The sequence below is a fragment of the Lichenostomus cassidix genome, chromosome 14 (genome assembly GCF_008360975.1).
Source record: "Lichenostomus cassidix isolate B80296 chromosome 14, HeHo_3.0, whole genome shotgun sequence".
NCBI classification, from domain to species: Eukaryota; Metazoa; Chordata; class Aves; order Passeriformes; family Meliphagidae; genus Lichenostomus; species Lichenostomus cassidix.
Genome location: NC_139495.1, coordinates 8817059 through 9054320, shown reverse-complemented (window position 1 = coordinate 9054320; position 237262 = coordinate 8817059). Strand labels below are relative to the sequence as shown.

General features: G+C 38.8%; 9 protein-coding genes and 1 long non-coding RNA gene across 18 annotated transcripts; 7 read left to right on the top strand and 3 right to left on the bottom strand.

Moving 5' to 3' along the window:
• Window positions 1-14581: 14581 nt before the first annotated feature.
• Window positions 14582-19921, top strand: LOC146430818 (uncharacterized). Of its 2 annotated transcripts, XR_014855120.1 has the most exons (3): window positions 14689-15106; window positions 15624-15819; window positions 19594-19921. It is a non-coding gene; the product is annotated as an uncharacterized LOC146430818 (long non-coding RNA). The 2 variants fall into 2 exon arrangements; XR_014855119.1 differs by having other exon boundaries at window positions 14582-15819.
• A 9196-nt stretch (window positions 19922-29117) lies between these two features.
• On the bottom strand, window positions 29118-129254 carry SNX29 (sorting nexin 29). Its single transcript, XM_085074807.1, has 21 exons — window positions 129108-129254; window positions 123585-123649; window positions 122627-122679; window positions 122094-122218; window positions 120796-120976; window positions 119016-119086; window positions 117926-118174; window positions 115568-115937; window positions 114747-114865; window positions 111503-111584; window positions 110924-111006; window positions 103647-103710; window positions 102286-102414; window positions 96493-96575; window positions 93498-93604; window positions 88674-88790; window positions 87852-87907; window positions 87213-87294; window positions 73712-73852; window positions 59966-60105; window positions 29118-34485 (listed from the first exon to the last, which is right to left on the bottom strand). The coding sequence occupies exons 1-21, from the start codon at window positions 129112-129114 to the stop codon at window positions 34356-34358; spliced, it is 2454 nt and encodes an 817-aa protein (XP_084930933.1). The 5' UTR covers window positions 129115-129254; the 3' UTR covers window positions 29118-34355.
• Window positions 129255-130093: 839 nt separating this feature from the next.
• On the bottom strand, window positions 130094-139992 carry TNFRSF17 (TNF receptor superfamily member 17). 5 transcript variants are annotated; one of them, XM_085074811.1, is made up of 7 exons: window positions 138681-139992; window positions 138084-138187; window positions 137893-137983; window positions 133673-133739; window positions 131892-132277; window positions 131618-131749; window positions 130094-130852 (listed from the first exon to the last, which is right to left on the bottom strand). In XM_085074811.1, the coding sequence occupies exons 5-7, from the start codon at window positions 132061-132063 to the stop codon at window positions 130596-130598; spliced, it is 561 nt and encodes a 186-aa protein (XP_084930937.1). In that variant the 5' UTR covers window positions 132064-132277; window positions 133673-133739; window positions 137893-137983; window positions 138084-138187; window positions 138681-139992; the 3' UTR covers window positions 130094-130595. The 5 variants fall into 5 exon arrangements, with proteins under 5 accessions (XP_084930937.1, XP_084930934.1, XP_084930939.1 ...); XM_085074808.1 differs by having other exon boundaries at window positions 137893-138187; XM_085074813.1 differs by having other exon boundaries at window positions 131892-132025; window positions 137893-138187.
• A 3416-nt stretch (window positions 139993-143408) lies between these two features.
• Window positions 143409-163306, top strand: GSPT1 (G1 to S phase transition 1). 2 transcript variants are annotated; one of them, XM_085074806.1, is made up of 15 exons: window positions 143409-143848; window positions 152848-152895; window positions 153281-153322; window positions 154063-154293; window positions 155251-155284; window positions 155757-155834; window positions 156014-156194; window positions 156568-156722; window positions 157691-157831; window positions 158577-158670; window positions 159007-159087; window positions 159660-159833; window positions 160276-160365; window positions 160687-160855; window positions 161565-163306. In XM_085074806.1, the coding sequence occupies exons 1-15, from the start codon at window positions 143554-143556 to the stop codon at window positions 161615-161617; spliced, it is 1866 nt and encodes a 621-aa protein (XP_084930932.1). In that variant the 5' UTR covers window positions 143409-143553; the 3' UTR covers window positions 161618-163306. The 2 variants fall into 2 exon arrangements, with proteins under 2 accessions (XP_084930932.1, XP_084930931.1); XM_085074805.1 differs by having other exon boundaries at window positions 152848-152898.
• Window positions 163307-168246: 4940 nt separating this feature from the next.
• RSL1D1 (ribosomal L1 domain containing 1) lies at window positions 168247-172581 on the top strand. 2 transcript variants are annotated; one of them, XM_085074804.1, is made up of 9 exons: window positions 168247-168400; window positions 168514-168653; window positions 169424-169562; window positions 169646-169794; window positions 169936-170037; window positions 170629-170722; window positions 170807-170935; window positions 171689-171892; window positions 172135-172581. In XM_085074804.1, the coding sequence occupies exons 1-9, from the start codon at window positions 168365-168367 to the stop codon at window positions 172486-172488; spliced, it is 1347 nt and encodes a 448-aa protein (XP_084930930.1). In that variant the 5' UTR covers window positions 168247-168364; the 3' UTR covers window positions 172489-172581. The 2 variants fall into 2 exon arrangements, with proteins under 2 accessions (XP_084930930.1, XP_084930929.1); XM_085074803.1 differs by having other exon boundaries at window positions 171686-171892.
• Window positions 172582-173639: 1058 nt separating this feature from the next.
• LOC146430813 (transmembrane protein 238-like) lies at window positions 173640-177291 on the top strand. The gene is made up of 3 exons (XM_085075326.1): window positions 173640-174126; window positions 176518-176531; window positions 176778-177291. Exons 1-3 carry the CDS (start codon window positions 173741-173743, stop codon window positions 176867-176869), a joined length of 492 nt encoding a protein of 163 aa, XP_084931452.1. The 5' UTR covers window positions 173640-173740; the 3' UTR covers window positions 176870-177291.
• A 3046-nt stretch (window positions 177292-180337) lies between these two features.
• RRN3 (RNA polymerase I transcription factor RRN3) lies at window positions 180338-192295 on the top strand. Its single transcript, XM_085074800.1, has 18 exons — window positions 180338-180492; window positions 180617-180720; window positions 181166-181222; window positions 182068-182157; window positions 182245-182374; window positions 182470-182529; window positions 182995-183058; window positions 183543-183612; window positions 185290-185388; window positions 185988-186083; window positions 186517-186652; window positions 187425-187555; window positions 188070-188200; window positions 188992-189176; window positions 189460-189568; window positions 189994-190146; window positions 190362-190449; window positions 190848-192295. The coding sequence occupies exons 2-18, from the start codon at window positions 180628-180630 to the stop codon at window positions 191004-191006; spliced, it is 1851 nt and encodes a 616-aa protein (XP_084930926.1). The 5' UTR covers window positions 180338-180492; window positions 180617-180627; the 3' UTR covers window positions 191007-192295.
• A 1411-nt stretch (window positions 192296-193706) lies between these two features.
• On the top strand, window positions 193707-200523 carry NTAN1 (N-terminal asparagine amidase). The gene is made up of 10 exons (XM_085074801.1): window positions 193707-193904; window positions 194896-194998; window positions 195087-195152; window positions 195731-195839; window positions 196826-196899; window positions 198101-198154; window positions 198943-198996; window positions 199511-199608; window positions 199906-200019; window positions 200208-200523. The coding sequence occupies exons 1-10, from the start codon at window positions 193824-193826 to the stop codon at window positions 200385-200387; spliced, it is 933 nt and encodes a 310-aa protein (XP_084930927.1). The 5' UTR covers window positions 193707-193823; the 3' UTR covers window positions 200388-200523.
• Window positions 200524-200770: 247 nt separating this feature from the next.
• Window positions 200771-224291, bottom strand: PDXDC1 (pyridoxal dependent decarboxylase domain containing 1). Of its 2 annotated transcripts, XM_085074798.1 has the most exons (23): window positions 224163-224291; window positions 219369-219442; window positions 218779-218844; window positions 218118-218201; window positions 217134-217280; window positions 216405-216594; window positions 215776-215844; window positions 215222-215300; window positions 214636-214720; window positions 213723-213771; window positions 213525-213626; window positions 213234-213359; window positions 212464-212514; window positions 211508-211571; window positions 210587-210675; window positions 209815-209920; window positions 208711-208882; window positions 207943-208061; window positions 206970-207091; window positions 204971-205063; window positions 204780-204876; window positions 203482-203586; window positions 200771-202723 (listed from the first exon to the last, which is right to left on the bottom strand). In XM_085074798.1, exons 1-23 carry the CDS (start codon window positions 224181-224183, stop codon window positions 202464-202466), a joined length of 2370 nt encoding a protein of 789 aa, XP_084930924.1. In that variant the 5' UTR covers window positions 224184-224291; the 3' UTR covers window positions 200771-202463. The 2 variants fall into 2 exon arrangements, with proteins under 2 accessions (XP_084930924.1, XP_084930925.1); XM_085074799.1 differs by lacking the exons at window positions 207943-208061; window positions 208711-208882.
• A 1481-nt stretch (window positions 224292-225772) lies between these two features.
• Window positions 225773-232899, top strand: MPV17L (MPV17 mitochondrial inner membrane protein like). The gene is made up of 4 exons (XM_085074802.1): window positions 225773-226128; window positions 227287-227357; window positions 228591-228620; window positions 228774-232899. Exons 1-4 carry the CDS (start codon window positions 225831-225833, stop codon window positions 228951-228953), a joined length of 579 nt encoding a protein of 192 aa, XP_084930928.1. The 5' UTR covers window positions 225773-225830; the 3' UTR covers window positions 228954-232899.
• Window positions 232900-237262: the final 4363 nt, after the last annotated feature.

The following is a 237262-nucleotide window of genomic DNA, read 5'->3' as shown; positions in this document are numbered from 1 at the left end:
AAAAGGTATTTGTTACAGAATTCAATTACGCAGCCTCTCTACTGATGTGTTTGAAGGCAAACTATCCCCGAATGAACTTGCTGCTGTTCTGAAATTTCAGGTAAGGAGTGTTGGCACTGCAGACTCTGGGATCTGTCACCCAGGAACATTATTTCAGTGTTTCCCACAATGACAGAAGGCAAAAGCCACTTAACTTTGGGACAGTGAGAAATCTTTCTGTTACAGGAGGACCTGCTGATTAGCATTCCCAGTTTTAATTAAATCTGGTGTAGCTGGTGCCCTTGGGGACTGAAATGTAGTGAAGATATTGTTTTGAAATTAGGACATAGCCTGGCAGAGGCTGAGCAGGAAAACTGTCATTGGCTGTAAACCAGGCAACATAGTTAAGACACTCTCAGAGATCTGACAGAGGCTCAGGCTCCACTCTACAACCACATCTCCCTCAGCCATGGCCACCGTGCAGAGCACTGAAGCTGACCTCATGATTTTTATGTAGAGTTCAAGCCAGTATTGGAACTAGTTGGGTCCTTTAGCATGAGAAACTGATTGTTCAACCCAAGCATTTCTTTGCTGTAAAATTGTCTATTTACAATGGAAAGATCCCTATTTCTCCCGGGGAGATAATCCTTTCATTATTACTCATGACTTCTCTCATTTTCCTCTGGCTGTTGTCACTCTCTGCTTCAAAGATGAGCAAACCCAGAGCTTCAGGCACACGCTGAGTACAAACCTTCACCTACCAGGTGCGCTGTAAATTCTTACTGATCTTCCCACTCAGCTCACTTGTGGTTTCTTACCATTTCAACTACCACTGCTCAAAGGATGTTTAATTATTCCTCCCATGAACTCGGAATGAAAGACATTTTAAGTAAGGTCTGTTAATGAGACAGAGATCAAACTGATGCTTGATGGCAGCACTCAGAATTTCTCAGCATAATATTAAAAAGTGATCCAGTTCATGGTTCACTCTCAGTAGTAACGTTAGTACTTCCAACACACCACAGACTGACTGGAGAATATTATGCTTATTACAAAATAATATACGCAAAGGGAATTATTTGGCAAATGTGATCAATTTTTAATTTTAATGAATCTTTAATGTATTTTGAGATAAATAAATCACTTCTTGCCCTGAAAAATACAGAATATACTTAGTATTGTATCGTGACAGTTCTGAAAGTGTCATTAAGTATACAAATCCTTAACACAATACTTAATTTATAATAAGGTTTATTTCTTACCTTCTGAACTTGCAGCCTTATCAGCTGAGAGAAAAGTTTGCAATTTTCTTTTGAAGTTCTTTATATACATTAAACAAGTAGAACATGAATTGCTTCAATATACTTACGTCTATAATATCATATGCACCTGGTTTTGGGGTGTCTCAATACAGTTTTATAGCTTTCTTCTCAGATATTTATCTCTTTTTCTTCTTTATATCAATGCTAGAAATACTCCATTGCAAGAAGTTTCTATATTAGTGCAACAAGGAACGTATTTGTTACTCTAAACATTTAAGCAAAATATTTCCAAACACTATTAATAAAAATATCCAAAACTTTAAGTTTTTTAATGGTTACTCTGAATGCATGGATGAATGCAATTACATCTTTATTATTCTGCACTGACCAATCAGCCCATCTGGGGCTGTAGACATGAGCTGTCTTCTCTTAGGAAAATACTGCAGTGGCCTAGGAATAGGCCTAGGATACAAGGCCATAAGAAAGAGTTCACCTAAACAAATAGCTACTCATTTTCTTAAAAACATCAGTGTTTGCCAGGTCAGGGGTGAAAAATGGCTTCATTGTGAAGTCTCTCAGTTAACAAGAACAGTCAAGCTAAAACAAAAACAACTTAGAAACTGCATTTTTCAACACAATAAAACCCTTGCAAATATAGAACACATCCATCAGTACCATTTATTTCTCAGCTGGGGAACTCACAGTATCTTTTCAACATTTATGCTCATCTTTGACTCATTGCTTTAATACTACCAGAACACTAAATTATGTCCAGTGTTTACACTGCAGAAACAGGGCCTGCAACTATGCATAGGGTTTTTTATGGGGTGAGATGCTGAAGCATCACGGAGGAAACAGGGGAAGCTGAGTTTCCAGGAGGAAATTCAGTGTGAATGTGAATTCAGACACTAATTGTGACAACTATGATTCAATAAAATTATTTGAATTTCAATAAATTTATTTCTATGCCCAGAAATAGGCAGGGGAATTGTCCAGCTGGCTCTCCACATTCAGAGACTTAATAAAAGAAGCAAGAAGAAGAAAGGATAGACAGGTGGTTTTTTTCCTCGGACAGAGCTTTCCTTGACTGTACTCTGCCTTAAAACTGGTACCATGACAGCAAATAATGTGCTATTGTGCACCTTTTTATCACCTCAGCCCTGAGCAGGTCATATCTCTGTGTTGAGTACTGAACAAGACATGTAACTAATGCATTTCAATGCATTAAAAGTCTTGATAAAAATAACTATTTAGCAAAGAAAGGTTTTTAGTAAAAAAGCCTTATGTGTTTGAATAGTCTTACAGCCTTTGCAAAGTAGAACCAAATTTCACTCAAATTAAGACTCTAAAAGCCTTCAGAAACATTATTCAAAAACATTTTGATGTGCTGGAATTGTTAGCCCCTTTCTAAGTGACATCAAAGGAAAAGGAAATTAAAATCTTCGTAATCCTCCAAAATATCCTAATTTCATTACTTGACCTGGTATCAAACTATTTGGAAGGGCTGTGTTCAGAAATGTCAGCCTGCCTTCATCTCTCCTCCTGGACATTAAATTTCACTGAGAACATTGTAAAAGGTACTGGGAAATTTATTACTTAATATTTAGCCTCAACCAAAACATATAGAAGTAATTGTATTTCCTTCCCCTACTTCTATATTAGAACTTTACTACTTTGAACTAAGGCAAATCAAATGCTATGTGAACATATTCATGTATATAGGTCTAATTAGTGAATTAAACTGTTGAACTTTCTCTTAAAGCTCTTGTGCTTACCCTAAAGGAATTAGAGCAAGAGGGAACTAGTCAACATTTCAAATCCTCTGAAATGCTGGTGTATTTTTCATTAAAGGCCACTGAACACAGAACCTACATAAGGTTCGATATAAAGGTGTAAATTGTAAGTTTATATTTGGTTACAAACTGTCTTTGAACGCTGAACAAGTTTGGAAATTTCTGATTAGCTGTCAATGATCTTACGATATGTTCAGAAAATGCATAATTAGAACTCCCCCTCATCTTTACAGATAACTGCAGAGTGTTAACAAAGAGAATCTCTCAGTGAGGAATGCTTCCAGTTGCAGTTGCACTGATCACATGCCTTTGACTTCACTCTCAGCAGCAGATTTTCCACTCTCTGCTGGATAACATTGTTTAAGGCAAATTGGGAGAAAGCAAGCAAGCAAGACTGCCTTGAGATACCCAAAACCTCATTCAGCTACCATGATCTTTGCAGACAGGCCCAGCTGAAAGACTTCATACTATTATTGATTAAACTTGTCAATGAGCTACAAATTGTAAAAGTCTTTATGAAGCTCTTTTCAACATTTGTCTCAAGAAATGTAGATCTGATAATTCACCTCTAGCAGACAGCAATTTTCAGTCAACATTTCATTTTCTTTCCATTCCAGGTGGTATAATACAACTAAAGAAATCTGGGTGATTGAGTGAGTTGAAAAAGAAAGAATAAAGCATTTGTTCAAAAGACTGAAACACACAGTCAAAATGAGGCACAGATTTTAAAAGCAGCAGGAAGCATTAACATTTCTATGTTACAGAGTACATCTCAGTCATACAAGAGGAATTGCACAAGCTTTGTACCACCATTGTGGTGAAAAATAGGTTTTCTTAAATAGAATGGAAGAATTTGTAACCTGACATTTATTTCTGTGCCAATAGCAAATGTACTTTCAGTCTCCCCAAATTCTATCCATCTGAGGGCTGAATAGAGAAAATAGAGCAGCACCTCTGGAGGACAGTGTGTATGTATGGTTTCAGAAAGGACAGCAGAACAATTTGGCTGGTCCAGAATATTCTCAGTAAAGGTTTTTCAAGCTCTGTGTCTGCTGTAGTATTTCTCAAACACACAAACAGACCACCCTCCCTTTCAGTCCTCTAGCCCAGTTAGCTAGTAGCAGATTTGGGGATGACCAATGGTAGAAGAGAGCTGTCTATTTTAGGCAAAGGGAGATTTGCCAGGTATTTTCACAATTTTTAAAAATTTCCATGACAAACCTTTGGTTTTCTTCATGCTGCCCAGTAAATAACTGATCAGGTTTCCAAAATCAGCTAAGTACCAGCCATCCCTCCCAGTCTCAGTGATTCGATCCCATTTAATTTTTTCAGTCAAAGAAGGGAAAAATCCTGGCAAACAAGGATGATGTTGTGGACAATGGAAGGCTGAGCTACTGAACTACATCCTGACACAGCTGCCAGCCTGAGCCAGGCTGGGAGAGCTCTGGCAGCCTCAGTGTTCCACTGAAAGGACCAGGAGAGCTGCACAGGATCAAAATCGTGTCTTTGAGATGGTCAGGAACTGCAATAACTACCTTGTGCTGTAGAGCAAAGGAACAGAATCAAAGTGAGTAACTGCAAGTTATTTTGTCTGCTGATTACATTACTTAAGCCCTACATTGTAGTATCTCCAGTTATTTAAAACTGGTTAATTTTACTTTGCAAGGAGAGAAGAAAACAGATCTGCATATGAAAGGTGACACTTCTGAAAGTAAATGCTGGCTTAAATGTTTCAAAAATATTTATGCATTTCTGCTTTCAAATGCCCATGTTTAGACACTGGGGTTTTCATCTGAATAGAGACTGACCTGTAGTATCACCAAGTTCACTGAGAATTACAGGCCAAGAACTCGGGGAAAAGTGATTTTGACAACCACCCATTAGGATGAACCTAACCATTGCCCTCCAAATAGCTTTCTCCTTTGTATGTACAAGAACTGTCAGTATATAGGGCTGTCAGTACTGAATACTGAAAAAAAGAAGCAGCCTAGTGGGTGTAATAAGAAACATTAATCTGGAATTCCACTTCTAATCCAACTTAAAGAGTGCTTATGATCATAACTAAATTACAGAATTACTGAGAGTTCTTTCTACTTTGGATTCTGAGAAAATGAGGCTAGAATAATATTTCAGGGCCCTATTTTGATACTATCTCACCGATTTGAACTATTCTTAATTTTAACTAATGACAATTTCTCTTGGCTTTTTGAACATTAAAATTAAACTGGGTTACTCTCTTTGTCATAACGATTATATGAAATATAGATTAAGGCAGCCAAATGAACTTGCTTCAGACACACTGATAAATCTGTTAGATTCTACCTGCACATGCCAGATCATCACCTGACTAATTATGCTTTTACAATGTGCCTCATTGACTGTGATATCTCTTTCATGATGATCAATGAACACTTTCCTTGTGTTTAAAATATAGATGAAATGTATGTTATTTTTAGAGTCAATTCAAGTTTTCACCCCAGCAGCGACTGCAAAGACAGTAAGCAAAAGCATAATACTGTATGTTAAAGTTTCTATGCGACACATTAAATCTCGGTATCCTGTGGAGACATAATCACATTAGAGCTGTAAGCACATGTAATACTTCTACTTCTTGACATGCTGGAAAAAAAGAAGAACCCTTAGCTCATTGAAATAATTTCATATTTATATACCACCTCTAGAACTATGTCACATGGCAGCTGGTTATACTGTCCTTCACATTGCTGTTGGGTAACATATTCATATGCACGCTAGTTCCAAATAAGTAAAGTCACTTCATTTTGCTGAATTTCAACAGAAACAAACAAAAAGAAATCCTAAGGTTTTCAGGCTCAAAAATGCAACTCTCTTCAAGGATAAGTGATCTCAAAACTTTGATTCCAGATTCACATACTCTGTGACAAGTGCTTCAGTAAGCAGGGATTGTAAGGGACATCAATTCCCAATAGAAAGGTTTATCAAAGCCCATCAGCAAGCTGAGCAGAAGTGCCCAGGATTGTGTCCTACATGCTCAAGGAGTAATAAAGCAGATGAATGTCAATAATGTGCCTTGATAAACAGCTGATGGCCTGGGAATACCCTGCAAAGGCTAAATGAACCAAGGAATGAAAGTGAGCACAACTTACCACAATTGCTGGGACCTATATCAAGGAGCATGGCCTAAGTGTGTTGTCTCCAGGCCTTCATGAACTGCTCTGCTCTAGTAATGAGTTCTCATAGATTAGTGTGCAAGAACAGAAGTATTCTGGAGGCAACAAAATATTCCTACAATATTCCTACTCATGCATATTGTTGTCTGCAAAGATACAAGAAACATGATTTCACTTTGTTTCATACATACAGACACAATTGTCATACATACAGACGTACTTGTTAATATATCAAGCATTGAAACAGAGAAAATTTTATTTTGAAAGGGACCTCTGGATGTCATCCACCCAGACCCTACTCAGAGCATGCACTTAAGCTGAAATAAGCACATAACCTCTTCTTCCCTTGACATTCAGGATAAAATATTTATGAAAAATAAACTCTTACTTTGGCACCCTCTAATTGCAGTTCCACTTATTGTTCCATTTTTATTAAAGAAAACACAATTATATTAGATGTTCAGCGACCTGGTTTCACACTTTGGGTAGCCATGTTATTTTGCAGACATTTTCTTGCTGGTCTTTAAATTGGCTGACTGGAACATGATGTCCCACAAAGAGCAGAAGTCCCAACACCTACAACTACCTGGAATTTTACTCCAAAAATTCCATTCCACTTGAAAAAGAGCTTGAAGTCCTTTGTAGAAAATGAGGACAAGGTTATTTTTTAAGAATCTACTTGTAAGAAAGTTATTTTTATTCATATCATTAAAACCTGTCTTTCTTATTTGTTCAAAGAGAATGCCAATCTGATCTACTGATCACAGCTTTTGAATATCCTTGGTTTTAAACTTTCAGAATGCATGAATCCACACATTAAAAAAAATATGTGGCTTTGTATTTCATCTTCTAGAAGCCTTATATTGTAGACAGACAACATTTGTCTGCCAATTCTTTTTGTCAAGACAAGGGAAAAAGTCATTTATATCTATTAAGTTCCTACAGCTAGAACCACATTCCCCTGAGAGTACACCTAAGCACACCTTAAGAAATTCTGACTTGCTTTCTTCTCTAATAAATTTTGCAGAAGCTAAAAATATTCATGCAAAAAAATAAATGAAAGAGTTCTGGGGTTTTTTTTCTTATTTATTTGTTTCTTTGCTTCATATAATCTACAAAGTCACATGTAGGGTACTGTTAAAACTCCCTAACATCAACCTGGATTTTAGTATTACACACCATGTGGACAACATGACGGTCTGGGGAACAGGGAGATGTCACATCAGTGGTGACCTTTGAAAACCAGTTCACTACAAATGGGTGACCAAAGCATTCATATCCTTTGGTAGGCCTCTTCCAGAAACATAAATATCAGTATGGTGATTCTTGAAATCTGTAGCAAATCTATCAGTCCTTGCTCATTTGCCACATGTAAATTTATATATATCAGACAAATCTCAGTTATGATATGTTAATTACTCTTTCCTCATTGCTCTGTCCTGGATTTCACTAGATTTCAAGTCAGTGCCCTTGCCACAGGCAGTGCACATCCAGCACCATCACAGAATTATTACAAGGCAAGAACTTCTGTCTAAAGGCTCTTATCACCTTCAGACCACAGGCTGCAGGGAGCAACTGTCAAGATTGTGTTTAATAATTTACAGTACACCAGCTTCTGATGGCCATATGATATTGATGTAAAATCTGATTTCACCTGCACTAGTGTGCTTATCAATATGCTTTATCTGTCTCCATGCTCTCTGGAGATAGAAAGTACTTTTTCAAAGAGTATATTGGGTTAATGCTGGCTTTATTTTTCACTCCTCAGTAATTCTCTTTCAACAATAGATAATAAATATCTGGAATACATATGCATTACATGTTTGCAAGGTTATCATAGGAAATAGATTGGAAGAAGGATTGTCTACACAAATTTTATGGGCCTTTCATTGAATGTTTCCATATTTCATCCATGTATGAATGTAATGTCATGTACTGTTCTCTAATACAAAGAGCACCATGTAGAAATGGAGGCAAAAACATAATTTGTGTTATGGAAGGAGCTATCGAATCTGGAGGGAATTCTTTGAGAAGGCTTCCCTGGAAGAAATTATTTGAAAATGCAGCATTTGGGAAGGCATCAAATCAGCAAGTGTCAAAGCAATAAGATTCCACATAAGGCATCAGCCAAAAAACATCCCTTGCCAGTTATAACATTAGTTTATTCACAGTCCTGCTCTTCATTGGCATAATATAATAAATATGCAAATTTAGTAGTTGTTAATGACAGCAGTTATTTCCCACTTTTGCTTTAAAACCCAATGGGAAAGAGTTACTGCTGTGTATGTATCTGTTGTTTAGCAGTCACATAAGACCCGCCAGAAGATTACAAATATTCTGATTTCCCTGATTTCTTAATGTGGTTATGAATTTTTTTCCTTATAAATGAGTACCAGACCAGTATCATGGGACTCTTAACATAAGCACAGCAACAGCAGCAAAAATCAGGATCTACTTCTCTTCTGCAAGACTCCCTGAGGAACTATATCTGATGACTCAGACACTTTACTACTTGTTTATAGTGTTTGTATGCACAGAGCTGTGGGAAATGATAAAAGCTGGTACCTGCGGGTAAAGGAATAAGAAAATAGAAAGATGACTGATCAAAGCAAATGTTTCTGCCTGCCTGATTATAAAAGGAAAATAAATGAAAAACCCAAAGTTCTAGGTCACTTACAGCAATACTTATCAAGAGGGACTGGCTGGATATTCATCATATGGCAAAGCAGTTTGGGCAAAGATTGGGCACAAGACTTTATCACCTTTCACACTCCTAGGTCAGTTCCTGTTCACCCATCTGCAGCAGCCAAGATGTCTCACCAAAATAACAGCTGCAGGTGGTCTCTTTCCCCCCAAAGGAGAAAAAGGTCAACAGGAAGTCTGCAGGTAACACAGAGTTCCCAGTGGAATACTTCTCTCCCTACCCTCGCACTGAGGCAGAGCTCATGTAGCTGCTACAGGCAAACACTGCTATGTATCAAAGATGCTTTTCAGAAAAATTCAACAGTTAGAATTCAATAAACAGTGGAGCCATTTCCCCCACAAGAATTCACTTAGCAGAGAGGAACTGCATGCAGATGCTTAAGAAAAACACAAGGACAGTAGAGTGCAGTGTCAGAGTCTCACATTCAAAACCCAACACAACGCCATGAGAAAAGAGATTTGAATGGCACAAACAGAAAACAAAGACTATGGGGATGCTGCTGTGCAGTCACCCAACAAAACTCTCTGTGCCATTTTACTGCTATTGGTGTTATGATCAACACCAGAACTCCCATGGAATGGACAGGGTGACAAACAGTGGAGTGTTATTGCCTCTCTTCCGCACTGCAGGGTTACATTATCCCCAGGTGGTGGATCTAAGCAACCAAATTAATTTAGCATACTCACCACTGAGCATGTACTGAAGCTGCATAAAAGAAATGTGTCTTGCAGGAATATTCTCCCAGTACACTTCACCACAAAAATATTACAAAATGCAAAGTCTGAAAGGTCCATCACAGGCAGTAAGAAACTCGGAAAGTCTAAAACATGAAACACAATCCTCACAGGATAACCAGACCTACTCAGATTTCTGTAAGCCAGCAAGCACAGGGGGAAAGCCTATCAAAAGGTAATTCTTGTAAGATTTTTTTTTTAACTGAAAGGAAATTCCTTGAGGGAGACAACTAATTTTTATAACTTCATCTTAAAATAAATTTGCAAGAAAACATGAAGTTTCTTGAGGACGAGATTCTTTTTTCAAAATAACAGTAATACTCACATAACTATTATATAATCTTGCAAAGTGTTTAAAGAATATGGAAATAATGTTAAGAACACATCAAGAGTCTCCCAGACCCTACAGCATCCTGAGAACAGGAACTGTGAGACAGTCTGTCTTGGAGTATTAAACACATCAACACTTCGTTATTACTAATGGCTCTGTGAAATGGATGAAAACATTTTACAGTGTAACTGCCACACAGATGAATAAGCAAATCCAGTTTGATATCTTAGCAGACTTCAGTACAGAGCAAGATAATTCACTGTTGTTGTAAGGAAAGCTTGTGACAAAAGGGAGGTGCATTTCTTTTCATCCCTAGTATGCAATCTCCAAAAACTCACAACTGACAACTTTGAATTAAGATCTATAATGATAAACAGCTTTTTCATATAGCAAAACCATAAATCCCTTTTTCCATTTTTGTTAAATGTCTTAATGTTAATTATGACATAGATGTAATATTTGCATTCCTTTTGGGGCTGTATACTTCCTGTTTATATGAAAATCTGAAATAAAAGATTAGAGAAGTCACAAAGCTTAGTCTTAATTTAAATCTAGTATATGTCATAAAAAGCAAGGCAGCTGGAAAGGCAAAGGAGTATGAGATAAATAGATATTTACATTCTACAGTACATTCATAATGTATAAGAAGGGGATTAAATTAACATTTGGGAGGTCTGGGTATTTTATTTCCTTTCCCTTTTTCCTCCCACCTCCACAGAAGCCGGAGTTTGCATCACGTATTCTCCCTCTACAATTTTTGTTTGCCATTTCCAGTTTAATGGTTCGTTTGCTATTTAGTGTTGAAAAACAAGAAAACAGAGCTAATGGCAAGCCTGCTACCTTGTACAGTTCATAGTTTAGATACCCTAATATTTGGAAGTGTGTACACATTTTGCAAGATCCCCATAAAGACCAGAACTTCTTTTAAAAGAAGTTATATGTGAATATTTCTGTCCTGCAGCTTTATGATTAAATCATATATCTAAACAGTGTCCATTACCAACAGTGTCAGAATTAAATCACTAGTATTAGCTATTCCAGAACTGCTTGGAAGTATTGCCAGCGTAAGGAAAGATCAACGTGACCAAGCAACCACAGCAAAAATGAAAAGTCTAAGGAATGTGGTGTCCAAAGGTAACAACAGACATATTTGTGAAAACCCACTCACACTGACTCCAAACACATGGAAAATAAGCCCTAGAAGAGGATGATAATGTGGAGGCTTATTCAATAAGAATCACTTCAATAAATGTAAAAGCTAAAGAAACTGGAAAAGCCGCCAAATTTAATTACAATTCCTGGTCTCCATGGTCTACTTAGACAATATTTTCTGATATTAAAAGACAAGGGACAGCAGGCCTGCTTCTCTTCATGCCCTATCTTTTTTTAAATTCATACCAAGTGACTTTAGAACCAATCTCACAAGTCACTCAGAGTATGAAATCATGCAAACCTTCGGTTCAGGCAATGGTCCCAAACAGTGGTGTTGACATGGGAAACATCCATCAAGAGCCTATGATGCCATGCCTAAATGCTTTATAGCATTTCTTCCTTCCCACTGTGGCCAGAAGATCAGGATGGGCACTCTCATGCAGAAAAGAAAATGATGCTTCATTTTCAAATACTAAAAAAATCTCCCCAAGTTCCCAGAGAAACAGGAAAGTAGATTTTCTATGTATAGAAAGTATGGAAATAAGAGGTGGAGCTGTGTCTTCTAAAGAGGAGTCATCCCAGTGTCTCTGCTTTAGTGGTACAGAAGGAGAGCCAGAGGGGAAAATTACCCTTTTCATGATCTTCATAGGAAAGGCACAAACTTTCTTTTCACACAGGAGGACAAGGAAGAAAATTGGCATCCAGTCCTGGCTTACTGCGAAGGAGGAGAGAAGACACAGCACTCCAAAGGTAGCAGTGATGTACCCAGTAATTTCCTATGATAAACATGCACAGAACCCAATGATCAGTGCTTGAATCCCTGAACTCCCCTACAGCTAACCTTCAAGAGACATGCCCTGATCTCCCTTCCTTCTTTTATTTAACCTTTGCATCCTCTGCTTTCAGCAAGTTCATTCATTACACGGGAGCTTGGCAAAGATTCCTGGTTCTGCTAAAGAAAGCCCCACACACGCACATTCAACACCAGCTCAGAGACTGTTTTTTCCAAGCCCTCGCAGCTCTGTGCGAGTCAGGAATGCAAACACCTACACTTCACAGGAGGCATAGCTATAATGATCCAAAACACTCCCAGCCAATGTGTACAAATACAGCCCATCAATACTCAATGAGAAAATATGGCCTGTGACTGCCTCTGCTCCTTGAATCGTAATGGATGAATTACCTTCCCACATCCAAAAGCAGCAGAGACCAATACTGAACCCACTTTATTTTTTTTTAATGCAATATTTAGGTTTTTGTGAGCGTTATCTCTCTATCTAATTTTTCTATATGCTTACACATTTTTCTTAACTAAACTAGCCATAGTTACCTTGCTGGTTTGCAGTATGCCGTACACTAATTAGCATAGGAATCTTGTTTGATTGTTTGGGGGTTTTTAATCACCAGTAATAAGAGACACCAGGAGCCTGAACCACACTGGATTTTCTTGCTCCACAGCTATTATGCTGCAGATCACCAGAAAACAGCAAGTGACTTTCTCAGCCACTTTGCTGCGGATGCTGGAGAGCTCTGCTCCATGTTTTGAGAACTAATTAGGTAACTCCCCATAGTCCAGAGATTATTTTCCATTCACTTCACACCCCCTCTTTTTTCAAATACAGAAGTTGTCTAAAACCCTTCACAATGAAAGATTGTCAGGGTCAGGTTTCTCCTGTAGGAATGTATAGACTAAACATGCACTTTCCTGTGTCTGATGCTCATTTCACTTGCCCCAGTAAAGAGAGCAACAGAGGGCAAAACTTTTCCAAGGGCTGCATAAAAAATGCTGTGCCTATGCAGTTATATAATTTCCCTTTATCGGATAGCACATTCCTTGTGTATGACTGGCAAGCTGGAGACTTGGTTTATTTGTAGCCTCTTTCACTTAGAATTTCCAACAAGTGACAATATCACCGGTCCACTGAGTCACAGACACTGTAAATAAAGCAGCCTTTGCATAAGAGGTTTTCATTCCTTTAAAAACTGCTTTGTCGACATCTTCCATAATATATCACAATATGTGAGGAAAACCTTGAATAAAAATGCACAATCACGGTTTAGGAATAACAATATCTCTGGTTTTGAGTTCTTAATGACAACAGGGTTTAGTGTTTAGACTGAAGGATTAGGAAATGGTATTCATAAATTCTTCTCCTTGCTCTGCCAATGACTTCCTCTTTCTCCACAGTGTTAATGGGCTTACTTTGTAATGCTGATCCATAACATATTAGTGCAAGTGAAACATAATGGCCAGGGTCTTGCTGCAGTCCCACCTGTCATTCCAGAAGTTATTCAGATCTGTTTGTCTTTCTGTAGTTTATCAAAAGTTGAGGACAATTGTATTTTCCAATTTGATGGGGTGCTATACAATTAACTGAAACCACATACAGTACATAATCTGTGAACAGTTAGATATAATTTGCTAAAGAATTATGAAGGGCTGCTACTTTAAACTTGTATTGCAAATTACAACTGAATTAAACCCTGTCCCATTCCACAAATCAAGTCCTTCTGAGGCCTGAGAACTTCAGATCCATGGTTGTAAACTTCATTTTAGATTAATTTGCCTGGTGAGAGCTGCTGAAGAAAGTACCTAGGGAGAAACGAATATACTCAAAGACAAAAGATCATCGAGTCTATAACACGGACTGAACAGAGAAAGGACAAAGGTTTCTAGCTTAATTTTGAAGAGCTAAAAGGTTTCTGGTCTCCAGGCTTTTTGAGGGTTTTCATCTATAGCACAAATACCTATTTAGAAATGAGTTGTGATTACAAGTTTCAAAACCCAGTTATGAAGTTAATTCAAGTATTTTTGTTATGTATTTTGTAAAAAGAAGTCAACCCTTTGCCACAAGAGCTAATGACATCAATGGTGAGAGCAGGGGACTCACAGCCCTTGGCACAAAGGGTAACTCTTGACCTTCCCGAGATGGGGGAAAGGCAGATTTCCTCCAGAACCATCTGCCTCACCAATTGGCACATTAAAAGTCTCCGGATTTCTCTTTTATGAGTAACTATATTACTTCCCTCAGTGACAAGTGTTGCAAATTGAGTAAATACTAGCAAGAAAAAAAATCATTTAAATTTTGACACCTCCTCCTCTATTAATTCACGAGTTCCTTCCTCGTTTAGCTTGCCAAGGAAGAACAAAAGAAGCGAGGCAGCCATAAGGGAAATACCGTAAAGGGCTGAGCAGCGAAGAGCCTTGTGGCATTTCGCATTTCGCAGACAGACATTAAACATCTGCTGCCTTTCTGCTCAGCGCCAGCCGCCCCGGCCAGCCGGGACAAGGCAGTCACTGCTTCCCTCAGCGTGCTGTGCTGGACAGCGCTGGGACCTTGCAGGGTCACCCGCGGGCAACGCTGCAGCCAGGGCTAAAAGCTGTGGTTTAAAATATTATTAAGTGTCTCTATGGCAAGGGAAGGCAGGGCGCCTCAGAGCGGGGCAGAGCCCTCAGGGCAGGGCAGAGCTGAGCCCTCAGACGGTTCTGGAAACTGCCCGCCTGGTGCCCGCGGGGGAACACCGGGGCTGGGAACGGCTTCCTGAGGGAAACCGGGAACGGCCGGGACAGTGCCGGGACAGCTGTGAGACAAACCCGGGCACGGCCGGGACAGTGCCGGGCCACCTGTGAGACAAACCCGGGCACGGCAGGGACAATGCTGGGACAATGCTGGGACAGCTGTGAGACAAACCCGGGCACGGCCGGGACAATGCCGGGCCTCTCGTGAGGGAAATGCGGGCACGGCTGGGCACGGCAGCTCCCGGCCGGCTGTGAGGGGAGCGGGCACTCCCCCACACTCGCACGCCGTCTGTGAGGCGCTGTGAGGAGGGAGGCTCGGGTTCTGCTCTACCGTGTTTCCTGGCGGTGCTGGCACAGCAGACGCCGCAGTTCCCAGCCCTGCGGAGGCCGCCGGTGCCCATCTCGGGCTGTGGCGAGGCACTGGCGGCTGAGGCGGGGGCCGCCGGGGGCAGCCGCTGCCCTTCACTGTTAACAGCGACAGGGTGAGCACGGGAAAATCATCCCGGGTTTAATTTACAGAAGGTTGCTGGAGGAGGGCACCCCGCGGGAAGAAAGTATGGGAAAACTTCAGGTTGATGAATAGGGAAAAGTTTCCGCAGCAGCCCTGATCGGCAGCCAGCGGTGGCGGCTGGGAGCTGAGGTGACCTTTCAGAGGAGAAAACCCCTCCGCTGCCAAAAAGGTGGCAGATGCTTCGTGCAGGGAGGAAAGCTTGTGGCAAAGCCTGAAAGTTTGATTTCAGCTGGCAAAGAGAGCGGCTGAAGGGCACATGAGGCTGCTGCAGGCCCTGAGGGAGGGCTCGGCTGCCTGCGGAGCGGCGCTGCAAGGCGCTCACCCGTCTGTGCTTTCTGTCACTTCACCGCAGCCAAATGCCACCTGTGCCACCGCCTCCGAGCTCATCCGAGTGCCTGATCGCGGGCACTTTGAAAATACACTCTGAAAATACGCGGTGTGCCCTCACCGGCCACAGGATTGATCTGTGCTGCTGTTGCTCTGTTCAGGTTTCAGCCCTGTCTCCGTGAGGTGGGGTGGCTGACAGGTATCCAAGAGGAGGTGAAATTCAGGAGGATGACACAGTGTGTCAGGGGAACTGGCATTACGCCTTATCACATCAGCCTTTCCTCCTGTGCCTCGGAGATAACACACGCACCTGCTGCTCAGAGAGGAGCCACTCACAGGGGCTGAAATATTACACAGGTAACTGTTTCTTGACTACAGTTAAAAGACTCTTTTCAGGTACCAATATCCTTGCTCCAAAATACCTGTCAAAGAAGATGAGAGAAGAAAAATGTTGCAATCAATAACATTTTAAATTTCTCACCTTGCTATAATACTGCCCTGCTGCAAATTGGAGGGGAAGAAAAAAGACCCAGACACTTTGCCTTTTTTTTTTTTTTTTTTTTATTGTTAGACCAGGCAATTTACAAAGCTCATCCTTTAATGCTGACCCCTGTACACTGCAGATATCCAGGATGGTAACATAATTTGAAGATTCAATTTTTGTCCATGAACTCTCATTTGCTTTTCACAAGTGAAACCAATAATTGATTGGAGCAAAACCCAAGGGCATCTGATATAAAAGGATATGATGTGTTGCAGTTGTCTGACATTCCAGATTAATCTACAGAAAGTGAAGATGTGCATGAAATTTTAAAAACAAGCAGTTATATACATTTTAATAATGTTTTGCCAGTAGCTCATCTCACCAACCTGTTACAACTGGGAAAGTACAATACTAAGTGGAGGCTCTCAACATTGTCTTACACGTATCATGCACAGATTTAACACCTACAGTAAATATGTAGACTGTCAGACTCTTATCAGTGCTTATTTACATGTGGATGTGAAGATGGTTTCAGGAAAATCAGCCACTCATAAAAATGCAAAATTTGTGTGCAAGGTGTGGCGACTGGCTCAGGCTATCTACAATGCTGCAGGTTTTTTTTTGCTTATTGCATCACACCTATTTGTCTAAATTATGTGACATTTCCGAAACTTTATGTTATCTGGGAATTCTCAGAAGAGATTCTAATTCTCAGAATTTGCCTCTTGAAAAGTTGTACTGTCTTCATGAACCTTGACTGCTTGTTAACAGCAGAATTCATATACTGGGGTTTTTGTTGCTGTTTCCTAGACAACCACTCCAGGTTCCCCCAGAGCTCTTGCTTTTGTGTTCCCTGATTAAGATGTACACGCTGCCTTTGGCTGATCTTATTTGTGTGAACAGTATTAATTTTCCTAGGTGCGATATTGATTAACTTTTTATTTTCTCAAACAGTATTAATTCCAGTGTTTTCATAAAGGATGATAGGATTACATGAATTTTAACTTTGCTAAATTATAGCTTAAGCTCCCTAATGTGGAAGTTTTTTTGCTCAAGGCAATTTCTGGTTTACACAACAGACTGATTGAATTCTACAGTGTAGTTTTTCTCTGTTTTTATGCAGACCAGCCATAATTATAACATGCTTCTCTTGTCCTGTGCACTCCTAGTGTTCACTTTTCAGTCACTCAGCCATGGCATTTTCTGAGTTTGTCACTCAAGTTGTAACTCAAATATAAGTGGCAGGGATGTGGCTCCTCCAATTTGGCTACTCCTGCTGCTTGCAGACCCTTGCAGGAGTTTTTCTGACAGTACAAAAGCCATCAAGTCTGGCATCTTGTCTTGGCTTGGTCTCTGGTAGGTGATTAAATTTCAGCTGTGGCCAACTTCCACTCCATACAATGTGAAATCAGTTTGGGGTGAGGGAAGGAGGGGCAGCACTGCACTAATGTGGGTCTGAGTGAACCTGACTCATGAGCCCCTCACTTCCTGCCTGAAAACATCCATTACTTCAGCAGCCAGATAAGCCCATACTGAAGTCATGCTGAAATGACTCGACGATTTTAAAGAGGAACAAACCACAAAAGTGCTCCCTCAAAGTTCAGGCTGAGTTTATGTGCCTTGCTCTTTAGGAAAAGTAAAAACCAAGAATGTGCTTAATGGGCTACAAAATCAGAGCCCCCAGGGGAGCTAAGATCTGGCCAGCAACTGTAGTGTCTCTGTATCTTTGCCTAACAAAATGTCATTCTTTTGTCTCTCCAAGCATTTACTATATTAAAATATTAATATACAGATTATGTTGCTTTACTAGAAATTAATTATAGATGGAGGCTTTATTGGCATGAAGCTAGAGTTCTTAATATAGTTACAAAATCTTATATATTGGACAATTTATATCTGATCTGTATTTCATAATACATTAAAAACTAAACATATTAAGCCATATTATTTCTAGTATATATCTATTTTGTAGTTTTACAATATGGACTTTTATTTTTGTGAGAAGTTTGAATCTTTCAGAATTTACACAATGGTTGACTGCATTTATTGTAATTGCTGAAAACTTGTCTCAACATTTAATAGGCCATTTTGTTCAATATGAAGATGAGAATGCAAGAATCTCAAGCAGAAACATTATATGTGTTTTTCACCAACACCATAAGAGATAAATAATGAGGCTTATTTTTATAAATCTCCACCAAGAATTAGCCCCATGTTATTTCTGTTAATAAGGTGACCTGGGGAATACAAAAAATAGATGAAAGGTAGGTGGCACTTCCTGATTTTATCTTTATGTACTTCTTGAGGGAAAGCATCCATTTCTTCTGATGAATGAAAGTCTGTTTGCTTCACACAGTGAGCAATTGCTCATGAATGCTTTCAAGTATAACTCAAAATCTGAATAATATCTGAATTCATTGCCTGAGTAAGTTTTTTTGGAAAGGGTTTATTGTATCTTAAATTAGAAAGATTACTTCTTTAAGAATAGTGGGAAACAATGAAGTCTCAGAGTTTTACTGCTTGAATGTAATTCTGGAGCATAAGTCCTTTTGTAAATACTGGACTACATACACATCAGGTTTTCTGTTAGTATGCTGCTTTAATATATTTTACAATACCCTTTATTGATGCGTTGTTTTCTCACATGGCTCTTTTTGGGGGAGCATTATAGACAATCAGTCAGCTTTATATGTTTCAGAATTGCTCCTGATGCCTTTCTTTCACACTAAAAAGCCTCTGTAGTACATTATACCGCTTTGCAAATGGGAATTTCCCACCATGTTCTTTATGTACATACATAAATTGCTTTCATTTGTTTATGCCAGTGGCTTCCACACTGGAATTGTATGACTGCTGAATAAACAACTTTTCTCCCTGAATTACTTTTTCCATGCATGTCTGCTGCCATGCAGTGCAGGGTTTATATAACCACTCGAAGTGAGGTGTGCTTAAGCTCAGAGCATGAGCTGATTCTTAAAAATTCCTTGGAAATACCTTGGAATTCCTTTCCACCAGTGGCCTAATGAAGGAGAAATGCATTTCTACAGATTTCACTAGTGGAAGTCTTAATGCCTTTTTTCTCAGGCACAACTTCATTACAAAAAAGAACAATGAAAGTTGTTTGTTTTCATTTCCATCCTTCTCTTATTTAACTATAATGAGCTCTCTGATCTTCAAACAAGGGAACATCACCTGATCAACAATTGTAGCTCTTCTCTACTTAACCATTTCCAGTTAAATGTTCCTGATTTGCTCAAGCTTACTCTCACTTGTATTTCAGTTTACATTAGGTCAAAACTAGACTCCATCCGTATAAATTTGCTGTTTCCTTGAGAGTAAGAAGAAAAATTTGCATACTCTTGAAGAGGTGGAGTTTGAATTAATGTTATTTTACGAATGTTGAGTGTCATCTGTTCCATGACTTACCCACCCAATGTCCTTTCCCTCTTCATTCCAAAACAGTGTTTGCCCAACTGCCTATGTCCAGCTGTGGTCTGTGGCAGTGTCTCTCCTGCTTACTGTACAGGTGCAAGCCTATTTTTGAGTTTTACTCTACCACAAAGAGAGAGCACCATGCAAACATCTGTCTGATACCAGCCTTCCTTTCAAAGGACACAGTAACTACAAACTTTTCTGTTTCCTCCCAGAACAGGTATCCTTGAGATGACTTGCCAACTGCTAGCCAGCAAGCACGCGCTGCATGCACTGCTCAGCCAGCCAGCAGTCCAGACAAATTGCTTTCCAAGCTGTGTAATGCCAGGCTGAAACAGAAGAAAATGTGAGTACAATAAATTCAAACCTGACACCAGAGCGAGAAAAGTATTAGACAATATCCAGTTCCAAAATGATCAGCTGGCACCTATGTTTGCCAGACACAGAGAAACAAGTCTAAAACACATTTCTAAAATGTAATTAGGAAAATAAACTTTGACTCTGGGAAACATCTTGAATATCAGAATAAAGGTAATCTATTGCTTGTTGGTTTTGTTTGGTTGTTTTTTATCCTTTAATTGGATGTCCTTGTAAAGCTCTAGCCTACAGGCAAAAGGGAGATACCAAATAGGAAACAAAGAGAACTTGGAGATGAAGAGCCACAGCAGCCAAAGAGTCACCTTTAGACAAAGCTACTCTGGCTGGTTTCCTTTACCTGTGGGGAGGAGCTGAAGGCTCAGCCCATGGATTGAGTTTCCTGGGTATTTGTCATCAGAATGTGGCATATCTGGAGAAACAAAGTACTGGGAATCCTTCTCAATGTCTCTCAATAGAAGGTACAGTTAATCTGTGGTGGCATTGATTTTCAAATACCGTGTACTCCATTACAGCTTTAACTAACCCACCACTAATGGGAAAATTATCACAGTTTATCCCTTGTTTATAGCTAATAGAACATAATAATTTGACCTGTTCAAAGGATTATCCTTTGTTATAATGTCAAACTCAGAACCATTCACTTCAGTAAAATCTAACAAAAGATGTGCAGCCACAAAGAAGCAATTCTCTGTTCTGTGTGCTGGCAAACTTTGCAATTTGGATTTACTAAAGCTGCATACCCACACAGACACTCAAATTGTTTGAGTTTAGCAATTTCAGATATTCAGTTCTTTGATATGGATATAGAAAATATGTCTATATGTGAGGAAATCTTCTTGTTAGTTGTATATTACACTGACGGGGGGTCAACACTGGATTTGCATGGCATTTGATGTGTGCATTGCTACCTGGTCTGTACTTCCCTTTCTGTCCTGGTTTACACATCTCTAAAAATAAACAACACTAGTGTTCACTGAGGAATGTTTTTATGTATCTGCACTAAGGAGGCATCTAAATCTCATGGAAAGTAAAAGGAAAGCCTCACAGACTTCACAGCATCCCTGACCTTTCCCTCACATCTGCTCTCCTCTTCCTACGCATCCATGTACGCAGAGGCAAAAGATTTACAAAGCAGGAAAACAAATGGAGTCATACGAGTCGCTCATCCTGGGTCACATCCCTGCTTTGACAAGGTACAATTTAACCTCAGACTGAACCCGATTTTCATGGGCCACGGGGAGCAGTTATATAACAATGAACAGTTGAAACAAATAGACAAAGCTTTTACAAATCAAAGCCAAGGTAAATTGTTAACTGTTATTTTTTAAGAGTTGCCTTTCACAATAGCTTATCTTGAACTAAATACTATAAAACTACAGCTTTATCATTACCATTTTTCCATTAGTTCTGATATTGAGTAGATAACTTCTTTAGTATCCTTTTAGTCTAAATAATTTAAAAAGAATGAGTCTTCAGGAAAAGCTTCAGCCTTAAGAATATATCCCCTTAGTATGGTTTTATACTTTGTAGAACCTACCAGTATGTGGTCTCTCCTTGCACAGCCAGAGGATTCTCAGGTTTGACACTTCTCTGCAGGACACTGTTGCTATTTCTTTTTCTTAATGCTGCAATTAAGGATTTTTCAAGCTATTCCTGATGGCAGCCATAGTTAAATGTACTGCATAGGTTTTTTTACTTCTCTGAGTGAAAAATATCTGTATGATAATTGTAGGATGCTATACATTGAAGACAACCTAAAAATCTACACGTCAGATGTGCTCCCTCCTCTTTTCCTTATACAAATGCTTAAAATTCCCTCATGTTCCAGTTCAATTACATCTAAATGGAACATTACATTTCTGTTTAGCAATATGTAAAATAAGATGATAATTCATAATGCAAAATCCAGTCCCATCTTAATGTGGTGGTAATAGAAAACTGCTTTTATCCCCTTCATTACACAGATATGCTATGTGCTTTTACAGAGTCACACGTGGTGCAATTTTGCAGTTACAGATGAATCCAAACACAATAGAGAATGGTAATCAGAAGGAAGACTGTTATGGTCTACGCAGTAATAAAGACTCACCTTCATAAGGTTTTTATAAAAGTCCTCCCTGCAGGAGATATCCAATGGCAGGAGGGTTCTGATATGAAATCAGAGCCAATAAAAAGCACAGAGAAGTTGAATAATCTGCCTCTGTAACTGTTTTGGACCTTATGCAGCTTGCAGACTTTTTTCCCTATAATTTGACTTTTACTCATCTTATTCTATTTCAGTAAATCAAGGGATGACTCACAGAAAATCAGAATCCAGGCACAACAAAGATACCATATAACGAGTCATTTAGTTTATACTGAGAATGTTGGCAAACGTATATGTATACATGCTGACTGCTCTCCTTAGCAGTCACTTAAGCTTTTACTGCTGGTTTATCTCATTTTACCTTAATCAATTGCACTGTGCCATTAAGTTTCAAAATAGGCAGGTTTGCTTATGGTAATAATCCTATACAGCTGACTCAAGAACAATTATTAAGGCTAACATTGCAATTAAAGATACATGCCGACTGCCCAATTTACTTGTGCTTCTTAAGAACTATTTATTACTCATTTAAAGAATGCTTTCAGACAGATTAAACTAAAAACACAATTTCTGTCTTTGTTCAGAAAAAAATAACTGCATTTCAGTTCTGAATCCAGTATTTGACTAAGCTGGGGGAAGCACTATATGAAAAGTTGACAGAGCTCATCTATCACCTGGCTGACATCTCATAACCTCCACAACATGACCACAAAGATGAAATTGGTTTGGATTTCTTCTGCTGTTTTTTGTCTGGTCCTGCTCATGTGTAACAGTGGCCTTTGTGAGCAGTAACCAAAAAACTATTACATGAGAATCTGGAGTCATGGTGCAATATATGGCAGAAGTTAAGACTACTTTTGCTTGCACTGTCCAGCATGATGTATATTATTAAGACATAATAGAATTCATATGAGCTTCATAGCACACAGTAAGTGACAATTTCTCCACTTGGCATTGCCCTCCAATCTGATGACTTTACATAAATGCTAGAGCCTCTCTCATTGTGTGTCAGGGCCTGCAACAGAGATCTTTGTGAAAGATAGCAGATGGGGTAACCTTCTGTTTTAAGCTGAATGTTTTGTGTTCTTTCTCTCAGTTCTCTCATATCTTACATCAAATTTTCAAAGTACAGTCCTAAACCTCTTGCAGCCCAAGAACTTCAGATTAAAGACTAAAAGCCTGTAGTCCTTGGATGTTAGTAAGTAATTGCTACAAGTGGATCAAACATTCAAAACCAATCTCTCTGGACCTTGCAATGCATGAGTTCATTCTGGTTTGTCCTTTAGTTTTCTAGTATGTTCTGCTTAGGAAGTTCTTATATTGGTCTTATATATGTACTGTCTGAGAACATTTCTGAATCATGTTCTATTCTTGTCCTGTTCCCTCAAAAGAACTTATCTGTGCTGTAACATTTTGTTTGGGGATTTGGTTTATTTAGAAAAAGGTGTTTGTACTTTGAGGTTCTATACTTGTATTGGAAACCACTGAGATTTTTGATTCTACAGTTTTGGTCTAGACTCCAAGAATTACGAGCCTCTGCTCTCCCCAGGATTACAGGAGGGAGTATTTAGGATCATAGCCTTTGCTTTTGAGCTTGTGCCCTGAGCATTGTTCTGATGCTCTGCTTATAGAATTGCCTTCTACATTGCACATAAGCTATTCTCATTTCCCTCATCTTATTTTTCTAAGAGCAGGAATAAATCTTTTACATCTATCACCAAAACACCCCGTGGTGGATTTTGTCCACCTTATGGACACAAATATAGCCAACATCACACATTATCAAATACTTCTATATGGGCAGAGACCCATTCCTTTTGAAAATGTTATAAACCCAACTTGAGCCTGAATGCAGGCGGAAGGTTTCACAAAGATTCGTTCCTCTTGAGAAGCAGAGAGCTGCTTCCACCTTCCTGACAGTATTATTTCATGTATTAACACCTCCAACATCACTGCCTTCTCTCCTGGTGCAGCCTGCTCATTGTACACAGATTGAAAGTGGCTCAAGGACACATTGGAGAATTACAAATCCAATCAATGTTTGAGACAAAAAACCAGAGTACTACTGCATATAGAAGTCATTTGAAGCAATAAGTTACAGTCAATACATAAACAAATAAATAAAATGCTGAAGTGTGTAGCAGAATTTCATGCTTTAGCCCAGATAGGCCATAAGCAGAGATTGAATTTCTAATTAAGGGAGAATTGCTATGGTAACCAGAGGTGGTCACAGATAATTGGGTGTGAAACCCCATGAGGCTTCATGACAGAGGTGTCTGCATATATTATCCAGCACACTTTCTGTTTCTTAAATACAACTACATTGTCAGGTCAGACAATATTTTTCATGTTTTATATGCCTTCCTTTTGAGCAACAGGTGCAACTTGTAAGGGGTCTCTGTTCTTTAAAAGGTATCAGAACAGTTGAAGTGCAAAGACAAACTGGAGAGAGAATTCTCAGCCCTAACCAGCTGTCAATGGTGGTTTAAGAACAAAGAGAGTTAGACTCTGTGTTTCCTAACCCACCTGAATGGGACAGAGAAGGGAGATAACTCCCTGTGCTGGTAAAGCAGAGCAGTCAGGGACAAAGGAACTCTGCTCCTCAGAATGGGACTCTGCACACTGTGCAGCTCCAGGATTGTTTTGATACTGCATTGCCTTAGTTAAAACAGTTATTGATTAAAGTTGGTATTTTGTTATCACAGTTCATGGGACAGCAAAAGGATAATCACAGAAACTGAATTATTCTGTGCAACCCAGACCAGTCTGGTCAGAGCAGAGGGGATGCTTAAAACTTGCATCAGCACAGTGACACCTGCATCAGCAACCAATTGTGATTAAACAAATTGATTTAAATTTACAGAAATTATTTACCAACTTAAGTGCCTCCTATTAGATAGTTTTGAGTGTTATCTTAGCTAATCAGATATTCATTATCTGTGTAATGAACCCTGGTGGCAATTAAAGGAGAATCTCATTATTTCAAATCGTTCTTCTGGCACAAGATTTCTAAGATTTGTATTTAAATCCATTCTTGAACATGTGGATATGAATGAAAGGTCAGCTCTTTGCTTTGCAAATCCCCATTTCTCTGTACCAGCTGCATTTAAAGGGCACAGAGCTACTTCAATGCATTCAATATCCCTCTGGTCTGGAGGAACCTTGTGAATTCTCAGGACAGGATGGATTCAGAAATGGGTAGGATAAATAGATCAGCTCCTGCAGACTTCTACTACTACTGCAACTGAGAGAAGTTTTGAAACTAACTTCTGTTGAGACATTCAGGATCTTTAATTTTTTTTTTTTTATTTCCCATATGTTGGTGATGGTTCTCAAGGTGCATTGGCACATTGCATTTGACAGTTTTTCTGTAATCAGGGAGTCAATTAACAAGGTCTGATTTAACACATTTTTGTGTCCCTGTTATCAGCAAAACAAGACCATACCTGTTCTGCATCTTTAAACGAGGTAGTGGGTGCTCATTAGTCTCTCTGCATATCTGAAAAGGCTGCTCATGCACTCTGAAGGTGCAATCTGTAAACACAGTAGGGCATTACAGCCATCAGGAATTATCTGACAGAAAAATTATCAAAGGTAGTCAAAGCTCTCAGTCCGCACTGATAGTGCCAATCTAGCTGTGTTCTGCTGCTTCTGCACATCCAGATTTCCCATTAATTACATCTCAGCAGGAGTTCTGCATAAAGCAATGTGGTCAAAGACATTTTCAGTCCCTAAGGAAAAGCAGATTATCATAGTGTACCCTCTGTCACGCAGGGAGGAGAGCCCTGCCCATGCTGATTAAGTACAGCAGTTGACAGCAGATGTTATTTGTTAATTACTGACATATCCAAAGGGTCCTATGGCTTGACAGACTCAGTAACAGATCCATTACCCACTTTGTTTTATCTCATTATGGAACATATGGTGGCAGTTTGATGTAATATAATTTTAAACATTTTTTTAATGTATTCCTACATAGAATTCCTCACTCACTTTTTCTGTTGCTTTTTGATGGGTCAGAATATGTGCTTTCTTTTATTTTCTTTTTTTCTAGCATCCAATTACCCCGTATTTTCCAATACAGAACAACTGCTCAGAGGTACTGATATCTCTTATCTGCCAATCCACACTTTTTTTTCACCTTTAAAAAATATCAACCAGATGGTTTCCAAAAATTATAATTATATCTAATGCATTGTTTGAAATTAAAGTACCTCTGCAAAAACTGCCTCTCATCTTTTTAACTGCTTGAAGCCATACGTATCACTTTGGGTGCACAAAGAACTGTGTGTTCCATCACTGTATTAAACAAAAGCCTACTGAGAATTTGAGCAGCTCCAAGATAAAGCTGAGCAAGTAGCTAAATTGTGTGCTACAAAGTATTAGAGTGTATCTAAAGCTCAGATCTGAAAATCAGATCCTGCAAACTGCTCAGCAGCTCAAACATAAAGGACGTTATTTTTTTTAATCTCACAGTTAGCAAGTACACTTGCTTGTGTACTTCAATGGAGATAAGACACATTTCCAATGACAGATGTCTGAGGTGTTACCTGCTTTCACTTGTAGCTAGAATGTTACCTAATTATATTCAATTATATTTAATTTTCTACTTCTCTATCAACATATCTTCCCTTTTGGAAGTCACCTGGAAATCTCTGCTGCTGAAAATTTTCTTAGGAACAGCATGGCCAGCAGGACCAGGGCAGTGACTGTCCCCCTGTCCTGGGCACTGCCGAGGTCACACCTTGCATGCTGTGTCCAGTTCTGGGCCACTCATGACAAGAACTGGCCATGGAGGTGCTGGATCAGGTCCAGAGAAGGGAATAGAGCTGGGGAAGAGGCTGGAGCACCAGCAGCAGCTGAAGGAACTGGGGTGGCTCAGCCTGGAGAAAAGGATCTTCTCACTCTCCACAACTCCCTGGAAGGAGGGTGCAGCCAGGTGGGGTCTATCTCCCAAGGAACAGAACTAGGGAAAATGGCTTCAAATTGTCCTGAGGGAGATTTAGATTGGATATTAGGAATAATTGCCTCACCAAAAAGGCTGTCAAGTCCTGGCAAAGGCTGCCCAGGGAAGGGGCAGAGTCACCATACCTGAGGGATTTAACAGATGTGTGGATATGACACTTGGGGACATGGGGTAATGGTGGACTTGGCAGTGCTGCTGGGAAAAGCTGGACTTGATGATCTTAAGGTGTTTTCCAACCTAAATGATTCAATGATTCTATATAAAATTGGGAATGTTAATAAACATAATTTAATTTCCTACTAGAAACTCAAATGTAGAAACTGTCAGTGTAATTGGCACATGTTGAAGCACCTTCCTTCATGGATGAATTAGCACTTTAAAAAGTTGGGAATAAAATATAGAAAAAGCAAATTACTTTAAAAATTAGGTATTTAAAATTATTATTAACTTGATTAAATCTTTTCTTGCTATATTCAATTAACTTATAAATATTTTTCACAGATTGAAGCTATGTAATAGCAATATGAAATCTATTTTATAACAGCAACAATTCCTAAAGAAAGGTCTTGTTTTTGACAGCTCTGGCAGATGTTAGTTGGAATCATTAAAACAGGCTTTTGGCCAGCAAAGTTTCACAGAATCTCAGAATTCTGAGTTGGAAAGGACCCACAATAATCATTGAGTCCAGCTCTTAAGTGAATGGCCCATAGAGGGATCAAGGCCACAAAAGCTGATGACGTAAAACTCACTGAGTAAAACAAGCCCTTGATGTACCTCAGCTGTTTCTGAACAACATGCAGCACCAGGAATAAAAGTCATTATGAAAATATTCTTGAGAGGAAAATGGAGTAGTTAGTCAGAGCTGAAGCACTACACAAAGGTGAATTTGTCAGACATACAAATTCTAGGAAACTGGGGAAGGGCAGATCTTAGTGGTCCAGCAGAGACCCCAAAAATATCACAATCTCAACAGGAGTAGAGTGAATCTGCAAGCATACAAAGAGTATGGAAAGCTTCCCACACTATGGCCAAGCCCAAGGCACCACAGGCCTGGCATTTGGCACAAAGTGCAAGAGCAGAGGCTCACCCAGAGCTCACCAGTTTGCTCAGCACAAAGCTCTGAAGGCAGGACATCTGCTAATGAGGGGCCCACATGACTAAAATAATTACCAGCTGCATATGAGTAAGGCTACAAGGTGACATTAGAAATAAAGACATTTCACAATGACCAATGCAGCATATGGGATAAGGTATATGCACTTGCTGAGCATCTTTAAAATACCAGGAAATTAAGAAATGGACATGGCATGGATATTGTTGAATCAGAAATAAAAAGAAAGTTATCCTCATGGTTCTTAGAAATCTCACATAATAAAAGTCTGCTGTCCCAGTACAGGTCAAAAAATGGCAAGAATAATTCAGAAAATAAGCATGACACACACACACAATCTGCATGATGATTTTCTAGAACAAAATCAAGCACGACTTGCAATATATCAAAATGTCAGCTATCTATTTTAATTTTGGAAATTCAGTAAGTTCACTCACAATACTTAAAAGGTCATTCAGAAAGACTGAAGTGCAGTGGCAAAAATCTTACTCTAAACATTATCTTAAAAATAATTTTGCTCTTTCTTCTGACAGATCATTTGTCCATACAGTCCCAACACAAGTCCCCATCAACAGCCTGGGGCTATTTGTGGTTTAATACCTCAAACAGACAGAAAAGGAAAAAAAATACTTTGCTTGAAACTATTAATTTAAAGTTTATAAGCATAATTTTGCTTTAAGATCTTAAACAACTGAGATATGAAAAGCAAGAACAAAATCCTAAGGACTGCCAAGACTAATTAAAAGAAAAGTTCTGTCATCTAACTCCTGTAATGATATCTAACCTGCCATGGGTTTTAAAATTTGCAGATAAACATCCCTGTGAGTTTTACAATAAGTGTCTGTCTTTTTTAACATGAAGAGTTCAACTAATTAGATCTCTCCATAATGGTAGTGGCTTGAAGAATTTTAATTGAATTAACCAGCAGATTATTCTGTGAGTTTGAGGAATCTACTAACATTTTATTTTTGTTAAATTACAGCTTTGTCTGGTGGAAATTGATTAAATGCATATGATGCTTCCTTTTTAAAACTTCCTTTTTCACATGATACAGAAGCATCCAGTTATGAAGGGAAAAGTATAAACACTCTACTTCAAAGAAAAGATGTTATTTTTTATTTTCTTCTTGGTAACGTAGCATATTTTAACCAGGTTACAATAAAATTACCACAGGATATTAAAAAAAAACAAAACAAGAAAGTATTTAGAAAATTTTATATATATACATTTGCTTAAAAATTCTATAATGTAAACATTAGCATAGCAAGTTAAAATAATATTACAGTTTATTAATACTTATGTGAATACTGTACATATATATGCTTAATTAATTCCTTTTCTACAGTTCAATAGTAATAACAAAAAAAATCCCTCCCCTTGGTCAAAAGGGAAATTCACCTTCTTCAGTTGCCAATAGGTTTGGTCCCACATCCAAGACACTTAGTTATTTCTCTCAGTGTTAACTAAGAAGGAAAGCACAGTCTTTCAGAACTGTATTTTCAATCACACTTACATTTTTATAATTTTTAGTGTCTTAAATAATTAATACTCAAAAAACCACTTATCACAGTTTAACTACTGTCATGGCATGGAGATAACTTCTGAAAGGAATTTATTCCCCTATATGGAAGTGCAATAAATTCTGTTTTGACGCAGTAAAAATCTTTTTTTTTTTCTGTAAGTCCAGTTATTTGCAGCAATTTGTAAATCTGGAAAAGTCACTCCTTTCTAAACATTTCAATGCTGTTATCTAGAATAAATCCATGCCATTATGAATGAAAAACTAAGCTATTAATATTGATTAGAAGTATGCTCTCATTATTTTTGTAGAAAGAATTTATAAATAAGTTCTCTATAACTGGATCATAAAAGCACAGTTAGTGCAGAGTGAGGAATCAATGAAATGTACAGTGTCACAGCACTGTAGAACAAGTGGTTTATCTTCCATTCAATATGTGAAACATGAAGAGATTAATTGCTATTTTTAAACATAGATTTCATATAGATATTTTCCTATAGTAAAGTGTTTCTTTGAATACAGAATGCTATGAAACTACCCAACTTACAAAATAATAATCAGGTTAATATTCCATGTGACACAGGGTGCTGACTGAAATACCTTAACCTACAGAAAGTGGAGAGAAATTCTTTACTTCCTTGAATTGTTTAATCACTTTTCCAGAAGTGACTCAAGATCCAATACAGAAGCATTATTGATGTTTGCAAGGAGAAAATTGTGCTTTTGTGTGGAACAGATTTCTTTTCATATATCCTAGAGCTCCAGCTGGAAGAGCCCAGGGCTGGTTCCAAGATTTGCAAGGGCATATAGCAGCACTATGTGGTCAAAAAGTTGGGTTTTTTCTCTTTTAAACAGCTGTTCTACAGGTTTCTCATAGTAATTTCAAGCAGATATCCACAGGTATGTATTATCTGTTCTCAGAATTCCAAGACCTTAGATGAAAAACATTTTGGGGTGGGGGGTTTGAACCTTTGAAATGGCATGAAACCTCTAGCAGAACTGAGATTCCTGCATTCTTTGAAGGAAAAAGAATTACATCAGTATCAGAAAGCACCAGTTACTGATTCTGGTACAAAACACCAGGTTCTTAAACCATTCATATGACCTGGCAGAAGCATCATTAGTGCACTGGGGGTTCACCAAGTCTCATTTATTATTAGCTTGCTGCTCTGAGTCAGTCAACGCCATTTTGTTAGTAGGTTCTTTTTTATTAATTTGACAACTACCATGTAGATACTGTTCTGTACAATAAAACATGACTGTTACAAAGGAAAAAAAGCACCTTAGCAATAGGTCACACTTTTGAGCCAATAATCTTTAATACCATTCTGTTCTTTCTCTAAATACTTGTATCCATTCAATCATGATGGTATATGACTTGCACTAGATTCTGTAAGGAAGTATAATTTGATTACAACTATCACATCAACAATATATTCCATTAAAAAGACTGGCTTTGAAATTATTACCTTCCTAAGAATATGTGACTTAATGGACATATCAATTTAAGCCTTTATAACTATGTCAATATCCTGCCTCATGTAAACCTTAGAGATTTATTACTATTATTATTGAGAACTTTGATTTAATTTGCAAAAGCCAAGTCGACACATTGCATTCTCTATAATGAATGAATCTCTAAATAAATGAGATTCTGAAAGCCCACAGTCGATCTGTGAATACTGATGGACACATCTGCAAAAGCTGGAAGAGCTTTGCCTGCTCTAAGTTTCTTAGGAAAGTTCATTGTGGATATGACAGGACAACAGCATTACAGTAAAAGCTGTGCCACTTTTTTACAGTTTGTTTTTAATAATCCCTAAAGGATCCAAAGAAGCCCTGGAGTCTGAAGACAAAGCAGGAATGAAATGCAAACAATACCACAAATTGCTCTTGGCTGGCTCTACCAGCTCCCAGAACAGCTCCAGGCCCAGCCTGTCGTGACTCCTCTGTCCTGGGATTACAGCACTGGTCAGTGGTGCCAGCAGGAACAGCCAGTAATGAATTAATTAAAAATTCATTAGGAATGAACCCAGCAGCTCATTGTGAGCTGCCCACTGAGCACGGGCAGGGGTTTAAGAGCTATGAGTCAGCCAACAGAAGTTTAGAGCTGTACAAAAATTGTAACTAGGCATGGACTGGCTGAAGAGGATAAACTGGTAAAATCGTTTCATTGGCAGAACCACTGTTACAGGTATTTTGTAAGAATAATATAACTACTTGGGATTCTAAATACCAACTGGTCAGCCTTCTTCAAGAGAATTTGCTGGTTCTGGTGAACAAAGAGAAGTGGGATTGGAACAGCTACACAGGATTCCAAGGCAGGACCTTTCAGGATGTCTTGAGGTGGTAAAAACTTGGGCATTTCTGTCACTAGGCATCTACTTGCACTCATGCAAGTAACCTCAGTGGTCTTCAAAATAACCAGGGGTATAAAGTGAGAATGCCACCTTGTGAAGAAAGGCTTTCATTTGATTATTTCCTGTGATTTTAGAGAAACCACAGCTGAGCTTTTAAATGGATTAGTAATGCACCCATTATGTTATCTTGTATCGCCAAGTGAACATTGTTTGCAGACTGTAATCTTAGGAGCTGATACACAATTCAGCTAAAGTTAACAAAGAGCAATTTGTACACTGTAAACAAGTTTAGTATTTTTCTGTGATCTACATACATACATTAAAAATTACAAGAACCAAGAAAATCAGGAATGAAGTAATTTTAAGAGCCAAATGCAGACACAAAAAATTCCTTTTAAATAACTAAAAAGAAATTCAGTCTGCACTAAATGAAATTTCTTACCATTTGCAACTTTCTGAATAAGAAGTAATTGAATCTGTGAATTATTTCTTGAAAATATATGTAACAGATACATCACAAATGTTTCCACACAGTGTTTTCTTTCAAATTTACTTGCAATTCAGTGTTAGTACATGTGCCATATTTCTACTAACCAAGTCTCTCAACCAACTTTCTGAAAAATGAATTAGAATTGTTTCAAAGTGAGACCATCATTATAGTTACTTTTCTTTCCAACAAAGACAAATTAAACCATCAGCAGTATATCAGACTGCAGAGTTTGGAGAAGCTACTTAACTGCCAATCTACTCACTTTCTTCTTAAATAAGTGTCCCACTGTAACTAACACAAAACACCAACAGTAATTCATCTGTTAATGAACACAAATCAGTGAGCTGCCAGTTTGGCCTCTGGGCTTTTCTCTTTGTCTATTTGGTAACTGAGATCTCCTACTGACTGAGAAATATTGTTTCGTTTCTGTGACATGATTTTACTTTGTGGTATTTCACCTACTGAAATTTCTGACCTGGGGAGTGAACCCCACTCCTCTCTGCCACATTTAGCAGTTCAGTCCAATCTAAAAGCTGCATATTTCAGTGGTAAGAGCCCAGCATGTGGGGCTCATGCCCAGGCACAACCCACTGATGCTGCTGACTGTAGGTAACAAATCCCTACTCACTGCAGAAGTGCCACTGAAAATGACTGGAGCACTGCCCTGCCTGAACAACACTCACTGCTCACAGGTTTGCACAACACAAGTTCCAGATTGCTGGAACTTCAGTAAAGCACTGAGGTACAAAGTCTGTTATTAATCATAAGCTTGTTTTTTCCTGGAGAATAATATAAGATGTGAAAATTTCATATAATGAATGGATAATAAAATGACAAGATACATCAATTTAAGTAACGTTATCCAAAAAAACTTCTGAGAGGAAAGATGTTCTTACACAAAGGAAAACCAGAATACAATTAATAGAAAATTGGAACATACACTGCTTAAACTTAATGAAGAGAAGAAGATAGCTAAAACATAATTAACTGCCTACGGCAGTGCAGCTAATGGATACTGAACTGGATTCCAGTTAATCCATGTCAGGACCTCCATCACTTGTAATAACTCTTGTCAATTTTTTTGTTACTCTTATAGCAGTAGCATTACAAATTACTTTTCAATAAGAGGTGATGGGTAACAGGCACTTTTATTACAGGCAATTTTTAAGTATCACCTTGTGAAGGGTTTTACAAAATCAGATTAAGAATTCCACCCTGCCCTGTTAATGATGGACTGTTCTGCAACACAAGCAACAAATTAATAACAAAATATAACCCAAGACTTGAAAGCACTGTTTTGTACCACACTAATTTTGTGCATCCTTGTGGTGGTTTGTAGAATTGAATAATATTGCACCTGCCTTACAGCAAGACTGAAATTTCAATAAAAAATTATTACATTCTCTGATTTTAAAGAATTACTTCCCACAAATGAATGCTATTGAGAATATCTAACTAGAAATGTACAAAAGCTATTTTTCCACCTGTAATGTTTTTCTCGTCATCTACATCATCAAGTTTTTTTAAAAACCTGTGTGTGTCAGAGGTTTACAATAAAAAAACCAAAACAACCCAGTCTTTCTATTTACAAAAGGTAATAAATTAGTGAGGTTCTTTTAAGCACATCCTTTTGACATATTAAGTAGTGATAATCATAAAGGTTCTTCTAAGGAAAAAAAATTGTCTTGACATGAAGCCCATGTCTCTCTGGAACAGAAAACTGTACATGGAAAAAGGGACAACATAATACAAACAAGGAATTCATTGTGACAGAAGGACTCCAGAGGAACAAAGGAGAATTTGTGCAGTGCAGCTTTACAAAACAAAGGAAATGCCGATCAGTTTGCTGAGCTCTTGTGAAGAGCCCTCGTATTCTTTAGAGAAAGTGATTACTGCCTTCCAAAGTAGTTAATCAGGATATGACCCTTGGTAATGAATGTCTCTTTTCAGGATTTAAGTTGATGCAGCTGTAGTCTCTTCAGGAGCTTAAATTACAAATATAGGCTAGGAAGGAATCACAGAACAACTTAAAGTACGTGCTGCCCACAGTGGCAATGAAGGAACAGGTCAGAGATCACCACTCTGAGGCTCCAGGCTCCGCGGCTCCCTGGGGTGGCTGCGGGACAGTTTGGGGAAGCGAGTGGTCACTCTCGAGCGATTGCTTTTGCTCACTGGCTCTCCAGAGGGTGGGATATCACTAGGGAGACAAAAAATAAACACAGAACAGCTAATTTATTTTATGTGTAAACCGTTGTGCAGTTATTTCCAACACGAAGAAAGCAGATGTTATGAGAGCCTGGCACATGACTGCAAAGTACAGCACACATCTTCAACATCACGGAATTGCATTCTTTCTACTGGTATCTCAAGTGAGAATTACAAAATGGGCTCTTTCAGAAATGAGAGCTAGTAGAACTTTCAATACATTATGGAAGATTGCAAGTTACAGGATAAAAGCGGATCTCTATGAGTTGCAGTTCAGAAATGGTGGGAAAAGCATTGGGAAGTGATAAAAGTACAAGCAAAATAGACAAGAGCTTGGATGATGCTCAGTTAACAATCCTCTAATCATGGATGGATGTATCATTACATGATGAAGTACACTGCTAATACATCCCTGAATTCTTCAGTCTCTCCTGACCCACAACAGACTACAGTCTTACATGAATGAGCCTTTTGGAAAAGACTCTGAGAAGTACATTAAGTTCAAAAACAAGCAATAACAGAAAATTCCAGCTTACCTAGGTGATATTCAGGCTATAGACTCCTCGGAAAACTACAGTATAAAGGGATAGCATTGTACTTTTGCCATTCTTTTACAGGACTCCACATGGTTTTTAATTAAACTGCTTACACACAGATCAATAAATAAAACTAAGTTTTGCATTTAGCAACTCAACTAAGCAATAAAATCACATAGCATAGAAAGCCAAGCTTATTTTCACAAGTGAAAAACCCCAGCCTTGAAATACCTATCTTCAGAGTGTGATAACAAGTCCAAAAGGGAGAAATTGCTCATGTGCAGTTCTGGCCATATTAAACAAACACAGATATATTTGAAAACAATCCCTGCATTTCTCTGTGCAGTTCCTTTTCCTGCAGAGTGACCTTCCTCACACACAAGTCAGACACTCCTGCCAAAGCCACAGGGCTCCACTGAGGTGTTTGAGCACCCACATGGGAGAGACATTAGTGAAGCAAAAGCCTTTAACAAGTCCTGGGAGGGAGTGGAAAATGCACTTGCAGGCAGCAGAGCACTTCTGCAAGAAAGGGCAGCTGTCTCACTGGTGACCATGAGCTTTGGAACTACAGTGCACAGAGGGCTGTTCCCACAAAGGTAAGGGGAAAAAAACAGGATGGAAAAGTTATGTTCAATTCAGATGCAAAGCAACAGAAAATAAAGTTTTGTGGGTTTTTTTTTCATGGCAGAGTATTTAACTGGTCGAAATTTCTAAGCAGAAAAGTCTGAAATAGCTTTAGTTAAAAGAAAGGATTTTCCTAAATGAAGATTCACCACACTCCTATTATGGTATTTAGTTGTCCAAGGTAACTAAGAAGTCCTTTGTGTGAAAAAATGCACAAAATACCTGTGGCATACATCCTCCTCTTCTTCAAGAACCAAATTAACAAGTTAGATCTTTAATTCTTTACTTTTCTTGTCACTAAAATAAAAAGTCTAAAAATTAATTTAGTCTATGTTACTAATTCTTGGTAGCCAAGGATAATTGGACTTCCAACTGTGGCCCTATGATTTCTTATTCTGAAATTCAGCAATGCTATCTAAGTTGCTGTAGAGAATTCTGATCATGTGAATCCAATTTCAGCTGTGCTCATTAGCATGGATTTCTTTTAGTAACATGAATATTATTACTCATAATTTTTATACTATTTATAAAATTGAGCAATGCAGTGTTGATACTGTAATGCTTGTAAAAGAGAGCATGTGACATTGGCTTCAGAGGGTTGTGCTTTTGTGTTAAGATATGTATTTTTCAGAACGTGTAAATGTAAAATAATCTAAATATCAAATATACAATGGAATAAAATTAAGTCCTCACTTCACTGGGCTTTGCTCAATCTAAAAGAGGTTCATTCAGCAGCATGATGGCCACTGCTGACAGAGCTTTGGCTTTCTGAGGCACACAGAGCTCCTTGGCAGGTACAAGGTGGTTTACCTTGCAGGAGAGAGCACGAGTTGAGCGCAATTACTGTAATTGGTGATTGCTTCATGGAAAGCACATTTTAATGCACAAGCTCCTCCTGCTGGCATGTCCCCAAAACGACATCAGAGCCAGGCCAATGGAGCAATGCTATTCGGAGGGAAAAGGGCAAAAGGGGCAGAAGGAGTTCCCCTAAAACGAAGAGAGCTGAATTAATAGCAGTGTGCCCCACCAGGCACAGCTGAGCTAATCAGGTCATTCAGGGTAATTACAAGAACACCAGTGTCTGTGAGCGAAGGACAGAAATTGCAAGTAATTCTGCTAATTTAAATGATGCTACTCCACAACATGATATATCTAATAACTAAATTAGAGGTTAATTTATCCTAAATGTCGTTGCTAATTTTTATAATGACAATCTAAGACACATCGTTATCTAATGTAGGTTTACAGAAATCAATGTATGTCTGAGGAATTACATCTTCATGCATCCAGCATGAAAACTGGAGCTGAAATTGAATTGATCAACTTCCATGGAAACAGATGTTCTATGGGGGAAAAAGTTTCAAGTATTAAAAAAGAGTCATAAATTTAAAAGTCTTTTCATCCTTCCTTTTTCAAAACGTGATGGGAGAACCAGCCATCTCACTTGCCTGCTTCAGCCCTGGCTCTTTTTACCAAAATTACCAACCCCCCCAAAATACACTATAAAGTACGAGAAAAAGATTCACCTCCCATCTCTTCTGTCTCCTGTTATTAGATTGAATAATCTAGTTCTGACCCCGAGATTGAATGATACCTGTAAAGTCTCTGGCACTAAACAAGACACTTTTTAAATGTATTGACAGTTCAGCTGGTCAAATATTCCATGAATTCTAGGTTAGTTTGGGAGGGCTGAGTTAGGGCTCACCTACAGTTGATTGTTTTCCTCAGATTAAAATAGAAATTTCAAATACCTAAATCCAAACCAGGCAGTAGCTGTGCTGTAGTAAATCCCCCAGCCTGGTTTCCCCAAGTCCCTGAGGTAAGTAAGCATTTACTGTAAGTCTACATCTGTCCCAGCTACAGCTGTTTGGCTTTAATACAACATTGTGCTTTTCATTCTGTTGCCTTCTGAGCCACAGAAGCCTTAGCAGGCTGCAATTATCCAGGCTGAGCCTGGCAGGCAGAGAGGCTTGCCAGGCATTGCCCTGTTCAGCAGTGGAATGTCCACATATTAAAGGCTCAAGTTCTTTTCTACATCCTCACCTTGGCCCATTCTGAAGCAGAAAGCAACCTGCTGAGGCAATCAATTCTTCCTTCCTACCGGGTCATTGTTTAGCTTTTAAGCATTCCTGATTGATCTGCCCAGCGTTTGTTTGGCAAACGATTCAGTTTCATTGATTTTGTCTTGGTGTCAAGTTCTGCCTGAGGTGCATCTATAGAAAATAGCTTAAAATAACCGGTCCTTTCATCAGCTGCTGGTTTATTCATACCTTTGATTTATTGCTCTCCCTGAATCCAAATGTAAACTGTATTTTGTGGGGTTTTCTTTACATACTCAGCATATGGAACTGCAGTATTCTCTTGGCTGATGCTGTGAGCATTTACATGAAGAAATTTATTTCCCATCCCATTGCCTATTCTTCAGGATAAAATCAGAAGCTTTTGATAAAAATAGTGTAACATGCCTGCAATTGGAAATACTTTTGTATCAGCCAGAGATCAGAGAACAGAAGCAATAAGCACATCTTGGGAGTGTAGCAAAATTCAGGATCAGGCATTTCAAGTTTCCATCTATAGATCTATTTCACATGTAAATGCCTCTCTGGAGACATTCATAATTCTAGTTTTACTTGGGTTATATTAAACACACCTCATGAAAAAAGACATTAATTGCCAGATAAATTTGATGACTTTTGCCAGCTTCTTGTGTTATTAATTCTTTGTTAGTCATATTAATAATCTAATTCCAGTTATAACCTCAACATTTCATGTGGTGCTCAGGCAGGCAGCCTCCTCAGAAAGGTACTGCTCAGCAATGCCTAGACTACCAGGAGATCCTAATTAGACAACTGAGAACTAATTCTGACTTGCCAATACAACATATTTCAGCACTTTCTGACAATTAAAATCAGATAAAACACCTGTTTAGTGGCATTATTAACTAAGATTCTGAATTCACCAAATCATTTCACACACTGTAGTAACTCCTGCTTTCCAGTCAACTGGGTAAAATCCTTGTTTCCAGTTGGTGAAGTGTAAAAGTAATTGGAGACACATTTCCTGTCAATGCTCTCAATTTTGTAGAAATTAAATATAATTATTAGTGAGAAACTGTGATCTCCATTTATTAATACAAATGTCTGAGTTGGGATTTTTAAGGAGTCAGTTATTAACAGAAGAGATAGGAAGAGAATCACTCTATAGCACACTTCGACACTGAGAATCCTGAAGACACTATTAGAGCAAAGGTGTCAGGTTACAAACTGAATAATCATTTCCCATCAAGATTAGATCTGAAATGAAATTTCAATAAATGAAAAGCATTAATTCTAATATTCTGTTGAACCATTTAGTTAATGTACAGCTCCTTCTGCTTCCACATACACACTTCTACACTCATGACATACTTGCTCTCCTCTTGCTGTGAAATAATGACACATGATCATGCTTCCTTTTGTTATAATTCAAATTACCCTGACTTGAACATTCACATGCTACAATTCAGTTTCCACACCAGCATGAAGACTTTCTTCCTTGACATCTGCATTGATATTTGAATTCTTCTGTAAACCATGACACTGTACATAACTCTGATCACATAATCGTTTTTCCCCACTAACTTCACTTTAAAGATGGCATAACAAGATGGTTACTGTATCCATTGATTATATAAATTAATAATACCTATGTTTAATTTTGGCAATTAAATACACTCTTTCATTCAGGAAATTCTCTGAACTTTTCAACAGTTTCCACCTAAGCAATACTCTCATTCCTTGGCTCTCCCCAGCACAACGACCTCTGCATTTCAGAATGCTTACTTCCCATGTTTTGTGATGCCCCAGACTGAACAACGCAATGCATGAACACTGTGCTCTGGCAAATGATCCCTGCACAGCTAACTAGAAAGACAGAAACCACTAAACACATATTTACATTTATTTATAATCTGTATAACAGGTTTTTTTATTCCTGTGCTTAGTTGAAAGGCAGGAAGTTTGGCTGTTCCATCCATTTCCATCTGGAAATCACCAACGTTCAGCTCTACTTGTTCTCCTGCTGTCAGGGTGACTCTGTGAGCAGCACCATCCACCCCACACAGTGAGAGGGGATTTCATGAACAACTGGTTCAGAAGCAGAACATGTTCCAAGGTTGTTTATGTAACAACAAAAGGTAGGATTTGCTTTCAGAAGAACAGTGTTCAGTGAATACCTGGATTTATTTTTTTCCTGCGAGTAAGTAATTATCTTTAAGGAAAGCAGAGACAGCTAGAATACATTTTTATTGAAAATATTGAGGTAAGTAAAGACAGACAATGTGCATTAGGATTCACAATGCATCATAGATGTGAAAATAAACTAAAACTCTTATTTGGCAAGTAGCAATTTCCATGTGTTGAAGCAGCAGTGCATTACAGTGACCAGCCAGGCACTGCCTCCTCCATATTCACTAATTGTTTGTGCATAACAGTGACACAGAAGGCAGGCAATTTTAATTACCAAATGAGCTTTTCAACAGTACATAATCAATACAGTTGGCATTGGGCATAACAACAAAGTTCACAGGCAGTGCCTTGTCAGACACCAGGACACTTGAAGCCAGTAAAAGGAGTTAAGTATTAACTCGGAGCTCCCCACCTCTAGTTTACACAGAACACAAAATGCAAATAGCCAATCATGTTCTATGCCAAGCACTGGGGGAAAAAAAGACAAAAAGAGGAAAGATTTACCATCTCCTCCAATTTGCTTAATTTTGCCAGTATTACAAAGAAGAAAAATCTGAAAGCTTGAAATATTTCTTCCTATCTCCTGTTCTGGAGCTCTGCCACCTGTTTTCCCACGGGCTTAGGAGCAAACAGCTCCTGGTGTTTTAGTTCTGAGCTGGGGCAATGGCCCTGCTGGAGCTGCTGTGTCCCTGCTGAGAGGCTCTGTCCCCTCCATGCTCCCTGACTCTGCTTTGATCCAAATTCAGCCAGGCAGGAATATCTGCCCCAAAGCACTGGGTGTTTTGTGCAGCTTTCAGGGAGTTGAAATAGTCTCCAAGGGAATAATACAACTTAGCTCTCTTTGCTTTGAGTTTTGCCAATAAATTGCCCATCATAAAAAACAACCTGCACAATTACCATCATGATTTTATTTTTAAGAACAAGTCCCTTCTATTAAAACTACCAAAGAAGCAAATGGAATGATAAAGAAAAGTTGTGATCAAAACATGTTGTTTTGATCTTCCAGGGAAGTGCTTGAGTTTTAATTGCTCCATCAAGTTAAGAGGTATCAGCTGCTTCTCCCAAGCATCTTCATTTCTCATGAAGATTACACATGATATTAACATGTGCAAAAGGCAGGACAGCGCTGATGTGACCATTCTCAGGGACAGATCCAGATTTGAATTGATGTCATGTTAAAAATAACAGCTATGAATATTAAAAAATGAACAAACTTAAAACCTGCTCTGCTCCTAGAATCACAACTTTTCTGGAAAATATGGTGGCAATGATAAAGTGAAGAATATTGCTTTATAGCAATCACTCTGGTTTTCTACCTTTTAAATACTAAGGACATGTTATTGCACTCCAACTTGATCCTAATAGTGTGATCCATGACCTAAAAACCTCAAAAATATAGGCCATAATCTCAACCCTTGGGAGTTTTTAAATTGTTCTTCATTTTAGCCCATTATTTCATTTTCCTAAGATAAAAAAGAAATTCCCACTGAGTTGGATAAGCCCATAGAAAACAGTGCATCTGCACCTGGCAACATAATCACAGGGAGAGAGTTGAGACTTGGCATAGTGGAATTAGATCTGTACTCTAAATAAACAAAAGTCATCAAGATGGGGAAATATGTAAATAAATGAGTACTGTCAACAGAATAACAAGGGAAATGCTGACTTTGTTCTTGGTAATGAAGACAGGGACTAATGTTTACATTTAATCCAAGACAGGAAAGGAAGCTCATGGAAGAATCACATTCCCTGGTAAATGACTAAGGGAGCTGACTTGGGATGCAACAATCTTGATGGATTAGACAGAAACTAAACAAGCATGAGGCTGGCCAGCAAAAAGATGACCACAGTAATCAGCAGCCAAAATCACATTTTCTGTTTAATCATATTTTAATTATTTTCTCTGCAAAGAAGAAAATGTCCATGATAAATGCAGCTCATCCTTTTTTTCATTATGACCCCAAATTAGGTTAACAGGCAGCAAAATTTGCTACTGACTCCAGCGGGAGTTGAATGCACAGTGCATTGTTGGCCAGGAGCTCCTGAAATTTGGGGTCAGCTCTCCAGGTATCACCAGATTCAGAGTCTTTAAAAAGCGTAGCATTTTGGTCCCTCTCTAATGCAGAGCTTTGCCAATGAGTTCAAAATAAATATAAATCAAATTTGCAATAAGCTTGCTCCTTTGCCAAAATATTAAAGAAGCAATTTAGGACAGCAGTGAACAGCCGTGACTCTCCCATTGCTGGCAGCCACTGCAGTGTAGCTCCAGGGCTGGATTGCCATTGCTGGCAGCTGGGAGCTGCTGAACCTTCTCAGTTCCCAGCTCCTGGTGAAGCCTGTAAAAGGCTGCTGCTGCCCAAAGAATCTGCTCCTGGAGGCAGCTGAGTTTTGTCCCATAAGGAAGTTACAGGTTCATAAGACAGGCACTTTCCTCATTTACCAATGAAATCCCCTTCTTGTCTCGTGGAGTTTTGTGGCTTTTGGCCACATGAAGATTTTGCTGTTAGGAAGAATAGTTAGCTTTGACAGAGGACATTTTATGGCTCCAAGTAAATTTTGAACTAAATGGTAAATCCCTTTCCCTGGCTTAGAAGCAATGAGTGAAGCACCTGTGTGCAGAGATCCGCATTACACCTGCACAGGTACAGGGCCAGGGCCAGAAGGGCCTGAGATGACGCAGAGTTTTCTCTCTATTAGGGTAGTTCTGCTTTGCCTGAGCAGACAGGAGGGGAAATGTGTGCCTGCAGCTCCCCTGCAATGGTGCTGTGCAGGGAAAAGCAGCCAGAAGGGGCTGCCTGTGCCCTGCCCAGGTGACACAGAACCTGCCTGCACCAACAGCTCCACAGGCACACAGGGAGCCTTTCCATCTCATCCCTGCCCTGTGCTCAGAAACGCTGGGCACTGGATTTGCTTGGAGCCTTCAGGATTTAGATGCATTTTGACTCAGCTCTAGCACTAACAGTAAAAATATGGTAAAATATTCAGTCTGCCTGACAATGCCAACCAACCCCATTTTCTTTAGCTTTGGTCATACCTGGCTATTCTCAAGAGCTGCTGCTTTAGGATTTATCTCTTTTAATATGTAGGAGTCTTCTACTGAAAGATTTCTAACAGTCAGACATTTAAAGCTCTGCAGTGTACATAAATATATCATTTACCAGATTTACTGTATTAAGACAAATTAAATCTCTTACAAATAATTAATTTATGAATTCTTAAAGATAAGAACAAAACTTGAGAAACAAGATTTCAGAGGTCAGAGACATGGAATAGTAAGAAATGGGCTCTGCTGTTGCAAGGCCCATATTTCTAACTTTCAGACCCAGAGATAAGTGGGTCTCTTTTTACCACAAATCATGAGTTTTACTAAACTCTTAACTGTAATTTCATTACACTTCTAAAAAGAAGTCTTAATCTAAAAATAAACCTTCATACTGCTGGTGGTATAATCAAACTGTGGGGCACTGTATAATTAATATGTGAAGATGTGAAGAAAAATGACTCTGGTCAGCTCTCAGACACAGTGATCCATCCCAGCCACCCCAGCACAAATTCTTCCTGGAATTTCTGTTTGAAACTGGGGTCTTTGAGCAATGGTAAACTGAAGGAGCCTGTTTTGCTGTAAAGCAGCTGTGCCTTAGGAAATGTGCAGCTGTTCTGGCTCCATCTCACACAGCAGCAGAGCCTGATGTCAGACTGATGCTGTAAATATGCAAAGTTCTCCCTGTTCTGCATTGTCTTGGGTGAGGGCAATGCAGAACAGGAGTGGAAGGAGCAGGGAGAGGATGGATATCTGTGCCATCCCTGCTGCTGCTCACGAGCTCTAGTATTGCTGCACAGACCTCAACAGTTCAGGTCCTTTGGCATTTCTGAACTGAGATTTGGCCTAATTTGTACCTACAGAGGATGTATTTGGAGACATCTGAAGCAGTCCAAAGTGAAAAAAAAGCCAGCAAAGATCACTTTCTTTACTCATTGGTTAATGATGTGAAGGGCTATGGCAGGGAAAAAAGCCTGCACACTATTAATTTTTTGTTATTAATAGACAAGTACCTATAATTACACCAAGTTATTCTAGGATACTTCAGCTAACTGCTCATGGATTCTGCTACCATCACAGAATTGCCAAACACATTAAAAATACACCACAAAAATGGAAACTGAAATACAACAGAATTGAATGGACTATGTTTACAGCTGGCAGATAAGCAAAAGCAAGGAACAAAGCTTCTGTAGGATGTTTGGAATTTCAGTGATGGCCTGTAGCTAATTCCTGCTGTTTTCACAGGAGAAACTGATGGCTGCTGGAATATTTTTCAATAGGAGTTCAAATGAGGAAAAAAAATAACCCACCTCCTTTTGAAAAACTGTGCAGTTGGGCATAAACAAACTTGTTTTGGTCTGGATTAAAGCCAAGTACATGCACGAGTACAAAGATACCTCCCTTATGAGGATTATTTGCTTTATGTATTTGAATGGATGCATCCATTTATCCATTACTGTCAGTGCTGCACAGAAAGGAGTATGAATAAGCACTGGAAGATTGCAATATGAGATGTATAAAGAGATTGTTCTAAACCACATTTTCATGAGTATTCCTTGCTGCTTCATATGCTAAGAGAAAGGAATAAAGTTTATATTTCCATCTCTCAGCATAGCTTCTTTCATTCCTCAAAATCTCTTCCACTGTGGAAAAGTAATTAAACTTAATCTTTGGTTTTATTCCCAGTGAAATAAGCATTGCAGAATAGCTTTTCTTGCAATACTCCGAATCTAACAGTTACTGAAGAGGAAAAAAAGTCATGTTGTTTCATTAGCAAATTATTTTTTTAAAAACCATTCTACTAATTCTGCCATTCAAGCAATTATGTAAAATTTACATATGGGAATACATTTGCACACACTCACTCCGATTTAAAGCATGCTGTATTTTCAATAATTATTCCCCCCTTTTTTTCCTTCATAAGAGATTTCTCAAGGGCAATTGCACTGAGATATTGACATTTCAGGAGATCTGGAGCAAACACCACAAACTCATGTCTGAGAGCTCAGCTTGCAATATCTCTGACAATGCATTACAGAAATGCATCACACCAAAACTGTTTGCAAATGCAGCCTGTGCCAAAAGTGTGTGCAAATGTCACACAGAACCATTTAATATGAAAAGGACCCTTGGCTTAAAGCAGAGCAACTCCTTGGGCACCAAGGCCTGATGTGCAAGGTGCAAACACCAGCAGTGCCCCACTGGGAGAGTGACCAGGCAGGAATAAAAGCAGGCAGGGACTTCCTGCTTTGTTTTTCCTGTGTCAGATACCTTAAAAATGCCATTTTCCATCTCACAGGTTATCAGAAAGACAGTTTGGTGATAAGACAATGGGTGTGTGGGAACTGAAGAGAGAACAGTGGTCTATGCCCTGACTAGGAGGAGATGGAGCCAACCTGGTGGAACTCAGACCCTGCTTCCCAAAAAACAAATCCCCTAAATCATGTTCTCACTGGAGATGCTCCCTCTGTATATCCAGTGCACACATGCTGGTCTGGGAGCTCTTCTGTTCTTCCACATTTTAGAAACTCTTAGAAGAAAGGTGATTTTCAGATGGTCTGAGTTGTTAGCAAGTATCTCTATCAAACTGCCCTTTTAACAGAATTCAAGTGGAAAATGGCAAATTGAAGTCTTACTCTTGATCATACACTCTAAATTTCAGCAACTCTTTTGTACCAGGAGTTCTCTGTTATAAACTGTGTCTATCAGTTTCATGACTCTATGTAAGATTTTACTAAGTAGAGAATTAAACTCATGAATCTCCAGACTGAGTTTTGTGCAGGTCACATCACCCAGGCCACACATAGTTTAAGTAATATATTTTGCCAAGCAGACTGGTTGAAGTTAGCAAGAAGCCCTTAAGTTCCTTTCAATACATCAAAGAAAATCAGGAGTTGAAATAACCTCCCTCTTTGTGAGAATAGTATGGCTTCAAAAACATCTTTAAGTGCCACAGTTGCATGCTATGCAACTTCTAAATATATTGTAAATACAATATATATGATAAATAAGTTATTATTCTGTTTGGTTTCTTTCAGTTGCATTAATCAGTTTCTATTCATTCTGTGAACATGTATTTAAAGAAATAATTCCCTCTTCAGTTGTACATTTCAAATTCTAATTTAAAGAAGCATCACTAGAAGTGTTGTGGGCTAGGAGAACTTGTCAATAAGGGAAGCACACCACCCCATCTGCTCCGAGCCCTCCTGCCATCCCACCTACCTGCACCCTGCTGTCAGCTGGACAGAGAATGGAACTTGGGAGATTTCTCCTCTTGCAGCATTCTGCAGTTCCCACCAAGAGCTGGGAGCACTCTGGCACTCCCCTCTGGCTGGATGCAGAGGCTCAGCACAGCTCACCAGGGGAGTCCCCAGGGCCCTGCTGGGAGCACCTGGGGTGGAACTCAGGGTTCTGGATCCCCCAGCTCCTGGATCCATCTGCACTTGCACACACACTGCTCTGACTGACCAGATGGCTCCTTACAAAACAACATGTTCACATCAACAGTGTTCAAAACACTTTCTGCTGGAAACTTGTTTTCTGTCAGGGACCTGCAGATGGTTCCCTTCCCCTACCTGTAAGTTCTCCAAAATACTTCTGAACTGGCTGTTATGCAATCTTCATATGCTGAGATCTGACTGTGAATATCTAAAGCTGGCAATTTTCTTAAAATAAGCTCCAGAAAGAGAAACTTAACAAGAAATTATAGATCAGCTAGTTTAAGTGCAGCTGTAGAATAAATATTACAAACTGCTTTGCAGGATTTAGTAGGCCAAAAAGTGAGCTTTAAAAGCCACAATTGCATTACAGGGAACTCACACAGATTTGAGCAAGGCCAGGAAACTGGCTCAAGAAGGGCAAATTTTGTGAAAAGAACATTGCACAGCTCCATCAGAGGTATCTGTGACACAGTGAGGTACCTGAGCCAGTCCTGAACAACCATGCACCAAGTGGCTCTTATCATCCACATGTCCCATTATGCATTCATTCCAGTCACTATAGAGGCAATTTAGTGTACTCTCACCTGCTCAGCAGCTTTAAAAATTATACTGAGAAGAAAATTATCTTCACATCAAATTAAAATACTCACTTTGATTTCTTTCTGGCCAGTCGGGTGCTCTTTGATGACTTGGAGGCCATATAAAAATATGCATTAGGATGCTGTGTAATTCTACATGTTTATGGGCTTTTTATACTGACAATTCCATGCCCATTTTAAAACATTGTATTAATGGTTGGGGCTTTGATTGCAAAGGCACAAAAAGACCCAGCTCTGGTAGTTGGAAGTATGAGAGTTCCCACATGCTGCAGGCAGACACTGTCACACAGCAAGAACATGTAGGCATCTGCACTTGCTTGCACTCCCAGCATTTTAGCACATTCTCAGCTATTGACTGACTGAGTTGCAAACTCCTCTGTGCTCTCCTCCTCTGAAAAAGTCAATTCCAGCAGAATAATGGAGCAAATTGTTACAGACAGAGAGGATAACTAGGAAATTAAGTGCCCAGACATGTCTAGTCCCATTTACTAGAAAAGTAGGATAACACAGAGAAAATTCTTTTTCATTAAATTAGGTGTATTATTGAAGCAATTTTTAAAAAAGAATTCTCCTCAGACAATCATGCCAGAAACTGGTTTATATAGTGAAAAGAAGTAACTAGACAATTGCAAAGACAGTAAAAAGAAATAACTAGACAATTGCAAAGATAGTAAAAAGAAATAACTAGACTTAGCTTCCTTTACAGATTATGTAAACTTGTTAATGAATTAAAAAAAAAAATCTGAATCCTTGATTATTCCTATTATTTGAAGGGAAGAAGAAAGGAAATGTCCTGTAAAATTTCTTAGCTATTCAAGTAGAAATATGTTCTATGTGCTTACTAAAAAAAAATTTATCAATCCTGTAGAGAAGTCAAACTCTTTCAAATGCGAAAATTTCAAATGTCAATGTTTTACAGCTATCAGTAATCAGGTGCAAACCAGGAGGTTAATGGAGAGCAGGTTTATAGACATTGGTTTGTATTTGACTAAAGACAGAGCCACAATGACCCTGAGGTGTCACCATGCTCAGAGCCAACCACAACCCTGCCCCAAGAGGCACAAAGATCTCATTCCTGTATTCCTGCACAGAGCTCATACCTTAGGCCTGGAGAATGAGCACAGTAGCTTGATAGAGATGACATCACAAATATCTGTATTTTAAATCTTATTAAAATTGCAAGCTAGATTGAATTTTGTGATTATTTGCATATGCCCCACACATGCATGTTTCATGATTCATATATCCATTTACAGTATCCTGATACCAATAACCAGTGACAGCAGAGTTTTACAATTGCACAAATTGTTTCCTACTGAGGAAATGCAAATACAGATTCTAGGGTTTCAGGATGAGTAGAGTACATATACTGCTAAATGGAGAGGATCAACATATAAATTACCTTAGAATCTACAACATGTTTACATGAGCAAAAATTGATTTTAAAGTATGTAGACAATGAAGACAGAAGATGATTGCTTGTGCATTTTCCAAGTTTCCAGTACTGGAAAAAAACTAATCCTGAATTACGCTGAAGGCACTTCACAGAAATGTATTCAGGATACAAAGAGTATGGAAGCTTATAGATCTGAGGATCAAAGGATGAGAGGCAGTTTTGTCCTAGAGCAGAGACCAGGTCCAGTGAATGCCCACCAAGCTGGTCAGACTCCCAAAGCACAGGGATCTCCTCTTGCCAGGCATTGACTTTGCTCTGTACATGGAGTAACAACTGAATGCAGAATGTTCATGGCACCAGACCTTCTCACCCCAAGATCCTACATGGAGTTGAATCTTTATACACAGTAAGAATGTTCTAAAATACCAGAATCACCCATTTCTTCAGGGTTTGTTTTCAGAAGACAAAATACTTTCTGCACAGTGTTTAAATAAAAATTCTGTGCCTATTATGAGTGTCTTTCGTTGCTAGTTCAGCTATCACTGCCATTTCAAAAAATGAAAGCAAATCCCAATACACTTCTAATGAAATGGCTTCTTCTGCATGTGCATAAAATGCAGTAAAGGAAAATAAATCCTGTGTAAGTGTTCTCTCTTTTTTTGCATTCTTTTCCACCATTTTCCCTTCTTCACCTCATTTTAACGTACATTCTCTTCAGTCAGTCCAAACTGTCTCATTCAGTCCCTTGCTGCTATTACATTTTACAGCACTCCTCTACTCTTATTCTGCTCATTTATTCTTCTATTCCGTATCTTCTCCAGATTTCTTTCTTTAATAATTCACATTGACAGCCACAGCACTGTTACCCACTAAAACCCAGCTATTGTTTGCTCCTGTTCATGCCCAATTCTCTCAACAAACTGCTGTGCTAGGTTGATTCAACATAAGTGAGTCAAACCTCTGTTGCCCAGAAATCATCATGTCCACAGCTCCCCATAAAAACCAATTCCCTCCAGCATTAACAGCATCAAGTTATCTCTTTCAAATCAATTCACCTATTTCATGTTTCAGTTTGCCCTCATTTCACATTTCCTTTATTACAATATAGGCCTCAAGTCCCTGTTGACTCACCCTGATTTTCAGCCCCCCAGACCTCAATCCCAGGGTGACACTGGACTGCCCAAGCTCACTGAGTAAATCCTACTCAGTATTTGACACATTTTTATTCTATTGCTCTACCTTCCCAAATATATTCTGTGAAAAATTCCAGTATTTTCAGTACTCCGCCAGGCTGAAAACCTGAAAACTTGAAAGTTCTTAGTAACCAAGTCACTCCAGTTAAAAGAATGACTTTGGTGAACATCTCCAGACTGTTGCAATCTGGATTTTTCTGGTTTTATGTACTGCTGTTAAATTAATTTAATCACCTTGACACTGTGCTGTGCACTCTAACATGTTATGATAATGACATCTTCTTGGGTTAAATTCTATTCCTGTATGTCATTAATTTAATATATTAACCAGTGCTGATAATCAGAAGGGAATAAAGTCAGAATACTGGTAGAAAACCACAATGCTTACAAGAAAGGTGCAGTAATTCTGGATTTGAATGTCAGGAAAAGCTGTCATACAGCCTGTCTGACAGGAACATCTTTACTCTTTTATTCACTTAGGAAAACCACACCACACTACAAAGAAAAGGTCTCAAGATGGCTGTCAACATTGCTGAAAGCAAAAAAAAAAAAGTAAACTGATCGTTCCATACCTTATTCCACAGTAAAGTGCTTTCATGCCATCCAGAATGAGGACAGGACTTTGAAGTCCTGCACACTTAACCATATTAGCATTTCTAGCATCCCGCTTTTCATAGCCAGGATGCAAAAATTTGTTCCAGATCCAAAAATGGCATAAGGAGCTTTAAAAAATATTGGGTCCATTGTTTATGAGTTAGGTATGGACAAAATAGAAGCAGGATTTCTCTGTGTGTATAAAATTAAAAAGAGTTTCTGACTTAGCTAACCAAATCCACCTTGGCAAATCCTTGCCAGACATGAGTGTGCAGTAAGTATGCTGACAGCAATGGTGTGCCCACCCTAAACATTGAAACTTTCTTTCCTGGCTCTGGAGCCCTTTTTTTTCTACCAATTTCAGAAACACCTGCTCAGTACAGAAATGCCTGAATATATAAAGAATTCACTTTTTAACAAGGGAGTGCATGTGACTTGTAACCAAGGAAACAGGATCTCTGCTGTAATGACACAAAACTTTAACTGGCTCTGTGTTCTTTTATGAGAAAAATCTTAACCTCTTCTTGCACTGCTCCAAGATAAGTGTGTTAGAGACACAAACCCCAGAGTTTAGAAACCCCTTCTCTGGCTAAGGATTTGCTGAGTTTCTTGGCAAGCAGTAAAGGAGCAAGGAAGTAGGAAGTGCTGCTAAGAATCACAACTTGTCCCTCTGAATGATCTTTCATTACAAAGCTTGTTGTTAACTGGGAGAAGAAAGGATAGAAAGTGATGATAGAATTCGTGGGGCCCAAGGAAAAAAAGAAAGAAAAAAAAAAAAAAACATTTAAAAGCATCCTGATCCAGCCAGTCCCTTGCAAAAGACAGATGGGAATGGAACATCAGAAAACACATAGCACAGTTAAAAGCTCCTTTTGTACAGCACTGAAGTTTGCTGTAACATTGACCATGGCTGCTTTCAACATAATCTCTATTTGTTTTACACCTTGATAAATTGTGTGATTATAAAGGAAACCAATATACACCAGTTAGCTACCAACAGCAACAGATAAAGTGCTTAATAACTGTTGCTGTCAATCTACTTGCTTCCTATTTTCGCCCCATTTTTACAACACAGGCAACAGAGAGCATTTCCTGTACATTTCTACACATGCAAAAGAATTATCAAACCACAGCCTCTCTGTCATTTGTTTCAGTAATTTTCAACATAATTCTTATTTTCTCAGGAAGCATTAAACAAGAGTTTATTCTGAGGCAACTGTAAAGATTGCAAGGCATCAAATATTTCCAATGGTGACTAGAGAGTATTCAATCATAGTACTGTATGCACTAAATTATTCTTCTCATAAGCACTGTAAAGGTCACTGGGAATATAAAGAAGCATGATAAAAATCTAATTGATGGAAATATGCTCATAAACACCTATTTGTGAGGCCTGCTGAACAATTCATAGCAATTAACTCTGCAAAGCAAGTCTCACTGTCTTTATTGAGATGGTAATTGGTGTAAGTCACACTACTTGAAAGTGAAGTTAATCTTTTTTTTAATTGTAAGACTCAATACCAGGGCAATTAATACAATACATAAACCCCTTCAGCATTTTGGAGTTGCTGTATGACACATCAGTTTTGCTGAGCATCACACCAAGACAGAAATGAAAAACACCTTTTCTTGGAGGTGTCTTAGTCCTGAACACTGCAGCACTGAGGTGTTTCATTAGGGTGAGCTCAGAGGGATGTGTTTCTGTAATTCTTTCACTATTACCCATACCTGCAGGACAAAGTCTTTTTAATTGTACTTCTTCTGAATACTGAAACACTTCTGACTCAGTAGTGCCTTGAAAGTGAAAGACTGAGAAAATGCAAGTGAGAGCAAGAAATTGGAGGCAAAAGGAAGAAAATTGGAGTCAAGAGACATAAACAGATTCTTTCACCTGAATAAAACTTATTTACATTGGACATACTGGCAAATTTAATAAGACCAACTGCTGGAAAAGGAACACAACCTATAGAAATGCAGCTGAGAGAAATATAGAACTAAGAAAACCTAACAGATTTTCTAGTCCTTTTTACTTTGAGAAGAAGATTAACAACTACAAAAATAGTTTTAAATATAGCAAAACATATATTCTGACTCCAAATTTCCACTCTGTTTAATTGTTATCTGACATGTAAAGAATTGCAATGTTTTTAAATATAAGGCATATCTATTGATAATTTTATATGCCTCATGTAAATCATTAGGCACTCTGCAGAATCTTCTTCCTGATCAAAAAATGTCATTTAAACTCAGTTATTTAACTGCTAACTTCTGTAGAACTACTAACAGCAGAACCAAGTTGAAATCAGCAAATATCTTAAATATTGATGGGTATTTAGAATATATTTCCATCTACATCAAATGTCTGAAGACTGAATGCTGCTAATGGCATTGCCATGATAACTACCCTGAAATTAGAACATCACAGAACAAAAACTCTTTGGCTGAAATGTGCTCATGTTAACTCAGAATGGTTATCAAAAGAAGGTTGCACATTGAAAAGGCACTGATGATAGGGACAAAGTCAATTCTGTCAAACCTGAAACAGAGAATTCCACACCTCAGACAGGGCAGAGCTGGGGACACACAGGAAACATGAGCACAGATTAGGATATCTCATTGCTCTGACCACAAACCAGATTAAGGAGCATTTTCCTCTATGATACTTTTAATAGCATCTCTGCACTGCAAAGTGTCCCTTGGGATCAAGAGAGAGAAAGGCAACCAAAATTTCTTGCTACTGCAGATACATAATTTCTCCCAGCACACACAGCATCTTCCAAAAGTATTTCAAGGGAGTGCTTTTCCACACACACGCTCCAAACTGACCTAAGGGTGCTGGAAATATTCTCAAAGATAATCTAAGACTCGATCAATTATGTACTCAAGTTAAACCAGAACTTCCTTAACTCTTCTGCAATGCCTTTCACAAACGAATTCAACTCTGCTGTAGTTTGCATTATGGATGCAATGATCTCCCACAGAAAATTCTTCCTCTAGCTCAGGTCATAGATTTTAGCACCTATTCTGACCATTTAAATTAAGAAATTAAGAAATAATTTTGCAAACCTTTGGTCTGAATGAAATCAGAGGATGCAGGACTGTTCTCTACCCTGTGCAAAGGAGCAGCAGAGCTGCAATAAATGCTCCTTGACAGACTTGAATAACCAATGGGAATGTGTGTCAGTTTTTGGTGTCCTTTACAAAGCTTTAAATATTTCACAAATCACCTGTCAAATCCCAGAGAGATCCAATGTAAAATAAAAACCTACAATCATAACATCATCTTCATATGTTTGGACAAAACCAACTCTATAAAACCAAATGCTTCTAGTAAGGCTGAAGTACCAGTATTTGTCCATAGTTCTTTGCTATATTCAACCCATCTTGCTTTTAACATGGAGCACCCCATGTCCTTTACTTCCTGCATTTTCTTGCCCATTTTACCACTGTTTCTATTCCTCCTGGTACATTTTTTCCCTTCCTCTTTTCCCTCTAACATTCATAAACCCCTCAACTACCCAGAGAAGGGAAAGGAAAAATTTAAGCCATTTGAAGAATGCCATGTAATACACATCTTCAATGTCAACATGTGCCAAACCACAAAAACACAGTGTAACAGGCAATTCTTGCAGAGGGGAAAGAGATGAAAGTTTGAATTTTCATATACTTTGACCAAACAATTTTTGCCCTACTTCTTCACATTTCACTTAGATCAAAACAAGCATGATGCTTTTTTTAAGTCTGATGTCAAGCATCATAGGTTATGAAAGACTAAAACCAAAACTGTCAGTTACAAAGTGAGGAATGCAGAACCCAAGAATAACAGTGAGACAACTCAATGTTTGTTAAAAACAATCCACTCTAATTCAAGTCTTTTAATTCTACCATCAACAAAAATTCCACAAAAGAATATCACTTTTTTTGCACAAAAACTTCCCGCATTATATGAACACGATAATCAAATTTTAGATATCTAAGATATTTTTACTTCAACAATCATCAGTGCTTGGCAACACAGTTCTACTGAAAAGTAAATATTGGGTAATGTCTCTACATTAGATCAATCAATTAACATAGCAATAAATTAGTTTCATTAGCATGTTTCAGGAATTAGAAGGTGCTTTACTAATTAGAAGTCCCATATTTAAGCAAATGCTATTTCCAGTTTGTTCATGTAAATTTTATTCCAGAGTGCTTAGTATATTCTATCAGAGTGCTTATTCCTGTTGTACAACATCCACAGGTGCCTCACAGTAACTTTTCTAAAAGATTTATTTCATTTAGACTTGATAGCAACATTTTAATACTAGCAATGGTATTGTGGAGAAGTTAATGCTCTTTTTACCTCTCATACCTTTAATATAAACATTTACATGTTCTCAATCACACCCTGACAGGTGCAACTGAAATAGAGATGATAAAACTGCCAAATCCAAACCAAATCAAAATTCTTCAATTCTTTAAGAACAAACACCTATTCTTCCACAATATTTTAGCTTTGCTGCCTGCAAGACCAAAAGCAGATACTTGGCTTTAAACACTGTTTAGTGCTAAATAAATCTGAGAGGAGTATTCCCAAGATGACATTCTCTTTTGAGTGGCTGACTGGTTGGCACTGAAATTTGCCCGTCAGTTGGAACCTCTCTCTATCACATTTCTCAGAACTTTACCTTCCAGGAGGGTGGAAGCATTTTATAAAATGAGAAAGAGGTAGAAATAGTGATTATAATTATGTATTTTTTTACTACAATTTAACTTGGTGACTCAAAGACAACTGACACAAAACACCTAAGAACACAACTTCTGCTATCAAATATGCTGCCAGTAATGTCACCCAGGGGAAATGAAGACAACATATTTTTTGGAAATTCCAATCCTCTAATCATCACCAAGAACTGATGAGTCCTTTGGTGTTCAAACACATCCCGCAGACAACAGAATCTGCTGATGATTTACTGAGCAGATTCCCTGCTTTTGTTAAAGCATATATCTGAGCAGCTCCCACAAGAGAATAAATGTCCAGCTTTGCAGCTCAGCAGAACACAAAACTGTTATTTAGAAACTATTGTAGCTTGTACCTGTGGCCTACAGTAGGAGATAAAAAAGCACTTAGAAAAGTAATCTGTGAAAATATTCACCAAATCGTGTTTATGCCATTTTTGCATACATTTTAATCCAAACATTTGCATTGCCAATGCAAAGGAGCCAGCAAAGTGGCACAATCCTTATTGAATAGATCTGCACAGCTACCAAGTGGAGTCTGTGTTGTGGGGGTTTCCCACTGTTCAGACTTTGTTTTGCTCACAGGTGACATTGTGCGCCCAGCTGTAATTCAGCCAACACTTCTCTGTGCAGGGTGGATGTCAAACACAAATGAAGATCATATTCTAGATTTACAGCCTATTGGAGGTTGGAAGGCACCCCTGGAGATCACTGAGCCAATCCCCAGAAGGCTGCCCAGGGCTGAGTCCTGTCAAGTCCAAGCATGGAGTGTCAACAACCTCTGGGCAAACTGTCAGAGGGTTCCATCACCCTCACAGTGAAAAAAAGGGGTTTTGTTATTTTTCTTGTATCTCAAGATACAAGAAAATTCTTTCCATTGTGAAAATTCTTTCCATTGTGGCCATAATGAGCACAATGGAAAGAAAAATTCTTAAAAATGAGGACAATTGATACAGAAACCACAGAGATAAAAAATTTGACCATCCCAGCATTTTAGAGTATCTTTTCCCCACTTTTTACAGCTTTTAGCTCTTTATATACTTGAAATCATACAATCTATATGATGATTTATATTGAAAGAATAAATTATATGGCCCAAAGAATTGTGATTTGTGTTGCTAAAGATCCCTCCTGGTTTTATATATATTTACAAAGAGTTAAGTCTGTGTGATAATTTTTCATATTGATAAAAATGTGAGTAAAATACAAGTGTACTTGTTATAAAAAGCATCATTTATCCATTATATACCAATCACAAGTGCAAATAAATGTTAATTTAAGTAAGTATTACCAGACAGGCCTTCACCAGATAGCAGATGTAGCAATCTAATTCAGCAGTGCCAATTCTTGATTTAGCTTCTGCTCCACATGGACTGGAAAATTTATCTTGTGATGTCAATTTTATTATTGCAAAGAATTTTTTGTTTGGCATGTAAACAGACAAATTAGCAGAGGCAGAATTTATTTTTTCCATTAAGACATGAAAGTGGACTGCAAAGGAAACTCTTTGGCCAGTCCTGTGACTGAGCTAGTGCAGCATCAAAACTGAAAAAGGCACAAAGTGAGATTACAAGTGGCAGAGACTGAGGAAAGACAGAACACACTGATGACAGTTCACAGAGTCAGGATTAAATACAAGTGACATTTCTACAAGTGACCACTCATAATGGGAAGAAATGTAGCAAAGTCATTCACATTACTGTACTGCAAACTGTTAGCTGAGTCTCAAAATCCAAGCAATTTCTTCCCCTGTAAAAGAGTGGCAGGCTATTTCACACAGATCAGTTTAAATGCTTTGTCTCATCAGATCTGTACCTGATCATATGGAATCACTGCACTTGGAAGGGAGGAATTCCCAAAGGAACAAACTCACAATAAAAAATTTAGGAAATATTCATTCTGGCATTAACAGTGGGTGTAGTCTTAAGAGATATTAATCTTATGTTCTGCTCACCATAATCATATTCTAGGACCACAATCAGGCCTCAAAAGTGATTAATTCAAACTGACTCTGTAATTTCTATCTATAGGATGCCTAATCAGACATAACCTTTATGGGATTTTATATTTTCACACTGAAGCCTGTTCACTTAATTCTGCAGTGAGAAGAAACTCTTTAAGACCAGATAATTATTTTTTTTTTATTTTAGATTTCATTGCTTCCTAATAGACTGTAATTCTTCCCCCTAGACTGAGGTATCACTACTCTCTACAGCACAGTCCTAGGTCTAATATCCTCATGTTTTGTAATTACTCTTTCATTGAGAGATGCAGTCAACTGTACATACATTTGTGCTACAGAGGAAAAATTAAATATATAGAATTGTTTTATGTATTTACAGTGCTTTATAGTAAAATATTATTAAACCAAAATATTGTTAAACCTAACAGAAGAGAAGAATTGCAGGTACAGCACAAAGGTTACAACTGATTAATGTAATACACAATTCACAGACTCCACGATATTTAAGGTGTCCTGTTGATAAAGCTCAAAATCCATTACAGAAGGGTAATACTGGAGAAGTTGGCAATACAAAGAGGAACTGAAATGCATTTTCTTTCAGATCCTTTTTAAATCACCAACAGTGCCAGGTCATGACTCTCAGATAATAAAGGCCATAAAGAGTTCAAATGATAGCCTAGAAATGATGGCACTTTCAGACACTGATAGAAGGAGCACATTCTAGAAAAGTTCTTTTTATTAATTTAATGCAGCTGCTGCTCTAGCTGGAGAAGAAGAGTCTGATATCTCAGTAGTAAAATGCATTAAAAAGCTATTTCATCTGCTGCTGGAGGTGAGGAATATAGTTATTTTGCTCAACAGAATTTTTCCAGAATCCCACTAGTATTCCCAGAGAGAGCTATCTACTCTAGCCAAGAGAGAATGCTGATACATCTGTTATATAACAAAAAGTTCCCAGGAAATAATTCACAGGTACATGTATGAACTGAATCTCTTTGCCATGATGTCCAGATGTCACAAAATTCCAGTCCATTGTCTCATGCAATATGTTGAGAATTATGAAATTGCCAAATGCAAAAAACAAAAAAAAAAAAACCCCCTCAAAAAATAAACAGGATTTTTGCAACCTGTGGCACAGGTACACCAAAGCAGGGTTAGCACCAGAGCAGTGCATCACAGTGTTTAGGAATGGGTGATAAATGCTGTTGGCCAATTTCCTTCAGCAAATCTCTCTCCTTTGAGATAACTGCATTATTTTTATCACAATGCTCCACTAACTAAATTGTACCCATAGAATATTGGAACTTAAACGTGCTGCCTTCTCAATAAAACTTTGTTCTTTCTGTGAAATTAATTGAATCTCTCCCTACATTACATTTATTTGAAGAAATAGAGTTGGAGGCTTTTATTACTCAGACTTGTGCAGCTTTGGTAGAGCCCATCACATGGATTGTGATTTTAATCTTGTCCTGTGCAGGTCCTCATACCTAGCACTTCTTTTAAAAACATGAGACCTAAATTCTACTTACACACTGAGAAAAGAGATGAGATTAAGTATCAAAAAGCAAGTTAATTGTTTAGGGCCGAGGAGTAAAAGGAAACTTTTTCTCTCTTCCTGTTTTTGATATAAGTGACCAGGAGATTATAAACACACTATTCTTAAAGTGTCCTTTGCCAAAGTAGAACCAAAAAATAGTGTAATAAATTACTTCTGTAACAAAAGATTAAAAAAAAAAACAAACACATGAAAAGGAGTATAATTGCATGTAGAATTACATTTTACAATTGCAAATGTATTTTGTATCTGCCCCCTTCTTCTTTAAAAAACAAAACTAGTACAACATAAAAGATAAGCTCTTTAAAATGATTCAACAAAAAGCCACACATGGGCTCCTCAACTGGAACTTGAAACATTTCCATCTTTCTAGTCCTTAGTCAAATTCTACACGGTAAGTTCTTAGGGAGCAAAAGGCAAGTCTCTTAAGAAGTTTGTCCCCACAAACATCACTTTGCCATTTTTAACCCATCATCAGGATGTCTCATCAAATTGATTTTAGCGTTTCAAATCAGCAGAAAAATTGAAAACTCATGAATGCCATGAAATGTATCTTGGCATTCTTCCATTCATCTACTACATTTTCTAATAAACAAAGCTTTCCTGAAATGCAATTTCAACTTGAAAATTTGACACACTCTGCAAAAGACCAGGCAAGTAATACTACTAAACCTGTGTGCTGCAATGAAACATATTCATTTGAAATTGCTCTTGAAGCTGCAGATGAATCCATCCATGGATTCACAGGCATGGATGCACAATCCCTGTGCAGAGGCTCATGGAGAGCAAATTTAACAGGAGGACTTACTGGAAATGAGTGGTCCACCTATACATAATTTGTACAGGTATAGCACTGAAAAACCATTACACTGAAAAATTATTAGTGAAAGAAACAACACGACTTTCCAAAACAAATTTTCATTAATATTATTTCTTAAATACTTTTAAATATCATTCACAAATACATAAAGAATAAAGTTTAAAGGAAAAAGGGAAGGTTTTACCAGATTATATCCCATGGTATATCAAAGGGTTTGAGATGCTTAACAGATGACTGTTAAATTATTTCTGGACATATTCAACTTTAACATTAATGAAATCAAAACATGTGTCAGCCGACTGCAAAATTCAGCTAGAAAAAGTTCAACATCTTCACTTTTTCATTGGGCTGGTAAGGACTCTAACAGTGCTTTACTCATCCCCCAAAATAAATATTAAAAAATAATACAAACCCCACACATGCAAAAGCAAAACAAAACCAAAAAAGACTGAATAAAAGAAATTGAAAACACCTAATGTTTGAAGAGCACATATGGATGCAAATTTTGAAGTCATTTAGGCATTTCTGAAAGCCTTCCAATGGGATTTTCATTCAAAGTCACCATTTAAATAAACAAAAAAATATTCTGTATGTCATATATTCCTTTAAATAAAAGCACTTGCAATCTGAGCAGGAGCCTTCTATTAAAAAAACTTTTAAGATTTAAGCTTTAAAGATTTTGGAGATGGCAGCATTATATTTTAAACTAAGCTCTGATGAAAAAACATTAATATTTTCTTGAGCACTTGACAGATACTTACACAAAAAAGGGCATCAGCTGAATAAGTGTCTCTTTTTTGGGATTGGCTGTGAATTCTGGCACAGTTTGAATAATTTTGTTCATTACATTCCTTAGGTAATTTTGTAGCTGCTTGCGTCGCTCTTCTACAAACTTTGCATCCTAAAAATAGAGAGGAGAAAACATAAATGGCACATGGAAATTATTACTTTATAATGTAACTAAACAGTCCTAGTAAGCATAAAAATCGATCTTTTGATGATCTCTGTTATTATGGCTATATAAATATGTTGGCAATATGCAAAAACCCCTTGACTCTGTCCTCAGAGATAAAGGAAAATCATGAATCATAATAAAACCTGCTTCACAAAAACATCCACTGACAGGATGTCAGATACTCTCCCCGGCAGAATCTGTCTTCTCTGGACCATAAACCACTGCAATCTTAGAGAGGCAGAGCAGAGCAGCAGCACAGAAGCTGTGGCATAACAATTTATGCCATTTTTTTGAGATCCAGAATTACCAGTCTTTGCAGGAGGAAATGCTGACTTACTCCCACAATGTCTCCCCACTTCATAATTTTCAGGTGTTGGATACACAAGCTCCAAAAAAGATTAATATTTCTCCAGCATTTTTATTATTAAATTATTATTTTGTGATTGTGTCTTCACATAGTAGATTGAATATATATACAATATTTTTCAATGTTACATCCCAACTCTCTTTAAAATATTTTACTAAAGTTTCTAAAGTAGCATTTTAAATCCCAGGATTTTCTATTATGTTGACCCAAATAAATAGAATAGTTGTCTAAATTCCACATTTTGCTGATGAACTTAGAAGTTAAAAGTCTATCACAACCAGCAAGGTGCCATGCATCCTATAACTTACATCTAGTTGAAACCTTTTGCCTGTGAGGGATCACAATGACAGTGAACTACAATACAAAGGTGACACATTTCACAGTAACAGGGAGCTCCAACAGGCTTGCAGTGACATCAGGTGCTGGATGCTTTATGCTACAGCCAGAGTGTTCTGTCTCAGGAGTGCTGGCACTGCTCACCTGGTTTAAATGTCACAGTATGTTCTTTAGGCATGAAGCCAAACCTATTATTAGGCAATTACAGCTCTCAAAAACGACCATTATCTATAAGATATGTCAATCTAACCTGTATTATTTATGTCTGTAAGAAAAAGCATTGAAATTAATTCCTGTTTCTTTGGGGGAAAAAAAAAAACCAAAAAAACCCCACCAAAACCGCCAACAAAACACCATAAATACATTTGACAACACTGAATAAATTCATTGTATGGAAAGGTTCAGCCCATGCTGCCATGCATGGGATGCAAATCTGAAGGTTATTGCTTCCCTAGATAGAACAGAACAACATCATCAAAGCAGGGATGCTCCTTCGAGTTCAGGAGGAATTCGCTGCAGCATTCCTAGAACCTTCACTGACATTTTGTTCTGTTCTTCTCCCTCATTAGAAGTTACCAGGAACAGGATTATTTTTAGGAATAACAGATCAGACATAACTGCGGGGGCACAATAGAGTAAGACAGAAGAAACCATGTGAGCAGAGGTGACATTTGGCACCTGAGCCCATTTCCACTGGAGTCCTCCTTTCCCCAGGTCCTGCTGGACTGTGCCGTGGGAGGAGGAGAATCCTGCGTTGCTCCATTTCCAGTGCAGCCCCAGCCTCAGCTCAGAGTCCTTCCAAAGAATTGCCTCACCCTCACTGCACCTCCTTGATTCTACTTTCCTCACTTCTGTCAATTATTCTTTCAAGCTCACAGGAAAACCTCCATCTGTAAATAGCACATTCATCAACTTTTTTTGTTCTGACATTTGTTTCGTCACAAACGTTCAACAACAATATTTTCAGTGAAATAATTTCAATTAGGTTAAAGTTTTCTTATAAGCAGAAGCTAAATTCCTTTAGTATGACTTCTGTACTGCACATGTATTTAAATAAAAACATCTTTCACAGGAAGGACTTCTGCCATAGGCACAGGAGCCAAATGCTGAATGCAGGTACTTTCTATCCTTTATGTTATTGTAAAGAGTCTCCTTGACTACAGAAAATAATGGCACAAAGGACTTTTCTAATTACAACTGCCAAAACAAGCTTAGGGAATGCTTTTTTGCTGTTTTTAGCTGATCAAATTTATGCTTCTAATATGGCTATTTTTTTACCATTTGTCCAAGCAAAAGGCAGAACATCCCAGATACTAAACTCAGCCTGAAAACAGTTAAAAATGTTCTTTTAGCCTGAAATAAATTTGATCTGTAAAACAAACACCAAGCAGTCTACCATGAAATTCTGTACCATGTACTAAGGCTCGTTGTCCTCACCAGAAGCAATGTAAACCAAGGTCAAAATGATTCGGCTGCAGGTCTGCACTTGATCATTAAACGTGTGTTTTGCAACAGCAGGTTGGCTACTCAGAGGAATGATTTTAGCACAAAGTTGTTACTGCCAAGCTGTTGCGGTAATAAAGAGTTTTTGTCACAATATAGTAAACAGAACAATTGGTAACAGAAAAACACAATTGGCTCAAAGCCTGGCCAATTTTTTTCAGTCTTAAATTATAAAAAGGTACCTGTAATCTTCTTTTCATTGGGCTCAATTATCTACAGCAGAAATTGAGGTAGTGCTTTATATTCCAGCTTGTAAACAAACACCTACTTTTATTTACAAGCAAAAAATGAAGGGAAATTTTCTGATTTGGATTTGTATCAGTGACACCCACCCCCTACTTTGAGAACATGTCTTTGGTGATTCTATGAGTCAATACAAGTCTATATTTGCATATGTACTCACACAGAAAACAGCAAAGATCTTCCCCTAAGGCTCAATCTACACATTTATGTACACTTGATGTGCGTGTACTTAGAGGACAAAGTAATTTTGTTAAAATTACACAGACATTGCAAAAAACCCTTGCATTTTCACATTATTAAATGTTAATCACATAGTTTCATTTTTAGGAAAACAAATTTCATTTTTAGGAAAACAGAAAGATAAAGTAACAGTGCTTAAACTCACACTTTTAACACTCCACTGAAGAGAAATCCTGCTAACATGGTTGAAAAAGGAGACTTGCTCTCAAAAATATGGATGGGTGCTTTTACAAGCATCAAGGGTATTTTCTGAAATCCAGGTAAGAAAAATGTATAGAAGAAATGAAACAGGTAAGGTGAATAAATAGCAATTCTTGTCTCTAACAAGAAAGAGCTTGTCCTGAATCATCAAGCCAGTCATCTGACTCGCTGCGATCTGGAGCAAAGTGAAGATCTTTGCTTTGTCTCACAAATGTCTCTTTTGATTTGCAAGCAATATTTGACCTTCCTAATATATTAAGAATCTCCTTCCCTGTTAAAAGAAAGGGCACCATATAGAGAGGGACTTGGTTACAGGAAAACACACCAGATTCTGATACACATCTGTAGGGCATCTTGGTCATATTTACCAGCAATTTATGCAGAGCAAACTTATATTTTATACAAATGATAATTGAGACTTAACATCTCAGCATTCACCTTCAATTTTTAGGCATATTTGCTAAAAAATAAAACTACTACTGTTTCTGCACTAACTACTGTGAAAGTAATCTCCTAGCCCACAGTTCAAGGGCACATAGTTTTCATTAAAAGACCACAAAATTTCAGTTAACAAGCAAAACTCCTTCAGATTACAGAAGCATCAAAACACATCTGGGAAAACATTTTTCATCTGAAATTCATGTCTCCCAAAATGTTGTATGAAATTCTTTTTGACTGATAATTTGTCATGTTTCTTCTGCCCACAGCAAAATGTTAATACCAAACTACAAATCTCAAAAAATTGTAATAGATAATGGGAATCTTACAGACTCTCAACACGTATTAGAAGATGATGTTAAGCTGTAAAACTAAGAAGCAGAGTCTTGATGTGCCATATTTGATGTTGTGCTGTTTTGCAGCTTTCCATTACAAGCCACGTTCATTCCAACTCGCAGTTTAAATTGTTTCACACAACTGCTGGTCCTTTATACACACTGTTAGTATGTAACAGATGGCAAAACACTGATATTCTTCATTATTAATGGAACAGCTCACTTAAGATGTTTCAAATATTTTCCAGGAGCTGTTGGAAATGCTATGATTGCTATGGTTACCTGCCATGATTTAGGGACAGATAAAACACTTTTAGATTCTGGGCTTGGTGCTGTTGCAATCAACACAAAACTGCTTCTGAGGTCTTAACCATTACTTATCATTTAACCAAGCTCCTGTTGGTAGCACTGGGGAAAAAAAATAACCAAAACAAATCCAAAACAAAACAGCTGAGGGCTCAATCCAACTCTGCTAAGGTAAAAGGAAATATGAAATAAAAGGAAATATGAAATAAAAGGAAATATGGCCTTAGGACTTTAATCAGCCTCTGATACCTCACAGTGTATTCAATCCTAAATAAAGCTGACAACAGTGTTATTCAAATTTGAACCTGTAAATATCTGCATTTTTGTAAATGCAGAAATAAACTTAGGTTATTCTAGTGTAACCTAATGCTTTTCAACATTTTGGCCAACTAGTCTTAGCAAAATTATCATATAATTTTTTTCTATTTATGAGGCACCAAATGCTAACCTCAAAATGAAGCTGGAAATCAGAAGCTGAGACAGCAGCTAATTAAATATTCAATTGCTGAGTCATTCTCACTAGTCTGTAATTAAAATAGTTATATAGCAAATATTCATTTTACAGGCTAAGTGACACCTTTGCACAGGTCACAGTAAAATATAACTTCAATACATCTGTCCTTCAGTAACTAGTGCATCATAAAACTTTTAGGAAGGTACAGTTTCCAATCCTAAGTATACCAGATACCACCATATTACACAAAAATCACCTCAAAATTATTAAAACTGCATAAGCTTAAATCTTCCATCTTACTTGTATTGTCAGTTTCTGTATGGCAGAACCAGGCCAGAGTTATACAACATAACAAGGGTATACAATACAGGAAATTGCCATTTTCCCCATCCCAGTGTGAGATTTTGTTGTACATTTACTGTTCAGTGGAACAAAGAGGTATTTAAGAGGATGAGATACAAAGAAGAAATCAAGGCACTGTCAGCTTTGAAAAGAAATCTATTTTCCTTTAAACAGAGATTTACTACATAATTGTAATTATTACTCTGTGTTTCTGTACTAAAATAGCTGATGCATTTCCATCTCCAGCTCTGGGCCAGAAAAGTAATGCTTTTTGATTAAATAGTTTGAAAAAGGCATTGCTGCAAACCCATCCAGCAGCAGACAGGCTGAGCTCAGTCCTGCAAAGTGAGCACTGCAGTCCTGCAATGCCCTCAGTCAAGCACCAATTTAACCAGAGCAACACTGTCATCAGTAAAGATGCCAACAGAAAAAAGAAAGCTTCAGAAGGAATCTAACACTGATCTCTTCTTAGTGTGATGCTTAATGCCACTGTTAGAAAAAGAACTCAGTAATGTTATGTTAATAAAACTCAGTGTCATCTAAATATTTTGTTAAATATTTAAGGACATATGCCAGCCATGTGTTAATTTGTCAACTGGTCAGGAATCAACTGTTAATTAAAAAGCATCAATAAAAAACTGCAGCAAGACCCCTTGGGCTTATCTTTTGCTCAGCTATTGAACAGGGAAACCCTATTTCTGTTTTCTCCTCAGAGAAAGTATTATCAGCCTACCCTATAATTTTATTCAGGAGATTCTGCAAACTACAACACAACAGTTCATGAAATTGAGATCCATTTTTTCACTAGCCTATATTACAGTAATAACTATCAACAATATTAGTTAAAATGTGTCTCAGTTCAGTGCTTCTCCCCAGCACTGCAGTTTTCTTTCTTAATTTCTTTCTTTAATCTGGTTGAAAATACCCTGAAGACCAATAAAGACAGACTCTAAATTTAAAATAACAACCAAAAAATCCCACCTCAAAACCATTTAGAAACATGGTACATACAGTGCTTACAATGTACAAGCTAACACATACAGTAAGCTTCTAGTGATACTTTCTCTTAAAAAAAAAAACTTTATTCTCATGTAAAAGACTAGATTCTCCTCTAACAAAAATTTTATTTACATACATTCTGATGGGATGATTCTGTTTTTTAAAATCAAAATTGAATTAATGAGGAATATTTATATTAAATGTCCATTATTTATTATGCCTTCATGCAAAGATATTTAACATGGTACAATGAAGAAAATCAGACTTTCCATGCAGGAAGTGCCTCCAGCATTTCATGTGATCTGAAGTATTCAATATTTAGTTTTCTTTTAAAAAATTAACACTGAATATCTTTAGTACTAGCAATTGCCCAAAAAGCTGTAGAGCAAGGAAGATGAAAATCTGCAAGTATTTATAAGACAATACATTTTTGGAAGGAGAAGAGAGGTGAAATCAAGAATATCGATATATAAGGAAAGGGAAAAATGTGGGTAAAATTCAAATTCAAAAAAAGAATGCTTTACTTTTATTTTTGTAACTAGGTGTCCCTGTTAAGATCTCTCTGAAAGGAAGTTTATCAGTCCAAGTAACTTGGTAATTTAGCATCACCATCACAATAAGAAATAAATTTAGAAAATTATTTTTATATTTTCATTTTATACCAGGAGGCTACTAGAATATCTAAATGACGCATGAGTTATTATAAAACTGCCATATTTTTATCTAGCAGTTGTCCAAGCAGCATGTAAATTACTTTCCTTTTTTTCCCCATAATGTCATGATGCAAAGCAACACCATCTGAACTGTTTCTATGGGCTCTATATTCAATAATTTGTTAGAATAAATTGCTTCTCTTAATTACAGCATTACAAGACAGCAAGAATAAAAACATCTCTTGACAGGCAAAGTTTTGTTTTGTAGACCCTAAATAGTCTGTATTCCTTCTTCCTAAACTTCAACAGCAATTAGCAGGAAATTTTTGTAACTTGAAAAGAAAACGAACTCAATTCACTATTTCATTGAAATGGTGCCCTTGAGCACCAAATGAACAGATTAATTCAGTGAGACATTCTGATGGAGATGGAGAAGCACGAGCTGGAGAACTGTTTACCTTTTAAATTAAACCCCTGAAAATGAAATATGCTGCTCTGCACTCTGCTCGATTTAACCTTCATGCTGAGTTTCAGGTAACCCAGACATTTCATACCACAGAATGGGAAGCATTTACTATGAAGTATTTGTCATATAAAAGCCAGCCATTTCCTGCTGACTTATTTCTCTTCTCTTAGATACTGATATGACAAAAAAATGGAAATGAAGAAGAAGTGAATGCTCTTTTCTAAGTGCTGTATACATAAAATATCAACTGCAGTCTTATGCAGTAGAAAATCCAGAGGATCTGGATTCAAAATCTGAAATACTCTGTACTCCCCCTTAGTGTGCAGGTAACAATGGCAGGAAACAGGTGTGCTGTGACTAGAAATCCTAATGATTATGCCAAGAGTGATATTATTTTTATTTTTATGGCACTTCCATTAAACTACATATTTGAAACAGGTTATATTCATTTAATCCCAATGGCTCTTTTAAAGCTGACACTTCTTTGAGAATTGAACTTCTTACCTACAAAGTAACAAGGTGAACTCACAGAACAAAGTTTCTTTCATGGCATCGGAATGGCATAAAAACAGTGTTATTTTATAGAATTAACACATACAAGATTAATTTCAGTTACTTTCCTGGTTTGAACACAATACAAACAGATCCATTTCTTTTTCTTGTGCCCACACTATAGCACAAGCATATCTGTCAAATTTATACTAGCTACAGTTTTTCCTATAACTCACAAGGCAAAAGACTGTATGGAAATAACTCAACACACAAGTTAAGTCCACTAAGATGGTTGAAAATTAAAATCTACTTACTTTGAAAATCAAGAATAACACAGAATTTAAGCCTCTATATTACATCATCCAAAAATCAACCAAAGCAGCATTAATGAAAGCAATCTTTAACTTCAAATTTTTAATATATAACTTGAGGATTTATATTTTCAAAGCTTTTCTCCTTTCATAAATGTATTCCAATTCTGAAACATCAGAGACTCATAATTTTCTACCAATTCTATGTGAAGACATTGGATATCAAAGCTTAGTACAAGAAACATTATTTAGCCCCCTGTCCCAAGTGCATTAAGCAGAAGTTTTGCTTTTTTCTCAGCTCCCTCTGACGATGCGACTTTGACAAACGAATCTGATGAAAGATAGTTTCTATGAGCTCCTAAATCCCATAGAGTACAAAAGCACATATATCTGTATATCTGATTTCAAGGCAAGCCAAACACATACTTAAATTTTAGGATGTCCTGAAATGCTTTGCTGAATTTGGACAGAAAAACACCCAAATCTAAACTGAAATTACTTCCTCCCCTGAGATTCCTTCTGCACCATCCTCTTTCAAACATTCCATATGGCTTCTGTTATTGTCTATATACTAGTTACACAGGAATTGTTATACTTCCCATTTTAAAATACATATTTTACGTGGGAGGGGTGAGTGGGTTCCTTAAAAAACCTTGTTCCTATCATGCTTCTTCTCCTTTCATCCCTTTCCAAGGGGACTTCAGTTCCTCCATCATCTGGTCTAAAAAGCAGTTTTAAGGGGGTACTGGCTCTGAATGGAGAGGTCCTGCTCGTCAAAAATGGCAATTGACTTTTTACAGGAAGGAAATGCATAGCAGGGGTTACATATCAATGACACCATGTGAAACCCTTAAGAGGAAAAATATTAACATTCAAACTCCAATTTGAATGACTTCAAATTACTTCATATAGATATATGTATACATATATACACACACACAGAGTCAGACAACTCTTTACTTGACAAACTCTTTTAAAAATCTATAAACATTATAAGCACAACAGCAAGCTCTACTGTTTTGTTTTATTTGCAATAAAAATCTTTATTTTCTCTATTTTTAATCCTAAAATAGTTATTCTGCAGCCTATCTTAAACTCTTCACTATCTTCAGCAACAGGCAAACAGACCAAACACTGATAAAAAGGCAGCTTTGCTGCTGGGAACAAAAGAAAAGGAATCCATCTGCACTCTGTGAGCAAAGGCAGGATTTCCACTGATATAAATGGGAGAAAGATAGAGTTCCTGGGGAATAGAACTTGCAGAATCACAAGACACATTCCAGAAGCCAACTTCATGTATATCCCAAATGCTGTCTGATGTTGTCATATGCATACCGGTGCATATATGTATATACCAATAGATATTTTTAAATACATGCACATAATATTCTTAAACTTTTTAAAACAGGGACATACACAAATTAATCTGCAACTTAAGTTAGTCACTGACAGGTGAAAAGTACATATTCTTTTTACTGAACTAACATTTGGGCATGAAACAAGCTATGGCTGGAGACCCAGCTCACAGACTTCAGTTGCATGGGTTAAAAATTATGAATTATGTTGTTCTCAACATTTTCTCCTTGACAGAAAACTTATTTTAGAGTTCTGTATTGTTCTCCCAATGCAGCTGAGAAGTCACAGCAAAGTCACTCTTCTGATGTCAGAAAAGTGCTGTGTATTCTTTCCATTGGGTATCCAATGTTTTAAAGGAAAGCAGAGGATATCATGCAGTCAAGTCAGCACTCAGTGCAAAGCTACCTGATTCAATTTCTCCTCACTGAGACAATCACTGAATTCAGGCCTTCAGTAGAACTAAAGAACTATTTCTATTTTGATATGCCCTCTATTGGGACAATTCTCTTGCAAGAGGATTCCTAATTAGATCCTTACTTGGTTACTATAATCTGCCCAATGCAGAAGCAGCAACTGAGATATTAAGGATGCTGCAATATTCAAAAAACAAGACTAATAAGTCCAGTAAATATTCATGCATTAATACTTCATCATTATTTTGAGAATGAGACACCAACTCAGCACCAGCAAAGGTTCAGAAGCTAAATGTAAGCTAAATGTTTTCTTAAATGAAAAAAATTAAATTCTATTTCTACGCAAAAACATACAGGGAACCCTTTGCAATCAAAAGCTATGATTTTATAAAGCTCTTTCTCATGAGCTTCCCATAAGTGAGCACACTGCAGAGTGCTGCCCCATGGAACCAAAGCTGTCCTGGGGCATTCCTGACAGGAAGGCAGCAGTCACAAAGACCAACAGTGAGAATGGAAGGATGAGTTCAAAAGATCCAAAGTACCTGAAGGCTTGCTGAAAGGCAAAAATCTATTTCATGCAAGAAAAGTCACAGTTTGAAATTACAAGTCTTGGTATATACAACTACATATAAAATACTGAGCAAACCACAAACCAGGCTGATTCATGGGGAGCACGTTTGACAATCACAAAAACCCAACAGTTCAAGTGTTAACAATTAAGCTGAAATTTGTAAGTTTTAAAGGAAATTACCTGCAGTTTAAAAAGGAATTAAAATATATGATGAGCATATGACATTTCTCTTATACACACAACACAAGGGAACAAATATATTTCTTGTTTTACTCAAACAAAGCATTGATGAAGAAAGAACACTTATTCTTGCCAGGATTACTCATAAAGATTTTGACAACTATTTGCTACCAGCACTGAAAGAGCAGTATATATGAAAATTTATACATGGACTCTTGCAAGCTCAGTAAGTATCTAACTTGATTTGAAGCAACATTTATAAAAGAAATTATTCTCTTCCCTGCTTTATTTTAGTTCTAACTTACTAAATTCAAATGTTAAACTAATACACTGAAAATGAGGTTATCAACCTGAGAGGCAAATACACACTCTTCTTTGTAATTGTAAAAAGGTTACATGTCCAAAGCAGTATTCTTTCCTCTTTTCAGCTAGTTTTCAACTAATTAGTTTTATATATATTAAATTTATGTTTTCTCAAGCATTAAAGATAGTTTTTAATACTACATGCAAAATTTGTTGCAAGATCATGAACATGAACTTTTAAGATAAATTGTCCCAACTGAAGGCAAACAAATGAAAGGCAAAAATCATTTCGATCATTATGTTTTTAATGTAAGATACATTATTAATAATAATGGTTTATAATTGTTAAATATTTTCAAATTCCACTGCAATGATTATATATGCACTAATAGTTGATTTTCCGACTTTTTAAAAACCTCAGTCAACTGAAATTCTGCTTTCTTTTTGTATTTGCCCAATGTCAAACTCTGCGACTTTGCACTTGAACCTGACCTTCCTGACTTCTACTGCAGCAAACAGAAAACAAATGCATGAAAATTAATACTTCTCAATATTTTATTCTACATTACTCTCCTCCAGTTAAGCTCCCTCCTCGGAGCTCCAATATTTTGCATAGCAAACACTGGGCAGTATTTTGTCACACTGCAAGACTGATTCCAGGTCACTCTGCAGAATATGGTGTCCTCTTGTGGTGCTGGAGGTTCCCTGAATCTGGGCCATGTAACTCAACACAAACTTTAGTGCTGCCATCAATTACAGCAAGACTTTTGGATGCCACTGACATTGGCAATAAGCACATCTCCCTCATTAGCCCCACAGTACTGAGTGCACTGAAGGGAGGAAGTGAACAAACTCAGCCACGTACTGACCTGAAGGATATAAAAGCATCAATGCCATTCTCCAAAAGCTGTAAAATAATCATTTTTAGCCATTTACCCATGGAGGGCTATTTTTTACCCAGATGTTATTTGGGCATCTAATAACACTGAGGAGTTGCAAAGGACATAAAAGCCATAGATTAATGTAAGAGGTAACTTTTGTTAGCAGGATTCAGCCACTGGAATTGTTTTTTAGGCACTGACTTAAGATTGTATTGATTAATCTAGAAATGGGAAGACAGCTCCAATTCTATCAAAACCAGCAGAACTAATATCAGAGAGAAACCACACCACTGCCTCATGTCTCATCACAGGAGTTTCCCAGGAGTACAAGGGATGGCAGCCACTTCTTGCTGCAAATAAAAACCTCTTTTTCTGAGATCTGATAAGTAGTTGTGGGTTTATGCAAGATTAAGGTAGAACTTTGGCTCAAAGCTAAAGCACCGAAAGAATAAGCAATGCAAATTTTTTAATGAGTTGCTCAACTGATAATTTTGTATGCATCAATTGTGCAACTGAAGTTGTAACTCAATTAGTATTTAAAGTAATTAAGGATGAAAGAGTATCAAGAAAAGCTTAAAAGGCGGCTTTTGTAATTTACTGAAGTGGCTGATACTCCATCACTTCAAAAAAGGAGAATTAGTTATGTAACAAAGAATAAAATGCCTGGTTTCCATTACAAAACCATCCACTAAAAATTAAATGAAAAATGCATGATTTTCTAATAGCTGAAAAAAAAAAAGCAGAAAAGCTCTCATAAGTACTTCCATCTCCTAAGTCAGCAGGCAATGAACTGCATTAACTGGACCTTAAGCCAAGAAAACAGAGATATGGATTTTATTGATAAATTACATATATATTTGTATCACCACCACCCATTCCAGATTATGTGCATCACTGCCATTTCACATGTGCCAAACTTACCTACTCATTTTTACAGAATTCCTGGGAAATCATTGGAAGGCAGATCACTTACTACCTTTGAAAATTCATAATCCACATGCACTGACATCTGGATGCCAGTAAGGAATTTATAGGTTTTTTTCCTAATTCTTTTTGAAAATTTGTATTACTTCATCCAAATTAGAAAATATTATTTTTCTAACACAAAGTTGCAACAGATATAATTAGCATGATTCTGGCATTTTAATGATATATGTATTACTGTGCTCTTAGGCCAAACACAATGTCATGAAGATCTGAGTTCTGCAGTCATTATTTCAGCTGTGTTTTGATGACTACACTGATCACTATTGTTGGTGCTTCTTAAATATTTATTACAAGAACTCCCTGATACAAAGGCAAAAAAAATTAAAATAGAGAAATCCCATATAAAAGCTAAGGTATTTGATTAACCTTAAGAACACTGATTTAAGAACCCAGCAGTTCAGTAAAGATGTTTTTACTCACAAGCATGATTTAAATCTCAAATATTTTACTTGTCATAGCTAAATAAAATTTTCAAATAATGCCTAAGCTGTAAAGAAAAATTACTTCAATTACTTCTCAGTCCTTACTGGACTTGTGGTGTACATTGCAATGTGTTTTTAAGATCTTGATCATTTTAAAGTTTTGATGACTAAGGTTTTAATTACATGGTACTACAGATTTACTTGATACATACTAAAATATTTACTGTTTCATTTCAGAATCCCTATATGATAGGAAAACACAGAAATTCCCATTTTAAAATGGCAAGGCTAAGACACAAAGACAGATTATGGGAACTAAACCTGTAAAGCTGGTTTAAAGAACTTACAACTGTTGGTGGAGAGTGCAGAAAATTTAAGGAATTTAGACTGCTACTTTTTGAAATTTACAGAAATATTTAATTAATTACTCACCAGTGTTAATTGCTGGCACTTTTTTGGTGAAAAATGTATTAGAGACTTCATTTTACAGATAGAACTGCCCAGTACAGTTTTGGGGGGTTTGTGCATTTGTGTATGTCATCAATATTTCATTAAATAAAACTTTTCAGTAAGTGGATAAATCAATGCATTACCTACAGCAGTGAATGTGCAGCTGGTAGGGGGAAAGTCTATAAAACTAGCAGGTACTGTCTAGCAGGTGTAAAACCATTTATGAGTCACCTCTTTACTTGTGTATGGATAAGAGAGGTTTTCCCCCCAACATTTACTGATGCTGTGAGTTCTTTCAAGTACCTTGTTTCCAATGGCCTTTTTTGGTGGGAAGTTGAAAGTCCTCACTTGCTGGTATTTATTCTGTAATTTATGATGCAAGCTTCTGAACTCGGCGTACCTTCGATAGACATTCCACTCATCATCCTTTATCCTGATATAAACCTGCAAAACACAGACAGGGAAGGGAATAATGTCAAGACAAACGGAGCTGATGTGTGTCCTTCCCTCTTTAAAGCTTTCTGGCTCAGCACCTTCATGTGAGGCACCACAGGTTCCAGGATCCTGCAGCCACAGCTCCTCTCTGACTCTGCATTTGCTGTTTTACAGCTCATTAACCTCATCCTCTCCCTTCTTCCTTTTCCTCCTCTTTCTCTCTCTTTCCCTTATTTTAATCAAGACAAACACAGCTTGCTCATTTTAACATGACTCTGGGGCAACCATGGCAGCATTTCTAGTTACCATGGTTTCCAGCATATTCTACTACCCAGTGACCAAACGAAGAAATCATTTAATAGCACTGTAAAATTGGTTTCTATGTCCTCAACACAGTTTTTCAACTTTGTAGCATCAGAATTGCAAAACCTAATTTTATTCAAAGTATGAAACTTAATTTACTTCCTAACAAAATTACATTGAAAACTAAACTAGAAATTTTATTGTTTGGAAAATAAACACAGTTCATTCTTTCTGCTTGTATAGGACATTAAGTATAATTTAACACAGCTGTAGTTTTTGTGATTCTGTTTTTGTTTGCTGCTCATTATTTCATGAGCCTATTACCAATTACATGCTAAATATTCGCTTTGTCTGGGAAAATGTCATGCAGAAGTGAAATAGAGAAAACTGAGATTTCCCTCATTTCTAGGGAATGACAGAGTTTAACAGAATGCTGAAACAGCACAAGTCAGAAACTATAAACCAAGTATCCGAACTCAAGATCCAGAGTGACCTTTCCCTTTGCTTCTTCAGTAGAATCTGCAGCTTATTCATCCTTGTGTGTGTGTTAATAATCTCAGTATTTTACATCAGAAATTAAGCTGGAACAGTGCTGATGACACTGCATTTCCTTGCTGCTCTAAAAACCCCCAGTAATTTAGTAGTAAATTGTTAGGCAAATACCAGGAGAACACTTATGTAAAAGAGCAACACCAACCACTATCACACAAAGAGTGGGCAGTAATAACTGTATTTTTGTGGAAACTAGGTAAAAATAAAATTTGGATTTTGATGTGGCCAATTTCAACACTTTGATTGCAGCTTTTCCTGGTGACTGAAGCATTGTCCTTTTCCTCGATATATCTCAAGTCCTTAGGAGAAAAAAATACAATGTTACTAAGGCCTGGTGGTACTTCAGAGATGGAGTGAATGTCTTCTCCCACAAAAGCAGCTCAGGCCTTGGTCTTAAAGAAGTATTCTTTTCAGACACCTAGTTTCTCAAATTTATGGGAGGCTTCTGTCTCTGCAGCAAAATACAATATACTATGCAGATACCATGCAACTTCTGTCAAATTAGAATATCTCCGTGTAGAAAACACTAACAAATCTTCTACTGTAATTCCAGAACAGGAATAATATGATTCCAAATTTAGCATATCCAGAATTCAAAATATTCAGACTATTGTGTGAATTACAAATGCATATGTAAACAAAAATTCACCTAGTTTTGGTAACAAGAATTCAGGTAGTGTCATGATGGAACCACAATAGTAAGCCTGCAAGAAGTATTCAGATTTCTTTTTCCTTTTGAAAATAAAGCCAGGATAATTAAACACCTACAGGACCATCTGTTTTAACAATTGAGTACATCTTTGAAGGCAAATGAAGGAATATATTAAATGCAACTATTTTGCATAATTCTAATCAAGTTTATTTAATATAGTAAAAACTATATTAAAATCTTTATTCACCCAGCTCTAACCCTCCTCCTCGCCTATTCTCACTTCAACCAGTATATTGTTTGGAATTTTGTATACATTCCCAAGAGTCATGTTTCAATTTCCCTTTGGGGGGTGGACAAAAAAAAGCTTAAATTATTTTTAACTACATCATTTAATATGGAAATCCTAATTTAACCAAGCAGTTATCTTTGCACATGTGATTTGGTGAGTCATGCAGTTCAACATTACCTGTTAAGCTGTAACCCATAGTTAACTAATTAAGGAATCCTGTACACTGTAACTGAAATTTTTCAGGACTTCAAAAACATAGATTAATGTCTTAGATAAAACCATTGGAAAATTTCTTGCTGTTCTATGTACAGATATTGATTTCATTTAGACAGCAAGAAATGAAAATGCACCATTTGGAGCCCTGTGCCATATTGAATTTATTGACAATCAACTAATAGACTGTGAAAGGTATATTAAAGCTCCTGATGCAGCACACATTTAAACTTTTATTATCTCAGAGAGGAATACTATTCCCAAGGCAAGTGATTGCTACACACTTAATGCAAATCCAGTTGGGAAATCAAACTAAGTAAATACAACATATAAAATTATTCGGATAAACTGATCCTAGTCTAGTCACTGAAAGCATATAGTTATCTTAGGATCACGTAATAGAAAGTTGAAAAGACTACTCTTAGGCTCATTCTCAGATCATTTAAAAAGATCAATTCTAAATCATTCCTTTCCCCTTCTAATGTCCCTGTTTTCCTGATACCATCCACTTCCTAACCTACCTAAGTAATTTGCAAAGTAATGAAAGTTTACAGACTAAATCAAAATCATCACTAGAATGCTTATTTGTTTGTAGACAAAAGATTTCACTTCAATATTGTCTTGAATATAAAAAAAAATAATTAAGTAGCTTCTCTTGGTAATTTAGCAGCTCTTTCCATTTGGGTCTCTGGTGTAAAGATTGATTGGTAACCTTTCTGTAGCTATGATTTACAGCAGCTCTAAGAAAAATTTCAGTTAATAAGTATGTTTAATGAATTAGTCTGTTATTTTCTCATCACAAACATGTCTGAAGTCAAGGATTTGGAGAGCAATAGCAATAACAGTAGTAATTTAATATTGCGTTTGTCAGTCTACTACCTGCTAACTGAATATTACTGAAATGCCAAAAATCTTCTGAGAATCAATTTGAAAGCACGAGTTTAATGATTGCATACTGAAATGAAAAATCCTACTCCCATGGTACTGGGGTTTGAGCCAAAAGTTCCTTAATAGGTTAAGAATCTCTAAGCAGTTCTGAGTCAAAAATGCTGTTAGCAAGTCCTGGTAACAGACTGGTAGCAATTGACACAGTTCATCACCACTTATGTCTAAAAGCCTGAGGAATATGAAGGACAATTGCCAAAATTCCAACTTGCTCCAGTTCAGTGTACACAGACCAAATGCCTGTAATCAACATTCATCCTTCAGATCTGCAGAAGTCTCATGTGGGTGCTTTTCTTTTTTGAGGCAAAATATAGATTGGCATATTAAAGATTCACTTTTGTGTCTCTCTCCAGTACAGTGTTCTTTTGCAATGACATCCATGGCTGTAGAATGCCAGGTTAAGCATCAGGATGGATATTCCCTAAAAGAAGTTACTCCTGAATCCTCCCTGCAAATGTGGCTCACATTTCCTGGAAGGATGGTCTGAATTCATAATGAAAAATGAATTCTAGACAGGGAACTCTATTGATGGGAGCTCCACAAACACAAAAATGCTGAAGTCAAAGTCTTTGTGAGTCCATGGCCCATTCCAGAAGCAAAACAATGTCAGAAAGGGAGGGGATAATGCTAATGGCAAGTGAGAAGTGAAAACTCTACTAAAGCACATATAAAAATGGCACAAGATGCAAGAGAGCTCAGGACATTTCAGCAGCAGAACTCTTCAAAAGACATAAAGAATGCTGAGAATCAGCCCTAGGCTGGACAAGGTCATAGTTTCTAAGCATGGAAGTGAAAGTGATGGACAGCATAAGGGATGCAAAAGAGACTGTTCTACACTGAGGAAGCTGCTATGACATTTACCAGCTAAGTAAGCATTACAAGGGGATAAAGAAAAGGGTGAGAGAAAAACTATTACTTCTGTATTACTGTAATTCCACTGCGTTACTGTGTTTCTAAATTCCTTTCCCTCACTAATAAAAAAGGGTTTTCTGGAGATCCTCCTGTTTGTTACACACTTTCAAATCAATGCCCAAGCATGTGACAACAAAAAGGAAAATTTGCAATTTAATTTTCCTGATGTTCGGTAGGGACAATCCAATCAGCATGAACACAAATACAGAACATGCTAACTGGCATCACTATTTTTTAATGTTAACTCAGCTCAACTTGACTGGTGAATTTTCCCCCTACATTTGCTTTTAAATAACACTACAAATTTTGGAATACCATTGGTCCATAGTTTTACACTTCAGATGACAAAGTTTTTTTAATTTTTAAAACTCTGGTTCAACTTTAACGTACATCTCAACTATTCAGGAACATGAACTTCAAGATATTTTAATCAAAGTTTACCATTTAAGAAATAATTGTTTTCAGGGGATTAGAATTATCTTTTCTTCCTCTTAGAAAGACACACTATGAAATAGGAATGATGTATTTCAATCTACTTAGGAAGGTTTTATCAAAATTATGTATTTCTGTACTCAAAATATAGTGAAGAAGTAAAAGTTACTAATCCAAAAAAGGAAGAACCAGTTTCATTTCTTGACTTCACTTCAGGACAATGGGATTCTGTTAAGAATATAAATTCAAGATCAATTCTCCAAAGTTACCTCTGAAGTGTGAGAAATGAATACAAATGCAAGTTACATTTTGAGACAGCTGCAGGCCTGCATTTATGGTTAAGTTCCCCCTTTGAAAATGATCCAATTTAAGAATTTTCTGCATCATGAAAAACAAATGGAACAATGAAACTTTTCAGCTGTGATAAGAGCAGCTTTTTGTGTGTCATAGAGACATAACAGGAATTAGAGTGAATAAGCTTTTATTTCAATATGACCATTTTACCCACTTGCATGAAGACTACAAATACTAGAATATATTTTACATTAAGTCTTCAAGTCTTTGTTATTTAGTTCATAAAAATAAACAATACTATGTCAAATATATGACACAATGCACATCAAAGCATGAACCTTAAAAACAGCCAATATTGTTCCACTAACCAGAAGAATGTCACACATTTTAGGCTTATCCACTCCTTTACAGACATGCAGAGTAATGATCACTGTGCTGCTGCAGTCACAGTTCTGCCTCGATTCACCAAAACAGCACTAAAGTGTGATTGGCCACAAAAGAACAAAGGCAGCATTGCCTCCACTTTTACTGCATGGAATCAATAATTTTTGTCTTTTTATATACAAATCAAATCAGCACTGAAAAAATAAAATCATTCAATAGCATAATAAGCTCCTTTTGACAGTGAAATATGACTTATAATAACCTAAGATAATTAACGTCATTTCACAAACATGCACTTTGAACTGACACAGTCATTGCAATGCATGACAACCACTGCACTGAAGGAAGTTTCTGCACAAGAGAAAATAGGTAAAATTATATTAGTGCTGCCTTTTTCTCCAAATAGACTATTTTGAGTGCTCAGGCAAGGGAAAGGAGGCTATCTCATCAATCAGTTTCTAAAGAAGATCACTAATACTTATTTTGGATATTTACTGAATATAAATTATTTGCTTCTTCCTGCAGTATTTATAAAACAATCTGAAAATGGAAATTCTCCTTTTACTTTCCTAGTATTTTTTGCACCCAGCACTTCAATAAACAAATAAATGTATTGAGCTGTACCATAGTTTCTTTTAGAAAAATAAATAATTACAAAAGTCTCCAAGAACTCATCTCATCTTTGTATACTCCCTGCATCCCAGTTATTTACAATTTTTTCTGCCTTATCCTTTCTCTTATTCTTTTTTGATACATCCTTGAGTCCTACTGCAGAAAAAGTGGGATATTCAACCCTTTTAGCTCACGCACTCCCAAATCACTCTCAGAATGCCATGAGCCACATCTTTCTTTCAAATTCTCCCAATCATTCCAAGTTCATTTTCTTCTCTACTCGCCCTGAGCTGCACTGAAATGGAATATGATTAGAAGACTATTTATTTCTCCTTTTTGCCTGCTTAGTGCTGCAGCTGCTGAAGTCACCCAATTCATCACGCATCAGGAAAATTAAATGCAACTTTGGGTTTAATTATTGCAGTTTGTTGCTTACCTTTCAACTCATAACTTCCAGTCCATTGTCATTCCTTGTAAACCTCCAAGGAAACACCAAGGCCATGCTGGCTTGTGAATAAATTCAAGGTCAACAGGCCCAGCTGGCAGATCCTGGACTGTGCTTTCCCTGTTTCATCTCTCACCCAAACAATTTGCTGGGCACTCTCCCCCTCAAACATTTTTGGGTATCAGATACTGTTCTCCTCCATCTCTTTTATGTTTTTCTGTGAAAATTCTTCCCTCTCTGCTGCAAGAAGGACATGGAGGTGCTGGAGCGTTTCCAGAGAAGGGCAGTGGAGCTGGGGACGGCTCTGAAGCACATGTCTGATGAGGGAGCTGAGGGGGCTCAGCCTGGAGAAAAGGAGGCTCTGGGGGGATCTTCTCACTCTCCACAACTCCCTGACAGGAGCTTGGAGCCAGCTGGGCGTCAGGCTCTGCTCCCAGGGAAGCACTGACAGGACAAGGAGAAACAGCCTCAGGGAAAATTTCTTCATGGAAAGGGCTGTCCAGCCCTGGAATAGACTGCCCAGGGCAGTTGTGGAGTCACCATCCCTGGAGGGATTTAGAAGCCAGGAAGATGTGGCTCAGGGACAGGGGTTAGGGGTGGCCTTGGCAGTGCTGGGGAATGGCTGAGCTCAATGATCTTAGAGGTCTTTTCCAACCTAAATAATCCTATGATAAAAACCCCTTCATAGGAAAGTGCATTGCTCTTCCTTCAGAGAGGAAGTGAAGAGGAAAATATCAGACATTTAAACATCATTGAAAGTAATATGAAAAGAAATATTATGAGCAAATATGTCAGTCAATATTAAACAGCAAGACTGAAGATAGTCAAAGGAATAAAAAAATTGTAAGAAATATTTATTGATTATAGTCTTAGGGTGTCCTATTCATATGCAAATGGTAACAGTCTTGTCTGATTACCATGTTAATCTTTAAACTTATTTGTTTTACAATCTAAAGTGTTCACTGCTCTGCAAACAAGGCAGGTTTGCAAGAAGCCATTTAAATATTGATATCACTTTAGGAATCATAAAATCTCAGTTTCATTATCTTAAGTGTCAGGCATTGGTAATTATAGCAACAAAAGGCATGACTAATGGCATTTGCTGTACACTTCACAGGAAAGTGGAATCCATATGTATACAGAAAATAAGATATTCTACAGTTGAGAAATATGACAAAATAATATTATTGCAATAATCAACTCGCTCTACAGACACTCAAGAAACTGTATCTATCACCATCTAGAGGAAAAATGTAAATGCAATTTTTTAAAAATTCATATCTGGATTCTGTCTCTATGCCCATGAATATATTAGACAAGAAATTATTTTCTAATGGCAGGCTGACTGAACAATGTCTGCCCCACAAAAAAGATGGGCATCAAACTGCAGAGATCACAAACAGCAGGCATCAAAAAGCAACCAGTTAACTAGAGAAGACAGGTTCTTTGGAAGAGAAGACTTCTGCCAGCATGACCCTGGCTTTCCAAAGTTGCCTAATATTTAAATTGTCTGTTTAACAGACTAGGCTGCCTTTACTGTGACTTTGTACAAAATAAATTAATTTCTCCATATGTGGCTGTGTCCTTTAATGTTTATAACTTATAAGTCTTCCACTCAGAAATAGCCATCAGAAACTTTGCAAGAGAATAAGCCTCTGAACCTTCCTTTGAATAGCTGCAGTTGTTCTGATGTTCTTGCTGAAAGATATGGTTATGAGTGTTTAGTCTGAGCTGCTGTCACAGCCTGGACAATCTCATCCAGTGAAGTCTAAACAACCCTTGTGATTTGTTGATTGCTAATAAAGACATCAACTAGTCACCTAATTAATTTTTCTACTCAGGTGCAAAATTAATTGTACTAGTAATCTGCCAGTGCTAATGAAGGGCAAGACAAGAGTCAAGATCTAAACCTGAAGCAAAACAAACCTGAGGAAGCACAAAGAGAGGATGTGCTCTGAAAACATTTACAATGAGCTTGCCATGCACAGAGGATAAGCATTAGTTGGAAGGAAAGATATTTCATCATCATACTTAATATTTTCATTTTAGGACTAAATTAGTCATTAGTAGCATAACATTACAAGGGCAACTCATGTTTAGTTGACCTCCAAGTTTCTTGCACTGTGTTCTTACAGCAAGGCACACTGATTTCAGCAGTTCAGAAAATTCCTTGGAGAATTATGAAATGTATTTAATTCAGAACACATAAAGTAAGAACAAAAGGTATCTATTATTTATGATACATTATATTTACTATTCCAAAATAATGCTATCCAGGGATTTCCTAAGAAAGAAGTCACATCTTTGTGTTTGGATTGATTTTTCTTCAATTTAATTAGCTCAATTATTTTCTAGACCCACACAAACTTTCAGTATTCACCCCAATTATACACTGTGGAGAACACCACTGTCATGCATTTGTTTTGAAATTACAAGGCAATAGTTTCAAGGGATGCTCCAATTTGCATTTTTTGAAACAGTTAAAAATCTCTCCACTTCCTTCATGATTTGAAAGACTGCTATTGTATTCCCCTCTCAGTTGTCTTTCGAGCAGGCTGAGAATTTCTAATATGCTCCTCCAATGAAAAAGCTTTTTTTTTCCCCATCCATATTATTTGCAGTTGATATATTTCTTTGGAGAGGAGCAGAACTGCACACAGATAAACCAGAGATCATACACAGCATAATAGCAGTTTTTATTTGTCTATCCCTTTCCTAATGATTTGTAACAACTTGGTTTTTAGACCTCCTTAAATCCTTCTAAATACTATGCCAGATTAAGTACTTTCAAATCTCTGGTATGCAAGCCAGAAGCTATTTATCAGTCACTTTTCAGCTATTTCACCTCTGAATTCCTGATGCACTGCATGTGGAGATTTATTCTTTATTTATTCAATAAGATCTGCTACTGGCATTTCATTTTAAACAGACAATCTGCTATTCTCCACAGGAATAATCCAGAATGGGAATAACCCATAACAACTCCATGGTGAACAGATTATAAAATATGCATTATTCGGTTACTATTTTATATTCTGAGAAAACAAGTGAAAAAAATATTTTTAATTGAACTCAGTAACTGCACTGAAGTGCACATCCAGCTTTAATTAGCTTTTCCCCCAAAATTTATACACCCTCTAATTGTTGTAACACTCCCAGCTGAATGATACAGATCTGTGGCTCTGTTAATTTTTAAGACAGTAACAGATAGTGCTAAACTGGGGCGCTGAATTATCTGCTGCTCACAACTGTCCCCTTGAACTCAGCCATTCAAATTGAGCATAAAATTTGGCTACGTTTCCAGAGCTTGTTTTTAAATCCTTGAGATTCATAAGCAGTTAATTCTGCCAGTTAAAAATTTCTGCAAGAGTGCAGTGTAGCTCGACAAATACAGAGGTCTGATTGAAATTTCCACATCTAATAGGATTCATTATAAAATGCTGCTTGCTTTCAGACTCCACAGTCTTATTTCTGAGCTTGTCCAGAATCCCTAATCCTTAACAGAAATTAAAGAAACTATTTGATGGATGAAACTATGTGACAAGTATGCTGGTGCTGGAAACTTTTCCTGCTATATTTACTGAGGAGCAACATCTGGGTTTTCTTAAGGATGAAAAATGCACTGATTTTGAACATGTGAAGCAGATGTTAACATGACACAAAAAGAAATGCTTTGAAATGCCCTTCAAAACAGCATTACAAATCTGCATTACATTTAAAAACATAAAATTAAATTTTAAAAAGCAAGCACAATAACAAAGTTCCTGCAGGAATCTATTCTTATCCTGTCCAGGTCAGGCCCTTCTGATGAGCAAATTAACATATCATTAATTTCTTTTCCTGGTTTAAGAAGCACAAGTACAAAATTGGCATTGATTTCAAAGAGGCACAGCAACCCATATTTATTTCTCCTAATTCTTATATTCTTCAGAAGCATTTGTAAGTCCACAAAAACAGATAACAGATACTGTTGAACTTATAGGCTCAAAATTTTCCAAACTACTTGATATGCTCTGCAATTCTTTCCACCCTCCTTTGGCCATTTCCAAGGCAAGTGATATGTACACAGTAGTTTATTTTCTGCCACAAATACCTATTTATAAGCCAAAAGGGACAGAAGAGGCACAACAATTCCAAAGTGCATCAACAATAATTGTGGCATAGCAAGTCTCCCCTGGCACAGTCCCACTCTCTCCATCAAGTGAAGTGCTCCAGAGACACAATTCCAAATCAGCAAAGGTTAACAATGTGGCTCATTAGAGGAGGGGAGAGAAGGACAATCTCTTTGGCTTTCTAATAATAGAAAATGCAGAAGGAACCAAGCCATGTCAGAAACACATTCATGTGAACTGCATTTGGAAAAGCAATGACCAAGGTTCATGCCCTTTTGTAACACCTTCAGGTAGCAGCAACATCTTACCTAGACAGTTTTACACATATGATCTAATTTTCAGTCAGGTTAAGCACCTTAGGGCTAATTTCCAATTAGCTTGAAGCACAATCATAAGCATTTAGCATACCTAAAAATCATGCTTAACCAAATCAGAATTTCAAACTTTGCCTGTTCCAACTGGCACATATTAGCTTTCTCCGAAGTTCCTTTGACACTTCTTTCTCAGAATTAACCAGCATAAACAAGAGTCAGTTTTTACATCTGTTCACTCAAGTACTCCCAGAGAAATCTGAACTCCAAAAGTTGGTGGTAATGATCTAACTCACACCAACATTCTGCAATATTGCTATTTGCCTTTACATTGGTATACCACAATTCATTTCTCATGCAGCTGATACAAAGAGTTATACATGCATTTTAATTTTCTGCCACTGGAGAAATAAACGATAAAGCAGTAAAAATAATGCTTATTATGAATAAAAGGACTCTCAGAAATTAGCTCAATCATTTCTCCTAATTGCACTCCCAGCCTGGGTCTGTTCAGTACATACTGGTAGCCTGGTAAATACCCTCTCCTACAATTTCAACATTGAATCAAATTCTCTGTAATCAGGAGCACATGTGTTGGCAGAGATTTAATAAGATAAATGCACAGTGCTGGTATTGAAGCTATTCTGAAGTTTTCTAAATTAATGCTTTCCTGGTCACTATAAAATGTAAAATACATATTCAGCAAGCACATGACTACATAATTGATCAGAGATGTGGCACTTACTTCAAATGTTTCATACAGAATTGTTTATGTCTATTTGGGAAAATACCTCTTTTTCTCAGGCACAGTGGCAGAAAACCAGTGACTTCTGTTACTGAGACCAAAAACTGGCAGGAATGATACTCATGTATTCTTCCATAAGGAAAGATCTCAACAGATGCCATGATCAAAATTTAACAAGAATTATAGAAGTTTTAGGTCACTTCTACAGGTAACTCTTGCTTGCTTTTTCTCTTAACTATTAAAAGACAAAGTTGAGCAAATGTACAGCCATTCACTGGAAAAATTCTACAGCAACCTGTGCTGTTCTGTAACTGAAGACAAACTAGTCTGACTACACTCTATGTCTGTTCTAGACAGCTATATTTAACTTTTCCCATTAAAAAAATCTGTAAACTGATAGTGTGAAAATATAATGAATGGAGCATATTCAGAAGAATTTGTACATTTTTCAAATATACCAATAAACAGAATTTAGCATGCTATGAATGCCCAACATTATTACTTTATTCTGTAGGCATAAAAAACCTAGTAAAATTCTCAAAATTGTCTTTTTGTAGATTCAGAATTTCCAGTATTTTAGAAATATTTTGCTTCCTTTTTTTCCTGCTCTCAAGAGGCTTAGCCTTCAATTACAAATTCTTTGTTTTCCATTGGTGACAAGCAACATCCAGCCCTCTGCTCACCTCAGCAGATTTTGAGTAAAGTTCTGAACCTCTTACAAATTGGGAATTAGTTTATCTCATTTTTCCTTTTGAATGTGCAGAACACCCATAGTACACGTGAATTCTGTATATTTTGCAGACTTTCACGATGCCACTTGTACAGTGATGTTCAGTCAAACTGCATGACAAATATTGAGCTCCTCAGTAACCTAATTTGATACCAAGTTAGAAGTAAAATTAAAAATACAGTAAATTCTTCAAGGAACTCACAGAAGGGATAAGGCTGATAAGGGACAGTTGGCCATCTGGTCCAACCTCCCTGCTCAAGCAGATGAAAAATAACACAGAGCAACTTAGGAAAGAAGCAGGAGAAACCAGAACTTTTCTAGTGGTCGTGGAACTGCAACATCATTAGAGTAACAGGTGGGGTGAGATATAGATGCTTTTAAGAATTTCTGTGTTGGCAGACGTGTGTCTGGGTTTGAGAATGTGCAGCCAGTGACAGCAGAGTGGAGAAATATGTGAAAGCCAGAAAGACAAAAATAATCACAGTTGTCAACAAGTTAGGTTTCCACACACCTGTGCATCTGAATTTGATTGATTATTCAATGCTTTTGAACAAATTACTAACTGTTCCCATCCTGGTGGCTTTTCTTTCCATTACCTGAAGCCTTATTTTTCATTGTCTTTTACTGATCGAAAGGTGGGTGTTTTCCTGTATTTTTCAGCTACCTGCCAACACTTCATAAATGATTGAAAATTCTACAAAAAACATCATTCAGAGTGAGAGGAATGTTAACAAGTTTCAGCTATCTGGTTCAGAACTAAGTACATGTTGCTGAAACAAAAGTGGAGAAATTTTGCAGCAGCTAACAATCCACAAATAAATACCAACAGCCTGGGACAGCACATTAGAGAGTGTTTGAAATTCACCCTGCTATTCTATCTATGGAGGGTGTCACTTGGTTCTGAAACCAAGAATCCAGGAATCAAGGAACAGAATAAAATTTCAATGCTTCAACTACTAGTCAGACTAGAGCACAAACCCCTAAATTCCTGCCTGAGGCAGAACACAATGCAAACATGTTCAATAACACATAGCAAAGAGTTGTTTCATTATTCAAGATGTTTTCAAGTGAGCTACTACAGTAAACCACATCTGTCTGTCAAGCAACACTTCTGGTCATTGCCATCCTCAAAATTGAAGAAAAACATCTACATGCACATTGAAGAAGGCATTACTGACTAACACTGAATTGCTGCACTCCCTGACCAATGGAGCCTCCTTATTAGCATGCTTGTAAAGTATTAAACTACTAAAAGTCAACCCTCAGAATATGCTATTTGAATAATCAACACAATGCTATGGATGAATATATATGAAGTTACTGCTGCTGTTCATTAGCTGATCTCTAATGAAATTATACAGAGAGCTTTAAATTATTAAAATGTGCTATTTCAGTCAGAAACTTTTCCACAAAATCCCTGTTAAGCTGTCTCACTTACCTGATAAACATGGAATGCATTGGCAGCTTTGCCACGCAGGAAGACTGAGGGAATCCAAACATTAATAAGAGCACGATTTGATCTGAGGAGAGAGAAAAACTTAAAATAGGGAATCATATTTATGGATAAGAATTGCAAAGCAACTACAGCTAATGATTTAGATAATGATCAAAGTGATCAATGAAGCAACTTAACATTTCAAATGAAGTGGCAGAAAAATTGGAGTTCTGCCTGAACTTTTTGTATGTGCTGAATCTAAGTGTTCCCTAAAATTAACTCAAGTGAAACAATTCCTTCCGCAGGGTTTCCGGGGTTTTTTCCACAGCATATATTTGACAGCATTTGTTTATACATACGAAACAGAAATAATTCATTTCAACAAAGTCAACATTTTGAGCCACAAACCTCAGCTAAAGTTTGTTAAATAACAGAAGAGCACTACACAGTTATGAAGAAGCCATTTCCATCCACTCTTCGTCATTCACCTCCAAATTTCTATGATTCAAATACATCAGCTACATTTTCACCCCCTCATCCACAAAAGTGAGATTATTAGTTTAACTACTAAAGGCAAAAATCCAAATCACAACCCTCTCGAATGGGCTAACAAGAGAAAAATTTGTGAATTATGCAACTTACATTTCAAAATCTGACAAACTCTGATCTTCAGATGTTTGACTCAGATCTCCAGGGACCTATATTTACAATACAGAAATAATTTCCGCACACTGGTTATTATGTTTTCAATTAAGAAAGCATAATATTATAAGGAAATGACAATTCAGCATTCAATTTTATAAGTGCCAATAAAAATTATTACTGACAAACAATAAAACAAAAACAAAATCCTGCAAGAGAATTGTGAACATATCACCCTCGTGAGTCCTTCATGTTAGAATTTGCTACAATTTGGGGCTTGTAAAAGCATGTAATTCTGAAAGATATAAAAAACCCAGGAAAGAGCAACATTATTAGGCCTTTAAGAGCAAAGGATGCTAAAACAAAGTACTTTCTGTGTATAAGCAACTCACAGGAAAATACAAAGCACATAAAACTGACTGTTCGCTTTCTTTTACAACCAATTTTCCATTAAGGGAAGGACACATGATCATTTAATTTTAGCTGTGCTCTTACAAAACATTATATAAGTAGAAATACCTGCAGAATCAAAGGAAGTAGCAGTTGTTAGAAAACAAGATTGCAAGAGCATTTAGAACTGGAACAGCAATAGCTCTTTAGCTTGCTTTATAGCTAGAATAAACATAAAATGATATCTTTTTTCCTTTAAAAGGAAAATGTAAAATGTAAAGCATAATCTAGAATAGTTAAGAGGAAAGGAATTGTGCAGAGCCAATTCTTCCCAGATGTGTTATTTGTCACAAGCTAATAGACACTTCAGCATGAGGAAGGTGTTGGAGCCTATTGCAGAGGGACACTACAGTGCAGTGACCAAACACTCACCGGCCCTCGCAGATCAATCAGCTCCTGTCTCATCTGGGACACCAGAGCTTCCTTGGCCATCAGAGCTCGGTGCAGCCTCTCGTTGAATTCAATCAGCTCCCCATGCATTTCAGCCACCTGAAAAGCAAAGCCAAGGGATAACTGGGTTCTGAACTGAAAAAATAAAACAACCACACTCTTGAATCTCTTACTTGTGTATCAATTTTTCTTTACCATACTCTCCAAGTACTGCTAATGCATTAGTTTGAACTGATCACTAAGAACAGACATTGCTATAATTTTGACTCCTGATTTGAAATGTAGTTTTAAATTCAATAGTAGTAATGTAGTTTAAATTCAATAAATTAATATCCTATTGATATTAAATTCAATAGGACAAAATACAACTTAATGTCAAATTTTATTCCTATCAGGCAAGATCATATGACAACTGATTCTAATAAAATACTCATTAACTTCTGTTCTCAGTTTAATTCTTTGATGAATGCAGCCCTCAACAGGTACAAATTAATAACAATATTTTCAACTGGGAGTAATGCAAAATGCACAAACTGCATTAAACTTTGTCAATAATCCACAAGTAATGTATTCTGCCCCCTTACTTGGAGTTTTAATAGGATTGGAGCTAGAAGTCAATCACTCCAGGCAAATCCGTGAGAGGTCAAAGGAGTCTAAATACCAGAGTTAGGCTGTGGCACAGGTTGTTCTCACAGGTAAACAGAGTGGTCTCTTTGGACACAAAGTGTGGCTGTGTTCTGCATTGTAAGTCAAGAGAGCATCAAGTGATGCAGGATGTTTCTGAGAGTGCCAAGGGCTGGGGGACTGACAAGGCTGCAAAGTCACAGCAGTCAGATGAACACAGTGGGCACTGCTGGGCCCCTTCCAGCAGGCTGTCCCAGCAGAATTCTGAAACTTGCTCCTCAGTTACACCAGCTCCTGGAATCCCTCCTCATATCCCCACCCAAAGCTCAGAGAACAGCAGAGGCAACAGGGCAGCAACATAGAAGCACAGTTGAACAGCATGAATTTCAATCCAGACACCTTCAACAATAGCACAGGAACTTGAACTACTGCCAAATCTCTTAGGAGTTCACAGTTTCCCTTCTGGAAGCAGTTCATTACTATCTGTGAATTTCATTATTTCCTTTTCTTAAATTACGCTGCCTTCTCCCTCTTCCCCAGGGGAGTTCCCCAAAATAAAGCAGTTGAATTCAGTTTAATTTAGTGCCTGCTTTTAATTTTGTGCTTTGTTCCACACAAACCTGTATCCTTCACATAATCAAAGCAAACAGGAAAAAACAGCTTCTGTTTGACAAGCCACAACCTGACAGCATTGATTAAAATTAAGAAATAAAAATAATTTTCCTGCTGTGAATTTCAGGTGCTCTTTTTCAGGTGTTCTTTTACAATTTCTTTTTATAATGGGGAGTCCTCAAATCCAGTAATTCATGACTGTAACGTATAGGCAAAAAAGAACTAAACTGAGCCAACTATATGCTAGAGAAAACAGTAATATAATACTATTAACTCTAGATAACTTCTTTTCCATACTAGCTTAACCACTGATTCTAACTTAAAGTGAGTGGTGTAACACAAGAATATCAGGTTAATATTAACAGGTCACTGTTAATTACACAGAGCCTGGGCTGGAAGGCAGAACTTCCTTCACTTCATGTACAGAGACACAGCACACAACTAGCTGCAAATTCACAGAGAAAAGCTGCAGAAGTGCTGTTGACTGTTAATAAAAAGCAATGTACAAATGTATGAATGGATACAAAGATCAGTAGTTTATACATTTGAAATCATGCTTGATTTTTCAGTGCCTGTCTCTACCAGAAGAACAAAATCCAGACTGATACATGACTGTTTTCTCTCCCTCTAATTTAGATGTCCTTGAGACAACTTTCTACTTGCAGACTCGATTAATATGGAAATTCAACAACTCTTTTAAAACACTACAAGTAATGCAAAAATTTATGCATCCCTAGAAAAGTTAAGTAATAAAAAGGAAATTTAACAGCAAATAAAACAGCAAATCACTTGTTACATGTTATCAAAAGAACAACTGTCAGGTATCACTTATTAGCAATTACTTCAATACTTCTCCTTGTCAAAGCAAAATGCATTACTATCACAGCAAATCAAAATGAGCAATGAATAACAATATTAAGTTCCTCTAATTTTTCCTTCATCAAAGTCTGCTAAAACAATAAAGAAGTCTCCTTATAATTATATCCTTTCAGTTTCATTTTATGTCATCACATTTTCCTTTCCTCCATCCACACTGAAGCTTAAAAAATAAGTTTCCCTACTGGGACTTCAATCATCTTCACAGCTGTTTTTCCCCATAACAATTTGCTTGAAGCAAAAAAATAAAGTATAAATAAACTAAGTTTCCCTTGGACAGAGGATCACTTAGATTTGTTCCTTCCTATACAAGAAAACTGTTTAAAGAACCCAAATCCTTCTCATGAAGGTGAAGTGAGGCTAATGTACACACTTGAGGCTCCACACTAAGAGAACTCTAAAGCCCTGTTGACAAAAGAAAGCCTAAGTGCCTGAGAGCACTGCAGCTCCACAGCCCAGCAGGACCACATTTGAGAGCAGCTCCAGAGAAATGACACAGAAAATATTAGTTCATGTTTCACAGCAAAGGAGCAAGCAGTTAACTTAAACCAGGCTAGGAATGTTTCACTAAGCATGGAATAATGCAATCTATTTTGGAAGGACACACTTCTAGATAGAGAAAAAGACATTTAACAGCAATGCAACAATAAAAATTAAATAAAATTAAATAAATAAAAATTAAATCTTGAGTGGAACTCAAGACTTTTTTTTAATATAATTTGCAGCAAAGACTTCATAGAAGTTTTTTGCACAAGCCACATCTGAATTAATGCCTTTTTGTCAGGTATAGGCATTTTTTCCACGACAGTCACAAAATACAAAACATGTTTCCCAAGAAACTTGAGACAGAACTGGAAGTTGCTTCCTTTTGCTCTTAGTGGAACCATGGGTGTATTTTTCCCATGAGCAGATTTCCTTTTCAAAAATCACTGTTCTTCTACATCTTTTCCTCAAAAGAATCAAAGCCAAAGGTCTGCAAAACAGAGCAGGTATCCTATTAAATATTAATAATTCTGTTTTTCTACAAGCAAAAAACAGTAAAACTCAAAATGGCAGAGATAGTTCCAAAAAATCTATTATACAGCCATGAAATGCTCCATCACTGCTTTCTGTTTCAAAACATCCACTTTCTACTCTTGGTATTTCCATCTGCAAACAAGTTCTTTGGTCCGAGACAGACTGAAAAACCACTTAAGAATAGGGTTGGCATTGTGCTGCTTTGGTTTGGGTTTGGTTTTGTTTTGTTGTGTGGATTTTTATTTGGTTGGTTTTTTACTATCACTACAGAAGATAAGCACAAGTCAGGTTTCATCAAAACCAAGTGGAAAATAAGCTGCAGCTTTCATCCCAAAATAAACTGGGAACTGTGCACGTTAGATGAACTTCCTATTCACACTCACAATCATTCCCAGTCATTGTCAATTGTGTCCAATCCTACCAGTGTTTACTGAGACTAACACTGCATGCCATGCTAAGAACCTTAAAGATGGATTTTTACAGGGGTTACATCCTGGTTTGGGTATGGGAAGATATTGCTGAAGACTAATAAGTGAAACAGATGCAGCCTCCCTCTTCCCAATGGGATTGGCAAGGAAATTTTTCCTGTGGGTTACATCCAGAGCTGTGTCACCACTGACAGCCACAAACTCAGAAGTGTCAGCAAGAAACTCCTGACCATGCAGAACAAACTTGAGACAACTAAGGAGACTTTCAAAGCTGAAGGTGATTTTACCTGTGTTCTTAATTAAGATATTCTTTTGATAGGTAAGAAACAGAGGAAAGGAGTCAGAAGAACTCAACCAAAGGTAAGTGTTAGGGAGAGAATTAGTTTCACATGGCCCTGTGAGAAAAGGATAACCAAGTATAAATGTTTTAGAAGAACTGCACTAAGCTCTTTGATCCATGACCTGCATTTTCAGTCATCTTCATGTTAATCAGTTAATGTGGGTATCCAATTTCAGGGTATTTTGGGCAAGAGAAAGACACAGAGAATTGTTTTACTTTTTATAAAAATGTTCTTTTAATATTTAATAGGAGATATGAGTATTAGATATTAAATTTCATTACTTTTGTCTTGAAAATAATCTTAATTAATAAATTTAGGATGAAAACCTAATCAATCTTTTTTTTTTTTCTTTTAATGAATTTTACATCAATCTTAAAAGTAAATCTTGCCTCAAGAACTTTTTCTAACATGGCCATATCAACAGAAGTAGTAGCTTCTATCACACATTTCCTTACTGCACTATTCAACAAGCAATACAAAAATGAAACATGATTTGCAATCAGAAACCAGCATGAAAGCACACAAAAAGCTACAGCTTTCACTACATCCTCATTTTAAATAAAGCTAAACTGCCAACACAGCCATGCCTGTAATTATGTACTGTAACTTAGATAAAACCTCAAACCTATTGTCTGTGATGCTTTCAGCTTCACCACCACCAGTTAGAACCTTATGGAACTTGCTTATCTATTAAAACTTCATTTCAGCATCAGAGTATAAAAGTGTACACCTGTTAGAAAAAGTACATTCAATTATGTATTTTTCTTTTATGTTTGAAGAGAAAAAAAATCAGATTTATCTTTACATTCCTGGGGGAATAAAATAACAACTAAGCAAAGAAACTATTTAAGCTTTAAACATTGTATTACAATTACAATTCTATAAAATCTGGGCAGTACAAACTTTACCTCAATCAATTTCCTTTCATAAGAGCTGGCCAGTTCCTCATTGTTTTCCACTTGCTTTTGCTCTGGAATTGTAAATTCACCATCAGTGCTCCAAATGTTTGGCAGAACTATAACAAAGAGATGCCTCAAATTAAAAAGTTAAATTCCATAAACATCCAAGTCAACCTGTTTAGAAATAAAAACTCTATAAGAAACAGTTATTAAAAGTATTGAAACAGAACATAATATTAAACAGTATTACAAGCACTAAAATACAGCTTCTGCAGGGAGCTTTTTGTGAGTAGTATTTAGACTGGGATTTTAACAGAAAAAAATGTGAACCAAAAGCATTCAGCTGCTCTGGGACTGCAGCTAATGTCTGTATGTAGTACCTGCAAGTCCTGCCCAAAGTCTTTTAAAACTAAGCCCATGCTTCTCTAAGAAGCCTTTTTTTATACCTGGCTTCCAAAATATCATTTCATATTACTTGTACAGACTGCTTACATATCATGGAAATTACAGAAAATACAGAAATTCATCCAGTATTTAATGGTTTTGCATCAAGCAGAAATCAGCTGTCATTCCCTTGCTGACAGTTAATTGTCTAATTTATTCCTAGAAACTTCCAAGAAGGGAGATCTCATGCTTCCCTGCACAACCCATTTAAATTTAAGTATTCTTCTCACAAAGGTTTTCCTGATAGCTAATCAAACTTCCTTCACTTGCCATGTCAGCCCATTACTTCTGCTTTTACCTGTAGTGAATGAAAACTACAGTTTATTCTGTTCCTGTTCCCAGCTATCTTTTATGGATTTGAAGATCGCTTTCAGGCCTATTCTAAGTAAATCTCCTCCAAGTTACACAAAATCCAGCTCAACTTTTCCTCACAGCCCATGAATTTCTAAGAAAACAAGTGAACACATAAAAGTAAAGCTCTAATAAAAGAGAAGTTGAAGAAATGCTTTCCCCATTTCTCAAAATCTGAACTATGTATACAACCACTATAAGGTAGATAGGAGAGACCATAATTTATCTGACTAAATATTCTTGAGCCTGGGAACTGATTTTTGCTTTGAGGAAGAATTTAGAAGTTTATTACTTTAAGTGAATTTGAAAGCTATTTTAAGATCTTTTTCTTGTAAATGTTGCTTCAAGTTCTTCAGCCAGACTTCTAAGATCAGCATTTTTATATAAATATTCTATCTAAGCAGGTTTGAAAAATGGTACAGAGCCAAATCCTGCTGATGGCTGAGAAATCAAGATGCTCATTTATTAAATATTTAAATACAAATATCAAACTGATCAGGCTAAAGCAGCGATCACTCATTTTGAAAGCTGATAGTTCTGACTTTTGGGTAATTTACTCACAAATCACATTTGCTGAGTGGAGTTTTTTGGCCTTTTAAGTCACCACAAGGCAAAGTATCAAGCTGAGTTTCATTTATTATTTTAGGAAACTATTTAAAAGCCATATTCAATATCATTTGATCTGATTATTGTAGCAAACATGTAGTCTTCATTATTTATAGTGATAAAAATAACAGCAGAAGCCAAATTTATTCTGACTCTTTCAAAATAGAGTCACAGAAAATCTGTGTTTTACAGTCCACAATGCATTAAAGACTTTTGTTTTGATACCATTCAGAAAAAGATTTATTATCATTAAAACTACACGTTATTTTTCAAACCATGGGTGCAATAGTTTCTATAAATCTGGAAAAAGAAAAAGCTCCTTTTGTTTATTTCCTTTTTTGCAGTTAGTTCTCAGGGGTTATTTACATGCTTCTGTACTTTGAGTCAGAGGCCCCAGTACTACTAAAACTTGACCTAAATTTTCAAGGGCACCTAAGGAAAAAAAATTAGTTTTATAAAAATAAAATATGTGAAGTTAGAATGCAAGAAAAATTTATTAAAAATATTGCATGTTGCTGAAATTTATTCTGGTAACTAGTGATAAATATTATAGAAAATTACTGTGGATAGATTAAATATCCTTCCAGCAAAAAGTATACATGTTTTCATTTTTAGAAATGTTGGTACTGTTCCATCCCCCCTTTTCATCTATAAAATCTGACCATCCTACTCAGTTTCTATTCTTATCACTCACTAATCTCCATAATTTTAACATGGTGGAATATAGCTAGCCTAGGAATATTTTTTTTCTTTTCCTATAATTATACTCATCATGGAAACTGTCACTACCTAATGAAGGATAATTTCTGCTATTATAGGAAGCCTAAGCGATGGTTTTCGTGAATAATTCTTAATATGAATCACTACACTCCAGCAAAGTCGGAAGCAAAAACATGTGTTCTCACTAACAAATATCCTTTTAGGGATGAATGAAGCTCTGAAACTGCAGAAAAGTGCAGTCACTAGCCCTTAAGAGCAGTAGTATTCATTCATACAGCCACTTACATGACCAAAATATTCACAATTTAAAAAAACTGAACAGATGGTGCCAATTTCTGAAAACCTCTCTGATCTCTCCAAGCACCTTCTGCAACCAGTGGAAATAGAGGTCCCACCAGGAGAGGACTGGGAGTCAAGACATCAATTCATCCCCTCACAGACACCTCTGTCACAGACCAAACAGGTAAAACTGCTGATAACTTCACTCATTATCTTTCAGATATAAAATCTGCTCATTACTACTTTGTACAGAGTCTATTTCACACAGGCTGCAAATACTGATCTCCAAAACAACCATATAATCCAGAGAGACTACATTTCTTTTTATATTCCAATATCACATTAATTCACAGATTTTTATTTGAGCTAAATTTTCATCTGACTGCTTTTTCTGGGAAATTTCTTATTGAAGAAAATAAGACCACCTCACCTACTAGAAAATGCTCTGTAAAAATAAGTACAAAAATCTACATCAGTATTTTTTGCAAAAGGAAAATACATCAAATATGTTATTTTCACTACTGGGACATATGCCCTCAATGGCAGCATACAGAAAAACAAACCTTGTGCATGGATTCTTCTCCCCTCTTTATTTTATCCTTACCTTCCACTGTTTGACCTTCTCTTCTGAGCATCTGGACAGCTCCTACATACTTCTTAAGTTGCACTTTTAGCACCTCATTTTCTCTATTGATTCAAAAAACAGAATAAATAAATATTACTGTTATCTCAAAATAGATGAAAAGCCCTTTTCAGTGGAAACAAACAGACTGTTATAATAAGCTTTACCTAAGTTGTGTCACCATGATGAGAGGAAAAATAAAGGCTTACACATTAAATAATACATCAACAGCACAGTACCAGGAAAATTAGTTTTCCAGAACCACATAAATACATCAGTGAAACAGATTATCTCATCATCAAAACCTTTCCATTGTTTAATTTGGATTTTCTACACTATGCTATACTGATGGCAAACAAACTATACAGCCTATCTAAATCACTATTCAATTAAAACATAAGGATGGGATATTACACAAGGAAATTCACGATGGCCAATGTAAAATGAGATCATATTTTACTAGTCTGCAACTATCTACTTTCAAGCAAATAATTCATCTTTAGAAATAGGCTTCATCATTGTAAGAAAATGGCAGCACTTCAGCAACAATATTAAAGGTAAAAGTTTTCCACAAACCACTCCTAAATGAAAACCATATGACAAGAAATTTAGGTAATCCCTTAGGCTGTCATATTTCAGTGCCTGTGCTTTGGAGAGTACAAATATCCAAACTAGGAACTACCATGGCTCCACTTAACAACATTAAGCACCTTAGCTTATACAAAAAGGTCTCCAACTGATTGAATTTTAAACAAAGCTGACAAATCACATATCTGAAAATTGAATTACCTGTCTAAGCCCATTCAGTTAAGTGAGTACGACAAAAATGTCTATAATGAAGAAACATAGCTCAAACATACTGCCAGACTGTGAATTCAAACAACTTTTATTCTTCTTTAAGAAAGTATCAAGGTAGAAATAGGTAGGTCCCACAAATGCAGCACATCACATCACAAACAAAAACCCACAACTGTTTAGACAGAGGAGAGAATTGGGTTGGCCAAGGCTGTGCTCCAGGCACCACGGAACCTGGACATGTAACCCAGCACAGAAAGCTGTAAACAGGTGAGACACTAAAAGAAAAGGCATTTTATTTGTGGGAATTTATTTAAGAATTACAAGTATTCAATATTAGAAGTATTCAATTCACATGCAATATATTTGATGGTCCTTATCATACTCTCTCTATAAATACATACACACAAAATATACATATATTATGTATATACACACACAAACTGCTGTTGTGAGCAATGCTATACTGCTCCTATAAGAAGCCTTGAGTGTTACTATATTCACATTCTTATGGATTTCAAGTCAGCTTGCTGAACTTTGTAACCTCAATTTTACTCAGCATTTTAGTAGGAGGTTGCTAAATAATTGAGAAGCTATTGATTGCTTGACGGTTGAATTTTAAGCATCCTTGATGATTTAATGCATTTGATATTTTTCATTGCTGAGACTAAAATCAGTTTTTCCACCAGAGACAGATGCTGATATTCAGGTTAAGGGGAAAAAAACATTAAAAACACACTGTAATCCTATATACTATATTAAAACAAACCTAAATAATTCATTCACGAAGAAACAATTCTATGACAGCTAAACAAGAAGGTTTCTCACCAGAAAATGTCTGCATGAAAATAACTCTGCTCAGTTAAAATATATTGAATATTAAGGATTCTCATGAAATAATAATGTATCACCTCATTTCTCCATACAAGAATAGACTCTTTGCCTTCTGTCTATACTGAGATGCATTAAAAAAATCCATTTTTTACTATTGTGCCTACTGACTTAAAATGGAGACAGTACAGATGAAGTTGAGAAAGCTTTTCATTCACTTAAGGTTTTTGATATAAGACTGAAATTCAAAACAGGATACTATGTCCACGTTACAATTTTCTAATAGGCCTCTTTATCAGCTTATTACTTCTCATTCTTGGAAAAAACAAAATCAAACAAACAAACAAAAAACCAAACTACAAGAATCCAACAGATGTTAATGTTTTGATAAATTATGATTTTTAGGAAACGCTAAAAAGGTACCAAATAGCCAAACAATAAAAAATGCTGCAGGAATTAAGAACTAATTGAAATGAACAATGTCTGTAGAATCTACAGCAGAGGCTCAGCTAGAGGACTTCCAGAGATGCCTTCCAACCTGAATGATTCTGCTATTAGGAGATTCAAGATCACAGTTAACTGTGGTCAAATACACCCTAAATTAAATGAGGAAAATGAGAACTGTTATTCACAGAAGTGGAAGTTGAACTACATACAATATAATGTGATTATATAATAAAACCACTCTGCAGAAGAAGCTGTAAGGAGGAATAATGGGATAAACTGAACTGCTCGTCACAGGCTGGGGCTGCAGCTGAAGCAGAGCCATCCCTGAAACCTTCTCCCTGCCCGGGGCTCACTCAGACATGGAGGCTGGGAGGTTATCACCTGTTTAGTTCTTCTCCTTCCTCCTCCCCAGGCTACAACTGCTTCCCTTCCTCCTGCCCTCACTGATGCCCTGCTGCCAAATAATCTTTCTCATCCACTTCTTCCTCCTGCTCCCTCTTGGAAGCTTCTTTATCCCTTACTAAATAACTGACTTACTGTATTTTCTGTGTAAAAGAGCTACTGATGACTTGTGACATGTCACCAACTAACTAAGCAGGAAGAAAAAGTAATTTATTATAGGAATATTCAAATAATTCTGCACAAGCAGGAACAAGAGATATTTTTTTCCTCTCTCTAAGACGCTGCTTAAGGGAAGTGATGGAATCATTTCAAGATGCACCACACATCATTTCACCCATCGCTGAAGGGCTACGGCTGTGAAAGAAGTGTTGTAAAACAGAATAATAGAAAATGCCAAATCCAAAAGCAATGTGGTTCAAGTAAGACAGACAGTAGATAGAGGAGGCAGATTAGGTTACAGAATCTACAGTAAACAGGAGAAGTAGAAGTGTAAGATAAAGTAGAGCCAAATTCTCATCCCCCGTTTCCCTACACAGTGCATTTTCATCTTCTCTATCTGCTTTTCTTGCTACAAAGCCTGTCCTTTGTAATATGCTTTCCTCCAACACTGCTGAATATAGTCTAAGAATATGCAATCTGAGATTATCCAATTTCACAGTCAACTTCAATAAATTTCTTTGCCTTGCAAAGGGATGTAATAGTATTCCACACAGAAAAAAAGAGTCTCAATTAAAAAACTTTAGTATTGCCAAGAAGCCACTGGCACAATATGTCCATGCAATTTGAGAAAGGTTCATTGATAAGGACAAAAAAAACCCAAACAAAACAAAACAACCATAAAAAAAACCAGATGACAATATTGTACTACAATATTACACTAGATAGACTATTGAGTGTATTCTATCAGAAGACTAGGAAATAGGTTGAACCTGTGCCTGCTCCTTTTGGAACAATATAGTAACTGTAATGAAAGACCTATTCAAATATTTCACATGGAACAATGAGATTACCACTACTTGAAACTAAACTGACCTAAGACTTTTTCCATTTTTCACAGAGAACTTGGCAAACTTGGGAAAATGTCTATCAGTAAACCAGCATTTTGTCTGGGAGGCCAGAGACTCTTGGGAGAGTCCAGGAGACCAGCTGAATAATTGCAGATTTCCAGAAGCCATCATTTCAGCACTGACTGATGTGTCACTGAAATTTGTGTTCTCAAAGCCTTCAGGAAGCTATTTATGTCAAATTCTTCAAAAGAGCTTTGGGGAGACACATAAATATCAGCTCTCATAATCTGAAAAATATTCATTCATCAAATCACAACAGTCACATTGTTACTGAATGATTTCCTTGCCTTAAAATATTCAGAGCGTTACAACTGAGGAAAATTTTCTGCTCTGGTCATGTGATCAATTGTTTTCAAGGGAAACAGTGAGATTTCTCTCCTTCAATATATTTGAAACTCATTTCCTCTTACTCACCTAGTGTATTATGCAGCACTCACAAAGCAATTCCAAACTTTTTGTTACTTCAGATTCTTTAGATTATTCAGCTTGATTAACTTCTTGGTTTAAAAAATTATTTATTAAAAAAATTACTACTCTTATTATTGCAGCAGCATCACCTACAGCATACAAAGTGAGCCAACAAAAAATTTAGAAGAAAAACCTATATTCCAGGAAAACTGCATGCAAAGTTTCTTATGTTAGTATGCTAGAAAATGAGTTGCAATGAATCATTAAAGAAATGCCTCCCAAGCCCAAAGTAACTGGTGACACATGAATTTATCATGCCTAGGCAGCTCCCAGCACTGTTTTTATCACATGACATGGCAAGCTGACGTTCAGAAGAGCAATCAACACAACACACCCATATAGCAATAAGAGAAATTACAGACTTCTTTAAAAACACCTAGTTAGTCCAAGTGAGCATCTCTGCAGGTCTTGTTATAAAAGCTCCTTATCTGCTCTTTAAAGAGGTATGTGCATGACAAATATCTGATTCACCCATATGTCACTGCAAATTCTAAAACTGTGGGGGAAGTGAGTCAAAAAAAATGAATATACAACTCCTATAACCTGAAACATGAATATTAAATGATGAAGTATTTGCATTGTCTCTATTGCCTTACAGCACTTGAATGTCAAACCCACTTATTCATATCTCTCCCTCCCTCAAAGCAAGTATGGTTTGATGTGGCATCAAAAGCAGAATTAGTAGCATCCTAAATACCCTTTTTTTAAAGAAAGCTTCATATTTACCATTTTCAAATAGGCAAAAAAAGCTTATAGGAATCTCATCTGTAGTACTTCGTGATTGACACTGAACACTCTGTTTTCTGCACACACAGGCAAACACCTCTCTCTGGGACAAGGCAGATTATTTAACTCTTGGATTGTTTGTTGTTTACTATACATATGAATCACCCCCAAGATCTTACACATCATGGTTACTCTAGAGCTTATTTTGAATTTTAAGAAGAAAAATCACACTATTACAGCAGCATTTACCTTCAAAAGTCTTTCTTACGCTGAATCCCATTTAGACGAGGGGAGAGATAAATTCTTTCCATTTAACTGTAGTACAAAGTCAAGCTGGAGGAAAATCACTCCGGGGACCAAAGTTGTTTAACACCTTCATTAATGACCTGGATGCTGGGCCAGAGCACACCCTCAGCAAGGTCACAGACAACACAACACTGGGGAGCAGAGAGACACTGAGTGCTTGTGCTGCCATCCAGGGGGACTGAGACAGGCTGGAGAGCTGGACTCAGGAAATGTCTGTGAAGTTCAACAAGGGTAAATGCAGAGTCCTACATTTGGGGAGAAATAGCCCAAGACACCCAGACAGTGCTGGAGGGCTTGCAAACAACTCTGAGGGTCTGGGAGCCCTGGTGGACAAGCAGCTGAGCATGAACCTGCAACACCTCCTTTCTGGCAAAGAAAGCCAAGAGCAGCCTGGACACCACCAGGAGCAGCATTGCCACCAACACTGCCCAAAGGGGCTGAGGAGTCTCCATCTGTGCAGATACTCAAAATCTGACTGGAAATGGTCCTGAGCACCTGTTCCAGCTGATCTTCCTAGAGCTACAGGAAAAACAGTTGCACCATTTCAGAACTTGATACTTGCCTGTTGATAATGTTTAGCAACAGCTATTGCTTATGATAGGATTTTTAGTCCTAAATCACTTATGCTCTTCTGCAAACATAGCTACTTGAAAATTATTTCTCTTGTATGCAGACTCTTTTATTCCCTTGTCCCCCTGCAGTTACTTTTTGAGACATTTTCAGCACTTCTTACCGTGCCAAGGCTTGGACTTTTGTGGCATGTCGCTCTTCCTGTTCTGCTACCTTCCTCCTGCAGTTCTCCATCTCCTGTCTCAGTGCTGCAGAATGCTCCATCTCTGCATCGAGCAGATTCCGCAGGGATCTGCAAGAAGGCAACAGCCTCTCTTGAGAACACTGCACACACTACCTGCTAATTAGAGTACACTCTAAGAATCACAGAGCAGGTTGCCTGAATTATGCCATTAACATCATCCTAAAATTTCATTATTCAACGTAATAAATTCACCTGATTTGATTATACAAAGATATGAAAAGCTACAAGGGAAAAGCAGCTGCAAATGCTTACTATTAATTTGTATTACTACCTTGTCAACACGCCCAAAGCACAACCTGTTAGGGGATCTACTGTGCCACCATGCAGAAAGAATTTGTTTTTAAAAAAAGCTTATAAGCTGTTTTCAGTGCTTCAGTGCAAGTCCACACATCTTGGGAACAATCTATAAGCAATATATTTATAGCAAGACAGGTAGGGCTCTTGTCTCTGCCAAGAGCACTGCCACAGACCTCTGTGGAAGAACCCTTGATGAGATAGAAAAGGTCAGCACAATGCATAATGGTAAAACCCAAAGCATCCTGGTCCTTCTGCCAAAAAAAACCCACAAAGCTGAATGAGGCAATAACTTGCAATTATGGGAGTGGGAAGAACAGGAGACAGGAAAATAGGATCAGTTGGGAGGCTCAGCATTAAAAAAAACCACAAAATATCTATAGGAAAGTGTAAATTACCAAAACAGCCCTACTAAAGCATTGAATACATTTGTATTTTCATTCATCTATGTGTTTCAATAAACTAAATAAATACAAAGTCGGTTTGATGGCATTTTATATAAACTACTGATCATTTTTACATTTACATCACCATTTTGCCTCAAGTGAACATAAAGCCACTCACAAATGAAAGCTACTTTCAGCATTATATTGTCAGCCATCCTAAACCACTTCTTCACCAGAAGGGGAGAACCAAAAATTTTCTTAGTATTTGCACTAGGAGAAACTTTTGATCATTTGGAAAGGTATTTTAGGAGAGCTTCAGAATCTTTTGGCTATAAGGTTTGGTTTTGAAAAAACTACAACTGAAAAGCTTCCAAGATATAAAGAGTTATCTGATTCAAACTAAAAGCAAAAAGTTGCTCTAAAACACTACCCTTCATTATCAACACTTAAATAGTGAATTAAGTTTACCCTTCACAGAAAAAATAATATATACATCAAAAGATTACATACAGGTTATGTATAGCTTTACATAAAGAACAACTTGTATTAGAGAACAGATTTTTTAATTACAGTCCCCCTTGACTAAAAAAAGCAAACTACCTATTCTGCTCTTCCAGTTCATCCTTTCTATTCATCATGGCCACGATAGCTTGACGAAGTTCATCTAAGAAGAGGGAACAAAAAGGATTAATTTCTGTGTGCATTTCTGATCTAGAAGTCATGTACACAAGCAGCACACTTAAGATGATGCCAACACCATTTGCTATTCAGGAAAGCACATGAAAATGCTCTTAATCTCATCACTAATTTGAGCAATCTTTCCAAAGCGGTGTTATTTAACACCGCATCAGAAGTATTGATCAAATCAAATTAGGCTGCATCTGGCTTTAATACAAATGTTTACAAGTGTGCCTGGGGTTGCAGCTGTTTTGTTTTCACCACAGATGTAGGGCAGAATGCACCTTTTCACTGCATGCATATTAATGACATACACTGGTACTTGTTCAGCTTCTTCAAATTGCTTCTTCTCCTGGCTATAAATTCTGACACAGGAAATAGAACTGCTACAAGGAGATGGGAGAAGAGATAATGTCATTGCTTCTTCATGGCACTGCTTCTCAAGCTCAGCCTCAAAGATGATGGAATTTCTGAACCTTGGAACTTTCTACAAAAGCCTTCCTATTTTTGACAAATACCTTAAAAATACCTTCTGTCATTAAATCAGGAATACAAATTGAAAAAAAAAAAAAAAAAACCAACAAAAGACAGAATTTTAGAATTTTGGAAGATTCCTTCATGTTAGGTTTAACATGGTACCAGAACAGCCAAATACCATACAGAAAAGCATCACCTCAAACAGTTTCATTAACCATTTCACATATGTTAATCAATAATTTTACGAGTGCTACAAGGACACAATTATATTAAACCATCCCTCCTAACAGTTAGGTGAAATGTTTATATATAATCAATCAACCAACACTGTTCTGCAAGTATTCAATGCAGATGTCAGTAAATTTTGTGCGCTTTTACTGAAAGCATACTACCAGAGCTGTTATGACTTGGTTTCCTCAAGCAAGCAAAGCCCCTGGATAACTTTTTTCCCCTTTACACTCAGTTCACAGATTTACCTGTGCCTTTCTTCACATTTTCTATAGTTACAGAAATTTTATCATTTAACAAAAACTTAATATTGTCCTATGGACCAGAGTCTGACAAACTCTAGTAGGAGATAAAATGTAGAAGGTTTTAGTATGTCAACCAAATGTATCAGTCAGTGCTGCAGACACCACAATTCCAGTCTGGCCTTGGTAATCTACAGGTAAATCCCACCCTTGCAAGACTGCAGGATTCAGCAGAGTTCTCATATCATTTGAAATCAGCCAACCCAAATTTCTTCATGCTAGATTTTTTCCATAACACTCCTGCTTCTCTGGCCATGGAGAAAATAGATGATCATTTTTCTGCCCATTCCATAATATCCATATTAGAGCTTTAGAGCTAATTGACATTAGCAAGAAACCTTTAGTAGGTCATTAGAGGGAGTTTGCTCTTCATTAATTCAGCATAACTGCTTTTCTACAGTAACTTAGCATCTTTTATGGGTTCTCTATGTAACCCTAAAAAAAAAAAAAAAGTAAAAAAACCCCAAAAAAACCAAATCCAAATCTTTTAGAAAAACTAGAAGTGAAATAGAGAAATTTCTCAGTATTATATACTAGAACACAAGGGACCACAATCCATCAGCCTATCTGTGAAATAAACAATTGCTCTAAGGATCAGGAAAACAGAATAATCCTGCAAGTGTTAGATAGACCATCATACAAATATACAATACAAACAAAAGCATCCACAGTAAGCTTTCTGTACAGCAACACTCCATAACAAAATAAAGATCTTGAACTATAATGTTGAATTCTGAATCCTCCTTGAGGAAGCACCAAGCCGATGGCATTTTAAATATTTCAAGTGTGCCATTAAAATATGATAGTGCATGATCAACAAGTAGTTGCTGTTATGTCTCTAACTCTGAATAAATTAAAGCTATTGCTATTCAGACACATTATTGTAGTGCTGGCTCTGCACTTACACCAGGGTGCCCACTCTGCAATAATTGCCTGCGTGTGTATTCAGTGTTTTAATGTGTACTGATTTATTAATATTTATACAGCTAAGCTATTCTAAATTGTTTTCATTTTTTTCAATTTTACCAGCCTATTCAAATTGTAACCTTAACTTGGCTAATAACTTAATCTTCTTTTCCTTATTCTATCCAGAATCTTCTGCATGAGTAGAGACCTGAAATCCCATCTTTTCTCACTCCCCTCTCCCACACACACACACAAGCAGAGCACAAAAGCAAGATTCTGCTGAAGACCATGGTTTGCACAAAAGAAGAAAAAACCCCTCTTGAAATAGAAGACTTTAAAATGCTTATTTATTTCCATCTGCCTCATTTTTCTGAGAGTCATGGAATTGACAGTACTATAGAGACAAAACAAAGCAGAAACTCCAAATTTCATTATCACATATAGGGCAAAAATCAATGCTTAATTTAGGACCACAAAAGCAAACACATTTCATATGCAGTATTTCTTGCTAATTTAGTTCAATTACAGATGCCAGTGGAGGTGTGGATGAAAGCATCAACACAAACCACCAGTGTGGGCTAAGAGACCAGAGCTGCAGGAAGGCTGGTCCAGCCTGTGCCTACCTGAGCAGCAAGATTGCTCCACGGCTACACCTATGCTGATTCTTCTTGAAGTGATGGGTATTATTGATATGATATTTCTATAAATCACCGAAAAAAACCCATAGGAACTATACAGTTTATCATCAGCACTTCTTTAACCTCTCTATCCACAGTAAAACAAAAGAGTAAATCCAAAAGAGTAAAAAATTATTAGTGTCATTAAATGAGTAAAAAGTTATCAAAAAAAAATAAAACCAGAAACTTTCATTTCATGACCTTTTATGCAAGGAACTGAACAGAACTAAAAGGAAACCATCCTATTTACAATTTCTGAAATTCTAAATATTATACTTGAATTAATATCTTACTTTCACTTACGCTTCCTGAAAAATTTCAGCAGCATGTCAGAGCAGTCAGCTGAATGCAAACAAAGGAAATCCAGTATCATAAACTGCAGCAGGTTCCCTTCAAACCTGCCAGAACATCCACAGTTCATGAGCTTTTGTCTGTCTGTTACACTTGCCTCTAAGATGAGTGTATGATCTTAACCTAATTTTTCCAGCAGACTTATGTCTCATACATTGTGTGGGTTAGAAAAGGGAATAAATTAAAAAAAAAAAAAAAAAAAAAAAAACCAAGTCAGGGTTGTAGCAGCAACCGTAAATTTGGCATTTTCTGACTTCTGGACTGTGCAACCTCAATCCTTCTCCCCCCCTTCTATTTTTTTCTTTTCTTTTCTTTTTTTTCTTTAATAGAACAGTGGGAGGATGGCCAAGGATTCTTACTTCAGAAAAGTGTTTGATGTTACACTTTATGTCCTACTTCTGAGCTGCTTAGTGCTTGATGACATTATGTTCTGTAAAGTACTATTAATGAAAGGCAACACACTACAGTTATTAAGGATCAGCATTCAACACCAACATATCTAAAACTGAAGTGATAATCAGAGCTCCACAAAGACAGAGATAAGAAGATAACTAGTAAAGTCTTTCATATTATGTAACCTTAAGAGATATTTTTGCAACAACTTCTGGAAAAAAGGATTCCTATGTGCAAACCAATAATTCCAAGCCATTCTTTATCAGCAAAACAAAAAAGACAACATAAAAATCAAGGAATGTACTAATTAAATTTTTCACATTAAACTTCACTTTTTCAAACCCTGAAAATCATTTTTAATTGCTGAAATTAATCTGTGGTTCCTAATTACTCATAAAGTGAATGTTTGCTCTAAAACATTTTTAAATTCAATTCCATACTTCATGCAAAATCTAGCTTCTAGAAAGCTTTCATAAGGTTATACTCCGAGCATGAAATATATAATGCTCTAAGAAAGACCTGCCAATTTCCAGCAACCTCCAGAAAAGTCATAAGTTTCACAACTCTTCTGCTGTTTAGCCAAAGATTGGAGAAGTATGATTTGCAATCACCTGTTGTGAAGAATGAGCTGTAAGTGAAATCATCCCTCAGACTACACAAGGTCATGCAGCCTCCTCTGCAATCCTGCAGATAGAATATCAGGGTGGGCTGGGAGCAGTTTACAGGGATCTTTTTTTCTTTATTTTCATGAGTGAAAATTTACACAGATATTTTCAGAGACAAATAAGACTTCCAGCAGACTCGTTACATCTTAAATCAGAAGTCTGACCTTTAAAGACATGAAGAGCTTTATGCTCCCTAAGCTGCCTACATGAACACTGCCTTTTAAGGCTTAATTTAGTGCTCAAAAATCTTGCAAATATTATCCTGTCATGTCACTATTCACAGGGCAAACTTTAGTAGGAAACAAATTGTGTTGGCCTTCATGTATCGAAGGGTCCTGGTGAAAAGCAAGTCTTTAAAGTGAACTGCAGCTTTCTTTCCTCTCGCTGGTGAAATACTAACACCCTCTTCCCACAGCTGTGCTTTCAAAAAAGACACAAGAATTTAGTACCTGACAGTGACCTGTGGCAACTGGGTTACAGAACAGGTCAGAAGCTACTGAGAGGACACAGAAAGTACAAAAACATACACCTTATTCACTTACACAATCAGGATAAAAATATAACATGGAAGTTTGATTATTCAGTAAAATTCTGCAGTGATCGTGAAAAGCCTGGGGACTTCTCAAGAATATATGAAAAAATATGGAGTTATGTACAATGCTACAACCTTTCCTAACCTTTGTGGTTAAGCCCAGTGTTAAAAACTGAAGAAAATTATAGTGAAAAAACTAAATTACCAATTATTTCCTAAAAATAGTACTATAATAATGAACCTTGTAAAGAAGAACACAAGTAGCATCTTTCTAAAATGAAAGGTTTGGAACTTCTTTTTTTTTCCACTGCAAAAACAAACTGGGGAGACTTATGCTGGCAGAGCAGATTGTTCTGTTGAAAAACAATGCTGGAAATACAATCTTCCAATGGCAACACTTGGAACAGTTGTTTGTGATTCAAGTATAATAAGATAAATACTACTTTTTTAAACACTGGAAAATTGCGTAGTAGAGTAGATGCATAAATGGAAAACTTATGACCAACTTAATTCTTTATAAACTTCATTATGACAAAACAATCTGCAAGGCAGGGCAAGTTTCCAAATTATGCCTAATATAACCAGCAAAACTCTATGGATTAGGATTTCTCTTGAGTGGTATTAGCATATACCTGCTGCTAAGTTAACCTATACCTTACAAATGCATGGAACATAATTCAGGAAAATAATTTAAAATGGCAGAAATTTTAAATTACAGCTTTTCATAACATAATTTTCTAGCCTGCATTTCAAAAGAAACAAGAAAAGTTTAGTACTGTACTAATAGGTTGGAAATAAAGCAGGGAAAGAACATAATTTTTTAAAAATTCATTTCAGGCTTTGTCTTCAGAAGTAAGAAACACAAAAATCCAGTCACTGGAGACCTCACAGCTTTTCTCACTGCACTACTGCATTCCATTTTTCTTGCCTGATGTGTTAGAATCAGTTGCTATGCAACCAAGCTATAAGCCTCAGCATTTAATAATTCTTCTGCTAATTGCAATAGAGAGAAAGAGCTTCAGTGTCTGACTTGTCATAGCACTGAATTCCTCCTGTAGAGTATCTGTGACCAATAACAACAAACTTGAAAAAAGCATTTTTATTCAACATACCCAGGATCAGCTATTATAAAGATATTGAATAATTCTATAAGTGTATACTCAGCTGAATTTTGATTATAATTATGATTAGATTATTTACTAAGTGTTCTGCTGGCTTTATAGATGGGTTTGACATGCTTCCCACCCTTCCTTCCACCAAAGCCTTCTCTGAAAGGGGAAACTAATGATAGTGTGCATGCTTCTGTTGATCCTGTGTTTTCATTTCATTTATAAATTGCTAAGTATTGAGAATTGAAAATGCAGATTTTCTATTTTATAGCTGCCTTACCTACACTGGGAAATAACTGAGCAACTGAAGGAGACCAACTGCGGCCCCTGCTGGTACCTGACACCCCTACAAAGAGCAGAATCAACAGAGTGCAGGGGCACCAGAAAATTGCCTCGTGCAATTCTCCAACTGAGAAATAAAATAAAAACGTAAGAACAAAAGGATATTGTAGGAATAACATTAGCAGAGAATATCTCGTGACCAAAGTAGGACTGTAACTAATAACAGTAAGACCATTCTACACTTCAATTATGGCACTTAGAAGTCTCAAACTAGTTTCCACTTCATGAAGTACTTTGCAAGAAAGGGTTTTTCAGCTTTGAAAAACTCAGTCAGCAGACCAGTGCTGGAGTCTGAAACACTGCCCAGTGAAAATGCTTGTTTTATCTCCTTTAACACAGCTTAACATACCATTTGAATATGACTTTAGAAAATGCAATTAGAGCAACTTAAGATTTCATTCATTTTGATGATTGCATGAATCAATTGCAGAAAATAACCTTGGCTGCATCACTTTTAACTTCTCAAATGTCATAACTTAAAACTTGTACATATTGAAATTTATAAGAAGAAACAAACACACACCCGAGAGCTCTAGGAACAAAGCCAGTTCAGTTACAGAACATTCTGTGCAGTGAGGAACACAAACACATACTGGCTTACATGCTTAGACACTCAGTTTAGGAACTAAGTCTTTGTTCTGCAAGTTTATGCAAAGAAAAAGGATCAAATACGTGATAAACAAACTGCCTGTGCTTCTATTAATCTATCTCTACAGCAAGCCTATTTGATCCTGTCTCGTTCTACTCTCAATTCCACTGAAACATGACTGTCCTCCACCTTAATCTTAACTAAAGTTTTTGCATATGAAAGCCCATATTCACATTTGGAACAGATTTTCATATCAAAACCACAAAAAGAGTGGGGTTGGTTTGTTTGTTTCTGACTTTGCATTAATGAAAACAGGCAAAATAAGCAAGACAACATCAGAACATCAGTGTTTTCAGAGCTTGTAGAAATTTAAAGATGGTAATCAAACCATTATTTTTCATTTAACTACTGAAGCCACATTTAATACAAGGATATATCAGCTGCAATAAAGCATTACCTGGGATCTGCCAATACAAACATCATTTTAGAGCAGTTATTACTAATGTGACCAGCACATCAGAAACTAATTGCTCTATGACTCTCTAAGCAGATCTTACTGAAACAAAAACAGAGTTACAGGACTTCAAAGTTATTTCCATCAATCTAGATACATCAAGGAAGTACTTACTAATTGTCATGGATTCTGGCACAGTGGCTGAAGGCAACATATTGCTTAAAGTATTCACTTGAGTTGGAGGACTGGCTTCCACTCTAGTCATAAAAGTACAGTATAATCAATATATGAAAGCAAAATCCTGAGTTCAAAACTTAAGAAAAAAGCATTCCAGAAACTAGAATTGTTATCCTATTCACCCATGTTTAATCAAAATATGATGGATTATCATTTAATGTATCTCCTGGGAGTGTGATTTAAGAAGACAAAAAAAATTCCAAATTAAAAGGCCATGGAGAATATAGTGAAAAATAACATAAAAACCAACATAAAACCTATTTTCCAAACCAGGAGGCCAAGTCTGTCTGTTAGTTGACATGACTGTGTGACTTCTTCAAGATTATTAGGAAAAGTTCAGGACATGAAACTATGCAAAAAGGGAATTGTAGGGTTTTTGCATTTGTCTTTCCAAACATTTGCAGAAGTACCCTGATGAGTAGTTGGTTTTCCAGTACTAACTGCACTAGGTAACAATAAGTTAGCAGCTAAAAGGCGAAGGTTTTTTCTTTTAAGAAAAACATATTTGGCACATACCTGTAAGGAAGATCAGATCTTCTTGAAACCAGTTCTACTGGATGAACAACATGTTCATGCCCCTCTCCATTCTCCAAGTTATCTAAAGTAGAATGCACAAGCATTAGCTTTCTTGGGGTTGCAGTACTTAAAGAAACAAAAACATAAATCCAGAAGTAAGGTAGTCACATTTTTAAACAGAAACACTCAACTTTCTAAAGCTTTTAAACACTTTTAATTCTGTCTCCAAAGCTGGCATCTGCAAATTCACCCCTGAAAGCCAGCAGGATTGTCAAGCCCCTTAGAAACACAGCCATCATTAAAAAAATTAGTATTGCACAAATCCTAAATTACATTTGATATGTACAGAGTTGCAAAGCTGTGAGAAGACTTCTTCCAGAAGTTTCTTTTACCAGCCCCTGGAGTCGAAGCCCCATATAGCACCTGATGCTCACTACAAATCTGGCTGTGACTGGCAGGAGAATTTGTGGTTAGCCCCCAGCACAAGACACCTTGCAAAGACACCAATGCTTTCTGTATTCCCAACAGAGCACCACGGCTTTCCTCTGGCTCCTTACATCTCTGTACCAACCAGCAGCAATCAGACAGACGAGATATTGTTTAAAAAGCATGAATAATGCGCATCTGTCCACAGATCCACAACTGTCGGCAGCCAAACATCCACATCACTGAGCCTGTCATTAAGGAAGCTCAGGTGGAAACAAACAAAAATCATATTTTATTGATGTTTTCTGCATCTCACCACGTAAGGGCTACAAAGTTACTATAAGACAATCCTAAACAGCACAGATTTAAAAAGCAGAAATTCTAGGAAAGAAGTTAATGGGAAATAGAGTTATGTCGGACAGTCTATGGAGGAGAAAATTTCTTTTTGAAGCTGTAGAGTTTACTGAAGCTCAGTTCCTAAAATACATACTCCCTTTTTGTTCCAAGCAACTGAGTTTTGATGGAGGCTTTCTCATTTCTAATTACATGGAGATATGATATGCCCTGACACATCCCTGGAGCACTGCAACAGACTAATACTGAAAACATATATTAACATACAACACTATAGATTATGTTGTGCTCTAATTCAAACATAGATATGTTATTCATCAGTATTAAGACCTGTAAACCAAAATACTGGGTTAAATTATATATTTTACAAGAGCTCATAAAGCATGTTTTAACAAAAACATCATTATATTAATGAGCTCACAAGTTAGTGGGCTGGACTACCTTCAGAATAAGCTAATGACATTTCTTCTAATATCATTTATCCAGCACAAGTGCAACTTTCAAAGTCAAGCAAACAAGTGCCTAAGGCAGCTTTAAATCTCAGCCCATTGTCAGTGGCTGAGGAGAGGGTGCCTGGACCTGTGTGTATCCCTGTCCCTGGCTGGCTGGCACTTGGGCTACACAATGGGCCACTAGGTGCAGCCCTCCCTGCACACTCCATCAGCTCCTCACTGCTGCAGAGAGCTGAGCTCAGCAAAGCATACAGCAGGGTCTGGGGGGCTTTCCTAGCACTGCTGAACTGAGGAACTGACGCCTTTCACCAGCCCAGAGCTGTATCACTCTGACTTGCATGACAGACCACAAAGAGGGACACAAGGAGGACTGGAAATATCTGTCCTGTGGCAGACGGGATCTGAATGGGCCTGTTGATCATCTCCAGCAGGCTGAGCATTGTATTCAAAACAAGTTAGAGATGAAGCAACATGAAACAAGGGGCTTTGCTATCTTCTTAGTATGAGTAAGCCCTTGTTACAGTTATGTGTACAGATGTACACAGATGTCCTCTTTGCTCATCTGCCTCCAGTACTAAGGCTTGGCTTGCACTCCTGATTTCTGATTCCATGTACAAACCCCCAGCTCATGCTCCTGATGCCTCATGACATCTACTGACAGCAACTATGAGTTCCCATTCCACACACCACCTCCCAAAAACAGGAATGGTTACCTGTATTCCAGATTTCAACCTGCGCGTTACCCAACAGTTTATGTATTAAATTAAGAGACCACAATGCCACAAACTACTCAATGTTTTCTAAAACCATTCCTTCGTAGTTGAAAAATGTGGCAGCACAAAAAAAAAATTAAACTTACTAAAATTTACTACTTTTTTTTTTTTACTCACGGGCATTTCTTATGAGGTACATATTTTAAAATACAGCAGAGGGCAGTACAGCATTAGTTTATGATTCACATTTTTATCACTGAAGTTACAGAATTGAATTACACTTTTTCATGGGCCTTTAATCAACAATCCATTTAAACTCTTGGACACAATGTATATGCAAAAATTATTAAATATTCTACAATTAAAACATTATTTGAATGCCACTGAAAAATTTTTAAATGGTCACTGAAATGAGTATAACCAAAGTTCTGTGAAAGGAGTGTTTTATGAACAGCTAGAAAAATATTGACAGGGTGAATTAGAGGGCTGGTGGAATTTTTTTGTTTGTTTTTGGTACCAATACAGATACTGGAAAAGCACCAGGTCTTCTTTTCCATTCCTTTGACCATTTTTATTGCATAAAATGGTCCACATAATTCTTGAAGTGCAGTACCCCCCACTGCACACAATACTGCACCTGAGGCCACAGCAGAGCCAATGGAGCCTAAATTTACAAATGACACTTTCACTTATGCACAGCTCTGCTAATTCATTATCAGCTTGTAACCTGCAGAAAACAATTTGAGGATACTGACAGATGAAAAATTAGATGTGAGCTGGCAAATGGTGCTCACAGCTCAGAAAGACAGTCTTAGAATAAATGATCTCTGAAGATCCCTTCCAACCCAAACCATTCTATGATTCCCACATCCTTTTCTGAGCAAGTATTTCCCAGTCAGTAATTCTTTATCCTGTATTTAAACAGTTAACAGTTCTATTGAACTGCTTCCAGCTGCTCTCCAATCTGTCAAGATTAATTTGAATTCAAGTTCTCAAACACACTCAGAGCTTCTTCCAGCTTAGTGATACCTAGAAAACGAGTATGGATACTTTCTATTCAACTATCCTAAATTTTAATAAAATACAAGACCACAGTTTAATCCTATTGACATTAATAAATCCTCCTTAACTAAATAACTACTCAAATGGAGAACTCTGATTCAGAACTAGAATAAAATTTAATTGAACTTTTTATCCCAGTTGTGCAGTATCTCCTATGTCTTTACAATCCCGTTATTTCTCACCACCATCCCATGTCAGAATAAAGGTTGCTGGAATTCTGTGGATTAAAATGCTTACCTGTTTGGGAATAAGAGCCAACAGCACTGACGGGAAATAGAACATCTGAGTCATCATTCAGGACCTGCAGAGGAGTCCAACTGCATATCTGAGAATTGCATGTGACTATTTCATGAGGCCTATTTAGAACAGACAAACAAACAAACAAACAAACCAATCTATTTATACAGTCAGTGCTAATGTTCACAATGTTTATGTTTCTTTCAGAGATACCACGGCAAGAAAAATCTTTATTTCAATCTGTCTGCCAATTTCTTGGTCAGCCATACACTAATTCATTAAAGATCAGACATTCCAAAGCAGATGAGACAAGCAGTGATTGCCTTTTTCTCCAAATGAATTTCTGTGTCAGAAGAAAGCAAATTATTATCTAAAATTATTCTTTTGTGGCTAGCACAGGTTTTTCCCATGAGAAATTTTCTTGTGTTTTATAAATAAAGATAAAGTTTGGATGTTATTGGAACAGTGTCCCAGAACTTGGGCAGTGCAGGCCTGGCCAATCAGGCCTGGGGGAAGGCTTCTGACCGACCATTCTGGGTGACTTTTGAAAACTCTATATATGTGATGAAATCAAAACAATAAAGGTCATTCCTTCTTGCCACTGAGAACTGGTGCCTTCATTACTCTGCTAGCTGCTCAACAGCGACATTCTTTCTCTCTCATTTTTGTCCTGCCTTGTTTAACTATCTACTCTGATGCAACAAGCTTACTCTGTTGAAAATACACATTTTTACTGTGAAGCCAAAATAGAATTGTTATTGTACTAAGGGGTGGAGGGGAAGCATGGGAAGTTTACCCCTATCTCCTGCACCCATACTTACTTTGAAGAAGCTTCAGTTTCACCTTCTGTGCCTTTATTTCCTAATGTTTTTCCATACAGCTCATCCTCATCTGCATCTTCATCATCAATGCTCTTCACATCCAGTTTCTGGTATTCATACTCCCCATTCATGAATACTGAATTGCTCTTCCACGAATGGTTACTTTCACTCCCATTCAGATTTTTTCCAAGAGTGCTTTCAGATGAGGATAATGCAAGAACTGAAGATCTGTCTACACTCTCCTCTGAACTTTCTCCTGTCATCAGAGTCTTTGTGCAATCCCCCAAATTTTGCTCATCTTCCTCTTCATCAAATGAGATAATATTAGTCACTCTCTTCTTCTTTTTTCGATCTTTTTTATGTTTCAAATCTAGCAGCAATACAAAGTTGTACATAGTGTAAGAAACCGGTTTTTTCCTCAAAAAAGCTCATGTACTAAATTACTCTAGTAAAGAAAAAACCACTTAGATCTACATGGCATTCATTATCTTTCCATACACATAAGCTTTTAAATCTCTTATTACCAGCTGTATTTTATATGCCTTACATAATTCAGATTTTAGAAGATATTTTGGAGATGCATTCACAACATGATTCAATTGAAACTGGAAAAAAAGTTCTACAAACATGAGAAATTAAATTTAAAATAAAAAGTTAGCCTTCCTGTTACTTTCTCCCATGGAATATACCTAGTGTATAATGCAGAGCAGGTCTGCGCAAGAGAGAAAACATGAAACACTTTCAGAGAGCAAAAACTAAAAAGAAACAAACAAAATGAACAAAATCCACAAGGTGCAGTCAAATAGTTTTGTCTGTACTCTGAAAATTGAACAGTGAGTTTTCAGCTAATTAGCTCTTAGTCTAGAAATACACCCAAATCCTCTCTGACTATACCATATATACTCAGTGACAGCACTTACTTTTAAACTATTACCTATTCTCACTGAATTGGATGTGCACAATGCAGCTAAATGCAAAGTTGAAGCACTCTAGGAAATATCAGAAATTTACCCACCAAGACACCTCACACTGGGACTAAATTGCTTTGTTTAATTCAAGTTCAGCTGTTATATATCCACAAAACACACTAACATACTTTTAAGAGGATGTTAAAACCCATTCTCATTGCACATAGAATTCCAACAAAGAGCACAGACTTTAATGAAAACATCTGACTTGCTCTAACATTGCACATATAATTGCATTTCAACAACCTCAGTTTTTTTAAAGTGACATTTTATTGAAAGTTGTACCTTTCCTGTTGAGTATACACATGTACTGTACACATAAAGTACATCAGGTTGTGCAGTCATATGCACCAGATGGTCAATTATTGTCTTATTTCATCTTGCAAGCCTATTCTATACTAACAAAGTTATCCCATGTCAAGGATCACCTACAATTTTAATCTCATTTAAGTGCTAAACAACAAAAGCGTTACTACAAGTTTGTTTTAAAAACCATGTTTTGAGACAAAGTCTATTTTAAATGCCAATAAAAAACAGATTTTATCCCAACTTCTATTCCTACCAGATTCATCTGTGGGTTTGTGCCTTTTTCTCACAACAAAACAATTTAATGTCTAAACTCAAACCTTGTTTCTTAATTGAAAAACACATAAATCTTCCTGCAGTTTTGTACTTTTACAAAGCAAAACAACCTTTTAACTCAACTTCCAGAAACAAAGATAATAAAATATTCCTTTGTTATTTTTGGAACTGAAAATATATAATGAAAATCACATTTTGCTTGACTGATTTCAAATTATAAGATATTAAGACTTTGAATCTTTGTTAGTAACTAACATCAAACAAGCTGGTTGCAACACTAAGACCTCTGAGGGTAAAGAGTGTATGAGTAAATTTTCATTTTGGCAATTATCTGCTTTGCATAGGAATTCAGACTGTAAACACAGGCACTACTTGAAGAAGATTACAAGCTAAGATTTGTCTCTGATATATAACAGCAGATATACATCTGTGTATGTCTAACTGGCAAGGTGCCAAAAGAAAACATTAAAAATGAAAAATTGTTACATCACAAACTCCAAAGCATAATTTTATGAATAAGAAATTGAAATTCAGGCCACAGGCAAAGCACTACCAATAAGACAGTTTAGCCTCCCTCTCACAGGGATACAAGAATGCTGAAATACAGAGTTATTATCCTGTATTCACACCCACTATTTCTAGTTTCATGCTTTTTAATTACACACTCAACTAGTTTGTATTTGTAGTGCACTTATTTTTAAGACTTCTGTTCTATAGTAGTGCATTAAAAGTAAATTAAAACGTTATGTAAACACACTTGAATATTTTCTAAGTTTCTGAATGGCACTAACATTGCATAAAAGCTTACCAGCATTGACATTCCTTGACAGAACAGGCAGTGGGTCAGAGTCTTGCTCAGGTTTTATGAGAATCGAGACTGCGGAGGAGGCAGTGATCTCCCGGAGGAGGCTGCTGACACCCTGAGTGGACTCTTTCAATAAAGAAGTAACATTTTGTGTGGATTCCTTTAACAAATCAGACACAGTGGGTGTGCATTTGCTCTGCCCATTTAAATCCTTATTATCAATGTTAATAGCAAAAAGAATGGAGTTCAGACCTTCAGACAAAAGAAAAGGGAAAAAGAGACCAAAAATGCACCATATACTTCATACAAAAGTTGTGAACGCAGAACTAAAGGATTAACAAAGCAATGACATGTAAAACATTTTTCCCAAAAATTTCCACAGTCCTCCATGCATGAATTTTTATTCTTTCATGTACCATTCATTCCTTTCTAGATTACATTCAAGCTGATGCAATCAGTTCTGAATTCGTCTTGATGGCTGTTCAGTTGCACATTAAATAATCAAAAAGTACTGTGAACTCATTTATTTATACCCTTTTATTTAAATACATTTCACTGCAATTTTAGTAGTTGTTCGTTACTATATTCTCTTAGGAAAAACACCCATGAACCTTGTCTTGCAGAATGGAGCATGTGACCATGTATCTGAGAAAAGGGGTATAAAAAGGAATAAATACATCACTTTTGTGGCTGAACTCTAGAAAAATAAATTGCTATCATTTCTTACTCACCTTACCTGTATTTACCTGTAAATTGGGTCTTACTATAAAATTCCATCATTAACCCTTTCTAGTCAGGAATAACCCACTTTGTTTTCTCTAAAGTGCATTGGTCTTGACTGCTGAAGAATTAAAAAATTTATGTGGAAGATTTTTGAATTGTAAGAAGGGGCCAGATCCAGGGTTTTAACAATCCATCAATTCATAGCATAAATTGGCATAATACCTTGACTATTCACCCTGACTGTGCCTCTGACACACATTCTCTACATAAACAGAGTGGATTAGAGAAGCTCCTCACAACCAGGAAGTGATGTAACATCCCAGAATCCAACGGTTTTCCAAGAACAGTGATACTCAGGAGAAAGTCTTACCAGCTGCCATCGTGGGAATCATACTGGAACGTTCTTCATCCATCATGAAAGACCAGTCTTCATAGAAGACACTACAATTCAAAGGGGGGAAAAAAAGAACATGCAGTCCTATAGTAACATATATTTCACTTCTGAAAGAAAACTCTGAAGAATAATTAGGAGTACCCCATGGAATTAATTTTATGTCATAGTAACTCCTGAAGTTCTGAAATTGATAACTGTTCAGAGGGTTCTATAGAAGACATGCTAAAGAAATTGTTGGGTTTTTTTTTACTTTACTTTTAGCTGTTCAATATTTTAGGGGAAAAGAAGCCACTCAGGGCCTGGAGGTTCACACTGCATTAGCAGTCACAGCATCTCTCTACACCTACTGCCTTAGAAGTTTTATATAAGATTAGAATGAAGGAATACAAACAAAAAGGTTCCCTTTATCTTGAGCAAATTGCTCTGGTGCAAAGTGTCCCTGCCCATGGCAGGAGGGTTGGACTACATAATCTTTAAGTGTCACTTCTAATCCAACCCATCTTAGTATTCGATGATTCTGTTACCTGTTTCAATATTCAAACCCACACCAATTACCCTAAATAGTTAGGGTAAACTAAGAATTTGGATGTAAAAAACCCCACACATTTCATTCACTGTGAACACATAAATTTAGTAGTTCTAAGTCTGGTTCTTTCTAGTGGCAGAATACTGATTTTTACTTTCAGCATTCTGACTGCTATGTTAATCAACTAAACAACAAAACAGATAACAAGAAAACCCTCAATCTATATATTAAACAATTTTGACAGATTTATTTAAAAGTTTCCAAAACATATAATTGGGGATGTAAACTGATTCTGTAAATCCTATCTGAATTTGGGTCACATTTAAGTCTTAAATATTCCAGAATAAGCCTTTTTAGAAACAGCAGCTCAACACAGTGTGCTGGTGATACTGATACTGTGCAAGTATTGTTACAAGCATGAGAGTGATCCAAGTCACCAATTTCCTCACAATGGTTTTCAGATTTTTTCTTTTTTGTTTCATTTGTCTTTATTTGATTTCACCAAAATCTGTTTTGCAAGAAAGCTACAGAAGACTGGAACAAACTAGGAATGAAAAGGAGATACTAATAGACTCAGTTCTGGCAATAATCTTATCCAGTATATCCATTAATCAATGCAAATGGATAAAAGACCTTTCTGCTGAATCCACTGGACTTGATCAAGTGGCTTGAGAAAGCTCAACAGTTATTGACAAAAAAATGAAAATACCTCAAGTTTTCAAAAAGAAAAAGAGTTGAAGATGCATGAGAAAAAGTCAGGACTCAGTTTATGAACTTAAGCACATTTTGCACTTCCAGAGTACTTTGGGATTTCACAACATGTAGTAAATTATTCTCAGTAACTGTAACAAGAGGTTCACAAACCAAACCACTTCCCAGTGATCTGCAGCAGCAGCTCCCCACTGCTGCACTGCCGGAGCTTTGCAATTACAAGATGAGCAGCTCCAAAAGACAACAGGCAATTACCACTGATAAATTGATCAGACAAGGCTACAACTGTGCACTATTACAGTGGAATGAGAGAGGCACCTTGAAGCATGGTGTCAAGGCTGCTGTGAGGAAAGCTGTTGAAATGACAGGGAGGGATTTAGGGAAGAGGGTGGAAATGAAGATGAGGATAGAAGCATGTATTCTCAGATGATACAATGAAGCCAGTGTCAGGTCACATGTTGACATAGGCACAAACCATTATCTTAACTTCCTGCACTGCAAAGGTATCAGAGACAGTACCTGAGTCGATTCTTATCTGCAAGCAGCATGTGAACATATCTTTCCAGTGAATGCTCATTCAAAGCACAGCGCAGCCAGGCGCGGCCTCTGCCAATGTCTGTAGTGATGGCCTTCAGAGAGTAGAAGCGCTGCAGCTCGTGTCTGTTCAGCACTTCTTTCACATAATACCAGAACACTGGCTCTGCAATACAATAATAATACCAGTAATAACCAGCCCACCGAGAAAACCACTAAGCTCATACCTGAATACATTTACATGTAAATTTATAAAACAAACAAGTAACGATATAACTTTGAACAGAGGTGAATCATTTACCCTCTTCATGCAACCCACCAGTTAAATAGGTTATTTATTCCTACAGAACTTGGGCTATTTAAGCACTTAGAACTTTTCACTTCATTGAAAAAGCTGCACAAATTAAAGGATTCAGTCTGACACTTTTACATAGAATTCACATTTAAAAGCATATTTAAGCTAGTATTTCATTCACAGGTTCATATCTTCAACTGGAAACACTATGAAAAGGAAAAGATTTCTTTAGAATTCTATGTTACTGCTGATGTGAAATGCTAAAAGGTCCAAACAAACAGGTAGGTCCAGAATTTCCAGACATGCAAATGACAGATTCATGTTACTTCAGAAAACAGAAATGTTGCATTTAAAAGGCAACAATATCTCTTTCCACTAAAACACTTCCCTTGTGCTGTCCCAAATATTGATAAAAACTGATGGGTATCTTCATACAGTTCTGATTTTAAAAAAGAGAAACATAATGGTGAAGAGAAAAATAAAGGAATATTTTCTTTAAATGTGGAGAAAGTGATAAAAACCAACCAAACCAATACAAGCAATATAATTTTTCTTTCTAAAATTACATCAATAAGAAAGTTAAACATCAAAAGAAGTTAAACATATCTGACCCATATAGAATACGGTATTTAAAGAACTGAGTAAGACAAGGCCAAGAATGAAAATGTTGTCTTAAAAACTTAACAGCACAATTACACAACATTTATCCCTGCTAGAATTCAAAATAAATTTGCCACTATACATGATGCAACAGTAGGAAGTGCCGATTTCCTAACAGCAATATTTTAGAGAAACTTGGAATGAAAGTTAAACTAGACAAAGACACAACGGTCATTTTCCCTCTACTTCTGCAACACACTGCCAAGTGTAAAGCATCCTACCAACAATCTGCACTTTGGTGCAATGCTTAAAACTGCTATTAGAAATTGTATTACTTGACTGAACACATGAACTAATTAAAAGCGAATAGGTACAATCAGCAATTTACCTGTTTCAGTTTTGCTGGAGAAACCTGCTGCCTGTTTGATTGCTGCTGCTGTCAGTGCTAATCCCCGGCTCCTCCTCAGGCCATGCTGGAACACAGCTTCAAACTGAGCACACAAACAGGTCACTCTGCAACAGAATTTGTAATGAACTCATGTGAAAGGACCAATCAACTATGTTTCTATACAGCAACTTCATTCCAGATCTCTGGATAGGCAATGTAAAGTGAACCATTACCTGATGAGTAGTGAAAGATGCCTTCTATGCAGTAATCTCATTATTTGCAAGCAGCATAACCTACTTACACCCACAGTCTCATCATGATGATTGAAAGTTGAGGCACAGGTTACATTCAGAAGAATTGGTAATGAATTTGAGAAATCACCCTCACCTGCTCGAGGTGCTGTTAGTCACATTATTTCAGCTTCAGATCATCTACCTTTCATGTAATTTTTTGAGTATGCCAAATATTTTGTGCCATGTGTTTTATGTCATGATGATACATAATCCAAGCATGTTAACCTTAGACTATTTTACCTGCTATCAGAGTCGGAAGCAATTTCTTTTCTTCCTCCAAATCGTATTTGACACTGCAATACACAGATTTCAAGGAATTATAAGAAATTTTTGTTACAATAAACTAATTCCGTTTTCTGAACTATTTCTATATAAGAAACAAAGTCATAACAAAAAAGGAAGCAGCACAAAATAAAGCATTGGCAAATACAGCCTGCATCCAAAAAGTGCTTTAGAGCATCATGTTACACTAATGGGCTACTCTTGCAGTTCAAATATATATTTGCTAGCTAGAGCAACACACCTGCAGGTCCTTCAATAAATTGAAAACTGAGTGGAAATTACTACTTTTAAGTTTTAAATGTACACCCACAAAACCAAACGTTGCTCCTATCCGGCTCAGTGCTACAATTATGGAAGAACCACTCCTTATAATACATTTCACTGGGTTACTTCCAAGGCATTCTTTTGCCTCCCACAGCTCTCCCAAATTGGATCCAGTCTATGAAATTCTACTTGCTGAACTTCATGTTGATGCAAAATCCAGACATACATATATAAACCACATCTTTACATCTATTTTAACCATTCACTGCAAACCTAGCTCAAAGAAAAGAACCTGCTACTTACTCTAAAACATTAACTTAGACTTTACAGTACACTGCAATTTAGTTCAGTCACATTAGGATTACAAGTACATATATTCCTAATATATATTCCATAGTACAACATATATTTCAAATCAATATTTTACATATATAACCTGTCCAGACAAGAATTTTAAATAAATACTGCATAGCAGTTGTTTGCTAGCAGACAAAACTCAGTAGTACTATGCGGAAGCCATGATTTCTTCTTTGTTTCCTTTTCTTCTTTTTCCTTCTCTTTGTTAAAGAGAAGGAAAAAGAGCAAAGACAGTCCCTGCCAGTAGTGAGAACTCTGTGTAAGTCACTGCAGAAATGTGGGTTGGATTTCTCACCTGTTTAACTGCATCCAGTAGCCGTTCTAGAAGAAATTGTCTTTTATTGTCGTTGGTCTGTGAACCTGAAATTCAACAAAATCATAACATTTTAAAATAAATTGTTTTTTAAAACACATTTGGGCCAACACAAATTTCTTCCTTTTGGGCCCTGAAAGCTTTCTTCCCAAGCTAATTATTCCATTAAATTAACTAATGTATTTTCTCTAAGTAAAATGATGCAGCATAAACTATGCTTTGAGGTTTGAAGCAGCCTTTCTCTAACAGGCAGCAATACTGTTTCAAATATCATCAAGATTCTTATTTTAGCAATATTTTGAAGATGTATTTCAGCAGTACCAAATACAGCATAATTATTCAAGCTGATGCAGAGCTTGCCCTGAGCTTCTCAGCAGAACCACCAGTGTAGTACAGCATTATAGCACTAGAAAAGAATGGAAAACTAGAAACAGCAGGAGTATCTTCTTACTGTCAAACAACCTTACTGCAGAAAGGGTATTAAGTCAGGTGAACAGAGAGCAACAGTTACAATAAATCCCTTAAAATTTAACTAAGAGCACAGTTCTTCTGATTAGCACTGACAAAATCTATTTTGTTAATATATAAGCAACTCTGCAAGACAACCTTTAACTTCTCAAGGTATTTCAACAGTAGCATATTTTGCTTGTTGGAATATCCTTTATAAACTCCCATGAATATGGTAAAATTTACTCTTTTAGATAACCTACATTGCCTCTGTAACTTCTTTATTCTGACTTTAAGTTCAACATATCCATCAGAAACCTTTGTGACATCTCTGGAGTTGAAGTAATTCTATTCTCCTTTCTCTCTCAAAGAACATATAACCAATGTACATATGGACTGAAAGCCAATTATCCAAACTCTGCATGAGCAAATTCCTCCAGACACTGAAAATCAAACACTACACAATAAGCCCTCTAATAAAGAGAGATGACATCAAAGATATGTGCTTCCTCTTGCTATCCAACAGTGTGAGGTCCAAATCCCAGAATTTCCTATCTTCATAATCCCATTCAAAACAGTTTGCTTTTAAACCAGCAGGACAGGACAGAATTTGTCTGGTTGAAATGATTCTGCCTTTGTTTAAACATATATACTCATATATATATAAACATGCACTATACTGACACAATGTATTATATATATATGCATATTAATCTATAAATATATTGATATAATTCATCTTCCATATAGTTTCACATATTCATCAAACAGAAGAAAACCCCCAGAGTATGCCAGAATAAAGAAAACAACAGGAAAACCATGCAAACACAGCTGCTAACTAAGCTTTATAATGCTGATATTGCTGACTACAGCATGTTTTCAAGAAGTTGTACTTCCCATTTTGAACACTGACTCAAACTGTGCAGACATGTGATGTGTGAGGTCTGGGGCTGTTAGTCAAGCACTCCACTGCACACCAACAATGTTCAGTGCCAGTCCAGGACTCTAGAAACAAACTCCACACCAAATGGGTTTTAACTTCATAACAACTATGCCAGTTATGCCAGTGTGAAGATAAGGCTAAATTCATATAATTCCTACCATTCCACTTTGTACTTCTTCTGAGATTGCAATTCATTAGACTATATTCAATGTTCTTACCACACACACATTGCCAAAATGGAGATGCATACATGCCTATGTATCCACATGAGTTATAATAAATCACATAAGCATCAAATAAGGAAAACAATCCCAACTTTTAGTGCAAACCCTCATGTACAGTAACACTGAGTATACACAACTCTGCAGATTTTCTCTGTTGTTTCAAAACTCATTACTCTTACAGTCTCATACTACACACTTACCTAAAAGAACAGGCATAACACAATCTTTATATTATTAGTTTGAGACATCAGAACAAATGCATGCAATTAATAATTTCATGACCAGAAAAACAACAATCAAATGAAAATATCAGTAGGTGGGCCAAGTTTGTCTTCCAAATGCAATACCTACTAGTTTTTAAATTCACACCTCTATGGACTTTTTGTATCTATTTGGTAACAAAAATGGTTTGCAACTAGATTCTAAATGGTGATCAATATAAAAAATGAATAAATACAGAATACCTACAGATGTTCACTGTACTAACTGATGTTCTAAACCACTAAAGCATGTGATGCCAAACCTCCTTAACTTTACACCAATTAAGTGCAATGTGTGTTTTCTCTTTATTTAACTTGTAAATTTGTACTGGTATCAATCATGACTGCAGGAGATTACAACCAATAATTTCTCAAGCAGTTCAGATCACTCTCACCATTAACAGGGATATAAAGCCACATGTCTCTACAGAGGGCTGGGCCAAGGCTTCTCTTCAATGCATGTCTTAAATTCTTCTACTGCTGTTGCTTAACAGAAATTTTACAGGTAGAAGAAGAAGAATAGTCGCTAAGTCTAACACTTTTTTTAAAAACTGAAAGCTTAAGTTGTGTCTCTTTTCATGCCAAGGGTGTATTTTTCTTTGTAATAAGCGTAAAAAATATGGTACTATTTACTGATGGTTTTATTTCAAGTAGGTGGAAGGTAAAAATAAACCTCTACTAGCTCTATTGAAGATTTACCTGTTTCACATCTTCATTTTCTAAACTCTTTAGGAAAAAAAAAAAACATCTTTCCAGACAAAAGCACCAATTAAGTGTTATCAACTCCAGCTGATTTTAAAGTATTACAAACTGACTACAATACCCTTCTCCTCATTCAGAACAACAGTAAAAACTGCAGCAACACACTTACAAATACAAAACATAGAATGCATAAAAACAGCCTTACTCAGAAAAAGGCTGTATTTAGACTATTGCAATAACAAAGGAAGAGCAGACGTGACTCTAAAAATAATTGTGAAAACATAAGTATAAGGTTGCAAAAAGTAAGAAACTTAGAGGCTCCTCCCACCAGCATCTACCCAGTCAAAAAGGGTTTAAAATAGGCTCAGGTACTGCACCTGCCTCTGTGACCCTCTTCATCTTCTGTTGTTCAAGGTCATGCTTTCCTATTTTTAAAACAAACTTCTCTCCATGCCCTGACACAAAAATCCACACCTACAGCAGCAGCAAGCTGACATGCAAATAAAGGAAAGCTGGATTTTCATCCAGTTCTAGGTAAAGCTCTCTTCAGCACCTCATGCAGCATGTAAGTAAAATAAATAAATCTCATACTGTTCTCATATAACTTGCATTTATGTCTTGAACACAAAGTTTCAGACTGCAATCCCTTTTGCTTGCTCTAGTACAGGTTCTGAGGGCGCGAGTTTAAGATTAAACAAACACAAACCTAATTTTCAATGGTACCTTATACTACATTATTATGATTCTACTGCATCACCCCCCAACAGTTGCATTTTTAAGTTTTTTGAAACTGTCATTAAACAAATGACAACACCCTCAATTCTTGACAAGCACATAAATATTGTTTCCTTGTATTACTTGCCTTTAAAGTTTAGCCTATTCAGCACTGTACAATAAAATATGAGCATGTAATTAGTAAGCAGCATTAGTTATGTCAAGGTAATACTTAAATCAACAGGAAGTTAGTTACCTTCACATCCACTAGAAATACACAGTGGTTAAAGAAAATAAACATTAAACATAATTATAGCCATTAAGAAAAGAAGTTCTTCCATTTATATTTCAGGAACAGCTCTTTTTCTTAAAAGGGCTAAAACTGGGCATAGAAATAAGTGCAGCCAGTGCTATTACAGGCACTAAAAGAAGTATATGGTCAAAATTGATGAGATGTTAACATGAGCCATCTCCTTCACCTGACACAAGCATGATAATGAAAGATACTTCTCTTTTCTGATCTATTTGACTGCCATTATTCTAGAAAAATACTGTGCAGCATTGTGTAACAATAATGTTTGGCAAAGTGCAACATTAGTGGGGTTTTTTGTTATCTTGCTGTCTAATCAAAATTGTTGGAAAAACCTTACAATTCTTGGCAGGGGCTACACAAGGGTAGTTACCATGCAATTGAACCACAACTGTTAATGTCACCCTAGGCATCACTCTACTTTAAGTAATTAAATGTTTCTCTTCTCATAAACATGTATCTCTTCATTATCTTTAAAAAAATAAGATTAAAGGTAATAAAAATAACTACACGATGAAGCTTTAGGCCACATGAGGTGTTACCTTGCCTTTTGAGTCACAGAATCCAAATAGAGCTCTCAAAGATTAGTCTCCTAGGAAGATTTAGTCTCTAATTTGCATACATTTGCATAAGGCTACTCCCAGTCTGAATTCATCATTGAAGGGCTGAAGTTCTCCATGTGAAAATAGTGACTGTTAGAAATTTTGTAATTAGGATTTAGTCTATATTGTGTTAAGATCTGAAAGATTTGAGAAACTTTCTTCTCCCATGCTTTGAAAGATTTCACTGTTACTCGCATTTTTCACAACAAGTTTCCCCACAATAATCCTTTTTTTGCCTCATCTCTTCCATAAAAATCTTCTGTTTTCTTCTTACCATAAAGGTGAGAACAAAACAGAGAAAAAGAAAAGTGTATTTATTTTTCAGTTCACTTTCAGAAATGACTGAAAATAAACCATAAAACATGTAGTATTTAGTTACTCCGGTTAACCCTTCAGTTTTTTCCTTACTGTCTTTGGCAACAAAGCTCACCATGTATTAAATCGGGGTGGAAGATCAACATGAGATCTAATTCTCACATGCAGAATGTTGGCTGCAATTTCCATTGCTGAAGTTGTAAAAAGAGACCCATCAAAGTTTTTACTAAAGCACCTCCCTTCTTAAAAAGCCCCAAACAAACCCTTGCCAATGTGTTTTAATACATATTAAGTAAGTACCACTTATCCTTCACATCTACAAGAAAAGTCTATTAGAATTTCTTTCTCTCCTAACAAATAACTCTCCATGCTGGCCCATTCAAGTGATTGCTTCCTCCAGCCCTGTAGTTTATGGGGCACAATTCCCATGCAAAGCTTCGAGTATTTCTTTGACAAGCACCCCAAAAGGCTGAGGATTTAGCGCCCATTTCCCCTCAGGATTTCGCACCCTGCCCGCAGCAGCTCCCTCACACACGGCGGTCAGAAACCACCACATCCTCACCGCACTGAGGGACTCAGCAACTGCGACCCTTTTCCACAAGTCATGGTTCCACCTCTTCCATCGACTGTACGCTCTTGAGCTTTGCTGAGATTTTTTAACCTCTCATGTTCTCTTGGTCATTTATTTCCTCAGGAGTATTTCCTACGATTGTGCCCAGCTGAGGCAGCACAGCTGCCCGAGCCCAGCATCAGTGGTGCTGTGACCCAGCGCCACGCTCAAGGGCAGCATTTAGGGTTTAAAACGGGGTAAAACACCACTTCGGGGGGACCTGGGGAGCCGGGATGAGGAACGGGGTGTGGTGATGAGAGCCCCAAGCGCTCCGTGCCTCAGCCCGGAGGGGAACAGGGCAGGGCCGCACCCCCGGAGCCCCCCGGGCACCTCTGCCCGCGCAGCCCCTCAGCGCCCGGCCGGCCCGGCCGCACTCACCGCTCATGGTGCCCGCGGGGCTCCGTCCGCCGGAGCCGCCGCTCTCCCGCACAGCCGCGGCCGGGCCGGCAGCCACCGCCCGCCCCGGAACCCGCCCGGCGCCCCGGAAGGTAAACACGGCCCCGGCAGCGCCGGCGAGCGCTTCCCGGCCCGGGGCTCCTCAGTGCTCCCTGCCGCGGAGCCGCTCGGCCCAGCGCTGCCGCAGCCCCGGAGCCCCGGGCAGAGTCACCGCGGGCAGGGCCGGGACACGGCACGGGCAGGCTGAGAACAGCGGAGATACCGTGTCCCTGCTGCAGCATGGGCTGGGCAAGGTGAGAGATCGGAAAGGGTTGTTAAATAAAACCAGAAAGCTAAGTGATGGTAATAACAAATTTAGTAGGTCTCTAGGCCTGTTTGAGGGCTGTTGGCTCTGTGTGGCCAAAACCACCCAGAGTGCCTGACTCCCAGCTGGCCCCAAACTTTGTGTCAGCCCCCTGAAGATGCTGTAGCTGTGATCATTCACAGATGTTGTGCAATAAAATATTTTAATTCATCATTCATGCAAGAACCTGAAGTAGAAAGGTAGCTACAAATAAAGGCGATTGTTGTGGTGGTTGCTTCTGTTGTTGCAGTTTTCCAGGAACAAAATTGTAGCCTAATATTAGAAAAGTATGCTTGGAAGAAAAGGTGACAGAAGTACATTCCTAATTTTAGACCACAGAGTAATCTAGTATGACTCTAATCATCCATCCTTGTAAATATGACAAGGGTAAGTAAAAAAATTAGTAAAAGAGAAATAAATCTTTATAGAGTACAGTCTGAAAACACTTGGCACTGAAAGGAAAGCCTGTACCACCAGGAAATACATGGGGATTGCAGTGAATACCAGGAGCTGGACTTCAGTGACCCTTGTGGGTCCCTTCTGGCTCAGGATATTCCAGGATTCTATGGTGTGATGTTCCACAGCACCTCAACCTCCCTTAGGGTGACCTGGTGACACCTTCTGAACCCGGGGCCTTCGTATGTTATGAGGTATCAATCATCAGAACATTCCTGTTTCAAGTGGTGAAATTATTCCTTTCAACATTGGGGTTGTACTGTAGGTCTTCATTTCTGCCTCTGGGAACAGTCCTTGTGTACCATCAAGTAACTTCTGGCACAAGATCTGAGTCGACTATAACAGTATATATTTGCAAACTTATTTATTGGTGGATTTGTATATATCTGGTGTAAGTTGATACAATCTCTAAAGGCAGAAAAGCTGTCCTGTGTAAAGACTTTCAGAAATTAAAAATTCTGATAACTAGTTTAGTATGTGAGAATAATGTAGAAATACTTGACTAACGAAATACTAGAATTAGAATTAATATGACAACATTAATGAAAGCACAATGGGAGATCTAGAAGGATGATGTACTACCTGCTCCACTGACTGCAAGCATTAAGGTTAACAGCTATACTGGAATAACTCATTTATTATTACTCAGTATAAATACACTTCTTTCCCAGTCATCCAACACCCAGAACATAGTTGTGATAATCAAAAGATTTGGTGGTAACTAGAACAGTAGCTCGTTCTTCGGTAGCTGGTAATGGGAATGAAGTTTCACAGCCAGTCTGAGGTCTTACCAAGCCACAGTCACTGCAAGTGCATTCTTCCACTGAATACATTAATGTTCCACTTTGAAGTGTGTGTCTGATTTCTTCTGTGTGCACACTGCTTTTAGCATTAGTCTTGAGAATATTATTCAGCTCCACAGAGGAGTCTGTAAATATACAGAAGTTAATTTAGTGCATATAGCCTGCTACACCAAACAAAGAGCTATTAAAGATCCAAATTTCATTATGGTCCAACTATGTTCTAACCTCAGTGAAAGTTTTAAGATACGGTGAAAGTTTCAAGATGTAGTTACATATCATGATGTTTTGTTCTATGGCAATACAACCCCTATACTTCAGAATAAGCGCTGAAGTAATCCAACACATTTTTAATCAGTTATTATTTATTGTCTGAACACTCACAAATACAGCATTTGTAAAATGGAATAAGAATTTTTTTCACCTTCACAAAATATACCACATTTGCTTCTCACAGACTACAATATTAAATAAAATTATTTAAAGTCTTATAAAATGAAAAGCTAATATTGAATGTGTATCCTCTGCCTGTGTAGAATTCCTCTTGCATTCAGTCAGAAGAGGGTGAAACCCTTATAAAGATTTTTGCTTTTGAGGGTTCATTAATGATTTCCTAAACAACAGCAAGTAAGGTATGAATATACAACAACACAATCCTGACAGAATCCAGAGCAAACAAAGAGAAATTGCTGCTTTTGCAAGTCACCATCTGGATATTTATTCTCTAATAACTGTGATAACTTCATGGAGACTATTTGAGGAGTACAAAACAAGCCAAATAAGACAGTTATCAGCATCTGGAATATGACTGAAATGCAAAGCTTTTACATGGTAAGAGTAACTAAAATGTAGAATGATCTAAACTTATTTGATGAAGACTCTTATTTATTCACCTGTGTTTTCCAGTTTTTCTTTTAGTTGCTTTAGGTGCTTCCATTTAAACAAGACCATTAAGGTGAACAGAGTGAGTATTAAAATCACTCCTAAGCCCAAACAAATCCACAGAATTCCACTTGAATCGGTGCCTTATGAAATAAAAAAGATGCATTACATTAATTATAAAAACTAACTAATGCACAGTAAACATGTCCAACACATAAAACTCCTATATAAAATACACCATGAAAATGCCCTGCACAGCACAGATTATTGCAGAGATCTACTTACTCTTCTCACAGTAGTTTTCACACGAGGGTGGAGGTGCACTGGAACACCGGAGGTGACAGGGAGTACAGGAGAGCAGCAAATTATCAAAGTATTCATTTTTGGGGCACTGTGCCATCAGGGCAGTAATGATGGAACTACAAAGCCACAGAAATTGTAAAAGAGTGAGGATCATCTACAAAGGACTTCTCAGTTCTCAGTTCAAGCAGCTCTAAGAACAGCTGGCAGTAATAATGGACCTCCATCTCAGCTCCACTACATGGGATCACGTTACAGAAAAAGGATTTAACTCTGAGGTCCCCAAGGAATTACTGTTCCTTTTTTTGGCAATTCACAATTGTAGAAAAACTGAGCAGCTGCACCAAGGTAATTTTCAATGTAAATTTTGTCTGAAACAGAAAATGGTTATTTATAGAAGACATTTCTGGAGCAGGTGCTAAATACTACAAACTGTAGCAGAGAAAGAAGATGTCCAAACAGGAGTTCATAATAATTGTTCTTGACTCTAAAACTTAGTGGGTTTTTTTCATGGTGATTGCTTGTCAATTCCAAATTAGCCTCATTTATCATCTATTAGGGTTTGGGTGGCTTTTTTTCTGAGTTCATTTTGGTTGTTTTAGCTTTTTTTTTTTTTTTTGCTTTTAACCATATTTATATGACAAATTTAATAAGATTACATTCTAGTCATGAAAGAAGAGCTCTAATAATATTTTACAATTTTAATTCAAAATGTTATCTACATTTATCAATTATTTTTCCATGATACAGAACTGTCACTGGGCTAAAACTGCAGTAACCATGGAAAACTAGGTTTATAGGACATCTCCTACCCAACCCAGTAGATGTGTACACAGTGAATGTAACATTTCTGAAAATGTATTTGGTTTTCTCACACGAAAAAAAAAAAGCTTTGACTACAGACTGCCACAATGAAAATAGTTTACACAGCTAACTTGTATCTTGATGTTTTATTCTAATAGAATTTATTTTAAATACAAAGTTAACCAGTAATTTCTAGCAAGTAGCAATAACTGACTCTATCCAGTATCACTGCCACAGACAGATCAGAATTACAGGCTCTCTCTATCACATAGAAGTTCATTGCCTTTTTGACTACAGAAAGATAAAAGAAAAACAATGTACAAGGAGTTCTAATTTCATACCACATTACTACCTCTGAGACTTATTTTCCCACAAAACGCACCATGTGGGAACACACAAACTGTTTCAGTGGAAACAGAAAATCTACTGTATTCTAGTCTCTAGCAGATGGAAATGCTTGTTGTGGCTCCTGCACTTGTTTCTGTGGGCCAGGTGCAGGCTGAAGGCTTTCTGTCATGGGCTTTTCTCCCTCTTCAGGATTAGTGGGTAAGTAGGAATTGATGAGATCTGATTGAGGTGTGATGAAAGAAAATAAGGGTAGAGGCTGTGGGTTATGCCAGAACTTTCACTAGGAGGTCAGTGCTGGTGCTGAAGTCATAAAACTGGTTCTGACTTCATACATTCACACTCTGGGGGAAGAAACCTCAGTGTGTATCCTACAGCTGATATCTACTTTATATTATATTGGTACTATTCATGACAACTGTATAGGGGCTTAATAAGAGAATTGTTGATCTAAAAGCAAGGAAAGAGATAATAAAATATGCCTCTCTGGAGGTCACCAAAGATGTGGTTAGATTATATACAGATAAGCTGATTAAATGTCTTAGTGTTAGTGAAAGGGATAGTCCTGCTCTTCACTCTATGTACTCTGAAGCACGAGGAAGGGCTGGAGGGCTTACCTGACCACATGGCAAGCAGCTTTAATTCATTAATCCAGTCAGTTCTTGGAGTTTTACTTCCTAGGGCCTGGAAAAAAGGCCAAAAACAAAACAGAAAAAAAAAAAAAAAAAGATAAACAGCTGAGTACCTACTAGGGATGTGAAACTAAGTCCACCACAGAAATCCACATTTGGTGAACTAATGTACCAACATCTTCATTTGAAAAGTCCTGGCAAACTCTACGTACAGTAGAAATTCATTTATGCCTAACTATTTGAGATCCTATATATGGGATCATATATTGTGGCAGAAATTCTTTCCCTCTCAGTTGGCCAGGAACAGTTTTCCTATGTGGCTAGTTAAGAGCTCAAACATATTTCTCATATGACACAAAGTCTCATATTTTCAATCAAACTCTAGGAAAACTTCACCCAAGTAAAAGGCACAATACAGCTCATCTCATTAGAGCTCTAGAGAATGAAGCAATAATTCTCCTTCTACAGTTGGGCTACTATTTCCCAAAGCCTACAGCCTTTCAGGATAAACTAATTTTTTTTAATGATGTGCCCCAAACCACAAATCCTTGATTATTAAGCAATACATTTTTCTCACATTGGAAACTGGGGGAGCAATGACAGGAAAGGGTCTCTAATGTCTCATTCATTTAAACAACCACCATACAAGTCCCAGCCTTTTTCCCTTAGCTATATACAGTGCCAATGATGTATGTAATGACAAAACACAGGCAACAAATGGTTCAAAAAACAATGAGGAATTACAATTGCCATGGTCTGTTGCCTTTGTTTTCTGCACATCCTAACATTCAAAAGTTCTTCTCCTCAAGGGTGTGAAAGCAAGCATGTAATCAATAGATCTTGATAAGCAATATTTCCCAGTGATAGATCTTGCTACATATCTAAAGCACACATGATTTCAAAATCTGTGTCCAGGAGTAAGGAAGATATTTTCTAGCTTAACCACATTCTTGTGCAACCTTCATGTTTAAGTAATTTTGATAGAAGGAAGTTAATATTTTTTAAAAACCCAAAAAACCGTTTAAGCACATTTTTGGGAGAAGTGTATGATACTAACTGGCTTTAATATGAGATATTTAATACCTGAATTGAGAAGCTGTTTGTAAAGTAAATATTGGATTCAGCCAATGAATGCAACAAAAACCAGAAGCATTAAGAATAAATTCATTAAGTGACATTAAGAAAAGGATATTGTTACTTAGAAACTGTAGTTATGTTAATAATTTATCCATTGCCTTGTATAATACACATTAAATCCTCTAAGCAGAACACTGTTTTGTTATTTGTAGACTGTGCAAACACACCAAATGAGATGACTGGAATGGTGGTTCTCCTACAGTGATATTTACCTTTAGGGAATAATGAGTATATGCCTTATTTACCAGCAAAGTTACATTTTGGCTCTTTTTCAGTTATGGCATTTACAGAGCTTGCATTGGCTTTCCAAATAGTTACATCGTGATACTAGTAAATATTTTCTTCATGGTATTTGATTTTGCTTCAAAGGGATGGCAGAAATTAGCAGAGCTGAACAAAATAAGGAAGGATTTATCAACTACGACTATATAATCATTTCACTTAAATCACTAAGTGTTGCCAGGGAGGTGTTTCTGCAGTTACATTACTGCAACTGAAGTTCTAAAGCTCCCCAAGATATCCTCTAAGAACAATTCAGACATGTTAATTTGGCCTGCTGGAGTTGACGTCGTTACAGAGAGCAATGGCAAAGAAATGCAAGAAGAGAAGTATCAACTGCAGAAACAACAGGAAGGAGAAAAAAAAAAGGAAAACCAATTCTCAGATTTTTTCTAAAATGTTTCTGTCTGACTCAGGAGTGACACCTGGGGACAATTTATAAGGACCACTATGAACCACTATGGACTTGGTTTCCTTAAACATCTGGAGAAATCAAAGACTTCCAGAGATCCCTGTCAGTTCTTATTTCTAACATGTTAAATTGATATTATGTGACAGAAATCAGTCACCTGGAAAAGGTAAGGAAAATTTTATCTTTCGCTCTTTAATTTGAAAGAAGCTGTTGAGAGTGTCTAAGCCAAAATAATAAAATGAAAACTCTGAATAAAAAAATCAAAGTAAGTAATACCATCGTGTCAATGATTAAACATAAAGATTGACATTCATCTGTCACAGAACAATAACTTCAGGTCTATTTACCACAGATAACTTAAACAACAAAGTTTTGTTCTGGCACTGCTTCAGGGTTTCTCTCTTCATGCTCATGCCAGCTTTTTTGCCTGACTGTACTTCAGAAATTCTGCTGGCATAATTACATAGCACATATCAAGAGAAAGTGGGTTTTCTGCTAGGACTGTAACATTCCCTTCACAAACAACATTAGCTAGGCTGACAAAGGAATTCTTCTGGTTGTATAGTTGCTTCTACATTGGTGGTTTTGTGCTGGCACAGCTCTTTTTTTTCTGCTCACTAAGACAACTGACCTACACTGTCAAATCTTATAGTACAGGCTTGGTCTGAGTCCCATCCAATTCTCTAAAGGTATTTACAGAATAACTCCCAAAAAAACCTCTCTTATAAATCTCTTCGTCTCAGCAATCCTAAAAATCTGTGAGATCCATGTACATACCAAAAAAACCCACTTTTTCTTCTCAAAAGTTATTGCACTTCAAGGAACATCAGTCTTACAGAGAGTCATCTCCTAAAAGAGTGTTAAAACTTTCTGAAACAGTTATTTTTCAGAAATCCATATTTTGTGAAGTGGATGCTTTAACTGTATGGCTGGAAAGAGATAAAGGAATGGGGTACACACTGCTAGTAAGTAAAAGAATGGAGCTATTAAAGGGTTCATTGTGTTCATTAACTTTTACAAGCTGCACAGAACAATGCTGCTTTTAGGCAAAATATTGTTTAATGTCATTTGCACACAGAGCAAAAACAAGAACAATGTGGATTTTGCCTGTTTGGTTCAGCACATTTTAATTAGACCACAACTTTGAAAAGAGTGCTGTTGCTGGTGCTACATCGAGTATTTCCAAAAAAGATTAAAGAGCAAAACAACAGAAGAGAAAACTGTTCCTTTACAATAATGATTAAAATAACAATAGTATAAACATAGTCAATTAAGTCACAGACAACGTCTGTATCCCCTGCTGTGTTCAAAGCTGACTTAGATAGGAACCAGCTTAGGGAAAAGAGGAAGTGCATAGCCCAGGAAAGCAGTGCTAATAGACTACAAACCCTTTGGAGAAAGAAGATACCTTTTCATTTTTCTGACATTCCACATGTGCCAAAATATGTAACTACTAAGGACAATGCGTAAAACAGTAGTTGTGCGAGCAACGTTGGATTAAGCCAATGCTTATTAGGATGCCAGTGACATTTTTATGTTGGTGCAATAGTTTTTACAGAGTGCAAACATAATTTATTTCTTAATTTCTTAATGTAAGCACTTCTATTTTGTGTTGGAAAAACAATCTCCTACATGCTACTATTTTAGTGACTTTGCAGGTGGACAAAACAAACTAAAAATCATCAGTGTTATATAATGCCAAGAGGAGTTATGGAGTTACAACAAAAATAAATGTGCATGAACAACTATGAAAAATGTGAAGTGTTTGGCATAAATTCTAACAAGAATTTTTCTTCTGGTAATTTTAGCCAAATTCTCTATATATTTAGAGGTTTGGGTAACAAACGTTCACTTTTTTCAAATTCTTATTTAAACCATCACAGTACCAATGTATGCTCTCTCTCAAGAAAGGAGTGAAAATGTAATTGATTTAGCCACCACTACTCCAGAATAATTCCCCATGCAAATTGCTTTCTCTGGAATAAGAATACTGGCACAGAACCCTTCTAGACTAATTAAGCCTATTTAGAAACAAGCTCACTATTTCATTCTCACAATTCCATAATGAAGTAATTATGTCCTGCAACAATGTTAACATGTTAACTAGCCATAGAAGAGCAGCTTTAAAAATCCCATGACACAGTTATTCTTTCTTCATAACAATAATGCCATTCTGCTTTAGTCATTACTGAAACTAAAATCTTAAGGGATCTCTAATGGACAACATGCTCCCTCAACTGGAATTCTGGAGAATAAAGAAGGTGAAAAGAAAGCACATGAAAATCCCACATGGAACCAGTTTCCTATTCCCCCCTCCCTTGAGACAGACACTATGTAAAATATTCCCTATAAAACTTAAGTGTTATAAAACTCTTACCACATTTACAAGGCAGGAGATCTGGCCTAGAGTTATTATGCTATCCAGCAGTGGACATGGCAGCTCAGAGCTTCTCCATGTCAGGAGGTTACTGCACAAAGAAAGTGTTGCATGCTCAGCCACTCCTCAGCAGACTTGTGCTCCAGCCCCTTCCCCAGCTCCATTGCCTCTCTCTGGACAGCCTCCAGCACCTCAGTGTCCTTCTTGTCACAAGGGCCCCAGAACTGGACACAGCACTTGAGGTGTGGCCTCAGCAGTGGCAGTCACTGCCCTGGTCCTGCTAGCCATGCTGCTTCTAAGGAAGCAAAAGGTTAATTTTCTAATCAAAATATTGCTAATCTAGAAGAAAACATAAGAACAGATAAACAGAGGTCTGGATTGTACTTAACATGGTTTATTTTCAGTTGCTTCAGTATTTTAACTGACATGATGCCTCCTCCCACCAATCTTACACCTGGCTTTCAGATCTCTGAAACCACACAGTCTCTGCCTTTCTTCAAAATAGATTCCCTCCTGTCTCTAAGCTTCCTAGTCTTAACTCAGTCGCTGTTTACATCATTAAAGTGATCTCATTCTTCCCTTCCTTGGATGCGCGTTCTTTGCTCAGCACATTCCTTCCACATTAAGCAATTCCTCTGCTATTTACAACATTTTTAACTGTCATAAGATTTATAAACTATGCATAGGTTCTTCACAATGTGCACACCTAAATCCCCATCTTTGTTTATTTCAAGCTTTGATAGCAAGAAACCCACACACATAACAGTTTTGACAGCACATCTACTTACCGAAACTACTCTCCCCTTATTTTTCAGTCTGGAGTCTCATGGTATCAAAGCCACAGGAGAAATTTTGTCTAAGGAGGAGCTGCACTGCCTGTGCATTCAAAGAGAGGCACTGTGAACAAAGATCCAACTAGTACCCAACTTGCAGGTCTTTGAGATCTGAACAATACAGGGTAACTAAGCAATAGATCACACAGCTGAGAACTCTTGTGAATCCAATTAGAGTCACCTAAAAAAGGGATGGCACTTGTAAAAAAGTCAGTCTTTGTTTTTAGAGATACACAATCAAGGGGAATAAAAGTTGTGTGTACACACAGACGTGAGAGACACACATAACTATTTTCAAAAATAATGAGCTGAGGATGTGAAGTATTTGAGAGCTGAGAAGATGGACACAATTATAAACTGGTATTTTGGTGTAGCAATCAGTGTATTTCTTTTGCTCTCTAAAGCAAAACCTATTAATTTTATGCCCTTTTTGAAGCCTGCAGCATGTGTTTAATTGCTACAAAAGGAGTGATTAAAAAAGGCTTTAACTCTAGATTGGAGCCTTCAAAAAGAGGAATCCATCTCCAAAGTGCTCATTGCCAACCCACAATGAAATGTGTGTGAGACAAGTTCTAAATTCTTTGCAGACTTGCAGTAATTCTACAACTGGACTGTGAAATAGAGCTTATGCTCTGGTGCTACATTTGGAAAACCAAAGAATACTTTTATTTGAAACTCTTTCAATGAAATAGCTTCAAATACATTTCTGTGAGACGTCTCATGGACCACAGTTCTGCCAGTGTCCAGCACAGGGAGAGGAACAGGCCAGAAAGAGCATTTGTTGAATAGCAATGTTGGAACAACAAATCAGTAAAATGATGTTTCCAGGGTAAGATATCTTAGTTTGGATTAGACATGGTCTTGTGTAAATATAAAAGTCTCTTTATTCACTTGCACTTCCAGGTGCACCAGTAAAGCTTAGGATAGACCTGGCTCTTAACAAAGCCATCATGCTGAAACATAGTTGTGTTTTCTATTCTCTAGTTTTCAGCTGCATCTCCACAGACTACCTGGAAAGAGAATTTGCCAGAGTTTAAGAATATTAATTTATGTACTCCTGGCATCTAGTCAAACTTTTAATAATTTACCTCTTGCCTCCTGTCTTTTCTTTCCCCTAAGTAAATAACTTGTTCCTTTGGCTTTGTTTTTAAAGGCTCTTTCTGACTTCAGAGGAATTCCAAATATCAGGCTACTCATCTAGGTGCATAACTACTGTATATATTTGAATACCTTTAAATTTCAGGTCATGGCTCACAGTGCGTCACTCCAACCCCAGCTTGCTGCCACACCAGAAAGGGAAGTTGTATTCCTTTCCTGCTCCTCCCAGTCTCAGCCAAAAGGCTTCTTTCCCATCTTACAGTAGCTCAGGAAGCTACCTGATTTCTAGGTAAACTGAGTCAATTCAATCATAACCCAGTACCCTAAATCAATTCTCCCTCCATTTTAAGGCTGTTGCTGGTTTATGGAGTTTATTACACTTACCTGTTGGTGGTGAGCAAGTGACTGCTTGAAGCTGTTAACCTGTTTGGAGCCTTCTAGTGAAAGACATCTTTCTCTTCTGTTCAGGTCATGTGGTTAGAGCACTGGTATGTCACAGGTGTACCTGCCAGGCTGTAAAGTGCTTGTGGGAGCCTTGGGTGGAAGTTACAACCAAAGTACAGAGCACTGTTCCTAATGTCATGTGAATGGAGCCCTCCATTTCACTGCTGCAGGACTGACTCACCACAGCCTGCAAACTAGTGGTGAAGCTGCCTTGGGAGAGTTTATTGTATGAATAACTTGCTCTCACCAAAAAATAAGTCCTGTTCCCCATTCTTACTTTACACCAGCTCTGGCATTTGTCATAAGCCTCTTAGTGGATTCATCTGAGAAGCCCAGGAGGAAGAAGAAAGTGGATTGTTCTGTCACTGAATTTAATGAGTTGGACAAACTCAGTACAGGGTCTAGCATAGCTCAGAGGCAGCACAAGGATAATAGAACTGCAGCTGTGGGGGGACAATTTCTCTGCACACCAGTCCTCACATGTGAACCCTAAGCTTGGCCAGACTCCTCTTTTCTAAGCAGTTTTGATCACTTCAGTCAGTTGTGATGTGAGGATGGATTTATATTGGTGGTTCTCAATAAGAAAAGCATTTCAGTATTTATTAAATGAAGAGCTAGTATATTTATTCTAAACATTTTGATGCACCAAGAGATTTAAACAAGAAGAGCTTCTGTAATGCTTTAACACCTCAAAAAACAGGACCATTTACACTCTAGTAGATATTTTGCCAGTAAAATTATCATAATTCCTCTTAGGTTTTGGTTTGAGTACCAGCTGTTCCTAAGTGGAAAAACAAACGACTAGCCCTGTTAAAAATGTAGCATTTGAGTTTACACAATTCCTATGTGTGACAGCCTGCAAAACAGGTTTGTACACTCTGAAGGACATCTGGCATCTTCTGAAATTCTGTGGACTAATTGTTTATATCCTAGCAAGTACCCAGGAAATAAGTACCTGTCAAGGAAGGAAGAAAGCCTGGATAACACAACTAATTCTTTTCCCCTGAAATCAGTGGTAATATGCACTTCTGCACCTCTGATCAAATGCTTATTTGGCCCTTCTTCACACGCCCCCCGCTAATTATGGTGCTCCAGGAGCCACTGGAAAACAAAAGTTTAATTTCAAAAACCTTCAAGAAGTTTTATAAGGAATGCCAGGGCGTGTGTAAGAATTGCTGTCTGTGTGTTCTGTGTGCTGGTCATCTTAAAGCAAGCCTTAATTGCTCTGAAAATGCATCACCTGCCTGCAGTTAATGCTTTCCTGACTTGCAGGCTGTGCCAGGGCTCAAACAAAACACGAGCTTGCAGTACAGCGTTGCAGTCATTATAAACCTGAGCTGTTAAATGCTCATAGTGACAGTAAAAAGTATTCAGTAACAAGTCACTCTGTCAGCAGAATGCATGCAGCCTGCTTTCCACTGAGTTTTATCTACTATTCAACGCTAGTAACCCATGAGCTCTGTTCGAAATGTGTTACCTTGTATCCAAATGAAATGAAATGTATCAGACACCTCCTTGTTAATAAATGTCACCTAACAAGCAAAGGTTAGCACTAAAAGAAAACAAACCCAAACAATGCACTGCATACTACTTTTCTTTTTGTTGAACAGGAACATGATTACCCACAGCTGAGACTTACTTGGAGCTTGACAAAATTCTAAATTGCAACTGTAGCGGGGATGAGACTCTTCCTTAATTATACTACATTTGAAAAATAGACTGCAACAATGTCTGAAAACTGGAAATTCTGTGCCAAAGAATAACTAGGGAGTGGCTTTCACAAGGTCTTTAAAACTCAGTCTTCAGGCTCTGGTGAAGTAAGCTCTTGGTGGTGCTTGAAGGAAAGGCTTCCACTTAGCAGAGCTTTTTAGTCTCTCATTGTAAGTGATACTTCTTCCGAAATGAACTTTCTGTGGTGTTAGTGGACCAAGTGGTTAGTAGAAAAGTGGTTTTTTTCTTTTATAAATGCTATGCCTCACACGAGTGTTTTCCCTGTGTTTCAGCTGGAAGCCCATGTTTCCATTAACACCCGTGGAAGTTTTTGCTTGCCAAGGGCCCACATGGTGCTGCTGGTGTCCAGCCAGAAACCCTCTTGTTTTCATCAGGATTGCGTTACACAAATGCCCCTTCAGGAGAGCATTTGTTCTCCAGCCAAAACTGCCCTGAATTCTGTACCAAACAGAAATCTTTCATCTTCAGTTCTAAGACCATCTGCTTCCAAAACAACTCTTTAATCTGTCCTACAGCGTTCAAATATCAATAATGCTGCAGATGACTAGATCCTCTCATGTCAGCCCTCCAAGAAACTCCCTTGTCCCAAGTATTTACTTTGGATAGTTATAAACACACTGTACCTTACTGTGGAGCCCACTAACCACAATCTACCTGTTTCCTCCAAATATCCTTAACTTCAAGCAATGTTTTCTTGGGTTGTTCGTGGAATATTTGTTTTAAAAACTTCTGAAGAGTCATACCAGTCGAGAGCCTCAGTATTTAGAAGGCCCTACTGACTCTGGCTTAACTGGATGGGGATTTTTAAATTATAACAACCAAGTCACCGTGTCGTGTAGAATTACCGAGATTGGAACTTTCCACGCATGCTGTCCACTTCTGGCTGGACAGGTGGGGCAGCGTTCCCCATCGCACGCCCTGGGAGCGCGTGTGTCCCACAGCTTCCCTGGGAGCCCTGCCGAGCCAGCCAGGTGCCCCCGCGCTGTGTCCGTGCCCCTGTGCTCCCCAGCAGGGGCTCGGGGCGATGTGCCCCGATGGAGGCTGGAGGCAATGTGCCCCCATGGAAGCTGGAGGCGGCGGTGCCCCGCTGGAAGCTGGCCCGGCCGGTTCCCGTCCCGCCCGAGGCGTTCGCGCCAACTCCGTGTCGCGCGTCCCCTGGAGAAGGGGCGGGGCCGGCAGGGACGCACGGCGCGCGCGGAGCCTGCTGGGAGTTGCAGTTCCTGGGCGCGCGGAGGACGCAGGCAACTCCATTTCCCGTCTGTCGCGGGGAGGCGGGCCGAGGGTGCGCCCGAGCGGCATGACGGGTATTGTAGTTCCTGTGCCGCGCCTCGGACGTGTTACGGGACAGAGGCTGGGGGAGATAAAAACTACTGTGATGGCGGTGGGAGAGGCTGCCGGGAGGGGTACGGCGGCCCGGAGGCCACACTGGGCTCGCGTCGGGGCGGCGGAGCACACGCGGAATCGGCGGAGCGAGTGCTGAGTCGGTGCCGCCGCCGGCTCCCCCCTCACCCGGGAGACGCTTCGGGGCCGCGGAGCCTTGTGGGGCTGCCACAAAATGGAGGCGAACGGGAGCGGCAGCAGCAGCGACTCGGCTCCCGACTGCTGGGACCAGGCGGACATCGAGCCGGGCAGCGGCGCCGGCCCGGGCTGCGCCCCGCCGGCCGCGGAGGCCGAGGCGCAGCAGGAGCTGCTCGGGGCGGCCTTCAGCCGGCAGCTGAACGTCAACGCCAAGCCCTTCGTGCCCAACGTCCACGCCGCCGAGTTCGTGCCGTCCTTCCTGCGGGGCGGCCCGGCGCCCGGCCTGCCGCCGCCCTCGCCCCCGCCCGGCCTCCCGCCGCCGCCGCCGCTCGGTAACCGCGAGGCCGGCGGCGCGGGAGGCGAGGGAGGCAGGGAGGGATGGGGGCCATGTTGGGAGGGCGCGGGGCGAGCGGGGCGAGGGTGCCGGGCCGACGGGGCCGGGGAAAAGGCCAGGCGGGGCGGGCGAGCAGCCGGGCCGGGCTGGGGGGCGGCCCGGGGGTCGGGGGGCCCGGCCCGGGGCGGGAGCAGGTCCGACCGCGGGAGGGGCACGGCCGGGGGAGCCCAGCAGAGAGGGGCCGGGGAGGGGCTGCGGGGGCCGTGGAGCAGGGCAGGGCAGCCGGTGTGGGGCTGGTGCAGCCCCGATCGGTGGGGCCCGGCGGAGCGAGGCCGCGGGGCTCTGCGGGCTGTGCTGCGGGGCTGTGCCGGGCAGGGAGCAGCAGTGACCGACCGGGGGCTCTGGCTCACCGCGGATCCCGGGTGCGTTTCTCTGGGACCTTCGCTCGCCAAGGGTCACCCGTCATGGCAAAAAACCCACAGAGCTCTGCCCTTCCTGTCATATATAAAATAAATATAACACGTATTATATACGGCATATAATACTGTAGGAGTTGTGGGAGATTTTGGAGGTAATAAATTTTGTGTTGCTGGGGAGAAAAGCACTGCTTCAGTTACCAGTGGCTCAGATGTATCTGAAATGTATTTTGAAGATCATATCAAGTAATTTTTTTTTTCTAACATAATGCTGATAAAGGATTAGAAGGGAAGGGAATTTTGTCCAGCTGGCCTCAGTTAATGGAATAACTTGAAATTTACCCTGCTTTTAATTTCAAAGGATCTTTGTGTACGCAACCAATATTTATACTAGATTTACTTTGCATATGGGAAATTAAAGGAGAGCTACATTTTCATTTCCAGCTCCAAACTGAAGGTCCTTCTAAACATCACACATGCTGGTTAACTTTGTGATAGTGTTTTAATATCACTCCTGCAGCTAAGGAATTTGAGCTCTTCCTAATTTTTCCTATAATTTTCTGTATCCCTATTGGTATAATATGAAACAAGCTAGTGTTTCAGGTATTTATCTAGTAATTTAATTTCACTAAACACACGACTTGTTACATTATGTTTGGCACAGTTTCCTGTTGGTTGTGGCGTATTATTGTGTTCTGCTTTAATATATTAATTGGTCTTGCTCTCCCTAGAATCTAAAGTTAGTAGGTGTTAACTAGTCATATCTATAATTTTTATATGTGAGGCTTTAATATTTTTGTAACAGAATATTAACCTATTCCTTATGTTAGATTATATGTTCTCTACAGTTGTTCAGCACTCCTGATTTTTAGCAGAAATTGTAGCTCATGTCCTTTGCAAGCAGTGTCTAAGTGCATTAAAATATACTTCAGAGAAGCCATGGGCAGACTCCTGAATTCCATTTAGAATAAATGTATATGTTAAAGTACACATGTGTAAAGGTAGACTGGGTGGCTTGGGCCTATGGTGAACATGTGGCACACCTTTAACTAAACTTCAAAATCCACTCCATTTCTCAGATATTGCAATCTGAATTGAAGGTTTGCCTTTTTTAAAAAACTATGCAATCAATACTATGACGGAAAACTTTCTTAGTGTTTTGAATGTTATTAGAATAATTTTGACTTTTTTTTCTCCTGTCTGCTTTTGTAAGGTTTCATCTAAGGCTACGTGTAGTTAATTTTTTTGGTAGGATTTAAACTACATTTCCTCACCTACTCATTATATTTATTTCTTCATTCTCCTTTTCTCCACTCTTGCTGCTTCTGAGGCCTGTGACGAGCTTTTTCTTTCCAGATGTTAGGGATGACTACTAAAAGCTGTCTGATCATCTGGAGTGATCAGGATAGCTTTGCATCATAGTTACTGAGTACATTTCCTACACCGTGCTGTAGTCTGCCTGGTTTGAATTCACCTTAATTGTTATATCTTCTTTGAGATTTAGGATTTTGAGTTTCTCTGAGTACCTTCAATATCCCTAAGATTAAGCAGACAAAAATCTGCAGTTCAAAAAAACTAAATTTCATTCTTAACTGTAATACTGTATTTGTTAGGTACTCTTCCAGGTCTAATGTACTTGGTTACAGAGGGTAATTGACAGTTTTCTCCTTGCAGATGTTTGTGTAAGGTGACAACTACTTTCCTGGCTGGAAGAACTAGGTGGAGTTTGCTCTGGAAATAAGTCAGAACAACATGTGATTAGACAATGGTGCTGAATAGGTTACTTTTCAGCAACCCAGTTTGCTTGTGTTCCCACAGGGAGTTAGGTGCTCTGTGACACTCATTCTTCATTACATGATTTGTACTGGGAAGAATCTTAATTAACCTTGATTGTTAGGAGAAATATAAAAAGTTGGGTGTCACTTTAGGAATTTTAGTGGCCTAAAGTTAAGTTCTAGTAATGCTTTTCTTCTTGGAATTTTCTCTTGATGAGGTTTTGTTCAAGTCATAATTTCTTAATAATTCAAAGGAATTATTATAGATCAGGATAAATGTGTAGAAGCGGCATGGCATATAAAAAAATTCCACAGGAGTGATTCCATTGTGTGGCTGTAGTGTGATAATGTTTCCTTTTATGCACACTAACTTAATGTTTCTAGTAATTCAAATAAAATTCCTGTCACTTATGTTTGGAGCACAGAAATAGCACTCTCAGAAGCCATTTATGGAATAAGATGTTACCTTTCTAAAATTGGGAAACTCCTGAGACCTGCATTAAAACTTCTGGTTTACACATGCTTTCTTATTGTATATTAGGAAGAAAGCTGACTGATGTTTACCCCCAATATAATTTTCTATTGGGTAAGAGAGAATCAAAACAGTTCTGAAAATGCAATGTCAATCTGCATTTTTGTGGTAGATCTTGAATACTCACAGGATTCTTGGTAAAATTGATCACTGCTTCCTTGTATGGTCTTTACTGTATCTTATGCTAGTTTTTCTTTTCAGAAATAATTTTTAAGAATTCACTATTGGGTCTGCTTGAAGCAGGAGACTAAACTAGCTAACTCCTGGGATCCCTTCCAACCTGAATTGTTCGCCGATTTGAAGTATGCAGTGGTTGTAGCAAGAGAAAAAGCAGCATTAATACAAAAGTAACAAGAATAAAAAGTGTGACACATAGCAGCTGGTTTAAGGAAAGGCAGCGTTTATCCTTTTGGTGCTATTAGGGCTACTGTTTCATTTGGTTGTTCTCTTGACCAGTTCAAGTAAATTTCTGAATGTTAATGACTACACTTTAAACAACTTGCACCTACAGTCCTAAGCCAAGCAAACATCTGGCTTAAGATTCAGTGCCCCTGTTTGATATCCTCATTTGCCTGCAGTAGTCACTTCTGAAGCAGTTGTATTCAAGCAGCTGGACATCTTCAGCCTTCAAGTGTTGTAAATAAATGGATATAGCATTTTTCTTGCTTTTCCTTGCCCCCTTTTTTTCTGACCTTGTAGCAACTGCAACATCCATAATGTCAGTCAGATACAAGAGGTGGAGCTTCAGTATCTTCTATTTCATTTCTGAAACCTGTAGTTACCAGAGCAGGATGATGAGTTATCTGTATCACCAGGTTCCCCAAAGCCTGTTATCTCATTTTATACTGTAAGGCTCTTAGCATCTCAGTCCACAAGAGACTTCACTTTGCTTATGGACTTGCTGAGAAAGGCTTGTCTAAAGCTAGTAGCCCACCATTCAAGAAGCTGTTGTGTTAAAGCGTTACATGGTGTGTTCATGTCAGCCTTGGAACAGCCATGTGCTGATGATTTCCTCACAAGTGTTGGTAGTGCTACTGTTAATCCTTCAGAACTGCAAACTTGAACTGCTCACGTGGCAGTAAATCTGGGTTGTATTGAGAGTGCCAGTATATGGGATAAATAATTCTTATCTGAAAATCTTGATTTGAGTTGTCACTTGACTGTCTAGAGCAGTGTTCTGTATCAGCCTCTCTAGACAGATGAGCTGTATAACCACTTTTCAAGCAGGTGGTGCAGGGAAAGGCTGGATGTCTTGGCACTGACAGGTGATCAGATATAAAATACCTGTGTGATGCACTCAAAGTGCCAATGTGTTACACAGATGTCCTTTGTCTACATCTAAAGTGTCCCCAGGAAGGTGGCCAGGATTGTGTTGCTCATGTTGGAATAATTCATCACCCCTGTGGCCTTGCATGACTCCAGTAAAAGACACCCAGACCACTGGGAGTCAGCTGTGGAGTGGCTGAGCTGTCCTGGAGGCTGCAGCAGTCTGCTGACCATGTGTTTGGCACACTGCTTTGGGCTCCTGCTTGAATGTATTTGAAAGCATGATGTTATCTTAAAACTTGATTGCTCTGTCAAAATGAACAGGAAGATAAATTGGGATAATTCTTGGATTCTATTTACCATCTGGTTTTATAGTGCCACTTAAGGAATTTAGGGATTTTTCTCCTGTTTTGTGATGAGAGACATGGAAGCAAAAGAAGCAGTTGATTGTATGAAGCTAAAATGGAAAGATGGTTTTATTTTGATGTTTTCATTATGAGGGAATAAAGTAGTCATAATTTAATCTGTGAAATTAATGACTGTGTTTTGAAGAGGTCTACAGGAAAATGACAGTGATTAAATTTCAGTACAAATGTTAGTTTAGGACAGGTGATGCAATATGGCTTATACTAAAAATACCATGTTATGAGAGATCTTTGTCAGAGTGGAATCCTGAACTGTTGAAATACTGAGCTTGCTTTCTTGATTATCTATCTTAAAAATCAAGTTATCAACTGAGCACAAATACTTGGCATTAAGCAAAAGGGGTTTGCAGTATATTCCCTGAAAATCCCCATAAGCTTTTTTAGGCTTAGTTGTTAAGCAGCATGTCAAGTTTAGATAAGATAAACTTAAAGGTGTGTCCTCACTAGGGAAGGAAAAAGGTGGGTCTTTTACTAAGCTAGCATGTAATAAAATTCCATGAATATGGAACAAGTACTAATTTTTTTTGTGAATTTTACAGTCGTGTTAAACTATTAAATCTGCTCTTGCATTGGTATATTTTAAAAACTGGTGTGTCCACTGGTGAAGCTGGGGCATAGGCTGTGAAACAGGGCAGAGAGGAGAACATAATTTTGGGTTTAACTTTCAAAACAACTGCCTCACAGTGAACTCCTGAAAACCTTTTCTTTCTGTATATTTTTTAAACATTGAATATAAAACACTTTGTTTAGTTATAGAACTTATTTGTGCTTGAAGGAAATTTTTGCATGTTTTTGTTAACTGAGAATCTCTTGGGTTTTCTTTTTTTAATTCTGCTTCTCATGCTGTGTATGTTTGATGCAGACTTTTATTTTTTTACTCTAGTGTAATTCCCTTTATGCTTTCATTTGGAAAAGAAAGGCAAGGGGGACAAACATCTGTTATGTAACTCATGAAAACTGTTGAGACTGTGTGACTATTGTGTAAATATGTGCTGAACTCAGGTATTGGAATCACACATACAAAAAGGTGATGGGAATCCTATGGTGGGTGTCATGTATTTCTTCACTCTTCAGCCTTTCAGGAATTCCAGTGAAGGAACTTGATGCCTGTATTAGAGAAGCAATAACGAATTCACTATACCCATCATCTAAGTTTTGTAGATAAGATGTTTCTTTCAGACTGAATTTGCCTTTTTTTTTAATCTCTCTGCTCTGTGGTGCAGTTTCATTAACCCTGTAGCCTACCCCAGCTGTCAGGTTCCAGTCCTGTCTGGGTTCTTATCACTCCAGCGGCAGAGCAGGCTGGGAGCTGTGAGTGCTGCCATGTATTGCACCAAATTTATGCCTCTCCTCAATTCTGTGAAGGCATTTGCATTGTGGCTCAGGTAACTGCTGCTGAGGAATTACCAGTTAACTACTGAGCAGTTCTTGCTTGTGTGGAAACCTTTATCAGCTTTTTCTATGCATCTGGTAAACACTGAGGTTTGTGTAAAGATGGAGGTTGTCACTACTGCTTAGCAGTTGAGTTTGACTTTAATATTGTATTTTAACCACAGTTCTAATACTGATCCCTACTTTGCCAGCTGTACCTGTTCTATATATGAAAAACTTGCTATATTCTAATATAAATTTAATTTAAAAGCAATTTTCTATTATTTATATACCAGCATTCTAATATGTTAATGCTGCAAAGTCCCTGGCTTATAATCTTTTAAAACAATATTTTCAGAGGTTGGATGATAACTTCTAATTTGTTCTACTTGTGCAGCTTTGTGTGTTGTACAACAAAAATGCATACAGGTACAGAACTTGGTGTGATATGCAACAAACTCATCAGCAGTAGTAGAATGCTGTGCGAACGAAGTTGGCAGAGTAGATTCTTCAGGAATTTCTTTAGGACATGAGCTGTATTTTAAAGAGATCAATCACTGTGTTTTAAGAGTTGTGTAATTTTGGATTCTGTCTTGGTAGTGTGCATGCTCTTCCAGTGAATTTTACATTTAAAAAATCCCCACAGTTACCTTATCCAGACAAGACTCTGAATTACATAATGTCATTGTCTGATGGCACCAGTAGATAAATGCAGCATGTGTATCCATTTTTGCCTTTGGCATTGACAACAAAGATATTCCAAAAAATGTCCTAAGGCTCTGATGTTGAGCAGGACTAAAGATAAACCACTTACTCCATGTAATACCATGGATAATGTTGCAACAGCAGTTCTTGACTTAGAGCCTGAAGGAGGTATGGAGGATGCTGTGTAAAATCTAACAGTTGCTTATCATGTGTAGATCTAATACTTTGAGGCATTACTTCAAAAATCGGCATCGCTTAAGGCATATCCTGATGTAATCTGAAATTGTTTATCAGAAGTAAACAATTACTGGAGAGAGTGTTTATTTTTGTCACTTAGAGCATGTTAGTTTTGAAATTAAGGTTCTTTATTTATTTATTTACTTGGTTTCTTAACAATATTTTTTTAGAGAGTGGTTTATGTTTCTTTCTGCTTTGAAGAAACAGTATATGTTTGATATAATTCAGTGTCCTCTTCCAAAGCATGTCTGCCACTTGTGTACCAGAGTGACCAGAGTTTAATAAATGACTATGGTTATAGCTGAATTTCTGTTGCCCCCCTGGTTGTGTGGCACTAGAATGCCTCAGCATCTATGCACAAACTGTCTTACTGACTCTTGTGAGCTAGACTTGTACAAAATTTAGAGGGACTTTTTTTTCTACCTCGTCTCTGCTGGTTGTGAAGAAACTTCTCTCAGTGTGCTTATCTGCCGTATTGCTGACCAGAAAGTAAAAACTGAGTTTATATGAATGCTGTTGATTGACAATATATTTATAAGAAATTAACTAATTCTCCAACCACTTGTAGAACTTCTGTTTCAAGGCAAGTGCATTAATACTGCCATTTGATACATTTTTCATTACAGACAAACTTCTGGAATGAAATCAAAAGCTTGTTGAAATGATCTTTTAATTAAAATATTTATGCATGCCAACCACACACAGTATGTGTGCAATAGCCAACAATCTTCTGATGTGCTGCAAAATGGAGGCTTGAGGTTCATACCTAGATTTTGTGCCACCTGCTTACCACACTCATAAATGGGCTGATTTGAGTCTTTTCCAGCTGCCAAATGGGGGTAATACATCATTTCTTACAAAGGATCTCAGGGTATTCTATACTTACACTTCTACTGACTGTGTTAAATCATTCTCCTGAAGTCTCGGTGGTGTGTTTTTGGGCGTGCAGCTCATGTTTGATGTGACCCAGGAGTGCAGGGAATGGTTTCCTCTCAGGCGTTGCTGTGCCCCTCCGCAGTTTGCTGCTGGCCACTGATGTTGTGCTGTGACCCACATTCACCCTGCCTGCAAAGCTTTGTCCTCTGGCCCTCTGCCAGCTCTCCCAGCGCTGCTCCACTTTACAGAAGTCTGCAGCAAATACGCAAACAGTGCGAAAGCAAAGAGGCTTAGAATCAGGTCCTTCTCTGTATGGTTTTGTTCTTTTGAGGGGATTTGTTTCATCTTTAGGTCCCATCATGCATATGGAGCAAGTGATGCTCTAAGATCTGTGTTTAGAATTGAGTTGAAGGAGAGCTGGAGTGCAGCTAAGCTGAGGGTATGAATTTTGTATGTGGTTGGAAAAAAAAGGATAATGAACTTGTTTCAAAGCACTATGAAATTTAACTTATACCAAGAAAAAACGAAATAGGTTAAGGTTTTAGAGATAATTTTAGAAGGCCTCTTGATCATGTGAAATAATGTCCCAAAACATTGAGTTGTCAAAGCGTTGTAGGAATGTATCACTCCTAGTAGGTTTAATAATTAGTTTTACTTCAGCATGAAACTTACTGGCATGGTTTAGTGTATGAGAGGGTTGAGTGATTTATCCAAAAAACCATACTTGTGGCTTTGATACATGCACATGACTGGTGAGATTGCCCTCCAAGTAACGGGACTGTACTATGGTGTTTGAAAGGACTGACAAACTTACCAAATATCTCAATGGGTTTACTATCTCTTGACCCTCATAACTGCAGAAGATATTAAGAATTTGTTCTTAATAGCTTGTTTCTATTTTGTTCTCAACATTTAGTGGAAGTGAGGCACAATAGCAGTGTAGACATGCCTGTAAGCAGGAGCTGGCAGACCCTTTCCGTGCAGTTGTAACACCACACAAGCATTGTGTCTTTGGATACAATGAAACTGCTTTGACATTTTTAACCACCAGTTAGACACTAACAAATAGCCAGCATGCCCAAAAAGGATGGGCAGGTAAAATACCATGTATAGAAAAATTGCTTGCTTTAAATGTATCTTTCCATGCAGGGGTGAAAAATGGGCTGTTTTTATTTTCACTACTTCTAGGTATATTTTCACCACTTCTAGGCAGAGTTCTTTAGCAGTATTCGTGCTTAGAGGCTGTGTTTGGTACTGCTTGACAGGGAGGGAAGTGGTTATTCCTTCCATATGCTTCTTGTGATAAAGTTGGGAGATGGTTTTTTTATGCCAAAGTTTGGAAATTGGTTGCATCACTGTATTTGAAAAGTTAAACTTTTTTTTTTTCTCTGCAGGTGCACCTGTAGAGCCTTCTCCAGAGGAGCAGACAGCCTCTTGTGAAGGTAGTTGTTTTGGTGTTCTGATGCAGCTTCATTACACATGATTTTTTAAAAATTATTGCAAATAATCTCCTCGTTAAAATCTCTATGAAGCTTTTCCAATATTCATTATCCTCATACTACTCTTGTAAGGCAATGTGATTATCTGTAGTTATTTACAGTTTTATAGGCAGATGAGAAATGCTCATAAAGTGGCTTATGGAAGTTCATAAAACTAGCATGGAGCAGAATTTTTGAAATGAATCTGTATATTGAAAAACTTTGGCAAGTGCTAAAACATCTGAACTCTCCTTTTATTAATTTAGTCACTCATTTTATTTTGTTCTTGATTACTATCATGGTAAATATGTCTTTAATGCTTCCTCCTTTTTCCCTTTTTTCCTCCTAGGTTCAAATGCTGCTGTTAACATGGAAATTTCAGAATCTGTTGGTAAGATGAGAATTGTTCCTTTTCACTATTATAGTACTATAATGTACTAATGCAGTGCTTTTGCTGAATCACTGCAAACAAAATAGAAGAGCCTTTACATTTACAAATAGTCCTTACTGTTTTTTGTTGTGTCTTTCTATTTGGATGAGGAAAGAGGTAATTGAACACTAGTATGCACTGACAGGTGCAATTGGATTACTTGGACACCATAAAATGATCAGTGCTTTATTGAAAAATAATTTCATATTATAGAATAGTCCCATTAACATGTGTGGAATGATGATTAACAAAAAACTTCACAGTGGTCAGTAGTATCAACAATCAGAACATAGAAATTGGATTTTTCTCATTGTTTTTATATGGCTTATGAGTGAACTTAAACTGTAATCCCTCCCCTTGCTTTCTAAACATATGTGTGTGTCTGTGGATTCAGACCACTGTGCTGGTCTGAGTGGATCTTCAGATTTGTTTTTTCTTTATAAAATTGTTGCCTTGTTATAACAGAAGTTTCTTAATCCCTCTGAATCCTAGATTTCTTATGTCAGCCCACAAGCTATCTTGAAAGCTCCAGGCATTAGTAATTTCAGAAACAAGCAGCAGTTGTTCCTTTTTATATAGGAAAATGTTACCAGACCTGGTAGTTAAAGGGGCAGGGCATCTTTGGGGCAGGGGCTTTTCCCCAAAGTAATTCTTCTGAATTTCTTTATCTATTTGAATATATCTACCTGATTAATTTTTAGTGGAAAATGGAGAGACAGAAATGTCCCCAGAAGAGTCATGGGACCACAAAGAAGAACCAAGTGAAGCAGAGCTAGGAAGTGGTGGTCCCATGGGGGATGCAGGGCCTTCGGAAGAGAGCGCTCAGGAAATGATGGAAGAGGAGGAGGAAATACCAAAACCGAAATCTGTTGTAGCACCTCCAGGTGCTCCAAAAAAAGAGCACGTAAATGTAGTATTCATTGGACATGTAGGTAAGTTGTAAGTGAAGGTGAAGTAAATGGATTTATCTGTTGTGTATTATCCAGAATTCAGAGGATTAGAAATTAATGCTGTTATTTGTATTCACCATATCTTGAGGCTCACGAGAGCATTGTGGAAAATGAAAAATTTAAAGTTCTTTCAGGGGTAGAGTGCCACGGGCAGAATGTGTTCTCTTGCACAAAACAGTGCAAGTGTTCATGATTTCTCAGGTACCTGCCCCTGTTGAGTGCTGAAGTTAGACATCTGTGTTTATGATCTAAAGAACAAAATCAGACAGCGGTGTTTCTTTTCTGCTTATTTTAAATTAAAAGGGTAAGGGTTCTTGCTATTAGATTTAAAAAATTATTATTCTAAATATTAAAAATTGTAGAGTTACAAACAATTGATTAACGTTATTTATGGTTAAAAGAAAAATATCCTCATTTAATAATTTCAAGGAGCTTCAGAAAACCTTGAGTGGTGTCAAAAGTAGAGAAGAATTATTGAAACATGAGTTATACATAAATTCTGGTTTTTAATTTAAATAATTACTTACCACCTTAAAAGTACTGTGATTTAGTCCTTGGGTAAATTCAGAATGGTGTCACACAAAGTAAAGGGGCTGTGAGCAGAGGTACATCCCAATGTTGAAGAGCAGCCCACACAAGTTAGGGACAAGGGGTAAAGGAAGCAGGGAAAGCACTCTTAACCCTTGCTTTAGGTGGATCTTGGTGAGCGTTTTTTGTTATGGATAATGCTGAATTTATAGATATGAAAACATCATTTTCAAAATTTGGTGTAACTTAATTGACGAATTATGATGGGAGCAAGGGAAGGTGCAAGATGCTTCAAAAAACTTAGACTATGGTTAAAAAGTCTTTTGGAAATAAATTAGATTACTTAGTTCATAGTGGTTTGCTATTTCTAGAATTGTAAATTGTTAATTACTTAAATTTTTTTGGTTTTAGATGCTGGCAAGTCAACTATTGGAGGACAAATAATGTAAGGAAACTCTTAAAATTTTTAGATTTCCTGTTCTTATGAATTAAGACGAGTCAGTTAAAATGAGTAATATTTTCTTTGTGGATTTAATCAGCATAGGTTAATACTTTTATAACAGAATGGTGCTATCCCAGTCAATTTAGTTACTTATTGTCTTTGGAATTTCTTAATTCCAGCAGATTAATTTACTGCTATAGGATTCTCACTTAAGGGAAGCAACTATGTAAAACCAAACATTATCAAATTTTAAAAATTAATCACTTTCTTAGAATGTGGCTATCTGTATTTTAAAATTCAGTTTGAAACTGCTTTATACCCTTGGTTAAACTTCGTCCTCTTTGTGAAGATTAAAAAAAAATAATATCTTTATTCCCCAGTCATAAGAATCTGTAGGGTTTGTATAAGTATTTAGCTATTTGGAGATATATTTCTGCTTTATGTAAAATTACACTTTTATTTTCCCTCTTCTTAGGTATTTGACGGGAATGGTTGACAAAAGAACACTTGAAAAATATGAAAGAGAAGCTAAAGAAAAAAACAGAGAAACATGGTATGAACTTATTAAAGATAGTAGCACACTTTGCTCTTTTCACTGCAATGAAACTGGTTTAGCAATGCTGAGGTGGTTAAAATAATTAAGCAAAAAAAAGACATTTTATGACTAACATTGTGTATAAATTTAATAAAAATGAATACAAAAATAGAGTATTTGGGTTGGGATTTTTTCAGGTACCTTTCGTGGGCCTTAGACACAAACCAAGAAGAACGAGACAAAGGTAAAACAGTGGAAGTGGGTCGTGCCTATTTCGAAACGGAGAAGAAACACTTCACTATTTTAGATGCTCCTGGACACAAGAGCTTTGTTCCAAATATGATTGGTGGGGCTTCTCAAGCTGACCTTGCTGTGCTGGTAAGGACAAATCAAATACTTTTATTTTGCATATATTGTGGAATTAAGCTTCTGAGTTTTATTTTTTGTTTGCTTCTTCATTCTTTTAGTTACTTACAGCAGGCAGAATTTTCAAATGTGAAGTTTACCAAGATGAGCAAGGTTTGGAATAACTTAAGAGCTTCTTAAAGCTGTCAGCAGGTGTCATGTGATGTTTTTTTTAACATGTCAGTGCAAAACCGAATGGGTAATATTGAGGATATACCAGTGCACTTTGAAAGCTCATACTTGGTTTGATTACCCTAAGTTTTTTCAATAAGGCAGCATTATCGATTGTTGATTGTTCTGTTGAGAGAATTGTAGAACTTTGATTAAAATATGTATCTTTAATTAGGTTATTTCTGCAAGAAAAGGAGAGTTTGAAACTGGATTTGAGAAAGGTGGACAAACAAGAGAACATGCCATGTTAGCAAAAACAGCAGGTGTAAAGCATTTAATAGTTCTTATAAATAAAATGGATGATCCAACTGTAAACTGGAGTAATGAAAGGTGAGTTTAATGTTAAAAAAGATAATTTTCATTGACTGAAATAAAATAACTCCTACGTAATTTTTGTATCCCATTATTGTTGAAAGAATGGTTGACTGGTAGACTAAAGACAGAGGTTATAAAACCGGCAGGAAAACCAGAAGCATGGTGCCTAGGACAGTGCCTTTCAGCTAAGCTGGAAGGTCTGCACTATGACATTTACTTTCAGCTGCCTGAATCCATGCAGACATATCTAATAAATCTATGCATTCTAGCATAGTTTAAGTGTTGACTTGGAAACTTCATACTGCATCTAAAAAAGGAAGTGATTGTGTTTTCAGTAGTTAAGTTTGCGAGAGTTGTCAGAGAACCTGCTGTGTGTTCTGCCCAGAATTGTGGAAGTTTTTGTGGGAAGCCAGGAGGGCCTGTGCAACCTTGTGCCTACTTTACTAAGAGACTAAGGCATGCCCAATTGTGCTGTCTTGGTCCTGTCCCAGCCCTCTGACATCATTGAATTAGCCCCAGACTGAGAGGAGGCAGTGTAACAGAAATAAATAGCATGAAACCTTTAGGAACTGTGTAGGGAATTGGAGGAGACCAAGCCAGCGCTGAAGTGGCAGCCTGGAGCATGACCTCAGTAGGTGTGTGCATGGTCTGTGCTGCTGATCCAGCTGGCCTCGATCTCGTGCTTAAAGCAGCTCCAGCATATGCTGCTGCTCACCCAGCCCTGTAATTGAAGCGTATGGAGAGCACTGCTGATGCTTTATGGAGCAGAGGAATGAGGGGGAATAGGGGAATAGACAACACCAAGCTGTGCTGAAGACTGGGGAGAAGATGCAAATAGGTCTCCAGGCTTTATTAGGCTTGCTTGCTGCTCACACAGTAAATAAACTGATTGAAATGTCTGCGGGTTTTGTTGGGTTAAAGTACATTATTATGTTATGCTGGAATAAGTGGAACTTACTTTGATCTGCTTGTCATTTTAATAGATATGAGGAATGTAAAGAGAAACTGGTGCCATTTTTGAAGAAAGTTGGCTTCAATCCCAAAAAGGACATTCATTTCATGCCCTGCTCAGGACTGACTGGAGCAAACCTTAAAGAACAGTCAGAATTCTGTCCTTGGTATATGTATGTATCTGAAATTGAGCAACTTGAATATTTGCTATAGTTCAATAAAAGTAAATGCTACAGGGAAGCTGGGAAGTAGCAGAGCGTGGTATGTTGTAGTTGTGTGCCAAAGTGCTTAAGGAAATACAGTCAGCAATACAAGAGCACAGCCATGCAATGTGCCAATGAAAAGCATTTGCTAACTGCAGAAGATTATTAGTAAAATATTAGCAGTGTTCTTTGGCTGTGTGAGTTCAGTGCCTTACAAGCATTTGAATTTGCCAGTGATGCTGCAGTTGATGTTGCTAGAATGAGTAATTGTTTGATGTGAACAGTTTGCTTGAAGCTGTATTATAATTAGGGACAAGCCATGTCTCTCAGTGGATGACATATTTTTCAATATTGTTCAGTATACTTTAAAAAGTATTAATGGAAATCACATTTGAACCTAGTTTGTGGTTTTGTATTTCCAAAATATATTACACATCTGTTGTGATTCTCAAAGGAATAATTAATTTGTGTAAAATATGCCTGTAACGTAACTTAAAAACATGCATTTCCTGGGTATTAACATGTTAGCTGAGGTAAAGTGGACACTACTGATGGGATGTTAAAATAGATTTAGCTGTCTTTAGCTGTCATTGTTATAAATGATGACAAAATTAAGATTATTCCTTTTGTTGGACTGCATTTATCCATTCTGAGTAATTTCTTTTAAATGGAAGGGTGCTCACGAAATTGAAACAAATGCCTTCTGCTCTTTTAGTGGATTACCATTTATTCCATACCTGGATAATTTGCCAAACTTCAACCGTTCAGTTGATGGACCAATCAGGCTGCCAATTGTGGATAAATATAAGGTACAAATTAAAATAATAACATAGAAAGTATAAATAGACTGTTTTCAGAAAGCAGCAAATGGACTATTTACTGTATTTTTAGGGGGTATCTTTTTTTCTTTGCTAATGTTACATTTCCAGCTGTAGAATAGAGGCAGGAAGGGGAAGTAATTTTGGCATTATATGAAGCTCCTAAAATATGTAATCTTTCATGAGAACAATTTCCAAAATACTAAGTATAGTAGAGCTAGATAACTTCATAGAGTTAAGTAATCAAACTTAGAAATAAATCATAAATAGAGTAGACTCTTTAGGAAAATGTTTTCAATTGCTATGTAATGATTTCTTTTTGTTAAGGATATGGGCACTGTGGTCCTTGGGAAGCTGGAGTCGGGCTCTATTTGCAAAGGACAACAGCTTGTGATGATGCCAAACAAGGTACAGTAAGGTTTAGCTATTAAAGAATTTTACTACCTTAAAATAAGAGCTTGGTTCTTAAAGATACTCATTACTTTAAATCAGAAAATGTTCTGTTCCTCTGTTGAACACAACTAGGCTCTCGTGTTTTACATGGGTGATGTTTCTGGGGACAGGGGGTGTGTGTAGTTCCTTAGCATTCAGAATTTGGGTTTTCCTGCCTTAGTAAACTCAGTTGCTGGACTACAAATCATCACACTTGAACTGGGTTTTATTTTGTATTTGTACAGTTGGCCCACTAAACCTTTTTCCTGCTGTGGGTTAAAGGTTTGCTCAAAGGTTTACTTCTTTCCCCCTCCCCCATGGTCTTTTTTTCTTTCCCACAACAGGAAACAGGAAAAAAATTTCTTTCAAAAAATCCAAGTATTAATAATTCATCATAGAAATATTTTAAATGTTCTGTTCTTGACAGAACCAAGTATGATGAATTTAAATTGTAATGGAATTATTTATTGAAATACTGTCATATTACAATTATTTTGTACCAGACTACAATATTCACAATGCAAAACTATGTTTTTGTTTTCTTTAAGCACAATGTGGAAGTTCTTGGAATCCTTTCTGATGATGTAGAAACTGACTCTGTAGCCCCAGGTGAAAATCTAAAGATCAGACTGAAGGGAATTGAAGAGGAGGAGATCCTTCCAGGATTTATTCTCTGTGATCTCAACAACCTTTGTCATTCTGGACGCACGTTTGATGCCCAGGTAGAATGACTACATTTAATTGCTTTACAGAGGGATAAAAACCATGGAAATATTTTGTGTTTCACCAAAGCTAAAACATCAACAGTTTGAAGTTTCAGTTCAGATTTTTTTATTCACTACCATATCTCTAAATTGGCAGTAACATACAAACTTAACCCTGACATCATAAATTTGAGTTTTTAAAACATCATTTGTTTTGAATGTAACTTCTCAGTGAAGTTTAGATACTTATAATGGTGAAAGCAAGACCTCATCAGGCCAATTCTTCAATTTTTAACTTTCATAATATAAACAAGTTAGTGACTTAAAATTTTGGTTCTTTGACAAAAATTTGTTTGTATGTTGTTCAATAGAAATTTTAATATAGTTCTGTATTTGATTATTCTCTGTTCTTTTATAAATGAAATTAGGAAAAATGCACTTATTTTGAATTGTTTTACAGATAGTGATAATTGAGCACAAATCCATTATCTGCCCAGGTTATAATGCAGTGCTGCACATCCACACCTGTATTGAAGAAGTTGAGATAACAGTAAGTGTCATTTTAAGTTGTGATGTCAATATGAACAATCCAGTTGTTGGGATGAGGAGTTCTTTCATGTCATACGTCTGTAGGGCAACTAATGCAACAAAGCACCAGCCTTAAAAGGAATTCTTGGTCAGTGCCCTAACACAAACAAGAATGGCTGTAACTCTTAGCATAAGCCTTCTGAAAAGTGTAAGTTGTTACTGAATAAATCAATTTTTTTCATATATTTGTAAGTATTTTCTTTCTTAGACCAATTCTGGTTTTTTGTAAAGAAAAATAACCCTTGTTTTAGCACTCACATCTATTAAATTTTTTCTTATACAGGCCTTAATCTGCTTGGTAGACAAAAAAACAGGAGAAAAAAGTAAGACACGACCCCGTTTTGTGAAACAAGATCAAGTCTGCATTGCCCGTTTAAGGACAGCAGGGACGATCTGCCTTGAGACATTCAAAGATTTCCCTCAGATGGGTCGCTTCACCTTAAGGGATGAGGGTAAGGCTGCTTCAGCAACAGTTACTGACTGCTGCAAAAATAGACTTACTTGAAACAGGAGCTCATGCATGGCAATGAGGTATTCAGATGCTGGGATCTAGTGAAAATCACTCTCTGGGTAACAATGGAAAAGTAAAACTAAGCAAATTGTTGTCATTGTGCAGAGTTCTTGCTAGTAACAGAGAGCCAGTTTCATTTGAATAATGTACAGAAATGTGCATTGTAAACCAGAAGATTGGATTTGAAAAATTACCAGCAGTGCTTTTTTTTACGTGTCCTGGAATGTCCACCTTCAATATGAATACCATAATTTCAGTATTTAAAGTTAGAAAATATCAGGGGGTTCCGTGTTGGGCTGTAACTCATGCACACCCTGGTAAAACTCCCAGATTAGTGGGATGCATTTAAAATTACCTTGAAAAGCAGTAAACTGATCTGGTAGTGATTCTGCCTTGCCTTCTCCTTAGATGAGTGTACAAGCACACCTTCCACAATCCACATTGTGTTCTTTACTGTCAGAATAGCAGGCTTACTATATCAGATTTTATTGTGCTTTTAAAATACACTGATGCTGCAACATAACAATTTATTCTCTATGATTTCTAATACTCTCAAGAGCCTGTGTTTTGGGGAAAGTTTTCATGTTCTTGGAGACTTCTACATTCCTTTCACAGTAAATATAACTCTACTGTTTGTCTCCTTGGTTTAGGTAAGACCATTGCAATTGGAAAAGTTCTGAAACTGGTTCCAGAGAAGGACTAAGCATTTTTCTCAATGACCCCGCACAATACTGTGAGGAAAATCGACTCAGCAAAAGCCTACTTCACACCGCCTTCTTATTTTCTGCCCATTGATAAACTTCTCCCCATATTTTGCAAAGACAAATTTCACAGCAAAGGTCCACATTATGTCAGCTTTCTCATATTGAGAGCTCTGCTATGCCACTGTTGAATTTTCCCAAAAAGAATTTTTTTTTTCTCCCAAATTCTGCTTCCTTGGAAAGATTCGGCAATAGCTTTGTAAGTGATGTGGACATAATTGCCTATAATTATGAAAAATATAAAGGATTTTTAATGTTTAATTTCCCCCCAGCATATATATTAAGACCTCTTTTTTTCCAGGCAGATCATTCAGAGTGTGCGAGTGTGTGTGCACATGTTACAAAGATGACTACCATGTTAATAAACTATTCAATTTGAAATCTTTTTCGGTATTGGAATTGCTTTTGAATAATGTTTTTTATCCGGATGTAACGCAGTTGCATTAGCTTTTTAACTTCCCAGTAACCTGGATATTTGGTTACTTGGACTTTTCTAAACTCCTCAGCCTCCCCACACACACAGTTTTGAAAGAGGCAATTGGGCACTCAACCAAGTTTGTATTAAAATAATTAGGTTTGCCCCTTCCCTTTCTTGAATGCATTCTGAAAATTTAAAAACATTCATGCAAACGTGGCACCTTCATTAGCTTTACATTTGTTAATATCTTCAGCAAATTTAGGTTGACTTAACATCATTACTAGACACAGTCAATTTTGAAGGCTAGAACTACATATTGTGTCTTTATAAAAATTCAGCATTATTAAATTCTTAACTGCAGAAAATGCTAACAACCAGTAAATCAGTGAAACTTGCAAAAATAAGAGAATCTGTGGCAATAGTGCCTATTAGTATTTATAAGAACTACATTTTGTGGGAGAATTGGGCCAATTAAAAAGTGCCAGTTACAGAAATTACTCAGTTCACCCTGTCTTTAATTTAGAGGGCTGGATAATAATCCTTGCTGTTTTAAAGATCAGTCTGAACTGAGAGGGAGAAAGACTATTTAAATCCCTGAGAGTTTGCACATACTGAAATATGGGAGGGTCAGAATCAAGCACAGTCTGTAAATTTTTGCATATCAAAAAGAGGTGTAAGCTTATGAGGACCAGTGAAGTTTTTCTTGAGAAATTAAAGCAAAACTGGTTCAAAATAAAGCTTACTCAGTACAACTTGAAGGAGCTGCATAATAAACCCTGTTTAGCTGCACTTTGAAAATGGACTGTCTGCAATTGCTGTCCTGATTTTTACAATTAGGATGAAGGCTAAGGGATTTTTTTCATTTCCCAGAGTATTCGTAGTAATTATTAAAAAGTATCTTCCGAGCTTCTTCAGAATCTTAAACTAAACATTCTCAGCTGTAAAATTGGTGAGCCCATCTTCTCCCCCAAAAGTCTACAGTCTAGTGACTGTATTTGAATTGACAGATAACTCAAAACTGAAACAGATTTACCTTTTCTGGGATTTTTTTTTGTTTGTTTTGTTTGTTTCTTTGTAACTGTGGAACTCCCATTCATTTCACTTATAGCTACATTGTATGGACAGAAGAAGTTATTGTCCTTCAGTTTCATATGACTACACTTGTAGCTACCGTAATGCATGGAATTTAAATAAATTTTATTATGTCTGCAAATCTCTGGGCTTTTATTTTTCTGATAAATCAGGGTTTAAAAAGTAACTTTTTTTTTTTACCAAGTGAAAAAATCCCACAGTTCCTTGGATCTTAAACTAAGGAAGAAATTAAAAGCCAAGGAAACTTACTGTGTTGTTCATGCTCTGGACTGACAAGATTTCCAGTTATCTGACTGCATTCTTGAAGTAAGCTCATGGATCTGAAATTTGCAAACACCATTATTGGAGAATACTTTCAGTTAGATGCCTAAATTGTTAGGTCTTTTAAAACTTTTTTTTTTAAGGCATTGAAATGCATCTGAAGACTACATGATGCTCCAGCATCAGTTTTCCACTTTTGAGCAAACTTAATGTGCGATTCCAAAACTTCATCATTTTGAGGCTGGACTGAGTATTTATTATTAAACTGAATCATCTGGTAGGTTGGAATATCAGTAGACAGAAAGTTTGAGTATTTCCATTATTCATCCTATCTAGTGCATTTTATTACCATTTCCATAATTCCAGTTAATGTCACCTTGTCTGTAAAGGGAGAGGGTGTATTATTACAAATTCATTAAAAGAATCCACATTATGCAATTAAAGATACTGCTATCCTGTAGGAGGTTTTTACTTGGGTATGAAATATTTGCATTTCCTAGCAAATATATGAAAATGTAAGGCATAAATCTACACTAATTGGCTGCATTTTGGATAGAAGAGCTGGAAGTACATTGTATTTGAATAGTCCTCCGATTACATCTCAATTTTTTCATTTCATCTCCATTCTACATTTTATAGTCCCATTTTTGCTACTATTAAATACAGCTAAATCTAGATAAAAGAAGAAAAAAAGATAATGTGGCTTTGTTGGAAATAAATACTATTTGCTGATTCACTGATGTAATAAACTTTTTTAAATGACCATTTTGAATACTTCCTTTTGTGAAAACGTGGTATGCTGTTTTGAAGACAAAACAAAAATAAAGGAGCTGTGCAACCACAACAGTTGAAAGGAAGGAGGGAAAAAAAAGAGGACATAAAAGTTGGATTGAAGATACAGCACCCCTAGGAGTACTGCCAGGGGAACTGTGCTTGCATGGGATACTGGCAGGATATTCCTAGGTCCTGGCATAGCTTTAACTCATGCCAGCAAAACCCTGAGTGTGTTTCTGCAGAAAGGAGGGATTTGGTTTGGTTTTCTTCCTCTGTATAATGGCATTTGCAGTGTGGTACTGATGAGGATCACACCTATTCTCTCTGATTGTTGGCCAAAGTTTGTAGTGTAGACATGGCTTAAGTGTTTAGCCATGATGTAACTTATAAAAACATACGTTATTATTCTATAAATTAAGACCTTGTATGTCTTTGAACTGAAAACCTCGGTATATGTAACAAAAATTAAATGCAAAAAATAAAATCTGAACGTGCAGCAGTGCTAATTCTTTGGCAACTGGAAAATAATTCCTTGCTTTGGCAAGCTACAAGAAGTAAAGCACACTAGTTGGAGGAATGGGTACAGCAATCAGTTGAATAACATTGCCATCAACTGCCTACTTGAAACCATTCCAGCTACCTTGGTCATCTTTGCAGACAATCAGGAACTGATTCACAAACATGATGACAGCAGTTTCCTGAGACACTTACTCTGGTAGTAAATTGTGTTCCTGAACAGCAAGCTATAGATGATGGTGTAATAGTGTTGTAAGAAAAACAGCTGCTTTAAGGAGGTTTATCCATGGGGATATTTGCTGGTCATGATTTTTATGCCCCTCTACAGATTTTTTCCGTGGCATAAAAAGCCCAGTGAAAATTGCTCAATGAAGAACCTCTGTTTTAGACTACTTATGGCACCAGTCCATATATTAAAAATTATGTTAATTATGAGAAATGTGTTTTTATAACTGTTTATTACTGAATATTACCTAAGAAAAAAAGATTGTTTCAATGTTCCAGGTATTTGATTCTGTATTACTCTGGCTTTTCGGGTCTTACCGCAGACTGTTTAAATGATGCTGTTAAAGCAGATGACATGTACTCCAGACAAGACTGTTTTCTTCCTGAATTGGTACTTAAAGGCTCTTACTTATTCTGCTGTTTTTGTATACCCTATAGAGGATTTGGTACAGAAAAATATACCAACAAAACTGGAGTTACTACTGAAGATTTTATATTGTGAACCTGTTTCTTTCCTTGTGTTTATTTTACCGCACTATAAACCTGACAAGATACTACTTTTCCTCTGAAGAAATACTAGAAAGGATTCTAGTCTTAATATAAAATGGAAATTTATGCTAAGAAACCCAAAATCTGTTGTCTGTGTATATATAACTTTTGATAATACATATCCTTTCATTGTCTTTCCTTCCTGAAAAGTATCAGCTTTCAATGTAAATTTTTCTACATCTCCCCTCAGTTCCATACTCCCAAAAAAACCCACATACTTCTGAATAAGAAATTCTGACATTGCCATCAAATAGTCTGGAGGAACACAAGACAGGAACTGGAACCTGAATAATCTTAAACCCCAAAGATCTCTTTACAGCAGAAACAATTGCTACTTGTAAATCCCTTTTCCTGTGTGGAAGTATTAAATTAGGCAAATAAAGAAACATCTTCTTAAATAAGCAATGCAGTAGAATGTCTTGCAATTATTTTAAATCTTAGCATTTAAATAAGTGACACAAATAACTTAAAAATAGATACTTTTACAATCCAAAAAATTAAATTGAGAGCTAGAGCAGTACAGTGTACAGCAATAACACTGATCAAAGTAACAAACCTAATTTCCTTGTAGGACTAAGTGTAAATGTATGACATTGCTAAATTAAAAGTGCACTGTTTTATAGTTTATATTCATTGCATGCTGTATTAAGCTGAGATATTTCGTATGCAGAGATTAACTTAATTTTTCCAAGACAGCTCTGTTAGCTCTGCCAAGTGCCTTTCAAGAGAAAATTATTAGACTAAGTCAGTTAAGCCACATTTAGTAAAATTCAGTCATGTCAGACCTAAAATTGTTCAGAAAAATGTACTTGGATGAGACTGATATGTGAAAAATTTGAAATTGAGTCACTAATAATAGTCCCTTTAGTTTTACCTATCAATGCTATGGTGACCCAGTAAAGTCAAGACTTGCAAGACTAGCCTGGCTCATTTTCAGAGAGATGTTCCAGTCATCGGGCTTTTTCTGTTTTACCATGTCACACTAGTATGCTGATGTTTTATTAAAATATGGCAGCTCTAAAATGAGCAAAGATAGAAGCAAGACTAATACAATTATCAGTGTATGTCTATATAGTTCTTTCCTAAGTCTGGACAAGTCTCGAGGCCATCAACTATTCCACTATTGCTCTAAGAACACTTAACAGCATAAAGAAAATATAAACCACTATGTAAAGCAGCTTGTCAAGACATTAGGATATATTAGTTTCTTTCTCTTTGCCACACTGATGGAGCAACAAATTCTGTTGGAAGACATGTGATGAGAAGGTATAAAACCATAAATAGAAAGGCAAAGAGCAGGAAAAAAATCTAGAGAAGAGTGAATGACTAAGACTCCTAATTTCATGCATATTTAAGCCCTGGTTATGCATAGGTGAGTTATACAGATAGCAGCTTACCTGTGTGATGAATGCAGAAAACCCAAAGCTGCCAGGGCACACACAGCACTATGAGAATGAAACCAAAATAATTCCAGGCTAGATTTTATCTCAGAACAATGCATTTATCCAGCATGGAAATTAACAGAATAAGCACTCTGCAACTAAGCTACTTCCATGTAGTCAGTCAATGCATTTCTAAACTGACCAGGAGATGCAGCAGTTCTGTCTTTATTAGTCATACATGAGGAAGAAATGGTTTGACATGTGGTAATCGGTGGTTGTCCCAACAGCAGTGACCTGGAAACAGCCAAGTTCACGACACAGAGTGTATGAGGAAGATGAGTAGCAGAATACAGTCCCTGGACTCCATGAGACAGACTCTTGTTTATTCAGAGAACCAGTAGGCAGGATCCCATGGCAGGCAGCTCTGAAGGGCAAAGGTGCTCAGGAAAGCTGCCAGTAGGTCTTTAAGGACAACCTCCTCCAATCACACAAACAGTTCCTCCTGATACTCAGGTAAATTAGATCTATCAGGAGACTGGCCTGGCTAAACAGGGAACTTATGATAGCACTCCAGCACAAAAGCACAGTAATACAGCAAGTAAAATCCAAAGAAGGAATCTGAAGACAGTGCTCTATTCATCCTAAACATGATGGTGTGGTGGGTGGCCAACTAGATAGGTAACCACTGTTTGGATAACAGGGCTTGGAGGGCAGAGGTAATGGCTTGTACTCCGCCTGAAGGCCAGTAACGAATGGAGTACTGCTGGGATTTATCCTGGGATATGTTCTATTTACTATCTCTATCAGCGACCTGAAGCACGGTCACATCAAGTTTGCAGGGGGCATCAAACGGGACCAATCATTACCCTCATGTATAGATGGACCTGGACAGGCTGGAAAGATTTGGCAACGCAAACGTCAGTATTCAACAAAGGCAAATGCAAACCTGCATTTGGGAAGGAGCAACCCCTTGTGGCAACACAGGTTGGGAAATGAGTGGCTGGGGAACAGCTGTGCTGGAAAGCGCCTGGGTGACAGCCAGATAAACACGAGCCAAAAGGGGCCAGCAGCAGCCGGGGCTGGACCGGGATTGCACCATCAATAAAACAAGGCGAGGACGTGAGGACACGGTGGATCCAGCTCTAAGCAACCCGGCCAGACCTCCGGCTGCATGGACTGACGGCCACCGGCGCTCTGCTCCCAGCCGGGTTAGCCCAGACCCTGCTGGGGCCAAGCTGCCAGCCAGGACAGGACGGTCCCGCCGCACCCCGCACAAACGCCGCACCACCACCCCGAGCGGCCTGCGGCCGACAGCAAGAGTGGAAGGCAGCGACAGCACTGCGATCCGCGTCACCCACAACCCCTCCGGCCTCCCCCGCCCTCCGCGCTCGCCCCGCCCCGGACGAGCCCGGCGTGCCCCGGAAAGCGGAGCTGGCGCAGGCGCGTAGGCCGCACGTGGCACCGCCGGGACCATGGCGGGCGGGCAGGAGCGCCTGGACCGTGCCCAGGTACGGCGGGGAGCCGGCCGGGAGCTCCTGGAGCGCGCCCGGGGGCTGCGGGGAGCCGGGTGGGCAGGAGCGCGGCTTGACCTGCGGCCGCTGCCGCTGTGGTGCCGTTGCAGGTGAAGAAGGCGGTGGAGGCACTCGTGGCTTTCGCCAGAAGCAAGGCCAAGGGAGACACGCTGCTCCTCAACGACAGCGAGAGCGTCCATCTCGTAGTGACGGTCTGGAAGGTCCCGCAGGCGCCAAAAGTCATCAGAATGTAAGAATTTCATACCCGGTCGCGTGGTTACAGGGGATGCTCGTGTCCTTTGGCTTGGAAAAGAGCGCTTCGCAGATTCTGAGCATAAGGGATTTGACACGGCCCTTTGCTGGCACCTCCCATGCTGTGACCAAGAACTGCCGGCTCAGAGTGCTGCTTTGCCCCCAGTTTTGGTACAACTGGAAGCTGGCCTGTGCCAGATTTTTGCACAGATAATGCTGATTCTGTGGCTTGCCAGTTACAGGGTATGTGCTTTTCAGTCTTTAAGCTCGAGAAAGTAAATCAGCTTCTTTGTCTGGACCCGCCACTAGCAAATCGTTAGTAAGACTTCTTCATTTTTGTGATAACCAAACCAGAATATGAATTAGAAATGTCCTTTTAAACTGTAGCTCTGCTATATTGAGAAAGTTTACATCCATTTATCAGGGCCCCAGTGTTACAAAGCTTTGTCTAATGACTGGGTGCCCCCATGGTATAAAGGGGGGAGCATGGAGGATCCTCTTCCCAGGACCTGTGTGGTACCAGCTGCTGGCAGGACAGAGGATTCCGTGTTGGATCTGAGTAAAGCCATGGTATTCCAAGGTTTCACTTTTATACTTCGTATGCTTATCAAGTATAGATTCCACTGAGGATACTTAGTGGTTAGAGAATCTAAATACAGGCACTTCTGTGTTTTTAAAGGGTACTGATCTCTCAGTGTAGTCCCAGTTCTGGAGAAAACTTCTTTCTCTTATTAGACATTCTTTATGCATCTCATATTCTCATTATAGACCATTGCCTCATGGCATTCGACCAGACACAACTGAGGTTTGCCTGTTCACAAAGGATGAACCAAATTTATCAGCAGAACAGACTGAAAATCTGTACAAGAAACTTCTAATCCGGAATGGGATCAGGAGTATTAGCCAGGTAAGCAGAGGTCTATGCAGTTCTAGGAAGCATTTCAGGCTGTGTTTTCAGCAGTGGGGACTAAACTGGTATTTGCATTGCAGATCATCCCATACAAAACCCTCAAAACAGAGTATAAAATGTTTGAAGCGAAGCGGCGCCTCCTGAACAGATTTGATCTCTTTCTGTCTGATGACCGAATTAGAAGGCTCTTGCCCTCACATCTGGGAAAACACTTCTATGAAAGGAAAAAGTAGGTCTTTAAACTTTGCACATCCATTTTTGTATTATCTTTTTAAAGATCAGATTCTTCCTAATAAAGGGGGAATTGGTTTTTGTTTGGGTTTTCTAATTTTTTTTTTTTTTTTTTTACCCCTCTCCCTTTCTTTTTTAGAGCACCTTTATCTGTAAACCTGAAAGCCAAAAATCTTGCTAAGGAACTAGAAAAACATATCCAAGGGACCACACTTCCTGTTAACAACAAAGGGTGCTGTTAGTAAGTACAAATAGATTAATATGCCCCTTGAAGGATGGCTGTACTTAATATGTAGGAATTTTAAGTGAGTTATTTTTATTCCTTTAATATGTGAATAAGAGATGTTAAGGGTCACCATTCCAAATAGGGGCCATTTTTGAACCTTAACCTGTGTAATTAAATCAGTAGTTCTTCTTAAGAAGTTTTACTGTAAAGTTTTATTTTTTTGTCCCTTTTCCTTTTTACCTAAGGAATTTCTAGGCATCTGTCACTGTCAAAGAGCATGTACAATCTTAGTTTTAATCTAATTTAACAACAATATTTTTCTATTTCCAAAATATTCTAAGATTTTTTTCATGTATTGTGTATCTAAAAGGATCTAAATTGGTAATAATGCTTCATAATATAAGGCAGAAGCTGCATATCCAAATATGAAAAGGTAAATCTATTCCGTTAATCACAAAAGATTTCTGCAATAGCCATTCATCCTTTATAAACGTTAAGATAATTGCAGATAAGTGGGGTTTTTGCATTTCTGGGCATGTCTAAATACAAGTAACTTTAAAGAAGTTTATTTGCCCACATATAAACATTATTCTTCTCTTCTTTCAGTACAACACGTATAGGTCACACTGGGATGAAAGTGGATGAGATACTTGAGAATATCATTGCAGCAGCAAAAGTCATTGATGAGAAGTTACCAAAGGTACTGCTGACTAAATGCATTACAGGCAAATAGGTTCATGCTTCAGCCTTATTTTTATGTAATATACTGGGTTTGTTTTTGCAGAAATGGAAAAATGTAAAAATTCTTCACCTCAAAACACTTAAATCAGTTGCACTTCCAATATTTACTGCAAATATCTCCAACCTAGATGAGCTTGACAAACAGCCATCTCTCAAGAAAAATCAAGAAAAGGTAAAGAAAATTTCTTCAAACTTTGCATAAATAAAATTGATGCAGCTAGTTCTTAGTCTTCCTTTTATGCATTGTAGTGTTGGGTTTCAATGTACTAGCAGTTGCTCCCAGGATTTATGGCTAAAACTGGTTAGACACACCTGCCTCAGTGCTTCAAATACTCAGTAATATTAGTGAAATTAAGGAAACTCCCTTATAGGTTGTAAAGCAAACTGGAAATAAAGTGTTTCTACACCTAAACTGAAGAGAGCTGAGATTCATTTTAGAGCTTTGCATGTACTGTTTATCCATATTTGCCTTCTGACAATACACTCATTAACACACCTGGATTCAGATTATCCATCCATTGTTTGTTGATTAATCAGTGGCATCTAAATAATTCTCAAGCTCATGTGTTTGTATATATGAGGAGTTCATACTTGTTAAGAAAATTATAATTGGCTATCCCTTTTTACTGAGTTCTGCTTATGCTCATTTGTCTGAAGTAAATTTGCACTATGAATATTCAACTTAGAGATTGTAAGCTTGACATTACTATAGTTGTGAGTTATTTATAATACCGTTCTGCATGCAATGCATTTTTTAATATTTCACATATGGTTGATCTGATTGATCAGTCCAGGTTTATTGAAAAAGAGTCTCTAAATTAGTGTTGCTACACCATCTAATTTACAACCATATTAAAACAATTATTATACATTTTTAAATGTTACGGCAATTTATCTGACATGTACTTCTGATTGCTTCTAGAAGGCAAAACCCAAGAAAGTAAAGAAGAAAGCTAAAAAACTGAATTCAAGTCCAGTCACTGTGACGAAAGAAAGTAAAGCTGCTGCTGGTACCCAGAAGCCTGTGATAAAAGAAAAAGTGGAAATAGTCCAAGAACCAGGTGATCGTGATGATGAAGAAATTCCACAACTGGTGCCTATAGAAACAACAAGCTCAGCTGACCTGAAGGTAATTGTTTAATAGTATTGAGAAACTCACATTTCAGTTAAAAAAAAGGATTTGGAACAGTTTAAATTATTAATTGCCCCTTAGGGAACGGTATGTGTTAGCACACTTCAAGTATACTAAGACACAGTTCATTTGGTAAAAAGCATTTGTCATTTGTAATGGTTTTCTCTGATCCTTCTTCCTGAAAAACAGGAATATGTTCCTGACATGGAAGGGTAATTTTTTTTGTTTGTGTTATACAGAAAATGGAACCGAGTCCAGAAAAAGGTGACAGCTTGGGCAAGAAAACCAAAACACCCCTCCGTAAGAGAAAGAAACAATCTCTCGTTGTGGAGACTCCAAAATCAAAACCTGAGGTTACAGAAAAGTGTGCAGACTTGCAGACGCCACCAAAAGAGAAAAAAGCCAAGCAGGTCAGCACGCCAAAGGAAGCAATAAAAGAAAAAGACATGAAAAAGACTCCAAAAAAACCTGAAGCAAAGTCTTTTGCAACGCCCAAATCTGGCAAGTCTGGCAAGTCAGTACAGTCAGCCAGGAAGCCTTCAAAACCACTGAAGCAGGCGGGCAAAAAGGTGCGCGTGCCACAGTCAGTGTGAGCATTGTGTGCTGCAACACATTTTATATCATCATTCTGTAGTGTATTTTCAGTAAATAAATTTGTTGATGAAGTAAAATACCTTCTTAAGAAATCTGATCCCAAGAGCTTTTTTTCACCAGCATCTGAAGTGATTCATTTGTTTTCTCCTAATTTACAAGCTTGTACTAGTAAGCTCACTGTCTTAATGGCCCCATCACCTTTTATCTTTTCCTGGGCCAGTCCAAAACCACTCACATTTTTCTAAGTGTGAGAGGGGGCTATTCCAGGAAGAAAAAAGCTGAGAAATACTTTTATAAGTGACATCTTTTTGAAGCAAGAAGCATGCATGCCACGGGCAGCAATCTACGTGTGATTTTAAAGGTGAAGTAGCTGCTACCATTTTTTCAATTGTTCAATATAAGAAAGACAAGTTGACATCAACTGGTCTTACTGCAAATATTTAAGTTAACAGCCTGATACCAAACCAAGCATTATAATTTTTAGCTGTTTTTACCTGGGGTTATTTGTGAGTTAAAAAGGCACAAGACAATTTTGCTTTAGCCATATATACTTTACAACGTCAAGCAAAACCTGACCTTTGGGCTTTATTTCTGCTACCAGCAGAAACCTGCAGGATGGTCACAGTGCCGTTGTTCTTCCCTCTGAAAAAAGCCGCAGGCTGTGTGAATTCAGTTGTGCCAGCCAAGTGAATTCATCCCGTAACGGCTCCCATGAGCACCACTTCCAAGGAAGCCTCACCTCCCAAGTGCCATCGGTCGCCACCGATCAGCCTTCGAGCCCCATCACGGCCGTCTGGGGCTCGGCAGGGCCGCTGAGGGGTGTGGGACCGCTTTGACCTGTGCGCAGCTGCGGGGGGGCAAAAGGCACGGCCTGGGCTTGCCCTGAGGTGCGGGAGGGGGAAAGGTTGGCCTTGGGCTTGCCCTCAGGTGCGGGAGGCACGTCCTTCACCTGCCCTCAGGTGCGGGAGGGGGAAAGGAGCGGCCGAGCTTGCCCTCAGGTACGGGGGCGTGTCCTGGGTGTGTCCTCGTGTGGGGGGGCGTGGTCTAGGTGTGCCTTCGGGGCTGTGGGGGCGTGGCCTGCTCATCCCCTCAGGAGTTTGGGGCGTGCCCCCAGGCACGGGGGCGTGGCCTGCACCTGCCCTCAGGTGGGAGGGCGTGGCCCGGCCCTGCCCTCAGGTGGGCGCCGCCCTCGCGCCGCTGCCGCCTCCCCTCAGGTGCGCGCGGCCCGAGGCGGCGGTGGCGCCGCTCCCGATGGCGGCCCCGGGCGGGCTGGGCCGCTGCGTGGCCGCCTTCTGGCTGGCGCTGGCCTTCGACGCGCTGGGGCTGGCGGTGCTGCTGGCCGGCGTGTTCGCCGACGTGTTCTTCTCCGACCTGCTCATCTACGCGGGCGGCATCGGCATCTTCCTCAGCCTCGTCTGGTGGGTGTTCTGGTACGCGGGCAACCTGGAGGTGCCGCCCGAGGAGCTGCGCGACGACGTGGGGCTGTCGGCGCCCAAGGGCCGCGGGGACACGCTGCTGCGGCGGCTGGTGAACGGCCTCAGCCTGCGCCTCACGGCCGCGCTCGCCCCCGCCCGCCCCGCGGAGATGGAGCTGCAGCGCGCCCCGAGCCCCCGCGGCCGCCACGGCGAGCCCGGCAGGTGAGAGCCGGGGCGGGACCGCGGGATCCGGGACGGGACAGCGAGGCTGTGAGCTTTAACTCTGGCTAGAGCTTGAGAGAGCTCTCTCGCCCGAGATTCAGGTTAACGCTTGCCATGTTAAACCACCTGTTCGCAGCTGACGCTTCTTAAAGTAGTGGGGGATCTTTCTCAGCTCAGGAGGTAAAAAAAAACCGATTGGGAAAGATTGCACAAATGTGGTTAGGCAGGGAAGACACTTCCTGTAGCCATCTAAGAACGGAAAAGGCAAACAGGAGTGGAGCCTGGTGAGTGTGGAGCTGGAATGGTGGAGCTGGCATGCAGAGAGCAGCACAGGAGCTGTGGGGTTCTGCACTGATCCTCACTGTAACTAAATGCTGCCAGAAACAGCCACCACCCCCTACATGAGCTCTTGGCAGGGGAAGCCCCCTCTTTAGCCCCATAAAATGCTGCTTCCATAGAGAACAAGACAGGTGAAATGCTGACTTGTATTAACTTGGGGGCAGAGCTGTAGGTAGTAGGTTGAAACTCATACATGCAGTCATTAGTTAAACTACTTGTCTTGAACCTCAGTCATCTGGAAAAGATATGGTAATACCCAATGTGTAAAGGAAGTGTCTAGGTCCTATTTCAAAGCATGGTTGAAGATCATCAAGCTTTTCAAAATATCCCTAGTGTGTTCATTTATATGGCATGTTCATTTAGGAAGAAAAGCGTGCTTAATGCCTTGAAAATATGTGTCGGGGAAAAAGTCAAGCTTTGACTTCAGTATGTAAAATCCTTTGTTGAAGGAACTGTAAACACAGTTTTGCACCAAGTGTTTGAACTGTTCAAAGATTCTAAACATCTCGCTGTTCTGATTCACTGTGTACAATATCAGCTTTTCCTGCTGCTCCTTGAAACTAAATTCTTAAGATACTGTTGATTTACAGAAAATTTCCTGTGGAAATCATCTTCTTTCATGAAAGCCACAAAATCTTTCTTGAGAGGAAGTTTTAACAGTAGGGAGATTGAGTATAGATAATTATTGCTTAATAGAAAGCTTGCAGGAGGCAGAAAAGAGCAGCAGCAATACAACTTTCAAAGATTTATTACTGCTATTTAGTTTACTATAAACTACACCTGCAATTAGAAAACAGGCTGTTAAAAATGAGTCATTCTTTTTTCAGACTTTTTTTTTTTTTTTCTGAAATGGGTCTAAAATTGACAGATCCATTTTTGCAGGGAAAGATTTGCATTTATAAATGACTATGCCTAACCTTTTTGTCCAAAGATCGTGGCAATTGCAGGTATTGAGTTCATCAGATAATCTGCTATCTCTGTAGATGGTTCTTCTTGCAGTATGTGTACACAGATGTGTATTCTGTTGTAATGAACTTCTAGTAGTGAAAGTTATCCATTATTTTGAAATATTTCAAGTCTTATTCCTGCTTCTAATTAGATTTATTATGTCTACCTAATTAGCTTTATTATAGCTACCTATAGAGGTAGATGTATCTAGTGCTTTAGTACAAGTTATCCCGAGTAAATAGCAGCTTCTGTTGCTACAGTAAACAAACTTCAGTAATGGCAATTAAAAAGGAACCAAAACAAAGGGAGTGTATAAGAGTTATATTACATATTGTAACATAAACTCTGTGATTTTACTTGCAAGGTGAAATAAAGGATAACAAATGGTTTCACCTTCAAAGATAATTCAGAGCTACCTTTTGAAGTAAGTTCATCTAAAGTACCTTAGACCTTCTCGTAAACAACTGCCTGAATCAGATCATTCCTGGCTGATAGATCAAATCCTCTCCCCATCTGGAGATATTTATGAACTTAACCAAACGGGTTAAACATGTTTGGGCAGATATTGTCTGGATGAGGAGGGGAAAAACACCGCCACACACACACACACACACACACACAAACCAAAAAAACCCCAAAACCCAAAAAACACAAACAAAAAAACCCACAACCAAACCAAACAAAAAACCCCTCACCTCTCACTGTACTGGCCATTTGGAAACCTTCTTGAGCATTAACTTTTTGAAGTTATTAAAGGAACTCTGCATATTGTTCTCATTTCCCATCTTAAAAATTATATAGCAGAGAAAGGTGAGAGTTCTCAAGATACGGAATGCTTCTATTAAAGGAATAACAAGTAGATTAGGATCCTCAAGTCTGAAAAGAGATGCAGAGTATAGTGTTCTAGCAGTCTATACAGTCAGTATGGGAATGGTATGTACTGCATGCCTCCCAGGGCAAAGCAGGAACCAACAAATTGTCACGTGCCATGTAATTGAAGTGTGGGATTATTTGACATGGGACAGTGGGACAGATAAACATTTACTGATTCAAAAATCCAAAGGAAAAAGCAGAAGAAATATAATGCTATTTTGTTTGTCGCAGGATGACCTGGGGCAGTAAGTGGCAGTTGAGTTGATATCCTGAGGAGATATTATTTGTGTGCCATATCCTTATGCCTTTATTGAGACATCAACTTGGCCACTATTGCGGGTGGGTTGGAGACTTGATGGAGCTTTCCTTTGGGTCCCAATTGGCTGTTAAACATTTAGGAAAAGTACTTTTAAGATTGACTTCAAGTAACAGTGTAGAGTTTTGTTCTAAGTCTATTTTGGAGTAACCTTTTCTTAATGTATTATCTTCAGGGTCTGTTGAAGACACGACTATTGAAATTGCTGCCCCAAAAAGTGGGGGAAGTGCAAATTTTGGAAAGACAATTCCCTACTCAAAGCAGTAGGACTCTCTCATTGTGGAATAATCTCTGCAACCATTGTGGACTCTCCATAAAATGGACACGTGGAGCCATATCTCTGCCAAACGCACCCATTTCAGTGTTGGACTGGATATGCTTCGAAATGGTGAAAAAAGCTCCCACACAATCTCTTTAAGAAGTGAGAACTAAAAAAGAATTGATTCGCCGAAAAATCACTGCAGCTTGTCATATAGTTGGTTTTATTGTTTTGTTTTAATTATTATTATTTTTAATAACCTGGAAGGTTTGGATAAAAAGCTCTTGCACAATTAAAAGCTCTTGCACTGTTTTTAACCAAGGCGTGGAAGTTAAACTTACTGTGAATTTTTATAATGCCAGTGCAATACTTTTGTTTGTAAGGGTGCTTTTAAAATGTCTATATTAAACTATTGATGCAAAGCTGCAAATGTAGTAGAAATTGTTTATATGTAAATACGCAATTTACAGTGTCTGTTGTAAAATTTCATTGTTATTCTGAAATAGCCTGGAATTTGAGATTTTATGAGTAGACAAATAACACCAGTGATGCTGGCATTCCAGTACATTCTTTGTAGTTACAAATGATGTGTGCAGAACTCTTGCAAGAGGCATTTTCAGTCCAGTGGTGTTGGAAATTATTTTCCTAATGCTGAAGCATTTGAGGGAGATAACATGACCAAAAGAAACCCTGTTGGTTAACAAGTGCTCCGAGGTTTTATAAAATATTAACAAACAGTACCTGGAAAAATATTTATATTAATGCTAATTATACCTAAAATTCTAGTGTGGAGAAATTCCTCATGAGTTCCTCTGGTTTTGAACTAAGAGTTTGATCCCACCATCAGCAAATACTGGTAGGTCTTAAAATTTCAATGCACAATTGTTCTATGCCCCACCTCATTGAATACAAGAGGTGGAATTAAGGAAAATATTTACTAAGAACACTGTGGCTGTACTTCCTTGTCAACTTTCGAAATGGCTTTCAGTGTTTTCTTGTAAATTACTGGAGTAACTTCTTTTCTATGCATATTCTCATTTTTAAATGTTTTCCAAATGCTCCATCTTTTAACAAATTTACAAGAACACTAAATTTGAAGGTCTGTAATGGGATTTCTCCTTTACTAACTGCAGTTTTTAGGAGGTGTATGCAATTTGTTTCCGCCTTTTAGTGGAACTGCAATGTGAAACCACTGTAGTGTTACAATGGTCTGATTAAAAAAACCAAACAAGCCAAATAACTCCTCCCTTAACACCTGTAGATCAGTTTTCATTTGCAAGAATTTTTTTTTTATTTCATTGTTCTGAACAGAGAAAGCTGCCTTTTCTGTTTCCCTATAGTTTCACTTATAACGTAAATTATGTGATATAGTGTTTAATAAGTGGAGTGATTAGTGGCAGCTGTAAATTAAGCTGAACCTTTTATTTGTAGTTCACATATTTAGTCTGGTGAAAACCAGAATTTTCTGTTCAAGTGTTGCAATAATAATTACTGGAGTGAATTGAACAGGACTTTGCATTCATTGTATAGTACAATGTAATTAATTTTAAATCAAGTATCAGTACTTAGTGATTGTTGCGTAAGATGGAATGCAACTTCACTCAAAATTGTGTGGGATTCCAACTAGTTTACTCGTATTAATAGTATATATGTTTTAAAAATTAAATATAGGAGCTGATCCAACAGTTAGGAGGATGTTAAGCACAGAGAAGCACTAAAGCACCAGAAGGTTACTGGGATGGTATGTCCAAACAATGAGACAGTACTTGCTGTGGAGCAGTGATACCTATTGTAAGTATTGTAACTATTTTCTTTTTGAAAATGTATCCAGCTACACTTTCATGCAATCAATTTGCCTTCTAAATCAGGAAGGCTAATACTAAATAGAAACCGGGAATCATCCGCAGTTAAACATTAACAAATATTTAACACTATTTTAGTTTCATGATATCCTTATCAGCTATGCTCAATGTAGCACAAAGTCCATTCAAAGAACTTTTACATTGTTGACTGGAAAGAAGCTCTTGTAGATGTTTAGGACTGCTTGCTTTTATGTGAACAGAGTTGTACAGATAAAACTAGAATTCTTTTAAACATTCAGGACAGTCCTATGCATTCTGTTTAAAAACTTAGCCAAAATCACAAAGAACCAAACTAGTTCCAGAAGTTCATTTTATCTGGTTAAGCCTTAAAACTAGCTCAAAATGTCACCCTACATTCCACTGAAGGAAAAATGCCAACCCCCTAACTTCTAACTATGTAGATGGATTAAATGCTTGTTAGACATTAAATGTGGACTGCATCTAATGGAAGTTTTCATGTGGTATATAGTGTCTACTTAAATGGGAACCTCCTAATCAGGGAGAGATTAAATTATTAATAACTCCTAAAAAAATCTGTTTGATGTGACATCTGAGAGAGAGAGTTGCTGGGAGGGACATAATTACTACACTAGCAGTTTGTGTAGAGAATAAGCAAAAGTGTATAGCAAGTTGAGAGATCTAAGGTCAAATAATGGCACGTGTTGCTGTAACTAGTTTGTGTGAATTGGTGAAGTGAATGTTATTCAGCCAAAGTAAGCTTTGAGCAGATTGGACGTTACTGAAGAACTACATATGAAATGCAAGTCTGTCAGTACCTACCCAGATTGATCCAACAGTAGTATTTGTGTGTGTATACAATTTATTTTTGAGAGGAAAAGCAGTTACTAGCTCAGAGACATAAAAGTCCATAACATATTTTATTTAATTTTATTAATTTTATTAATTTTACATTTAATTTTATTTAATTTTATTTAATTTTATTAAAGGTACTTTAATATAGACCCAGCCTACACAGAGAGGATGAAAACATCCAGAAATGTCGCTTGAAGTTCCTGTGCCTCTGTTCTAGCAAATCCATTATTGCTTCCCAAGGTCAAACTCCACTTTGTTTAGAGCAGATTCTTGGTCCTCTTTAATCTCAACGAAATTGCTCGGACCATTTAGTTTATCCCTCCGCATTTAGTTTTTAGTTGATAACCCTTCCTGTCCTGGCTGGCCGTGCCCTTGGTGTCACCTGTGCTGTGAGGGGCTGCCCGGGGGGACCTGCCCAAGGGGTCGGGGAGCATTCGCTTGTGAATGAACCCAGGGTGGGATCACTGGGGAAAAATGTGGAATTCTGCTTCCCTGCGACCTGCGGTCGGCTCACGCCCCCGGGACGCTGGGGGTGCTCCCGGGAGTCAGCGTGAATAACCGGAACGGTGACGATGGAGAGCTCCCCGCTCCTCCAGCCCGGCTTCATTCATCCCCGCTGCCGCGGCGGGAAACGCCCTCTCCGTGCCCCTGCCCGGCTCGCTCGGTCCGCCCGCACCACGGCGGGCGGGGGCAGCTCCAGCGCGGCGCTCCCTGGCGCCCGCGCTCCCTCCCGCCGCTCGGCGGTGCCGCTCCGTCGCAGCCCGGCGGTGCCGCTCGGCGGTGCGGCTCGGTGGTGCGGCTCGGTGGTGCGAGGGGCGGGCCGTCCGGCGCTATTTCCGCCCTGCCGCGCGGTTTCCGCCAGGAGCGGCATGTGGCGGCGCGGGCAGCGGGGACGGGCCGGGCGCGGGGCGCGGCGCCGCGGGCCCCGGTAGCGGGGGAGCGGCCGGCACCGCAAGGCAAGGGGGACAGCGGGGGGACCTTCGGGAGGGGGAGCGGCTCCCGCGGCTCTCCGTGCTCGGAGGGGCCCGAGGGGTGCCCCGGGCCTGTGAGCCGTGCTCACGCGGCTTCCCCTCCCTGCAGGCGCCGTGACCATGCTGGGAGCGGACGAGTTCATCAGCTCCCCGCCCAGGAAGACCGTGCGGTTCGGGGGGACCCTGACCGAGATCCTGCTCAAGTACGAAAAGGTGACTGCGGCTTCTCGGGGGCCTGCGCTGTGCCCGGGCTGCTGGGTCCTGGGGGTCATCCCGTGAGAAGATTCGTTTCGTCTTACGCGAGACAGTCTCTGAAGGCTTAGGGAAAAAACCTGAAGGCGGTTGAGCATTGTAGGCTTGTGCCAGGCGGTATTGCTGTGCGAGTGAAAAGATCTCCCCCGTGAGTCAACCTGCGTGGCTGGATGGATGGAAAGCCTGGCTCATGCCAAAGTGTGCACAGGGATCCAGCAGTGTCAGCAGGGAGAGCAGCTGAAAAGGAGCCAGCACCCTGTTACTGCTGCTTCAGCCTTGCTTGAGCTGGCTCCCCTGTGTTCTTGATGTACCTGTTCAGCAGTAGTTGGTTGTTCAGATGCAGTGATGAAATTGGTATTTTTTACTGAAAAACCAGTAATTTATTTATTATTATTTGCTCTGCTAGGGTGATACCACGGATTTTGAGTTGTTAAAGCATCAGCTGTCAGATCCAGACATAAAGGTAAGAGTTTAGTTGTCAGGGGTCTGATGTTTTAAAGTTAATCTCTCTCAGTGTAATCATCAGACAAGTCATTCTGATGCTTATGCAAATCCTTTGCTTTAAACATTTAATTGCATTTAACAGCTTTTTGGTTTGTGGAAACAGTCAGAATTAAAACTGTAATGGAAAAAAATTGTCCATTTATATACATACATATATGCAGGATCTTCATAAATGGTGTCTCATGCTTACTGACTGCTGTACCCTTTGAGTCTGTCTTTGTTCCAGATACCATCTTTTTAGGTCACTGATGCTTCATTATAGAGACACTTCTGTAGATCAAACTGTGGTTTCTGACTTTCATAGCCTTTAAATTGCATCGAATTTTACCTTCTCACCCAATCTTGGTTCATTAGGCAGTAACATACATATGCATTTAGTAGTTATACCTGGAAATATTGTCTCACAGCTCTTCTGTATAGCTACAAGTACCCACCAGATTTTTTGTTTCAAGACTTGAACGTCCCTTCTGCTTAAATTAGAGCAAAAGAGAAAAGAAAATTAAGAGGGAATGCCATTTCCTTTAAATTCTTTTATGTTCTGTATGAGTGAGGTTTCATGCCTCGCTCAGTCTGACTGAAGCCTTCCAGGCAGGCTGTTGGTTTAGGAACTGGTATGAATGTATTTTGCATTCAAGAACTTTCATTGGTGAGGACACAAACTTAAAAAAAATCCTTTCATGTTAATGTGAAAACAATTTGTATTTGCAATCATAATCTTTCACTTGTAACAATTTTGTTATTTTCTGCTAACAGGTTAATACTGTTTATTGGAATAGTTACCTATTTTTTTCTGCTTATTTTAAGGATGCCCAGATCATTAATTGGCTGCATGAATTTCGAGCTTCTGTTGCATATTTGACCAAAGAGCTTGAACAACTGGTCAACATTTTGCTGGTAAATATCTGTTTGCTACATGGGAAGATTAAGAGTTTAGCACTCAAAACATCCTTCTTTTACATCTTGATCTTTGCTTACTTTTAGAAGCTGCCATGGTTGAGAAGGAGCCGAGAGGTCGTGGAAGAATACCTGGGCTTTCTTGGCAATCTGGTGTCAGCACAAACTGTCCATCTCAGGCCATGCCTCCGGATGATCGTGTCGCAGTTTGTTCCCCGTAGGTTACTGGGCTGTTGTCCAGTGTATTTGCTATTGAATTTGCTACCTATAATATCTATACAATTTTGATATAATAATCTCACTTTTTGCTAGCTCGAATAACCATCAGAGAAGATGATGTGGATATTTCAGATTCTGATGATGACGATGAAAGTGAGTATAAATGAAGCATGGCTGATATATATGTTGCTGTAGCACCTTTTCTAAAAAAGTGTACAGTGCATGTTGCTCCTTTTTCACAAAATTAATTGAGCTGAGTTCAAGTAAAACATCAAGAAACATACTTAAATTCCCATGTCAAAAACTTTCTTGTATTCTGATCAATGGTGTGCTGACCCACTTGTTATTACTTTCAAAATATTCCTGTTGGTGCAGTATCTGTAGGAATAGAATGCATACGAAAATATTCCTAGTCCCGTTTCAAAGCCAAAGAAAAGTTAGGGGTTGTTTGGTTTCAATTTTATTTATGTCAGTGTACACCCTCGCCAAAATAACATTTTGGCAAATACAGTTTCCTTGGGAATCTTACAATTGTGTAGTTGACATGAACTGTTTTTACTGGTGCCTGATTTAGTTTTGTGTAACCAAATGCATAAGAATACTTCTTCCTTTCTCTAGACATTTCTGAAAACTTTGATACATGCCACAGGGCATTGCAGACTGTTGCAAGATATGTTCCTTCGTAAGTATAGAATCCCTTGGGTTTCTGTGCTCTTTCCTTGCAGATTTAAAGCTTGTGAACTGGTGTTTTTTTCCCTCTCTTCATTGGAAGTATAAGGCTTGGATTCATTGCATGATTTTTCCTAGTATTCACTAACTGGTGGGATTCTGTATGCAAACATTATGACATTTCTGTAGGCATCAGCAGCTGAAAATCCTGTTAATGGAAATGGGAATTCAGAAAAGTGGTGCCAGTAGTGGCTTCTGTATTCTTCTGTATTCTATAGTGGTCTTTGAAGTGGCTTCCAACAAGAGAATTGTGAAAGTTTGCCACTTATTATCTATCCAGTGATCCTTGCCAAATCACATTTTATGCAGTTGATTACCTTAAAATGAAGTTACTGTGAAATAAGCTAATTCCAGCACATCTTTGGAGTGCTGGAGTTCAGTATTTGGAAACCTATAGCTTTTGGATTTGATTTTTTTTTTTTTTGTTTGAATTATAGGACACCACAGTTTCTCATGCCGATACTTGTGGAATTCTTTCCTTTCATTAATAAATCAGAAAGAACTCTGGTAAGGGCTGTGAATATTTTTGTTGATTTGTTCACTTGTTTTTTTAGGTATATAAATGTTCTGTGTAGTGTTCAACTGATTTGATGGAAGTCAATGCAGATTTTTGAAGAGTATCATTATATATATAATAATTATATATACAATAACCATATATAGGGTTATGTCTGTTTAGTGTAAGGCTGTCCAAGCGTGCTGAATTCCTTGTGGCTGAGCATTGTGCTCATCTTTAATGACATCACTGCATATCTTTTCCACAGGATTTCTTTCTTAATCAATGCACACCATGGACCTCTTTGACGAGGATTCTCAGGGTTGTGTAGTAAGGAGATGGTAGGATACCTGTCTCGTTTGTTACCAAACCTGGAAAGTATTTGTCAGAGGAACAGGAGACTTGATAAGCAAACAAGAAACAGTGAATGTTATAGGTGAAATCCAAATTGGCAGTAGTGTAAAGGTCTAAGTTGTTTTATTACAGCTTCGATGTAGTGCTTGTGTGCTGAAAAGCAAGCTGGAAACTTTTGACAGGTTATGGCTCTTGTTTGATCTTTATATTTACTTGTTCCAACTTGGTATGTTGGCACTTTATGTTACAGAAAGGCAGAGCTCTGCTCCTCCAGCCCAGTTCAGCTGAAGCTGTGTTTTGAACTCAAGTGCTGAAAATCCCCAAAGTTCCTAATATATCTTGCAATTTTTTTTTAATTTTTGTTGTTGTTGTTGTTTTAATCCAAATAACTTTAAGCACCAGCTCCCTATCTGTAAAATGAGGGGATAGTAGTTCTTACGTGGTGTTAGGAGTTTTATTTACTTATTTAGCAGCTTGGTGAGGAACAAGGTGTGAAGAAATGCATATCTGTTTCCAGAGCAAGGCTTGAATGGAGTATAATAAAATATGGTCCATGCACTGTTGCTAAATATTTCCAGTTTTTACCTTCTCATTAAACTATCTCTATCCTTTTTATGTACTGACCAAGCCTGTGGAAAAATGAGCAAGATGGCCTGTGGAAAAATCATATGTTCTCATGTAATTAAAGGCTGTGTCATAATGCATATTCACAAATAGACTATGATGTACTTAATTGTGGCACTTTACTTGATTTTATGCACTGACTTGACAGTTTTGCTTTATGAAAGTTGCAACGTTGTCTTTTGTACATATTTGTGTACACATGGGTGGGTCCATGTGTGCTTACAAAACTTGTTAAGCTGCTTGATTTATAATCAGAATGACTGAGGAGGCACAGCTGTGCAATTTACAATTGTTGCTGGAATATTATAGTAATCTGAAATAAAGATGCATTGGGTCTCATTTCAAGCAGTTCTACTGTAGCTGGTTCTAAATACAGTGAGGCTTATGCTTCATTTTCCTGAAGGAAGTTTAGACATAAACTCCTATGGAAATGAGTAACTTTTCTTACAGAATCTTTACATTCTTTCTAGAGGTAGTGGGGAAAATTTGCATGGTAATAGTAGATTAAGTAGTTAATGGTAACACAGCTTAGCTATTGAAAGTTAATGTGTAGTTTATACATTAACTTATTCTTGACTGAACACAGTCTGTTTAAACCTGTTTCTGGGGCTTTAGATAACAAATTAAGAAACTTGTTTTCTAGAAGTCCTTTGCAGAAATTTGACTTTCTGTTAACATTATTATAGATATAAATTAATTTTGTGTTTTAGGAATGTTATGTCCATAACCTGCTGCGAGTTACTGTGTACCTTCCAGCTCTGAGGCTTCAAATTCTGGAACTTATCATTGAAAAGCTGTTGAAGTTGGATGTAAGTTTATTCTGTGTTATCTTTTATGGAAGGTTGGTGTTAAAATACACAGAATAGGAAATTAAATATGCTTCAGTTTTAGGCTTGACAAAAAATATGCTTGTGATCACGAGTATAGACCCAGCCAAATTTACACTCCATTCCCAGACTTAGGATGTTCCCTCAGCTGAGGGTAACTGTGCTGTTACACCCTGCATGGAATCTCTGCTGGAATCCAAATAACTGTTCTGTGGTGATCAGTGCTAATGTGCAGAGAATGTGCTTCCCTTTGTGTGGTTGATTGGTTGTGTCATCTCTTTGAAGTGAAAGGATTTACAGTCCTAAAATATAGGCAGGGTAGCACTGTAAATGATCATGGCTTTTTGCCTCACTTTGTAACAGTCTGGGGAGACCTTATGTTGGGGAGGTAAAGTTTCAGAAAGTTGGACTGTGCTTTTGTGTATGGCACATCATTCCCTTTTAAAATGTTTATTTAGTCAAGGCAAAATCTAGACAAGAACTTAACTCATGTTATCATGTCTTTTATATAAGTAATGACAGACCTGAATTCATATTATTGTCATGGTATTATAAAAAAGAATTTCTTGTTTGCAACGTAGGTTAGCACTCCACAGCAAGATATTGAAGATGCTGAAGAAACTGCTAATAACTGTGCAAGCGAGGAAAAATCTACAGAGGAGGGACTTTTTGACATGGTTGGCTATCTTGTTCTATTCAATTTTTCTTTTAGTAAAATTATCACTTCTGAGGTGGCTGTGAACTAAGTGTAGGAATTAATTATTGGTTTGTTGTTACTGCACTGCACACAGCTCTTGAAACCTGAACAGCTGAGAAATTATTAATATGTGCTCAGGTATTGACTTTATTCATGTAAACACCCAGTGTCATCCAGCAAATCAATTTCATTATGTAAAAACACAAGCAGCTGTGCAATAAAGCTAGTTAAAGAATACTTGGCTTAGTTTGCAAAAATTTGATTATACTGTATAATGAGATACTGCTTTGCTAAAAAAAAGAAAGAGAAACTTTAGCATATTGCTGAAAGATAAATTTAGTTTCACTTTTCCTGTAACTGCTGTCTCCGTGATTTGTGTATTTAAAAGCTGCATGTGCCATTTTATCTACCAGGAGGAAGATGAAGACAGAAAAGGAAGCAAAGTTGTCTCTCCCAGTAGTGAGAGAATGGCCCATCCACTTGCAGAGCGCCTGGACATCCTCATGACAATCCTGTTTTCCTATATTAAAGATGTTTGCCACGTGGATGGTGAGAACATTTGCACATAACCAAATTGGTTATGTGCAAACAAGTAAATACATAAGAGGAGGTCTTGCTTTCTGCTGCTGCAAGACAGAGCAGATTTGCCATCAGCAGATTGTAGTCTACATTCCTGCCCCTGCCCAGGTACTGGGAGAAGTACTGTTAGGACTTTAAAGGTTTAGTCTTCAGTTGGAAACATTCTGATTCCATTAATGATATTGTATCCAAACTTAGTATGGATAAATGTTTTTATCATTTGCTCTACTTGACTATTAGAATTATGGATCCTTTCAACATCATAAGGACTGGAAGTAGATAAAAACAACCAGACACATCAATCCATTGGCTTTGTTACAGGGAAAAATAAAAGAAAGAAATATCTTACATGGTTATGTATTCAGGGTTTGAATTCCTTAGATTTGTATATTTAAAACACTATTTAGAAACCATTATGCTGTATCTTCTCCACTTAAGTCAGGTGATTTTATTTCTTTGTGGTTTTTTCTTGCTCTTCTGATCTAACACATTATTGCAAAGTTTGCACATCTAGCAGCTTTATTTGTGTACACACTTGGGGAGATTCTTCATTTACAGCACCTTAAAAAGCAGCAGAACTGAACACCTGGATTTTTTATTGTCAGATAAACTGTAAAGTCAGTTTGACAGTGTTTCTTTACATATTTCTTACTGGTGTAGAAAGATATAAAAACCACTTCTGCAGCATGAGGGCAGGAAAAAACCCTGAAATGGCTTATTTTGTTCTGTTTCTTTGTTGTAGGCAAGCTTGACATCAGCAACACAAAGGAATTGTATCGGGATCTGGTTTCTGTTTTTGACAAGCTCATTTTACCAACCCATGCTTCATGTCATGTACAGTATTTCATGTTTTACCTCTGTAGTTTTAAATTGGTGAGTAAAAGCTGGTTTTAAAATGCAGTGTCCTCTTTCATTTTTGCATCCTTGTTTTGGTTTTTTTTTTACAAAACAGTTGTTCTCTGCAGTAATTCTACTCTGAAAATAGCAAGTACATCAGGATTCATTAGTATCTTTGTTTGCTTTTCCTTCTCTGTTACTCCTTTTTTTTCCTTTGTGGTTGCTCTTCACATCTGAGAGCTATCTTGAAGATACTGTCTGTTTGCTCTTTGATTTTAAAATCGTGTCTGCTGTTTGTTGTTCCACCACCCCTCCATTTTCCCGTCTCTCCCAACAAACTGTTGTTGTTCCTTTTACAACTGAGTATAGAAAAAGACACAGAAATGAGTGCTCTTCTATCATGTGTAGGAGTAGTTATTTACTGCACTTATAGGTAGATATTTTAAAATGGTTTAGTTATGGAAATTATGGGAATTGAGTGTTAAGAATCTATCACTTAAACAGTGTCATCAGTATAACAACTCAAAACTTCTATGTATCTTTTTTCCAGGGGTTGGCTGAAGCATTTTTAGACCATCTTTGGAAGAAACTGCAGGATCCAAACAATCCTTCAGTAATCAGGCAGACTGCTGGAAGTTATATTGGCAGCTTCTTGGCGAGAGCTAAATTTATTCCCATTGTGTAAGTTGTTTTCATACATGAGCAGAACCAAACAATTCATGCTATTGTGGAGCTTAAGCATAGAATTGGTCTTGTATTCCCACTGCTTTGCCAGTAAGCCTCAATCAAGAGTCTTGTTTGTTCTTTCAACAATCCTGGTTCAGTACTGAAGTTTCCAGGAAAGTTTTGCATGTACAGGATGCAGACTGATGATTGCTGAGGTTCATGATGTGCTGTTTAAGGCTCCACTTACCAAGAAGTGCTTAGCATGGGTAGGTTGTGCTGACTTCAGGCTGTCATGGATTTCCAGTGTATCTGATGTTCAGAAGCAGATATTTTTCGTACCCAAGGTTAGGCACCTTATGCAGGCTCTGAAACAGGGAAATAATTTGTTCTAGTATTTTGAATCAGATGGGTTAAAATGTCTTCTTTTTTATGTACACATTCTATATTTTGATGTCGTTCAGGGTGGGTGTGGTGACTAACATTGGAGTTAGTTGGATATTGGAATTACCTGGTGGACATGGGAGGCATCTTTCTGTGCTGCATTTAGCCAAGGATTCTAATGGTTTACTGTGTGTTCATGGATTCATCTCTTCTGGTATCTTGTGCTTTCATTGATTGGGAGTGCTGATTGATTAAGTTTGTGCTGAGATAAAAGAGAAATCTCATAACAGAATCCTTTTTTACAAAGAGATTTTCTTACTGATGTTTTTATAACCACTGAGATTCTTGAATGTTTGTTTAACATCTTTTCCGCCCCATTTCAGATGTTATTTTTACAATTCTTCTTTTTTCTCCCTGCATTACAGTACAGTAAAAGCATGTCTGGACCTGCTGGTGAACTGGTTGCATAAATACATTGATAATCAGGATACAGGAGCTAATGTTTACTGTGATGTAGCTCTCCATGGGCCATTTTATTCTACATGCCAGGCAGTGTTCTATACACTAATTTTCCGTCATAAACAACTTCTTGATGGAAATTTAAGGAAAGGTGAGTATATTAGGTTTGAAAGGATTCATCAGACGTTTTACTGTTGCTATGTTTTGTAGTGGTCAATACAGTCAAGTATCTCATGGCAAGTTCATATTGTTCTCTGAATAAAATGAGGCAGCTTGTACACATATTTGGGCCAGACCTCCACTGTGAGAGTGCCCTAGGATGTGCTTCTGTGGTGGTGTGCAGAATGCAGGCTTGTCACACTGGAAATTCTTAGAAATGAAGTTCAGCCTTTATGATATCTAACCTATATTCACCAATTGTTCTTATTTTGAAGGTCTGGCATATCTGCAGAGTTTAAATTTTGAACGCATTGTCATGTGTCAGCTAAACCCCCTGAAGATTTGTATCCCTTCTGTTGTCAACTTGTTTGCTGCCATTACCAGGTACCCAAACACTCATTTCAGTTTCAGCTTGGTACAGATTTTGTGTGTTTCTAAAAGCAGCACAGTTCTTAAAAGATGGGTTTTGTTAGGTGCAGTATTGAATATTATCTGAGACATAACACTGCCCAAATTCCAGGTGTGATAAGTTTACTCCTAGTTCAGTGTCAAGGAAATCCTGCAGTATTACGAAACTGATTGCTTTGTATTGGAGCCAGTGTGATTGTACTTGGAATAAAGTTTATAGGACCTTCGAGGAAGAGAACAGACTCCTTACCTATCTTGCAAACTCCTAGTATCAGCTGGAAAATGGAAGATAGAAATGATGTTTGTTAAGAAACAGTTTTGTATTTTCATACCATCCATCTGAAATTCTTGTTTTGGGTGTGCTAGAGGTGCTTATCTTTTCTTTATTCCCTTTTTAAAAGGAAATACCAGTTGGTGTTCTGCTACACAATTATTGAGAGGAACAACAGGCAGTTCATCCCCGTTGTGCGGAGCGGCACAGGGGGGGACCTTGTGCAGACTTGCACCAACCCCCTCGACAGCTTCTTCCCCTTCGACCCCTACGTACTCAAAAGGTAGAATTGCAAAGTAAACAACTCCTTTGTGCCTTCTAGAAAATAATGAATAAAACCTGTAGGAAACTGTCAGTGTTTCTGCTGTTCAGTTTCCTCCCTGATTCTTAATACCTTTCATGTTCTATATTTTAACCAGAGATTGTCAAAGGTTTAAATTAAAAAGTACCCCTACTGTGAATACAGTAACTCATTCTAGGCTTTGTTACCTCTCTCAGATCAAAGAAGACCATTGATCCAATGTATCAATTCTGGGAAGAGCTGAGTGCTGAAGATCTTGAGAATCTGAAGAAACCCATTAAAAAGGTAACCTTTCCTGATCCGAGCACAGTTCAGCTATCAGCTGTTTTTATTGCAGAGTATTTTTAAAAATAGATAAGAGCACACTATACCTTTAGGGGAAACTGTGACTGAAATTTGGAAACTTCAGGAATTGATCCATTCTTGCCTTGAGAGCACTTTTTCTTCTTCTGCAGCACAGGAGCCCTATGAAAGCTTTATGAACATGCTCAGAAAATGGACATGATGTCACTGGGAAATCCACCCTGCAGATGTGATTTAGTTCCCATATTTCGTAATCAGAGTACATCTAATTCTCTTACCATTCCAACTGGTCAGGACAATCGTAGTGTAAATCCAGGTCTCAATATATTAAGATTTGACGGTGTCTTCCTGCTCTCACTGATCCTTTTAAATTCTTGCAGGGTGCTTCTGAAGATGAAGATGATGACTTTTTGAAAGGAGAAACTCCTCAAAATGATGGTGTGGTTGAAATTGCTCCAAATTCTTACGAGTCCAACACGCGGAGCCCCGTGAGCAGCATTGGCTCCCCTGCAGACTGTTACGTGCCGTACCCACTGTGACACAGACACCCAGAAGGGAAAAGGTTGAAAATTGTGTGCAATGTTTTGCTCTGGAAAGAGACTTGAGCTCCACTTTCCAAACTGGCAAATGTTTAAGTAACTACATTTAAGAAAAATTACTGTTTCTTAGTCATCAGATTTCTATGGATATGTTATAGTAAAGTCACATGTTGCTAGAAAAGCTTGGAGAATAAATAGGGTGATATTTTACAAATTTCACATTGAAATGGTTTTTATGACTTAGAAGGATTTTTTTTTAATTGTTTTTTCTGACACTTCAAAACTTTGTTTACTAATGTTTCTCTACAAGGTTTTATATATTGGGGTGAAATTCTGGTGTTTCTTCCTGCAGATTTGTGTGGGGACCAGAATTTCACTGTCAGTGTTCTGACTAATGACTGTTCTTGAGTTGGTTTCAAAGTGATGGTGTAATCTCTCAACAGGCAGGGCATGAATCCAGTCTGATGGTGGTTCTTCTACACACATCTCTTTAGCTCTTCCTGTCTGTAGAACAGTTCTTGGTGAAGCCTCTTGCTGGTGGGAAGTTTACTCAGACAGAAAGCATTATCCCGCCTTAAATCCGTAGCTGACACACCTTTCCCAGCTATGAAAGTTCAGACATGGAAAAGTGATGGTTGTTGGAAGTGTTGAAAACGAGGGAGTAGCTGAATGTATTATTTGTAGATAGTTTTCTTTAGGGTGCTTGTGAAGCACTCTGAGACACGTATTTATTTGCAGGATTTGAAGTCTATATGTGAATGCTGAAAATAGGAAAGAAACCCTTCCCTTGTGGAAAGGAAGTGATGGTGTCGGTGTCCTTGTGTTGTCCATGTGTCTGTCAGTTAAGGTTTCTTGTCTTTTCATGGTTGCTGGCTTTTAGATTTGATTAAGAATATAAACAATGGAAAAAAATGTTATTTGTGTAACATTTAGTTGAAAATTTTATGCATTTGGGACTAAACTCTAAATGCCCTTCTTTAGAATCTGAACTTGGAGGCTTTAAAGACATTTTTATTTGGAGCCAATAAAGTTTGATGCAAACTGTGCAATTTAGATACCTTTGAGAATACCACATTTCTGTATGTAACTGAAGTGCCCTCTGTGTAGCCTAACTTTTCTCAGAGCTGGGCTCATTCTGACAGACTGCAGAAATTAATTTTGGGGATGACACTGCAAAATGCATCAGTGGATCTGTTCATCATTGTATAAACTGAGAGGTTTTGGTTTTAATTGTTGCCCTCTTTATTGTGAGTCCTGAGTAATAAACAGTAGATTTCCATCTGAAATAACTGCATTTTCTCCTGGCGTGGAAGAGCCCTTCTCAGATCAACAGCAAAGAAAACATCCTTTGAGAGTTGCCTTTCAGATACATCTTCCAAAACGAGACTGTGTAAAACTTTCCCAGTTGTAATACCAGATACGTGATTCAGGAACTTCCACATCTCATTAAAAGCAAAAAAAAACCCGTAAGTGTAATGTGCAGATACTGAACTGCCTGTACGGAAGTTGCATGGTTTTAACTTAAGTGTTTCAGGAACCTCTGCTGTGACAGCTCTGGTTTGCTCAGTGTAATTGCAGGCACTGTGCTGGCAGGTGCTGGTGTTTTGCTGAAGAGACTTTGTAAATACCAAAAGCTGTGAGAGGAATGCTCATCCTGAGGTGCAGTTTTGTCTCACCTGAGAAATGCAATGTATGTTTTGAAGCAAGCCTTTATTCTGCCATAGAATCATAAAGTTATAGAATCGCCTGGGTTGGAAGGGACCTTAGAGATCACCTAGTTCCAGCCAGCCTGTCATTGTCATGGTCACTTTCCACTTGACCAGTTTGCTCAGAGCCCAATCCAGCCTGGCCTGGAACACTTCCAGGGGCAGTTTACTTTTGTGAAGATGGATGGATGGAAAGGCTGAGCTAGGGTCTGTGGATTGTGGACAGTTGAGGTGCCTGGCTGCCCACATTCCCTGCAGGGTAAATTAACTCTGCTGTGTTATTTTTCTCAGTGTGTTCCACAGACAATTTGAGGAAAAAAACCTGGTCTTTAAGGAAAAATGGTCATCCTTGGGATTGCCTGAAAATCTGTGTTGTGGTTGCTGGGGTGGAGGGTGATGATGGTGTGGGGATTGGCCTCTTCTCCCAGGCACCAAGTGATAGGACAAGGGGATGTAGTCCTAAATGGTGCTGGGGGAGGTTTAGCTTGGACATTAGGAATAATTTCTTCACGGAAAGGGTGATCAGACACTGGAGTGGGATGCCCAGGGAGGTGGTGGTGTCAGCATCCCTGGAGGTGTTTAAGGACAGGCTGGACGTGGCACTCAGTGCCACGGTACAGCTGACACAGTGGTGTTAAGATAGACGTTGGGCTCCATTTCAGAGGTCTTTTCCAACCTGATTAATTCCGTGATTTGTACATGTGTGGCTTTATGACTGTTATTTCCAAAACGATTTCATACCACACTTTACGGACAGCCCCGCAGTGGCTGGAGGAGCTGATTTCTGCAAGGTGTTCAAATCGTCAGGCGGGGCCGCCGTGCCTGGCCGTGATTCTGTCAGCTCCGGCCACGCTGCGGCCGAGTTTGCCCCGTGCCCAGCCCCAGCCGCAGCGACAGCCCGGCCGAGCCGCGGGCGGTGCCACAGGCGGTGTCACAGGGACTGTCACGGGCGGTATCACAGGCGGTGTCACGGGCGGTGCCACAGGCCGTGTCACGGGCGGTGCCGTGCCCGGGTTTCCCAGCGCCCCGCGCGGCGCCGCCCGGCCCGGCCCGGCGCGGCCTGGGGAGGGAGCGCGGAGCCGCCTCAGGGCCCGGGCCGCCGCTCGCCGAGATGCCGCTGCTGGTGAACGGAGCGCGGGTGGACCTGGCCCGGCCCACGGGGGACATGATCCGCGCCCACCCGCAGCTCGAGGTGAGGGCAGCGGGCAGGGCCCGGCGGGGCCCGGCCTGTCCGGGGTGCCCGGGGAGAAGGCGCGGCCGGGGCGGGCGGGGCGGCTGGCGGAGCAGGCAGGCCTGGGGCCGGAGCGGGCAGGGGCGGCTTGGGCCCCGCGCTGGGAAAGCGGATAGACCGCGGGGTGAGGGAAAATAAATCAATCGGTGCCCGCGGAGGGCTCAGCGGTGGCGGGGCGGCGGGGGAGAGGTGCCCCGGCAGAGCCGGGCGGGCCCGTTCTGCCTGAAATAACACAAACTGGCGATAAACGCCAAGGTGGGCACTCCGAGGAAGGTGCTGACCTTGCTGCCAGGGTATAAATGTTATAATCTTAAAGCGGAGTGCGAGCCAGGAATGTGAGCAGAGCTGCCTGGGGAGGTGTTTGCCATCAGAAGGTGTTTCTTTGCAGACCCTGAGATTATGCAGAGAGCCAGGGCAAATTTGATAAAGCTGTGCAGTGTTTTTTGAGCTCAGAATGGAGATTCACTTCGTCCCCAGCAGGTCTGTGATGAAGCACTGCAGTAATCACAGCCTAGGTGTTCCTCTCACCAATCAAGCTAATAAACAGCAATATTTTGATAAGTGCTAATAAATATTCTGGATTGTGGCAGTAGAAGACTGAAACGTCTATATTTCAAAAGTTTCCTGTTCTGATTAAACTTGCAAGACCAGTTCTGATATTATCTAATGTAATCTTTGCCCAGTCCAAACGCTTTTTATTGTGCCTGCATTTTATGGTCCATATAACAGGGAAAGGTGTTATGCGTGTCTCTGGAAAGACGGGATTTAGCTATTAATTTGATCAGTGTCAGGAAAGCAAAAAACTTAAAAAATTCGGAATATTCTGTAATACAAAACACATGTGTTTCTCTCTGACCTGAGTCCCTTTACTTTCTAGAGGTGATGTTTCTGTGAAGTAATGGATACACCCGAGAATTCAGCCACTGTAGTATCTGTTATCATTTATCTTTAGGAAAAGGCAAAACTTCTGAGAAGTCAGCCTGCTCAGATTGTGGAACCCAAAGGCCTTCTCTATGTCCAGCAGAGAGAGTTTGCAGTGACCACCCCTAAAGATGGTGTGTAGGAACATAAACATTTCTTCTTGTACTGAAGCAGTGATTGTGAGAGCTGAGTTCTTACAAGTGTTTTCCTCCTTTAAAATAGGTTCTGTTTCCATTCTTGGATCAGATGATGCCACTACCTGCCACATAGTTGTGCTCCGACACACAGGTATCTCTAAAGGATGTTCAGAGCAAAGCCTGTACCCCTGAAGTAAGGAATTAGTGGTTTAAGTGGCATTGATAAAATGAGCTGCAGTTACATTAATATGAACCTGAATCCCCGAAAGTCACATAATGCTTTAACTAAAGACTCGTTCAGAGAATTGGTGTGTTTAGTGTGAGAGATTCAGTGTTCCCATTGCTCAGTGAGCAGATTTTACCTTGCTCTGCAACTGTGGCCAGTGGCAGTGTCATTGCAGCCCTGGGTTGTGTCCAGCAGTCTGGCAATGCAGAGTGTGGAGATTGCAGAGGTAGAATTTGTGGAAAGATCCTCACTGTGTGCCTGGATGTCTGACATGAGAGACTTTGCCTGCTGCTGTTAAGAGAGCACATGTACCCCTCACATGAGTTGTGCTGGTTTGATAATGGACACAGCCAGAGGTTGTTGCCTCAGCCCCTGAGCTGTGTCCACTGCTGGAGGCCACTGTCCTGAGGGGAGCGAGGCAGGGCTGGGCAGCTGTGCTGCAGCAGTGGGGACTGTCCCTGATGGTGCCACAGTCACTGAGTCCCTGTTTGTGCCTTCCCCAGGCAGCGGAGCCACGTGCCTGACCCACTGCGACGGCTCGGACACCGAGGCTGAGGTGTCGCTCATCATGAGCTCAGTGAAGTCCTTCTCTAGCCCCACAGGCTGTGGCAGGTCAGCTCTGCTCCTTTCTTGTGTTCTGCTCCTCTCAGAGCTCACTGCAGCTCATATGGTGGGGAATGGGGAGGTGATTGTGTGGGCTTCAGACAAGGGAATTATGCGGGAAATCTCTCTTGATCGGCAGCCGCATGTCAAGTGAAAATTATTTCCTTGATGATGATTTTGGGGGGATTTTTAGCAGTCATTTAAAGCACGGTTCTGTTCTGAAGAGTGTCTCTGTAAAATGCCACAATGAGGTTTGTGTTTACTGTTTCCCATTTAACTTTTGTTCCAGATTTGCAAAATTTTCTGGTTAACTGATTTTTGGTTTATATTTTTCCCTTCAGAGTGTTGGCTTTGTAAATTCTTTTCAGCATCTGACAATCCACCAGGCATTTTTCCAAGTCCATCTTAAAAAAAAAAACCAATAAAAGAAAAGGGTGTGGGGGACAGGACAGTGGGTAAAGACCTCTGAAACAGAATTTAGCAGACAAGCTTCTTTCTGAATGTGGAGGCTTTTGCCCCTGTAGTTTGGTAAGAACAAAACATAACTCATGAACTTAGATTCATGATTTGTAAGGATTTGTCTTTACATAGACACTGCTTGGAGAAGAACCCTGCTGCATGGTCCAGAGTAGTTGTGAGGAGGTCACGGGAGCAAAAATCTTCATGTTTAATTAACCCTTTGTTGGGAACTGAAAGGTGATTGCAAAGTTGAATCCAGAGGTGCTGACCATCAGAGATAAGACTGGGATAGAATTGCATGTATTTAATGCCTCTTCAAGCTTTTTCCTTTGCCATTTCCCAGATGATCCTTGAAGCTTTCAGACCTGAGTTACCATAACTTGCTGTGTAACGCAAACCAGCTTGGTGCATGTGGTTGTAATAACTGAGGCTTCTCTAATGATTGCTTTGCAATTTGGGCTGGGGATTATTTTGTAAAGCTATTCATTTTGAGATGTCTTTTTAATTGCTGTTTCCTGTTATTCCATCTCTGTTAGGCTGGAAGTGCACCTAGTTGGAGGTTTCAATGATGATAGGCAGTTATCACAAAAACTTACTAATCAGCTTCTTAGTAAGTTCACGTTTTTTCCACTCTCATGTCCAAAAAAAAAAAAATTAGTTCTGGCTGGATTTGGGTAGAGCTTGTTTGTAATCTGAGTCCCCAGTCATTTACTGGAAAGAATTGTGGATTGACTTTGAATGGTGTTTTTCTCTGCCTGAGAACGTGGTGTGGAGAGGGGTTGGACTGCTGGGCTTGCCCATGGCCAGTGCCTGGGCCACAGGGTCTGATCCTGTCACCTCTCCCAGGCTCATACTCGGGTGTGGAGAGTTGCTGCAGTTCAGCTGGGCTTGGATTCCTGGCTTGATTCCTGCTAATCCACTGTGTGATCTTGGGCAAGTGTCATCTGTACATGTGGATGACTTCTTTAGTTACCATTCAGTTCATACCTTAATGTGATGAGGGAAAATTTAATTATTGTTTGGAATCATCTAATTAAAAACGTCAGGTCTGTTTATAAAATCCATAGTCCAGAGGAGTGATGGCAGTGCTTTACTGACAATTGGAAATAAAAAAATACTGCTTTCCTGGAAGTGCTCTGGCTTGTGCTGAGCACTTTCTGAGCATGGAGAGGGCAGGGATGGGGCAGCTGTCAGAATTGGAGGGAGGGGTCTGAGGGGATAAACAAACAAGGAAAACCAAAGGTCCTGGGCTGCAGCCTTGTGGCTGTGACACCTAATGTGTGTTATGTGTCATGTGAGAGTTCTGTGCAAAAAATAAGTATTTTGGTTAACTTAAAAGGTTTTAAAGCCTTTTGATTTCCACACATCAAGCTACAATTTGAATAATTAATACTGTATTGCTATCAGAACTTTGAAAAAAAAGGGGGAGATTTTTTTCTGGTGTTTGTGGAGGTTAAAGGCAGACCTGATTTACAGTTAATGAAAGGCTGGGTTTGTTCACTATATATGTAACATTCTAGGAAAAAACATTTAAATATAAGCTGCTAAATGTATAGGAGCAGCAGCTAATGCGATGCCAGAGCTAAAGCAGTGTCAGTAGAAGGAGGAAGTGGCAGAGCACTGTTTTAGATTTTTGCTGTTACAAATGGCCCCTCCCTGTAAATTCCTGTTAGGCTGAAGCAAATGTGCAGAGCACTGTTTGCTGTGTTGCCCTAGCTGGGGCAGGGGTTAGGTGTGTGTGCCCCTTGCCCCTAGCCAGCAGTGCCCTGCCACCACTCACTGACACCTTGCTGCTGTCCTTGTCACCACAGGAGCATTCGATCTCCAGCCAGAGGAGGTTCATTTAGTGACTTTCTGTGTAACAGGTAAGAAAATGTTCCCTTGGCTTTGGAAGTTCCTTACTTGAAATCAGAGGGCAGGGGGCTTTTCATACATGGCTTTTTCTCTGTCCTGTTAGAAAGAACAGCACAAGTCCTCCATAATGATGTGTAATTTTCAGTTTTACTGCTGGTGTGTTTGTGGTGATGTCTGAGACTCAATGCATTGGGGATTCTCTCCTTACCAAGTGCTGTTACACTGCAGCCAACTCATGATCATGGCCAGGTTATTTTGGCATGCTTATCCCAAGGAACAGGCTCTGTACTTCTGGATATCTTACAATTGAGAAGGGCACCTATGGATCTTTGTCCTGCTGGGCTGCTGGACCTGCCTCACTGCAGGGTCCAGTGAATTCATAAACTTTCAGTTAGTTTGTAGTCTGTGATGTCACACGGAGGAGTAATTTCCTTTTCTTTGTGTCATGTTGAGGTCATATTTCCATCCTCTTTCCATGCCAGAGCTGTTGGTGACTTACATCTTTGAAACTTGGCATCATGGTGATTTTGCACTGTGTTCTTTTCCCTGTAAATTGTCCATGCAGAAGCGGAGGGGCAGCTGGCTGGAGCTGGCTGTTCTGCTAGGACACAGCTCCAGGTCCCACACATTTTCTTACTGACCTCTACCTCTTTTCCGTATTTCTTTCAGGCTTCCTTGGTTTTGTCTGTCTTTATGCAACATCAGATCTGGTGCTCTCCAGTACTATACAATTAAATAAATGCTGCTCAGATTGAAATCCAGAGCCCTACAAGTTTGACTTCTTTTTTTTTCGTTACAGAACTAAATGACAGAGAAGAACAAGATATTCACTTCCCAATCATTTATGGAATAGGTGGGTTCGTTAAATTATAATTGATTTTTTTTTTTTTGGTAGCTGGTTTGCTTTTCAGAATCCTGTAGTACATGGACTGCTTTTAATGACTGAGTAAAGGCCACCCTAAAAGTGAAATGCTGCTGTCAGAGGCATAGGTAAAAATACTTTTCTTGTGGTGCCACAGTTGGAGAGATGCATGCATGGAAGGGACCATGTACAGATGCCAACAGATTTTTTTTCCTTTAACTGCACTGAAGATTTGATCAGCATCAAACTACTGCTCTAAATTTCTGCTTAGAATTTAACCTTCTTCTCATTGATTACTCAGTGTTTTTTCTAATTCATTCATTCATTTCTGGCATATTGAAATGCTGCCAAAGGAAATTAAGTAGAAATGTGCAGTTGCAGGTTTGGGTTCTGAGAAACACAAGTGTATGATGGGTTCTGCAGTTTGTGTTGGGGACATGGTCATTGTAAACAAGTGCCTTGAAACAATTAATTCTCACTACATTTAATCTCTATTTCCTACCAGCTGTGAATGTTAAAACAGCAGAGATTTTCCCTGCCACCTTCCCAGAAAAAGGGCCGGATGAGAGTTTGCGTTCAGCCCATGTTTTAACAGGAGCACCAGTGAGTAAAAATAACGGGAAAAAATGGTGTTTTTGTCAGAAGGGGAGACCAGTTAGGGGCAATGAAACATCCAAAGTGTGAGGAAAAGAATGCTTTGATAGCTAGCTCTCTTTGGGTTCTGGGCTTGTTGCTACCATTTCCTGTCATGTTTGCCAGAGTAGCTGGGTGATGTAAATGCAGTTGGAGGGAAGCAGGGCTGAGCTGGCCCAGTATGCCTGGGACAGGCCAGACTGAGGGGATTTGCTCCTTGTCTGGGTGAGCCCTGGCTGCTCCTCCAGCCTCCCTGTGTTCTTCCAGCTCACCAACATCTACGATGCAAAGACAGAACAACTCCGGATTGGGCCTTATTTCTGGGGGCCTTTCCCACATGTGGATTTCTGGTTGGAACAAGATGATGCACAGATTTTACAGGTACCTGAAACTAATTTTTTTTTTTTGCCTTCTAGCTGAGTAGAGAGATGGGTGTGTAATCTGTTAGAACATCTTCCAGTGCACTGCTGTCCCTGGGAGGGTGGGGAATAACCTTCTAGAAGGGCAGGATAACTGAGAACATTGTATTCCAAATGTCAAGCAGCTCTTGCTCCCATCTTCTTTTTCAGAACCTTTCCACATCGCCCCTGGCTGAGCCACCCCACTTTGTTTCTCACATTAGATCTACATTAACATTTCTGAAAGAACATCCATTTCCCTCTCGGTCCCTGTTCCCTGACAGGAAACCTCGCATCTACAAAAAAAATGAAGAAGGGTTGTGGGAACAGGTTTGTTCTGACAAAATCTAACCTGGAACCAACCCCCACAGCTGCGTTAGGGGAGTATAATCTTGCAAGAAGAGCAATTTGTTGCAAATAGCATATTGCTGGTCACAAATACCATTGTTCCTGTGCTTTTCAAAATAAAATATTTTGATAGAAGTAACTTGCTTTTTCTGCATTACTTCTGTAGAAATCAGGGTTTCTTTGAATTAAGAATTTGGCTTTATGTTCTGTTGCTCCAGTCCAGTAATTCAGTGGGCACAGGTAGAGAGGTGGCAGTGCTGGAGACTGACAAGGTGAGTCACTGCATTGGTGTGTACTTCTGAAAATGGTTTTGCACAGACAGGGAAAGAAAGACCTTGCTGGAATGTAGGGAAGTGTCCTTCAACAATAACTTAATTCCAGAGTAATAATTTGAAGAATCTTTATTGAAACATTCAGGTAAGTATTTAAAGAATGAAGCTCATCATTCCAACAAAACTACTGATTTAACACTTCCAGATATAAAAACATTAAAAATTAATCTTTGTGGTGATAACCTTTATCACCAACAAATTACTCTTATTAACATACTTCATTGCACCAAAGAAATCAAGGAGGAAGACTAGTCAACTTAATTGCTTTTGCACTTTAGAAAAAATTGCACTGATTTACGTAAATTACCCAAAAATTACCCCAGCAAAATTAACCTTGTTCATGGCATCCCAGCCCTGCAGGCTTGAGAAGATGAGAGTCAAATCAGGTGCCAGTACAATTCAAAACACTCAAATTTTTCAGATGATCAGAGTAAATCCCACTACCGCTACAGTCATTACGGTGTTAGGGGATACCTGTGGTGGGGAAAGGGAGGGAGGAAAAAAACCCAAATGGAGCAAACTGCAGTGCTCATATCCAGTTCTAGAGGGAGGGGAGGGTTTATATCACCATCAGGTAACCTGGGGGGAAAGCAAGTGCTGCCAAAGATGGTTTTCCACAAGAAGCTCTGAAAATCTGCAGTGAAGATTTGGGGGGAAACACTTTTACGCATTGGATTTTGATTTATTTGAAGCTTGGCTTGTGCATTAAGTAGTCCCAGACACACTCCCACCCACAACCCCCCTGAAGTTGTGCTATACTGCAAATAACCTAAATAATTTCTTTTGAGTCTGTACAGTTCCTACCATAGGTAAGTTACTGTTATTCAAAAAATAAAAGTGTCGAAACCATCACAAATGTATTGGTTTTTCAAGCTTTACTACAACTATCTTTAAAAATACACAACAGAAAGAACTCCAGTTACACTGCCATGAACATGTTCAGTATTTGGTGTGTAAATGCCGTGCAAAGGAAAGTAACGGTGCCTTGTGATCCTTCCCCGGGCAGGAGCAGAAGCTGGCCAGGCATGCAGAGGCACTATTGCTTTCTAGAAGGCTTAGAACTCACTAATCTGTCCCCACCATCCCCAGGGCCTTGGCTGGAGGGGGCAGTGGTACAAGAGCAGGAGCAGAGAGGTGATGACCCAGTGCTCCCCAGTGACTGCCATTCACAGGGCACCTGTCCCTCCCACTGCTCACCAGCCCAGGCTCTGGGGCAGGCTGTGGGGAAGGGAACAGGAAGCAACACCGAACTAGGGTGGCTGCAGAAGATGTTCTGCAGGAGAGGCTAAACTGAATTTTAAGTACTAAAAAGGTGAATAACTGGCAGTTGTTTGGTTTTTGTAAAATATAGCGAGTAACATAAGATAATTTTGTAACTATTGGGTGCAACTGTATTTTTCATCATGTGCATGGCTGGGTGGTTAGTTAGCAGCTGTTGGCATGCGTGGATTCCTGCAGGGAGGATAACTGCCAAGTGTTTTTACAAATGTTCATGAGCACTTAATAAATTGCACTACAGCTTTGGTGACACCGACATGGAGAGGGTTAAAGCAACTGTAACAAGTGTACAATAAGACAAATCTCTGTCCCAGGGGAGGGAATGAATATTTGTGCAAAATCCCAGTTAATAAGTTACAGTAGTTCTTACTGTACTAGTGTGGCACTGTTCACATTTTCACTGCATCATTAGCACCCTGCCCCCCTGGGCATGGGCTTCCTCGGCACAGTCTGAAATCCACACTGGATTTTATCTTTCACTTGCTTGGTCCTCTACCTGGGTGCAGTCTGGTGGCGATTTGTCACTGTGAATGTCCTCAGTGTCTGTCTGTGCCTGTGCCTCCTCCTTCTGCTCCTCGGCTTTTTCCGTCTCCGAAGGTCCTTGCTCTTGGCCAGGGGAGAGAGTTGGGGGTTTCTGATCCATCTTCTCCAGGTCATCACAGTGGCTGATGGAACTGGTCTCACTGAACCCATCAGAGCTTCTTAGAGACCTTTTGAAAGCTTTCTGACCTGTGAAGTGTTTGAAGCATACAGCACCCATGAAGGCAGCAAATACAAACAGCGGTGTGCACAAGTTCAGTTTCAAAGGAAGTACTGGAATTCTGTAACAAAAAGGTTTTGTTTGGGTGCTACTTTGTACCCTAAACACAGACTGCACTTCCTTGCTGTTACAGACAGGTCTGCAAAGTAACAGCACCTGGTACTGTATCCTGTGTATGCACAGATATACTAAACTGAGCTGGAACCAAGCTGCCTGCATACATGCTGGAATCATTCCAGATTAAAAAACTGCACTGAAAGTCATAGGCTGGAAGCCACAGGCCCAAAAGGTGAGTTAAAACTGGGTTTCCTGCCAGGCAAATCAGCATTAATTGCTAATACAACTTTACAGAGAATGCCATAGATTTAACACATCTTCACCTCAGAATGGCTATGGCCATAAAGTGGTAGCAGCAGAAATGCAGTTGCTGAAATACATGACTGCATGTTCTTACACTTTTATTTCAAATAAAACTTTTCACTTGTTTATTTGCTCAATTTTAATGCTCAGTAAATTCCAGAGGAAGATTCCAGACTTCATAGGTAGTTATCAGTTAACGAGTTAACTCCCTGTAGTCCAAGGAAGAATACTGGGGAGAAAACAGCAGTGTGTTATGTGCCATGTGTACATTAAGGGTTTTTAAGGTGGTAGAAGATGAGCTCTAGTTCAAGTGGGTCTTCCTGTGTCAGGGAAGTTTTAGAAATTAAACTAAGACACAGAAACTTACCAGGTAGTCTTTGCTTTGCAAGGCTGGAAGTGGGAGTTGGTGGTGGAGTAGTGCCTGTTCCTTGGGCCTTTGACACATACGTAGATTCTGTGGATTCTAGAGAGCCTGCAGGTTAAAAAAATGTAAGTTGACTAAAACTTATTTCTGAAATGGCAGTGCTTGTTTGAGTTCAAACTGCCACATGGGGGTGATGCATTTCTGAGAACCCAGGGACATGAGTGCTGAGACTTCAAAAGTGAATCAAGTTTCCCCTCACACTCATTTCACAACACTGCTACAACCCTGCAGTCCCATTTCCTTCCTGCCCATGGCATGTGACATCTTCCCAGCTGCAAGCTATGGAGCAGTGCACATGGAAGGAGGATCCAGCCCTGCAGGATCAGCATTCCCAGGGCAGCTCCCACTCTCTGCTCTAAGAACCTGCCAGTTGGTGCATCCAGAGTGAGAAAGGCCCTGAGCACAGCAGGAAGCCCTCCCTGCAGGGTACAGACAGACAGTGGGCCACTGTCCTAAGTGTGACAGACATTGCTGAGCCCAGGAATATTCATTCCTATGACTGCCACAGTATCTTTACCGTGAAAATTTGTAATTTCAGGAAGTAGTATGTTGGTACATTGATCTCACTGGTGAAAAAGCTTAAATGCAGCTCTTTCCACATCACCAGACATGAACTACAAATCTGAGAGTAAAATAATAGTCTTTCACGTTGTACCAGTCTGTTCATTACTGTTTCCCACACAGCCCCATTGATGCCAGTCCCCAGCTGGCTTTAACCTGTCCTTGCTGGACATGCAGGGTAGCACACAGAGCAGCACTTATCAGAATGGCAACAGCCAGCTGACATCTCAAACCAGGATTCCAGGCAGACATCCCATTCCAGGGGCACAGTGGAACATGAGTACTCTGGAAGCATTGCAGAGGATGCATGTGCACTCACATGAGGAGCAATGTGCTAAGGCCAAGCTACCCCCAGCCCAAGTGTTTACAGCCCCCAAACTCCTGCAGCAGATGCAGCCAGAGGTCACAGGAATGATTCCTCTGTTAATAAATGCCAATGTCTATCATGGCTTTTTAAAAAATGATTCAACATGCAAGAACAAAATGTAAACTGTATGAGAGAGGGGAGCAGATTATCACTGGGAGTTACAGAAATAGTGCAAAGCACGTTCCTGTACATGCTGAGGGTGGATTATATCACTCATGATCAAAGCAGCACAGAACAAGTGCTGCAGGCTCAGTCCAGAACTGGAACTGTCCCAAAGCCAGCATGGCACAGCTGCAGGTGCCCAGAGCCCTACCTGCTGTCAGGTTAAACGTCCTTCCCTTGGGCGAGGCTTGGAAGGGAGAAAACCAGTTGAGCACAGAGCCCACCACAGGGATCTGTCGCAGCAGCCCCTGCAAGGCACAATCCAACACTGCCAGGTCAGAAGAGCCCCCCAGGGTGACAAGTTACCTCAAGGTACCACAGGGCTGGTGTTTGTGGCCTCACCTCTTCCAGCAGTCGTTCTTCGTTTGCTTTCTGAAGCTGAAGCTGTGCTTCCTGTATCCCTTTTCTAACAACTTCAGTCATGTTTTCCAACAGCTAATAAAACCCAGAAATAAGCATATATATTATTTGGACTTGAAAATGTCTTTTTAGTTCAGATTTTCAGGATGGAGACAGGGTAGTCAGATATTTTTCTAATTTAAAACAGTATGTGACAATCTCCATTTCATTATGACTATAAATTAAAGAATGTACATGCTGAGTGCGGGATTTTTAACAGATAAACCCAGAGGAAATAATGTAATTTTAAACAGGAATGATTTTTTTTTTTTTTTTTTGCACTTAGAAATGAGCCTGTGACCCAAATTCTTTGAAGACCTGCTTAGCATACAAATATTCCTCAAATGAATGCCTGGAAACAATGTTTAGGTTTACAGAGTACATTTTGGTTCCTAAAAGCACCCAGGACTTAAATCAGCCTCACAGTAACAAATGTGTCAGCCTATAGGTTGATATTGTTTTTCTGCTTTCATAAACAACTGCCACTGATCTCTGTGGCAGCCCAAGCCAGCACCAGCTGTGTTTCATATTGCAAAGGACAGGCAGTTTACTGGGACAGCTGCAGGGGCAAGGAATAAATAAACCCAGGAAGTCAAAATTTTGTTTGTGCAAGGCAAATTCCAATTTCCATATATTAATGCTGGTTTTAATATTGCAGAAGCTCTAGATGACAGACACTTCCTCCAAAATGCCAAAAAATTGTGTTACTGTCAGCTAATAAAAGGACAAAGAGAAAACTGTTCCTTTTCCCTGGGGGAGAGGCCAGTCAGGAACTGACCCCGTGGCAGCTCAATACCCCTGGTACTCCCTGGCTGCAGGAGGGAGAGCAGTGGGGTGGAATTCAGAGTACCAGGAAGAACCACTGTGTTTTCTGGCCCAGTTGAGGTGTTTATCTTCAGCTTTGGTCCTGCCTTTCAGTGCAGGCTGGACTGATGTGGGCTTTTTCTAAAATCTTCCCTCTTGTACCAACCCTCTTCATCTGAGCAGGGCAAGGAGCATTCACAGATGGGTTCTACTGCCCAGCTTTGGATCAAAAGGTGAAGATCCACAGATTAACTGTAGCTGGTTCCAAGAACTGCACCTTCCAGACAGTCTTCCACTATTCTGTTCCCCCCCTGAACCTTCAGGATCTGAGGGGATCCACATTCAACATTCAGTTCCAACCTCTCCACTGCAACAGTTAAACTGAAGGTGTTCAACAGGCAAAGCATTCCTCATGTCACCCTCCAAGCAGCACAGGGAGTCAAGAGTGGGCAGGAGGTCACTGCTAGAAAGAAATTCATTGCCATAATCAACCTATTCCCATGAGCAGAAACAGGCAAAGGATTTCTGAAGTTCTGTTTATTTTTGAGGTGAGAAAATTAAATGCCCAACACTAGAGGAATGAAGTGACAGATGTGGTGCAGGTCACTTAGGAATTCTATTTTAGAGAACATTTGGAGAACTCTGTTCAGGTAAATGCTTTGACAAATAGGAGTTGCATCATCAGCTTTATTACTTCAAAAGGTAGTTTGTAGGTTTTGGGTTTAAGACACCAGTTTAAAGTTTTTCACACATTTTAAAGCATAGTCTTATCTTAAAGCTGGTGTATAAAGAATCTCAATCCCACCACATTGAGCAGTGAAGAGAAACACCAGCTCACAACCAACCTACACCTTCACTTTTGTTTTCTGACAGCTTAAAATCTGAATGATAAAATGAGGCTGAAGTTTTTCATTAGAACTACTGCACACAGGACCCTGAACACAAACCCAGACATCCTCACAATATCATAATCCATAATTCTCCATATGTAGACACAGATTATTCCTTCCACAGTAATTAAAACTGTTGTGGGCAAACACAACTTTTACTTTCACAATGAACAAAACCATGCCCTGAAGCCAATTTGAAAGGGGAGAAAGAAAGGTGCTTCAATGTTTTGTGAGTTATTAATACATACTCTTGAATTTTCTTCAATTTCTCTGCCTGTTGCTGCAATAGTTTCAACCAGCTCTGACACATCCAGATCCTCCGTGACCATGCCAATGTAAACACAGTTCTTCTGCCCTCCGAATTCCGGACCTGCAGCACAGGGAGAGTCAGGGCTTGGTGGTGAACAAATATGCAATCCTGCAGTAGCTACAGCACTTGTGCTTGTGAATCAGGAAATCCCAGTACACACCCCCACTGCAGTCCCTAAGGGCAGGATCTGTGTGGGTACAGATTATTGTACAAATCATGCAGGCCAAGAAAGTTCAGCCCTGGGGGTTTTCAAAGACAGAAAACATAACCTGAGCAAGAAAAACAGTGGGTATTTTATACAGTCAAGGAGTTGTATTATAAGTATCAGTGTTGAATATGCTTCAAACTCTTTAACTTTCTGCCATGTTCTTTTGGCAGATTACTTGGTTCCACAACCGCAGGGCACTTGATTTTTGAAAGCTGATTAGAAAAAGATCAGAGTTCTGAATAAGCAAATTAATACTATTTCAGCTATCCTATGGTACTGTGCAAATGTGAAAGTGTTGCTAATTATCACAAAAGTAATCTGAAGCTTTTAATTGAGCCACAGACAGCAGTGGCTGTGGGTTTGGAGTGAGATCTGCTTCCCACTAGACCTAGCACTACTTGAGAAGGCTCAGTTTACACAGAGAAATGCTGCAGATTTTATTCTTTCTGACAAGGAAATCCTTCTTGGTCTAGTTGCCCCTACATCAGTTTTCACAAGGATTTCTGAGAACAGTGCACCTTGCTCACCTGGTGAACACTCCCCAGCTGAAACGGGGAAGCAGCAAACAGTTACAGGTGCTCCTTCTGCAATAACCACACAGGCAGCAGCTCATTCTGCATTATAGACACCTATCAAATCATTCTAACACAGCTAGGAGAATGACTATTTGCTTAAATAGAAGTTTTTTAAATAGTGCAATTACCCAAAGAAAAAGTGAGATCTGACTCCAGTTCATTTAACTTTTTCAGAAGTTCTGTATTGATTTTTTCTAGTTCTTTTTCTTGTTTGTCATCATTCTTCCCATCACTGTGATAGTTGTACCTTCAAACCAAGCCAAGAGACAGTAATTTCACTTTACAGTACATACAGAAGCACCTACACACTTAGCACATTTCTACAAATTCCTCTATTTTGCAAACCAAAAACCTCAGAACATTACAGCTCCTACCAGCAAGTTTAATGGCATTAATAATCAGGGATTATGGGATGGGCCAAGCTTGCTGCTGCAAACTCAACACAATAGATTTCTAGTTGGTATATTGATTACACTTTAACTGTTTTGACTATATACAATCCTTTCCAGAGGACTGCATCAAAGGATCAAAAGAGACACTTGGAGGGTTTTTCAAGGTCTATCCAGCATATCAGGGAGTGCCATTATAGCTAAAAATATAAGTTATGCTTGGCTTACGACAGTGGGATGCACTTGCTCATTACATATCCTCCCCCTCACTGCTTCCAGTGTTACAACTGGTGCCCAAAACAGCTCTTCAGCTCTTCTTTATAAGAAATAATCAAAGTAAACAACTTTATAAAGGCAATTTTCTAAAAAGCACTCAAAAGCTTCAACTGGGTGCAAAGCCAGCTAACAATCACCAGATGAAACATACAAATCACTACTGAACAGACCACATACTCCTGTCTGCTCAAGCACAGCCTTTGCAAATACAGCATGAAGAAAATAATTTACCTCACAACCCCTAATCCTGGCCAGCCAAGATCTTCAATGTACAACAGGCCAACTGTTCTTCTCACTTCTTGCTCAAATTCCTCTCTCAGCTGCAGTGTGCTTGTCAACACTGGTATCTTCATTTTTAAGCAGTCTACCAACTGATCAATGTCTTGTATTTCAGTTCCTAAAACTACAGAGCAGATGTGTTAATGTGTGGTAGGTTTTGACAGACGTGACACAGGTGTCTGAATTAAGTAATTTGTCTGCTCTGCAAGTCAAACACAAATACAATTTATAGATAGTATTGAACATCTTGGTCTATGTAAGTAGGTTTTGATTCAGTTATCTATTCACTGATACCCCAAAATGCAAGGAAGTAAGGATTTCATAAAAGCCTAATAAAAAGGATTTTCTCATGTCACAAACTAGTAAGGACATGTTACAACACCCTTTTTCATTACATCAGCAGCTAGCATTAAAAAAACCCCAAAAACATTCTCTTGCCATAGCTCAGCTGGTCATGAATTAGTTTCCATGATGGTTTTAAAACAAAAACATCACAGCATCACCATGTAATTTTATTGTAAAATCTACTTTTCTGTGTACACCAGGACCCTCTCACTTGAGTGTCCTAAGAGTACAACACTGCTGGGTTAAACAGGAAATTTAAGACACTTTCCAAAACACAGATTTTTCTTATATTCCTCCTCCACCAGTAATTATAGAAAACCCTAGAGGTTTAGTAAATAATTATTCTAGCTAAGTAGCTGTATTTTGAACACAAGCACAAAATGCAGTGTTGAAACACCTGTGTAAGAAGGTCAGGCACCTGAGAGAAGGAATTTAACTGCTTTTCCTAATGAATTTAAAAAGTAACCAGGAAGTCTTTCTCTGCAGAGTTAGTGAGGCAATGTTCCCCACAACAGCTGGGTTACCCCTAATGCACCCAGGGCTGAGGTGCAGCAGAGTGGCAGAGCTGAGTTGGTGTTGGTTTGTTTATATCCTCCCCATAGGAGAATATACTGAGGAGCCTCTGCAGCACATCTGTTTTAGCCCAGGGGTTGCTGTAGCATTCTCTGGCAAAGCCCAGCTTGCCCAGGGGGTGCATGGAGTGAGTGTTACCTGCAGAAGTCATCAGGGGGCTAAAGCGCACACAGGTGCCTTCATCCTCCAGCTCCACCACATCCACTCCACTGGCAGGAACCAGCTGTGCCAGCTGCTCTCCCAGCTGCAGAGACAAGGCACAGTTAGGGAAGAGTACAGAGCATGGCTCCTGCAGGCCCTGCCTCAGGCTCTGTCACAGCTCAGGGAACAACATGCACACAGTTTTCTGTCAAAATCAGTTCTTGCACCAAAATACTTCACCCTGCGGGTGAGACGATTGAGTTTGACAGATGCTTAAATTCATGAAAATTCAGGATAAGCTGCAAGTGTTACAAGTCAGAAGTTTCTGCAAAACTGTCACTGCCACGAGGTGTGCCATGATTACTGCACAGTGGATCCAAACCAGCCACATGCTCAGCTCTGCCAGCACAGCTTCTAGAATTAAATCGAGAGCTGGCAAACACAGCAGGCTGTTCAAGAATACACAGACACTGGCACTAGAGCATTTGGCTGATTTAAAAGAATTCTAAAGTTTTCACATATTCCCAGAAGTCTGAGGGAAAAACCAACAGTTTAAGGTTCAGGAATTATTTCAGTAGTAATTACATGTAAAATTATCAAAAATGGGAAAGCAATTTTGCTTCAGAGCAAATTAATCTTTTAAACCCAAAATAGAAATCACATAAAGAATAACTTTCAAACTACTCTAACAAAGGGTGTGTAACTCTCAATGACCCCTGAACCATTCCACTGTCACTTCTTCTCTAACGAGAAAAGCATCCATTCTTACCCACTGATTGAAGGTGTCATAAATGTGCCTTTCATTGCTTATTATGGGGTGCTGAATAGTTGAGGCCTGTGCAGCATGTGAGGTCTGATCTGAATCCAAAGATACAAGAATCACAGAAGTGGATTTTTATTTATTTAATTATACAAAAGGCAACCTACAATTTAGATAAAAGACAATTACATTTCTTAGATAATGTAACACACCTACACCACATACTGGGCCTGGAGCAGATGAACATGGATGTTTTTGTAAAGCTATGTTGAACATGATAAATACTAGAAGTAAAACAGAGTTGAATATAATAGTTAAAAAAAAAACAAACAAAAAAGCCAGGAAAATACTTCTGAATTTTGAGTTTCAAATGCCCCAATGGAGATACCACCAGTGTTTTCACAAAATCCTGTCACAGTAGGCTGCAATATTTAATACCTGTGAGAGCATTTCCACAGCTGTTCCTAATGTGTTCTGCTGCTTTTAAAAGTATTGCAAAAGCAAATGTAATCAGTAAATCACAGCAACATGATGTTTGCCACTAGCTATGAAATATCTGAAGGGAACAGAAAACCTCAACAAACCAAAATCTCTCCCCACCAGTACACTCAAACCCAGCCTGCAGCTTGTAAGAGACTTCCATCATCTGCTCTCAAGATCAAAATCATATGCAAATCTCTCTGCACACAAGAAGGCAGAAAATCACTTGTTATGAAAATTTAAAACACTGCAGTCTGTCTAAAAAAAGAAGCTATCACGTGTATGATTTGTCACAGATTAAGACCAGCAATCACAACCTTTTTAAAAGCATGTTACATGAGAGAACTGCACTACATCACACCTCTCAAATTCATTTAATGAATTAGTAGTTTAAAATCATGTAAAGAATTGGGGTTGGGGTTTTTGTTTGGTTTTAAATAAATCACATACCTCTATTTGAATATTCCTGGAAAAACTTGAAAACCACCACTGGTGAACTCAGTTCATCTTCAACCTTCAAAAGAAAAAAAAAATATTTCCCCCTATTTTTTAAAATATTAAACACTGTGTATAATTCCGCCCACTGCTGAACAAAGCTGGAGCTCTCTTGGAAATCACCCCAGAATCATTGGGAAACATCAAGAAAGTTCCAGCAGGAAAGGTAAGATTGTAACTGATCCTGCATTGGATCAATTTGGAGAAACAGACTGGGCTACTTCTGCAGACAATCTGAGGCTACATTTCACAAGCCTAAAAATGCAGGGTTTATTTAAGGAGAAGGGTGAAAGTAAATTGAACTCCCAAGGTTATTTTTCACTCTACAGCTTACTCAGTAAGCTGACTAAATTTTCTATACATCAAGTATCAATTGAAATTGAGGGGCAGGGCGTAAAATCACCAATCCCTGTTGGACATCTCACAGAATTTGGAATGAATACATTAGCTGTAATTTCTAAAACTGTTTCTGGTGTAAAAACCTCAGCTGGGGTAATTTCTGTGTATCATTTCACAGGGTTCCCCACATGACCTCAACAGCAGGGTAAGAAGCAGCCAGAATGAATTAGAGACATTTATGGGAACTGGTTTCATAGGGGTATTACTGAGCAAATCCATGTTGCAAATGGAATGAAATCAAGCTGTGAACACAACTTCTGGATGCTCTTCTGCACTCCCCTGAGTGCATGAGTACAGAGCAATGGAACAAACACCATCCAGAGGTCACACACACCCAAGCCATGAGAATTCACTGAACACCAGAACGTAATTAGAAAGATCCCAAGTGTCTTCAAAACAATGGCTATGATTAAAGTAGTATTTTAAAATAATTTATTCTAGTCGAAGTTATTCTTACCATTTAAGAGGCAGAAAATAAGATATACAACCAAAGTATTAAAAGTAGACTGTACCGAAGTTTTAATGAAATCCAAGTTTTTCAAGTTTTCCAGCAGCCTTTGACTCTAGAGGAGCAGAAGACCAAATGGATGTGAGAAATACACAGTTTTAGAAGTTGAAAGTTATTCTGAAAAACATTAAACAGTCACAATTTTTGAGCAACCCCCTCCAACGTGTCAGATTCATCCAGTTTTAATTTGAAAATTTGGAATGTAAGAGAGAAATATTTTCTGAGTTTAGTAAAACACTGACTACAAAGTGTAACCTTTAAGAAAAAATGTTTTGCATATAAGCAATGCATTTTGTAACTTACACATAATATTGGACCTTAATTTTTACTAAAGTAAGAGCTCAACTTCAAATATAGTGAACTTTTATCTCAAGAAACGTTTTTAAAGTCCTTTTTACTAAAAAGTAATTTACTATAATTTAAATCAACACAATGCCACATAGAGTAGGGAAAAAAGTCTCTCTGAAGAGATTTCAAGCAAGGAAAAAATAGTTAAGAGAAGTGACAGGAAAGGAAGTGATTATGTTACTTTACCATTTGGGAAGAACGAAGACTTTTTATTTCTCATTTACAGAAAATATACACAATCTCATAGTAAAAGCAAATCCCTCCCTCAAACACTTTCCTATGCTTTCATCATGTGTGTAATATGATGTTACACAATGTTGTATTGTCAACAAGTGCAGTATTTGAGTTGAGTCTTCCCCAACACACCACAATACCCAGAAAGATCTGTCCAGAGCTGTCATAAATCACTGCTGAGCTGTTGCTCACCAGTTGTGAGGCATGTTTTATCCTCTCCACAATGCCATCATGGCCCAGGTACTGCAGGGAGAGCCACAGGGGCAGAGCACGGAGCTTCTCCACAGGCTGGCTCGACGTCAGCCCTGCTGCCAAGGACTGAGGAGAAAAACAAACAAACCACTGTTAACCTCTCTTCAATGCTGCCACTTTTGCCAGCTCTGGAAATTATCATTTAGATGCTTATGAAGAACACAGCAGCACACTGTGATCAGAATCAGAATTCCAGGATCTCGAGAATGGTGAGTGAGAAGATGAACATACCAAAGATGGATCCTCGTGTCTGTAGAGTGTCACTGCAGGCACTGCTGGGAGCCCCAGCCAGGAACCCAGAGTCAGAGTCATGCTGTCACATTTTGTAGCAGCCTGAAGTTTATTACAATAAGCAAAATGTAAGCCATATATATTTTGATTAACCTTACACAAGCATATTATTAAGTTGCTAGATAAAGTGACACATACCAGTACAGAAGAGGAGACATAACCCAAAGCCAAAGTTGCCAGATTCACACTGGAAAAAAAAAGTGGGTTTACCATATACTAAATATGAATTAAGAGACAGCATTTTAATCTGCAGTTTTAATATTTCATGTTGATGTGTAAAGGGAGGTAATTTTTGTTCATATATCTTTCATTAACAATGCAGGAGGTGTTGCTACTTGGTATTCTGAGACTGAAAACTCAAAAGTAAAAATCCACTTCAATCTAAAAATTTTCAGTCCAACTTTTGGGGAAATCATCCCCCAAGGTCCTATCCATAATTTAGCATCAATTTGGTATCAGAAATAAATAGTATGCAAATGCAGCTATTCAATAAAATGCCAGGTGAAACAGTATTTCAGGCTCAAAAAAAACTTAGAGCACCGAAGTCTTCATTGACATTCACTGGAGTCTTCATTGGAATTTCTTTTCCTCTTGGTTTAATCCCCCTCCCAGTCCTGTTGCCCACTGCTCTTGCTGCAGCCTTCTTGACAACCTTCATTCAAGTATCATTTCGTTCTCCCTTCTCATGCTCAATAACCAATGTACAATGCCATCCCTGACTTAGAAGGCCTTTTTAGGCCTCTCTGGCCTAGAAGGTCTTTTTATGCATATTTCAAGCTCTTCAAAGCAAGGGCAGATAAGATTACCATCTGAATAAAAGTAATCACTAATCTGTGCTGAAATTACCTCTCCAATTAATTCTTCCTGTGTATGTAAATCAATTTCTATCTCACAATGACAAAATTATAACCATATAAAATGCTTACTAAGACAAAACTAAAGTTGGCCCTATGGCTCTCTATGAGCTGACTAGCTATAAAATTAGGTGCTGTCTGTTAGTTAGGCTTTTTAATGAATACAGTTATGGAGAAATAAGTCTCCAGTTCCATACCCTTCCACATGGAGCCACATGTTGTACTGCTCACAGAGCTCCTTCAGGCGGCCCAGCTTGTCCGTGTGCCCAGCACCTGGAGTGCCTGCGTGGGACAGCAGAAAGGCAGTGACAGAGGATCAGCCTGCAAACTGAGCCTCCTGCACTGATTAACAGCTCTGATCATTTTACAGGTCCCAAGCAAGAAACTGTCATCTCCCTTATTCATACTTAAAGCAAATATTGTACATGTGTTTAATTAACTAGAAGAAAAGGTACAATTTTTCAAGCTAAAGTTGATGGCACATCCATCAGAAAATTTTGAAGTGTTAATGTCAAACTGATTTTTAACAAGAGATCTGCACTCACTATAGTCTTATTAATACATCAACTGACATAAGCAGAACTGTAACAGTACAATCCAAATTTCAGTCAGTTAAATAAAACCCTCTCTAGACAGATTCTTGTGTGGTCATTAAGATATTTCCTGATATTTCTTGATATGCAACCACTGATCTGTTTAAGAAAATATATATTTATTTTTTATTATACATGTATTCATGAAATAGCATAGGGGCTTTTGTGATTGTTTGTCCACAGCACTTACCAGCATTGGCCACAAGCAACAAGGGCAGTTTTCCAGACTCAACATCATCTTTAATCAGTCTGTCCAACAAAGCAACATCCTGGCATCAGTAAGAAAACAATATATTTGTCAAACACTGAATTGTTTGTGCTGATTAAGATTGAAAATGAACAGCATTCTGAAGTTCTGAAAAGAAAGATTCTCAGTGTCTTTGTGGCTTGCAGTTTCTTATTACCAAAGAGAAAATCTAAATGTCATATAAAGCATTTGTGAAAAATACAACACAAATATATAACTTAGTTTGTGAAAGTACCCCCAACTACTCCTATTCTAGAAATCTTGCACTAAGAAGCACTTTACTTAAATGCCATTAATATACTTTGCAAATGATAAGACCAAGATACAAGCTGCTTTTAGAAAATTTCCATCTATGATTTGTACAGCTTTAGCATAGAAGACTTGGGGTTTGAAAAAGTAAATGTATTAATAGCTTTTCCTAAGAACATACTTGGCATTCATTTAATGAGGCTTAAAAACCAACCAACCAACCAAGCTCTCAGGGAAGACAAACTTACCATTTGGTGCTGAGATCCAAACATAGTGTTACAAGGCACACGGCACATGCAGGAAAGGGGCAACCCTAACTGCAATAGAAATTATGGAATTTCAGCTGAGAAATGCTCATTTCATATGTTCACAGAAATACAGAGTGATGCAAAAACCAGTATGACAACAGAAACCTTAATATTACATCATAAAGTAAGTTTTCTGCTAAAACATATAATCAAATTAATAGAGAAAAAGCACAGGACAAATTGTGTATGTTTGGGTTCAGGTCTATTTCACATGACCCACAGCTTATGCAAAGCACAATGCAACCTAGAAACAATCACTCATTTTTTAAAAAGTTCGCACGCAGGATCTTTTCACTGGAAATATTCAGAAAATTCCTCTTCCTCCCACTGTATCACTGCTGGGAAACACAGGCTGCAAATGAAAACTCAAAGTACTTTTCCCAGACAAATGGTTTTATTTTAAATGTGTGGTCCACTACAGCTGAGGTTATGCCCAGTATGGACTTTGCTTCCTTTGCTGTTGTTTCCACCATGAGGAAAAATAAGTTGTCAAAATCACCAAAGCCATGCAGGCAATATGAAGCCAGGTAGGTTGTAGTTGCAGCTAAAACCCTGCTGATTCCCTTTACCTGATTGCAGAGAGCTTGGCCCAGGCCTGTTCTGGCTGCAGAACTGATGTATATGACAGGCTGCTTAGTGTAGAGCACATTAAATCCCTCTATTGTATAATCTTCATAGCGGGTGTGAATTACAAGCCGACAGATTTTGAGGAGACCTTCACGATCATCTTCATGATAATAGGCTGATCCATTTTCATACCTGCAAGAAAAGCCAAGTAAATATGACCAACAAAACCATCAGCCAGTTTAGGGACTAAAATAACACTGACCAGGCAAAGGAGCTTGCCAGAGGATGAAGAAGATGATAAAAAAACCTTCTGTTTTCCCGGGTTAAATTTGATAAAAAGAAAACTTTGATGAGACAGGCTGACATTAACAATGAGAGAAGCCTAGTATACATTTTCATTTAGACTCAGAGACACAGTAATAAAGAAAAATCTGGGCTCCTTAAGATTGCCTTTAGAAAGTTCAAAACCTTGCTTACTAAGAGTGGAGTCTGGGAGAAAACACACAAAAGGCTTCATTCTGGTTTTAACGCAGATGTAAATTCTGGACCGCTAATTTCAAAGATAATGCAACCTGACATTCTTTAGGCTGGGTTAAGGTCATGTTTCAGACCTTTCAAGTATTTCTAGGTTTGTGGCACAGTGGTTTCTTTCACTGACATCCTCAGTCCAGTCACATCCATCTTTAAACATTAGCATTACCTTGTCACACAAGCTATTCCCAAGGACTCACCTGAAAAGCCTGCAGAGCCAGAGTGTAGTATCAGAAAGGATCCTTGTTGTAAGTTTTCTCAGTCTTTCCCTGTCCAGCACAGATATATAAGCAGCCAAACTATGTCCCAGTAGAGCCATGTGACCCTGTTCACCAACATTTTGAAGTCTGCAAGTCAGAACAGAGGAGCTGTCATGGATATTACACTAATACAGGGTTTATGGATTTTTAATGTAGAGTGGCAGAATTCGTTGACATGCAAGTTAAATATTTAGCAAAGGGAAGTGCAGTATATCACAGCCACCCTTCCTGCCATTGTGTATTACACACTAAACTGTCAGTGCAGCCAAGAGCTCTGCACTTGGCCCAGCTGCTCACAGAACAGCTCCTGCTTTTGAAGCAGCCAACATGAGCTGGAACTAAGCACCTTATCTGCACTGGGACTTAGAGTGCATTAAACCCTTCTCTCTTCATGCACAGAAAACTCAGGATACTTAGTATTAGAATTATTAGAGGCACAGCTTTTATTTTTTTGTTGGTTTTTTTTCTTTGTTGGTTTGTTTTTTGTTTGTTGGTTTTGTTTCTTTCTAAAATCTTGAATGTGTTTTTTGAATGTTAGTTTCCAATAATCCTCTGCAGATCAGTCAGTACTATTTCCATATTACAGAAAAATGGCAACAAATTTTATTTCCTTTCTTTTAATAATCTATAGATATATATGATAAAAAATTTATTGGTATTCAAAGCTTTAAGACTTTCTGACTTAAAACAACTTTCACACAGGGGAAAAAATGAGCTGTCACATCAGAAACAATTCCCTTGTATAACTCAATTTAGTAATTAGTAATGAAAGCTTTGTAATTTTAAGAAAGCCAAGCCTCATGCATTATTCTGCTTCACTACACAATGTAAGGTGCCTTTAAAAAGTTACCTGGTTGCCCAATAATAATAATAATTTAACAAAATCAGGTGTCTTCCACATACAGTAACTGGTATGTGCCTTACCTGTAGGACTGTGAAGTTTCCTCTTCCTCCTCTCCATGCATTAGGTTCTGAACTAACTGAAGTATGCTCACCATATCCTGGCCACTGGGAGGGGAAACAAAACCACATTAAAAAGACACAAAATGGTAAATACCAGCATCTAAAAAAAGCCATCTGGGACACTGCACTTTTACTGAATGCTGAGAAGGGTAAGAACTTACAATGAAAGTTGAAATTGCTTTTTGTTCACAGAAAACATAATCCAGTGTCTCCACTCAAAACCTGTGCTGAAAAGTGGGGAGTTTTGGGGTTTTTTTATGGTTTTCCACCTTATCAGTCTCAGGGTTTTTTTTTTTTTAATCTGGGTACTTTAATTCAAGAGACATTTATGTTTACTTAAAGCCCCAATCACAGCTGTAGGCATCAATAGTTCATCAGATTCTAAGAGTTCAAAATTTCAGTCACTAAGGACATGTAATCTTTCTTCCTCTTTTCTACATAAGTATGGAAATAGTATGATGATAGTATTACTTTTTTTCCCCGATATGAGTATGGGGAAAAGTTTACGATGATGCCTGGAAAATATTAATGTTTCCATGAATCCAAGTTGCTTGGAAGACAAACATGCTATGTGTAGTTTAAGATTTTGAAAAGAGCATTATCTAAAACTGTTGCTGCCTACCTGCCTTGGAGTGGTCCAGGAATATCCTTCCGTGCATATTTCTTTTCATTTTCCTCCTCCACTTTCCTAAGTTAAAGAAACAAGAATAAATTCTGTATTTAGTTTGTGTTTTATAACATCAAATACGTAATTGACTTTGACTTGCAGAAATACATACTGATATGTATCTATTCCACTGACAACAGGCTCAGAAATAAATCAGATGAGACGTACACAAAAGTTTACTTCAGACTGAACTAAAGAGTTTCCAAGTTATTTGGGTTTTTCAGTTTTTTAACAGGAAGCCTAGAGAAGAATCTCATTTATACAGGAATTAAAAATTACTTGCACTGCAATAACAAAAAATGTTAACTTTGAAAAACAGACTCGTTGGACTTGTTTTGAGTATTACAGAACATGCATAAAAATATTTATGTTAAAAATCCCAGCATTTGAGAAACAAATGTGATTTGTACAGGTGTTAGCTTCAGAATGACAATGTAACCTTAAACTACCAGGAAAATGAGGGGGTTTTCTGCTTAATGCCAGCGAGACAAATAATCCTCCCCTGGGCACAAACAGCTGTTTTTTATTGTAGCCTTTGCACACACCTCTGATTGTCTTCCAGCATCTTCATTGCTTCGTTCAGATTCTTCCCCATTTCTGCTAGAGTAGGGTCCACCATCTTTTAGGAAAAAGATAACAACTTTCAAGAAAAGATCAAAAACCATTTATCCTACTACTGTCTACAGTCTAATAAATCCTAGAAGAGGTTAAAAAGTCAACATTTTGTCCCTAAAAACACAAGAAAATATCCTTTGAGGCTGCCTTAGGAAAGAGAAATAAAATGGCACTCTTCCCTGCCATTTCCCCAGCAGACTTTTACAACAGATGAGTAAACACCTAACCCAAATACTCTTGTAAATCTATTTTTTTTCCAATGTCTGGTACCTTTAAACCAGTTTTTATTCTTAACTTATTGGAGAAATTCCCTTTAGGCAGACAAAAGGGTAAACATGACGTGCAGCAGGCAGCTGTGACAGGTTGGGATTATCCTCCAGCAGCTGCAGCCCTCCAGCTGCACAGAATAGGCCAAAAATCCTCATCTCTGAAACCAGGTAGCCACACATATTTCCAGGATGGAAGAATTTAAAAATCATGGAACTTACTTCCCCTGAGCAAACTACAAGCTCAAAGATGAGTAAGCAGAGTTTCCCAAAGAACTGCTTCAGCTTTGAAGAAGTCTCATTCATAAACTTTAACCCAAGAGGCCTGAGAGAAGCTTGTGACACTGACACAAGACACCTGGACAAAAACATTTATCCATTTAAAGATTAGATGCCATTTGAAGCTTCCAGAGAATGTGAAAGGTGTCATTTAGCAAAGCCTGATTTACCTATATTTGAAAAATAAATATACCCCATCATGATGAGAGAAGGCAAAACCTCTGCACAGCCCCATGACATCAGACAGCAAAAACCCCTGAGACAGTGACCCTGCTCCAGTCTGTTCTCCCCAGCTCTGCACAGCCTCCAGAAATTCAACATCAAGCCATCACCCATGTACCAAAGACTAGTGGTTACCCCTGCAGGCTGCTGCTAAGGTTGAGAGGGACAGGGACTGTTTAAAGAAAAAAATCCCACAGGCAAATGTGTTCACTCAGGCAGATGCAGACACAAAAGCAAATTTAATCCCAGAGGGTAGTGGGATTCATTTGCAAGAGGATTTTACACTATTTTCATCTGGAGGACTGATCAAGAAATAAAAAAAAAATTAAGTTGAGAGTTACCATATGTTCAAAGACTATTTTTAACCAAATATTTTGCGATTTAACTCACATTATAGCAAGTGGTAGGTGGCTGAAGGAATCAGTAGCCAGGCATGGGCACAGTGATCAGATCAAGACTGACAATTCTCTATTCCATGGCTTTGGAAATGGCCATTAACAAATGTATGGGGAAGAACAGAAGAGCAGTACAAGTACTGAGTAATATCTTCCCATCAGAACTCCCAGCATTCAGCAATAAATAGGTTTTTACACTTTTACACTGACTTCTACATCATCCACTGGGTATGAGTGCCACAACTTAATTAAGCACTAAGTGACAAAGCAGTACAAATACAAAAAGTTCAAGGCCTAATCACAGAGACTAAAAAACCCAACACACATGGCAAGCATTCAACACCCAGAAGAAAACAGATACAACCAAAGGAAAATTATAAATTTGATCTTTAGAAATGTGTCCATATATTTTGAATGGTTTCCAGAGTTGCACCATGTCAAAAAAACTCTGGAAAGAAGTTTGGGGGGAAAAAAGAATCAGTTTTGCTCCTGCAAGCCCTTAAGGGAGTAAATGATTGGACTAATCTACTGATTGTGACAATCTCACATAATTTAATTCAGGCTGCCATAAAACAGCAGTGGCTGGAAGGCAGTTACTTGTTTTAACCTTCCTTAGCATCCATGCAAATGTTCAAACAGATTTGTCATAGATGAGGACTCAGGATGTAGAGGTATTACAAAATGACTCTGAGCTGCTTTTATTTGCCACTAACATACAATTCACCTGCTGAAATGACATCAGATGTTAAAAACTGCACATCCTACCTTGTGACTCATCCTGTCTTGCTAATAATTACACACACGAAACCCTTCTGCCAATAAGCTGGCAGAATAAATACATAAAATACAGCTTCAAAACTCCTAAGTTACACTAAGCTCCAAAAAATGCTATGAAATCCAAAAAGTCTTTGAATACAGATATGGGCTGAATTGGAAAATTAATCCCTTCTGATTTTTTTCCAGTTGCTGAGTGGAAATGCAGCAACTCATTTTCTCCTCTCAATTATGGAAGGAGATAAACCACACTTTTAACTGCTTCCTGCTGAACTTTACATATTCTCCTCCTCTGCTCACATTAGTAAGGGCATGGAGGTGGGAAGCAGGAGACTTTCTGCTTATTTTGAGCTGCAAGAAAAATAGGTGTGGCAAAGTTGCAGCAACAAAACATTTAGTTAAGAAAGGTTTCTGAACACACTTTACTAACATGATCAGTAATAAACTGAGTATTTTTTTTCATGGTCTTGAACTGTTTTTGAAAATGACTGGGGGAGTTCTTGAATACTCCCTCCTGAAGCTCAGGACAACACCTGTGTTTAGGGGCTTAAAGCAGCTGCAGGAAGTTTCTGCACTCAGCCCTTCCCCTGCATCACAGGTGAGTTTGACCAGGGGACTTACAGACATGCAAATCCTTTCAAGCTCTAAGAAGGCTTTTTCCTTCCAGGTGTCCATTTGGTATCCCAACATCTCCTGCCTCCTTCAGCCCCTCAAAGACCTTGACATACCTCAGCCTGCTTTGACTTTTATCATTCATTGCCTTCAAAATGTGTTAATCCAACTCTCGAAGGTTATCCTGCAATGGCTTTGAATCGCAGTCACTTCCCTATTCCATAACTAATCTGTTACTATTTTATTAAGCACTTTGAACTGTGAGCTGTTTATGATTTTATAGGCAGCATGTCACACCTTGGAGTCACTTGGCAACTGGCGACAGGATAAGGGGCCATTCTCCAACTGTGTTAAGACTGAACATTAATTGCAAATTCAGAAGAGATAATGTTGCTTTATATACCAAAGTTTTACAGTCCTGATTTGGCATTTCTGTAGGCTGTACTCCTAATGAAATAAAGGGATGAATTTTAAACAGTTTACATAAACTAGTCTTGTGCAAGGCAACTCACAGGTGTAGTTCATTCCCTATTTCATGGGAGCTCATTTACCCACTACATTATTATAACTGCCTAAAAGAAAGTTTTACCATCAGAAACCAAAACCTATTCTCAACAGTAAATTAACCTCAAACAATATCAGTATTCTTCAGCCAAAAGAATATTGTGTTTATTCTCCAGGGTAAGAAAAGTTTAAGATAACAAAAAGAAGCATTCACTTCAGGACTGTCTGGCTTGAATAAAAATGGCACAGTGTCATCACAAGGCTTCTGCTTATAGGTATTTGCTCTTTTAATCTTTGTTATTCCCCTGAAATGCACCAGGACCTGCATGCAGCTCTGCTGTCATGAGTTTTCTGTAAACTTCTCAGGATGTTGTGGTAAATAGCACAGTAACAAAAGACAAGAGCCACAGGCTGAGCAAGAAACCAAAACAGCTTTTTTTCATATTTAGGCAAAATACTGCTGTAGAGCCAGCAAGAAGTTACAAGGAAAGAATTTACACTATTTTACCACTGAAAAAGTAACCTAACTTGAAATGTTAAAATCCTGAAGATCGGTCACTTCTATCAAGCAAAGCTTCTAAGGACTTTGTCAGTACTACACTTGCCCTGTACGAATGCACCTTCTTTAAATAACTGCATATCATACCATCGTTCCCTTTGTGTCCAGTTCATAGAGAGCACACTTCAAGCTATTCCAATAAAGTTTTACTTCAATAATTAAAACAACTCAGAAGAAGCAGAAGCCACTTCTGTCAGCACGAGCACAGAACCTGAGCTTTTAAACACTAACAAATTCTCTGCGACAGTGTATTCTTCGCGCAGCTTATAATGTATCAAACTGGTTTTCCACCAACCCATTAGCCACGTCAGGATACCTCCTGAATTTCCCAACCATCTCACTGGAGCACATCCCATTCAAATTTCTCCGGACCATCCCAAAGATCAAACAGAACCGATCATGCTGCATATAGTAAATGACGCAAGGAGGGGCGGGTGCGTTCACAGCCCTTAAGCACACAAAGTGCTCTTATTCCAGAGGCTCTGTCCCCACAGGCCCACGGACACGCTCCGGGAGGGGCAGGAGCCTGGGCAGGAGCACGGGCAGGTGTGTCCTTAGCACAGGTGTGAGCCACTGCCGAGCGCCGCTGCCTCACCGTGCCCGAGGCGAACAGGCTCCGCAGGCACCACACAGCCGGTGCTGGCTTTGCACAGCGCGCTGGGCACGGCAGCGAACACAGGGCACCAAACGCTTGCCTTTCCATTTAAAAAAAAGGGTAAAATGATAATTTATTTAATAACATTTCCTCTCGTGTCCTGCTGAAGGGTAACACTCACAGGAAATAAGCTCCATCATTAAAAAAAAAAAAAAAAAGGAAACACAGAACCCGCTCCTAAAGCATTTCCTGACAGCTATCCTGCCTGGTTGCAGATCCGGGACACGGCTGCCGGTCACACCGGCGGCTGCGGGGGCCGACAGGGACACGCCCGGGGGCTGCACCGGCGCCCCACAGCTCCGGGAGGCACAGCCGCCTCAGCCCCGGGAGCAGCGCCGCGCCCCGGCCGCAGCCGGCCCGCGCCCCTCCCCGCGGCCGCGGCCCCGGCCCCACCGCGCCCGCCACGGCCGCTGCTCGCGGCGCTGCCCGGCCCCTGCCCGCGGCGCTGCCCCGCACACCTTCTCGAGCGAGCCGTCCATGGCCGCGGGCCCGCCGGTGCCGCCCCGGCCGCTCCACGCTGGCAGCGCTGACGGGGCCGCGCGGGGCGGGCCGCGCTCGCGCGCTCACCTGGGCAACGGGCCCGCCCCGCGCGCGCGCACCACCGCGCCGCGTCTTTAGGGGGGCGCGCGGCGGTCACACTGCGCACGGCGCGCCGGGGCCGGCCCTTCGCTCCGCGCGCCGCCTGAGGCCGCTCCCCCCCGCGCCGGCTGGTGGAACAGTCCCGGCGAGAGACCGTGTCGGTGGCAGCTGCTGGAGCATGCGCAGAGAGCGCGGCCCGGGCGGCGGTGGGCGCCCGTTTTGGAGCGGAGCTGAGAGGAGGGATCTGTGCCGCGGGTTCGAGTCCCCGCGCTGGCGGGTCGGGGCAGGCCGGACCCCGGGCGGGCTCTTCGTGGTTCCAGCCTTCGCGAACCTCTCGGCTGTCACCCCGCTGTCGCCTATGGTGGCACCAAAGCCTTCCCTCCCCGTACGGGTCCCGGGCCGGCACGCTGCACAGCCGCGGCGGACAGCACGCACCTGCCGCGGGCTCCCGTCCGACAAGCAGCCCCCGGAGACCCAAACCCTGGGGTTTTCCTGAGCTTTATTTCTGTTCTTCCAAGCTGGAGTTACTTTTCGGTACACATTCCTCTTCCCTTTAGTGCCATTGCTGTTATTGAACAGCACCATTTGCAGATGGCGATGTTTAGCGCAGGGATGTGTTGGGATGAAGCTGGAAAGCAGCAGCCCCTGCGCTCTGACACAGCGTGTCCGCCAAGCTCTGGGCAGCGCGCTTTACACTGCTATTAAAATTTACTTAAATCTGCAAGCCATCCATGCCTATTTATAGTCATTCATGGAAGATTCCATGATAGTTTCAAAGGCATTAATCCAGGTCACAGGGAGAACTACCACCTCCTGCCTGGAGATGGTTCCCTCCGCCCAGCCTGAGCCCATTGCCAGCACCAAGGGAAAGCTGCCGGATGCGCTCCTTTTCTTCCGTGGCTAAGGGGGCTGTCCTGCAGGGCACGAACCACCCTCGGTGTCACCTCACTACGTGCACTTCCGATCCGCTTCGTGGCGCTGGTTCTGTGCGTACAAAGCTGTGCAGTCTCTTCTGTAACCATGCATGACTTGTGCCTTTCTCCTCAAGTTGTCTGAGCAGCAGAGGGCAAAGCGGAGGAACCCCACTTGTGCTAGCAGGTGTGCATCGGCCTTGCGAAACTGCAAAACAAGGGCAAAATTGAAAATAAAAAGCTGTAACCCACTCATGTAAGCGCGCAACAAGGAGATACTTAAAAGAGATTACGAGGAGACAGTGCCTAGTGTCCAATAGCTGCAGCAACAATGCACAGTGACCCCGTGGTGCTACTGACACCAAAGCCCAGGCGACACAGTCACCTACATCTCTGGGGTGAATGCACAGGCACTAGAGAAGCGAGCCCACAAGCTGGTGCCCGGCTGCCCTGCCATCACCCGCGGCTCATCCCTCACCCGCCGGGGCACGGCGCGGGCAGCCAGCCCTCCCGGCACGGGCAGCGCTGCGGGGATGGCGGGGCGGCGGCGGGGCCGGGGCGGCGGCGGGCGGGCCCGTGGGAAGGAGGAGGAGGAGGAGAAGGAGGAGGAAGAAGAGGCGGAAGCGGCGGCGGGCGATGGCCGGGGCGCTGCGGCGCGGCGTGCGGCGCTTCCCCTGGCTCTGCAACGTGCTGCTCTACGGGGGGCTCTTCGCGGCGGGGGACGCGGCGCAGCAGCTGCTGCGGGGACAGCCCGACTGGGCGCAGACGCGGCGGGTGGCGCTGGTGGCCCTGGCCTTCCACGGCAACTTCAGCTACGTGTGGCTGCGGGCGCTGGAGCGGGCGCTGCCCGGCCGCCGCCCGCCCGCCGTGCTGGGCAAGGTGCTGTGCGATCAGCTGCTGGGCGCGCCCGTCGCCGTGCTCGCCTTCTACACGGGTGAGTGAGGGAGGGAGGGAGGAGTGCCGGGGCTGCGGCCGGAGCGCCGCACCGACACGGACCGACCGCATCGCGACCCGCGACCCGCGCCCGGCTCGGGCAGCGCGCACTGCTCGCCGAGCCCTGCCGCCCCCCGGAGCCCCAAAACCGCTGCCCGGGCGCTCGGGGCCCTGCAGACCCCGGCTGCTCCCCCGAGGATGCCCGCGGGCGCTGAACCGCCTGTGGCACTTCAGAGCTTTCCATGCGGGGTGCTGGAGCGAAGGAGGCCTGCCCTGGGCTCGTTTGGGCACGGTGCTTTGAATTGGCGACAAAGAATTCAAAGCACCTTACCGGGATTGTAGCGCCCTTGTCTGTTTGAATTGCTCTGCCATCAGCTGTCTCATTTTCCGAAACAGAGCTGTAAATATCAGGAAATACCATAGTTCAGCCAACCAGCTTCTACTGGGAGAGTCTACAGAAGTACAGTGTGCTACTAAGGGCTAATCTCAAAAGCTAACAAGTGAGAAGATACTTTAAAGAAGTCTAATATCTATTTCAGAAAAGAAGTCTAATATCTATTTCAGAAATTAACATGAGGGAATAAGAAAATTAGCAGGTGGGACTAATATAATTAAATGCTCTCATTTGACTTAAACTTCATGTGGGGGAAGAGTAAGACAGGTCCTCTTTTTGTCTGGTATTGTGAGGTCTGCATTCTGTGACCCCATCAGGTTGTGGTTGAAGAGAAATGAAGTGAAAAAAGAAGTCAAACTTCCTCTCAAAATCTTAACTATGTCACAACATAAGATGAGAATTGCCCAAGGACGAGAAAGATCTGACGGAGCACAAAAGGGGTAGTAGAAGTCCCTAAATTGAGTAGCAGTAAAATAATATATCCATTGAGAGATACTGGTAACCTCATGGCATGAGAATACCTGGAAAGATCCCTGAGTTGGATTAAGCAGCCTCTGCTTTTGTGCAAATGTGTAGCTTTTGATTTGGGACAGACTTACTGAAAAAATGTCTATTAGGTAGCCAGAGTGGTATTTTTTGTAATGATATCAGCTTTTCTTTCAAAGTATTATAATTTATTTTGAGAAGGGTCTGGGATGTCATTGAAAAGTGTTAACATTTCATTTTTTGCATTTTTCCTGATTGTTGTAAATATTTTACCACTAGGTATGAGCATCCTTCAGAGGAAAGAGGACATCTTTTCAGACTGTAAAAAGAAATTTTGGAATACATATAAGGTGAGGCAAGCATTTGCTTATCTCACAGCTAAGCAAAAAGAAAAGGATAAAATATTTGAAATACTCCTTCCTCCAACACTCTTTTTTACCCTTTCTCTCACTCCATTATTTTATTATGTGTAGGAAGCTTTAGGTACCAGAAGTCACGTGAAGTAAAGGCAGTTTGGGTTAGGCACTGCTGCCAGATGGGTGAAATGATGCCATTTAAAAAATGTACAGTGTTTATATATATATAACACTTGCACCCAGCTCTATTTGAATGACAGCCCTACAACACAACACTGATTCAGGGTTTTTTTACCTTTTGTCTTAAAAATTACCCACACATGAGTGTTTAGTTAGTGATAATACTGACAACACTTACATGGACACCTATTAAAATCATTAATTAGAGAGACACTTTCTTTAGGAATCATTTTTAGCCTGTACTTTTCTGTGATAATATTCCCACTTTCAGAAACATCACCCCTTGTTTTACGAAGACTTTGCTATAAACAACTGGCTTTGATTTGCATTTCTGTGTATGGAAGACAAAATGATCCATACTACCTCAGAGCTGAGCAAGCTGAGAATGTTAAAGATTTCTCAGATGCAAGACAAATGATGGATTAGCAGGGAAAAAATTAATAGAAGGAGAAAATGTGATGCAACGTGAATTTCTGATCATGTTGTGGAACTATACAGGTAGGATGGAAAAGGATTATTTTTATTCCTATGGAAGATGATTCTAAAAGCAGTGCCCACTATATCCTACGAAAACATAAGGTTTCTATCAACCTTATGTTCTATGAGTAAATTATCCATTGATTTTTCTAAATATGCCTTACGTGTATGAGTAAGTAGAAGGAGCATTGCAAGTGTGAAATAAATAGTGTTCAGTGGTATTTTTCATTAATGGCTGAAACAAACGTTCACATGTTTAAACATTTGTTCACCCATCTGGTAAATGCGCTTATTGTGTCTGGTGTCAGATGTCTGTGAAGACTTAACTGTGCTTAGGGTTTTGTATTTAAAATGAGTTAGAATAATGTGTTTGAAAAACTCAGAGCACAGAGGCTCATGAAGATGATTAGGAGTTTAATATGGCAACCTCTAAGTTAAGCAACTCCATTTGTAATTGAACAGCTTTTATTAACTTTACTTAAATATGTTTCAGTCTTTACTAAGTGTGGAAAAAATAAATCTTCATGGTTGAAATCCATAAGAATAACAAATTATTCATTTTCCTTTCAGACAGGACTGATGTACTGGCCTTTTGTGCAGGTGAGTTCTCAGGGTGACTCTGTGAGCCTTTCCTGGCCATAAAACCCAGCCCTGAGCAGCCCCACTGTGTGTGCCCTGGGAGAAGGCAGTGGAGTTGTTGGGTGTGGAGCAATGCCTGGAGCACTAACTGAGCTCTCTCTCCTTCCAACACAGCTGTCAAACTTCACTTTGATCCCAGTTCACCTGCGAACAGCTTACACTGGGCTCTGTGGCTTTGTCTGGGCTTCCTTCATTTGCTTTTCCCAACAGAGTGGAGATGGCACAGCAAAGTCAGCATTTATGTGGCTCCAAGGAAAGAAGGTCAATGCAGATGAAGAATCATCAGACAAATAAGAACTTCAGTTCTGAACCCATTCTAAATTGCTAACCTGGGTTTGTGAAAGTCAGTAAATCACACTGCAGCCTCATTGTTGTGTTTAAAATAAGCAGTTATCTCAACATTTGATGGTTAGTATAAGCAGTGGAACAGTTTGTCTTTATGCCTGTTTATTTTTCATAAAAGAGGCCAGTTGTATATTGACATTTAATTATTTTCATGCTGTCAGCCCATCTCATCTGGGAACAAATGACTTACAGGGCAGTGTAAGCATTTGCACATCGTGTCAGACTGCCTCACTGGGGAGAAACATTTACTGTAATTTAATTTTCAAGCAACTTGTAATTGCTAGAAAAAGGGGAATAGAACATTAAATCACTGGTTGTCGGACTTGACAATTGTTATCAATGCAAGGTTACTTTTGCAGAACAAAATTGAATGGATTCCATATCTAAACAGTGGCATTGAATCTGTTTTCTTGAGAGGGAACAAAAGTGCTGCATTTGTAGAGCCCACTTTTCTATGGGGCCAACTTGTTTTATTCTACATGAAAATTTATATAGCGAAGGAATTATTTCATAGGATATACAAACCCGACCTATATTTGTACAGGTTTTATCTTGGCTGGGAGAATAAAGACAGCTTTGGTCAGAGCCCTTTGGGGTCAGTCATCAGCAGCTCCTGCACGTGGAACCCCCAAGCACTGCAGTGAGCTCTTTTTCTGTGTGCAGCCACTGCTTCCTTTCCTCAAGGGCCAAAGTGGTGAAGAGCACATGGGAGTCTTGACTCCTCCACTCTTTTCAACTGTTTCATTATGCTGAAGATATAATTAAGGTTTTGAAGAAAAAGAGCACGGGGAGGAAGGTGACATGAATGGCAGAATCCAGCTATATATATATCAGGAACTTTCATTTTTTCCTCAAATGGCTTTTAAACATTCCTATTTATAAAGACACTGGGTGACTATACATAGGAGACTTGGAGAAGGTGCAAATTAATTGTAGATCTGCTTTGTCAGCTTGAGGATCAGGTCTGGATACAGCTATTTTTTAAATGTGCATATGTATCTCAAAACAGGAACTGTACAAATTTCTGTGATTGCAGTAAGTTGAAATCAGACCAGTAAAGGAGCCCTTGCTGTATTAGAATGGGATTTTATGCCTTGAAGTTACTAAATTGTAAGCTTGAAAGAGTATCTGATTTAATGGGTCTGATTCTAAGGAGAAGACTCATCCCACTGTTACAACAATAACAAACCACTTAGAGGAATTTCTTAATTCCTTAGTCTTGTCAAAACAGTGTACCAAATCCTGCTTAGGCTATAAATATACATTCCTTTGGCCAGCAGCTGTACTACTTAATATATTGCTAACAATTATTTGTCACTGTAGGAGCCCAGTGTGGCTTAGCTGAGAAAGGAAAAAGGATCATGTAAGCACTGCTCAATCTATTTCAGGTAAAATCAACTTGTTTAACATAACCCTGTGGTCAGGAGTGATGCAAGGTGCCCATATGGCTCTGAGCAGAGGACTGCAGCAGTGGGAGGAGGGTAGGTGGCAGGGGGCTGCTTCCACAGCCTGTTCTGCTGGCAGGCAGGTGGAGGAGGTACCTTCCCTCTCAGGATAGAGAGGTCACTGCAATTCCATCTTCAGCTGCACAGGCAGATGTGGAAGAGCACACCTACCTACAGCCTCGAGGTGGAATTAATTTTAATTGACTTTTGACACCTGTGGTATGGACATCTCCAGCTTCGCAAATTGGTTGAAGCTCTGTGTGATGAAATGTGCACTGTAAGGACTCATTTCTCTCCATCTATAACTTGGGGGCTCCTATGACTGGCTGCTGTGCCAATAGCTTCTTTGTAGATGCTTGTACTTGGTGAGTTGAATTCCCCTGCTGGCTGTTGCTGCATGAATCACAGAGTGTCAGTTGAGCAGTGCTGACACTGGGCATCCCAGGAGGAGTAGAAATCCACAGAGGAACTAACTGCATTTTGTCTGTCTATTTAAAAAATGTGTGAACAGATGTTTCAGACAGCTATAGCTGTTAAATTGTTCTTGTGTGTATCAAGTCCTCAGGATAAAGAAGCAATTTCAGTAGTGGTTTTTTCCGTTGGTATTTTTGAGGTCAGACTAGTATTTTGAAGTCTGTTCTATTTAGTAAGAGCTGAAAGTTTCAGGTAAGGTGTGCTAATTAAGTTATTTAATTTTTGTTTTTACAGATGCTATTTATTTTTATTTCTGCTTGTGCCTTAAGTGTTTAATGATTAATAGCATTCACTTGGAGAAGGGAACTGGAAAATAATGTCATTACAAGGAGAGTGAAGTGGTGTTGGTTTGCTGTAAGCAGTATGTGATGTTTTGCTGTAACTCAGAGCAAAAGATCTTTCTTCATGGGTATGGTTGGTAAAACTTAATCCCCAGATGAATCAAGAATTTATAACTCATGGTCTGTATAATGCTGATGCCTTTTTTCATCAGGGCTAACTAATAAATGGAAGATCCATCTTTTATTTTAAATGGCTTATACAAGCTTATACAAGCTGTACTATATTGCTCTCTGCTTTTGTGCTGCCAGCTTTTTGCTTGGGAATTTGAGCTAAATCCTGCTTTGTCTTCAAGTTTCTCTGGCTGGGGAGTTCAGCATTTCTCTACATCTTTCTGTTACTTGAAGTACAGTTCTTTCATGTAATGGAAGCCTGTGGTTCTTATATTTCAGTAGACTTTAGATCCTGCATAATCCTTTCACTTCCTCTGTTTCTCTTGTTAAGGCACTTGACAGCTAAGTAACACAAGTCCCTCATCACATAAAAAAATTCGTGGTTTTTTCTTTTAATTATGAGCACTGACTGGCTTTACAAACATTTCAGACCCACATAATGCAAATAATGAAGCTATGTTGGGACAGTTTCTCAGTGTGCATAAATTATGGACCTTCTAAAGATTTTCTTCCTCTGACAGTTTCATCTGAGGACCTAATCCCTTAGATATTAGAGCTTTCGTTATTTCTTGACACATTTTTGGCTTGGAAGATTAATTTCACAGAATAACAGAACAGTTGAGGTTGGAAAGGACCTCTGGATGTCCAGCCCAGGTCATCTAGTCCAACCGTATTTAACACATATGTAAACTTCTGTTTTCTTCTTCTAGCAGCTCAGTAATTTCTTGGGGGGAAAAAAGTAAATCAAAATAAGATGGGCAAGATTTCTCCTAATGTCTCTCTGCTACTCTTTCAAAAACAGTCATAAGGGCTTTATGACTATTTCAAGGAATTGCACTGATCTTACTGCCAGCTGAACATGCAGATTTCCACAACCAGCAGAACGAACAGAATTATACATCACACAGGTGCTCAGGAAGGAGCAGCACACTGCCAGTAGCTATCAGGCCTGCAGTCAGGTGGTATTTTTATGTCATGGATCCTCTCTAAGAGCAAATGGGATGAACAGACATTTATATCAGGCACAGCTCCATGTTATTCTGGATGGCTGTGGAGCTGTGGAGTCTGAATTTGATAAAATGAGAATTTCGAAATTTATTTTTCTACTGCAAATCTTTTATGTAAATGAACCTTCTGTGCTTACTAGCATGCTAAATACATCCTTCTTGGAAAATTCACCAGAAGGCCTCTGTCTTTTTCACACCAGAAGCACCCATCCAGTAACACAGCATAAAATAAGCAGTTCCTGCTGCAGCGAAGGTGAAACTGCCTCTAGTCTGTTACCATATCTGATATGTTGAGTTCTCTTTATAGAACAACCTTTGAAATCTATGCAGCTTCAGCCTTCCAATTCTCTGCTGTAAGTGCCAGTGCTTCTTGCTTGTGCTGCTGCCTCTACTGCTAGTGCCAATCCAGTGAGATGTGCAAGAAATACTTGAATTTTACTAAAATAATGAATTTCAAGTTGACTGAAATTGTCTATGTTTTTGCAAAGGCTTAATAAACATTAAATGCTGTTCTTTGGCTCTGTCTTTAACTGACGTGTATGAACAAGGCCAGACCTTACGTAAAGTTCTTATGGGATATTCATGGACCACATGCATCAAAAAGCTCCATTTGATGTCACAGACCTTAACACAGCAGCAGAGTAAAAGCTAAGCAGGGATTATTCACTCCCTTTAAAGTTTAGTTACATACATTAAGTCATCTGCCATTTCTGAACAAATTCAGAACAGAACTCCCAACTTCAAAGTCTTATGCTGAAGCCAGTGGAGTTAATTTCGTTTTTATTAAAAGGATGTAAAATTTTGATGTAATTATTTTTGTAGATAATTAATATATTTGCAGAAGGAATGGAGGAATTCAGGTAGGAAAAAGACATAACTTTCTAGAGAACAGAGGTTAGCAATGGGGTCCTTACTGAAGGACTTCACTCAGTGTAGTTTGTGTGGGATACTCTTGGGAAAGAAATGGTTCAGAAGATTTGAGACTGAAGGAAGTAATATATTCCACAGCTGGAAGAGAGACACCACCTCCATTCCCTGCTGTAACTTCTTGTATATTTAGAATGAGGAGGAAGCTTTATGGAAAGATTTCAAGTTGAAAAATTCTGTTCCATAGACTTCATGGCCAACGGGGAGAAAAAGGATCACTCAGTCTGGATCCTTGGATAGTGCAAAGCAAAGAGCTCGTCCTGAATCAAGCCAGGGATATCAAGTCCAATGCCATCTTCTAGGAGCTTATCCAAAGACTTCAAGTAACAGAGTTCTGCATCTCAAAGAAATTATTTATGTTCTTGTGACATTTTATTACCTACCCACATCAATCTAGCCTTAACACTCTAATAAAATGTTACTCCCTTTCTGACAAGATTTAAGGACTTGGTACAGCAGGCAAAGCCCTCTGTGTGCATACAGTGGTAAGCAAAGGCTTTGTTTATCCCTTGAATAAACTGTAATAGGTTTAGCTCTGTTAGCCCTTTGATATATTGTTCTTGAAGCTCATTTGCAAACCCTTTTTTGCTGTGCAACCTCTGATTTGAAATGTAGACAGAGACACTGTACTAATCCCAGTGACTTTCACATATGCCTCACATATTTTTTTTTAATTTCTGCTTAATATTCCTGTGCTTAAACAGCCAAGGACTGTATGTCCTTTCTTAATGTCCAAGTTGCACTGACAATTCACATGCAATTGCCAGTCCACAATATCTGAATTACTGTAATCCATTTTAAACAAGAACAAAGAATGCAGGTTACACATCTGTATGTGTTGCATATACTTGTCAGCATCATCCACCCTAACAAGCACTGCCTTCCCCTTTTTTTTTGCAGTTTATTAATTTAATGTGGTAGTGCCTAAAAATCTTACACCTTGTATCCAGATAGAAAAACAAACTTCAGTGCAAAGAGTATAGTAGAATGTATCATTCCCCTCTATTCAACACTAGTAACAATTACACCTTTTGTGCTGAAAGAAATCTTGAGCCCAGAAAAGGCTAATGAGGCGTGAAGTATGATCAGAGAAGACATTATCAAGGACGGTGCTGCTGTAGTAGCAGGTACATGAGAGGACTTTGGAAACTGAAGAATGGGTATTTTAGTTTTCTATGTTTGGGGAAAACCAGTTGTGAAGCACGGCTGTAAAACAACAGGAAAAATGGCAGCAGGTGAGGGTGCACACACTTGGGGTTGTGTGAGAGATCTAATGGGACAGCTATGCCAGTACTGCCCTCTGCCACAAAACCTTAAAAATGGGATATTGATACTGTCACACTTTTCCATTTTACACCCTCAAGACTGATACAAGCAAAGAGAGACCAAGAAGAAGCATGGATCTGTGGCTTATTAGGCAGTTCAGTCACCAGAGATATGGGGAGAATGGGAGCTGTCTGGAAATGAGAACAGTTCCCCAGTTCTGCTACTGCACTTTATCCAGTTACAACAGAAGTAAAGTGCATCAGCACTCAGATGGCTGTGATAAATACAGGGTTTGGCCCATATGGACTCAAATCATGCACACAAAGTTCTGCACCACATGAGATCCTTTATCTGTGGAGGAAGTGTTAGTTTCATTCTGAATTGTGTGTCCTTTTACAGGGTGTAAGTGGTGGCACAGTAATTTAAATTACAACTGTTCCCTGGAATCAGTGTCTAAGATATGCACTTAGTGTGTGCATTCATAAAAATGAACCCTCATTATTATTTCTTGGATTTGTCAGGATAGCAGCTTTCCTCTCATTGCACAAATATTTAGGAAAGAAAATACAAGTTTTGATGATTGCTTTTTCCACCTCTAGTTGTTTTCTTTCTCCTGTTCTATGCTGGCCTGGAGAAATCTACCTCTGAAAGACTGGTCCCCTGTAGTATTCTTATTTTACCATTGCTTACACCTCTCTGTGAAGTAAAAACCACCTTTACTTAGTTGCTCAGGGTGTTCAGCTGCTTCCATTTCATGCATCACATACTTTTACATCCAAAATGTAACAAGACTATTAACTGCAGCTGATTAGCCATAACATGCCAATGACACTGAAGGATTTTGCATTAGTTCTACATCTAGGCCAGAATGGTCATCATACAGTAATGAATTATTATGTGTCCATAAATACACCTGATACATCATAGCAATTACTCATACAGTGTTTTGCTTACTGGTTTTGACTGGTTTTGGGCAGAAATTTTTAAAAAACCACAATGGAACACAGGTATGAATAGAGAGAAATTAAAGTCATAAAGAAACCCTTTCAGAATTCAGAGCAGTGACATTCTAGCTTCCAGTTGCAGTGAGGGGAGCAGTGAAATGGCCACAGAAGTGGGGCTGCCTGTTAGGGTGCAGGGGTGATGGAGCACATACACTGCATAGGATGTGAGCACACAGTCTCTGGGTGCTCACAGCTTGCAGGCAGTTTTGAGCTCTCTGTGTAAGAGGCCAGCTTGTGTAGGTAAAATGGAAGCTTACAGAAAGTCACCTTTACATTTTGGACTATGTGAAATGAGGAAAGGCTCAGGCCCTGAGAGAGCTGTGCCTGGGGCTGTGTGCTGCTGTGTTTGCAAAATTTGCACAGGATGTTTATCACTTCAAAATGGACATGCCCACATACACACTGAAATGTTACTTGTTGCCTGCTGTGTTTGCAAGTCTAAAATAGCCCAGGCCAATTTATCAGCATCTAAATTTACTGAACTCAAACATCTGTTTTTCCTACGTAGCTATGGACACCTCTCACTGATGCAAAAGCCACCTGCACCATGACTCACCTGCACAACAGTCAGTCCAGTCATACCTCTGGACTTGGCTCCAAATGCCAAAAATAAGACACTTACATGGGTGACTTCACTACCCATGCTATTAGCAATGTACCTGACAGATACCGTAACAGCTTTTTCTGTAAAATTTGTACCTTAAAAAGACAGTGAATGTAGAAAGGATTTACTAAGACAAAAGTAAAATGGGAAAGAAAAGCATGTGTTTCTGAAATTTGTGTTTTGGGCACAACTACAGCTTTTGGAGTGTGCAGATTGTTTCCATTCTTTCTACCAGACATTTATGCCCTGTCTCTTTGCTGCTGCATCTCCTGAATTTGTGCTGTGTATTCTGACCTTCTGCACAAAAAAATAGCTGAGATAAATCTAAATAAGTCATGTCTGCCATGGGGCATCTGTGATGTCTGACAGAGGCCAGAGAGCAAGAGATAGGAGAGTGGATTTGCCAGCTGTGCCTGCCCAGCTATAGCTCCTGGTGGCAGGATTTAGTGAGAAATGGGAACTGAAGCCGTCAGGGGAAACAACTGCAAGGCAAGATGCACCTCTATTTCTCTACTGGCATTATGTTATAAGCAGTGAGAAGAGACCTGAATGTTCATATTTTCTTCATTAATAGTTCCTTCAGCAGAAGAAAACCAGCCTTCATGAGTAAAGGAGTGCATTTATAATTTATATTGCTAGGTCCACTGAAAGACCTCATCAGTCAGGAGAGGAATTTAATTCCTCTGCCAAATGCAGTGGCAACAATGCTCCAGAGTCACAGCAAAAAAATGCTAATCTTGCATTAGCAAAATAATTGGCACATACTTAGGCCCTACTCCTGCAAAAACTTTCATGCAAATGACCTCAGTGGGGTAGCTTCCCCACACCTGCTCTGATGTGCAGCAGCACTCTCTAGAGCTGAACCCTTCCTGGATCTTGTGCCTTTTCAAAATGGGCAAGTGAAAACTTCACAATTACAATAAGTCACCTTATACATTCTTTGCTTCATGTAAGAAAATTCTTTCCATCCAAGTTTCTGACTAGTGGGTGTTTTTCACCCATACTAACAAAAGCAGAGCTTTAAATATTTGACTATTTCTAGGATCACTCCTCCGTCTCCTAAACAATGCACTTGGGTT

Bases quoted from the DNA above. Each gene is read 5' to 3' on its own strand.
- NTAN1 (XM_085074801.1), top strand. From the start codon at position 193,824: ATGCCGCTGCTGGTGAACGGAGCGCGGGTGGACCTGGCCCGGCCCACG. The intron at 195,153-195,730 runs GTATCTCTAAAG...TGCCTTCCCCAG, and splicing joins AGTTGTGCTCCGACACACAG to GCAGCGGAGCCACGTGCCTG. The intron at 195,840-196,825 runs GTCAGCTCTGCT...CATCTCTGTTAG, and splicing joins AGCCCCACAGGCTGTGGCAG to GCTGGAAGTGCACCTAGTTG.
- LOC146430813 (XM_085075326.1), top strand. From the start codon at position 173,741: ATGGCGGCCCCGGGCGGGCTGGGCCGCTGCGTGGCCGCCTTCTGGCTG.
- PDXDC1 (XM_085074798.1), bottom strand. From the start codon at position 224,183: ATGGACGGCTCGCTCGAGAAG. The intron at 215,301-215,775 runs GTAAGTTTGTCT...TACTGATGCCAG, and splicing joins TTGGATCTCAGCACCAAATG to GATGTTGCTTTGTTGGACAG. The intron at 211,572-212,463 runs GTACAGTCTACT...TTTCTTTTGAAG, and splicing joins TGGATTTCATTAAAACTTCG to GTTGAAGATGAACTGAGTTC.
- RSL1D1 (XM_085074803.1), top strand. From the start codon at position 168,365: ATGGCGGGCGGGCAGGAGCGCCTGGACCGTGCCCAG. The intron at 168,654-169,423 runs GTAAGAATTTCA...TTCTCATTATAG, and splicing joins GCGCCAAAAGTCATCAGAAT to ACCATTGCCTCATGGCATTC. The intron at 170,723-170,806 runs GTACTGCTGACT...TTGTTTTTGCAG, and splicing joins TTGATGAGAAGTTACCAAAG to AAATGGAAAAATGTAAAAAT.
- TNFRSF17 (XM_085074808.1), bottom strand. From the start codon at position 132,063: ATGATCCTCACTCTTTTACAATTTCTGTGGCTTTGTAGTTCCATCATT. The intron at 131,750-131,891 runs GTAAGTAGATCT...TTATTTCATAAG, and splicing joins TGAAAACTACTGTGAGAAGA to GCACCGATTCAAGTGGAATT. The intron at 130,853-131,617 runs GTGAATAAATAA...GTATATTTACAG, and splicing joins AGAAAAACTGGAAAACACAG to ACTCCTCTGTGGAGCTGAAT.
- MPV17L (XM_085074802.1), top strand. From the start codon at position 225,831: ATGGCCGGGGCGCTGCGGCGCGGCGTGCGGCGCTTCCCCTGGCTCTGC. The intron at 226,129-227,286 runs GTGAGTGAGGGA...TTTTACCACTAG, and splicing joins CGTGCTCGCCTTCTACACGG to GTATGAGCATCCTTCAGAGG. The intron at 227,358-228,590 runs GTGAGGCAAGCA...TTTTCCTTTCAG, and splicing joins AATTTTGGAATACATATAAG to ACAGGACTGATGTACTGGCC.
- SNX29 (XM_085074807.1), bottom strand. The intron at 111,585-114,746 runs GTAAGCATTTTA...ATTCTACTTTAG, and splicing joins TGGCTCTTATTCCCAAACAG to ATAACTTGGAGAATGGAGAG. The intron at 87,908-88,673 runs GTGAGTGTTTGG...TTGTAAATATAG, and splicing joins TGATTGATCTGCGAGGGCCG to GTCCCTGGAGATCTGAGTCA.
- RRN3 (XM_085074800.1), top strand. From the start codon at position 180,628: ATGCTGGGAGCGGACGAGTTCATCAGCTCCCCGCCCAGGAAGACCGTG. The intron at 181,223-182,067 runs GTAAGAGTTTAG...GCTTATTTTAAG, and splicing joins TGTCAGATCCAGACATAAAG to GATGCCCAGATCATTAATTG. The intron at 182,375-182,469 runs GTAGGTTACTGG...ACTTTTTGCTAG, and splicing joins CGTGTCGCAGTTTGTTCCCC to CTCGAATAACCATCAGAGAA.
- GSPT1 (XM_085074805.1), top strand. From the start codon at position 143,554: ATGGAGGCGAACGGGAGCGGCAGCAGCAGCGACTCGGCTCCCGACTGC. The intron at 153,323-154,062 runs GTAAGATGAGAA...ATTAATTTTTAG, and splicing joins GGAAATTTCAGAATCTGTTG to TGGAAAATGGAGAGACAGAA. The intron at 159,834-160,275 runs GTAGAATGACTA...ATTGTTTTACAG, and splicing joins GACGCACGTTTGATGCCCAG to ATAGTGATAATTGAGCACAA.